The sequence below is a fragment of the Haemaphysalis longicornis genome, unplaced genomic scaffold (genome assembly GCF_048455015.1).
Source record: "Haemaphysalis longicornis isolate Haplotype H1 unplaced genomic scaffold, Haemaphysalis longicornis Haplotype H1 scaffold_3, whole genome shotgun sequence".
NCBI lineage: Eukaryota > Metazoa > Arthropoda > Arachnida > Ixodida > Ixodidae > Haemaphysalis > Haemaphysalis longicornis.
In genome coordinates, this window is record NW_027526335.1 from 223,374,815 (window position 1) to 223,663,172 (window position 288,358).

Below are 288,358 nucleotides of genomic sequence, written 5' to 3' on the forward strand. Positions count from 1 at the left end.
GTTTACAGCAGCTCAGCGCACAGCAAACGAAAATTCAAGTCAATCCTACACAAGGCTTGCAAGACCGCCGGAAGCAAAGACAACCTAGTCATCTGCGGCGACTTGAACGCTCCGTGCCAGGCCTGGGGCTATGCCAAGACGTCGGCCAAGGGACCCTATGTCCTGACCGACACCACAGATGCGGGCCTCACCCTCGCAATGGACCCGGCGCACCCGACGCGGATCGGCAACTCGGTCAGCAGGAATACCACGCCGGACCTCACCTTCGTCAGGACGCCGAATGGGGGCCGACAGCCCGAGTGGACCAACACCGCCCAAGACCTGGGCAGCGATCACTTTATTATTGAGGTGACGGTGCCGCTCAGGGGGACATCGGAAGAAAAGCGGGTCCACAAGATCACGGACTGGGACCTCTACCGAAGCCTGTTACCGGCCCAGGAAGAGGATATCCGGGACGTGGACGAGGGGACAAACAAAATTTTAGAGAAAGTTGCGGGGGCAACCAAGGAAATTGAGACCGGGGAGGAGATAGACAGAACTGACAGCCGCTTAGCCCATTTGCTGGAGGCGAAAAGATCAGTTCAGGAACGGTGGCGAAAACAACGCACCAACCGCAGGCTGCAAAAAAGAGTGGCCGAGCTGAATCGCACTATCGAAAAGCACTTCCGCACGCTTTGCCGGCAGCAGTGGTACGAGACGTGCAACGCAGCTGACGGCCAAATGCACAGCGGATGAACACGGGCCATGCTCCGGCACTTGCTCGAAAAAACAAAACGAAATCACACCAGAGGGACAGCCTAGCCAAGATCCTAAACAAGGCGCTGTGTGAGCTAGGAGAAGAAGTACGCAACCGAATTAACAAGTACCTGCAAGCAAGCCCCGAGGAGTCGCACCCACACTATCGGGGAGCGGCAAACGAACGATTAGACAGGGATATCGAGGTCTGGGAGGTACGGGCAGCGTTGCATGAGCTCAACTGCCGATCCGCTGCGGGCCCGGACAAGATCACCAACAAAGCACTCAAGAACCTCAACGAGGCGGCGATTGCGAGCCTGACAGCCCTCTTCAAGAAGTGCTGGCGGGAGGGCAGGTTACCCCAAATGTGGAGGACAGCGAAAACCATCCTCATCCCAAAACCGGGGAAGACGCCGAGCATTGAGAACCTCACCCAATCTCCCTGACCTCGTGCGTCGGGAAGGCACTGGAGCACGTCTTGACGAACAGCTCGCAAAAGTATACGGAAGACAACGACTTATTCCCGCAGTCGATGATCGGCTTCAGGAGCAAGTTGAGGACACAGGACGCAATGATACAGCTGAAGGCTGAAATAATCGATGACAAGACCAAGACGCGTGACAACAAGGGCATCCTGGGGTGTGTTGGACAAAGTCAAGAAAGTCAAGCACGCGGCGGTTTTGGCCCAAATCTGCGAGCTGAACATGGGAGTCCGGACATACAACTACGTGGGCGGGTTCCTGTCAGAACGCACAGCAGAAATCCACGTCGGCGACATCACGCTCGAAAAGAAGAAGCTCGGCAGCACGCTCGAAAAGAAGAAGCTCGGAAGCATAGGGACCCCACAGGGCTCGGTGATCTCACCGCTGCTCTTCAACCTGGTTATGATCGGCGTCGGCCGGCGCCTGAAGCCAGTGGCGGATGTGCACCACACCATCTATGCCGATGACATCACGTGGGTCCCGGGTGGCAGCAAAGGGCACATAGAGCCGACATTACAGCAAGCAGTGGAAGCCATCGAGAGTCAACCTGACTGATCAGGACTGGTATGCTCCCCGAGCAAGTCAGAACTCGAGCAGAACTTTGCGCATCAGAACTTTGCGCATTCGAGCAAAGCCGGTCGTTGTTCGAGCGATAAACGTCGGGAGTTGAATTTGTCTCGCAGCTCATGAAGGTGCTGCTGAGCATGGGATCTACGTTTCGTGTCGCTTTGAACAGCGACAGTACTTCCACGAAACGAGGGTGGGAGCGCAACGCTGGCGAAAAATCTCGCACGGCGCCTTTGGCAACGCCACTCGCCTCCATCTCCACCGGCAGCCAGCCGGAGCCACTAAATGCTACCGCGGGCCTGAGAGTGGTGCATCTTCCATGATGCATTGCGCGGGAGGAGCCCGAGGAGAGAAGAATGCAGCGTCAGAGGAGGTTGGCTTGCCAAAGCTGGGCCGCCTGACATCATGCTCCCTCCTAACATTTTCTTCCTCCATGGCAATATTCACTCCCGGCGCTGTCGTCCATTCGTGGTATTTCCGTGCAATGGGCTATTTAGAACACTGTCAACTGAACACCACGCTGGGAGCATATACGCGCAGGCCGCAACTCGAAGCACGAGGCTGCACAAATGCGGCTTGCCCGCAGGCGACGTAGCCCGGCACCGTACCTCACGCGCTCACAGGTGGCGCCATGTCACGTCCTAGGGTCCAATTATGACGCGCGCGCACACGACCCATTGCAGAATGGGGGAAAAATGGCAACGTCAGTCATTACGCAGCTGTATCTTGACTTCGACGCGCCGCGAACCTGCGTGGTTGATTTCGGCTTTCACCCATCCGCTATTCTTCGTTACCACGGTATGCCACTATTTCGCCGCTTTATTTAGGAAGGAAGCCCTAAAAGGGCCAAGCAGACACAAAAACACAAGTTTGGTTGATTAGAAAGATGGGCTCGTACCGTATTGACATCTTTCTTAACGTAGACCTCGCTCAAATTAACAATATAATTAGGGAAAACTGGAATGGCCATGCGACTCACTAGCTCATTCCCCTCACTAGAATACATAACGTGATGTGCACAGCAGTGCGATTACCTGTGGCCGGCAAAAGCAAATGCAAGTTAGGCAGAGCTTATAAGCTTCCGGGACGAGCTATTCGCGGTTGAATTTAATGCCTATTATTTTTTAGCACACCAGTTCTCCACAACGCAAGTACGCCCGACGACTTCTGAAGAACGCGTCCAACATGTGAGAAACAACCCGCACATTTTACAGCAAATTACAGAATTCGGTCTAAAAACAGGTCTCTATACAGTATTATGATGAATCGCCACCCCATCTCTGGATGCTTCTCGCTTTGTGGCTCCCTAACGGCTCCTTATGGATACCCGGGTGATCGTCGTATCAGAGCGTCCTCGCCACTATTTTAACTGTGCATATCGTACCCCATTGGGCGTAACCACACTAGAGATGTTAGCGATTGAAAAACACAAACAAACAAGAAAGTATTCAGAATATAGCAGGTCTTCTTCGTTTTTTTTTTTTTGCAACCAGGATAGCCCTGAAAAGATAACAGAGCTCCTCGTGGGAAATTCGTTGTGATGCGACCAATCCGCAGTTAGAGAAACTACTTTCTGAAATCAGTGATTTGACGTGAAATCGTGCGCAGCTTTTCCGGAAACTCCGCTGGGGCTTTTGTGATGCAGCATGTAACGTATTATTTTCAGTGTTGACCGAAACGTTTATCGGGTACTGATGTATCTTAGGTGATTTGAAGGGGAAATACGAAGGAAGCAAGTTTGCGCAGAAGACGAGGACGAAGACACGTCTCGTCCTCTCTTCCCTTCGTCCTTTGCGCAGATTCGCACGTCACGAGCCAGCAACCAAGTCCCACTTGAAGGGGAAAGCCAGGGATCATCGAAGACTTCTTCACTGCTGCATCGTGTTCGCGGTGCCGTTAAGTTCCCCTCTGATGCGGCACGCATCCGGACAATTATTGTTACATCCTGGCACGGTATTATACAGGAACAGTGCTGCAGTGACCCCACTTGGCTGCGGCTCTTGGAAACGCGGCTACAAATCCCATTGGAACCCGAATATGCTTCTAGGTTTTTATCATTTACTTATTTTTTTTTACAGCGGCTGTACTTGTATTCATTCGCGTAGTCGCCGGCAACTGCGGTGCTTTTGCATTAATGACACATCTAAGCTTTTCACCTTACAAAGTATGTCGATTTTTTTACAGATCTGCGTGGAATCGTCTTTTTTAAGGTTTCCATATTTTTGCCAACAAGAAAACATTAAAAGAAACCGTTTTTTTCTACGGCCCTCAAAATTTTATGAGAACTTCCACCTCTAAACCAGGCACAACGTGCTAAGCGAAGTTCATGGTGCAGTGAAAAGATTCACATGAACCATATTTCCCTACCATTTTTCCCATATCGTACAACAGGGCCTATTGTCCTCTTTTCAATAAATTCATCCATTCCATTTCATTATAGTAATGCCGGTTACGAAAGTGGGCCCAAACACAGGAGAACCAGTGCGTACGGCGCGCACTATGCTCGTTATAGCTGTGCAGCAGTCCGGCCCTTTGGGGTTGTCTCACACGACATTGGCCGATATGTGTATTTGTCTAGCACACCTTATGTTTCACGAAACGATCACTACCAACTGTAACAAAACAAGCCATATTGCGCTCCTGCGAAGTACGGTGGCGGCATATAGGAGAACTGACGGTAAACTAGCCGTTCCGAAGTCTCCCCTGGGACTAAAACAGCTCACTAGCCTTCGCTTGAAACCCTCTTCTTGTTACATGATCGCAGATGTCCCGAAACACACTGTTTGTCGGTAGAATCAGAATTTTTAACTTAAATTGAACAATTTCCTGGGGAACATACAGGATCATTTCCTGCCGCACAAGCGCTGGGGGCGCTGTAAAACACAAATTCTTTCGAACAGAACAAATTTTGTATTTTGTCTGAATGGCCCATTTAAGTGCAACATTCTGAGAGAAGGTGCTGTTATTGTAGTCCAGTCAGAAAATGGGCGCCGCTACCAAGAGTAAACAAACGAAAATGCGTGTGATCCGGTGGCAGCTGAATCCGGGTCTCCACAGTAGCAGCCTGTCTCTACAGACTCCCATTTCCCATAGAAATGCATGTGGCCGTGCTATCGCACTAGCACACTGGGAGCGCTTCAACAAAATTTGTTGTCTTTGTTGGTCCTTTCTGCGTGCGACATGCGCAATTGGGAGATTGGGCCGGAATCGGGAGCATTCAGGAACCAATGGGCCCGCTTCACATAATTCACAAAACTGCGATTTGGAAAAGGAAATGTTCTAGAATAGTGCGGTGTGCGTGACACCTAAATGAGATGGATGTAGCGTTAAAGGAGTGGGTAGCAAGTATCGGAGGGCTTTCGTCTTCATAGCACGTAAGCAGACTGAAGTGCCCCGAGAATTTTTTTTTTTTTTTTTTCAAAGTAGTTGAACGGAGAGCTAAGGATGTCGGCCGATATGAGCTGCAACATATCACTCGCTCGAGCTCCACTGTTGCCCGTAGAAACTAGTCTGGAACAGCAACTCCGCAAAAAGTTCGTCCCAAGGTGGTCCAAAGGCGAGGGAAATTATTTCGTCCACCTGTTGGTGTTTTGAGACGTGGTGCGTCGGCCAGCGAGGGAAGGAGCGGCGCAGCGGAGAAACTGCGCGTCGGGGCACCAATCGATGGCGTGAGCAGCGGATCAACCAAAAGCGGGGCAAGCACGAACAAAAGCGGCGGCCGCGTAATGTGGCGCGACGGAGCTTGCTGCCTGAGTCGGGGCGACAGCGCGCGGCGGTAGCAAGACGCTCGGGCGACTCTCGGCCTACGCACTTCGTGGGCCGCTTTGAGACGCTGCGACCAGCGCATGCGTGCGCCGGCTGCACGAGCCAATCGACTATTTGGGCACGCCCACAGCTCTTCGCGCCACCCAATCGCGCCGCACTGAACGGGTTTCCTTCTCATGCCGACCCCCGGGAATTTGGCTATAAAAGCAGGCTCGTGGTTCGAACCCCGCTCAGAGCGCGCGAACTACTGCGGCATTGCACAGCACGCATAGACCACCGGCGCCCCCAGAAGCGTGCGCGCTCGTCTCCGCGTCCAAAGCCATCGTGCACCAAGTTCCACCCTCGCTTCCCGTGGACATTTTTCTCAGTGGTTGAACTTCCCCTGGCATCAGGCAGCGCTGCCAGCGACCACCGACCAGCGTGAGTACGGCAGTCCGCACACTCTCCGTGCATGCACGAATTAGTAGTGCACGCTGTGCTATACGGGGATGACAACGTCATCGACTGTCTTGGAACGAACATGTGAGCCAAAGGCTCGCCTTGTGGCAAGCCGTTTGAAGGCGCGGCACACAGCACGAGTCACTGCCCCCTACCATTGCACTCGCGCTCAACCAGGCAGGTCGCCGCAACTGCCGTGGGAAAGCCCCGCTGCCAAGATCCACCAGCTTTCACCTCCCCCCGTGAAAGCGTCCGTTACAGCTGGCACATTGATTTGGGAACAATTCTGGTTGCGGTGTGCTTGCTTTTCGATCGTACTGCGCAATCGGGTTGGAAATAAAAGAACAACGATACCGTACTTTCCGCAAGAAGATTGGACTGCGCGCCATTTCTTGGAAATACCAGTATTCGATATTCTTAGTTAGACACAACAAAGTAATTATGTTCTGCCATCATATGGAAAGATTAGCACAGCTTGCACTAGTGGTTTAAGGCAGGAGAAACAGCAGAGCCGGGGTTCGACCTAGCGTCTTCTGCTTTTTAAAGTTGGGCTACGTTTTGGTAAGCTTTGCTAAGCTTTGCTGCGTTTTGCGGTGTTTTTGGTGGAGTGGAGGGGCGAGGCGAAGTTTTGCAGGATTTTAAAATGCCGTATCGGTCCCTTACTCTCACTGGCAGCGGACCCCAGGGGGGAAGAAGCTTCACTCCAAGCAGTTCTTGTCCCATGGCGCGCACCTTTGAAAGGTGTTCTGACTGAACAAGGGCGCAAGGATGGAAAGATGACGCGTTTGTGAGCATCCTGAAATAAGGGTATGGGCAGCGCAGCTACGCGTGACAATGTGGATCGGTTGATCGCGCCTGCAACACACATGCAACACGCACAGGTCAAGCAAAGGAATTGAACAAGAAAACCAACGGGATGCACGGGAAGAACGTGTACCCACTTACCTTAGCAGCAGAGGAACGTTCTCCGAAACTCCGTGGGATTGTCACAAAAATCAAATATTTAGCTGTACTTTTCGAATTATGCATTTTCATGTCACCATGTAGAAGTCAGCCTGCGGATTTGCAAAAACCTAAATTGTGAGGCCGCATTGGAAAAGCGCTGTAGTTATTAGATTCAATCACTCGTGGAATTTTAATAAACACCAATTCAACGTAATTTCAACACCCCAAAGAAGGGCGGTTATTAACACCCTTTTTTCCGCATCGGTGTGAAGCTACAAATCAGGGTTATAAACACAAAAAAATGGCCCAAAAGTCGTGTAAATTTGGATGTCTTTCTATTGTTTGATAGGGGTAGACATGAACATTTTCTGCGGGCGGGGGCTTGTTTATACGTCACGGTGTTTGAAATAATAATACTTGGCACAATTTGTTAACAGCGGACCTGTTCAGCTTGAGATTGGTCAGGTGGCGTTAGCAAGACAATAACAAGAAAAACTGCGCCACCGTTAAGAGTTGCACCACCGCAGATAGGTTAGTGTAACAGTAAAGTCAGCTTTCGCGCCGGCTCGAGTGCGAGAACAATGGGCGTGTGCGTATGCGCACCTCTTACTATACCATGTTAAGGGTGATAGTCTTTTTTTTTGGCTGCTAAAACGCAGAAAAATTGCCCGAGCTTGCGCTAGAAACAGGGCAGCTGGTGGTCGACCCTGGAATTCACTGTCAGTGTGAAGGACTGACTGCAACGGTCTTGTAAAATCCGGCTAAACTAGGCCAAAGCCCTCAACATTTAGCGTAGCCTAGCCTAGCCTAGCCTAGCAAAAAACATCACAAAACCTAAAAAACTTTGCAAAACAAGAAGCTAGGTCTATACCCAGCTTTTCTGCTTCTTTGGCAACTGAACACCCTCTCCAGACACTTTCAGCACCCTGCAGAAAACTGAGGACGTTGCAATCGGTCAACACCCTTTTGTCAACAAAAAGGGTGTAACGTTACAAATTAGGCTAGTGCAACCCACAGAAAAGGGTCTAATGACTTCCCGGCACCCTTATCCCACCTATACTGCACTTTTTTAGGCGATGAGCGTGTAAAAGGTGTAGTGTGTAGGTCAACCCCAAGCTCTGCTGTTTTTCCAGCCTTGCACCACGAGTTCGAGTTAACGTAGGATATATATTGCCGCGTGTGAACCGGCGCCTTCGCGACATAGCTTGTATTCCCCCTGTGGGTACGTGCATTTTTTTCCCATGTGATGAATCGTATTCATGTATTTGCATATACCCCCCTGCTGTAATGCCTTATTGGCGCTGCAGGTAGTATGAATAAATAAATAAATAGACTATGGTGCGGTATGCAAACGACCTTGTAATATGACGGTGAGGAAGTGTGAGTGCTTGTACTTCTGTCTCCATTTTGGCCACCATCGATTCTCGCTTATACTGACCGCACCAGCTAGGCGTGTCGCCTAATAAATCGCCCGTTCCTGTGTGTAGCCAACTTGCATCTCCATTTGGAAGGACGCAACATTGGTAAATGTGTTGGGTGCCTGCACGGGCGGCAGCAGTCCGGCTGGCAGACAGCCGCAACTTGCGTCGTTGGCAGTCACGGCACGCTTGGCCAGTAGTATTTCGGCCAGCGTACGCGCGTAACTGAAGTGACCGGCGCTGGGCTCGTCGTGGCAGGCCAGCAAGATGTCATTCCAGGGAAGGCTTGGAAAGACGAGCAAATTGTTGCTCCCACTTGAGGCAAAATGTCTCTTCTACCGCTGTGCATAGAGAACTACGGCAGTCCTCTATCAAATGTTTTCGGCGCGATGGAAGTGCGGCCTTGCAACAAGTCACGGAGGGGGCATAGTTCCGGATCCTCGCGCTGCTCTTCCGAACTGGTGGTTGCGTCCATAACTCCGATAAGCGCTGTCGTCGTCATCGGCGCGAGAAGGCCAACAGGAGCTCTTGAGAGGCAGTTTGCGTCTGAATGCTGCTTGCCGGATTTGTATACGACAGTCATGTCCAGTGCTTGAGCCTTAAGCTCCATCATTGCGCAACACGCCCAGCGGCATTGAAACGCAGACTGCCATATTAACAGGCTATTAGCCTGTTGATATGGATGCGAATGATGTAATGGTCACAGGCGCGCATGCAAGGACATTTTCGGCTTGGTATGCAATGATATTAGGCTTGGTACACGCCCGACGACGAGACGGTAGAAGCAGCGCTTGGCGCACGTGCCGATCGAGTGTTGCGACCGACATTGCTAGCTTGGCACGAAGAACCTCGGCTTCTTCGCAGCTATAACTGCTTGTTACTAGTCCAATAAACCACGCTTCAGTTCGGTGGTGGTGCGGGGTAACCCCAATGAATTTGGAGTCCGTTGGGGTTACCCCACACCTCAACCAAACTGAAGTGTGGTTCGATGCGACCGTTGGATCGCATTAGGATCCACCTTTACGGTCCCCTACCATGCACCGGGGTCATTGTGGCAGTGGACCACCTCAGGCACTTTGCAGAAACCGCTGCACTAGCAACTGCCACGGCACCTGGCGTAGCGTCCTTCCTGTTAGGCCGCTTCATACTTCGCATGGTGCTTCTCGAGAGCCGCTCAGTGACCGAGGTCGCGTCTTCCTATCGGAAGTCATCGATGCCCTCCTGCGTGCATGTCGAATGGTTCACCGAACTACGTCGTCTTACCACCCGCAGACGAATGGACTCTCACAGAACGACTTAACCGCACTTTGAGTGATATGCTTTCGATGTACGTGGCATCGGGCCATTCTGATTGGGATGTGATACTTCCTTTTGTCACGTTCGCCTACAACATGGCCTCGCAGATGACGACAGGATTCTCACCTTTTTTCGTGCTCTACGGACGGGCGCCGGCATGCACTCTTGACACAATTTTGCCGTGACGCCCAGATCAAACCGAGTTCGCACCCATTTCGGAAATAGTCAAGCATGCCGAAGAGGGCCGTCAGCTCGCCCGCTCGCTCACATCTGAACACCAGCTACACAAGAAGCATAATCTCGACGCTTCCACCGCGGCTCCCACCCACAGGACTTATTCACTTGTCTGGCTTTGGGTGCAATGCCCTTCACCCGGTCTCTCACCGAAGCTTGTTTCAAAATATCATGGACCCTACAGAGTCGTTAAGTAAACTTCACGAGTAAATTACCTAATCGAACCGGTTGCGCCCGCACCCGACCGTCGACACCGTGGACGCGAGATAGTTCACGCCAACTGCCTGAACGAGCACTACGATCATGTGGTCTCCTCGTCACTTTGAGTCGCCAGGATGGCTCCTTTTCCACCGAGGGCAAATATTGTAGCGTTGGTTATGGACGCGATCTAACTGTCACAGGCGTTCATGCAAGGACAATTCCCCACTGGGGATATTCGGCTTGGTACACACCCGACGACGAGACGGTAGAAGCAGCGCTTGGCGCACGAACCCACCGAGTGTCGTCCTGCGTCGCGCATAGCTTGCTTGGCGCGGAGATTGATTGATTTGATTGATTGTAGGGTTTAACGCGCCGACGCAACGCAGGCGATGAGGCGCGCCATAGTGGAGGGCTCCGGATTAATTTTGACCACCCGGGGATCTTTAACGTGCGCCGAAATCTCGCACACACGGGCGTTTTTGCTTTTCGCCTCCATCAGAAAAGCGGCCGCCGCGGCCGGAAATCGAACCCGCGACCTCGTGCTCAGCAGCGCAACGCCTTAGCCACTGAGCCACCGCGGTGGGTGCTTGGCGCGAAGAACCTCGGCTTCTCCGCAGCTTTAACTGCTCGTTAGTGGGCCAATAAACCACGATATATATATATATATATACAGTCGAACACGGATATATCGAACTCCAAGGGGATCGCGAAAGAGTTCGATATATGAAAAATTCGATATAAAAAATATAGGCTCTGAGACCTCACCTATGGCGGACGATCACTTACCGAACGTCGCATTCAAGAATCACAACTAATTCCGCGCTCACGACGCAACAGGACGCTTTATTTCCGTGAAAAAAAAATCGATGATCTTGGCCTGCTTCTTCGTCCTGGAAATGAAATTAAAGACTCTGGTGTCGATCTTCTCGAGGCTGCACAACTAGAAAATTCTAGCAGCACGCTGCGCCTTCGCACACCATGCACAACACGCACGAAAAAGAACAGCGCGCACGTACCACAAGAACTTTGAAGGTAACAATTCCAAGGCTCTCTGAACGGACTCCAACAAAGCGCTCGCGATGGTCATCTCCGAGAGAAACAGTGATCTCTGAAAGGTGCGGGACAACTCGCCAAACAGCAGCAACAGCAGCAAAATGCAAAAGAAGGAGGAGGCCGCCAGCGCCTTCGTTCCCTCTTCCCTTTCCCGAGACGACATCGGGGGAAGACAGACAGAGAGAGAGAGAGAGAGAAAAAAACTCTTTTTCGGCAAGCCAGGGAACGTACCCAGCCGCAAAAAAAAAAAAAAAAAAGGACTTGCGCAGTCGGGGCATCCCTACCTCGCACTGTCACATTTTCCGAGCGTTCGGGCTTGTGTGCCTAGAGAGATTTAGCATACCTGGCTCCGTCCGCTAACGCTACGGCGGCCGGTAGCGGGGCCCTACTGGGCAAGCGCTAATTCGTTCCGGTAGGCGGATTAGTTCCGCGAGCCAGTCTTCGCCATGCCTGCGCATTCCTCCACATCCCCCTCAACCTCAATCGGGGGTGCAGCGACCGCCGAAGCGCACCTTCCAGCTCGCGCGGCGTTCGATATAGCCAATGTCCGGAAAAATACGGTTCGATATAAACGTACGAATTCCTATACTTTTACTACTTTTACACAGAATTTCCAGGTGATAATTTCTGAGTTCGATATAGACAATAATTCGATATACCCGTGTTCGACTGTATATATATATATATATATATATATATATATATATATATATATATATATATATATATATATATATATATATATATATATATGTATATATATAGCCAGAAAATAAGGGTTGGCAGTCAAGAAAACCTCGGAAAGCAAAGGGGGGGGTTGTGGTGGGTCATAGAAAGAGATGAAGAATTTTTTGAGTCGAAAAGAAAGTGGTGAAAAAATGCCCGCCGGGTGGGATCCGAACCCACGACCTCCAGAATATATATATATATATATATATATATATATATATATATATATATATATATATAGATTATATAGGAAATAACGAGGGGCTCGTTGAAAATAAGACAGAAATAAGAATTGGCAGTCAAGAAGACCTCGAAAAGGTTTCTTTTCTTATATATATAAATATATATATATATTGTGAGCGCGTATGTCGCGTCGGCACAGCCTCGACACTCCCAGGGACTGTTCACACAATCTGGGCAATCTCCTGCATTGCCTCCTCGCAGTAACATTATCATTCTCATTAACATTACCCAATCCTCTTCGCTCGTGCATCATCATCATCGCTCTCGGTACGGTGTTCGGAACCGACTGGATCGCCGAATAAACGTCTTGGTTCACCCGTTGCTCAAGGGCCTTACAATATATATATATATATATATATATATATATATATATATATATATATATATATATATATATATATATATATATATATATATATATATATATATATTAGCGAAAATAATGCTCACCTGGGGTCATCAGGGCATCAGGGTACGTGCCGTGCGCAGGCATCAGCCATATGGAATAATTGTCCAATCTACCCGTGAGGGTATTCGTTCGCACCGGTGTCAGCGGAAGAAGCACCGCAGAAGACGCTTTAATCGAGGGCGTGTCTCGCACAGTGGTGACTCGGCTGGTGCCATATTTGCAGCCCCCTCCGCTTTTCTGTAACTCTTCTCCCCAAGTGATTCCACAAGTTTCCACCGCCCCTGACAGGCCGCTGCTCTCAGCAGCAAATCTTGACTCGGATTCTGTCAAAGTCTCGCCTACTTTCACTACTTCTATGCGTGAATCAGAAGGTCTTACTTGCCCCGAGTCTGGCACGTCGTCTGTTCGTGGTCCTACGGTCGACACAGAGTATTTGCCCCCTCCCCCTTTCGCCCTCTTCAGGTTCGGACATGGAGCTTCAGGCTTGGCCTATGGAGTCTGTTCATGAGTCTAGTAAACGCTGCGGATCACCTAGTACTGAAGCAAGCCCTGGAAGTGTAGCCAAAAGCCAAATCCAAAAAACGTAAATCTGTCTCAAGGACCAAGGATCAGATATTAGAGGCTGCAGTTGCTGCAGCGGGTCTCTGAATCATAGGGGTTCTAAAAGTTCTTCAGTTGAATTTTCGCTCTGTTTCAGCTGGCTTTCCGCATTTACTTTGTTTGTGCTCCCGATTTTCCCCAGATGTAATTCTGCTACAGGAAACCTGGCTTAGGAGCAACCAAGAATTTGGTCTTTGTAATTACCGCACCTTTAGACTAGACAGACCACCCCGAGGTGGCGGTCTGTTAAGTTTGATATCAAAAAGGTTTGCACACAACGCGAAAGGGTCTTTCCAACTTCAACGCCCAGACTGTGAAATTTTAGTGCCGGAATTAAAGCTACCTGGTTGCCTCCCCTTCTCATTGGCCAACGTTTACTTTCATAGTGATGTCGTTGATTCCGAACCACTTGATTTGGCTATTGCTTCAGCTGTACCTTCCATTATCTTTGCGGGAGACTTTAATTCCCACCACGTTACTTGGGGCTTCCCGACGGATTCTTGCGGTAATCGCTTGTTGGAGTTGATCACAGATGACAACTTACATGCATAAATTCAGATTCCCCAACCTACCTTAAGGGACAAACGCAATCTGTTTTGGATTTAACTATATCTTCTCGAGGTGTTTCCGTGTCTTCTTGGTCGACTGATGAAGGCGGGTCTAGTAGTGACCACATCCCAATAGTTTCTGACATCGGGTGTCCTATCCGTTTAATTAATCGCCAGAGCCGATCTTTTGTTAGCTATAAAAGGTTTCAAATCTCTCTGAAGGAGTCCCTGTCCTCTCTGTTCACACAAAACGAAGCTGAATGCGCGACAAGTTTTTGTTCCGCCCTTTCCACTTCAGCTCAGTCGTCATTATTTGAAGTCATTTGGAAGAAGCCAGGATCGTCTAGTCCCTGGTGGGACAAAGAATGTTCGCGAAGCTTTAGACGTAGAAAGGCGGCCTGGAAGAAACTTTGCCAGAACCTATCCCCGCTTAACTGGTGCAACTAGAAATATTTTTCAGCGGCAGTAAAACGCGCTGTTTCCATTGGTAAACAGACTTATGACACAGATCGATCTTCGTGTCTCTTCAAGCCTAACAATAAGCGTGCGGTTTTAAATGCAGGGCATTTCTTTAACTCACATGTAGCGTCCGCCGTCCGTCCGCAACAGCTCAGCGCGCAGGTGCGCCCTCTCCCCCACTCCTCCTCTCCCGCATCACGCTACCCTCCTCGCTCTCAACAACAGGTCCGCACCCCTCCCCCTACACTATATAAAAAAAAAATAGTTATCGGCGCCCGGTTTCGATCCCACGACCCCGTGGGCGGAACGCGAGGTACATGGTGCTCTTCCCACTGCGCCACAAAAGCGACACAGAATCAAAGGCTACGAACGTGCCTTATATCCTTGACTCATTCAAACTACGTCAAGAAGCTGCTGATACACGGCAGCAGTTGCATCGATCTCGTCTTCGCCAGTTGCTGCAACGCAAGACCACTGCTTAAAGGGGCCCTGAAAGGCATTTTGAGCACACTAAATGAACTAGCGCAACCGTTAGATTGGGTCGTCAACGTCCTCTGTGCCAAGTATTACTCTTTTACGCGCAGCGGAAAGCTCACACTTTTGTTGCAAAGTTTGTCGTTTTTTTCTCACCCTTTCCTTCGTGTTTTTGGACGCCGCCATCTTCACATGTCTACATCATCGATTCCCAGATGTTCGTCATGAGCTAGACACCCTGCTATTGGGCGGCTTTTTCACGCACTTCCGGCAAAGAGATGAGTCGTCTGCTCAGCGTCGGCTCGCCGGCTGATCTGCCAGCGGAGTGCTTGGACATTTTACGACAAACGAAACCAGTTTAAACAAACGCTCAACCGTTTGTATTGAATGCAACACGGCCATAACACGACATGGATATTCTCTTACCTGAGTACGTTTCATAAAGAAAGCGTTGAAGCCTCGTGGCACTTCTTTCTTGCAATCGCAGAGAGAACGCCCTGAGCCGAATGCCCGGGTTTGACGGATACATTTTATTCCACTTCAAAACAATCCAGAGATGCGTTTCGAACGAACACAACGTCACAACATGCGTTGCAAGTCTGAACCGCGATTGACAGACGATCGGTTGCTTCCTCCTGCCCGTCGTAAATTCGGCACTCACCTCGCGCGCGGTTCCGGGGACGAACAGCAAGTCACTTACCTCTGGCGCACAAGCCGATGGCTTTTAGCCACGCACACTGCACATACCCCATGCGAGGTTGAGTCGTACGTCGCTCGAGAAAGATTATCCAGACCATGGGAAGAACTATCCACCCGCAGAAGCACAACGTCGCATTTCATCGCGAAACAAAGGCGTCCACAACACACACACCATCGCCTCCTGTAATGCCAAACGCATCTCGCACTTCCCAATAGGAGTGGGTGGTACGCCTGCAGTGCCCACATGTCGCGAGGTGGGGCCCCAAGCTGAACCGGGATCACGGAACCGTAACTGACTTCTGGAGCGGTTTGTGCCTTGTTGCCAAGGCAACCGATGTTTGAGATTGTCAAAGAATAGAAAGCTCAGAGCCGCGGCGGAGAATGTTTTGCCAACGTTGCCGCTCTCCACCACGCGTCGCCCCAAGCTGAACTGGTCACATGATTGAAGCGTTTTGTGCACGGGTTCTGCATCGGTTTAATATGACTTTTTCACATGCCGCCGGCAGGAATTACCACCGCCGCAAAATAAGAGCCGGCACCAGCGGGGCCACATCTGATACGGCGCTTTTTGGATAAACAGTGCGCGGTGCATCAAGGGAACGAGCGCACGACCCTCCCCGTGCGGCTGCGAGTTCGCCGCCGATAAAAAGTCATGTGCCGCCAGCAACGTACACCGCGAAAGGGCAAGGCCAGGCCGCCGCATACATGCGGCCAGATTTTTCGTTGGCTTTTCCAGCCTTGAGCGGAGTGCGTGCGGGATTCATGGTGTCAACAAAGCTTGCCCGTAGCAGACGACAGTAGCAGCGCAATAGCGGAAGTACGTCACCGCTGCGGAGCGCAGCATCATGGGAGGCAAGGCTCGCACGCCGTCAACAGCGGAGAGTAAGTCGAAAGGAGGAGGAAACTCGGAGCGACGATAATGCGCGGTTTTTGATTTACGATTTCTCAGCTAATACTCATCGCTTTAACAAAATTCTTGCGGGAGGAGATTGCAAATACGTTGCTTTATTTGGGTGCATGTACATCCATGCATCGGCGGAAGGTATTTCAGGACCCCTTTAAAGACCCCTTAACAGTACACTTTAGCGACCACGAAGCCGTCGTTCTCAGCGTCCAATACAACGACAACAGCAACAAATAAATAAATAACGACTTACAACAGCCTACTCCTTGCCTTCACTTCTTGCGTCACAAAAAAAAAAAGAAAAACCCATCTCTCCGCAGTAGTCGCAAAATCACGAAAGTAATAATTAATATATGAAAGAAATAGTAATAATTAATAGTAATAAGCAATAATAGTTAACACATTCACTACCACCCCACCACCACCCCCCAAACACTAACGTTAACGCAATACACCCACCCGCTACGCGACGCATTTACTCGAGTCCCCCCTCGTGGGGGCATGGGCCCAATTTTTTCGATTTCTTCAATCGTAGAAAGCAGCACCCTCTACAGATAATACAGACTCCTCTGTGGTGCTATCTCCAGGTGAACTCTCGGAGTCCCTTGAGTCGATTGCTGATGGGCTTCAAGCTCGTTTTTTATCTTCTTTAGCGATGTCCTTTACTCCGCCAGACGTGGTAGACGATATCATAGAGGTAGCGCTCTCAGAACTCGCTGACCTCATCAGTAAATTGACTGCGGCAGCCTATGGCCCGGACGGCATCACTACTGAAATGCTGCAACTAATATTTGATGAGGCTCCCAATCATTTGCTTAACATGATTACTTAACATATTAGACATTTACTTTACTTAACATTTACTTAACATATTAGACCTGCAGGGATCTCCGATGTCTGGCGTCGCGCCAAAATACTTCCCGTACTTAATAGTGCTGGTCAAAGGCCTCTTGATTGAAAATGTCAGGCCTACCACGTTGACATTGAACGTGGTTAAATTAATCGAGCGAATTTTGCAGCACGGTATAATGCAATTGGTGTTCAGTTGTGGAATCTTTAGCCCGAGACGAATTGGTTTGCGCTCTGGGTGATCGATTTGGAGTGCGCATATGGACCGTGAAGGGCGGATTAAACTAGCCCGTCGCACTAAACAGTTTGCGGCTGTAGTGACCCTCACTGTTTTAGCATTCTCATAAAACAGGAACGAAGCCTCGTTACTCTTTCCTTCCGAATTTTGAAACGCTTTCCCGTTACAAGTCCTTTATTGCGTAAGGAACGCGTTCCAATTCCATTTCGAACATTGGAACGCGTCGTTACATTAACGTTACATTTTATTTTTTTTCAATGAAAATATAGTGTCGGATTCCTGAGGCGAATTAAAGTGAGAAATTTAAAACTCACATCTAACTACTTATATTATAAGCATATGAACACCGCCGGCAGAATGTTAACTAGAAATAAAAAGAATCCAAAGAAGCGCACCTAGGCGATTTTTTTTTCAGGAAGCACCGTACAAATTTCACACACGTGTAAGTGCGATTTTGATGCTCTTTTATTATAGGTGCCACACACATGACACTTCCCACTTTAGTCTTACAAATCCGCAGTAAGGTTACGGCGATTCAGATATGCAAATAGAAAGTTACTCACGTGCAGGAACGTAGATAAATATCTCGCATAAGAAACCGCGTCGAAGGGCAGAATACGTATGCCTCTAATGAATGTTGATTTAATATTACAGTTTATTTAAAATGCCTTACAGGCCCCTTCGCAGGGAATTTAGTAAAGCGGTTACAAACGTGAACCTTTGCGGATCACAGAGCACAAATTTGCGAGTAACAAAACACAGCAGAACAAGTAATGACCGCGAGGTTCGCAATCCAATTGTTAAAAAAATAAAAGCCAAGAGCGTAGTCACTCACCAAATCTACGCACAATAATTATAAAGTATGCAGAACACAATCAGTGTAGTAGATAAAGGAAACAACCAAAGATAGAGAAGTACGTGGACGCGACGCACAAATCAGTTGCGGTAGTTGGAAATACGCATAAAGAAAAGGCACAGAACATAACACGGTACCTAATCACCTGCGTAAAAAACATTTACACTATAAAAAATAGTCGGACACAAAGTGCGACGCTATGAAGTAAAAGAAACAACCATAAATAAATAAAAAGTAATCAGAAACCCACAAAACACGTGCCGTGGTACAGAAACGACCGCTTCTTTGGTTTTTCAAGAAGAAAAAAGTTAAGTACATAACAAAGTTACAGGATATGGCACGAGAGAAAAAAATGTAGAATGAATGAAAAAATGTGAGAACAATTAATGGGGAAAATGCCCGAATGCATAGTCGCAACTGAGTAGAGTCCCTTGTTTGAACTCAGCAAGAGTTGCATCGACGTTGTAGTCAGATAGACGAACCCGTTTTTTCGTCAGCACTTCGTTCGCAATGTTGAAGACCGTTCCGCGGAAGCGCTTCAATGTACTGGCGTTTTGTACACGAAGAAAAGTTGGTTAAGCCCCTAGTCAACTGGTACCAGTAGGTACTGCGACAGCTCATCCTGTGCCTCGGCTGGAAGGGTTTGCTGCACAAAGGAAAATAAATCCTCGGGCGTGGACGATGAGGCATCATCTGCGCTGAATGGCTCGGTCACCGCAGCCAGCTCTGTCTTGATGTCGTTGGTCGCCTTGTCTCGCATAGAGCTGTATGAAACCCATGATAGCCCTTAAGCCTTGGGATTAAGCAACTGGCGACAACAAGATCGTGCTTGTCTTTGAGGGTTCCAAACCTGCAATCCGGAACGATTCCTGGTGACCCGGTGACCTTGCAATCCCGGTGACCCTGCGAACGACCTCACAGCGGGAGCAACTCCCGCTACAACAACGCGCCCGCGGAGAGCGCGCACTAATGCGGTAATTACCCCTGACAATATACGGTGATTTCTTAGGGCGCCTGCAGCGCCGCTAGGACTTAGAAACCTTTTTCCAGCAGGAACAGTTCTATCGGCCGGATGCGCATCCTGGCCTCCACAGACAAATGATGAAAGGTGAGAAGAATTCTCGCAGCTGCGTCGAACGCCGCGTAAGCTCAACGGGCATGAAAGCAAGCACAAGCTGCGGCCCACTGCGTGGTTATGTTGCTGTTTTTGACCTTCGAGGAAGCACATTCCGCTGAAGGGTTGGCAAATTGGCCGGTTTATAGGAAGAGAAACACAGTAGCGACTTGGGGATTGTTGTACTCGAGCCTTGGCATCAAAAACAGCCTATTCCTAGCCATGTAACCTTTGCAGAAGGAACGCCGTTTTTCCGTTTTTTCCAAAAGGAACTCGTTCAAGGAACGGCGTTCCACGGAACGGCGTTCCTTACAACACTGCCCTAGACGTAACAAAAGCTTTTGATAGCGTGGAATACCCTTTGTTGTCCCGGTTACAAGTCTTAAACTTTCCAAGGTACTGTATAGCTTGGATTTGCGAATTTCTGAGGAACAGGCAGTTCAGTTGTTAAAATTTAATGTTACTTCCTTACAGCGGCCACAGTGGGACGTACCACAAGGGGCCGTCCTTACCCCTGTTCTTTAAAAATCTTTGTAAGCGCTATTCTGGGGGTTCCTGGTGTCTCTACATATGTCCATGCGGACGATATTACGTTTTTTTGCATCAGCACCTGACATTCAAGCACTTTATGCGTTAATGAAGTTGTAATGAATATTAGGCCGGACCGCGTGCAGAGGAATGAACCAGACTACTCTCTACATAAACACACGCGTTAACTCAACAGGCAATCCAAACGGGTAGGTATTCAAAGGGGGCAGACAATATTAATGCGCCCATGGTTCGCCTCATCGTTGTCCTTCCGCCACGTAACAATATTCACAAGACTCGCAGAGGACTGGTGAGGAACCGGTCCACTACGTCCGCTGGGGCTGGCACGACGGATGAAGCGGGGACGGGCCGGTGACCTGGCTGAGTAGACGCGAGTTGGCAGTCTGTCCGCAGGGCCGATGAGATGTGTGCCCGGAGATGCCTCTACCCGGCGTTATGTTCAACGTTCAACCCGCCGAAAAACGTGACGGTGTCGATGATTAGCGGCGGGAGGAGTTAGCTTGGGCTCGAAACGAGGCCTTGCTGCCCGCGCTCCGCGTCACCGGCACACCGCTCACTCTTGGGCCGGACCCCGGCTTCTCCCGGCGGCGTCCAGGGCTGTCGTCGGGCTTACACCGCGACGGACGGAAACTTCGAAGGAAGCGCCGGCGACCGACATCGGGCCTACACCGCGAGGGCGCCGTCCTGCTGTCCTCTTGCCCGACCGCCTCCGAGCTCCTTCCTTTTCTTCTTCCCTGCTGGCCCGTTGCCTTTCGCAAGCGCTACACCCCTGATTCGCCGGATTGGCCACCACGCTGCACTGGCCATTCCCTACAGAAGTCATATCTGAACGTCATTGCCTTCTGGTATTTGTCTTTCCATGAATGTCAACAAATGTTCTATATTAGTTTTTCCGATCTCTACCTCTGTTTTGTCTCAGTTACCGACAGTGTATAATTCCTCAGGTTCCTTCTTTAAAGGGACACTGAAGTGAATTTGTCAAGCTCCCGTTTTTGCTTGCACTGCGTAGACTGGGTCAAATTAGCATACCTCTCATCGTTTATCCGGTTGACAAATCGGTAATTATTTTACAAAGCGCGAAAGAAGAAAAACTACCATGCGCGGTTTGCGGCGGCCGTACCAACTAAGGCTGTGACGTTGGGAGGAGGGGCGCCGTGATTGGACGATGCCCAAGGTTAGCAATCACACAAGTTTCGATTTCGGTTTCGGTTCTGTAAAACATAACCAATGGCGTTGTTGGATGGGCATTCTCAATATCTCAGTAATCATCGTACCACGCTTCTGCCATGTTGTCGGCTGTAAAATGCACAAGATAAGCCTCCCAGGACGGCTTGTAGTCGTAGCATTCACTAGCCGAGACCTACGCAGTGCATGAACGCCCTCCGCGTACCCGCAGACGCCCAAATGTCATGCGCTTTTCCCCCATATTTGGAGCTTGCCTCCCTCATGCCTGTATCGTAAAAAGCGTGTTCGCACCAGGCCAAGGGTCTGTTCATTTTGGCTTGTGCCCACTGCCTGCAAGCAGTCGGTGCTTATGGCAACAGCACGCCAACGAGAACTCGCTAGCGCGCCAGTGCCAGCCTGCGCGCGTTTTGTGAACTAGTTCGTGTAGCCATGAACATTGCGGCCCAAAAAAGGTGAACTCAATATAGAAAACATGGGCGGAAAACAAAAAAGTTAACTTACAAAAAAAAAGCACGTACCCGCGGGGATTCGAACTCGTGACTAGCAAAACATTTGCGGTGACATACCTAGCGCCCCAGACCACTGAGCCACGGAGCTTTTTTTTTTTTTTTTTCTTTAATGCCAGTCTTCGACACAACACAGAAACACAAAACAAACTTATTCACATGAGCAACTCGAGCGACAAGCCACCAACCTATATGAAGGCTGATGTCTCTCTAAAATTCCCTAAGCATAGTCAAGGGTTCTATCCTTGACAGCCACTCAGGAGTGTATGCCTTGCGCTTCTGCACTTCTACGTACTGGGATATAGACTCACGAAAACATTGCCGCGTAGGTCGGGCGTCCACATCACCGTGGAGCCAGGCCATGCGCGAGCGCCATATGCTATGCAAGGCCACCAACATAACGAGGTCCAAGGGCGCCCCCCCCCTCCTCGTTTTCGACCGCTAGATAGCGTATGCCATGGGGGCTCAGCGGGAAATCTTTATGAAGGGTCCTCTGGAGGACATCCCACAAAAATACCGCAGCCCAACAATGCAGAAAAACGTGCTCTATCGTTTCTGGTTGTTTACAAATTGAACACTGAGTTCCCCATGGCACAGATATCCCTCTATCCTGCATCCATGTTCCAACAGACAAGGTGCCTGTGTGTAATTTGAAGAAAAAGGTTTTCACACCAGAGTGAACCTCCATTCTTTTGACGCGCTTTAGCACATTTTGGCCTGGTCCAGCACGGTAATTATACCTATACATAGGGACGGGGAAAACAACATCGCAAATGTCCTTATACAGTTTTTTGCGTGTCACAGAGGACAGGTACTCTCCAGAAAAACGTGCGAATAGAAAACGGGCCGGAACGCGAAGGCCTTGCTAATATAGGGTATATATTGTACAACCGGTTTACACTTTTATTTAGTTTTGGCATTTCAAGCAGCTTAGGTGACTATTTGTTGTACTGCGATCGTGCAGTAGGCGTCGACCGAGTTTCCACAGTAGCTCACGTCTAGCAATTGCATTTCGTAGACGGAAAAGCGTTCGCAGATGCGTAGTCGTGCTGCTGACCGCTGTGCTTGTTCGCCCAGCGCAAAAAAGTGCTTCCGCGCCCTAGTTTTACGCTGTACGGTAAAAATATCAGTTGATTTTATTTCCTTAGTACCTATATTGACTTCGCTGACTCTTCTCCCGCCTTCAAGAGGCCTTATATTTTCCTACTGGCGTACCAGACAGCGAAGCGTCGCATGTGCGCTTGTGCAGCGCTTGTGTGAAGCGACCTTGACTTGGAGCTAGATACAGTGTACAAACAAACCAAGTAAAGAAAGGCACATTCTTCTATTCACAAACGTGTCCTGGCTTCGTTTCAACTAAGCGAACGAATTGCGACCAAGCAATTTTTTTTAACCTCCTTGATTGCGACGACCCGCCGGCCGCGCTGGGCCGACTGACTCTGTCGGCCGGGGAGCCGTGCAGTAGCGCAGCCGTGGCGCAGCAAATTGCCAGCTCATCCCCTCCTGACGTCACACGAAAACGCCACAGAAAATGGGCGAGCGTAAAGAGAGGAGGACAGCATTTTCGAATTAGTTTTTCTACTAAATAAAATCGCGTAAACGCGCCTAGAGTGGTCGAAACATGGCCTGGGGACTCCGGACTACAATTTGCGCTAGTAATCCCGCAATGTTTACATATAACTTCAGTGTCCCTTTAAAGTATCTTGGGATGTTATACACCAGTAAGCTTGACTGGACCCCGCATATAGAGCCCTAATAGAGGTCAAAGGTTCACGTGCAACTGGGATGTTGAGGTGTCTCAGTCATAGAAAAAAGGGCATGCGCAGTGATACCCTCCTTATCATATACAGAATGCACGTTTGTCCCATTTTACAGTTTGGGTGTGTGCTTTTAATATATATAATATATATTTTAATATATATAATATAATATATGTATATATATTATGTATGTATATATATATATATATATATATTATGTGTATATATTATGTATATATTGTGGTACCGGGGTCCTTGCACCCGGCCGCGGTTCCCCAGAAGGACACTGAGCCCCCTCGATCACACCTTTACTTGGAGTCCCGCTACGCCAAGGTACACCGCTCAGCCGATCCGGCTGCACACACGTCGCCCAGCCGAGTCCGCCATGTCCTACCCTCGCTCCTCTCGCGCCACATCTTCATACCCCGCCGGAACATGTCCATCGCGCGGGATTGTCCACCGCCACTATTGCCGGATTGCCACACTATATAATATAACATAACATAATATAATATAACGAGAAAAAAATCCGGTATAGGTATATTTTCCCTTTCCCTTAACTGCACCTTTTCGGTTCGCCTGGTGGATTTTATCCCCATATTCTTCGCGGAATTCCTGGCAATTGTCCTGGCACTACTAAAGCTTGATGCCTCAATTACACGTCCAATCATAATTTCAGATTCTTTTTCTGTATGTTTATCCCTTTCTTCCATAAAGACACTCCCCTTCTGCGGACGTTTCGGTCACTCCTGCCACCTCACCTCACTTGAATTACCCTTCTTTGGGTTCCTGGTCATGCGCGGATCACACTCAATGAGACCGCCGACTCTCTAGCAAGGATCGCACTTTCTGGGCCTGTTGTAGACTCCACATGAAGTGTTGGCACGGTTTGGGGAGTGCTTGACCACAATGGCAAGGGTGGCCACACGGTTATTGTGCTGGAAGGAGAGACTGATAGTTGCAAGGAGGCGGCTTTCGCGCTCTTGGTACCGAAAGGTAATCTGAATGCATCATCATCATCATCATCATCACCAGCCTATCTACGCCCACTGCAGGGCAAAGGCCTCTCCCATTATTCTCCAATTACCTCGGTCCTGTGCCAACTGTGACCAATTTATCCCCGCAAACTTCTTGATCTCATCTGCCCATCTAACTTTCTGCCGCCCCCTGCAACGCTTGCCTTCTCTAGGGATCCACTCTGTTACCCTTAATGACCAGCGGTTATCTTGCCTTCGCATTACATGCCCTGCCCACGTCCATTTCTTCTTCTTAATTTCTACTAATATGTCTTTAACACCAGTTTGCTCTCTGACCCACTCCGCTCTCTTCTTGTCCCTTAATGTTACACCTATCATTTTCCGCTCCATTGCCCGCTGAGTCGTTCTCAATTTAAGTTGAACCCTCTTAGTGAGCCTCCAAGTTTCTGCCCCGTAGGTGAGTACCGGTAAGATGCAGCTGTCATACACTTTCTTCTTCAGTGACAATGGTAGGCTGCTATTCATTATCTGAGAATGTCTGCCATATGCACCCCACCCCATTCTGATCCTTCTAATTATCTCTGCCTCATGGTTGGGATCCGGGGTCACAACTTGGCCTAAGTAGATATATTGGCTTACCACTTCCACTGCCTCGCCACCTATCTCAAACTGCTGTGCTGTCCCGAGGTTATTGATCATTACTTTAGTTTTCTGCATATTAATTTTCAGGCCCACGGTTCTACTCTGTTCGCCCAGTGCGGAAAGCATGCTTTGCAATTCGGCCCCCGAGTTACTTAGCAAGGCAACGTCATCAGCAAATCTGAGGTTACTGAGGTATTCTCCATTAACCCTTACTCCCACCTGTTCCCAATCCAACGTTCTGAATACTTCTTGTAAGCATGCTGTGAATAACATTGGAGAGATTGTGTCTCCTTGTCTGACACCCTTCCTTATAGGTATTTTACTGCTCTCCCTATGGAGGATGATGGTAGCTGTAGACCCACTGTAGATATCCTCTAGTATTCTTACATAATGCTCATCTAGCCCCTGGTTCCGTAATGCCTGAATGACTGCTAGGGTTTCGACCGAGTCAAATGCTTTCTCATAATCTATGAAGGCTATATATAGGGGTTCAGTATACTCAGCGCACTTCTCTATCACCTGATTGATCGGGTGAATATGGTCCATTGTTGAATAACCTTTACGGAACCCTGCTTGTTCTTTAGGTTGACTGAAATCTAAGGTTGCAGAGATTCGGTTAGCGATTACCTTGGTAAATACCTTGTAGACGACTGACAGTAAGCTGATCGGCCTGTAATTTTTCAAGTCCTTCATGTCGCCTTTCTTATGGATTAGGATGATGTTCGCGTTCTTCCAATATTCCGGTACCATTGCGGTCATTAGGCATTGCGTATACAGGTTTGCCAGTTTTTCAAGTACAATTTCTCCGCCATCCTTCAAGAGGTCTGCTGTTATCTGATCCTCACCAGGCGCTTGGCCCCCTTTCATTTCTTTCAAAGCCTTCCTTACTTCTTCGGTCGTTACTGGTGGGATGTCTATCTCCTCTGAGCTGCTGTCTCGTTCGGCATTATCCTGTATGTCCCGGCTACTGTACAGATCCCTATAGAACTCCTCGGCCACTGTGACTATTTTATCCCTATTTGTGATGACATTGCCTTGCTTATCATTAAGTGCATACATCTGATTTTTCCCCACGCCAAGACGTCTCTTCACTGCTTTCAGGCTTCCTCCGTTCTTTACAGCGTATTCGATCCTCTCCATATTATACTTCCGTACGTCAGCTGTCTTACGCTTATTGATTAACTTCGAGAGCTCGGCTAGTTCTATTCTGTCAGCTGCGGTAGAGATTCTGATGGTTTGCCGTTTCCTGATTAGATCTTTCGTCTCCTGTGAAAGTTTACCAGTATCCTGTCTAGCCATAGTGCCCCCGACTTCTATTGCACACTCCCTAATGATGCGTGAAAGGTTGTCGCTGGCTTGCTGGGTCGTAGGCTCGGCTTCCTCGTTAAGGGCGGAATATCGGTTCTGCAGCGCGATCCTGAATTCTTCTACTTTACGTCTTACTGTTAGTTCGTTTATCGGCTTCTTTCGTACTAGCTTGTTGCGGTCCCTCCTCAAATCTAGCCTAATTCGAGATCTTACCATACGGTGGTCACTACACCTTACCCTTCCGAGCACTTCCACATCCTTCACGACGCCAGGGTTATCGCATAATATGAAGTCTATTTCATTTTTGTGCTCACCATTCGGGCTCCTCCAGGTCCACTTCCGACTCTCCCGTTTACAGAAGAAGGTATTCATTATGCGGAGGTTATTCCGTTCTGCAAACTCAACTAGTAGGTCCCCCCTGCTATTTCTACAGCCCAGACCAAAGTTCCCAACTGCCTTGTCTCCAGCCTGATTCTTGCCTACTTTAGCATTGAAGTCCCCCATAACTACGGTATACTGTGTTTTTACTTTAGCCATTGCCGATTCCAAATCTTCATAGAAGCGTTCCACTACTTGGTCGTCGTAGCTGGATGTGGGCGCGTAGCCCTGTACCACCTTGAGCTTGTACCTCTTATTGAGCCTAATTACAAGGCCTGCTGCCCGTTCGTTAATCTGAATGCAGTTTGCAGCAATATCTTAGCGGTGCGTAGCGAGTTAAGCTATTTCGGGTGTGGGGGCAAGAGTTCCTAACAGATTTGCAACGGCGTTTTGGGGCACGCTGATTTTTGTGAGTGGTCTCATCAAGAAAAGTGCTCAGGGCCTCTTATCCTGTCCAGGCGAGTTATTGTAGACTTCGATTTGGCTTGACTCGAGTCCAGATCTTTAAAGGGATGTCATTGTCAGAAATTGGTGCCGTCTTGTTCCATCACTTCACCATACGTGTCTTCAGGGGGGTAGAGGGCGGAGGCCTTGCAGGGGGATGCAGGGGTGGAGTTTCAAGGTGGAATTGCAGGGTGGAGTTGCAGGCTGCAGATAGTGAGAGCGCCAGCGGCGGAGAAGCCAGGATTACTTGAGCGGGGGCCAGCAAGGTGTCACTGGGAGCATGAAGCACCGATCTTGGAAGTTGTGGAAGCTCTGAGAGAGGCGGTGGTGCCGCCGCCGACATCATGCGCGAGCACGCAGGAGGAGCAAGCACGAGGTGTCCGAGCACCTGCAAAGGAGCGCCGTCGTAACCGGCCACCTCGCTGCCGTGCACAAGGCTTAGCTGGCGGGCGCAGTTCAGGTGGCCAGGAATGCCTCACCGCGCGGTCAGATCTGGTCGAGACCAGCACGAGCGGGAAGCTGGTCACCTCACGACACGTTAGAGCGCACACTCAGGGGATAACACCAACTAGTCCAGCACTACCAGAGGTCGAAGACGGAGCTTATGAAACACATGTCTACCTTCATCAAGCGCAGGTGGTGCCCACTAAAATATCAGTAAAAGTGCAATTCACATGAGAATACAGAGAAGGCAGGTTCAAAAGGAAAACCTTTTTACACTTTCGGTACAATATTCTGTACAATAATTAACAAAAATAATTTTCTTCAATCTCTTCTACAATATTTTCGTTGTTTCGAAGTTGTTTCGCGGTGAGCTGCAGTTGATAGGAGTTTTCTACATAATTCAGTGAATAGCGGAAAAAAGAGTTTTTGAGATTTATGAATTGTGAATAGCGATAATGTCTTGTGGTTAGTTCTATGCAATACTTTATAAGTTCAAGAACATTTCCACCCTGGATACGTTATACTTCTCGCCAAATAATGACGGAATAAATTAAACTTAAAAATAATTCACGTACAATAAGACAATCGAGGGCTGTTTTTTCCACAGATTAATTGTAAAACATACATCCAATGCTGAAAGCGGCGCTTGATGAATTTAAAGATTTTTAGTGTGGGCTGGGCTAATGCGTGTCTCGTAGGCGGTTATTCTTACGGAAATAGGGGGGGGGGAAGGGTGAATTGCGCAATAATATTTCCTATTTAGTGAAGCCAGCTTTCCTTGCCTTCGAACTTTGCTTTCCTTGCTTTCGAAGCAGTTGTATGTGGTTCCCAACTAAGGTCGGATATTAGTGTAACTTCCAAGTTTTGTTTCGTAATCGCTTTTATATTATTAAAGCGTATACTGTATAAGCCAAGAGAAGTGTTTTTTTTCTTATTTGTGAACTTTTTGGCCAGTTTTTCTTGCGTTCACTATCAATCTCCAATTGTAACACCATGCTTCAAGTTTTGCAATACGGGATTGAGCTTGACCTGAATATGAGTGCGACCAGCGGTTCTGTAGGCGGCGCAGTCATCTGCGAAAAGCCCGATGTGAATGTGCGAGTCAATGCCCAGCGGATTGTCAGTGATGCCAATAAAGAGCGAAAAGTGAGCTCTGACCTGTCCTTGCGGTACGCCCCAAGGAGCGTCTAGGCTGTTCGAAATACTGCTGTTCACGGCAACAAACCATTTTTGGTTTGATAGGATACTGCCCATATAATAATTATTTGATTAATAACAATTTTCTGCATTTATGTAGTTATGTCAGGCAGTGCACGACATCAAAAGCTTTTGTAAAATCTATAAATACGGTGTACATTTGTTGCCTTTCATTCACTACATTTGCAACATCGTTGGTTATCTCAGCTATCTGCGTGGCAGTTGACAATGAGATATTAAGGCATATTTTCAATGATTGAGTAGGTTCACAGTTTTTTACCTGTGCTATAATTGCCATAAAAATGATGTATTTTAGTATTTTTCTCCACGTTCTAGTTAGAAAGACAGCTTCTACCTTCAAGTTAATTGCTACTGCAATATTCTGGCTCCTGGGTTTCCTAATTACTTAACGATTACAGAACGTGGTACCAGCGTGGAGAGCGCCAGGCGGAAAAGAAGTGAAGGGGAAATCAGGGATCTAAGCGGCAGGAGAAGGACTCAGAAAGACGACAGCGACCAGTTGTAGAGGCGGCAATGACTGCCTCGTCTTACATTTCGACGATGGCTTCGGAAACTGAGTAAACGACGAAGTGAGCGCTCGCAGTACAGAACATTCGACAGGCCATATTGTTAGCTTGCCAAACTGTGCTTCGGCTGCTTTGGCTTGCACAACCGTGCCTACCCGAGCTGAGCCGCAGCCATTATTTATTAGGTCGGTATTCTCTGGGAAGGTCGTAGATCGCGATTGTCTGTTCTTTGCAGTTTCCCAAGTGATTCGTCCTCGCTGCTCGAGGTCGCGGGTTCAATTCCCGGCCGCGGCGGCCGCTTTTCTGATGGAGGCGAAAAGCAAAAACACCCGCGTGTACGAGATTTCGGCGCACGTTAAATATCAACAACGTCGAGAACGTCGAGAACTGGGCTAGTTGGTATACATTCATGATTTACCAGCGCAAATTAAACGGGACGAGAGAGGAGTACACAACACGAGCGCTACTAACAACTGAAGGTTTATTGAAAAGAAGGAAAACATATAAAGAGTTGAGCCTGCGCACTAACCACAGCCGTGACGTAGACCACGCGGGATACACACTCTCCACAGCCCAGATAGCTGAAGCTCAAGTACTGTTGAGATAAGCAACTTCACTATCCAGCAGTGACACCGAGGGCGAGCTAATGCACGTGCCAGAATTCTTTTTTATCAAGAAGGCTTCCCAAATCTCTCTCGTGCGTGTGTCATTGTGTGTAAACAGAACGCTTGTAAGGTTAAACTTGGGGTAACAACCATGCTTAGAGCAATGCGACGCAAGATAGAACTTGGGTGTGCCCTTTAGTGTATTGCGATGTTCCTGCAAGCGCTCATTAATGCACCGCCCCGTCTGTCCAATATATATCTTATCACACGACAAGGGAATGCAGTACACAACTTTGGTTTTGCATTCAACAAACTGTGACTGGTGTTTCACACCGCAGCCCTTTTTGTGCGAAGACCCACTTGTTTTGCTATTTAACTTCCTGTCGATCGCAGGACAAAGCTTTTCTAACTTATTTTTTGCTGAAAAAACCACACCCACGTTAAACCTCCCAGCTATCTTTTTCACCCTATGCGAAATTGCGTGCATATACGGGATAACAGCAAAACGTTGTGGTTCATCCTTTGCCCGCCTTGATCTTCCGGAATTTTTCAATGTTGAGAAAACCTTGTTAGCCGCAGAAACAAGCACATGTTCCGGGAAACCTGCCCGTTTTGAGAACCTAAGCCAGACTGAGAACCTAAGAAAACTGAGAACCTGAGAACCTAAGCCAGAGAGAAACCCTTGGAGATATGTGGGGCTGCGTGAGCTTGCCACACCTGCGCGCTTGCGCAGGCTGTTCTTCAAATCCTGAACGGCCCTCTTGGTTTTGCTATTGCTTTGCGCGTAGCGTGCGTAGGAGGCCACATGTGCTACACCCAAACTGCTGGTAAGTTGCAGAAACTCGAGTGAGCTGAACTGCGTGCCGTTGTCAGACCTCCAACCGTCTGGAATGCCATAGCGAGCGAACAGAATACTAGAAAAAAAAAAGGAACTACTTGTTCAGCTTCTGCTCCGCTGAGCTCTTCTAGTTCAAGAAAGTGGGCAGCAGTGAAAAACTACACTGTCATTATGAAATATGCCGGTGCAGTCAATTCCGACATATTCGTGCCACAATAATAGTGCGAACACTTTCGCATTTTATTGAATACATACTGCAGACCATCATTAGGTACAAGAAGAGGACACAAAAGATAAAATGCAAAGAAAAATACAAACAATACAAACAACAAGGCAGTCACACAGTGGGTAAGTCATTCCATTCTAGAATCGTACGCGGAAAAAAGGAATATTTGAATGTGTCAGTAGTAGCAAAATATGGGGTGAAAGCATTTGGTTTGTGGTGTCTAGTATGTCTTGTTGATAATTGGGACAAAAATAAAGATGGGTTGATAGAAAGTTCACCTTTTCTGAGTGAAGAAAGAAAGTCTAGGCGGAAGCACTTTCTGCTGGTTTCAAGGCTTGGGATATTGTTAGTCGGCAGTGACTGTGAGGGGGAATCAGTGCGTGAGTATTTGGAATAAATAAACCTAAAAGCGTGTCTTTGAATTCTTTCGAGTTTACGGATGTTGTGATTTGTATAGGGGTCTCAAGCTATGCAGGCATACTCAAGTTTCGGCGAATAAAAGTGAGATAACTGAGGAGTTTTACGTTTGCGGGGGAATTTTTTAGTTTTTGTCTTAGAAAGCATAGTTTACGGAATGCGGACGAGGAAATATTCTCAATATGTATATTCCACGATATATAACTGGTTAATGTGACACCAAGGTATTTATGACTGGTTACTTGTTTCAACTGTGATGTTCCTAATGCGTATTGGCATTCATAAGGCACTTTCTTTCGTGTTACTCGAAGATACGATGTTTTCTGTTCATTTAATGCCATTCTCCACCTACAGCCCCATTCAAATATGTTAGTAATATTGGCATTAAGTTCCGACTGGTCATCAGAGCATGAAACATCTCGAAACAAAACTGCATCATTAGCGAACAATTCGTTATAAGGAGCGCTGTGGCGTCCTGGAACTTTTATTTTTTATTACAGCGAGGGCTTTCTTGCTTGGACCGACGATGTTCTTCACCGAAGAGCTCTTCTGATAAGATCTCTGGCCACATACGAAACCGGGCTTCCATTGCGTCGAGACGGTTACTGGAGCGGTTACTAGAAAGCGACGGTCCTAGATAAGGCAATACACGCATCGATCACGAAGAGTAGGCACATTAGTATACCTTTGTGTGAAAAACCAAGTGTCGGCGTACAGGCGCATCGGTCGTAGATGGGTTTACTTGGTGCGCAAAATATTGTCGCATGGGTTTGCCGTTCGTTCGCGATCTGGGTCTTTGAAGGTTAGACGGACTTTTCTTCGAATGGACGAAGCTATCGCGCTTCTCTTAACATCCCTTAGTAAGGGGCGCTAAAAGTTCAGCCAGGCATGACTGGTGCCCCGCGAAATTTTTTCGCTTTGCTCGTGGCTTCCTTTTAAGCTTTGTTTTAACCTCTTTCGCCTTTGTTTTAACCTCTTTGTTTTACCCTCTTTCATCGAAGCAACTGACTCCCGCAGTTGTTTCGATGACCAGATCCCAGCGCGCGTTGCACGCTAGAGGGGACGCCGTCGTCGCCTGACAGTGCCCGCATGCATGCGTCGCGAAGAAAGTGAACAGTGGTGAGCGGTGCCCGTTTCAAGCTTCGTTACCGCGACGCTGCATTTGCGCCACGGCTTCTCGCGCTGGGAAAGGCTCGCTCGTCGGCGAGTGAGGAGAGAGAGCCGCAATGCATCCTTTAGGTGCAGCCATTACTGCGCGCTCTCGCCGCCATTCGCTCTGGCTGGAGAAAGGGAACAGTTCTCTCATTTAAGGGGAGTCTTGGTTTGAGAATGCCATTGTGTCTTTTCACTGCTTCTCAGGGGGGTGGCAAGGCTCCCCCGGGGAAGGCAATTACCTGCAGTCAAAAGTTAGCAGCTAATACTGCACATCTGGGATAGCCTCTGCAAGGGGCAATCCGCGAAAGAGCGCCAACTAAAAGTGCACGAAGATGTTTATATTATTTGCGCTTTGCTTCACTTGTCATCTTCCCTCCAGCATTCATTCGGCAGAGCGCCGTTCTGTCTCGTCCATTTTTTCGCTTGCGTGCTTTGGAACCGGCGCCTTAATCTAAAATCTCATTTTGATTGCACTCCCGCGCATTTCACCACGCTTGCCTTCAAGAAAAAAAAAGTCGGCGAGGCAGGAGAGTTTAATTTTTTCTCCGCCGCGTTGTCTCCGCTGAGCAGCGGCGGCACGTTTCCTGCTGAGTCCGGCTGGGTTGTGCTTAGCGGGAGATTACACCTATACGAGACTGGCTTCTCCAACGCGCAACCAATGAAGGAACAAAGAACGGATGGGCCGAGAGGAGCACACGTGAATAATTTCAACAGACGCGCGAGACGTAACCAAAAAATAAGAATGACATATTCGAAACTGAGAAGTTGGAATAATATACGAAGGAGTAGGCGACAGCGTAAAATACATGGCAGGCGGGTTCGCCTCTCTGCGACGTCGCCGTCTTCCAAGTGTAGGGAGGCATTTGGAAGCCGAAGAAAGAACAGGAGCAATTTGCTCCGGCGCCAAGTAGGAATTATTTCTGTAAACGCGCCCTGAGAGATATGCGGCGCCATGCAGCTCACCCGTCTCATTAGAGCTCTGCCTACCCTGTAAACGTGCCCCCCGTCCGGCTGACATGTCTGCGAATCCCGGTTGACCGCCCTGCCGCGTGTTTTTTTTTTTTTGGTAAAACAACGGGCCACCAGCCGAGAATCACAGCTCGCTGGTCACCTGCACCAGTCTCTTGCGCTCGCAATTTTAACGGAATAAAAAGTCCAGAGCCCATTCTCTACTACTTTCGTCCAGCTGTTTCGTGGAAGATGGTCAAATGACCTTTTGACCGGAGACACACTCCCAGCAACACACCGCTCGGAGCACATCGTGTCATTCGCCACGCCCGCTGCTGGCGCCTGCGGTCGCCGACAGCGTTCGCCACCCCGCTGCGGCTGAGGCAGCCCATCACCCACGCAGCAACCCATGCATGCGGCGCTTGGTCGTTTTGGGGAACGCGACTCGTGTCGCGCCCGACGAAGAGGAACCGTGCATTCGCCATGAATGAACGCCGCCTTCGCCCCGGCGAACGCCGTGTTCGCCCGGCCCGCTTCTGTGAGCGTTGTACGGAACCGAACGGCTTTGTGACCTGGTCGGCAATACAGCTAAATCAAAGGTTTCATCAAGCCAGACCAAGACTGAACCAGACTAAGCCAAGCTTTTGCTTTGCATATCCAAGTTTAGCTGAGCTAAGCCTCAGCATTTTTTTAGATGCGACTGCATCTCATTCACTCGCCTTGTCCCTCCATACGGCGTTGTTGTTGTCCGTCCACACCCCTCCCCCTTCCTCCTCGCCGCGCGAGCTGCGCTCTCCGCCACTCACCCCCTATCCTTTCCGATAGCGAACACTCTCTCGCGAGGGGAATTGGATTGGATTCGGTTGGATTGGATTGGATTTGCTTGGCTTGGCTTGGATTGAATTGGATTTGGATTGGATTAAAGTGGATTGTGTTGGATTGTGTTGCGCCATAGCCGCGCCACGTTGCGTCATAGCCGTGGCAGGGGGTTCACGGCACGTTTCACGCGATGGGAGAATCAACCGAACGGAAACAACAACGGAACCCCCTATGCGTCGCATCTACACAGGGGTTCCCGCGAGGGGAGGTGGGAGAAATTTTTTTTATTTCATGCATCTCCGTTTGCCTTCACTCCCCCAGAACGTGTGACCTACACTCTAAGCCAAAACGTACTAACGTTTAGTCATTTTTGGGGACTCGATGTGTTGCGACTATAGTGTTAGTCCCTTTTGAGACTCAACCCGGCTATTTTGAATCCCTTCTCCACTCCAGCCTCCAGTCGAGCAAATTCCTGAAAGCGCTCTTCGCATGTACAAGCGTTGCTCTGCCCTCCACCCAGTCGAGTTGAGGAAACACATGGAGTGGAGGACAGACTCAGAACACGGCCATTACTGTTGGTCCGTTGCAGATCAAGTTTTAGCCTCCTCTGTTGGTCCTCCGGGGTTTATTTGCGGTTGCTCTCAGCATCAACCGCTAATATTTTGAGTTACTCTCTGTACACAAAATGATGTACTCTTTACAATAGACGTTGATCCTTGCATGCTCCCCATTGAATTAACGGTTCATACTGAACGGTAAAGCGTTGCTGCCTGGAAATGTTATTTAAGGAATAGCGCTGTTCCATTAGACGGACTATCGCTTTATCTGCATGCTTTTTCTGAAGCTATCGCGAATTCAATTTTCGCCGTCCCTGGAAGCAAGGATTACTCGCAAGAAAGCTTTACCTTGAGAAAGCAGAAGCAAGCATAAAAGATGAACAACAGTATATTTTTGACACCTAATGCAATCACCGCAAAGAAAGCGTTACTTTTGAAGCTTTTATTGCAGCACTGAGGGGGCAACATACACAACAGAAGTAAACCTTACTCCACTTTGAATGACAGAAAGTATCGAATTCGAAGGTCTGTTAGGCGCATGTTCTAAAGGCAATGTCAAAGGCCCAGTAGGGTTCTTTGGTTCCCAGGGCAGCCCCATGGCTGCTGTCCTCGTCGCAAGCGTGCTTTAGTTGCATGGCGTAGTATCGCTCTCGCCATTACCTCATGAAACATGGCAAAAAACAGCGCAGCTAGAGACAAGACTCAAAGGAAGAAAGACACAGACTAGCGCTTGCCATCGATGTAATAAACTTTGCCCCACACAAAATGTGCGCGCCAATCTACTCGGTGAAGGTGGTTGGAAAGCGAACCTCCAACGACACCCACAACGATTACCCATGAGACGTCACTTGAATTCACACGTGTGGCTCTACAAGGAGTGAAACCAGATACCAGTGAAATGCACTTAAATGCATCCACTGAATTACTTTGAAGAGATATCCTTTACTAAGGTTAAATAGATGCATAATCATGATGGTGGTTGGTTGAGCTGTATTGGTGAAGCACATAGAAATTTTTTTCATAAAATTAAAGCTAGCAAACGCGGTGCTGGTTGATGATTTAACTTTGCCTCTGTGGTGTCTGCCGTTGCCGACGGAGGCGACGAGATCGGCGCAGAGACGGAGGAGAACTGAGATTTCGTGTGTTGGTATGAGCTTCCATTAGTTTTTACTAAGTTATAGCGCATGCACAAGGCGCGCACGCGGCTTCACAAGCCGTGGGCCGAACCCAGAGCGGCGTGATAGGTCGCGTGACGCTGTCACGGGGCGTTAAGCGAAAATGCAGGGGGAAAACCCGCACATGGGCTCGGTGAGTGCACGGCCTGTGTCCCACATTTCCGCGTGGGTTCGTAGCTCAATCGGTAAGACAACGGGCTCTCGCGCCGTTTCTCTATTCGTTCCAGGTTCAATTCGTGGCGGTGCCAGTACCTTCTTTTTGTTCGCGTGAGTTTTCTGTTGACACCAAGGGTCGCGAAAGAACCTTTGAGGGGAGACGGGGGGCGGGCGTAGAGGTAGAAAGATTGGCTTTAAAGAGGTATGCATAGACAGCACATGCGCGAACATGATCGAAATAATCAGCTCGACAAGGTCGAGAACTGGGCTAGTTGGTATACATTCATGATTTACCAGCGCAAATTAAACGGGACGAGAGAGGAGTACACAACACGAGCGCTAATGACAAGCGCTCGTGTTGTGTACTCCTCTCTCGTCCCGTTTAATTTGCGCTGGTAAATCATGAAATAATCAGGAACATGTTTCGCGACGTGTTCCTGTCGTTGCTTTTTACACACGTGCAAGTGTGTGTTTACATAATCAATGCGCATCGAGGTGAAAAGATAACCACCTGACCTCGTCGCGAATCATTTTCCTGATTATTTCGATCATGTTCGCGCGTACGCTGTCTATGTATTCCTTTTTTTTTTGTGTGTGGCAAAGTTTATTCAGTTGATGTCAAGTGCTAGTACTGCGTCCTTCTTGGCGTTCAGTCTCTAGATGTGCTGTTTTTTACCACGCTTCATTGCTCCAACCAACTAGCCCACATTCAAGCATTGACACTATGAGCCACACCGCTCATCCGTATTTAGACGATTATATCGTCAAAACAATGACTATGCTTGATCCATTAAGGCGTTTTTACCCCGGGTACTAGATAAAGGTTCTACAAAGGGGCGAATATTAATGAGTGGTGTAGGTCACACTGAGAGCGATGGTACTTGTCCGCTGATGGGACGCGGCTTCCCTCTGAGGCGCCCTCGGCAGTGGGCGCGTTTCCTCACGCTCCTGTGAAAAAGAAATTCGGCGACAAAAAAGTATTTGGGAAGCACTGGCGGACACTTTGGGTAGGCAGGCACCTCATGACACAAAGACGAAAAACTGAAAGGGCACGAATGTGTGAAAAAGCACTTGAACGCGGATTGATTGATTGCAGGGTTTAAAGCGCCGACTCAACGCAGGCGATGAGGCGCGCCATAGTGGAAAGCTCCGGATCAATTTTGAGCACCTGGGGATCTTTAACGGGCTCCTAAATCTCGTTCACACCGGCGTTTTTGCTTTTTTTGCCTCCATAAGAAAAGCAGCCGCCGCGGCTGAGAATCGAACCCGCGTCCTCGTGGTCAGCAGCGCGACGCCTTCACTTGAACACGGGATTCACGGCCGTCACTTGAACATAGCCTACGTTTAAAGCTAAACGTAGGCCGTGATCTGGTTTGCGCAGTGCTACTCTTAGCTTGAAAAAGGAGGCCGACAAATAAACTTGGTCTCCCTAATTTTTCGAACAAGTCTGCAACCGAGTTGTTTGGTGGTACGGCACAAAACTGAGAAAAACGAGGTTTCCAGCAGCCGTAACAAGCAGCCTTAAAAATACCCCGAAAATGTAAAAGATAAAAACAAAATTACTGGTTTATTTGCTGCAGCAAAATGTGCGCGGTCAGGTGCAGTTAGTACGGGAATAGGAAATAACGAAGACTCTGATGATCGTGAACATGCGAAAGAATTTTCTACACACAGGCATTGTTTTTTTTTTTTTTATCTAGCAGGAAGCCTCCACTCAAACTGACCGATCATGCTTCCTAGAAGAACACGTTACGCCAGTGCAGCTGGTGCACACAAAACGGTGGAGCTCTCAAGATTTCTTGTTATACGCATGCCTCTATTCGACTACCTTTGTGGACAATGCGCCGTGAATGTAATCTCTTTCACGAACTACCAGCTTCGTAAGCTCTCGCCAACTTCCCCCCCCGCAGATGAATTACAATGCTATAAACGCCCTCTTCGCGGCGCCAACATAGAGAGAGGTGTGCGCACCAATGGTGCAACGATGCGTAGCTACTGGTCGCTTTTGCGGAGTGCAAACATAGCGAAAGAAATGACACACTTTCGACATTTTGCAGGTGAAGGTGAAATGAAACATGGAGTGCGCCCTTCCCTCGTCGCGACTGTGTGCATGCGGGATGCAAGATTTCTGCCCTGCGCAATGACGAAGGGCCACACCGTAAATGTGCCTCCGTGTTGAATTTTATACGTTGGTTAACTAGGTCGCACACACCGAAACTGTAGATACTTGAAAGTGTTATCCGCAGTAGTGCTGCGGGTATGGCATGCCGCTTGTGTTGAGTGTGAGCTCTTACAACAAAATATGACTACGACTAGCGACAGACTTTGGACTGCAGTATTGTTTTAAAGTTTCGTTTCGTTTTTTTTTTTTCGCCAATGATGTAAATGTGTACCATTATAGCAATTCAATGCGTTTATTTCGCTAATTATGTTTTTTTTTTTCGAATACGCAAGGCGTGCTGCAGAGTTCGTCTCTTTACGCTATTTCTTATTGGTATATTAAATGTCCTCTCGCGCGTTTTTTTTTTTTTCGTTTATTCTTTGGAGATCGCCGCATCTACGGCCTCGCCGTTAACTTCGATAGGGTCGTTTGTTAACAGCACTACCGAAGGTGTAGCAAAACGACCTTTTTGGAGGCATTCCGGCTGCTCAAAAGCTGTTACGCGCGTTATCTTTGATTCGCATTCGGAGCGACTCCAGTCTCGCGCCGCCGCAGAGGAGGGAAGAGGGGCTCAGCCTACCAGAGTTGACCGACTAAAACGCATAAACAACAAAAAGGCAGTCCCCAAGAACCGTCGTAGAGTAAACAAATTTAATGTCACGTAATTCGAACCGACCAATGACCATGGCGGCGCCACGGAACAAAAAATGGCAGCATCTCCACTCCGTGAATGATGGCGAGGGTGCGAAGTACGGGAACTCGAAATGACATCCAAGTTGCGCCCCGAATGACATCCGATTTACTCCCCGACCATCATTCGATTTGAGCCGTGAGTTGCACCTTTATTCCCTAAATTTAACTACAACTCATGGCTCAAATCAGATTTCGCTTGATTTTCGCTTGATGGTGGTGTGCACACGAGTGGATGCGGACGGACATTGGGAGGTCCTAAAGTACTCCGCACCGTTACAGGAGGGGGAGTAAGCCGTTTGACTCTCAGGTACTAGCTCACGGTCGTAGCATGTTTATGGCCTGGAGCCTGCACAGTCTCTGGAAACCTCGTATGGCCGTGCGACATGCAGACCCGGATGCACGACCTGCAAGGGAATACTTTATTGAAAGCATTGCTTATATCAGGGATGTACTGAAAATGCAAGACGAGCAACCTGACTGGGCTAACATCTTGGATGAACTACTAGTTGATGCAAGATTTTCATTCAACCTGAAACGCTTTTAACACGCACCACCCGTAGCAGCGGGAGGGGTCTTTATCATTATGTTGTGTCGAGGCATGTGTCATTGTCTCGAGGGATTTTTATCATTATGTTGTGTTGAGGCATGTGTCATTGTTTTTGCTTCTGTTCACTGTACCAAGCCGGTAATAACGTAAAAAACGGTCGTAGCCCGATGGGTAAGACGACTGACACTGACTCTTCGTGGTCTACCAGACAGAGGCTCGAATCCTGCCGGTGCCTGTGTGATTTTTTGCGATTGTAAATGCTATGCGCACGGACGCGGACAGACACCTAAAAGGAAAGAAGAGTGCCAATACTCTGTACCCGTATTTAGTGGCACTAGCAGAGGGCAAGTCACAACCGGCAAAACGACGAGCAACATTTTATACCCTCCTCCATTACCGTTTGCTTTGTTGGACTAGGGCAGGACTCGACTCCCTTTAATGTGCGCCCAAAATCTTGAACACAATGGCGTTTTCGCTTTTCGTCCCCAGCAGAAAAACGGCCGCCGCGGCCGAGAATCGAACCCGCGTCCCTGGGCTACGAATAAATGCTAGTTGGAAGTAGCGCTTGTCCCTCTCGGCCTCCTTCGTCCTTAGTGTAATTTGTGGCGTTTTACAGGTTTACATTAGGCAGTTCTTGTGGGGTTTGTTGCTTTTCTATTCAGGTATGGTTATAGCTTATCGCCATGGCGTTATGGTGTAGACTGTCACGGTGCCTTCGCCGCGGCGTAACCCAGAGGCTTCGAAAGCCAAGCCGCTATGCCAGAATATACGTAGCGCGAGTTCAGCTGGTTATTCGTAGCTTTCCTGGTTGTCTAGGATTAGCTGATTATCATGCTTACTGCTGCTTATATCCAAATTTATTCCAAATCCAAATCGACTCCATTCCAAATCCACTCCAAATCCGATCCAATCGAATCCAAAACCCATCCAATCATATTAAAGCCAAGCCAATTCAATCCAATCCTCGCGCTTGCGCAGCACGGCTCTCCAGGATCTACGGGAAACTGGTCCACCTAGGTCAGTGTAGCCAATCCAATCAAATCCAATCCAAGTATCGCTGTTGTTCGTGGCCACTGCATCCGCACGCCGAAGAAGAAAAAAAAAAACACCGACATGCGTCGTCTGCTCCGTTTCAATTCGATTCTCAGCGGTTGTGTCAACAGAGGTGTTAATATTCGCGCTAACATTGAACTCGAGGCAATTGTTTTGCGTTCGGTGGGGCAGAGTCGCTTCCAACACAAATCATGTGCTTAGCACGGACAGGCACCGCCATTCCGCGGAGCCCGACGTAACCAGTGACCGCGCACTCACATGGTTACCTGCATGCGTGCCTCGCCAGTGAATACGCCCGAACTTTCCTGTCTCACGCTCCACAGCAGAATCGTCAGGGCCATTGAAGTGGCCCACAAACTGTTCAATCATGCCGATAGAAATGGTTTCGCTGTGCAGAGTAGTTTTTGTCGCACAGAAACCGGACACCAAGTTCTTCGATAATATTTTAAGACGCATTAATAAACGCATGTTCACTGGCATGTGGGATGTCAGGCGCCCTCTCGCTCACTTCTCTAGGGCTGTTTCCCTCGTACGTACGCAGTACACCCGTAGTTAATTCTCGCTCACTTCTCTAGGGCTGCTTCCCTCGTACGTACGCAGTACACCCGTAGTTAATTTCATTCCCAGAGCCGGTGCGGGGCGCAATACCACTCCACACCTGCGCATACCAGCTTGGCTAGATGAAATGGAGCCCCATGACATTCGCAGCGGTAATCGTTCTTTTATAATTTAACACCTACATACCAAGACAGAAGCGGCTTCAATAAAAATGTGGTTCGCAAGTAACTTATTAGTGAAGTGTTAATTAGTAATTTTGCGGGGAAATCCCATTTTCAAAACTGAACCCACACTGTCATATCTTGCCCAACAAAAACGTCACAAGAACTTTTTTGGGCCGCTTGAGTATGCTTACGTACTTTGACTGCGAAAGCCTGGCATAGTTCGACAACTTGCTTATTATAGTTCATCGTATTTGCACCCCATCACTTTGGTTTCATTGTCTTCTGGCGCGAGTTAGCTCTACCAGCTTTTTTTCCTCTACACCCTGTGTGCATTTCTTCGCTCTCGTTTCTCCGTCTTGAAACGCCAATGACGTCAGCAAGCAGACTGGAACACGCCACAGCAGGGTTCTACGTGGCTGGTGTGCACCTGGACTCGCGTGCCAGCTGCCACGCAGATGCAGGCAAGATGGACCCAAGAGCCCCGTCGCCTGACTGTTCAGCGACGCCCGCTCCGAGGATGAGAGAACCGCGCATGATGCGTTCTCTTAAGGCGAATGGTTTAGAGACCACTTAGCCAACCAAATTTTTTATCCCGCACATTCGTGCACACATTACGTCGGCTGTACAAAACGCCAAGCCGAGAATTTTGCGGCACCCCGCATCGGGTACACTGGGCACGTACTGCTGGTTACTAGAACACTTTCTTTTTTAATTTTTTGCCGAGTAAAGCCAACGGGAAAGAGGATCTCCGCAGATACGACACCCCTGCGCCCCCCTTATTGGCACCTGGGACTCGAAGCCACAGCCCCCCCCCCCTCTCCTCCTATTGTTATACGCCGCTTTTTAGATAGGCCGTGTGTAGAACAGCCACGTCAAAGTGGCCAATACATGATAACGCAATTTTGCATCATGCCAGCTGGCAGAGCATGGGGGTACGACACGTACGGACATCCAATTGGGTAACGCTCATCAATCAAACGGCGTAATCCATTCTCACCATCGTTATCTCGAATTGCTTTATTGAATACTGCCGGACGCAGTGTCACGGTGATGATAGTAACGCGACATACTTTCTTGACAGCCTCTGAACGTGGTGGTTGAGAACGCGCAGAGAAATAATAGTGTCTCACGAGCCACAACAAATTACAGTGATTGTGCAAGTAAATAGGCATTTATTTTAAAGTTTCCCGCTTTAGGGGGTTTGGCGCGTAGCGGCATTTTCAGACTATGTGGTTAGTGGCGCTCCGGACGCAGCAAGACGAGCAGTTGTAGGAATGAGTGGAGGGGAACATGTAGTGGAGTAGCAAGCTGTGGTCTGCAGTCGACTCCAAATGCGAGCCGCCAGCTCGCGGTGCGAGGATTCGGAACGCCTCGTCGCTCGGGCCCAGGCTGCTGCGCTGGCCCGCGGGTTTCTGGACTGACAGAGCCGTCCGCTTTTATGGTCAATAAATCAGCTTTTTGCCTCTCCCTGCTAGGATTGGGTTTCACCTGCGCGTTCCTGGAGTTGTGAAGTTAAATATTCCCTGTTAAGTGCGCGTCAGACTGGTGGAATCACAGCCATGAAAAAATATAGTGCAGAGGGGAAGGGACGAGATTATTTGAGTTACACGCTACTCCCGCATCATGCGGCATGTCCTTTACAGAGTACAAATACCAACACGTGGAACACGGAGTAGCCTCAGTTCTGTTGACCCACCCCGATACAAATAGCAAAACGGCCCTTTAATCAAGTGAAAGGAGTTCCTTACATCAGCACTAAAATTGGCCGTGCTTGACAGGCGAGTCTTCTTCCTCTCCTCCGCCTCCTCCCGCCCCTTTTGTCTCGCTTCTCCCGTGAAAAACGCAATGGAGCTTTGAAAAAATGCAATGAAAAACGCAATGTGAAAAACGTGATGTGAAAAACGCAAAACGCAATGAAAAACGTGAAAAACGCAATGTGTTCTGCAGTCTCACTCAGCAAGGCTATGTCGTCCGCAAACCTCAAATGACCGAATAAGTATTCCCCATTTTTCCTTTGTCCGTTGTTTTCCCAGTCAAGTTTTCTAAACGCCCCCTCCAGACATGCTGTGAATAGTATTGGCGAGATGGTATCTCCCTGTCTTACTCCCTTTCGGATCGGGAATCTATCGCTTTGCTCGTGGAACGTTATCCTGTCTGTGCATTCCTTATCAATGTCTTCTGGAATTCTTATGTTGGTCTCCTCTATTCGCTGGTCTTTCACTCAGGACGATGGACGAAAAAGGGCGGTAGTGTCGTCATGCGAAAGCATCACATTTTAAGACACGTTCCAAAACGCGAGCTTGAGTGAGAAACCCGACTTCTGACATAGGCGTTCGCAATATAAAAGCAGCCCCTTCACGAGGCTTTCCGCAGTGCGAGCAGTAGTGGCTTGTGAGGGGTGGCAGCGCACCGCACACGAAGGTAGGAGAAGAACAAGCAGCGTCGCTGTCAACCCCCTCGTTAAACGCGGCATAGAGGAGCGGCGGTGCAACGCGCAGGTAACAGGTTGAAGCCATTTGAAAGCGAAAGCGGTCCTTCAGCGAAAAGATGGCAAACCTCTCACACTCTAAGAAATCGGTGCAGGTGGGCATCACGACAATGCCCCAGAACGACCATTCAGCGTGCTTAAATGTGCGAATTTGGCGAATGACGAGGCTCAGCATGCGATTAAAGTAAAAACTAGGATCTGCGCTGGGACAACTGCGCTAGGCGTGCGTGTGCGCTGTTCTTTTTATAATTATTCTGCGTGAAGCTTTGTCTGATAGGCTTTCACTTTGGGTCACGCGCTTCCGGCTGACGAAGCGGCGGTCTGTTCTTACGTCAGTTTGACGTTTCATGACGCTTACTGGCGCCAGTTCTAAACTTTGCCTTATTTCTATCTACCGGAGGTGCTATATTTTTTTCCGAAATTGAACAACTAGACAAAACGCATCAGAAATGACAAAGTACGTATGTCTTTGCTATTCAACAAGAAGAGACGCCAGCCGGTGGCGTGACGTTATATAAGCAGTCAGCGGGGGGCTGTTTGCGTAGGAGTGACGAGATGTTACGTAATAGCTAGCAAATCGCGGCTGCCGCCGCTGTAAAAGACGGCGAAAAATTCCACCCACCTTCGGCGTCGTTAAATCGCCATGAGTTGGCAACAGGCGCTATTTCGCACGACGCGCGGTTTAAAAATGTTTTCTAGTGAAAGAAACAATAGTTTTTACTGCTTTGAAGTCGGCAATACCGGAGCACAAGAAAAGTTCCGTATTTTCTTTTAATGTTAAGCAACAATACAGCAATTATTTGTTTACCGTAACAGGAACACAAGAGGGCAGTACAAGCCTCTCCATGATTTGAAAGAACCAAACGCAGTGCGTTTGTCCATACTCATACTACTAAGCTGTTCAGTCACATGGTAGAATTTAAGAGAAAAACAAGAAACAAAACTACCTTTCTTATTCATCGCTGCGCTGACTGAGTTCGAATTAGGAGTGAATCGGCGGCACGCACCAGTACGTCCTGCCGCCCTCAGGCGTAGAGTTTCGCTGTCCTTGCCGCCTCACTCAACCGATGCTCCCGGCCGTCCTTTTCTGTGGTCCCGACATAAATTTGTATCGTAGCAGCAGACGATAGTGACGGCTGGGAAGGTGAAAAACAATAAACCATGCGTTAATGCACAGAGCTCAACTATGTTACCAGAGGTGGTTGAAAGAAATAGATGCGGCAAAAGCGATTGTGTAGTGTTACTTAAAGGAGCCATGAAGAGAAAACACAAGTTTGGTTCATTCGAAAGATTGCCTCGTTAGAACCATAACGACACCACTTATAACGCAAACTTCGCCCAAATAAGCTACATAATTAGGAAAAAAGGAAATGACCATGCGACCCACCAGCTCATTTTCCGCAACAGAACCTGTGATGTCACTTGGGAATGCTCTGCGATTGGCGGAGGCCGGCAAAAGCAAACGCATGTTAGGCAGGGCTTACAGTTTGCATAGCGAGCTAAATGCCCGTGAAACATACTGCACATTCTTTTTATGACAAAGAACGGTGGAGTAAACGGTTGAAGGTCCGAACGAACTCGCAAGCGTGTGCACCAATGCATACGAAACTAGCGCCGGCCGAGCTCGACATCTCGCCGTCGCGCAGACGAATTTTCGGGTTCGACGCTCTTCGGGGCCCACGAACCGTTCCAGCACGCACAGCCGCGACCTTGCTTCGTATCGTAATCCCTTCACAGGAGGTTGGCCGTCATATCGCCAACCAGCAAAGGTAAAAATAGAAACGAGGGGAGTAAGGAACAGCAAGAAGCGACGAGATAGTGCCAGTCGTCGCGTAAGTTTCGAATGGTGTTGGCTTGCTGCTATCGTTACGAGCTCGTTTCCAGTTTACAACCACTGAAAACTTCAGTTTGTTCGTGTACTTTACAATGAAATTTCGTTGCTGCGTTTTGAAATGTCCATGTAGTACGGGCAAATCGTCGAGGGAGTGCGACATCCCCGCCGGTGAGGAGATCTCCTTTCATGTGCTGCCCAACGACGAACCTAGGCGAAGCAAGTGGCTACGTTTTGTGAACTTCGCAAACGGAGGGGAAAGAGAGCTAAAGGAAGTACGAGTGTGCTCGCTTCATTTCCGAGGAAGTGATTACGGCAGGGACCCTTACGTTAGCTCACTCCTGGGACATGCTGGCGCTCGTCGCCGACTTCGTCAAATCGCTCTGACCTTGGGGAAAAAAATGCCGTGAACACCGCGCATTGACGCTCGTATCTTTCTGGTCGAAGCAGAGAGCTCGCGCGAACGGCTTTCCATACACGACACCGGCCAACTGGCATAAGTGATACTGCTACTGAAATTGAACTATTATTAACCGTAATCAAAATACGGCACATACGTACCAGTCTATATTCGTCCGTCGCGACGGGGCTGACGAGGCAGCGGTGCCGACGGCAGGGCGTTCGTCTGTTGTGGCTATCGCGGAATGGTCGCTTTCCCGTCCACCGCGTATCCCACAACTCTTGCCGCTCGTGCACTTAGAAGCATTGAGCGTTTTAGTGGTGTGAGGTTGTTAAATGCAAGCCCGAGCTCCTCGGCGAGAGTTTTGTTCTCCGGATCAGGCGATTCCATGACTAGGGCTGCGGGTGCACTAGGTTTTACTAGTATTTTTAAAATGGCCGCCGTCTCGATCGACTCCCGGGTGTGGGTGCTATATGGAGTCGACATACTAAGTATCTGTTTCATGGACTGGCTCTATGACGCCATTGTACACGTCACGGAATGTTCAATTTTAGCGGGAGATTTAAAATTTTGGCTTAAATTGCCTTATTTCTCAGTGAATAAAGCATCATTTGCTTCTGGGAAAGCGCTTGGGGTACTATGAAACACCTAATCTTTCGAATAAAACAAACTTTTGTTTTCTCTTCATGGCTCCTTTAAGAAACGCTTTCCGCTCGCTTTTGAAACAATGTTACTTGATCGACTGGTGGCGTTAATGCCAATTTTAAGCTTAACAAAGCTGTTTTATTTTGCCAGCCTCAGCTGCCGTCCTAGTTTTTTAATAAATGTCAAGTGCTTTTCTATCTTTCATGCGCAATTTCTCATAGATTTCTCGTGGCATTTGTAAATTAGTTGTCAGGTTACACGGCATGTCCTCAGAACTATATGTGCACACGTCACTGATTGCTTAGGTTTTCCATATGCAAAAACCATGGCGCATTCACGTATAATTCACGAAGTGTCTAGAAAAGGGCCTATTCGATAATTGATAATTGAATTGATAATTGATCATTTATAATTAATATGCATTGACTGCCGAAGGACCAGCATGCGCATTCAGCTATCTCGGCAGGAGGCGCTGAAGCGGAACATGCTGCGCCGAAGGTTCTTATGCACCGCTCGCCTGGTCCGTTTTATTTTGTGTCCGCAAGTAGTGGTATAGCTTTAGTGGTAGTAGCTGAGGCAGGGCACACAATTGGGGCGCGAGGAAACCTGAGAGGCGTTGAGATGGATGCCGATGTGAGGGGGCGGGAAGCAGAAATACTACATTTGGCGACGTTGTGCAGGAGCGGAGAGATCGCCGCTTGGTTTTCTCGGTTGCCTTATCTTCGATTATTTATTGCTGTTATTTCTTCCTTTTTCCAGATTTTTTAAGCACGTCATATACTTTTCCTACCCCTATTTCTTTGCTGATACTGCCGTTTCTGGGGCGCTTGTAGTTGTCCAGCCCTATACGCTCTTCGTCAGCGGTACGGTTGCGCCGCTGGCATGCATCGCTGTCCGGCCTGTCACCCTGAAAGTACGGCCAGGCAGCAAACAGTGCACCCAAGCCTAAGTAGATAAGGCTAACCAACTGGGAACCTGGCTATGTGGTCAGAGTTGCTAGTGACGGTTGTGAAACACTGTCGCTTAGCGCGCGGGATGGAAGTAGGACAGAGGACAAGCGCTAGCCCTTACGCAAGGATAGGGCTTGTTCTTTAAAGGAGCCATGAAGAGAAAACACAAGTTTGGTTCATTCGAAAGAGTGCCTCGTTAGAATCACACTGACACCACTTTTAACACAAACTTTGCTCAAATAAGCTACATAATTAGAAAAAAAGGGAATGACGTTGCGACCCACCAGCTCATTTCCCGCAACAGAACCTATGATGTCACACGAGATTGCTCTGCGATTGGCAGAGGCCGGCAAAAGCAAACGCAATAGGCAGGGCTTACCAGTTTGCATAGTGAGTTATATGCCCGTTAAACATACTGCACATTCCTTTTATGACACTAAGAACGGTGGAGTAAACGGTTGAAGTTCCGAATAAACACGCAAGCGTGTACGCCAATGCGTACGAAACTACCGCCAGCCGAACTCGACATCTCGCCGTCGCCACCATCGCGCAGACGAATTTTCGGGTTCGAGGCTCTTCGGGGCCAACGAACCGTCCCAGCACGCACAGCCGCCACCTTGCTTGGTATCGTAATCCCTTCCCAGGAGGTTGGCCGTCATATCGCCAACCAGCAAAGGTAAAAATAGAAACGAGGGGAGTAAGGAACAGCAAGCAGCGACGAGATAGTGACAGTCGTCGCAGTTTCGGAATGGTGTTGGCTTGCTGCTATTGTTAGGACCTAGTTTCCAGTTTACAACCACTGAAAACTTCAGTTTGTTTGAGTACTTTACAATGAAATTTCGTTGCTACTTTTTGAAATGCCCATGTAGTACGGGAAAATCGTCGAGGGAGTGCGACATCCCCGCCGGTGAGGAGCCTTAACGCTGGGATACCTTGATACGTGCGTTTTGAAGCGAAAGGCACCTACGTACGAGATCGATTACCGTGAGCCGTGGAAACGCCCTGGCAGTTTACACTTTTTCCTATCCGTGAGCTTTGTGCCTTCGGTTTCGGTGAGCGACACTGTGACAGTATGGGAGCCTGGGAGCCGAAGCGGAACTCCCACGTTTGTAGTGTTCATTTTATCAAGAGCCAAAATTATTCAACCATCCAATAGCCCAAGTTACAAACCATCCCCCCTCCATTTCCCATTTTACCACCATCGTGGAATAAAGGCTGGCACCGATAGTTTAAAAATGTGGCAGTATTAACGTCAGCCTGTGTTTTAATTCTTAGGTATTCTTTACCGAGTACCTAAAAAATCGTGTACTGCCTTGTGAAGAAACTAAAAACGCGCGACTGTATAGTTGCCTCAAATAGGTGTGCATCATACCGAGTCCTATATCACAGACGCATTTCCGACCACTGGAAGCAGTTAGGAGTTGGAGAGCGCCGCATGGAAGTGCAAAATTAGACAGCATAACCATCCACCCCTCTGTTTAACGACGACGATGGTTGAACGCGAGGCTTTCTTCGTGCTAAATCGAATGGGAAATGGTCAAAGTCAAAGACGCTACGATCAAAAGACCAAACTGCGCGCTGGTCAAATTCAAAGCTCAGCTAGTCAAAGTTTAAATGCAGAAGGCAACCAAGGACACCCACACGAGAAAGTTTTGCGATAAACCACCATCGTCGTTAAACGGTGGAGTGCATGATTTTTCAAGTGTAGGCAGTTTGTAAAACGACCGCAGCATTCAGTTGTGAAACTGAGTACAGGTTTTCGGCACCCTCCTGTCTCTCGCCCTTCAGCCACGCATGAATTCTTTTTTGGAAAGCCGTTAACCAACTAGCCAGCAACCATTGCTCTTCTTGTAAAGCAATGCATTTCCACCACAAGTAATAACGCTCTGCTATCATGCGGTATTTGTTCTGTAAACGATTGCCAATGACTGTAGTAAGCGTAATTCTGTAAATTTAATGCGTTTTTACCGTAGGTGATGAAGTTTCCGGAAGCGTCGTCCATCACAATTTCGGTTTTGAGGCAAATCTTAAAAGGCACCCCCCCCCCCCCTTCTTTTGTCTTTTGCTGGTACACGACGCCGTTTCGTCATCAACTATCAAAGGTCAGCGCCGCAGAATTCCTGGATCGGCTGCACACACAGTTTTTGTAGTTGCATTTAGCTCCTGTATATTCCTCGATACGTCAAACTGCATGCAGGCATGAAAAATTTGCACGAAGGAACGAACTTGCACTTCCTGCTTGGAGCATTGAGCGTCGTCTGCTATTTGGAATTACTGGGTATGGGCGTAAATCACACCCATGGCATGCCTCGTATAGGTCACCTCCACGGTCAAGATTTACCGATCTGAGAAAAAAGTCCTTGTGGTTACGCTTTGCAAGCCGCACCGCAGCAGAACGACAGAAAGCCATGTACAACAACGCTACGCTGACTGCCACCGGCATTCCAATCACGAGCGGTGCGCCACGGGCGGCGCTGTTCGCTAAAGTGACGGTGGTGTCGTACAACGACCGCCCGGTCCCTATAGCGACCGGCGCGTCACGAGTCCACCGCGCCGAAGACGGTGACGACGGATCTGTGAAGCCATCCCTTCCTAATCCACACGTGGACACGGCCACCGGACCAGCTGAGGGAGAAGTGGTTGTCCACCGTGGCGAGGACGCGCTACAAGAGGATTTCTTGCAAAAACACTGCGCTAAATTGAAATTACGAAGACGAAGTACGGCGGAACACACGATGCACACTTACGAAAGCGCAAACTATCAACTGGCCTTTATTTTCCGACCCTATAGGAAAACACTGGAAATATAAACACAGAAACACAAACGTTTAAAACCCCGAACAAAACCCTCTCTGTCTTAAGTTCTTGATAGTGGTTATCGTCACTTCACTTTTTGCGCGGTCTCACTCACAGCTGGCCACGTGCGCTCGTCGTCCCCTCTCTCTGGCTCACTGTCACACGGGGAACATCTTTCCGTTTTGCCGTTCGCGGCTACGGATGACGACGGTTACTACTGAACAAAACACTGCGCATACTTTGATGGTCTTTGCTTTACAGCGCCGTCCAAAACGGCTTTGCACTTCTGGGGCCCGTCTGCTCCCTCCCTCCTAAGATCCGCTGTCAGTGCGGGGAGGAGCTAGGTTGTCCCCCATCTCTGCTGTTTCGTCCATTTTTTCGCTCAGTTTCACGCAATCATATTACAGATGCAAATAATGGTGGTTTCGTAGCCTTTAGGTTTGTTTAGGTGCCGAACACAGCATATCAACGCGTCAAATTTCATTTCTGCATTGTACCGGATGTCGCGACCATGAGCCCTGTTCCACTCTACGTGCCCCCGCCCCCTTCCCTCGAGTGGCTGTGTATGAGTATGTTTGTAGTGACTGGCATTATCACTGCATTCCTCCGAAAGAATGACAGACTCGATTTCACTATACGCGCCGAGCACCTTGCGCTGTCGCGCCAAACTGCAGGAACACGAGGCCGCCGTGTATTTGCAGCTTTCTACATTCACCGTTTCCGTCGGCGACCAACTCATTTGCGTGCAAACCGTGGCAGGGTAGAGCGTTGCGGCAGACCGGCGTGCAAATTCGGCCAACTGTGGCTTCGCACGGGCCTCCTCAGGGCGTGCCGCCTCCCCGAAGTGCGTGCGTCCAGATTGGCGCGGAAATGAGCCACGGAACAGCGCCCGATTGGCGTGCCCTGACTGGCACACTAATGCGATGCTGCTCACAGCCACCGGCGTTGCAGCAGGACCTGCACCCTGAATTGGTTGAGGATGCAAGCTCACATTAGTGGCGCATCCAAGGACACAGAGCCGAGCAAGAATAAGGCGGTACTTCTGCAATGGAATTGTATAAGTTGTCCGGCGCTTTCATACTGCACAGTGTTTGCTTAGAGACGGAGGCGTGTGAATTAGGAGAAAATCCATCGAAAAATCTCCATGCTTCCGCGTCGATAATACAATTAGATAGATACATTGTTGTAGATATGTTGTTCCGGATAGATATACTGTTACAGATGGATAAACTGTTACGTCCGGCACTCTTGACTGAGCTAAGGAAGAAGAAGAACGGGGACGTTCGAGAAAGGGAAGAAAGAAGCTCCGCCTTTTGACGATCGGCGCTCCAGCTTTCCCTCTGTCTTAGAGACAACGCTATTTGCTAAATAAACGATTCCCGGACGTAACTGATTGGTGGAGGTTCGGGATAATGCTCCAAGCTGGAAGTGCAAGTTCGTTCCTTCGTGCAAATTTTTCATGCCTGCATGCAGTTTGACGTATCGAGGAAGCCACTAAAGCCACAAGAACCACAAGCCCCGAACAACGAGAACCACGAACCTTATCGGGGAACGCAGAAGAAGACGTTCAGGAGTAGCTGGCACACCTCAAGCGAGTGAGTTGGTACAACTGCTTGGACGCCTCTGCTCATCTCATGAACGTCCTATTTCCCTTGAATGGCACAGCGCTTACGTGGTTCAAAACCACGAAGACACGCTTACGACTCGGGACCGCTTTGGCGCAGAGATGTCAGGCCGCTTCGGCGACTCCGCCGCTAAGAAGAAGCAGAGAAGACACTGCTTCAGCGGGCGCAAATTCCTGGCGAGACATGTACCACATGTAGGCAGGAAGTATGTCGAGTCGTCATCCCGCAGATGTCTGAGAAGGCAAAAGAAATGTGCCTTGAACTAAAGTTGTTCATGGCTGCTACATGATACTTGGTGACTAAGGGTAACTGAGTGGATCCCTACAGAAGGCAAGCGTGGCAGGGTGGGGCAGAAAGTTAGATGGGCAGATGAGATCAAGAAGTTTGGCGGGATAAATTGGTCGCAGTTAGCACAGGACTGGGATAATTGGAGAATACTGGCAGAGGCCTTTGACCTGCAGTGGACGTAGATAAGGTGGTAATGGTGGTGGTGATGATGATGATGATGACGATGACATGATCCATGTAAATATCACCGCCTCTAGCCAAGGCTCGGATCGCTTGTTCTCTGGGCACTAATCGTACGACCTCTTAGCCGCGACACTGGGCCATCCCCGGAGGCAGATTTCTCCACCTTGTGAATATCCCTTGAGCGGACCAGTCAGACCCACACACGGGAGTACAATGACTGGGGGCATCTGCTGCTGCACGAGAGTTCAGAGACCGAGCGAAACTCGGCGGCACCGGTACACCTCCGAACAACGCAGTTGAACCTCACGGCAGGCGACGCCCAAGCACAGTCGCGTGACGTGCCGGCCTAGCAGAACATTTGAGATGTCTTAGTCGACCCTCCGTCGTCCCTCGGCGTCCGGCGTCCCCCTCTCCAAGCCAGCTGTGATAACGCCGCTCTCCTCCTCGCCGCTCGGCTCGTCTCGTGCCGGCTCAGGAAGACACCGGCAACACTGTCGCTCCAGGGGCCCTAACCGGCTGGGATAACGCCTCTCTCCTCCTCGCCGCTCCTCCTCAGCGCTCGGCTCGTCTCGTGCCGGCTCAGGACGACCGGCAACACTGTCGCTCCAGGAGCCCTTAAAGGGAAAGCGTGCTCGTCTCGTGCCGGCTCAGGAAGACACCGGCGACACTGTAGCTCCAGGAGCCATCTCATGGTCGGGGCTATGTCCCTCCCTTGTTGTTGCGCCGTCCACACCCCCACTGCGCATGCGCGTCACTCTTCTCCTCTCGTCCAGCTGTGTAAAAGCAGGTGCGCGCGCTGCGCGGCGGCGCGGCGTTCAGTCTGCTCCGAGACACCGCCTGCGCCGCTTCTGCTCCGGTGTGGAACCTACACGGAACCCCCATGCTTGGCATCATCAGTTCCCTTCGGGGAGATGGTGTAATTTTTTTAAAGACGATAGTCTTTCTTGGGCTACTTAAACCCAGAAATTTTGGTCTGTCTGTCTGTCTGTCTGTCTTTCTATCTGTCCGTCTGTCTGACTCAATACAGCCACCCGGCCAAAGTAAAATTGATACTGCGCAATAGTCTTATATACTCACAGCCGAATGTGAGCATCTAATCCCGGTTTATGTGTTCATACCTGTCAACTTTGTTGAACAAGAACAAGGCATTAAGCAAATATAAGACAGCAAATTAGTACACAAGGGATATTTACAGTGTTCCTTTATTGAAAAATTCCTGGGTGCTTGGTTTCTCGATAGCAAATGATATTCTACATCTACTGCAGAAAACCCCCGCCTCCTGGCGGCAATGAAACACCACGCGGCAACATCAACGAAAGGTTCCACTAGCTAGGTTCCACGTTCTGCTTGGAACGCACGCGGAGCACGGCCACGTGGTTCCATAAACCTTGTAGTCGGCCGCCTCCATTCACGTGTGTCTCCGCCGTACTGCAGCGATGGCATCGAGGAACCCCGCGTGTAGCAGTGGAACGCGGTAAATTCAAATCGCCTTGAGCAAACCTTTAGTTTTTTTTTACTTTGGGATGAGTGCGACCGAACAGGAACAGCATGCGAGGTGAGCAGGAAAGCGAAGGGGGGGGGGGGCGCTTCCTTGGTAAATGCCTACAAAGATCTTTTGACGACATTTGCAGCGAAAGGAACAGATACGCGGCCAATTTTTTTTTACAAGCGCGCATTGAGACTCGCCAAATAGGCTGCAACGCCTCGCTTTGACGACATGTTGGAGGAATTATTCTTTAGTGCAGCCACGTTCCTTCTTTCTGTTGAACGCACATGCACTTATTGCCTAATCTGGCGTTGTGTAGCAACACACCTTTTTTTTTTTTTAGGGGGGTGGAGGGGGCGAGGGGGCGGGGGGCTAGCATAACAACGAGGTCTCGGGATAGAAAAACAGCAAGACGCTAGCTTACGCGCACATACGGTTTTTGTGGGAATTTTTTCTGCTTTTGTACCCCCCCTAGCGGGGAATATATTTGTCCAAGCATAGCCACGTGCATGGAGGCGGCGCGGGGTTGAAGGCGGCACGAATCGCCTTATAAAACTTGAGAAACGGACGGCGCTAAAGCCCCATCGAAATGGCTAATTCCCGTTTTATGGCTTATTCGGCCGTAGACAAGGATTTGGGCGCCGTGGCTGCTTACGAGCCCCTTCCGAACGCGCCTCACGTGGCGCCACGCGGACATATACGGCCGTCCCGGTGGCCCGCGTCATTTACACGGCTGCCGTCTAACGGCCGCCGCTGGGGGGGCCACAAGTGGGCGCGATCTCCGGCCCGAGCAGCCCCTTCCTGCACGGCGTCGCGTGATGTATAGCCAGCGCAGCATACGCGGCTGCGGAAAGCTGGTTCCTCGGGAGAGCGAACGTGCGTGTACACGCGCCTTTTCCGTTCTTCCTCGGGCTTGCATGGAATGTAGGCAAGCGAGGTAATTAGCCCATGATAGAACTCCGTTCACTTCTAGGGTGCGTATTTGCGAGGAAGAATGAAGATAAAGGACGCGCTGTTTTCGTGCAACTGAAGTGCGGTTTCCGGCGGCTGGAGTAATTCCCCAAATTTAGGTATTTGCTAACGGCAAGGTGTACGCGTTTTGTTTAAAATTTGCTTGAAACCAAAAGCCTCCCCACATTGACACTCAGATCAAAGCACATTTTGCGCTCTCTACTAAACGAAGTTTAGAAACAAGTCGTGAATTCGAATCAGACGCTGGATTGCATGTTGCTCACCTTAGCGCCCCCTATCTCGGTTTCTGCAATGATGGCCAACTTGTAAGGGTAGTAATGTCAGCCAGCTACCATAGGTCTAGGAAAAATTTCAGAAATGCGCACCTTCAAAGTTCAAAACAAAAATGATCAAAATGAAAGAGCAAAGACCAAGTGACCCGAAGTGCTTTGTGAAAGTAGTTGTGATGGTGTTTCTATGGTGCTGCCTTTGATACGCTCTGGTGACGTACAGTGGAATCCTGGGCCGTATTATACTAGTTCCGGAGCCCCGCTCGAAGTTGAATCACTGCCAGACGACCCATCCGTGCAAATGACATCAAAATTTACTATACTTAAATATCTCCAGACGAGTTTGGTGCAGTCCGCTAACAGTGAGGCCAATCTTGCGGCTGACATGAAGGCAATAAAAGCTGGGCAAAAAAAAAAAAAAAAGAACGCGGAGGATAATTTTCGCGAAGTACACAAATGGCTGGATTCCTTACAAGTAAAAACTAAAGCGCTATATCTCGACAATACTGCCACCCAAGAATCATTGAAAACACTAACAGCTAAGGTTGATTCCCTGCAGCTGCGTATGAACGAGGTAAATGACAGGTCGCGACGCAGTGACCTTTTATTTCACGGCATTCCCGATGAGCGGGAAAATTGGGAAGAATGCGAGGCGAAAGTATACACTCAAAGCATTGACAGGTGGGCTTGATGCGTTGCCAAGTGGTGCAATAGAAAGAGCCCATCGACTTGGCAGGTTTTCGAATAACAAATGTAGCCCCATTATTGTCAAGTTGACTAGCTTTAAAACAAAAGATAAAATACTCGGGCCCGTAACAATCTGTTTCCCAAGATTTTTGTTTCGCTATACGTCAGATCCGTAAGAAGCTTGCCACGTACGCAAGAAAACCAACCGGGCGAGCCCGCATTTCGACTAGGCTACAAAACGCTAGTGATCAACAAAGAACAGCCCAGCCACAGACAACGTAACCGTTACCCAGCAAACACCTCGTCTAACTACGCGAAACGTGAACCCTTCTCGACGACAGCTATCCTAGGGGGACGCGAGGGGCAGTGGACATAACCTATCCAACACATCTGTTCTGTTTTCTAACATCCATAGTATCTGCAACAAACGAGAATCACTGGCATCCGCCATTGACGCCTGTAGCTCTGACATCTTAGTATTAACAGAAACATGGTTTACATCGCAAATTTCCGACAATGAAGCTTTAGGTGCATCAGTTCGAAATCTACCGCTGTGACCGTACAAAAGGTCAAGGCGGTAGTGTTATGCTAGCCATTTCCAACAACTTCTCATTATACATACATGTACAGAGTTACTTAGAGACTGTGTGGGCAGTCGTCCAACTGGGTTATAAGAAAGTAGTCTTAGCTGTCTCTTACCGCCCCCTCAATTCACAGTACCACTTTTGTGAATGAGCTACACGATGTTACTTACTCTGTTCGAACCCGGTATCCGAATCTCCCCATATTATTGTTAGGTGATTTTAATTTTACCAACATAACCTGCTTTACAGATTTTCCCACTATTATCCCTCTTACTTCCCTAGCTAAGGAATTCGTCATTCACCGAAGTTGTCAAGCAACCAACCAGAACTACTCAGACCACTGCAAACATTCTTGACCTCGTATTAACCTCCACGCCGGACCTAATATCAGCAATTAGTTGCTTACCCGGTTTGAGCGACCATTCTTTATTATCGTTCCTTATTGACATGTCACGTCCAAAGGTGGAAATATCAACCCAAATTATACGTAACTACAAAAAAGGTAACTATGAAGCTGTCACCAACTATTTAAGTGCTTTTCTTGAAACATTTCCGATGTACGCTTGTACTCTTGTACGCTTCATTTTGATAAATGAAGCGTACAAGAGAACTGGTATTTGTTTGCAGCAAAGGTGCATGGGCTAACAAAAAAATTCTTTCCTACTTACATTGTTCAATCTAATCAAAAAGCCCCGCGGTACAACGTTCATTTAAAAAGGTTATCTAACAAAGAAAGCGTCTCTACAAATCACCGAAGCAATCTTTATCCCCTGCGCACTGGTCTTCCTGTAAAGCTAGGCATGATGCTTACGCAGCAGCGCTAAAGAACGCGAAGATGAACTTTCTACACAGCACATTGCCACGCCTATCAACAAGTACACAGAAAAGTTTTGGCGTACTATCAATGCGAGTAGTAACGACCACTTAACACTATTCAACTTGGGTGGAACCACGGACTCCGCGGATGGAACAGCTATCCCTCCTCACAAATGTGCAGCAGCTCTTAATGCTGCATTTACAAGCGACTTCTGCCGGAACACCAATGCTTCCTTACCTGCCACGCCCTGCTATGACTACGTTGCAAATGCACCTATCATTATCGATGTGGGGGGCGTGAAAAACTTACCAAATCACTAAAACTTTCCTCTGCGGCAGGTTGTAACGAAATATGCCCAAACGTTTTAACGAACACATGTACCTCAATTATATTAACGAAAACTTTCCGGCAAACCGTCGACGAAAGTGTCCTTCCTGCTGAATTCAAAATCGGGAAGTTAGTTCCCCTACGGAAGTTTGGTAACAAACTTTATCCGCTCAATTACAGGCCCATTTCACTAACCAGCGTTCCTGGTAAAATCCTCAAGCACATCCTGTTTTCGAATCTCAGTAAATTCCTGGAGTCAAATTTATTTTTTTCTAAATCGCAGCAAGGCTTTCGAAAGACCTGCACGTATGGAGGCGAAAGCAAAAACGCCCGTGTGTACGAGGTTTCGGCGCACGTTAAAGGCGCTCGCGGCTTTTCGCCTGCGTTGCGTCGGCGCGTTAAACGTTACAATCAATCACGTTGCGCGTTCGAGACGCGTGCGTCTTATGCCGCGTACAACGCTGCTTTTCTGACTTCGTGTGTTTATAAATAAGCGTCTATACTCATTCTGTAGCCCCGCTAGGGAAAGTTCGCCGTTTCTTAGCCTTCTGAAAACAAACCGCATTTGTGATTTTGTCATTTCGATGTTTGAGTGAATATGCGCTAACACAGGTAGGCAATCGTGCGGCCGAGACTCAGCAAAAAGCGCGCCTTTTCGGGCGTCACTTTTCTTTTAGCAAACCCGTGGAGCAGTGTAACAGAAGAAAAAGTTTCACTGTGTGTCGCCTGACGTAAGTGTTGAACTCTCTGTCGGCTGGGCACGACACAGGAGATGCGTTGACCTTCGGATGGTGACTGCAGAGATGTGACGGGTGAGTTTTCGCGGGAGACGCGTGCTGGGCGCGCTTTACAAAGAAATGCATCTGGCTTCGCCGTAGCTGCAGATATACCGGACATTGAACTCACCAAGCATTTCTGGGGGCACTCAACTCTGCTTGCGTTCTCTGAAGGCGAAAGGTGGCGGTTACTTGTTTATTGCAACATCGCGTTTGCATCACTTCCTTCACCAGCGTATCTTGGTCTGACGCATGAATTACATCAGCAAGCAGACGCCGCAGCTTTCCTAGAAGCAGGGTTCCACGCGGCTGGTCTGCACCTTCTCTGCACACGCACCGTCACGTTCAGGTGTCACGCGGGACGCACTATTCTACAGCTTGTACTCGTCCGATTCTTCAAAGCATCGTGAATTTCGGGCATCGGGCACGTTGCGACTTAAAGAGGCCGATTCCTGTCCTACCCCCCGATTGCATGTGCACCTCACCGAAAGGAACACCACTTTTTTTAGAACGATTATTTGGTAGCAGGACATAGAGAAGGGGACGTGATTAGATCAAAGCAGATCAAATCAAATCAGTTTATTCAACCTTCTCGCCAGGCTTACGGACACGGACAAAAAGGCCCGAAAAGCCTTGAAGGAGTCTCTGCCCTCTGCGAGCAAACACCAGGGCACGTCAAAAATACACAGTGCACGACGCTCGCGGAACAGAAGTGGCCGCAAAGAAAAAGAATTGTATAACTAACCAAGGCGAACAATATCAGGTGGGCAACCATGAATGACCTGGTCCACACAGTATGCGTGAGATAAAAAACAAACAAGAGAAATGCTAGAACAATGAGCATTGCACCAAAACTATGTGTGCGCGAGTACAAAATATGCGTGAAAAGAAACACTGGCACTGTACACATGAGAAAAAACATGACAAAATAACTAACCCCATTGCAGTGTTGTACGGAACGGCGTTCCAAGAAACGTCGTTCCTGGAATTAGTTCTTTTTGGAGGCACGGAGGAACGCCACCGTTCCATTAAAGGTCGGTGGAACTGTAACGGTAACTCGTTAGGTTTTTGAAGGAACGGCAGGAACGGTGTTTCTTCTGCAAACGTTACGCTTGTTACATCGTTACAACGCTAGGAATTGGCTGTTTTTAATGCGAAGGCTCGGGTACAAAAATTAACAAGTCGCTACTGTGTTTGTGTTCCTATAAGCTGGCAAATTTTCCCGCCCTTCGGCGGAATGTGCTTCCTCGAAGGTCAAAGGCAGAAGAATAACCACGCAGCGAGCCGAAGCGTGGGCTTACTTCATGCTGGTTGAGCTTACGCGGCGTTCGACGGGTGAATAGCACAGCTGCGAGAACTCTTTTTCTTTTCATCGTTTGTCTGGGGAGTCCAGGATGCGTGTCTGGGCGAAAGAATTGTTCCCTGTCTGGGAAACGTTTCTAAGTCCGAGGGGCGCTGCATGTACTTTGTGAAACCACCGCACATTGCCAGGGGTAATTACCGCATTAGTGTGCGCGGGCAACGGGCGCTTTGTTGTTGAGGCTGGCTGGGCCCATTGTCGAGCTGCGCCTTCGCAACAATACAAAGACATGTTTGCAATAAATGCACTGCTTATTCGTGATATTTTTTCGCCTTACTGCGTCTTGTTAAGCCTCCCCGCTGTACGAGCGACCACAGCTGGATGTTCGTGTTCTTCCATCGCAAACGGCTCTGCGCCACGCGTGGCCTCCTGGCCTTTTTTTGTGGCGCGCGCTTATCACTGCGGCGGCGGCCTCCTCGCTTACTCTGTCAGGTAGCGACACGGGTTCCGCGTGCGTCTCCGTTCCTTCCAGGAATATCTCTCCCCGCCACCGGGCCGCTGCTCCGTGCCGGGCGCTCCGACAGGTGGCGACATGGGTCCCGTGCATGTCTCCCTTCCCTCCACGTTCATCTCCCGCCAGAAGGGTTGCAAGCTAGGATAGTTGAAAAGACATAATATTGGATGAAACCAGCGCGAACTTAAACAGACAAAGGAAGTGCAACACAAGTTGTGTCAACGTGCATTTGAAAGAGCATGAATTTTCATTAAAGGGTCCCCATCAACCCGTCTTTTTTTCACATTGTTCTAGGCGCCGCGGATGTAAACCTAATTTTCCAGCCACTTAAATTTTATTTAGGCCCCGTGAACAAACGCTCCGCGAAATTATGGAAGCTTTCCACATAGCAGAAAGAGTAGACAAGTGTGCCAGCCTAGCAAGCATGTGTCTTCATCCCAAAGAGATTCCATATCTGCGTAGGCGTTGACTGTAGCCGCTGTATATCTAGTTGCCTTACCACCGTGGCTTTTGTAAAAACATTTTTGTTCATGCGCGAATCCCTAGAGGTAAGGCAGCGGCCGACGCCGTAGCCCGAGACCTTTCACTTCGGTCAGTTGCCTTGACCGGAACACACGTCTTGCCCGGGATGCCACACTGCCATCCCATTGCCAAACGAAGCAAAGGTATTTTGGAACACCTCAGGCTTACAAGAAAAAAATACCCGCCTCCACGTCCAAAGCTCACCTGAGAAGAATGAACAAAACTACGAAGACTTCAGAGAAACTCCTTCCCACATGCCCCACAATTGCATATGATGTACCCCACAATTTAGGGCACTGCACGGGCCCGTCCCGGCCCGAAAGCCCGGGCCCGGGCCCGCGGGCCTGGTCGGGTCGGGTAAGGAATTGTTTGATTGGGCCCGGGCCGCGCTCGGGCCCATGAGCTTCGGGCCCGGGCCGGGCTCGGGCCTGAGTCAGGCCCGCATCAGGCCCGGGTCTCATACATGTGGGTTATGGCGCGTGTACGCTAATGTTTGGCTTTATTGGTTCGTATGTTCGCTCGAACACAAAACTACAAGAGACGAAACCCAGGCAACAAATTCTAAAAGACTGAAAAGACAGACTGAGAGAGGAGGCGCCGTGCCACCACCGCGCCCGTCTCCGTCGGTGAGCCACGGCGCTGCAACGGCGCCGAACGGCGAACGTGTGATATGCATGGAGGAAGAAAAATTTTAGAGGGAGCATGAACGGCCCAGCTTTGGCAAGCCAACCTCCTCTGATGCCGCAGTCTCCTCTCGTGGGGCTCTTCCCGCGCAATGCTTTATAGAAGATGCACCTCTTTCAGCGCCGCGGTAGCGTTTAGTGGCTCCGGCTGGCTGCCGGTCTCAGCTACTCATCATCACCACCCTATCTACGCCCACTGCAGGGCACATGCCTCTCCTATTAATCTCCAGTTGCCCCGGTCCTGTGATAACTGCGACCAATTCAATCCCGCAAACTTCTTGATCTCATCTGCCCATCTAACTTTCGGCCGCCCCGTGAAAGGCTTGCCTTCTCTAGGGATTCACCCTGTTACCCTTAATGACCAACTGTTATCTCGCCTTCGCATTATATGCCCTGCCCACGCCTATTTCTTCATCTTAATTTCTACTAATATGTCTTTAACACGCTTTTGTTCCCTGACCCACTCTGCTCTCTTCTTGTCCCTTAATGGTACACCTATAATATTCCGCTCCATTTTCCGATGAGTCGTTCTCAATTTAAGTTGAACCCTCTTAGTGAGTTTCCAAGTTTCTGCGCCGTAGGTGAGTACCCGTAAGATGCAGCTGTCATACACTTTCTTCTTCAGGGGCAATGGTAGGCTGCCAATCATTATCTGAGAATGTCTGCCGTATTCACTCCACCTCATTGTTATCCTTTTAATTATCTCTGCCTTATGGTTGGTATCCAGGGTCACAACTTGGCCTAAGTAGATATATTCGCTTACCACTTCCACTTTCTCACCACCTATCTCAAACTGCTGTGCTGTCCCGAGGTTATTGATCATTACTTTGGTTTTCTGCATATTAATTTTCGGGCCCACGGTTCTACTCTGTTTGTCCAGTGCGGAAAGCATGCTTTGTAATTCTTCCCCCGAGTTACTTAGCAAGGCAACATCAACACCAAATCTGAGGTTACTGAGGTATTCTCCATTAACCCTTATTCTCATCTGTTACCAATCCAACGTTCTAAATAATTCTTGTAAACATGCTCTGAATAACATTGGAGATATTGTGTCTCCTTGTCTGACGCCCTTCCATATCGGTATTTTACTGCTCTCCGTATGAGGGTGGACCCATTGTAGATATCCTCTAGTATTCTTACATAATGCATCTACCTCCGGTTCCGTAATGCCTTAATGACTGCTAGGGTTTCGACCGAGTCAAATGCTTTCTCATAATCTAGAAAGGCTAAATATAGGGGTTCAGTACACTCAGCGTACTTCTCTATCACCTGATTGATCGTGTGAATAGGGTCCACTGTTGAATAGCCTTTACGGAACTCTGGTTGTTCTTTAGGTTGACTGAAATCTATGGTTGGAGAAATTCTGTTAGCGATTACCTTGTTATGTACCTTGTAGACGACTGACCGTAAGCTGATCGGGCTGTAATTGTTCAAGTACTTCATGTCCCCTTTCTTATGGATTAGGATGATGTTCGTGTTCTTCCAAGATTCCGGTACACGTGCGGTCATTAGGCATTCGTATACAGGTTTGCCAGTTTTTCAAGTACAATTTTTCCGCCATCCTTCAAGAGGTCTGCTGTTATCTGATCCTCACCAGTGTTTTGACCCCTTTTATTTCTTTCAAAGCCTTCCTTACTTCTTCGGTCGTTACTGGTGGCATGTCTATCTCCTCTGAACTATTTTCTCGTTCGGCATTATCCTGGACGTCCCGGCTACTGAACAGCTTCAAAACTGGCCACTCGCGAAGAGCACGAGGCCCCAATTGTCGTAGTTGACTACTGTGGCAATATTTGTGACTGTATGACTCTCCAACATACAGGAACAAAAAAGTGGAAGTTGGAGCCATCCTCTTGGATATCCGAATAGCGGCAGTATCAAATAGAAGCGTTACATCATTACGTACTCACAATGGACAGTATACAGTTTTCTGGAAGCAGAATACCAAGCGATTCGGTAAGATATCCCCATCCGTAATGCAGAAAGCTAACAACGTCACCAGAACAGCCGGATCCAATGCTCTGATAGCGAATGACGCACTATGCCACAGGTACACGAACTCGCATACCCTGCTCCTTGTGACCACGACTACCATACTGCCCTTTCGAAAAACGTTAAGAAGGAATCCTCATTTTATGCCTAGGAACACAATCTTTTCCCTTGCTACAACGAGGCCTAAATGCCGAAAAATCCCAAACTCTGTGGACGAAAAACCAACGCAATTATCTCAAAATTATGCGCATTAAATTGTTCGGTGGGAACATCAAAACTTAACATAGAACTCTGCTAAAATAGGGGAAATATCCACCATCTTACGCGCAACCTAGCCCTGTCCAAGGATATGTCCAGGGAACAACAACTCAACCATAATATATTCCACTTCTTCGAGACATGCATTACACGTTTTACAAGATCATTACCTCAAGATCAGCGCGAGCTGTTGAGTGGGCAAGGGATGGAGCTGCTGCATCTGGTCCCGTAGACTCAGGTTCCACCTCTGAGCCATGTCTTTACCTCATTCGCCTAAACCAGAAATATTTGTTCCTGAACAAAGATGTTTCTCTCTCTCTCTCTCTCTCTCTCTCTCTCTCTCTCTCTCTCTCTCTCTCTCTTTCTAAAAAAAAGTGAAATTGTTCAGCCCGGCCTAAACATCACAGAATACCCCCCGCGGTGGCTCAGTGGCTAAGGAATTGCGCTGCTGAGCACAAGGGTACGGGTTCGATTCTGTCCGTGGCGGCCGCTTTTTGATGGCGGCGAAAAGCAAAAACTCCAGTGTGTACGAGATGCCACCGCGTGTTAAAGATCCCCAGGTAGTCAAAATTAATCCGGGAACGTCCACTACGGGGCGCCTGATCGCCTTCATTGCGTCGGCACGTTAAACCCTCCAATCAATCAATAGACATCACATAATAAACATTATCTGACTCTGGCTCATCGACAATCAAACTGACCAACACTTCGCATTTGCAACATTTAACGCGCTTATTTTAAGCCACAGAGGCGGAGAGCCTTTGTCTCTCCTGGGACACGGCGATTAAAAACGCTGGTTGCTACTAGTCTTTCTCTTCTGAATAGCTTTTCGTGCTTGTGAAGCATAGTTCGGAAACGCAGTAGCAGCATACGAACACGCTCCGTGGGAGTCGAAGTATCGCTATTGCGCCCTACATCTTAAGATACAAACGAACATGTCTGCAACTTTTTTTTCCCGCCAGCAGGCGTTGCCGTTTAATTCTGTTAACGTTTACGAACCCAGCCAGTTGCGTAGCATTTCGGTAGACTGGAACTTCCCTATATATACGCCGAATACACAGTTTCCGGCTAACCTTCGCAAGACGGTGACGTAGTCGGACTTATGCGCTATGCCTAGCTCCCTTTTGAAAACACGTACATTGAATACAGCTCCGAAGGCCTTGGCTGAATGTGGTTCTGCACAATGTCGATTAGGACCGGTACCTGCCAGTCTACGTTCGGCGATCGCAGGGGGTTGACGAGCGTCGATATCAGGGTGTACGTTTCCTGCCCGCAGCCACAGAACAGCACCCCTCTTGTCCGCATCCTCCGTCACGTTGATGACAGCACAACATAGTTCGATACGCTCGATGTATTCCGCCCATGCAGAATTTCCATGCACGTTGAAATCTGCCATGAGGCCACCGTACGCCTGTTGCCACCCGCTCGCACTGGTCAGACCATGCCTCGTCGCCGATGTAGCGACCCAAGAAGAAACAGCTGCAACGCCCGCTACAAGAAGACTTACTGGAACGATAGCGCGACTGAAATAGTCTCAGCACCGATACTTATGGATACATATGTGGCGCAGGCTGGGAACTTCTTTCCCTCTCACACTCACTCACTCACTTATGGGGCTCACAAAAAGAGAGTAGGAAAAAAGGAATGGCGTATGCTCACCAGCTTGTCCTGAACGATATCACATGACATCACTTTGCACAATATTACGCACATGGCTCAAACCTCTCAGCAAGCGTGTCGAAGGCGTGTCAAAAAGCGTGTCGAGGGTCCTCGGGGACTAAAGTTACATATTACCCCCGCCAGATAGCTTAAAATCCACTCAGAATTTTTTTTCTTTCTCGAAATTTGTTGGCGTAGGCACTGTTTGCGGCCTTGAGGGACGTCATCTACGCCGGACGAGGGCTGTTGGCCGTTTCCTTTCTGTTGCAGCGATAACGTCCCTTAACACCACTTTAAAGAAAATTGGAACAAAAGCAAAACGAAACAAGATCCATCTCCGTGGCAACGGGAAATCACGGAGTTATGCTCTTTGCTGCTGCTATACAGGTGTCTTGGTAGGCACGAATGAAAGAGTCGGCACTGTACATCTACAACGTTGCAGGGGCCATTTAAGTTAACCACGAGTAAGATCGCAGACCCGCGCCTCTAAACGTGCCAGCAAAGAGAGGAAACCGTGCGTAAAAAGCCTTGAAGAAAGTTCGGAATAGAGAGTTTGCCTGCCGCCACCGAAGCGAAACTGGGGCGTTAGGGTAGCAGCCGACGCAGCACACGACGGAGCACTGTGGCTGCTTTGGTGCTCACACCTAGAGATAGAGCTTCACTACACGTCTAATTCTTGGTCGGAATAATGCAAAAAATAAATTCTAGATGCTTGGCATAACAGAACAGAATAGCGCCAGCTCTTCGTTTACGCTGGCGTTCTTAATTGGTACGATGAGGCCGTGTGTGTCACTTAGGAAGCACCGCATCGGTGCCTGAACGCGAGGCTGCGGTCGCGGCAGAGGAGTTATCTGTTCTAATCAATGCCGCGCTGCCGGGATTCGGCTCAAGGAAAGGAGCATCCACAGCTGGTGCACCTCATCAGAAAAGTCGGCGAAGAATATTCGAAAAATTTGTCGCTTCGAGGTGGTGTTCGTAGTCGAAGCAGAACTGAAGAAAACGAAAAGAAGCATACTGAACTGGCGCTGGCCCACGTGTTAGGATAGAGGCAGACCATGCGATCGGCAGTAGTGGACAGGCTCAGACTATTACGATCGAATTCAGGAGTCGGGCACCCAAGCTTGCTTTGCGAGTGTACAGTGCGCAGTAAATTAAAACAAGCCAGATGGGGAGCTTCATTGGGGGAATGTTCCGGTAAATCCCCCAGCAGTACAGCTCGCAGCAGTACAGTGTGCTCCGTATGCGGAGTGTATCAAGCAGCATACGCCTAAACACACCGAGTAACTGACGGTGTAAATACGATGTGATAACATCATTTTACTACAATCCATGGCGTAGTGAGAATATAAAACTATTGATGAGGAGTTTACTCGGATTTTTCCCCCTATGAGAGGAGTAAAATAACGAGCCTCTCGCGAGATTTCGGCGCATACGAAACGGCAGCGATCAATAAGGTCGCTCCTTGCGGTGAACGTGCAGGGCGACAGCGAGCCCCGACAGGAAAGACGTGGACATTTGTGTGCGTTCTCGAAAAAGCGGTGACCTTGCATTTAAAATGCATACAAGCAAGAAATGCATGAGTGATATCAACCGAGACGGTGCCCGATGCAGACTGTGGGGCATCCATTCGCTTTGTGGAAGGGGAATGTGATGTTGAGTGCGTGCGGGAGAACGAGCGGCATACTTCCCCTACCAACTCTGGCCCTGGATTCCAGCGCTATGATTGCGCTGGAATTTACGGCCAGAGTTGGTTTGCGGTGTAGGCGCCGCTGTAATCCGGTGAGGCTAATTCGAAGGGCTGGAGCCCCGCTGGTAATTAGCTTCATGCGCGATGAAGTGGACTAAATCCTCTGGAATGTGCTGCAACCTCACTTGCAACCAGCGCTTTGCAAGCTGCGGTTGATGTCTCGCTGGTAGGCGATACTGGTCTCCACAGCGCTCGCACTCACGCGTGCTGCGCGGTGAAGCAAAGAAAAGCATTGCGGGCGAGAAACGTCCGAATATTGCGTTATTGCAAAATCAACGCGGCTAATCGACCAACATTTGTAGCTCTTCCCTTTTCTTGCCGCCGAAATAGCAACCGCTTACCACGTTAACACGTGCGTACGTACGTTATCACAGGGCAGTGGGTGTGAGGCACTTCATAGGGTATAGCTAGAATCGAAACGTAGCCGCTGCAACCAAACGAGAGTGTGTGCGCCCTCAGACAACGCGCGATCATACGTTTAAGCAAAGCTGTTGCATACCACACTCATTCACACATAACAGCTTCGGAATTTACTCCACAGTATACTGCGGCATCACCGGAAGTCCGAGTGGGCGCCAACGAAGCGCCTTCAGGAACTACTATCTGAGAGTGCACGAGCAGTCAGAGGGCAAAAAATGGAACGTGCCGGATCAGAATGACGAAAAATTACAATTTTCTTGCTTAGTGGAAGGTTCCGAAAATTTGAATTACAATAATGTCCTTGTTCGGAGAAACACCATTCTGATACAATGTTATGACAAACGTAAAAACCCTACATAGTTTAAAAGAGCTTATACCATCACACAACATATACAACACGCTGTTGAAATTGCTGACAAGTGGAGCATACAGCCCGCACCATGCAATCCATGCAGCGTGAAATATATGAGTATTGTAGAATAGATGATCTCATAGAAAAAGTGCAACATAGAACTCTCCATGCATACAGTGGCGTTTTTGAAATAGAAAGCAGGAGTCTGGTTGATTTAGGCACACAACAAGTAAACCTTGAACATTCTACTCATTATTAAAATAACCTTCAAACACCACATGATTGTTCATCATGAATTTATGTTACCACGCACACTTTCCGGGTAAAGGACGCTTCATTATGGCATTCTTGAAATTTCATTTGTCGACATATTCAAGATACGTAGAAGGCATAGTCATAAAGCAAAGCCTTTTTTATTTTATGAACAAAACAACAAAGGTGCCGAGCTACCGTACTTGTTGCTCTCAATTGTCGCCTGCAACACAGGTATGTGAATGTAGTGCAGGCACTTCAGTAAAATGTGCTGGTGGGCTAGTTGGTGCATTACGAATTACAAAAATTGCGCTAAATGGACAAACAGAGGAAGGAGGACAGACAATGCGCAACTCACAACAGCTGTTACAACAACTGGTACGACTCACAACAGTTGTGAGTGGCGCATTGTCTGTCTTCCTTCCTCTGTTTGTCAATTTAGCGCAATTTTTGTAATTCGTAGTGCAGACACTCGTTACTGGAAACGTGCCTTCTAAACATTTATCACCTGCTCCTTTAAAAGAGGGAGGGGGTAAGTGTTTATGCGCCTATGTTGTGGACTCCTGTATGGTAGTAGAAGTCCTTCGTAAGTCCTTGTAAATTAGAGGGAAGTTCTTACTCTAGCAAATAAATCTTAATTGACAACTTTTATACGATAGGTACAGTACAAGATACAACACAGTACAAACTGATCATTTGTATTTTCGGGTTATCCAAAAAAATTTTCAAAATTTCTTTAGCCGCTCCAATTCTTTCAATGTACTTAAAGGAGTCGTCAAGAGAAAGAGTCTGCTTAATATTGTTTGTTTGAACGATATTTGAAGAACATAAATCCCAGATGTTTTCTCAATTCGTTGCTTCTAGAATTTAGGAGACACATTTGAAATTCGCGTTTTGAGGCGCATCGCAAGCGACCATGAGCGCATCATCGGGCTGCAGCTCAACTAGCAGTGACGTCATAGTAAGAACATTCCAGACTTATACTTTCCTAAACGCTTTTCGCGCGGTACAGCCTCAAACCCGATATTTTAAAAATAACGCAACCTTTACTCATTGTTATTAACAGTTTTCTATCCACGCGAACCGGTGTCGCGACCAGTTCAGTTGTCTGGCAGCCATCGTTGCAGAATTCCGACCTACTGGTTACTTGTACGGTTTGTAGCCAGTTTCACGGCTGAAGTTTACGTTTTCTCTGAATTCTCTTCGGAATCTTGCCCTTTTTTAGCAAATGTCGCTAAACCGCTCAAGCAACAAAAGAAAAAATAAGAAGGTGCCCCGTGTGCAATTCGTACTTGTGGCCGCCGGGCCATCCCAACGTTATGGCCAGCCTGCATTAAAGTAAACACCTGTTTTTAAAGACGATAGTCTTTCTTGGGCTACTTAAACCCAGAAATTTTGGTCTGTCTGTATGTTTGTCTGTCTGTCTGTCTGTCTGTCCGTCTGTCTGTCTGTGACTCTATTCAGCCAACCGGCAAAGGAAAATTCACATTGCGCAATAGTCTTATATACTCACAGCCAAATGCAAACGTCTAAGCCTGGTTTGTATATTCCTACTTGTCTACTTTGTTGAACAAAAACAAGACATTACGCAAATATAAGACAGGAAATTAGTACACAAGAGATATTTACAGTGTTCCTTTATTGAAAAATTCCTGGGTGCTTGGTTTTTCGATAGCAAATGATATTCTACATCTACTGCAGAAAACCCCCGCCTCCTGGCGGCAATGAAACACCACGCGGCAACATCAACGAAAGGTTCCACTAGCTAGGTTCCACGTTCTGCTTGGAACGCACGCGGAGCACGGCCACGTGGTTCTATAAACCTTGTAGTCGGCCGCCTCCATTCACGTGTGTCTCCGCCGTACTGCAGCGATGGCATCGAGGAACCCCGCGTGTAGCAGTGGAACGCAGTAAATTCAAATCGCCTTGAGCAAACCTTTAGTGTGTTTACCTTGGAATGAGCGCGACGGTACAGGAACAGTGTGAGAGGTGAGCGGGAAAGCAAAAGGAGGCATTTCCTTGGCAAATGTCTACAAAGACTATCGTCTTTTGACGACATTTGCAACGAAAGGAGCAGATACGCGGCCATTTTTTTCTTTATTGCATTTTGAACAAACAGTCACATCAGTGTCGGTATAAAACCCGCCTACAGAACTTCGGTGGGCGAAAACTTAGCCACTACAATATCGACGTGAGAAGTGCGCATAGCAGAAACTGCGGCATAAAAGCTGCCTCAAAAATGTAACCTAGCACTCTGGCGTCTATTGATAGATTCTAATCAGACCTAGCTTCAACTGCCAACTTACTATTGAACGCTTCTGCAGTAAGCCAAATGGGAGAATATCCAATCAACGAAATAACGTTAACAGCATTGTTCATTAGAGGAAACAGGAAACCAACCGAACTGCGTGATGGTCGGACTCGGCGACTCGGCGCGGTATCACTGCTTCTAGCTGGTTATTTTTTCACTTGATGAGTAAAGGACGGGTTGGTTTTAAGTTCCGACTACTCAAAGTTCCTTTGATAAGTGGGTTTATGTAGTAAATTCTTATTTTAAGCTTTTGGTTAGGTCAGAAGTTTCACGTTCGCGCAAAACTCACATTGCAGGCTACGTGAGATAGATGTCGGAAAACTTGTGCAAGAATACGTACCGGCTAGCAGAACGACAGTTTAGTCCTGTGCGAAACAGCGCAAACAGTTTACAAATACCCAGTTGACTTTAACCGTGGTTATTTATGCCTGCGCCACTCTCCCGCGTTGTTGCCTGAAAGTTCGGCTATGTTGATGAGTCGTATCAGAGATCAGACATCACCCGTTTAGTTGCAGGCCGAGTTTCATCATGGGTTTACCTGACTCTTTCCGAGTCCGCTCTGGGCTGACATGTTGTGCAGACAAAAGAGAACTGTGATTGGCTGCTTAGCAAGACGCCACTTCACGATTCACGAGTTGAGGAGGAAAGCCTTGGTGAAAGCATAACTGCATTTTTTTTCATATTTGCCGATATCGGGCCATAACACGGGTATGCATTGTTTGTTTATCAAGGTTCCACAGTTATAAGTACCCACACAACACACTTCTTTAGATCTCTTCACGACCCTTTTTAAGACCAATCAATCGAGCTCATTTTTCTAGTTCATTCATATTTTTCACTTTTGGACAGCGCAAAATATCTGAACAAGCAAACTGAAACGGTCTAGTTGCTGTACTACGCTATTTAGAGAAAAAGCGCTAAAAACGATACGACAAGAAGGAAACACAGAAAGTGCGCTGAACTCCCAATAGAGTTTGATTTAGATGTACAACGAATATCAACTTGAATCAGAAACCACGAGAGGAGGAAAGTAGCCACGTGTCATGCCTCAATTATGGTGCCAAGTATTTTTTACACCTTTTGATACCACTTGTGTAACGTGCACGTCCACCTTCGTCAACCTTTATGCGCTTGCCTTGGCACTTATTAATAAGAAAGGACGCCCACAACTTGAAACTGCCTCGTCGGCACTCGCTGAGATGGTTGCGTGTTGAAGGATCATAGCAGGGTACAGTGGGCGCCAGCCCGCATTCGCAACCTCACCTGCCCTAGTATTCAATGCCCAGTCCCTTTTCTGCATGTTCGTCTTCTTTTCTTCGATTTGAGCCACACGAACAGGAATCACGGGTGTCTAAGGAACTGGCACGGGAATAGGTCTTAATCTTTAGATGTGCGAAGACTGCCTGCAAAGCGCCTCTTTTCATTTTGTCGCTATTGAGCGCACTGCAGGTGTTGCGCTTCACGCGCACAATAATGAGCCAGAGCTTTGGTTTTGTTGTGTAACAAGCTCCGTTCGCAACGTTGCAGGTGCGTCGTGATCTGGCTGCTTTCTAAGCGGGTCCCTCCTTTATAACTCAAGATGCGCCATGTTTCGGGTGTCGGGTGGTCACCGAGGAGCAATGTATTCAAGCCTTACGTAAGGCCAGCTCGGAGGTCACCGATGCTTTTCTAGCCAAACGATTGCACAAGACGTGGTTTTATCGCTATTTGGCGGATCCGTGGCATACCGCAGCACCTACGAGGCCCGAAAGGGCCATTCTGTCCACTGATGGGTGCCAAAAACCATGCACTGTTACTACATTACATTTTTGGGCTGCGCGCTAGAATTTGCTAATATTTGCTAACTTCTAATATTTGCTAATTAGCTAACTTCTTGCTCGGTAACAAATTTTGGAATTATTGTTGAAATAAAATATGCCATTTTTATCTTTTTACGACGCGCCGTGCTTCTATAAAATGCAATTTTCAGCACATACGCCGTTCTAAACCGCATGTTTTGTGTGTATAAGATATTAACCTAAATTAACCATGTTTGGGACATGTGTTAGGCTAGCTCCTTCTGCATAGCTTGGAATATTTAGAAATTATCGGAGTTCATTTCTCTCTGTCTTTTATTTGAGTGATGCCACAATGGAACGCTCCTTACCACGTTCCTTACCACGAGGGTGGCTTATGACGACTTGTCAAGTGCATTTATTGCATGCTTCCGAACTTCCGTATTCACAGCTTGTAACAAGCCCCCGAATACCGTATGGAAGGTTTTTGACCTACACAAATTGCCTCATTTAAGATGTGCAGTGCTGACAGCAGAATTCCCTGCAGTTGAACGTGTTTTGCACAATGTAGACGCATACAACTTACGAGATCCACCTGTGAAAACAGTTTCTTTGCAGTAGGTATAATCATACTGGGGGCAAGACTTATAGAAATTGGTGTTAGACCCAGCCCACAGAGATTAAAAAGCAACATTTATCACATTTGTGAAGAGAAGACGAGATACTGCGAAGGACATAGCGAAGAAGAGAAGATAGGCTTTTTCAGAGACAGGAATCTTCGCCATTTAGTAGCCACCAAGCGCTGTGTCGCATAGCATCGCGCACGAGGAATGTTTTCTTTTCTTCCGATCGATATGCGCTCTCGTTTATTGAGGGAAAAGGCCGTCGTTTGGCGTCTGTGGCAGGCTCCCAGTAGCGGCGACAGCGGCAGGAGCGCCCGCTGCAAGGCAACCAAGCACGGGCATGCGCAGAGTCACCTGGAATGTGCCGGAGACATGTCTGAAGCACGTGCTGTGCTGGCCCCACCTTGCAACTCTTCCCGGCAGTGCGTATCGTATCGCTATCTCAAAGCATCCACGTTGTTGCCGGCTGCAACCACGGCAGTAGCAGAGGTTACTGGGCACGCCAGTTCACCGAGCAGCACACTCAAATAGATCACTCGCATAGTTGATTTGATTGATTGATTGATTGATTGATTGATTGATTGATTGATTGATTGATTGATTGATTGATTGATTGATTGATTGATTGATTGAGTGAGTGATTGATTGATTGAGTGATTGATTGATTGATTGATTGATTGAGTGATTGAGTGATTGAGTGATTGATTGATTGAGTGATTGAGTGATTGATTGATTGATTGATTGATTGATTGATTGAGTGATTGATTGTGGTGTTTAACGCGCTGACGCGACGCAGGTGATGAGGCGCGCCGTAGTGGAGGGCTCCGGATTAATTTTGACCACCTGGGGATCTTTAACGTGCGCCGAAATCTCGTACACACGGGCGTTTTTGCTTTTCGCCTCCATCAGAAAAGCGGCCGCCGCGGCCGGGAATCGAACCCGCGACCTCGTGCTCAGAAGCGCAACGCCTTAGCCACTGAGCCACCGCGGCGGGTCACTCGCATAGGGAAAATCAGAAGGAGCTCGCAGCCGCGTTCAACTCAACATTGATGATTTCCACAACCAGGAGGATGACGTCCCAGCTTCTTATTTAGGACATGGCGCATCTATCATTTACAGAAGACAACCCAGGTGTTTTCTTCACAGTGTGCATAGGGGGGAGGGTCCGTCGTCGCAGGAGTGTGAGCACTGACTTATGTCGATGTTCGTACGGATATCGAACCAAGCCTTCAGTGTAAGAGTGTGTTACCGCAAGGCTACGTCAGCGTGTCGCCACCAGCGGAAGGAGTTATCCTGCGTGTGGCGCCGACGTCATATTGAGGGACAGGTGGTCCTGAAGGCATGGCAAAACAACAAAAGCGAACAGAGGGACCCTAGCAGCGGCACAGGAACCATCGATGAGTCCCTCCAGGGGATGCCTTCAAAGCACGTGAGCAGCCATGAGGAATGTTCTTCTCCATCTCTGCGCTACCCCACCGGGTGGCGTTATTTCATTTCGTTTCGTGTACTTTCCAAGAGGGTCGTGTCCTTCGGGGCATCTGACGTCGACGCCACGCTGTCGTCACATCTGCTACCCCGTTTCCATTTCCAGCTTCAGTGGCAGCCACGGGGCTGTCCCAAATAAACATTGTTATTTACGTGTCCAACTTATTAATTACTGCACAGCGACGTACGTGCTTTCGAGATAGTTTTGTTAGGCGCCGAAAAATGTGCAAATCCACGCCCGCATCCATTGTGAAGTCGTGCCCTGGCCTAGCGAATAAAGATGCCGGGTAGTTTACCGGCTGCGCTAAGCGTAGCTGTGCCAAAGAGTACCTCCGAGCTGTGAAAGCATGCAACTATTTATACCCTTGCCGGGTTGGATGGGGTGTGACTGTGACGAAATCACGCCTTGTGCTTCATTAGCTGTTGTTAATACTCTGAGATGCTGAGACACCGTGGGACATTCCTAGCCAAACATTCCTAGAGACTGCGATCGTCCATGTCATCGTCAGGAGATTTTCTACGTGACATAATGTGTTCAGTTCTTTTTTGCTTTTATGTACGCATTACGGTGTCCGCAACTGCTGAGCGAACATGTTTGGTATGTCCAAACGCATCGCCACTTCTATTATACTTTTATATCGCCACTTATACTATTATACGGCACAATATTGTCATTGTACCCACACTGCAAGCATCAAAAACGGCTTTTCATCTGACGCTAATAAAGTGTACTAGATTCCTCTGGTTGAATTCTGGGTAAATACGTCCATTAATGTCTAAAAAGGCCCTGTATCTTGCAGTTTTACTGTTTTAATGATGTGATTGTGATTTTTACCAAATGTAAGAACAGACTTTTTACTGCAAAGCAGTATATGTCTAACCCTCCCCCCAGTTTTCATTCCGGTGTCATCGATTTACTCGGCGCCGCTCTGGGACTCCTCCTCACCACCGCCGGCACCCCTTTCCCAACTATTTTCCCCCTCGCCTCCCCCGATGCCCATTTGGCAAATTGCGTAGTCGGCCGCTGACGGCGGTAGTGCGGTTATCAGATGTTCGCGAGAAATAAACTGAAGCACGGATAGGCGTTTAAAATGCCTAATATGAGATTAGTGCGCAGCGCGAACGGCAGTCTTTTCGGTCACGGCGAATTACTGCTGCGTTTCAGGAAGTGTTCGCATGATCAGGGCACGTACGGCGGCGTGCGCTACTGTATCGTCTCCGCAAAAAAGCAAGATTATCCGTCGCCGTGGGCCGCCGCCGCCGGCTAGCATGTTGCAAATCGTGTTTGAACCTCCCGCGCAAATGTCACGTGGTCTGGATTAGCCACGCACAAGGGAGACGCAGCATGTTGTTTCATATCCTGTTTGAACCTCCTGCGCAAACATCTCGTGGTTTGTATTAGGGGGAATGGAACAGCGTTTGGGTATTGTCGGAGAAGGGCGCACCTTCGTGGCGACGCATGAGACATGTGAGGGAAAGGAAGTGAGAGTGATGACGCCGCAGCCTCACGTGTTGTACTCTACTTCTCCTTTCGCTAGACTCTCCTCTATTTTCTTTCTTTCGTCGCTGCTGCATTCGCTCACTCGGTTACGCGGGCATAAACCGAGGCCGCTCCCACGAAGCCCAGCTAAGGGCTGCCAACCGGCTGCCTCCTAAAACGGCCGAAACCCACCGTCGCTGTTTTCGCTAAAATTCACTTCGCCAAGTAGCTGCGAATCTCTCCAGGTACAAGGGAAACTTCCTCGCTTGGAACGCCGGCTTGAGCCCATATTTTTTTTCAGCTTGGAAGGTCTTCCCAGCGACGTTTTCGCCGGCGTTTTCACACCTATGTATGCGCCATCACCGGTTGCCGGTTTATGCGCGCACGGTTTGCGGATAGAAAAAGGGGGCGCCCGCGCGCAGCTAGGCGTCATGCCGCTACCGGTGAAATGCCGGTTGTGCTGGTGGGAAATTTAGATGTCGAATTACATGGCTCAATGCAATTAGTCGGCTGTCCTCCTTATTCGAGTGCTTCGGGTGTGGGTTGATGCGTAGCACAGACATCTTACATACAGTAAGATGCGTACAAAACGGACAGCCACATGCTTGTACGCGAGAATAGCGCTCAAGGTCTTCCAGGCTTTAAATCGTTGTGGGACGGATGCATGCTGTTCGTTTGGAGGAATAAGAGCAAGAATTGAAGCGTTGGCCCGACGAGAAGTGCTAATGGGCGCAAAAAAATCGGATAGCTGCTGGCGCCGCCGTTACCGCCTCAACTTCAGCTCGTCGAGTAGCTGGGAATCCCTCCCGTATGAACAGCAACTTACCCGCCTGGAACGGCGGCGTCAGCCAATATCACTTCTTCAGAGGGCTACCAGGGGATATTTTAGACAGCGTCTGTCACTTCTAAGCACCGGCACACGACGGGCTACCGGTTTATCGTGCGCAAGTTTGTAGTGGAAAATAATTGGAGGGAGGAGGGGGCGTGCACGCGGAGCTATAGGTTTCATGCCCATACTGATGGATGACATGTCCATTGTGCTGGTGTGAGGTTTGAACGCGGACGTTAAACGGGCCAATGGGTGGAGGAGGAGGAATAAACGTCCCTATGAAGAAGTTCGCCTTGGGGAACAGTCCTTATTCCAGGACGCCTTAAGACCGTCCAGCTTCTTGGGCTCTCTTCACCAGCCAAAGCTGGTCATCAGGGTCCGAGCTGGACAGTGCTCTCTCCCAGTGCTTAGGGAAGGGGAAGGGCAAGGGGGGTAGGTTAGGATTTTTATCGCAGCCCCACACAATGTGGTAAAGCGTGCCCAAAGCCTCACAGAAGCGGTATTGTCAGGAGTACAGGAGTACAGGGTAGGGGCCAGAATGTGGGCTCTGGTTGGGTGGGGAAAGTTATTGGTTTGTATACCTCGAAGGTGGCGTTCTTGTTCGTTTGTGAGGTTTTTGTTTGGAGGAGGATACATTGTTCGCTGCAGGCGGTAGTGCTGCGTGATTTCCTTGTAGGACAAGAGGGGACAGTCACGCCACTGCTCGCCGAACTCCTGACTAGCCCGGTGTGTCAGATCGCGGGCATGCTGATGAGCAGCTCCGTAGGATTATTTGGGCTCCCGCCCATGCCGACGGCCCAATGGGACCTATCCGAAGTCCTTAGTGGTAGAGAGTATTGGGGTTGTGTGTTGGGCTATGTTCAGATTACTGGCGCAAACCCCGTATCGTGATCTATGGACGCAAAGAAATTCCATGTCACGCAGTTCGGTTGGCCTAGACGTGAAATGACGTCATTCTTTAAAGTTATTACGACAGTTGCGGCAACTGTCCCTGAAATACCCTGGCCTCGCACGTACAGTAAGATGTTTACAACGCGGCAGGTACACAGGCAGCTCCATGTTTATCTGCAAGAACAAAGCTTGGATCCTTCAGAGGTTTATTGAGGTAATTAGCTAGGAAGCATGCTGTATCGCAGATTAAAATAAACGTGTTTTGTTTCGTGCACTCCGAGGACTGCGTCCAGCTTTGCAGGTCATCCTTCTTCACAGAGTGCAAGGGCACTATTTTTTTATTTTATTGAGATACCCTAAGGGCCAAGGGGGGATTGCACTTCAAGCAAGAAATTGCATACAAGGTACATATGTTAAATGACTGCATTGACTACCAGTACATACATCAAGGTTGTAAAAAAAGTACAAAAGAATATGGGTGCGGGTATGGGCTTGAGCGGATGTTAACCTTCTAAAAACGCTAACAGAGCACTCCTAAATAATGACAGCTCAGTTAGGTTGCCACACTGGCAGGCAACATATTCCACTCTGAACTACTAAGCGGTAATCGGGAATTTTGGTATTTGTTAAATTTCGACAATATGGGCCTGACATAATACGCATGATCGATACGCTCTGATACATAAGTAGATGAATGAACTTGACTGCTTGAGGGCAACAAACTACTGTGATAGAAAGCATGGAAAAATGATAAGCTACAGTATTTTCTTCGAATTGCGAGAGGCGAAAGTTTGAGGGACGCTTTTATTGCCGAAACACCATTATAGCGGGAATAAAACAAAAGAATACACCAAGCCGTTTTGTTCTGTACTGACACCAGTAAGGCTGTTAGATATTCCTGGTGCGGGTGTCACATAATAGAAGCGCGCTGTAATTAAGAACGAAATGGTGAATTGTATGCGTGCTCTTTAGTTTCAGACTTTGCAAGCTGTAAACGTGGTGTTAGAAGGCCTAGTTGTTTAAAAGCTTTTCCGGTTATGTATTCTATATGAGTGTTACAGGTCACGTTTCAACTAAGAAAATACCGAGATACTTTACGACACGACTGACTCTGCACGGGTATCGCAAATAGTGTGATGATTTGGGGTTAAGTGGTTAGAGAAAGTAAACGCTACATGCTTAGTTTTATCTGTGTTAAAGGGACACTGCAGTGGTCTGTAAACATTGCGGGATTACTAGAGCAAATTGTAGTCCTGAGTCCCTAGGCCATGTTTCGACCACTTAGGGGGCGTTTACGCGAATTTATTTAATAGAAAAATCAATTCTAAAAAGCTGTCCTCCACTCTGCATCCTCGCCAATTTTCTGTGGCGTTTTCGTGTGACGTCAGGAAAAAATGACTTGGCTTGACTGCACTACTGCTCGGCTCGCCGACTTTCTAACAGTCAGTCGGCCCAGCGTTTAGTCCGCCGGCCGCCGACGGGTCGTAGCAATTTGTTCGCTCAGTTGAAACTAAGAATGAGACTTTCTTTAGTTTGTTAGTTTGTGCACTGCGTCAAGCTCCAAGTCCAGGTCGGCCCTCACAAGCGCTGCACAAGCGCACATGCGACGCTTCGCTGACTGGTACGCTAGTAAAAACACCTAAGGCCAATTGAAGGCGAGGGAAGAATCGGCGAAGTTAATATGGATACTACGGAAATGAAATCAACTGAATCTTTTACCGTGCAGCGTAAAACCACGGTGTAGGAAGCACTTTCTTGCGCTGGGTGAACAAGCACAGCGGTCAGCAGTACCACCACACATCTGCGAACGCTTTTCCGTCTAAGAAATGCATTTACTAGACGTGAGATATTGTGGAAATTCGGGAACGCCTCCAAGCTGCTTGAAATGCTAAAACTAAATAAAAAATAAACGCGTATCTGCTACTTTCGTTGCAAATGTCACCGAAAGACGATAGTCGACTGGCGTTCCTGCCAAGTAAAGGCCTCCCTTTCTTTTCCCGTTCACATCTCATGCTGTTCCTTTCCCGTCTCGTTTCTACCACGATAAAACGCTAGAGGTTTGATCAAGTAGACCTAAATTTACCTCGTTCTACTGCTCCAAGATGGGTGTCTCGACGCCTGCGCTGCCGTACGGCGGATACACGCGTGAATTGAGGCACCCTACCACAACCATAGAGTTTCTTACAATATACTTACTAGCAAACGCTATGACTACAACATTTATTGAACCACGAGGCCCTACTGCACGAGGCTTCCAAGCGGAACGTGGATCCAACGTAGGGGAATCCTTCGTTGCTATTGCCGTTTGATTTCTTTAATGCCTTCAGGAGGTAGCGCGGGCAACAGCAAGCGATGGTTTTCTGCCGCTGATGTAGTATTTCATTTGCTATTGCAAAAACCAAGCAGCCATGAATGTTTTAATAAAAAAGACGCTGCAAATATCACTTATGTATTGATTTTCTGCCGTATATTTGCATAATTTCTTGTTCTTGTCCAACAATGTTGACAAGTATGAAGACATAAACCGGACTTAGACGTTTAGATTTGGCTGTCACTATATAAGAATATTGCTCAGAATTTATTTCACTTCGGCCGTGTGGCTGAATCGAGTCATAGACAGACAGACTTTACTTTGAAGTCCTCGCTGAACAGTGCGGCTGACAGAGGCGCTAACACGCCTACAAATGCTTTATAGAAAGCCGCGCTTAACCCATCTGGGCCAGGGGACTTCCCTGGGTTCAAGTTCTGGATTGATTTTTTTACTTCTTCAGCGGTTATTTCCTGTTGTTATCTTTGTTTAGTTTCATCATCCAGTTTGGGTAATGCACTAACAAAATCTTTTTTGAAACCCTCTAAATCACCCTTTCGGCAAGCAAACAGTTGTTGGTAGAATTCAAAAAACGCATGCTCGATGTCCTCTTTCTGTGTCACTACTCGGCCTTCCCATTCTATCTCGCTTATCAGGTTACGTCGAGCATGCGCCTTTTCTAAGCCAAGCGCACGCTTGGTGGGCGTTTGACCTGCGGCTAACTGATCCGCTCTTGCGCGCACAAGTGCACCGCGATAGCGGTCTGCATCCAGCACCTCTAGGTTTTGCTTCATTTTAAGTGCGATGCACTTTATAAGTGACCCTGAATCCGCCGTCCACATTGCTCCTCCTCCTCTCCCCTAGCAACGGCGCGAGGAGAGGAGAGGAGCGTCTGATGCAACGGCGCAGCGACGTCACACCCCACGTGACCCGCGCGCGCTCCGCCTCCCGCGCCGTGGCTGCGCGCGCCCGCGCCGGCTCCCGCACCGCTCCTCGCGCCGTGACGTCACACTCCCACGTGACCGCGCGCTGGTGCCTTTGCGTCTGCTCCCCCTCTCCTCGCGCCGTGACGTCACATGCTCCGCAGCTGGCGCGCCTTTCCCCCCGTTAGGTTTGCACTCACCCTCGGCGCGCGCCTCTCCCCTCGCCGGTACTGCGCCTCTCAAGGCGATGGCAGAATTACTACGCCGTGTACTCTCGGCGCAAGAAATGCATTCGCACTTCCTCACGATTCCCTTCGGGGAGGTGGGGGCATTTTTTTGGATGACATCTTTAACCAGACCCGGCGCTTCGCGCTCTTCACCAAATTGGATCGCAGCGTATTTTCTTGAAGCTTTTGCTTATATCTACTACAACTAGACCTTTCAAAAGCCTTTAGTTTTATGCTTTGCCTACATATCTCCCATTGCTTGCCTATGCAATTTTGCTGCGGTTCTATTTCTCGGATTCTTTCGTTCACAGTTTTTATGGAGTCCTCAGCATGAAGCAGTTTACAATTTGATTTCGACAAATTCCAATTGACAGACTTCTTTTGCTTTTTAAACCCTAGTGTGCACACTACAAGTCAATGGTCGCAAAAGGATACAGGCTTTACAATAGTCTTTACATATGTCAATAAGACCACATGGGACGTATATTCGGTCCAATCTCGCGTGGCTCGTACCTTGAAAATGCGTGTACGTTACTTCCCTTCCTCCCTCCATGTACTTTCCCGCGCCCACTAATTCGGCTGTATTAATTAGTTGGGACAAGGTGGCGGTATTGACGTCACTATACGACTTGTACTGACCTTATCACGTGCTTCTAAGACGCAATTAAAATCCCCTTGGACTATTAGCCCCCGTTCTGTAGTGAAATACGAGCTGATTTCTACAAAAAATTGATTCGCACGCTGGGCCTCATCCGGCGCATATTGCTCTCGAGGACATACCGTGGCGCCACCTACGAGTGACATCACTTGTAGGACGCCGGGTTATGCTGTCGTCTGCTAGAACACATTTCCTGTGCCTATGTGACCGCACGTTCTTTGTTGTGGCCATTGTGTGCCCCCTCCCCGTGGTTTTGATGCAAATTACAGAAGAAAGTTGTCTACAGACCAAATAATCCGGGCAGGCAATCAAGGGCTCGCTTCTTCCAGACGGTACCGCCGCGGCTGGGTAGTTGCTACCATCGCCACCGACAGCTCCTACGGAGCCAGATATAGCGCCAAGGACGATACAACTGGTGCCGAGAAAAGTACGCTGTTAACTCATTATGAAATACCTGCGACGTAACATGTACGTGACTGTGTGCGCAAGAAAATAGACCTTGCAACAGCGACAGAAACGTGCCGCTCAGTTGTGATCTCACCACGCGTTCTGCGCGCATTGCCTGGTAAATGAATGACTACGAGAGACCGGTGAGTGGATAGCTTCGCCGCACGGGCTTAAAAGTGCTGGTACGATCTGCACTTTGGCTTAAGGAACGTCTATTTACCCTTCAATGTATTTTTTTATATTTATGCTCTTATTTGATAAACGATATCTAGTCCTCTGTACTGCTGATATGTTTACTTTTCGCGACAAGTTGTCCGCAATGTACGAATGGTATTAACGCGAGTTTTTAACGCCTTCGAGCGGGTTTAGACGTGGCTATGTTTAATTTCAATTAAGACCTCTGCAACACGGGCTTTTGTCTGTTTACAAAGAGGCTGTACATGAGGTTCGAGAACTCACGATTTCTCATAGAAGGCGCGTTTGCGTACGACGCAAAACACGTCGTGGGGTAATGGGGAGTTTAAGAATAGGGGAACCACGCGTTGGAGGCCCCCAAGAAGTTCGGGGAGCCCAAAGCAACATGCTTGCGCGCGGCGAGTTTTAGAAGAAGGTCTTCTCCAACAGCTAGCTCGCCGCCGGTTTCAGATGCGCAGCTTTTAGGCTTAGCGTCGCGGCAGATATTTCATCGCCGCTATCGTTACAGTCGCGAATGACAGTCCCTAACACAACTTTTCACCGCACTATCACCCCCTTTCTCGTATGTGGAAGATTGTATCCGTGATGACTGTCATTTAGGCGATCGATGATCAAGATACCTGCCACGGACTCGGCCAATTTTTGCTCGCAGGTATCGCCACCCTTCGGCTGCTCGCCGCATCGTGCGCGAACTGGCCGGCGGCGCGGGACCCGATATCCGCGGCCGGTCGGAGTAGATCGCGGCAGATATTTGAGCATCGCCTTGAAAATCACAGCTGATGACACTACATAGCACAATTTTTCACCACACTAACATCCACTTTCGCGAATGCGGAACTTCTTTTCCGCGATCGATCAGTGTGATTTTAAAAAGCGGCAACAAGGTGTTGCTGTCGCGACCTACGTCGGTTCGAGCCGCCGGCGGGCGGGCACGGCGGACGTGTGTGCGGAGCGTTTCTGCGAGCAGTAAATGCTTCATGATTTCCTGCTTCACTTATTTATTAGGAACGACAACAGAAATCTAGAAATTTAGCCCGGTGATCGTCGCAGATGCTAAATCTTGATCGGGGAGACGAGCCGCAGCTTACGCTTACACCGGGTTCGGTCGCATACGTCCGCGTACACCACCATGCTCAAGTCGTTTGAGGGCAGCCTGCCACGGTTTTAAAGTCCCCATGAGGTCAAAGTACGCTTCACGTCATAAAAATTACTTCAAAAGCCGAACATTAGCACGAAAATGCACTTAGAAAACGCGTCCTAAACGAAATGTCACGCGCTGCAAGCCAACTACGCAGCAAGGTAGGAACGGGCTCTATGGGAACGGGGATCCTGGAAGTGACGTCAAAACGATCGCAGCGCCGCGCTCTCCAGTGGTGGCCCTCGCGGCCAATAGGCTGACGATTCGCCGCTCCACGTCTCCCAACAAGTAATCGCATACTACAAGCCTACCTGACAAGCAGGTTTTGAACTACTAGTCCGGGTAACTTCTTCGAAAACAGAGCACAGCCTGCCGACACGCCTACCGCGTGGCTAATTCCCACAAAATACCGCGACGTGATCCGCAGCACCATGCTCCCGTTCTCCTCCTCCCCTTACACCTTCGTCGCCTGAACTGCAAGGATGTCTATGTCGAGGTCCGTCAGCACACGTTGTACCTGGCTCTGCTTTCTTTTACTGTACAGCCCCCGGATATTTAAGGTAGCTACGCTCAGAGACGGCAGAGGAGACATTTTAGAATCAGCAACTAAAGCAACTAAAGCCCGGGAGCGTGATGCGTACCCTTCACGGCGTTGAATTTTGCTAGGAATCGCTGTCGTCCGCACAACCTTGGAGGCCTCGTTGTTGTCTGGCAGTAGGGACCCTACTGGCAGTCAGCTCAGGAGTCCTCCGCGCCGCCGAAAGGCTAGTCTTGAGTCTGGGAGTAGAACGGTGCACCGGCGTCGCTTTCGCCGGTGGCTCGCCGCTCTCTACCCCGGTGACCCCGGCTCGTTCGGACGGCTCATCGGCGTGTACTCGTTTGGCGGCCGGGCTGGCGCTCCCCTCCATGGCGTCATCCTTGTTTCCCGCCTCCTGGCTATCCGTCCCACTCTCTTCGGTGTCTGCTTTCTGGCTTCCTTCTCCTAGGTATGGGAATTCCACCTCTGCGTAGGTGTGCTCCGAAGCTCGCTGCTCTTCGTGAGCTCTTGTTGGGATGCCCGTGTCCGCGTCTTTTGGCGTACTAGTCCCCGTCGCTGGTGTGTCAAGGTCACCTCCCCTTGGCGGCTTCCTCTCCCTCGGTGACGTCCATGATGTTCTCGTTCGTCGCGCCGGCACTCGCTGCGCCCACGACGCTCCCGTGCGGCAGGACGCACTGGGCTTCCGTGTGACCGAAGCGTCTGCACCATAAGCACCGAGGAACCTCGCATTCCATGCGCACGTGTCCTTTTAAGTTGCACCTAAGACACTGCACTGATCTGCCTGGCGCGACTACTAGGGCTAGCTCACCGGACACACGAATCTGGTGCGGCAGGTCACCGAGTTTCACCCCCGTCCTGAGCTTTATCAGCACCGTCCTCGCAGTCGACGCTTTCTCGTTCACTCCGGTGACCCGCCACCACTGTCTCGTGATTTCCGTCACGCGGACGTAGTTTACGAACGCGGATATGATGTCTTCGTCTGCCACGCCGTACAGCAGCCAGTGTAGCTTAACTTTACCTTCCTGGTTCTCCGAATCAATAATGAGGCAGCGACGCCCCTTGACTTGTCGGTCCGTGGCTGCCGCCGTCTTCCTTGTTGCGTCCGGGCCACTCAAGCAAGTTACATCATACCGCCCCATTTCCTTGACCAATGTAGACTATAAAATTTTCATGAAAGTGCTCGCCCAAACGAACACAAACAGTAATTAACCAATTAATCGGATCACACCAGACATATGGTATCAAGGGCCGTACAATATTTACTAATATACATTAAGCTAGGTGCCTACTGGAGTATTGCAACGCGACACGTGAGGGGGTCGCCGTTCTTCAACTCGACCTCGAGAAAGCGTTCGATTGTGTGGCGCACGAGATTTTATTTTTTATTTTGGAGTATGTAAATGTAGGTTCAGTTATAAAGGAGGGTGTAGTTCTGGCGTACAGGATGTGCTCCACTAGGTGAATAGTTAACAAATGTCTGGGAGCTCCCATTAGTGCGGACCGTTCGGTGCACCAGGGCTGCTCTCTCAGCCCCCTCCTTTTTTGTCTTTACATCGAGACGTTGTGTTTGAAAATAATGGGAAACGAGCGAATCCGTGGTTTAAGCTGCACCAGGTTGAAGCCAAATTGTTAGCCTACACCGACGACATCGCACTATTTTGCAAAGACAGAGGAAGTGTCACTATTGCCATAGAGGATGTTGAAGCGTTTAGCATGGTGTGAGGCAGTATGGTGAACTGGTCCAGGTGCCTGGGGTTCTGGCATGGCAGTTGGCTGACGACACCAGGCTTATTTGCAGGTGTCAGTTGGGAAAACAACAACTACAGCGATAGTGATCCATACTGGTGTACGCAAGCACAGCAAATACGGGATAGGGGGGAAAAGTGGAAAGGGATCAACTTGTCTATGTTTGCCAAGGCAACTGTGTGCAATTTATGTTTTGTTTCAAAGTTATGGTTTGTAATGCAAGTGATGTATTGCTCGCGTATGAATGTTCAGAAATTGCACCGGATATTTGCAGTGTTTATATGGTCGTCGACGTAGGAAAGGTGTGCAAGAACAAACCACTTTAGACGTGTACGAGACGGTGGACTGGGACTGGCGCATTTGTTCGTGCGCCAGTTAGTAAATCGGGTTCTGTTTTTGCAAGACACCAGCGACCCTCTTTTAAGAACCGTGTGCCAGGTTCACTTGGGTCAAGTGCTACCGCAGTTTGTGGTGTCTACAAGAAGGATGGAGGGTAGAATGTTCGGGTATTTTAAATGAGAAATCGTGCTGGCGGTACGATTTCTGACGGCAGGCTTTTCAGTGCAGTACCTGAGCGATATTTCCCGGAAAAAGCTGTACAAAGACTTATGTGATAACCTATTCCCTGTGCCATGGTACAGAACATTGTACATTCCAGGCTCTGGGCAAGATGTTCTTAAAAGGGTCAAAAGGATGCCAGTTCAGGGTGGGGCAAAGTCTTTCTTTAAACTCCATACCGGGACTCCATAATCGCCGTACATTCTGAAGAACCTGGCAGCTTGTGGGTGCGAGGGAAAGTCTGTTGCAGTTGAGATACGCGTTCGGCTTCCAAGAGTTCATCCAGGGTGCAGTGGAGGCCAAGTTTTGAGACGCTGATGGAGGTGTCAGGAGGGAGGCTGAGGCCCGATTTGTGCGTCTTTATTACGAAGGGGTCTAACTTTTAAGGTACGTCCTCACTTTCGGCAATATGCGCGCAGCACCGCGCGCTCAACAACGCGCCCCGCAACACGCCTTTTCGCGGTAACATTCCTATGCTGCCAAAGGCTGGGTCTCGGACCCATTTATTGCTGCCCGCCTCCTTGCGCTGCGAGGTCAATGCGTACTCTCCAGTCATGTCGAGTGAAGGCGAGAGCCAGCTTCCTCCGCTGCCGTCACCGTTTTTGCGAGCGTGAGCGCCCATAGGTGTGGCCTTCAAATACCTGCGGCGTTTTTGAGCGTGCGCAAATGCACCTGAGGACGTACCTCTATTCTCTTGGGGGTTCATATTAACGAAGGGGGTCCCGTAAGTCAGAAATGCTTGTACGAGGTGAGCCAAAGACAAAGTAGTCCACAAGAATCGTCCTCGACTTGTTGAATATAGAAGCGAGTCCGGAAGAGCTGAACAGGTCTCCAGAAGCCCTTCCACCAATTTGGGCTCACGGGATACAATGGAGCACGGCAAAACCAAAAGTTATATCGCCACAAATCTTTCCTATGTAACCGCTTTCCTATGGTGGTATCTAGCCACCCGTCTCGACGAAGCCAATAAGGCTTCGGAACGCTAAAAACGCTTCGAATAAAGCCCACGGCTGTATTATCGTAAGTTTGCGTCTAAGCAATACAGTGTCATAAAATATAGAAAAGTCCCTCCGTGCACCTACTTTATTACGGTGGCATTCCAAATCGAATCCAATTAGAGCCCCTTGAAAAGTAATGAAGTAATGCGGTAATAAACTTTCCCGTGTGGCTTTTGTGGAGGTCTGAGTCGCCAACAAGTAAGAATTCTTACACTCTTGGAGTTGATCTCCTGCTTTAGAAAAAAAAAGCATCTTCGTATGCTCTTGTGAGTAAGATTCAGATTGTGTGCTTACTTTGCTTTTTTTTGCAATTATTTCCAGGACTTCGGAGCGGCGCCCAAGCATCAGAAGTCCGGATCTAAGTTCAACAGAGAGCGTGAGTACCAGTTTTGAAGAACACACCCAGAGGCTTCTCGTGACGTTCAAGCGAGCCGGCCTGTTCGTCCGAAATGTTAATCAATTAACAACCGAAGCCGGCGAATTGAGCGAACTTGCGAGCGTCATCTGCTCAATGCGCTCACAGCTGCCGGAAAAAAAAATTGGGCCCATCTCCCCGCGAGGGGGACTCGAGTAAATGCGTCGCATAGGGGGTGGGTGTATTGCGTTAACGTCTAGTGTTTGGGGAGTTGGTGGTAGTGAATGCGTTGTATCAGCAGCTTCTTGACGTAGTTTGAATGAGTCAAGGATGTAAGGCGCGTTCGTAGCCTCCCATGCTGTGTCGGCTTTGTGGCGCAGTGGGTAGAGCACTATGTACATTGCGTTCCGCCCGCAGGCTCGAGGGATCGAAACCAGGCGCCGGATAGTATTTTTTTTTTATATAGTGTAGGGGGAGGGGTGCCGACAACGACGGTGCGGACTACGACGGACGTCAACGCGGGTGACATCGTGAGTTACTGAAATGCTCTGCATTTAAAAAAAAGAACTGACCGCGTACCTGCTCGCGCCGCTGCAAATGTCGTCTAAAGACGACAGTCTTCTGCGCTCCTGTCTCGTGACTGCGTCTCTCCTGCCTGATCGGCCTGCCTTCCCCTCCTGCCTTGGAGGTTTGAGGAGTTCAATTTTGCCGCGTTCAAACTGCCCGCCATCAGCGGGGGTTGTTGGGATTTAGTGCTCGAGACACCAGCGCGAGATCCGGGAGGCAGCGTTGTGTGTATTCAGTAGCAAAAATTTTTTTTTTCCCAGCGCGGTACTTTTAAGTTGCTCTCTGATAGATCGAGCCCGCATATACTTTTAATTATACGAACACTGCAAACACCACACCAGTTATGTATTGAATTCTTTGCTCAAAAGAGTAGTATAATCGTTTTGTTCAACAATGTTGTCAGATATCGAGCATCTTCCTAGGTTTATTAGTTTGAGATGTTTTGCCTATATGAACGTCTCACTCAAGAATAATTATTTTTACAGCGAAGCTGTTAGTCTCTCTTCAGCCGGAAAATTTTGTTTCCTAAAGAACAAACCCAGGCCGGCTCGTGCAGTTCTAGCCCAAGACGTTGAGCGCATGCGTCAGGCTAGGTTGGACCCAGCATTTGCCGCCAGAGTAGCCCAACGCAATATTTTTTTTTTTTTTTTGCAATCGGGCATACAGCAGTATTCGTTACAAAACCACAAAACAAGCATCGCAGCCCCACGAAAGGTGCAAAGGCGCATGTGAGCAATGGGACTCCCCTATTTGTTCCTGGTAAAGACTACGCTTGCAGCTTCTGGTGAAAAGGGTAGTCGACGTCATTCGAGGGCTCGCGTAGGGGTCAGGCTCTGCCTCCAGAGAGGCCGAGCGCAAGTGAAGAGCCCGCCGAGATGACGAGGAGCATTTCATGCCCACCCGCATCAGCCTGTGTAGTGCTGTAAAGCTTGATGTCGGGCTAGTTGGTGTAACATACTTTTCAAGGTGAGTTTTTCTTGTTCTTTACACCGAGACGGACACGGGAAAAACACGTATACTTTTACGAGAAGACGGCGCACTAACAACTGGTTTATTCGGAACAATACGAAAACATATATATAGAACACTCACCCTCCCTACTTCCCTTCCCCATCGCTCTGGAATTCGATGTTGCTTTCTGTGTTGTTCTATATATATGTTTTCGTATTGTTCCGAATAAACCAGTTGTTAGTGCGCCGTCTTCTCGTGAAAGTATACGTGTTTTTCCCGTGTCCGTCTCTGCGTAAAGAACACGCACAACTCACCTTCAAAAGTGTGTAGTGGTTTAGAAGAGCTTCGCTGGGCATCTACTTTCACAGCGCGGATGGCGGCATCTTTTTATTATTCGGGGGGGGGGGGGGGGGGCTGAATCAAGGGACGTATAGCATTCGCCATACTGCACATAGTTAACTTGATTGCGCTGACTACTGTCAGGGTGTGTAGGCATATTACCTGTAGGCATATTGTTCCTTGTCCTGTGTTCGTAGTCTAAGGTTTTGGGTGTATTGTGAAATAAACTTTTTCTCAGACAGACGGACAGACAGACAGACAGGCAGACAGACAGACAGACAGACAGACAGACAGACAGACAGACGTACGTACGGACAGACGGACGGACGGACGGACGGACGGACGGACGGACGGACGGACGGACGGACGGACGGACGGATGGATGGATGGACGGACAATTTTCGTGTTTGAGTAGACCAATGAAGAATATCGTCTTAAAAACGCACGCCAGAAGAACGGTGTCGGACGCCCCACCAACGAACATTATGTGCACCCGCTTAGAGGAACACGAGGAAACCGAGAAAAAGGCACCCGGTGACCCAAAATGTGGTAAATGAAACGGCGCAATCATGACCCCACGTGACAGCTTAGGCGAGCATCTTCTACGGCAACAGTTTAAAGCTCACTGTGCCACTGGAGAGCTTCCCATGCTGTGAGGCCTCACCGCCTTTGGTTCGGGGTTTACCACTCCCAGCTGACTTTGTGCCGCGCGGAAGAAACGCCCACGCTTTTAGACGAATTTTCAAAGCGGAACTGTTTAGGGGCTCACATTGTCCGGAGATGATGCCCGTCCCACCAGTCATCGGTCATACCATGCTGAATACGCCGGTTCTCATCCGTCCCGTCGCGCCAGGCGAATATCCCCGCTGGGCCTACAGATGGCTCCACCGCCTCGACGGCGCCCTATATATACCCCGATAAACTACCAGACCTCCGCGGGTCAGCGTCGAATGGGTGCATACCGTAGCGAGTGACGTTGTGAGAGACCCCGCCTTCGCGTGGGTTGACCACCAGCGTTCCGAAGTAAGCTCCGCTGTCCCAGCAGGTTTCACAGGCCTAGAAATGGATTCACTTTCTCTGTTCGCTGCCACTAGCATCATCGCCTTGCGCTGATCCCATGGATGTTGAGGCTTTCGGGTAAAGCGCGCTGTCTGTGAGACGCACTACGCTGTACCCAGCGTTCACAGTAATGTTGTAAACGTTACGGTATTCCCAACTGCTATCAGTACATTGCTGTTTGTAACTGGAGTATGCTTACAAAAAATGCTTTTAACACATTTTTATTGTGACTATCCTGGAACAAATTATCTTTAGAAGACTCTAAGACTTTTAAGAGTATGGCGAGTTTCATTTACATTTCCTAATTCGCGTAGTTGTGGAACTCCCGCCTGCTTTCAATGCACATCTACAGGAGGCAAACGGGCATCCACGTGTATTTCTGCGAAAAGAAATTCCGGTCCATCCAAGTAATTAAGCTCAAATTACAAACAAACGTCTTTTGTTTCGTGGACTCATTTTACTCCGCCCAGCTTCGCTGGTGAGCTTTCATGACAGCATGGAAAGGCTCGGAATATTTTTTCGCGACTCCGTGAGCAGAAGATCAGGATTTCGCCAAAGCTCGGCCAGTTATGTGCCGGCCGGACAAAGACTCTTCTCCGTCGACCTTCGAGACCTAAAACACCATACCATTTTACTACGCTAGAAGCCTGCCGTACAGCGGGATCTTACCGCGTGTGTCTCTCCTCCTGCTCTGTTTCTGGCTCGTTTCACATTAAGCTGCTGTCAAATTGCATTAAACCAAATCAAGCCGAATGAAATCTTTTTATTTTCAAGGATAGAATTATGAATTCTGGATGGTTTCCTGCGTAAAAACTTTGAAGCAGCTTGACGAAGGCCAAGCAGCCGTTCCATAACATAGCAGCCGGCGTAAACGGTCCAGTGCACAGCATTTGATAGCAGGCAGGTAGATAAACAGATAGGGTAAAAAAACATCACGTAATAATTTTGTCAACCAAAACAAAAACACAGAAATACTGAAAAAAATACCCTGAGTAAACATTAGTTGCAAGTTTAAAAGGAAGAAAAAAAAACAAAATGAAAACAACTAACAGAAAATATATGCAGGCTTGTAATGGCAGATCAACAATACACAGCGCTAGTAACAATATTCTAAAAACACAGCTTTATTCACAATCGCAACACAGCTTAATACAGTGCTACAGAAAGTGCAGAACACAATGTAATCGTGTCGGCATAGCTTTATGTAATGCCACAGAAGTAGAGAATAAGATGGGCAATTTTTTTGCACTGTATAGATGCGTCTACAACATACAAAGAAATATCCAATATTTATATTTTACAGAAAACCACAGCAAGCTCAGGTTTCCTCTATCCACTTGCATAACTGCATTTGTTTATTGTTTTTAGTACGTTCTGGGCCAGGGACTGTAATGTGTGATTGTTATTAAAATATGGAACCGACTTGTTTTTGGTGTGCATACAAACTAAGTGAAGCAAGAAACTTTACGAAAGTTCGGACAGCAGGTGGTGAAAAATGCATGTCGTGTGTGGTGCAAGGGGTAACGTTAAAGGCGGAAAACACCCCCGTCGTGATGCACATGCGGTCGAGATATCGAATAGTACGATAAACATGTTTTTGCTTTGCAAGGAGTCTGTTTCTATTATTTTGGTTGCTGTTGCCCCAAACTACGATGCAGTAATCGCACATAGAAAATTCACAAATTATTTGAAGCTCAATAGTTGAGGAAATATTGAGCGGCAACGGGATAAAATTTCGGTGAGAAGGGCATTCCAATTCAAATTGCAAGAAATGAATCCTCCTAGTATTTTATATTCCGGAACTATTTCGACAGTCTTCTGCTCAAAACTGTGTCATAGTGTGGAACAGTTTTACTTCTGGAACGAATTATAACGGCTTTCGTTTCGCTTAGATTTACTTTTAGTTTGTTCCTGTAGAACCATGTGGATAACTGAGTAAGAACATCATTATATTTAACTCTTGCATCATTTACCCCTTTCCAATATACAAGGGTATTGCTGCCATCAGCATATATAATAAATTTCCCAATAGAATCTATATTTACTAGGTAGTTCATATATGTACCTAAAAGAAGCGGACCTACAGAACTACTTTGCGGTACGCCACATGATATTGGCAACTAACCTGACTTTACACTATTTATGTAAAGGCTTTCCGCGGATGCCATAACACTGGAGTTTTTCAATAAGAATTGTATGATCAATGTAATCAAATCCTTTTAAACAATCAATAAAAAGGCAAATGATAAACTTACTCGTTATTATGTACCATGTGTTCTTTACGGAAGTAATGCCCTTTCAGTCGATCGGCTGGACCTAAATTCGAATTGTGAGTAATGATTACAGTATATTTCTCAAAAAAACATTGTTACTCCAGAAAATATTAATCTCCCAGGACGTTTTGGGAACACGGACAACACATACATTGCATCAAATCAAATCAAATCAAATCAGCCAGACCGCGTTTCAGTGTAGTTGCGCAATATATTGGACGGCAAGTTTCAGTCACCGCCTTTAAAAAGCCAAAGATAGCAGGGAAGACACCAGATTTAATTGCTAAAAATATGTACTGGCATGAGCACAATAAAATCTATAACGTACTTCACAAGCTCTACCTGAATATTTTCAGTATCGAGCGCTCTACTATTCTGTCAGGCCATAGATGTCTAGGATGTCTAGAAATGTCTAGAACGGCCATCCGTCGGGGCAAGGAATATGCTATCTGGAATGCAAAACGATTCAGTACATGTTTGCAATGGAAAGTTTTGGTACGCTGCAAGGCTCCCCAGCAATCAATATTCATTTCACAGAAGCGGATACATCAAAACATAATTGTAAAAAACAACAGACAACAATACAAAAGAAACAAAAATTAAGAAAGAAGGTGACACTCCAGGTCACCAAGAAACCTATTAGAATGAAAGATGTCACTGGGCAAACAATTCCACTCCTCCCCAGTTCTAGGGAAAAAAACAAATATTTAAAAGCATTTGATCGGGCGAAAATTGGGGTTAGAGCATGTTGATGACCATGACGAGGATGTCGTGCTGATAGCGGTTTAACACTGTCAGGAAGATCAATTTTTACATTACCTCACAAACAATTGTAAAGAAAGGAAAGACGACTGAACTTTCTCCGAGATTCTAAAGTATAAATGTCGTTTAATTGCGTTAGGGTGGTCGGGGAATCAAGCCTGCGATATTTGCCAAAAATAAACCTAGCTGCTTTTCTGTTAATACGTTCCAGATTAATATCTTTCTTGGTATGCTGATCCCAAACAATGGAAGCATACGCAAGCTTTGAACGAACACATGCATTATAGGCTAGAATTTTAGTGCGCGTGGGTACAGATGCTAGTTTTCTTTTTAGAAACCATAGCTTGCGTAATGCGGAAGTGGCAGTGCCAGATATGTGGGTTGACCAAGTTAGCTTGCTTGTGAGAGTGACCCCCAAGTACTTATATTGGTCTACATTATTTATGTCAGTGCCTCTTAGAGTATAGTGGAATTGACTAGGACTTAGTTTCCTGGTGATACGCAGTAGCACAGTTTTTTTTAGTGTTTAACTGCATGCCTCCGTTCTGGCACCAGTTGTCGATAGCGATAAGCGGTTCTTGCAAAGTACTCTTCTCTGGACCCTTTATTTCTGCGTTGTTAGCTGTTATCATAGTCGGAACGTGAAATGTATTAGTTATCAGGTCGTCCCATTTTACTTCGTTGGCACCGCAGGGCCGTGAAGGGCAGTTCGTGCGTATTTTGGCTAAAGGACAGAATGCCAGTAAGCAAATTCATGCATATAAAACATTGGTACATGGGGGTAGGACCAATAAAACGCACCATGGTTAATGGAGAAGTGATCTGCTTACACAGTGTGAGGCATGAGCGAGGCCTCGCGCAAGCCACGCACTTTGGTGGTGTGCTCCACTTTTGACTACCTCCTTTACGAGGGACACTAGAAACTGCAAGTTTGGTGCAGTCCAGCTGAATTCGGTGACTTTATTTATTTACTTCATTTATTTATTGATACTGCAATCCCACATTGGGATTCTGGCAGGAGGGTACAAATGATGAGGAGATCACAAAAAAGGCAAACAACAAATACATAGGTGCATAAGAAAGAACAAATGACATAATTTTAACACTAAATTAACGATGATGTAAACAAAGTAAGTGAAGGCTGTTGTACTTGGGTGCTAGTAAGTTCGGTGCAACCTCCACTGAATGTTAAGGAAAAGTACGTTGCCTTCTCTTTCCATAATAGGCCTGTTAAAGTTGATATCGCCCTAAAGTCTTGAATCATGTCCGCAAAATTATTAAAAAAGGTTTAAATCAAGTTGGTATAACTTCTTTACAAATCATGTCTATACTATCGGACAGGTCACTCCATTTAACACGGGGGGGTCATTGCTCAATCAATAGGAATGTTAAATAATTTTCCCGCATTGTTTTCAATAAGGCTAAATATTTTGCTACCGAGCATCCCCATATGCAGCATTTTTAACCAATTTGGTTGTAATGTTGAAGTATAATTTGGGAAGAGCGCATAATGCAAAAGGAAACCATACCATTATTTCGACATTAGTGTATTTATGATCATACATCCAAATACTTCGTGGAGAAGAGGATACTCCATATGGAACTGCAGCGTGAGCAGCGTTTGTCGGAAACTAATCAGGAACAGCCTTTTCTTAGGAAAAAATAAGAAAGTATCACAGGATTTTTGAAGCAACACCCTGGTGCAGATCCAAACGGCAGCAAGGTACGCAGAAAAATTGATGGACTGGCAACTACCGCGCTTTTCGAATTGCTACCCTTCACTACATGCAGACACAATAAAGCGTTCTTTCTCTTCCTTTACGTTCAAGCAAACAAACCGAAGTGTATTTCCTTCAACAGTCGTAATAATTGACTATAAAATTTCTTTAGCGCTGGTTTTTGTTTTGTCCGTCTTCATTTTGCCTTTATTTCTTTATTTTGTCCGTGCTTATTTTGCCTTTATTTTGTCAGTATGTATGATTAATATTTTGTCCGTGTATATAAAATCTTTCTTTTGTCCGTGTCCAGCTGCGCTGTCTTTTTCCTCTTGATCATGCATTTTTTTGTTCTTTAAGTCCGAAATAACAAGCATCTCTCTTTTTATTTCTTCGATTAGTTTCTTATGTCCATCGGGTTTTAAAAACATTGGGCCATGTTGGCGAGGAATATGCCCGATTTCTCGCTCTGTCATGTAATCTTCTATTAATGTACCGTGCTTTATACTTTAAACATGTTTAAGCGCATTTGGAGAGTCTTGAGTTCACGTTAACAGCTGCGCTTGCTCTCCGGTGTCAAAAAGCCAATCTAGTGCCTCATAATGCACCCTTCATCTTGACTCGAAGAGAAACCGGCTGATTGTCAATAAACAGTAAACGCAATTTTTATATGAGCAGGATCTTTCAAACACCTAGCATAGGTGGAGTGCGTCGTACATGTTAGCATTTTTTAGTGGAAAGCAAAGCTTGAGCATATTTGATGCAGTACAGAAACGGACGTTACAACGCAAATTGAATTGAACATTTCCAATGAAAGCGTTTGCCTAACTAAATAAATAATGACGCGGCGCTAAGCACGCGTTTAACACAAGACACGGTAAAAGCACAACAGTAATCATAAATGGCAGCATATCTGATGCCCACCTGCCGTCCCCTTTCACACTCTTCCCCTGCTTTTTGCTCCCCAGATGGATACTATGGGGCTCCGCACTGATCGCTCACCATCTGATCGCTCGCCATCTCTTGCTTTTAAGTGCACAGCACTTCAGGCGCTCGCCTTGTTGTCCGAGCTCGCTTGCTTGACCCAAGTATAAAGAGGAGCAAGGCGGCGTCCCGGGGTAACGCTGTTGTCCGCGGCGTAGCCCAGAGGCTTCGAAAGCCAAGCGGTTTATATAGTCATAAGCGTTCGAAACTCGTAAAACGCTGGCGCTTGTCATACATCTTGCCGTTGTTTAGCGCAACAAAAAAAAAACTATAGGTACATTTGAGGAAAAATATACGTAATTAACTGGCAGCGCCCGCGTTCCTTTAGTTAAGGATGCCCGTTGGGCTGGATTTTACGATAGTAAGCGCAATATGGGGCAGTGCAACGCCGGCACGTGCGGGGAGAAAAGCACAAAGAGAAAAGATCAATTCATCGCTCTTTAGCACTATAATAAAGGTGCTTTCATCCATAAACAGTTTTGCACTACGGTCTTTTTTGATCTTGAGAAAGTCTATGACACCGCTTGGCGATGCGGGATACTTAGCGACCTAAAAGCATTCGGTGTTTCGGGCAATATGTTTAGCACTTTTTCTAGCTATGGTGGAACGAACCTTCCGTGTAAGGGTGGGGACTTCCCTTTCAAATGGAGCAAAGCTCAAGCAAGCTGGAAAGCATGAGGCGTTTTCTGCGCGTGGAAGCCTGCACGCACTCGCGGTCGTGCATGTCCGTATGGCCCCCGAAACGGCTCGAACCACGCATGCCGCGGCAGCAACTGCTCTTCGCTGTTGTTCAGAATCAAGGCCGTCGCGAAAAGCAAGGTAAACGAGTGTGGATGATAGTGTGGTGAAAAATTGTGCTAGGGATTGTCATCCAAGGAGATTTTCAAAGAGGTGATCGAAATTGTATCGCGATGCGGAGCGCCGACCGGACGCGGAGGCTCGTCGACGGCAGCAAAAGAACCTACCCGAGCACAACATGCGGCGAAGGCCGAGTATGGCGTTACCTGCGCGTAAGAATGAACACAGCACCGATCGCTAGAATGACTATCAATGTGAAAGTGGATGATAGCGTGGTGAAGAACTGTGTTAAGGATAGTCATTCGCAATCGTAGGGATAGCGGCGACCAATTATGTGCCTCGGTGCAAACCCTGAAGTTGCCAACATCCGTGGCGATCCGTGCAACCCAAGCCGGCGGGAGCTGTTGGGGAACGTGTTCTTCTACAGTTCGTCGGGAACCAGTGTGCTGCGTTTGGGTTCCCCTTCCTGTTGGAGTGCTACCAACTTTCAGTTCCCGTATTCTTAAACTGCGTATGTGCAGCAATGCCACGTTCCGCTGACCGGCCGAGCAGCGGCGCGGTACCAGCACCTCCGGCGACTCGGAGACCGGTGGCGGCCGCATCGCTCGCTGCAGGCTGAGTGCATCGCAGGCTGCTGCACACAGCTTGTTGCCATCTGTTCCGCATTCGAGGAAGGTGATGATGGTGTGTTGAAAAATTGTGCTAGGAATTGTGATTAGCGCTGGTAGTGAAAGCGCCGAACCGATATCTGCACAACTTCCCTGCACCCGAGAAACATAAGTCGGCCATGAGTCGTTGGAGGAGGACCCCTTTCTAAAGCTGGGCGAGAGCGAACTTGCGTTTATATTTCCCTCAGGCTCTCCTATTCTAAGGGAAAATTTTGTGAGCCTTCCATTTACCAGAGGACCTGCAGGCGCCCCCGGGCAGGGGCCGTTTATTTTGACGAAAAGAAATGGTTTGGCGTTTTTACAGATAAAATATACCTGTTTTTCGAATTCATCGTCAAGAAAACCATAAAGTAATGCCCCCCAAAATATTTTTAATGGAACGAAGAGTGGTCGTTGAGCCGTCCCTCAATTGGGTGGGTTCGCCTCAGTCCAAGTACGCTTGGTCCTTGGCTGCAGCCCTGCCACGGGTGTCCAGAAAGATCTGGTCAGTGTGGCAGTAGCTATTCAGCAGGGCCTCCCACTGCTCGGGGGTAGGGTTGGCAAATGGGGTGTTTTGACAGGCCCACACCATGTGGTAGGTAGTATGAAGGGAGGGGCATAAGTGACGGGTGGGAGAAATACAGTGGAGCATGGGTGCTTTGTATTAGGTGTTCGTTTTAAATGGACGCCAGATTATAGCTTTGTCTTTGGTTAGTTGAGGGTGAGATTCAGGAATGGTGCGGCCCAGGTTGCGATAATGGTGAAGGATGTCGTGGTAGCGGGATGGAACAGTGGCAGGTACAGGAGGCTGAGTCGTGCGTTCTGATCCAGAGGGAAATGCCCGATGTGGAAGGACGCGGGCAGTGGCGTGAGCAGCCTGTTTTCCCTCGAGGGACGAGTGGCCAAGAGTCAAGACAATGTCCGGGAGGGATTGATTAATGTGAGTATGCGCAAGACGGGAAGTGAAAGGCGTCCACATTGAATGTTACGGCAAGCTGGCTTGGAATCTGCTATAATTGTAAGGTATTCATAGCCAGTGGAAGTGGCGATAGCTATGGCAATTTCTCCGGCAGTGGCTGTTGATATCGAAAGGGTTGTGAAGAAGGGGTGAGAAGTGCGCCTTCCGAGTTAACAACCGCCACAGCATGAGCCTGGCGTAAGGGGTGGAGGGCGGCGTCGGTGTAGCGAGTATCGGGGTGGACGTGGAAATGACATCGAAGATGTTTCACCCGGGAGAGTCTTCTACCCTGGTTGAATTGCGGGTGCATATTGTTATGAATTTTTTAAACAGCGATGCGCTGAAGGGCTTGTGAAGCAGGTGGGGTCGCGTAACCGAAGGTCTGAAGGACGCGTCGATGAAGTACGCTGACATCACATGAACAACCGGACAAGAAGGTCTGGTAGGGAATGCGGCAGCCGATACAGAATCGGCGCGATACTGTATCGGCTGCTGCACATAGCGGGTTCCCTGTAACTTTCCCTAAAATCATGGAAATCTCCTCATCACGAGCATTGACTTTACCTCACAGGGTTCTTAACATTGAGGATGCAAGCTAACACATGCTTCTACAAATATAGGTGGCCGAATCTTTTTCGAGTCCCCTGCACGCATGCGATCGACTCGGCTAGGTGGAGGACACGCGAGCACTCCACCGGAGACGGGTGGAGCAGGGAGGGATTTGAAGCTGTGCGAAATGAAGCGTCCACCCTCTTCCGCGTAAAATGGTACAACTGAAACATTACACACTCCATTTCTATCGAGACATGGGAGCCCGCCCTGACCATCTCACCACCTCCAGACCACCGTCGTCTAAAGGGGAGAAGTAGATGTTACCATCTCTGGGGCCCTCCCTTTCCACCCTTGAGCTCCCAACAATCTGGCCGCCCCTTTTTCCAAAATAAAATTATTTCTTACTCGGAACAATCTGTCCTTCCCCGCCTCTAAAGAATAAACACTCAAATACTGTCATCTTTCCGCTTCAGCTTACCAGCACTCCGTCACCGGAACATATTTTACGCCCGCACGTACCTTAATTAAGCAACGCAAGAGTTGATGGCCTGTCTTTCCTTTGCCGCGACGACTGAAAACCGTCACGACTAGTCTAAGTACGACTTTAGCAAGTTTTGTTCCACCGAGGACGACCTACGTAATGCGAGCACGCTGACACAAAATGGCTCGGTGAATTGCCTAAGAACGGATTTCACTTCAATAAGTGGTGGCAACGAAATCAAACGTAACACACTGGCGTGTCCTGAGTTCAGGACGGGGACTCTCTGCCCTCAAGTGGAAGAATTTCCGGGCGCAATTCTGGTCCCGCGACCCGCCGGGGTGGTTCATTGGCTAAGACGTTGTGCTGCTGAGACCAAGAAGGCGGGTTCGATTCCAGGCCGCGGCCGCCGCTTTTCTGATGGAGGCGAAACGCGAAACGCCAGTGTGTTCGAGATTTCGGCACACGCTAAAGATCCCCTGCAGGTGGTCAAAATTATTACGGAGCCCTCCGATTCGACGCGACTCATTGTCTTGGTCTGGGTCTGGGAATCAATTCTAGTCCCGTGAAGCAACATGCTGGCTCTTTGATGGAGATGGAAGAGCCGTGCCATGGCCCGCGATTCATCTTGCTTCTTGCTCGTTAAAAACGCAGTGTTCGTACTTTCCTCTGGAACCAGTAACTAGCGTGCACTTTCTCGAATATGTTTGTGAATAGCGCGTAGTTTCATTCCTAGTCGGTGACTCCAAGAACAGCAGGGATCTCGCGTGGTAAGACTGCAGCAAGAGACAGGGCTTAGGTAAGGCAGGCAGCAAAGCTGGTACTGTCGCAAGAGGCGTGCCTGGCTGGCCTCGTTGGTGGAGCACCTCGTGGATAAAGTTACGCGCACATGAGACGATAACTGAAGCGAACGTGTGGAGGCACCTACAAGGTCTGAGAATTTTGTGGTGGCTCGCTGTTTTCTTTCGACTCATTTGCACACGATGTCCTCTTTAGATGGGGCCGCTCACTGGCCTCTCCAAAGAGCCAGGCGCGTGAGGGTGCGGGTTTCTTCGCAAAGACGTCGACCGGCGACGAGAGAGAGTTGGACGTCTCTTTAGCGTGTTTTCACAAAGCATCGACCTTCGGCACGAGTGGGGGCTCCCCTAGTTTATATTCACTCTGGCCACCACTCGGCACCGCCGACCGACATCGGTCAGTTTCGATCGCCGATGCAGAGCTTAATTTCTTGAGCGCTGTTGCCGTGACCTTCTTCCGCCCTTCACCAAGCTCGCGCTGCTTTTCCAGGCATCTTTTGCAGCAAACACGCCTCCGCTTGGCGAAACACGCTCGCCCTGGTAGAGTGGAGTGTTTTCATTGTTGCGTCGCACCACAAAAACTGTCGAGCACTTTGTTCTACCAGGAGCACCAATAAAACATTGTTTGTTTGTCATTACGTCAAAAATGTCTCACCCCAGTTCTCTGCAGTTTGTTTTTGTAATGCCCGGGCGTGGAGTGAGCCTGGCGAAACAGCACGTAAGTCCAGCTAGTGACTTTGGGTATTAAGGATGTGTACGTATGCCAGCTGCATGAGTTGCGCCTACGCCACTAGTTTGAAAGCATAGCTGGAAGCCAGCCTTGCAAGATGAACTCAGTGTTACGCGAAGTGCCAGTGCGCATTCACCTGCTGCGGCAACGACATGCCCATGGTGAGACATCTATGGCTGCAAAAAAGGCCGCTTATCTCGCTGCAATCGTCGTGCAACGGCTCTGCTGAGCCCGCCTCGTAATCCACTCTGCTCCTGCCATGATGAAGGGATTCCCCAATTCAATTCAACTGCCCCCCTTTGCACTGCTCTGGCACAATCTGTTGGTGCATTTTCTTCCGTTGTGCATGCAACAGCTCGAGCCGACATTTTTTATGGCGGAGCTGAAGATGACTTTGGTCCCATGCGTGGGCATTTCAACACCCGCGTGTCTTCAGAGCGCGAGGTGTTGCGTAGCACACACCTTCAAGTGGGCACTATAGGGAAAGGTGCCGGCCAACGCCAACGTAGCACAGGTCAAGCTAGGGAACGCAAGAAGACGGACAGCAGCAGCAGCAACGAGCAATGGCGCAACGCGAAGGAGACAGTCGGAGCCGTTAGAAAGCGTTAAACGCAAATAAATCGCAAAGCAAATCGGGTCAAACCCTGCATGAACGCGGCGTGAAAGCAGTGTCCAAGGCCTTCAATTGGACATGATGGGTTTCGCAGTCACAACCCTTCGATGTGCTTAGTCGTCCTCGGACTCGAGTCCTACCATGGGTTAATTGCAATATGACATTGCCCTCGTTGTCGTAGTTGTGAATTCCCTGTGGGTTTGTCGAAACCACGAAGGCTGTGATTCGCGCGTTTAATTTTAGCGTTATTTACTGGCGATGCCACGTCATGGAAACAAGAGAAGTGAAATAGGCCGTTAGCACCAGCTATAGGAAGTGTGGAGGAAGTTGCTGAGCCACGTACCGCCCCCACGTACTTCCGATCGATTCCGCACCACCACCGGCGGTGCCTTCGGTGTTTGTGCGCTGGGTGCGCTGCTATTTGATCAAAATTAGCCGCGGCTGATTTTTGAAAGATTTTGCAACGTCGACCGTTTTCTCTGGCATTCGCGTTTTCGATCAGCTTACTATTAAGCGGAAGTAGTGGGTGAGCAGGTGACGTGGTAAATCAACGGATAATGGGAAAGGACAATGGGCTTTGTAGACATCCTGAAATGGCTGCAGTGGCTTCGCAAGGAGTGACGTCGGGGCCTATTGCCAGTGCTCTTTCCTTCATGTGCCGTACCGACCGCGCAGAGGCGTTTCTGCATCGCTTACAAGGACCGAATGTTCGTCTTCTGGGAGACCAACAGACCTTGCCACAATCATTGCACCCTTTGAGGACTAAATGTGAGCGGAGAAACGGTGAGTCCTCAACTGACTGGTCCATTGCGATACTCCCCAAGGACAAACTGCTGGAAATAAGTCACGCAAAAAAAACATCAGCACCACCAGCCGCAGTTCAACCGCCGACTCGCGCAACGCAAACAAAAGCGTTCCTACTAGGCCACGAGAGGTTTCTTTTTTTCCTTATGTCTTATTATATGCACCAAAAGTGGTGAACTACAAAAACGCTAATAAACAGACCAGCGGCTGCTCAGCCATCGATGCGTTTACATTAAAATTTCAAAAAAAAAATCCTCAAGAACTACCAAGGGCAAAAGTGTGATACGCAGCTTTCAGTAAAATTCTCCCGCACAGGTCGCTCAGCCAAATTGTCATTATTTACAGCCATTCTTGTTTTTCATATGCTATGGAGGCTTACAATCATTAGCATAGTGCAAATTTAAAGTGCAACAAATTTACACAAGGACAAGCGCTACTTTCAACTGGCAATTTTATTTACGAAACAACATATACTATATACGAAAAGGTGAAAAAGTACAAAAACCAGTGCATGTGCGCATCGTCCTAAACTAGAATATGTGCGCACTGTACAGGCGCGCACACGCTCCTCATGCCATGGGCGTACCCAGGAAGGCCAGCTCTTTTGCAGATAACGATACTGAGGTCGTGCTCACACAATCTTTGCCACCACGATGTATCTCAGCCGCCTCCACAATCTCCCGTGTGCGCTGATCGGGATCGCGAAAGATTGTGGAGATTGTGGACACAGAGATTGTGGAGGCGGCCGTAGTCACTGTAGAAAGACCAGACTATAATTTTCACCGCGACATAGTTTATACGCGAAGTTTAAATCATCTTTTATATTTCGCGTTGCTGGGTCTTGTGGGAAACGAAAACACCTATGTGTTGAGCACGTTGACCCAATAGCGACGGCACGGGACCGTTCAAAGGGCGTCTCCACCCTGTCCGGGAATTTCGTTTCTTTTTCCATCTCTGCCCTGTACTATCGTTCGTTTCGCTTATCCTTGGCAGTTTCGCACTATAATTTTCCCCTCTCGATTTGCTGGAGCACGTCGGCCTTATCTAGCACGCGTAAGGCCCGGGGCTGGCAGGCTTTGTAAATGGCGCCGGTGGTCAGGGATGTGGCGTACTTGCGCGCGGCGCTTGTCTGGCGGACTAGCTCGGAGGCCGTGGAGGTGAGGGGGGCACAACCCAGGTGTTTTTTTATGTTTGTATTTCAGATAAAGTTTCGGAAATCAAGCAAGAACGCGCTAAAAATAATAGTTTTAATATTTTCTTAGCCAGTCTGCCGCATGAGACCGTCTACTAGGCCGGCATTTACCCGTACCCCGGTCGTATGACACCCCGGTCATACGACACTTTCTCACAATCCCTTCAAAGTCGTAATATCGTGTTCCACTGTAGTTATATTCGTTTACGTCTTCCAGCGTTTCGTTTCCTAAGCTGAAGAGGACGCTTTCGGAATGCTTATCCGTAATTACTTTTGATTTATTCATGCATATTTTAGCCCCACAGCCATGCTTTTTGATTGAAGTTCCTCAAGCATTTCTGGCAGCCATTCTGCAGTCTTAGCAAGACTATGTCGTTTGTAAACCTCAGATGACTCAAGTATCCTCAGTTTATTCTTAAGCCTACATTTTCCCAGTCAATCTTTCCGAATACCCCCTCCAGACATGCTGTGAACGGTTTTGGCGAGATGGTATCTCCCTGTCTTACTCTCTTTCAGGTAGGGAATTTGCCGCTTTGCTTGTGAAATGTTATCCTGCCCGTAGATGCCTTATATAGTCGCCACAAGTCTTCCGCAGGTCTCTTCTATTCCCTGGTCTTTTCAGGATTTTAGCAGGGCTTCGGTGTGTACTGAGTAAAACGCTTTCTCCTAGTCTATAAATTCCGTATTGAGTGCACTCTACGGATTTTTTATCACTTCGCCGACAACATGGATGTGCTCCATGATTGAGTACCCTTTCCTAAACCCAGCCTTCTCTCTGTGTTAATTTAGGAATCCAATATGGTACCTTTGCGGCTAACTACAACTTTAGTAAGCAGCTTGTAAACAACTGAGAGTAGGCTGATGAATCTAATTCTTGAGGTTCTTGGGATGTCCCTTCTTATGAGTCAGAATAATGTTGGCGTGTTTCCCCGGGAACTTTTTGAGTCTTGAAACATTCCGGAAATAGCACAGCAAGCTTTTCCAGTACAATATCTTCTCCCTCCTTCAAAAGATCTGCGATTATGCCATCGTCACCGGCAGCTTTTCCTATTTTCATGTCTTTGAGAGCATTTCCAGCTTCCACTTTAGTTAGGGACATCTCAAGTTGAGCTTGTAGCCTCAGCAGTTTCCCCTGGTCGAACGTATCTGGCATACAGTCGGGTGTAGGATCGTTGTGCTACCTCTATTATCTCGTCCACGTTGTGCGTAATGTTACCCTGCTCGTCTCTGAGTGTTTACATCCAGTCTTTACCGATGACTAGCTTCCTCTTAGTTGCTTTCACGTCTCCTCTTATAGGCAGCATTTTCTTGGTCACTGCCGCGTTATGTGAACGAATGCAGTTCGTTTTACTTCTGGTAATCAATTTATACAGCTCTTCCAACTGAGCGTAATCCGCCGTACTTGACACTGTCATGATCTATCCTTTCACAATTAGTGGAATTCGTTCTCTTGGTTAGTTTTCCAGTTTGTTTCCTACATGCTGCTTCTCCCGCGACTGCTGCAGATTTTGTAATTGCTGTTGTTGGGTTTTCAACCTCTCTACACTGACCTCGTTTTCGTCGTTTAGAAACGCAAATTTCGTTTGAAGAGTTATTTTAAATTCCTCAGTCCTGGCTCTGACTGGCTCATGCTGGATTTCTTACTTTCACAAGTTTCTTTTGTTCTCTCTTGAGATGCAGCGTTACCTTGTATCTAAGAATCCTGTGATCGATGCTCGGAATATTACTTAGCACATCCACGGCCTGCACAATAACTGGGTAGTGACTTTAAAAAAAGTCGATTTCGTATTGGGCTGTACCATGGGGGCTTTTCCATGTCCGTTTTCTTTTCTTTCGTTCGTAGAAGATTGCATTCATCAATCACAGGTTATTTATCTCCACATTATGCACTGAGAGTAATAGCTAACATCAAGGCCCTTTGCCATAGCCCGCATTTTTAATTTGTCGTTGTTGTGATCAGCCACTAATGCATTTTCTCGTTCGTTAAACCAACGCCGCCTGTATACACATTGCCTAACGCGTCGCGAGCTTTTCAATGGGAAGGGTAGCGACGCTTAGTTCAGGCACTCATCCGCTATGTGGCGCGCGCCGGCGAACATCTCGCCTTACGTCACTGCTCGCGAGTCGCGGACGCTGCGCCCGTGGGTCTGTCGGTTTGCCTGTCGGGTTTCAAGAGCCGTTTCGCTCACATTTTAGCCGCGACGGGGCGATAGTTCTGGGGCGCACCGAGGATCTCGTTCAACGTGTCGCCCGCTTCATACTTGCTGCATTTTTTCCAAATATAACTGACGGAGGCGAAACTTAAATAGTGCAAGAACATATTATTGTCGGCTAGATAAATAGTGAACAGAAAAATGATATTTTCGGATGGTGCAGCCATTATTTTACTGATGTTTTTTCTCTCTGGAGGATTTAGGGAGGAAAAAATTGTGTGCACATTTTTTATTCGGGTCCTCACTACTACTATTACTCTCCAAAAATATCACGTGCTTGTAAATTTCAGACGAATATAGAAATCAAAAGGATAAGCAGCTGAGGGTCCCTCACGCTGTCCGGACGCTTCTACAGTACTCCTCAATTTTAACAGTGCGTGCCGATGCGGAGTGCGAACAGCGGGAATAAAACAAGATCGAAATGCGGAGGGGACAGAGGAGGGATGCCCCACACAGAAAATTTGTGGGCCCGTGATTCAAGTAGATAAGCGCGCAAAGTCGCCATCAGCCAGCGACAGCACAAGTGATTTTCCTCCGAGCCAAAGGCGGTTTTATCAGCGCTAGACCAATATATACAGGCATTGTGAAAAAGAAGATGGCGCAGGAGCGCCGCCTGGGGAACACTCAAGAAACTTTCAACTATTTTGCATAGTTTCCGAGAAGCGGCGCTGGCCGGCGGACATAAAAGCACGCAGAAAGGCTACGGAGCGGGAAAGAGTAGGAGAGAGCAGCAGGAGAGAGCAGCAGGAGAGTGGCTGTTAGGCAATTTTTCGCTCACGCGTTAGGCAACGATTATACAGGCGGCGTTGATTAAACATAAGCATATACGAATATGCTTAGCGAGCAACGTTTGCTATTTTACTAACATCTTTCTGATTGTGTGACGCAATTGAAATCTTTCAGTGGCGCTTATTACCCAGCGCAAATCGTACGCAACCCATCATATTAACGTAACATCCCCTAGAAGCGTTTGCCTATCGGCCTTCGCAGTTCGTTGCCATAAGTCATGACCAGCTGCTTGATTTAATCTACGCGCTTTTCCTATCATTACAATTGAAATCGGCACTATATAAAAGACGCACTGATTGCAATGAATTGTCTTTTGGAAATCCGAAACTGTCCACTGACCAATAGCCCAAATCGCAATGACACCGCCATTACGCAGGTTGGGCAATTTATACTGCTTGCCGCTCAGTGGGATTTTATCCACAAAACTTCTTGCACATCCCAATGCTTAGCCTCGGTCACCACTGCGTTTACATTGTCCATTCTGCTCGGCGGAACAACCTATTTCAGGTTCATTAAAATTAATGCTCATTAATTTTAATTACCTAGCAAGAGTACCTCCGTCCCATCAGCCTGTTTTCCTTGTCCAGTCCTCGTCTCTTTGTTTTAGATTTAAAGAAGCTCATCACAAGCGCCAGATATGATATTCGGCGGGAAATATGCTCGGTCCAGTCCGGCTATTGGATTGACGAAGCTGTGCGTGAACGCCTGATTTGCATAATGCTTCAATCAGGCACGTCAAATCCACTCCTTTTTTTAGGAATTTCGACTGTGTAGTCATGCACAATCGGCTACGTTTTCAACAGTAACCGGTACTTACAACAAACTTTCGTGTTTAACAACTTGAGATTCAAATCTAAGAAACGAATGCACATACCACTCGTCCGCTCCCACACAAACTCTACAGCCTCCGACGTCCTTCCAAAGCTGATTACTTTCTCTCGTTAACTCATCATCAAAAGTCTGCCTGTTAGAGTCTTCTCCTAAAGATCTCCAGCCTCGCACATCGGCTGCAAGCTGAATGCACCCTCCTCCACCCCATTTTCCCTGTTGATCCGTCCTTGGCCTCGTTAACTACTCGCGGCTAACCGTCTGCGTACACCATCACCGTAATATCGCACGATCGACCATCCAGACTTCTACCACCCCGTTTGTCAAAGGAACTAAGACAAATTTCCAGGAGAATAGGAGCGAGCAATACCCGTGCGTTGCCCATCACATAATGCGGATCTTCAAAACTGACAACTGTGGATAAAAGGTATAAAATGAAGGAAGCTCACACAAACGCGTAATACTTGAGGATAGCGGAGCTCTGCGCAACCTTCACGACCATCACGAATATTTAAATCTACGATTACAACCGATTTGCTTCTTCTTCGATGCCGCAACGACCTTCGCTCCATTACTGTTGCTATAAATGTGAGCTTCTTTAATTTTGTTGGAAGTGATAATCATTGTGTGTCACCTCAGAGGGGCGTGTGCTATGACGTGTCTTTCTCATTCCGAGCAAGTGTTGTGACGATTAATGTGAACGGAGGAGTTTTTTTGGGGGGAAGAGGGGGGAGTGGGAGAGGGGGAAATTTTGGCGAATCCTTCTAAGTGGGTATGCGCGGATTGACAACCGTCCGCCAGGGACGCTGGGTGGTCGTAGCGAGGCACGCACACGCGAGCGCTAGCCATATTCTTGGTTTTGTTAACTGCCGTGCGGTCGCCCGCGCCCCGCGCTCCGGTCATCCGCGCTCACGTGCGCGCGCTCCTCAATGTTTTAGAATATTTAACCGTGCACACGAAAAATTGCGATTGGCGAAATAGCTTCGCTGCTGAAAGTGCGAATGTCCTGCGACCTGGTCACTTCTGATTCCGGTCGCAGAAGACTCAGCAAAGTCATCATTCCTTATGTGTGGTGCTGGCGGGATGCCTATTACGTACGAGGGCACGCGCATTGGTTCCCCTTCCGTGGAAAATGTGTCGACAAAAAGACAGTGTCTTTGGTGTCGCTGTGGTGCAACTCGTCTGCCCTGTGTAAAACTTTGTTTTTTTCTTTTTTTTCAAATAAAATTCAGTTTGAAGCAGACGCCCGTCCGTTGAACTTGTCTCTGCGTCAGGTGCCTGCGTCACTCGTCCGAGTGCGCCAGGGTTGTCGACTGTTAGTTCTGCCGTATGGATCAGTCTTACCAGAGGTAAGACAATGAGCGTGCAGTTGCGTGCGAATTTCATGACGGAACAGACGTTGCCACAGTATCGAACTCTTTGCGACGTGTTGTGCAGACCAAGGGGGGGGGGGGGGGGGGGGGGTTAGGGTCAAGCTAGGTTTTTTTTCTCATAAGCATGACGTAATTCCGAGACTTGGTGAAAAAAGCCCAAGAAAAACCGCAACTGAATTTTTCAACTGTTTGCCTTTATCGAGAACGAAACGGCTGTGCACCGTTTATATGTGAAGAGTCCCGAATTATAAATGACGACGTAAACAATTTCTTTCAAAATATTTCACGACCGACAAAATTCACACCCTCTTTGCACGCGGTATGTTTGCTACACGTGCCGTAGTACGATCCATTTCCCGCGAGCTCTGCTTAGTAGTCGCTCCACGAAGGCCGGAAAACAAGGAAGGAAGAGCCGGCGCTGCAGCTGCAGTTCAGTTCCCGGTGGCGCTTCCATCAAGTTCGGCCCAGAAGATTATGCGTCGCGCAGGCATTCAGGTATCCGAGTAACCTATCGATGCTCGCCGGAAATTGTGCGAGCGAGGAACAGAATCAAGCCCGAGAGAATGCTCTGCTGCCACACTCTAATACATCTGCGCTCGGGGTCAGGAAATGCGTTCCTTGCGATGGCCCGCGGCAGCTGCGGCGCAGTTCCGCTCCTCGTCGTGGCCGAAATCATTGCGCCTCTTCCTGCGCTGGCCGTACGCAGGAAAGCCTGCACGCTGGAAAGCCCAGAGCGCGCATGAAGAGCACGCTCAGCGACAGAAACATAGTAGCGCTGATCTGCTGATTCGTGTTTCCCGGACAGCGCGATATCTGCCAAAGTTCTGTCGTGCATGAACGTCACCGCAAATATTCTCAGCGGCGCTGAGGTGTCTCGCGCCGCTGAAACCTTTTAATAACTGTGCTATTTAAGCTTTTAGTTCCACCGTGGAGGGCTATTGGAAAACTCAGCCCAGACGAACGCACATGAGCCTTGCGAGGAGCGCAGTGTGTCGCCCAAGCTAGTGCGTCGGTTTGCGCCACGTGAGGGGCTCGCAAGAAATACCACGAGAAAATACCGAGCACACGTGAGCGTGCGCCTCGCCAGGAGCTCGTCCTTTAAGAACCCTCTGCCTAGAGTTCGTTTCGTGATCTGGCGTGCTCTTGTACTCACCAGTTCACGTGCGTTCGCGCCTGAAGTGGACAGCACAGACGCCGAGTTCGCGCTGCAGATGGCGAGTTCGCGAAACCCGTTGCCACGGGTTCTAGAACGTGCTAACGCGCTCCGCTCCCTTTTGGTGGGGATGGGAAAGCCTGCGCGCAAAACGATCCGAGCTTGCCGGTCATGGAGAACTTGCAGCGGCAAGTTCGGAAACCCATGTGAGGTGCAACTCCGACGAAGAGCGAGGGGCCCCCAGCCGCTTTGCTTGCACCGCCAGCCTCAGACCGCAAGTGAAAGCTGCGCGAATTTCTTTTTTTGGGCGTTTTCTGGAATCCTTTATCCTTGGCATGTATTGGCTCGTTAAATAAAAAGCAACGCCATGTCGGAATAAGGGAGAAACTGGTTCAAGTGGAAAAAATTAAGAGCAAAGAGCATTCATCCACGCATACACACACATGTAAAATCGCCAAGACGACGCAGCAAGAATGGTACAAACGATCTGTCGCTGTTTTCGCATTATGCATGTTTCGCAAACCGGCCCTGGGTTTTGGCACAGCCGTGTTATTATTTCTGCTCCGGGACTTCGCTCTCCGCGAGTGTGGGCTATTACAAATTGCAACAAGGAGCGAGAGGCTGTTAAAGTGGTGGCTGTTAATTCATACGTCGCGATCATCATCATCATCATCATCATGGGTTCGTCTTATTAAATAGTCATCAGGCTAAAAAATGCTACCGCAGTAGCCTCGGAAACACATGCAAAAAAAAGAACTACGTTTTGCTTCACGACTTCATTTGGGCCGCCGGAAGACTCCTTCGTTGAAACTTCTTCATCCAGTCTCCCCCGCTTCTGCGGAGTGAATCTGGTTATTTTGGTGTTTTTTTGGCCTACATTTACTATTTCTTTGCTTGACTAAAGAGCCACTCACAAGCCCAGGCCAATCTCTCTTGTTGGGATGTGCGAGTATCGTAAAGAAGAAGGAGAAGAAGAAGATTTTTTTTTGTTTTTTCAGTATTCTTTTCTTTTCTCGCTTTCTCAACCTAGGCGCAAAGAAACAACTTTTAAACCTCTTCAAATTATTTTCCTCCAGTACGGTAATTGCATAAGGACCTATTGTCCGATTACTGATGTGTGCCCGGTCCCCTGATTGTGTACGGACCAATTACGAATGACCGTCAACAACAGCATCGGAATAGGTCTCCGCGGATCGTACCACTCTCGAATGCCGCTGAGACAGCGTGAGTCCCCAAAAGCGGTGTTGACTGTGTTGGGGCACCTATATAGCGCTATTATCATAACAGAAATTGTAACTTGGTTACAAGCTACCATTCTCAGCAATGAATAAGGATGGCGAAATGAGCTTCCTATAGCAAAGCTTGGGTACTGAGTAGGACTTGAATGCTGGTTAATTGGTTCATGGTGTACGAAGGGATAAGTTTACGCAAAAGACGAGGACGAAGTGACGAGAGGACAAGACGAGAGGAAGGGTACTGATAACTGCAATTAAGCAGTCGAAAACAAGTGCTCATAAAGAAGCGCAAACAACTTCAAGCCGATGGCAGAGTTCAGACAAACATTTTGTTGAGAGGGGGAATGGCGGAAGCCCGCGAGCGGCCGAGAGGAGGTGCCGTCACCCTCACTCAGTAGCCAGGGTCAGGCGGAAACCCCTGCCGTCCAATGGGATGACAGGGCGTCTGGCGTGATGTCATTCGGGAGGTGGCAAGAGGCGCGCAGGAAGCGCCCGAGAGACCCGTCGAGGCGACCACCGGAGGAATAGGGGCCGGGGGACCCCGCTCATCTCACCCAGTATCGACCAACATCGTTCACCGGTAGTTCCGGAGACAACCGACTCGGCCGCTCAAGCAACGTCGGACCCGTCGACAGCCCGTTGTCCGGGCTTCTTGCCTGCCTCCCCTTTTGGCGCCATTGCCCCGGCTGCCTTGTGTGGAGGATTCTTCGAGTGTTACCCACGCCACAATGTTTAGCAACAGACATCGACGCAGTGGCTGGCGCAGAAGACCTGGCCGGTCTTCTGTAGTTACTTGCCCTATCCTTCGTGTCGGTGCGGTGCCACCGAATGACGCCGATGCTCGGCGTACTGGCCGTTGGGCCATTAGTCTCCGATCACCTCCCAATTCAGTGGGAAAGCATCAAACGGCCCATCGGGCGAAAAAACCGGCGTTCGGTGTGGAGAAGTGGAGGAACGGACAGGGCGACGGGGAACGGCAAACAGTTTGGAGTGCGGACACGGGATGTGCAGGAGGCCACCGGGACAAACAGAAGGGGGTCGTCACGTCGTTAGGCTTAGCAATACGGCTACTTGTCGTTAAGCCGAACCGGGGAACATATGTGCGCACGCTAAACGTTTTTAACGGCGCAGTCGGATAGACGCCGGCTTCCTAACGCGGGGGACCCATGTTCGGTTCCCGCCACGGGACGCATTTTTTTAGATGCGAAGCAGCTTATGGTCGAGCCTGTTCCCTCCGCCGTTGTGTGGGCGCGCCGTGCGGCGTCCACACACCCACTGCGCCTGCCTGGCCAGGCACCGCTAATGATGATTGTGGCAGGATGCCCCTAGGGATTGGCCAACCAAAGAATCCATCACAAGATAGCTTCGCGTTCAGCCACCGTCGCCATCTTCCCGTAGAGGAACCCTGAGTACCCCACCCCCACTGCGCATGCCTGGCAGGCACCGCTGGTCCGTTGATGATGATTGTGGGGGCAGGATGCCCTTAGGGATTGGCCAACCAAAGAATCAATCACGAGATCGCTTCGCGTCCAACCACCGTCGTCATCTTCCCGTAGGATAACCCTGAGTAGTATGCGAGGCATTCCTCCTCTCCTCTCTGACGCCCCTCTGCTCTCCGGCCGAAGCTCCTATTCTCTCCGGGATTGCGCAACGATTGGCAACACCTGCGGATCCGCGCGCGATAGTGCGCAGCAGCTTAGGGTTAAGGACGCGACGGTAGCCACTGCATACTCCACTGGGGGCGCCACTGTAGCTCCGCGGTATAAATGACGCGCGTGCGCGCTCCGCTCCCCTCATTCTCCTCCCGCAACGCGCGATCGAACTGAAAACTAGTGGAAACTTGAGTCGACCCCATGGCTGCTTCGCATACTACTCAAGGTTCCACGGGAAGATGGTGAATTTTTTTTCTTCCACTTCACCCGTTTTCGCGCTACCGATGCCATCAGTGAGAAGACTAAAGTTCCGCTTAAAACATTTTCAAACTCCATGCGTCAGTTTCATCGAGCCTCTGTGCCAATTTTCTAAATTTAGTCCCACGCGCATTATCTGAGCAGTCCCGTTCCTCTTTGTAAGTGTACGACGGTACAATGGTTGAACGGGGAGCTACACACTAAGATTTCTTAAATCCTTTTTGGTCGAAAGGAGTGTAAAAACCTTGTCCCATGTGGCACACCTTTAATATGTGTATTGGCTGAAAACGGGTGTAGGAATAAAAACGGGTGTTCGTGCGAACACGCTAAAGAAGGGAGTAAGATAGCTTTACGCCTCAATATAAAGGCGTGGTCAGCCCAGCTACGCGTGCCAGTGTGAACCGGCGGAGCGTGCAGCATGACGTACAGACACACTCGGAACGCACAAGTCACACTTCGGCCACAAATTGTTTGAGCGAGAAAACCAACGGGATGCATAGGTGCAGAGAGTGCATACTTACTTAGAAATACATGTGCACTTGCTTTTATATCCGCAAGAAAGCCCTGCGATAGAGTTGTGGGCGTGTCGCGCAAAGCAGATATCTTAGGGCTAATTTTGGAATGATGGAATTTAAGTGTGAGCATATACAAATTAGCCTGCGCATTGGCAAAAACGTTTAAAAAAAACCCAGTAAAAAATTTTAATAAATACCGAATAAATATTCTCCGTGGTCTCGACATCCTTCAAGAATGGTGTCATTATTTCAACACACTTTTTCTGGCAAGGTTGAAAAGACAGATTAGGCTGTTGGAAACTAAGAAAAACGGGAAAAAAAGGTGTAAGAAAAGACCGGCAACTGTAAAAAAGGGTGTAAGAGACCTCCAACTTTGGGGGTATTTTGTACCGTTTATACACGGGTGGACTGAACACTTTCTACAAGCAAGGGGATATTTTGTACCTCACGATGTTTAGAGCAATATAAATTGGCATCATTTATTACCAGTGAAGCTGTTTAAACTTAAGCTAGTTTCAGTGGCTTTAGCAAAAAAATGGAAAGAAAAAGAACTGCGGCGCCTGTAATGGGTGCACAATCCACATAGAATATTACGACAGTGAAGCCGGCTTCCGAGACTGTTCGAGTGAGAGCAGAAGGAGCGCACCTCTTATTATACTATTTCAAAGGTACTAGTATTTTTGGGATTCTAAAACGTCAAAAAATTTGCGCAGCGGGGGGTCGACCTAGTTTGTTTACCCCTTGGATCCGCTGTCAGTGATGGGGAGGTGGGTGGGCACACTAGAACATCTTTTCAAAATGTGGCTAAACTTGGCCCTTAGCACTTGACTACTTAGCACTTAGCCTAGCCTAGCTAGAACATTGCAAAACCTAACAAACCTTATCAAAGCCTAGCAAAACGTAGCCAATCTTAGCAACACAGGTAGAAGAAATTAAGTCAACCCCAGGCCCCGCTGTTTTATCGCAACTGAACACCTATTTCACACCCTTTCCGTCAAGCATGTTCCAGTCGGTCAACACGCTTTTCGCCATAGAAATACACACTTTTTCATTTTAAAACTTCAAATTGCTGTTTCACGTGCCAAATCTAAACTTTTGCAATGACGCGCACCGTATACGGAAACGAGCGATCATTGCACGGGAATAATTTTCTTTTTTTTTTTTTGCTTTTGAACGTAACTTACGAGGTGGTGAGGAGGGTATGAGGAATTTCTTGTACTTAACAGTGTACGTGCACGTGCATACATGGCGTTAATCAATCACAACCTGAACACCTTTTCCACACCCTTTCAACACCCTACGAAAAACCAAGGTTTCTGAAGTTGGTCAACACCCTATTTTTAACAATAAAAGGGTGCACAGCTACGAAAAGAGTGTGCACATTCAAGAAAAAGGGTGTAATGTCCTCTGTTGTGTCGTGGGCGACGGTGAGCGGCCTCGGCAGCGACGGGAGCGAAGGCCGGCCGCCGGGCCCACCCACAAGCCCAAGAAGAAAGAGTGCGGCCTGCTCGTACCAAGACCAGAACCCAAAGAGAAGGTTTATTGTTCAACAAGACGGCACCGAGACGCATACGCACGTGACCCGTCACGTGCGTCCACAGCAACGACATCTAGTTACAATTCATACAACCAAGCGCACACAGTGAGCGGGCGCTCCACTAGAGGGCGCCACTACACCACATCATCTCCCCGTGCAAAAAGAAGTTCGCACACTCTGCGAAATACATACAGCATCTTAAATGCACTACACCACATCATCTCCCCGTGCAAAAAGAAGTTCGCACACTCTGCGAAATACATACAGCATCTTAAATGCACTACACCACATCATTCTCCCGTGCTTTGAAGAATGTCTGCATCTTCCTTTCACTTGACTCACACAACAGGCTATCAGTCGCTCACGACAGTTCTGTAAGTCCCAAAAAAAAACCCGTCCAAAAAAACATTTTCGCTCACGTTTTCATTCTGCCGGACCCGTCGACGATGTCGTCGCAGCAGAAGAAAATGATCCCATCCTCGTCGCCAAAAAGATGTTGTGTCGTGGGCGACGGCGAGCGGCCTCGGCAGCGACGGGAGCGAAGGCCGGCCGCCGGGCCCACCCACAAGCCCACGAAGAAAGAGTGCGGCCTGCTCGTACCAAGACCAGAACCCAAAGAGAAGGTTTATTGTTCAACAAGACGGCACCGAGACGCATACGCACGTGACCCGTCACGTGCGTCCACAGCAACGACATCTAGTTACAATTCATACAACCAAGCGCAAACAGTGAGCGGGCGCTCCACTAGAGGGCGCCACTACACCACATCCTCCCAACACCCCTTTTCAGCCCTTTGTGGCCGAAAAGATTGTAAAAAGTTTATTTTGTATATTCGCCGGCTAGCTTTCTGTTTACTTTCTTGCTGACGTGCGCACGTTTAGTGTTTGCAGGAATCAATGTCAGTTGGAATTAGCACTTGCCCCTTTGTCCTTGGTCTAATTAATTGATCCTTACACGCTTACAATGCCCACGTCTACCAGCTCACCCAGAAGTGCGTCTTATTCAAGATTTAGAACCACGCGAAAAAAAATCCCTCGAGCGTTGTGGATTGAATGTCAAGGAAGGAAGCTTTGAATGGAGCGCGTATTGTAACCCATTTACAGCTCGTCGATCCTTGGATGTCGTGGTTCAGGCTCCACACTTCGATCATTTGCATCATCACTGGCTTCTCTTGGAGGGACAAGGGTGTTACAGTTGTTTCATTGAAAAAAGCATCTCGAGGAAGACGACGAACGGTCGCCTGGAGAAGTGTGGTCGGCTTGAAAGAAGAAGACAACAAGGATCAGCGGACGCCATTGTAGTAGCCAATAGTTCGAATTCAGTCTAATGTAAAATACAGCAATTATTCCTGTTTCCATGGTGTTACACTCAATTATCGGACATTTTCTTGGTGCCTGGAAACCCGGGAACGAAGTCGGAGCTACGAGAACGGCAGATGAAGAACCAAACGGACTGAAAGCGGTGACTGTGTCTACCAGGTAGAGGCAAGTAACGCAGTATGCAAGAGCTGAAGGAGAAGAGAACGGCTCGTAGGCAGCAAAACACCAGGATTATAAATTAAGCTTAAGTGGTACTGGATTAAGACGGTGCAGGAGGAAGCTTACGGCGACGAAATTGCTCAATTGCGGCTCGTACATTACGTTGACAAACAGTCTAAAACCTCAAAATTTGACCCCACGCTGGACTCCACCGGGTGTTTGCGTGTAGGAGGGAGGCTCTGCTTTTCAGAAGAGACACCAGACGTGAAGCACTCGATTTTGCTACCTCCCGAACATCTGTTCACAGAAATGGTAATCATGGATGCACATCTGCGGACTTTTCATGGTGGTACAAATGACACGCTCACCGAGCTGCGAGAGAGATACTGGATTCCTAGAGGCAGACAACTCGTCAAAGGAGTTGTCAACAGATGCACAATTAGTATGAGGGCCTGTTTACGACCAGCCACAGCTTTTACTGCTCCTTTACCTTCCGACAGAGTGTGTCGCTCTGACCCGTTTCAGGTTGTTGGAATAGACTTTGCCGGAGCGTTGTTTGTGAAGCAGTAAACGTCTTTTGCTAAGGCCTAGGTGGCTCTCTTCACTTGTGCAGTAACCAGGGCTGTGCATTTGGAGCTTGTTTCAGGTTTATTAACGGAGATATTCTTATTAGCATTTCGACGATTCACCACACGACGTGGCATACCGACCGTCATTTACACGGACAATGCTCAGACTTTCCGAAAGGCTGCGAAAGAAATTAAGGTGTGGGAAAACATATTGTTCTATAGGATGTTTCAAGAACACTGCTCCGACCGGCGAATCAAATGGAAAGAGCAGCGTGATGGGGTGCATTGTTGGAGATAATGATAAGAACCATCAAAGTGAGTCTTAGAAAAGTACTATCTACAGCCAAACTCTCCTTTGAGGACTTAACAACGCATGCAACTAAGTGAAGTGGAGAGCGTTGTGAACTCTCGAATATTAACCTACCTGGCAACAACACCAGAGGAATGGAATGTACGTACGCCTGCGCACTTCCTTGCTGGGGAACGACTAACTTCTCTGCCTTCTTCACATTGGGCTACATCACCTGTTAATGGGGTAACACGTAGATGGAAGCACCTGCAAAAGATGCTTGACCACGTTTGGAATAGGAGGCGCAAAGAATACCTCTTATGTCTACGTTCCACCCACTGTATGAACAGCAGCCATTCAAGTCATGTGCGCGCTGGAGACGTCGTCCTTGTACAGGAAGACAAGGCTCCCCGGCATATTTCGAAAATGGGCAGTCTTGAAGGTGTACCCGGGTCGTGACAATGTGGTCAGAGCCTCTATGATCAAGTTGCCCAAAGGAGCAACGCTTAGAAGACATGTGCAGCTGCTGTACCCAATAGAGCTTGTTGACTGAGTGCTTTTTTTTTGCCGGGAGGGGAGGATGTTACATTTGTTGCATAAAAAAAGCACCTCGAGGAAGCCGACGAACGCTCGCCTGGAGAAGTGTGGTAGGCTTGAAAGAAGAAAACAAGGATCAGCGGACGGCATTGTAGTAGCCGATAGTTCGAATTCAGTCTAATGTAAAATACAGCAATTATTCCTGTTTTCATGGTGTTGAACTCAATTATCGGACAAAGGGTACAGCCGTAAATGTATAAGGATTAAACATTGTGCACAGGAAACAGCATGATTGCGTGCAACGCTTATTTCCCTATTCAGTATCTGCAACATCCGGGTTGTGCAGTGGAGGAATGTCGGGTCGTTTTTCTTGTTTTCATTGTCTTCCGCTCGTGAGCGGGATTTCTTCGTAAACCGAGCGTGTACCGAGATGATGGCCCACTCCCCAGCGAAATCGATTACTTGGTTCGAGCGCAACGCGAGCGTTTACGAGCAAACTGCCGAGGCGAGCAGAGCGGGGCGCGACGTAATTCCCAGCAATTTCGCCCTGTGCTCCCGTTCCCATCGCCTGTACTCGCGGAGGTGCTGCGCCGCACCCGTCGTTCCGTCCGGGGCCGCCTCCACTTCTCGACGATAGCGATACGCATAAGGAGAGGCAATTCACCGTGGCCTGCGCTCCGAAGAGCGCCGCAACGCATTGCCTTGTTTTCCTTCGGGCTACGACGGGCATGTTTTGTCCACATGCCGAACGCCCCCTGTCGCCTGCATTGAAGCAGAAGCGAACCCGGCCAGGTACGTCTGACAGCTATAATGAAATCCCCCGAAGACATAAATCATGCTTCGCTACTATTTAGTGCCTTAGCAAACTCCGAACGGCCCTATTTGCGCGTCAGGGCGGATCACCCATAGCAGACAGCTTTCTTCGAGTCGTGAGCGTCTATGAACGCTGGCTAGGTGCGCAACAGCAGCAGGGCCAGGAAAGGGTCAGGCGCTCGAACGGCACAGCACTGCTCAGTATATTCTAGGCACTATACGCCTCGAGCGCGGCCTGTAGGGGCGCCACTGAAATCCCCCTAGCGGCCCGTTTCGAAAGCAGGCGCGGGAGTCCCTGGCCCGCTCCCCCCTGTCGCCGTTGCTTTTGGGGCTCGTTCAAGACAGCGATTTACCATTTGTCCGCGTTCGAAATACCGAATAACGTGGAGCAGGCACTCTGTTTGCAAGCCTGGTGTGTTCACGAGAGTATAAACGTTTATGACGCGATCTGAGAAAGATCTATATGAGCGCCGGGCGTGTGTCACAGGCCGGCGTCCCAAAGCCAGCATTTGCATGCAGCTGATTGCAATTCCGCTGCCCTGAAATTTAGTGGCAGTGTCTCCGTAAGCAGTGTTTCCTCCGATGGTCATGTTGCGGCCATACACACTATGATGTAAATCGACTTTGTGCACTATAAAATCCAGCGGAGCACTCATACGTGACAGCACGCAAGTTACGCCTGCCAATATCACAGTATCACATATCAGATATTGGTCAGTACCCTGAACAAGCCAATGCGGCATAAATTTCGCAAACATTGTACGAAAGAAGTACGATGGATAATGCAAAAGTACACTCCGGAGTCAGCACACGGCGACAAATTTAATGCTGGGTCGTCTTGTCCCGAGGTGAGCGCTCGCTATAAGATTCATCTCTTACATTTATCCTCCACGAGAAGCGCGAAGATGGGCTTATAGAGTAATCCGCGTCCGCGACCAAACCCTTCTTCGAAACATCGTCGTATGACACAGGGAGACTGCAGAATCTAGCATAAACCGAAATCAGATACCCTTATCAGATACGACACTCTTTCAACGAGCCCGTGTGTACGAGATTTCGGCGCACCTTAAAGGGGCACTGACACAAAATTTTGAAGGCGAGATAACGTCGGAGATAGATTGGTGGGAACACATATACATCATCTGCAAAATATCAGCGGCGAATACAGCCTAGAACATATTTAAAATCAATTTTGAAGTGTGCGAAACGCAACCGAGCAGCCAGCAGAGGACCACGCGCAATTGTAAATAAACAACATCCAAACACGTCACGAGTTTGTGTTTGCCGCTTCCGCACTACCGGCGTTTTACGCGGGCTCGCCCGGCTCGCCGCTCCAATCGGAGGGCCGGAGGGCGGAGCTTCTGCTCATGAGAACGAACGACCCGATCGTTGGCGGCGGAGGCGCCGTGATTTCGTCAGCTAATCGGGCAGCTGGCCGCGACCAAAGTTCTACAGCGATTCCAGGCACTCTGTTTCTATTACTGTTTATTACCATTGGATGCGAAAACGCGCCGGAGGCACGAAAAGCCCACTGAGCTAGCCGCACGGTCGCTGTGCAGGCGGCGGCCACGGCCGCGAAGTGGCCCAGGCCGGCGTAGGTAGCTCGAGTGATAGCTTGTTACCGCTGCACGAAATTGTCCCCAAGTCCCGACCATAGTGGCTTACATGAGAAAGGAGCTAATGATGCGATGGCGGGTTGCATTAAAAATTGTCATCTGCACCGCTTACGAGAGCGGCACTCGAATATCCGCCGCAGTGCTGAGCCGAACACATCTGTAGGCGGACCTGTAGGCAGACCGGCCGGCTGCTCCCAGCGCGCGTCTTGCCACCCACCGTCTCGAGCGTCGCGCGTCGTTCTTTAGCCGCGGTAGCATTTGCACTCGCAGCGCCTGCGTCACATCCACAGTCGCTTTTTAATTAAGCGCCTCACGAGATCAGTACGTGGGGGCATTCGCAGAAACTGCCGTCGATGCGGATTCGACAGTGCTACGGCGGCTCTGCTCTGTGATATCCCTCCGACGGTCACGTGGTAAGCTTTGTTCACACAAAATCCACAAAATCCATCGTTTCACGGCACTCGCTGAAACCGAAACTGCGACTGGCCGCATTTAAAATCCCTCTAATTAAACAACCGTCGCACGCTGAAGCAAATGAGGTTTCTACAGGTTATAAGTAGGTCACTAGCTACTTATCGCAACGAAAAAAACAAGATGCTAAATTTTTGTGTCAGTGCCCCTTTAAGGATCTCCAGGTGGTCAAAATTAATCCGGAGCCCTCCACTACGGCGTGCCTCATCGTCTCCGTTGCGTCGGCGCGTTAAACCCTGCAATCAATCAATCAACTCCTTCAACGACACCTCGTATTTCTTGTGAACTGCTTACCCTGTATTCTTCAAAAAAATGCGTCCGCCGAATGATCAGCCGTTCGTTGAAGGCAAAAAACAAACGAAAAGTGAACACGCAGCTTGTGTGTGTGATTAATAAAACGTTCATTCGTTGATTTCGCTCCGCATTTGTAAACAACGACAGTTGAGCGTCCTCCTCCTCCCCCCCCCCCCCCCGCCCCATGTCTAGCGAAATATCAGTGCATTTCGCATCTAGTTGGTCTGGTGAATACTACCTCGCTCAAACAAACGTCTTTAGCATTTCAGAAGCTGGACTCGGTTTTTTTTTTTTTATTCCCGTACGACTATTCTATTTATTCCTGACTTGCAGACCATTCATTTTCCCGTGGTTTCATTAACATATATCTTGGTTCATGCATAAGGCATGAGTGGGCACATATCTGACAATGCATAGCCTTTGAGTGTACTTAACATTTTCGCGTGGTTTATATTCCCATAAAAGGCACGAGTTTTTGTACGCTATTGGGTTATCACATCCCCGAAACATATTTTTCTACGACGTACATATTCGAAGCAAAGCCGCATGTGTTGTCTGCGCTGCAAAACGAACCAACCTAGCTCTTACAGTGCCAATATCAAGTCTAAACGAGGTGACAATAAATAGAATTCGCTTGTGCTGACGTGTTCGAAGGTGACAGCGGTGATATGCTGCTGCCGTCGTCGACGCCCGCAAGAGCGGCCAAGAAGCGCGCAGAACCGCCTCCCCGGGTAGCTCTTACTGGCGTTCGAGCGCTCTACCAAGACGCAGCTGTTTTTTTTTAAGCGTCCTAAACGTGCAGTTAGCTTACAGACGTCACCTTAACAAGTTTTTTAGGGCGCGGAAAGGCAAAGAGAAGCGAAAGAGAACCAAAACACTGCATGACCGCCTATCAGTCGCGCAGCGCTAATCCCGCAAACGCCGCGGAGAAGCGGCGGCAGGCGGCGCAGCGATCGCGAATCTCGAGGCGTATAGCACTGCTGAGAGATCGGTCGGACCGGGGTGCTGGACGGGTGGCGCCATCACTTGGCGCTCCCCTCGTTAACTGAATAGGCCGGTGCATTGGACTACGCACCCTTAAGTTGTTTTTACCGTGTTTGCTTCGTTTCTTTGAATGTTGAGGGATATGTGCGGTAAAACGAAGTCAAGACACACATGTTAGGTTGTTAGATGCACTAACGGCGACGTAAACTTGTTGGACGGTTCGGAGGTTGTGTATACGGGCTGCATTGACATGAGTGCTTTTTGCAGCGCTCTTCGCCTGGCTCCAACCGCTCTGAGTAGGAATAATATTGTCAGTATTAGTATTCCTTTCTGCCACTGTAAGTTATCTTCTCTGGTTTCAATGGCCACGGTTTCCACACCAGCCTTAATGGTGGTATGTCTCGACACGTGTGCTTTGAAGAGAAAAGCACTCACGCATGAGTTCGATTGCCGTGGAAACATCGCGACAACTTCCTGCAACCGTCGGCTTTGAACCTTCGGTTTTCGTGAGTGAGCGCACATGAGCCGAAGAGGAACTCCCACGTTTGTAGTGGTCGCATTATCAAAAGCCAAACTAATTCCACCACCCAATAGCCAGAGCTAAAAATTTTCGCTCCTCTCCACCCCATTTACCATCTCCGTGGAATAAGGGCTAATACTATCTAATACCAGCTCTTTAAAAAACTTTAATTAGCGAACTAAGAGTAACTGTATAGCCATTCCTGTACATGTTGTCGCAAAAGACTTTCAATTTCAACTTTCAATTTCAAATGTGCGGTTCAGTTTTGGTTTCGATTTCCTTTAAGTGCGCTAGAAAGTGGCTAGGTCCTTGCGTCTGTCTTCCGCAGTGCGTGCGTGCAGTTTCCAGCTCAGATGTGCGTGCGTGCAAGACATGGTCAACAGGGCTGCACGTTGTGCACGCGCTGAGCACCTGCCTCTCCGGGCGCTTTCGAGGCAGTCATTGGTTCCTTCACGTTAAGCACCTACTGCCCCTGAACTGAGGCGGGAACAGCGATTCCCATCTCAACTTGACAACCGCAAGTTCACTATACAGGCGATAGAGCGGCAGCCAGGGGTCGTTCCCGTTGTAAAAGAAATGAAAGCAGCTTTTATAATCGTTCCGTTCAGTTGTTTTATTCATGAAAGTTCGTACAGTTCTCTGTGCTTGGAACTGTCGCGAAAACGTTCGTGGAGGTACAACGAAAAAATAGGTAACGAAATGCGGGTTCTTTTTTTAATCAGTGACAATAAGTGAATGTTCTCTACTCGCTTTGTGCGGCAAATTATTTCCCCCATTCAGTACCGCAAGGTTTTCTTTGGAAGTTGTGGAAAGCAGCTAGAACTTCACGAATACAGACAAAAAAGAAAATGCGACACGCCGCTGACTGTATTTCGCATTCTGTCCTTGGCATGCATTCTGCCACTCCGTTGGCCTGCGATCGACCGCGCTCTTTTCTTCCTGTGCTTCAAAGGGACCGCGACTCACTGGCAATATCAGCGTTGGCCCCAGTGGTGACGTTTTTTTTTTGTGTGTGTGTGTGTGTGTGCGTGTGTGTGTGTGTGTGTGTGTGTGTGTGTGTGTGTGTGTGTGTGTGTGTGTGTGTGTGTGTGTGTGTGTGTGTGTGTGTGTGTGTGTGTGTGTGTGTGTGTGTGTGTGTGTGTGTGTGTGTGTGTGTGTGTGTGTGTGTGTGTGTGTGTGTGTGTGTGTGTGTGTGTGTGTGTGTGTGTGTGTGTGTGTGTGTGTGTGTGTGTGTGTGTGTGTGTGTGTGTGTTAACAAAGATGTCCGTGACATTCAGCTAAATCCACAGTTCACTTCACTCCGTTTCAAAACCATTGAGCGCCTCGCAAATGTCACGTAATGGCAAATAAAGCGACACGGCGCAAAAAAGCACGGAGATCATGGCGGAGATTCATTTTCTGTGCGCCTCAGCACGGATAAGCTGATTCGCCGCGCGCATGCGGTTAGTTGCATTCCAGCTGGCGCGCAAGTATTGTGTGAGCGTTGCCGCGTCTTGCTCAAATAGTCTCACTACATATAAGTCACACGCTAAACCGAAAACACGTTGGTTACCTACCCACAGGAAATAAACTACGCAATGCTGTCAACGCTGCCAACACAAAATCCGCCTGGTTAGCGGGCCACCATGCTACAATTAATACCAGCATGCTTCGCTAGCCGGATGCGGAAACGTCACAGCAGTACTGTACGTTGCCAGATTAATACCCATCACTTTCGCCGTTTTTACTGAGCAAAAACTCAGCCGGCAACCTTCAAATCGTTGTATCATGTCAACCCATTGTCAACCACTGTGTGTCGTACGGTGGAGGCGGTCTCTTAGCCTTCAACCTACCGTCCGGTCTGATATGGTACTAGCGCCGTGTTCTCCCCTAGTGAGCCCGGGAAAACATTATTGCGTTATTATTGCCATAGCAACGGCGATGCCATGTTGGCCTTGAAGGTGGTATTATCGGTATTATTCTCATGGCAACAATGCGAGGAGGCCCAGCTTTTGTAGGGGAGAGGTGGTGCTCTCCCCTCTCCTGTTGTATTCTGCTCCCATAGCCCTTCCCCCTCCCCCTTCCCAATTTCCACCCGGCAACCGCGTCAGCTCCGCGGCGATGGCGTGTGGCTTGAGCTGTAACGACGCCAGCTCGCATATCACTTGAAAACGGTTTCCGTTACGAGCGCGAACGCGCCGTACGGCGAGACTCACTGATGCCCATACAACACAGGCAAGGTTGTCTGTCATCAAGCATAGCACACGCACGACACAAGCCCTATCTATCCTTCAGCTCAGCTTCACGGCATACGAACGCGGTTCCCACCTTTTGCTAACAGCATTCAATTCAAAGAGGCTTCGTGTTACGATTCATACTGGTGTTCTTGCTGCACCGTAATGTCCGAGAGAGCACACACGTGAAACGTCTCACTACTTGACACGCGCGTCGGCCTTGCCGCCTCCACCGCCTCGCCGTGCGGCAGCAGCGCTGCAGCAGCTGCGGTGACCGTTTTCGCGCATGCGCGCCGCCAGTCGCGCCGGAGAGAAGCGGAAAAAAAAGAAAGGCCGCAGGAGTGTTTCACCAGCGCCACTGCCTGTAGGAGCGCAATAATAGAACCGAAACTAGAAAAGGTAACGTGCGGTTGCAATGCATTGGCCCAGCGGCGGGCTTTCCCTCTAGAGTCAGTATATTATCTCTATGGCCCACACACCTTCGTCTGGCCTCCCTCTTCTACGAGCGGCATCGATTTATCCCTGCGTACTAGTGATATGCACATCACCGGGAACAATGCTCCAGATCGATTGGGCAGCGATCATTTCTCCATTTTTATTGGTGCGGCTGGTTATCAACAAAGTGGGCGCGGAGTCGGAAGTGTCGTCAACTGGGGCCGGTATAGAGACGAAGTGAGCACTTGTGAGGGTGATATCTTCGAGGCCATGCTCGCCTGAAAGACAGGAACAACTACTACGCTCAAGCTACCGGCCCACGTTCCGGCACCGGACTTCAAGCTTAGGATTTTGTGTACCGCCCGGCGAAATGCGGAACGTCACTTAATACGACGCAAAGATTACGTATCACTTAAGACTTGTTTTAACAGGTTAAATTCGGCGATTAGGCGTTACACAAAGAAATTGTGGAGACCGAAATGGATTGCCTTTTGCGATTCTCTAAGCGTTTTTACTCCGGCAACACGCATTCGGAGCGTTGTCAATGCGATTTCCGGAAACCGGCGGTCGCACAAGCCGTTCATCGCTATAGCCTGCATAATAACAGACACTTCATTCTACAGGTTTGCTAGGGATTCAACGAGCCTGCCCTGACGTTTTCCTTCTCTGCGTTCGTCTGTCATGGATGTTCCCTTCACTTTCCTGGAGTTGCTGACCGCACCCAAGAGTCTGCGCCGACGATGCCCAGCGGGCCCTGGTAGGATAAAGAATCAAATGCTTGTCAATTTGCCTTTAGAACGCAAAAACGACTTGCACCTGTATTGTAACTGTGTTTGGGGTACTGGAAATATTCCCGCTTTATGGAAGCTCGCATGGGTAGCACCGCTTCTAACGCCCCGCAAAGATAAGGTGAACATTGCCTTATACATGGAAAAGCTTGGGAATGTTAGGCTGATGTGGTGGCTCTGCAGCCGCCCCTTTACGTAGGGGCGATTTCCCGTGCAAGCCGGGTGAACTTCCCAAGCGTTGTAGTCCCACACAAGGGCCGAGCGCCAGGCCGGGGAGTCGCTTGTACCTATTTTACCGGTACGTGCCCGGCGCCACCAAGGCACTCGAATGCACATGATGCCTTCCACAGCAACGGCGGACGCTCAACTCGTACCCACCTGCTGCGAGACATGCCGCCAGACTCTTTCACCCCCGGCAAAGAGGCAACTCGGCATGATGGCGGGTGGCCCTGCCAGATGTACAAGGGTCAGGGGCTCCTCGCAAGGGTAAAGGCAGCTTTCCATGCGTGGATTCCCCTTTCAAGGGTCCGCACTCCACCAGGGACGCCTGTACCCGTTAAAGAAACCGGTGGGTGCCCTGTGGTACCAGTATTCGAACCCGGTACCTCCCGCATACGAGGCGAGTGCTGCACCTGTGGTGGCTCGCCATGCATATGACTTGCTTAAGGCAACGTTTCTGCGCACAAGACAGCGTCCTCGACCTTGTCAGCCATGTCGAGCACCAGAGTTCTTATAGTCTCTCAACTCTTTGTTTCTTGACGTGTCCAAAGCCTACGACAATGTATTACAAAGTGGCATTATAACAAAGCTGCAAGAAATGGGAGTTACAGGAAATCATATCCGTTTCGTGCACGCTTCCATCACGGCTCGCTCCATGCAGGTGCGATTGGGCGACGTTCTAAGTAGCACTAGACGTCTATCGCGAGGGGTGCCACAGGGAACCATTCTGTCCCCTACACTTTTCAATGTGGCGATGGCGGACGTCCCTCGAGCCTTAAAAAAGGATTGCAAGTCAGTGCACTTATTAATATACGCAGACGGCATGTGTATCTGGATCTCTGGATATCAACATAAGCGGTTGGCTATGATAGCTCAAGGAGTAATTCGTTCCGCACCTATCTCTCGTCAGTGGGACTAACGGTCTCCGCGGAAAAAATCTTGCTTTCTGTTGTTTCCAGGAAGGCAACAGAAAACTGCGCGCCTCACGTTAACCTTAGGTGGCTTGCTAATCCGGCAAGCTAATGGCGTGAAGTTACCCGGCGTCACCATCGACCATAAGCTATTCTAGAGGCAAGCCGTGGAGTCTCTTGTCACGTACTTGGCACCCCGCCTAAATGTGCTTCGACGAATGGCTGGAACCAACTGGGGGAGTCACCCGTCATCTATGCTTCAGCTCCACTCGGCGCACATCTTGAGGCGGAACGTTCTTTACCGACTGCCTCTTTTGTCTCCCTCGGGGTCCCAGTATGCTCGTCTGCAAGCACTGCATCGACAGAGCATTAAGATATCCCTAGGAGTTCCCCAGAAGGCGGAAAACAAAAAGGTCCTTGATGGGTCCCACTTTGCACCCCTCCGCTTGATGGCGTGTCAGCGGCTGCTCTTGTAGCTCACCCGGCTGGGAGAGTCCGATGCCGGAAAGACATTGCTCAGGCGTCCGCGCCTAAGGGGGGGGGGGAATCTTGAAGGCACGCGGGACTCAACACTCTGAGCGTTCTCTACCCGCAATGGCGGAAGAATCAACCTCACACGTCCGTGGTCTTTCGAGAGTTTGGAGTGTCAGCTCACCATCCCGGCCATTCGGTTGAAGAGATTTACATCAGTGGCTGAAGCGAGAATGTTAGCACTCGAGCACTTGGACCGGTTGTATGGAGATTGTTCTCACGTATTTACGGACGGATCTGTCGACAGAGAATTAAACACCAGCGCACTGGCCTTTGTGATTCCTGGCATACACGTTTCCTGGGCGGCTCGCATTGACCATTTGATGCATAATCTACAACGGCGGAGGGTATAACGATTAAGGTGGCCTTCACAAGCTAAATGAAAACGGGAATAGCGTTCGTTTTCAGTGGGTTCCTCGCCATGCCCGTGGTGGAGCGCTTGGAAACAAAGTCGTGGTCAAATTGACCCGTGAAGCGACATTTTGTACTCATTTTCTGAAAGTGTCTCCAGACGAATGGCGAATTGTAAAAATTATCATTAAAACACTTAAAATCTTTTTGGCGACCCCAACACCGACCTTGTGTTACAAAGGGATGAAGAGGACAGAGACATCCTTACTGTTCCCATCCGGACGAATTCAGCGCGGACACTGGCGTGGCTTCATAAGCTGGACCTTGTCTCTTCACCTCTGTGCGTAACGTGTTGTGCAAATCGGACATTTCTTATGGACTGCTGAGAGCTTGCGACGGAGAGGTTAGCTTTGTTTAAGGAACTTCGAACGAGAGCCGCTCCGCATGACTCTTTGGATGATATAATTTTTCCTATAGGACATTGGATAACCAGGAGAGACATTTTGCGCCTGATCCTCGGGTTTTTAGGTGACAGACGAGTAAGTGACTCCTGGTAATTTCCCGCGCATAGCGGCAAGAAGGTGTTAATCGGGGGAGCAATTCCCGGCATATCACGCAAGGCTAGATCCACCCGTTAATAAACATCATCATCACCGCCACCAGCACATAAATAAAAGACGCGTGTACTAAGCCCAGGTCAACAAACAAGGGGGCCCATAGAATGACGTTACTGGCACGTTTGGCGGGTGCGTGCCATGGTTCAAAGTTATTAGGGTTATGCGGAGGTGCGGCGACACTAAGCTTGCAAAAATTCTAGAAAGAATCATATTAGAAAGAAGGCAGGAGATTGCGTGAGTGACAGGTGGGTGTACATTCACAAACAAGAGATGTTGCATCTTGATTCGTATCTTTGGAAATGTGATTGCACTGCTTTCACAGATTGCTATACTTTGTAATGAGTGCGCATCAGCGTCCTGTTAACAAGTGTACTTGTATGTGTGGCCTGCCTAATAAAAGTTACTTGAGAGTTTGCACTCTTCCCGTCCTTCCTGTATATGCTGTCTTTTTCGCGCAAAGCCCGGTTTTGTTCACCCCAGCCGTTGCCGTGTTATGGATTGCCGAGGCTCATGTGGAGGATCCAAAAGGGAAGGCCGACCCAGACACCCGTTTTCGTAAGACGATGGAACACATTGTGTGCGAGGCAGTGGGCGCAGCTTCGTTTTCCTCTTCACCCAGCTATCGCCCCCTGCCCGCGCCACCTCCTTTATTTATAACAGCTCACTCGGGTGACTCGTCCTCCCAGGGACGCTTGGGCTGACTGCAAAGGCTAACAGTGAAACTTAAGCGGTGTGCGTGCACTGCTGCCCAACTGTTCATCGGGGATAGCGAATGCATAGTCGCTCAGTGAGCACCGTTTTCTCGCCGATTACTATTTCCAGTCCTTCAAAAATAAGATGACAGCTCCGCCACCTGAGGCGCAATTCAGTTAACAGACGATAAGCAGACGATCAGAGGGAAGCGTCTAGGGAAGCACTGCCTGAAAGCGGTTCCTGGTCTCAGGTAGCGCGTCGAGCCAAAAAAAGCGTCGTTCCTGCTCAGGGGCCGAATTCCCCAAAAAGCGGGCGTCGTTTTGAAGCGGCGCGGTAGAGGCATGCAAATGCATGTGTACTTCGGTTAAGGCACCGCTTTGAGGGGCAACAGAAAGGTGAAAATCCTCCCTAACATTTTGACCTTTCCGTTGCCCCTCAAAGCGGCGCCCCAACTCAAGAATACATGCATTCGCATGTCACTAATGCGCCGCTTCAAAACGACGCCCGCTTTTTCGAGAATTCGGCCCCAGCTGTCACCTTGGCTGCTTGGCACACGTGCTGGCGTTTTTTGCGCAGCCCCGGATGTTTCCGGAACATTTGGGAAATTTCTGCTGACGCCAGCCCAGCGCGTGCTGCTTTCCCTCTTCTTTTTGGCCAGCGCTAACCGTGTGCCCTAGTGGAGCTAATCACGGGGAAATAGCGAGGCTCAAGGGTAATTGCCGCCTCAAGCCGAGCGCTCGAGGAGAAAAAGAAGCATCGACGCATGCGAAAATTCTCGCCCCTACTGGCGGTGAATGATCGCTTTGCGCAGCGTCGCCACCTTTCTCTCATCCGTTCGGCCGCCCAGAGGAGCACTGCACGGACACTCTGGAAGCCAGGTGCAGGCCCCGGCAAGTACGCGCTCCTCCACCGACTCCCTGTGGCCCACGATCTTGTGTTTGGCTATTTCCTTGGCATATGTCATTTCTACGCGCTATCTGACAAACCAAAGGCGCCCTCGGTTAGTGAAAAGGGCTTACGTCGTCTCTGATTTCGCGGCAACATTCCGAACCCATGGCGAAGAAGTTCCGGCCGTGCCGCCTCCCCCAGCAGCATGCGGCCACTGCGTCATTGCTCGCGGCAGCAGCAGCGCGTGGATTTCGGGTCGCACACGGGTCGGGAAAGAAGCCGGGCTGTGTGGGCGGATGCGTTCACTTGGAGACACCAGGGAGGAAGTGACGCGCACACGAAGCAAGTGACTCGCAACGAATTGGAGGTGTGCAGCAGCGAACGTTTCTCAAAAAGGCAACTGCGTACTTTTTTCTATACGGGATGTACGTACATGGCAGAGCCAAAGTAGCAGCTAAGAAGCGCGGATCGCGATCCAATATGCAGAATGATGCTGTTGTTGTTGCTCCTTAATTGAGGGATTGGGCAAGAAACGGGGTAGCTTTTGTGGCCTAAAGCGCCCACCTCATACCACTAACGAATCAGTTTCTAGAATTGAAGTATGGAAACGGCTATGAAATATATAACAGAATTGTATATAACAGAATAATAACCTGTATATATAACCTGTATATAATCTGTATATATAACAGAATTGTGAATAATTGTATATTGATGTCGTGGTTCCGAGACCAGGGGAAACACCACGTTTCACCTGGTTAAGAAAACAGGCGTCTGGTCTCTGAAATGTACTCGTGAATGGCCCCAACCACGCTCTGTGACAGAACCCTACGGTTGTGGCCCGCAACGAAAGGAGGACGGCAATCGACAGAGAAAGGCCAAGACGTTCAGTTGGTGTGGCTAGATAGCGTGCCTTAATGGAGGAAAAACTGCGTCAATAGAAGAAAAAAATTATCAATTGTTTCACTTTCACCGCAAGCCGCACAAAGACCGGAAGTGGCGACACCTGCGCGATGCATATAAGTAAACCTGCTGGTTTTCTGATGCTGGTACAGCTGGTTAATGCAACCTCACACTGGTGGGAGTCTCAAAACCGTCAATCCCGAGTGTGGGCTAGGAGGGCGTAGCCACGTCAGAATGCCCTTCTGTGTTCTTCCGAAGCGTCGGTATCTGCTCGCGGCGCCAGGACAGAAGGAGCAGGGCGGAGATCCACCGGAGGCCATCTAAAGAGGAGCCGGCCCAATATTCCTTCAGCCATGAACCATCGTCACGTGCAACCCAAACGAAGCGGATGTCGGATAGATGGTAATTCCCGAGGAAATTGAAGGTGAGGAGGAGTAATGAATTTTTTGGAGATGTTAACCCACTACAAACCGACATAGAGTGCCAAATAACAGTAAATTTGAAATATTGGCAAAGTAACATGTTTAAGGCCAGAACTATTGCAGGACACTCGGCTTCAGATATACTAGTACAGTGCGGTATAAACTATAGGAAAATGACAGATTAGGTTATGGGCTAAAACATTCCCGAACCCGGCTCCTCCGCACATGGCGACGCTTTCGTTACCACTTGAGGTTGCAAGTTTCCCAGATGGTCACCTGTTACACCTTGCCCACAATTTCCAATACCTGCTCCACTAACCTGTGGGTAATACAGAGCATCCGAGCGCAAGCTCTTCGTGCGAGTCTTGGTTTGCCGCGTTGTGCATCAGCAGTGAGCACCATTTGCGTCGCTCAAAAATACCCAATAGCAACGTATGTGGCCTCTACATCAGGCTCCTCACGAGGCTGCCGTCTCACCATCTGGCGCAGCTCCCTCAGAATCGACCACGATCTACGTTTTCAGCCATTATTTCAACGCACAGGGCTGAAATCCCGTCAAGGTACGCCCTGCGGTTACATCGTCCTCCACGTTGTGGTGTCTGCCACAGCTCGAGATCTGTCTCAGAGTTCCGAGAATCGGCAAAAAGTCCGCCTTGCCATCATTGACCCTTCAATAGCTTACAGTGCTGTTACTGCATGAACAGTACAAATTCCGGAAACACATATACACGGATGGATCAGTAACGCCATCCAGTTGGGCAGGTGCGGTGGTTGTTCCAGCAGATTTCACCACAACTCGATTCCGCGTCACCCATACAACGAGCTCGGCAGATACAGAACTTGCAGCCATTCGTGATGCTCTTCATCACGTTATCGGAGCTACCCCTCAAAACCGGGCTATTTTCTCTGACTCCAAGGCTGCTTTACAAAGCTTACGCGCAGGCCTGCGCTACGGCCCCTCCACCAGCTGGTGACAAAGATTAGAGAAAAAGTCATCAAGCCATCACAAACGGCCATGGTTTCGTGAGCGAAACGAATTTGCATGAAAGACTGTAGCGCCCAAAACGGCAACCAGAGAGTGCGCCTTCCCCCTCCTACTTCTTCCTCTTCTCCCGCCCTCTCTTTTATCCCCATTCCCCCGTGCAGGGTAGCAAAGCGGGCTGTACACCTGGTTAGCCTCTCGGCCTTTCCGTCCTTTCTTTTTCCTCTCTCCCAGATGGTCCAGCAAGCCCGTTATATCCGCGTGGATAGCATTCTAACATTATTGGTCCAAAGCCTCGCGCGCACGTCGCCGGCGGTGCTGCTGAACGTCTTCGTCTTCGTCGTCAGCGCTGGCGGAGCATTTGGCACCAGCGATGCCGCTCACGCAGCTACTGCACAGCTACGTGGCCGCAGTAACTGCACTGCTCGTCCTCAATACAGTTTCCCCCGAAATGAACAGGAACCATGGTGGCCACTCATGAGCGCGAGACGACGATGGATTCGTAGTGTCGCTTTCGACTTTATATGTGAACGACTAGTCTCGCAGCCACGGCAACGGTTGTCGCAGGAAGGAGTCAGAGGCTTGACCACATATTTCACGGGCAGCATGCGTTTGATGACACAATATTGGCCGCGATGCTTTGATTGTAGCTTGCCTGACAAGCCCGGGGTTGCGGACGGAACTCAGAGCCAAACGAGATCGCTCGGACCGAGCGCCAGGTCATACTTCGATGCGTCGTAACGGAACTTTTGGCGTCCTTGTTCGTCTCGCGTGAATGGGCGAAACTATGCAGCACGTTGAGCGACGTCGAAACTGTTTTTGCGGGGGCCGCAGGAAATCCCCAGTTGCGAGAAAATTGAAATTCTGCTTTCTATTTCTGCGTACAAATGTGGCTCTGAAACAATAAAAATTCCGCTCGTTAAGTCCTATTTTCCATAAAACCAAACACCTGCCTCCGTATAAGTCAGAGGTGGCAAACCGATCTTGTCAGCAAAAAGGACTGCCCAGACTGGCATGATCTCTTCAGCTTTTGCACGCTGTATGTTGATTGCGAATGTTAAGTCTGGGAAATCGGGCACAATGCACTTAAAAATTCTTTCCCCTTAGGAGACAGCGGCGGAATCTTTAGCACGCCGTCGGGCGGTCTACTCAGAGTTGGTTAAGGGGATTAAGTAACGAACGACTCTCTTCGCCGTGGGCTCTGCAACGGATAGGGCTCAACGAACTTCTCTCCGCCTTGCCGGGGTCAATAAATTTTGCATGCAACACAAAATGGCGCTGCATGCAGCCCACCACTCGGAGGAGCTTGCGAAGACCTCAACGTTTGTGCCGCTGGAAACCTCACTTCCTGGTTCAGACCACGTGAGATTGTCATGCCCACTCATTTCTTAACAAAAGTATCTTTCGCCAACTGTTCCGGAGGAGTCAATAAAATTTGTTTAGCGGTGTGATACGTGGAATATTTAGCGCGAGAAAGCCGTTAAAGAAACACTGAAGTGATATGTAAACATTGCGGGATTACTTGCGCAAATTGTAGTCCGGAGTCCCCAGGCCATGTTTCGACCACTCTGGGCGCGTTTACGCGATTTTATTTAGTAGAAAAATTAATTCGAAAATGCTGTCCTCCTCTCTTTACGCTCGCACATTTTCTGCAGCGTTTTCGTGTGACGTCGCGAGGAGCCGAGCTCGCAATTGGGTGCGCTACTGCTACTTCAGACAGAGTCAGTCGGCCCAGCGTTTCGTCCGCCGGCCGCCGACGGGTCGTCGCAATTCGTTCGCTCAGTTGAAACGAAGCCAGGACACGTTTGTGAATGGAAGAATGTGCCTTTCTTTACTTTGTTAGTTTGTACACTGTATCTAGCTCCAAGTCAAGGTCGCTTCACACAAGCGCTGCACAAGCGCACATGCGACGCTTCGCTGACTGGTACGCCAGTAGGAAAATATAAGGCCTCTTGAAGGCAGCAGAAGAGTCAGCGAAGTCAATATAGGTACTAAGGAAATAAAATCAACTGATATTTTTACCGTACAGCGTAAAACTAGGGCGCGGGAAGCACTTTTTTGCGCTGGGCGAACAAGCAGAGCGGTCAGAGCACGACTACGCATCTGCGAACGCTTTTCCGTCTAGGAAATGCAATTGCTAGACGTGAGCTACTGTGGAAACTCAGGCGACGCATACTGCACGAGCGCAATACAACATGATTGATTGTAGGGTTTAACGCGCCGACGCAGCGCAGGCGATGAGGCGCGCCGTAGTGGAGGGCTCCGGATTAATTTTCACCACCTGGGGATCTTTAACGTGCGCCGAAATCTCGAACACACGGGCGTCAGAAAAGCGGCCGCCGCGGCCGGGAAGAGCGCAATACACCAAATAGTCACCTAAGCTGCTTGAAATGCCAAAACTAAAGTGTAAACTGGTTGTACAATATATACCCTATATTACCAAGGGCTGGAGAGCCCGGCCCGAGGCCGACTGGTCTAGGGCGCTGGTATGTCATCGCTGGTATTTTGCAAGTCACGAGTTCGAATCCCCGCGTGTAAGTGCTTTTTTTTTGTAACTTAACTTTTTCGTTTTCCGCCGATGTTTTCTATATTGAGTTCACCTTTTTTTTGGGCCGCAATGTTCATGGCTCCACGAACTAGTTCACAAAACGCGCGCAGGCTGGCACTGGCGCGCTAGCGAGTTCTCGTTGGCGTGCTGTTGCCATAAGCACCGACTGCTTGCAGGCAGTGGACACAGGCCAGAATGAACAGACCCTTGGCCTGGTGCGAACACGCTTTTTACGATACAGGCATGAGGGAGGCAAGCTCCAAATATGGGGGAAAAGCGCATGACATTTGGGCGTCTGCGGGTACGCGGAGAGCGTTCATGCACTGCGCAGGTCTCGGCTAGTGAATACTACGATTCCAAGCCGTCCTGGGAGGCTTATCTTTATGCATTTTTACAGCTGACAACATGGCAGAAGCGCGGTACGATGATTACTGAGTTATTGAGAATGCCCATCCAACAACGCCACCGGTTGTGTTTTACAGAACCGGAACCGAAACCGAAACTTGTTTGGTTGCTCACCTTGGGCATCGTCCAATCACAGTGCCCGCTCCTCCCAACGTCACAGCTTTAGTTGGTGCGGCCCCCGCAAACCGCGCATGGTAGTTTTTCTTCTTTCGCGCTTTGTAAAATAATTACCGATTTGTCAACCGGATAAACGATGAAAAGTGTGCTAATTTGAGCCAGTCTACGCAGTGCAAGCAAAAACGGGAGCTTCACAAATTCACTTCAGTGTCCCTTTAAAGGAGCCATGAAAAGAAAACAAAAGTTTGTTTTATTCGAATGATTAGGTGTTTCATAGTACCCCAAGCGCTTTCCCGGAAGCAAATGATGCTTTATTCACTGAGAAATAAGGCAATTTAAGCCAAAATTTTAAATCTCCCGCTAAAATTGCACATTTCGTCACGTGAACAATGGCGTCATACGAGCCGGTCCATGAAACAGATACTTAGTATGTCGACTCCATATAGCACCCACACGCGGGAGTCGACCGAGACGGCGGCCATTTTAAAAATACTAGTAAAACCTAGTGCACCCGCAGCCCTAGTCATATAATCGCCTGATCCGGAGAACAAAACTCTCGCCGATGAGCTCGGGTTTGCATTTAACAACCTCACACCACTTGAACGCTCACTGCTTCTAAGTGCACGAGCGGCAAGAGTTGTGGGATACGCGGTGGACGGGAAAGCGACCATTCGGCGATAGCCACAACAGACGAACGCCCAGCCGTCGGCACCGCTGCCTCGTCAGCCCCGTCGCGACGGACGAATACAGACTGGTACGTATGTGCCGTATTTTCAATTTCAGTAGCAGTATCGATTATGCCAGTTGGCCGGTGTCGTGTAATGAAAGCCGTTCGCTCGAGCTCTCTGCTCCGACCAGAAAGATTCGAGCGTCAATGCGCAGTGTGTACGGCAATTTTTTTTCCCCAAGGTCAGAGCGCTTTGAAAGGCGATTTGACGAAGTCGGCGACGAGCGCCAGCATGTCCGGGTCCCTGCCGTAATCACTTCCTCGGAAATGAAGCGAGCACACTCGTACTTCCTTTAGCTCTCTTTCTCTTCCGTTTGCAAAGTTCACAAAACGTAGCCACTTGCTTCGCCGACGTTCGTCGTTGGGCAGCACATGAAAGGAGATCTCACCGGCGGGGATGTCGCACTCCCTCGACGATTTGCCCGTACTACATGGGCATTTCAAAACACAGCAACGAAATTTCATTGTAAAGTACTCGAACAAACTGAAGTTTTCAGTGGTTGTAAACTGCAAACGAGCTCGTAACGACAGCAGCAAGCCAACACGACCTCCATACCGAAACCTGTGCGACGAGTGGCACTATCTCGTTGCTGCTCTGTGTTCCTTACTCCCCTTATTTCTATTTTTACCTTTGCTGGTTGGCGATATGACGGCCAACCTCCTGTGAAGCGATTACGATACCAAGCAAGGTCGCGGCTGTGCGTGCTGGGACGGTTCGTTGGCCCCGAAGAGCCTTGAACCCGAAAATTCGTCTGCGCGACGGTGGCGACGGCGAGATGTCGAGTTCGGCTGGCGGTAGTTTCGTACGCATTAGCATACACGCTTGCGTGTTCGTTCGGAACTTCAACCGTTTACTCCACCGTTCTTTGTCATAAAAAGAATGTGCAGTATGTTTCCCGGCCATTTAGCTCGCTATGCAAACTGTAAGCCCTGCCTAACATATGCGTTTGCTTTTGCCGGCCTCCGCCAATCGCAGAGCATTCTCGAGTGACATCATAGGTTCTGTTGCGGAAAATGAGCTGGTGGGTGGCATGGTCATTTTCTTTTTTCCTAATTATGTAGCTTATTTGAGCGAAGTTTGCGTTATAAGTGGTGTAGTTATGGTTCTAACAAAGCAATCTTCCGAATGAACCAAACTTGTGTTTTCTCTTCATGGCTCCTTTAAGAAAGGAACATCTAGGTCTTCGCGAGAACGTGCATGACGAGTCTTTGGAGGGTGCGGCGCACTTGTCCCTTGAAATTCTTTGAAACACCTCGCCATCAAAGGCCCATTACAGGTATCTGGTCTCGCTGCGCTCCGCGCGAGAATACGTTTGCAACGTGTCGAACTTATTGACGTATTGACGTGTCGAACGTATTGAAGGGAGGCCACGGGGTAAACAAAAATTATGAAATAGAAGCTTCCTACGTCTCGCTGACGGCATGTGTTGCGATGAGAACGCCCTGCACGAAAGCCAACTTTCTCTGACGATGGTTGCCCGGTAAAGGGTGGTTAGGTGTCATGACCAGCTTAGAGATGAACGCAGGAGAGCCGAACGAGGCTAACAAAACACACGCACACTTGGAAAAACCCTACTTCCAACCACCCACGAAATTAACAGCACAAAAACAACGCCACTAAATCTCTTAATTGATTTTAACAAACGACAATCCAAAGTCACACTCTAAGTCACTCGACTGCCAAAATCCAAAACCCATATCCACTCATTCTTAACTAATATTACGACCCTAAGCAAATTCTTCACAACTACTACTATTTAGTTGTGCCCTACGATATGTGTCCCCCTATTGGACTGGCCTACCCCGGTCGTAGGCGCTGATGTGTCGCACCCTTGCCTGGCCTCGACGCGGTGATAGCCATCGTCTTTCGTGGTGATGCCGGCATCGCTGCGCTCGGTCGTCGTGCGGACGGCGTTTGCACCGCGCGTCCCAAAGTGGTTCCTTGGGGGCTACCCCCGTAATAGCCGCTGCTGCTGGAGGTCCCCAGGTAGGTCCCAGAACGAACGTAGCCCTTCGGGGTCGTAGAAGCGAAGGTCGACGGCGCGTGGACATTAGCCGCAGGCGCCCGACCGCCGCCGCTAGAGATTCTGCATGGCAGGAGGGCTGGCTGGCTGGCAGGCATGGCAGCATCAGCAGCAGCCAGCTAGTTCTGGTCTACACCAAGAGAGGGTGCTTGCCTCGCCGTTCCCCTGCTCGTGTACGCAGGGCTTCTTTCTGAGCGCACGGAGACCGGCCGGATAAGCCCCACCATCTCTCTTGTTGCGTGACTGGACCTTTCATGGGTTCCCCGGGTAGCGTTGAGCCCGGCTGTGATGCTAGCTCTCGATGCTGCTGGAAGATGGGCCCGGCTGGAGTTGGAGGCTGGGCCGGAATCCCAGCGTGTGCCCTCCGCTCTTTGCTGACGCGCGCTGCTCCCCCTCTTCGCCAGGAGGCGCCTTTTAAAACGAAGTTTTACCACTTTCGTCCAGCGGCTATGCGGAGGATGCGCAAGCTAACCTTTTGACCGGAGACACATTCCCGGCGACACACCCCTCGCAGCGCATCGCGTGATTCGCCGGGTCACGTATTCCCAAACCATATCCCGTAGGGTCCCAGGCCGACCAAACAGCGACGTCACAAACAGCGACGTCACAGCGTGACGTCACTTTCTCGTGCGCGACTTCATGCGACGTGGATTTTTTTTTCTCTCGTTTTGGGCGGTGGCCGACGGTTTCGCTCTGTCCGCAAGGCTGTGGCTGCGGCGCTGGGGAGCTGACGCACATATAGTAAAAGTTAAAGGCCCAACCACATGCAGCGTACTTTCGGTGTTTTCTTGCGTGGCGACGCGCGAGCAACGCCGATGTCTACGCTCGCCAGATATCGGCGTCGACGCAGCGCGAGAAAGCAGCGGAAAGCTGGCAGCAGCGGTCGGGTTTCACGTCGTTCTCGCGCTTTGGGGTCATTCCTTTCAGCAGAAGAGAATCGATTTCTTTTTAACTTGCGGTTATCGGCTGCCTTTAGACATATTGCAAGCTATTTCTGTTCGAAAGCGCTCATTGATTTGTGGCTTGTTTGGCTTTCATTGTGGAGATCGGGTATTTGCGATAGCTTTTTTTAGTTAAATAAGGAGCTCTGGCTACGTCGCTGCTTTGCTGCAAGATTGGTGCGTGACGACCAAGGCTTATCAACGCCAGAATGCTAGCGGCGCATGCCATTCTATTCGTTGCTACCGTGGCTTGCGTAGGGGAGACCGAGGTTTTGCGATAGTTTTTCTTGACTCAAATAAGTGGGCTGTGGTTGACGCAGTAGCCATGATGACGCAGTAGCCGCAGTATCCATGCAGTAGCCATGCGTGCCGAGATGACGCAGTAGCCATGCGTGCCGCCCCTCTAGGGTGGTGGTGATTTATTAAGAAATCAGGGAAAAGAGAAGAACTGGGGATCTTGTTGAACTCAGTCGGGACGCTCAACCTCATAGAACCCAGTCCAGAGCAGGAAAGGGGTTTCAAAGGATAGGCAGAGAGAAACGTGAAATAAGGAAGAGAGTGGGGCACAGTCTATGTCGCGATCGTCACGTCCGAGGCTCGACGGCTAAAACGCTGTACCAGTCCTGTGACAACCAGGACGTTGAGAAGGTGCTGGAAGGCCTCCTGTCGTATGCCGTCCGATCTCGTGGGAAGTCTTCCAGATTATGCCTTGGTGCCCCGAGTCGCTGGAGGGCGGCCCGGAGTTCCTCCCTCGCGGTGTCACGCTGGCGCAAGAGCACACAGCAAGTGCTCGAGCGTCTCGGGTGGGGGACGACCGGCGGCCCCCGCCCCTTCTCCTCACCCTTCGAAAGACTCCCCTCCGCTTCCTTTCTTCCGCCGCCCTATCCCGACCGTGGCCGACGCTGCGGCGTTCGGGACGCCGCCCCAGCGAATCCCTGGTAGTTTCTTGCAGAATATCTTGTTTCCCTCTTTGCAGAGCCACGTTTGTGAATTCAAGTGACGTCGCATGGACAATCACTGTGGGTGTCGTTTACAGTTTTGCTTTCCAACCATCTTCACAGCGTCAATTGGGGCCAATATTTTTTTTTTTTTTGCGATAAACCTGACTGGTTATTGGTTTTGGTATGGTTTTTGGTTCACCGACATGAAGGAAAGCGCACGAAAATTCGTCATATTACAGCAGCTGCTTTGCAACAGGTTTAAGAAGAGGGTAAGATTGTGAGAACAGGTTTAGAGTGTCCGGTGAGCTTCTGGCTGATAAGCTTTCCGCCTCAGCTTCTGCCCAATTCACCGCACCCCTTACCTTCAAGAGCGAGCACCCCTTTCATTCTGAAAAAAATAAACTCCGGGTGACGCACTGCGTATCCCCATTTATGTTTGTAATCTAGCAAAATGAGGCCTCTTGAGTGAAAACGCATACTTACACGTGAAGATTTATCCCATTTTTGCTACTCCGTGAAAAAATACCCAGGATCACCCGGAAAATTCCCTCGTATACAACTAAACACCTCATTTTTTTAAGCATTTCGAAAGCTACGTTAACCATCAACCTATTCGATAGCGTCATCGTAGGTGGGAATGCCGAGGAGTTTTGCAGCCGCGCTAAGGCAGTACCGATCTGCATGACTTGTTTCCAAAACAAGGCGCGATAGAACGCTGACGTGTACATGTGGTTTTTTTTCTCTTTTTTTGTGGGGCCAAGCGCTTTTTATACTCTCTTACATGGCAGAAGGGTGGCAAAAAGGGAATTGCAGCCGGAGGGAGGGAGGTGAACAGCAGGCGCGTACCCAGCATTTTTTATTTTGGGGGGGCGGGGGAGCAAGAGGGGGTGCAAAAGGTGGCATACACGCATTCGGTAATTTTTGAGCCTTTGAGGTCTATCTTATCATGTTGGTGTTGACTCTTATAACTTTTGAATGCCAGGTGAATTCGTTAGGGGGACAAGAATCAGGATTCTGCGTACTGCACCCACGACACAGGAGCTAATGCACGCACGGGCACCTTGTGCAGGCATCGCATTACATGACGACAGCTACATGTGATTATTGCGTTAAATCAACACCTGTACTACGATGAGTGTGGCATCCACAATGACATCATCTATTTGGCTGACATTGCGCTACAGCCCAAAATGTCGACTGCAATGAGTTCTCCCTGCGTGTCCTCAAATAGTCACGTTATTCTCGGACAAGTCCCCTATTGTTGATACATAAATTCCCTTGGTCTGACTGAAGGCGTGTACTCTGTATTATTACATCTTCCAGTTTTTCCGGCCACTCGACAAATATCTCATTTATCCCTCTTGCGTAAATTCATTTTTTTTTTAATGTAAGCATAAAACAAACGCTTTTTGTCGTCCTAGCTACCTATCATATCCTAAAGACCACGATTTGAAAGTTGGAATAACCCAATACAGGGCTATCTCTACATTGTTTTAGTATCCAGAACTTCCAGTGACTAGAACTACCTACCGGCCTCTGTTGTCTCAATCAGAGATCATTCCACTCTCAGAGCCGCACTTATTGGCTGTATACCTTGAGGCTGTTTGCGCTTTTCGCGCATTACTTGCTCGTTCCTTATTCTAGTTGTTCTTTTTATACTGCGTACTTGCATGGGAGTATGCAAATGAATAAATAAATAAATAAATAAATAAATAAATAAATAAATAAAACAGGCGCGTCTCCTTTCTGGCGCCTCTACAAAAAGCTTCAGTAGGCAAGCATTTTGCGAGTGGGGTGCGCCGGCAAGCCGTGCCAGAACCCGAGAAGCTGATGCATCACAGGAACTGACGCCGGCGCCAACATTAGGTCACATAACATTTATTAGATCTATTTAGTGGGAATTCTTCGCACAAAAAAAATAGAAACCAGCGGCGGGCGCTTGCAGGCAAGTCCTTGAGTCAATTTTCGGCGTTCCAGCTGATTTCAATGTGAACCAAGGGAAGGAAGGACGGGAGGCAGGAACGCAGAGTGGCCGGCCTGCAGGCGGCGGTGCCCGTGCCGAGCTTAGCACACGCCGCCGCCCGCGGCGTACAAGTTACCAGTGGCCGAGAGGCGCACCGACATGTGTGCAAACAGCACGTGAAAACATCGCCCGTGCGTCCTTCCACAGTCGCTGCGAGGAAGGACGAGCATTGCGCAACCGCTTTCTGGCGCCCGTCTTGAGTCCCAGAGGCGTAAATGCACACAGGGGAACAAAAGTTCCCAGTGCGCCTTTCACCGCTCATTTCTCAGCTCTCCAGTGGCTGAACACTTAATCTGTAATAAGAACCGACGCATCATTGCGCTTCGGAGCACCACCAGCGTGTGGGCCGCAGGAGCCTAGCCACCGGGCAGCCGACAAGTCAACTTTGGAGGCTCAGATCGCGTTCGGGAAATTTCGGTCTCCTATAGTGTCCATTGCAGATTTTTCTCCTGTGTATTTAGTGAGTGCATTTCTCTTTAGTTCCCCTTTGTGAAGTGTCAAGAACAGATCCTTGTCTTGCTAACTTCCTTACATTAGTTATGCGTCTATCCTTTTCTTCCTTGAGACGTAGCTCCAACGTGGTGAATTAGACTACGCCTTGACCCAACTTATGCTATATTTCCGCTTGAAAACTTTCAACGACGTTAACGCGCTCGGAACAGATTATGCGCAGTATTTGTGCCGTCTCCCGTGGTGAGACAACGCCTTAATGCGACCAAGCGAACATTCTGGGCATAACTTGACACTCCGAGTGGCTGTTCTGGCCCCGTGTTTCCGCACGGTACTGCCGGAACACTTCCGGGACTGGCCTAACGTACAAAGTTGGGGCTTGCTGGTGGAGAACACGCTGCTCGCTCTCGGTGTGAATTCGGTTAGTGAAGCTGACTGTGTCGGCCCAATTTGTGGTCAGCATCTGTGTGAACGCTGCAGGTGGCCCTACGCTTAGAACATGCCTTGACGGCGTCTGGTGCATTAGTGTTGCCACGACGTTTATGCTCTGAAATATGCATTATACGACCGCACAGTTACTTTTCTTGCTTTTTCTCCTTAGGATTTGATCCCGTAAGTCAGCTACTGCTAGGCAGGTTACGCCTTTTGTGGATATTCGCATGTTTGTGAAACAAAACAGGCTTCCAATCGACTGTTTTTCTCCGTCTGTTTCATTGCTTCTGTGCTGGTTTTATTTACGCGGAAAGTACATTGGTAGTGAACAAGGCACTGAGAGTCGAAAACCCCTGACAGTAAACCAGTGATTCTCAGCCATGACTGCCCCGCGGAGCGTATATGCGTTTTCTAGTCAGCAAATCCAGCCATCGCCTGAGCTTGCTTATGGGGGTTATATTACTGCATAAACCTACCTAAAGCAAACGAAACCACCCAGACTGAAATAAATAACATCCTATACGAACCTGCAAGGGTTGAAAACCACGGTGTAGAAAAATCTTCAACAGATGTAGCCAAACCGACCTAAAAGGGGAAAACCCGCACAAACGTGCAAGACGCAGTCGCTGAAACTGACTAAAAGGCAACGAAAATACCCAAAATCCCTTTTATAATGCCTAAAGATGTCATAAATAGATTCTATGCGTGACAACAAATGCTAATATTCAAATATAAAAAACCCTCGAAAACGAAAAAAAAAAACAAGCAGTAAGAGGATTTGAACCCGGGTTATTATATTATAGTTGCTTCGCAGCAGCGGTACTACTACACAACGAGGCCAAGCTGTTCTGAGCGATTAAATTGAGGGCCACATGCTCGTGGACATAGTAACGTAAAGTAAAGTAAAGTAAAAGTTCCTAGTCCCCTTTGATGCGGGGCAGGCGCTAGGTAGCGCCACAGGAAAGAGTTTCGGTTTACAGTTTGTTCGTCGCATTCAAGTTTTCTTTTTGCCCGGTCGGTGTTCTCCGTTCCCGATCCGCTCCGAGCGATGTCGAGTCGGCGGCGGTGTCAATTGGGTCAGATGATCTTCGTAGTGCGTGTGGCTTGCTTTCGCGTACGAGCTTCAAACATGCCCGTAGATGGCGCCATGCGTCGCTTGGCTGTGCTGAATAGGAAACGCCTATACACCCCCGGGGAGCCCTTTTGGGCTTGCGAAAGTGATGGGGGACCCAACGATGGAGCATATGCTGATCCGTGTGGTAATATCAAACAATTTCTACTTGCACCTTACGTCGCCTTTTATGATTGGAAGAGAACATGCGCGTCATAACGTTAAATTTGCCGTTGGATCTAATACTCTTCTAAACACCTATATGCAGCCTTTTCTGTGTCTGCTTTTTTTCCTCATAGCTGGCGTGTTGTGCAAAAAGCAGGCGCTAAAACATGTTCTACTCGGTCAACCTAAACGCACATCTACTGTGGCGAAGCCACCTTTTTGTATTTCACGAAATTGAGAAAAGAATGGCGGGGGAAAACGTTTTGAAGGAGCCTTCGCGGACCACCGAAATGCTCTCGCAGATACCCTAGGGTCCCCGCACCCCACTTGAGGAAAACCGGTGTAAACTACAGGCGAAAGATGCGTCGATAAGGACTCATGAGACCTCGCTGCCCGTGACGAATTACACAAGCATAGCAAGATCACAGTGGCTATACGCATTTTCTAACAAGGTTTTGTTACATACTTTTTTATTATTATTATCATCATCATCATAATCATCATCCGCTTGTCTACGCCCACTGAAGAGCCCTTCCCATAGATCTCCAATTGTCCGGGTCCTGTGCTAACTGCGACCAATTTATTCCCCCAAACCTGTCGACCTGATGTGCCCATCTAACTTCCTGCCGCCCCCTGCTACGCTTGCCATGTCTAGGGATCCACTCTGTTACCCTTAATAACCAACGGTTATCTTGCCTTCGCATTACATGCCCTGCCCACGTCCATTTCTTCTTAATTCCTACTAATATGTCCTTAACACGCCTGTGTTCTCTGACCCACTCCGCTCTCTTCTTGTCCCGTAATGTTACATCTTCCGTTCCATTGCTCGCTGAGTCAACCCCAATTTATGTCGAACCCTTTCAGTAACCTCCAAGTTTCTGCCCCGTAGGAAAGTACCGGTAAGATGCAGCTGTCATACACTTTCTTCTTCAGCGGCAATGGTTGGCTGTCATTCATTATCTGAGAATTCCTGCCGAATGCACTCCGCCCCATTCTTATCCTTCCAATTATCTCTGCCTCATGGTTGGGATCTGGCGTAAAATCTTGGCCTAAGTAGATATATTCTCTTATCACTTCCACTGCGTCGCCACCTATCTCAAACCGCTGTGCTCTCCCGAGGTGTTTGGACATTACTTTATTTTTCTGCATACTAATTTTCAAGTCCACGAGTCTACTCTGCTTGTCCAGTGCGATAAGCATACTCTGCAATTCGTCCCCCGAGTTATTTAACAAGGCAACGTCATCAGCACATCTGCGGTAACGGAGGTAATCTCCATTAACCCTTACACCGACCTGTTCCCAATCCAATGTTCTGAATGCCTCTTGTAAACATGCTGTGAACAACACTGGAGAGATTGTGTCTCCTTGTCTGACACCCTTCCTTATGGGTACTTTACTGCTCTCCTTATACAGGACGACGGTAGCTGGGGACCCATTGTGGATATCTTCTAGTATTCTATTCCACAATGCCTGAATTACTTCTGATGTTTCGACCTAGTCAAATGTTTTCTCATAATCTATGAGGGCTATATATAAGGGTTGAGTATACTCCGCGCACTTCTCTATCACCTGACTGATCGTGTGAATATGGTCCATTGTTGAATAGCTTTTACGAAACCCTGCTTGTTCATTACGTTGACTGAAATCTAAGGTTTCAGAAATTCTGTTAGCGATTACCTTGGTAAGTACCTTGTAGACGACTGACAGTAAGCTGATCGGCCTGTAATATTTCAAGTCCCTCATGTCCCCTTTCTTATGAAATATTATGACTTTCGCGTTCTTCCAAGATTTCGATGCACTCGCGGTGATTAGGCATTGCGGATACAGGTTTTCCAGTTTTTCAAGTACAATTAGCCCGCCATCTTTCAAGAGGTCTGCTGTTATCTGATCCTCACCAGGTGCTTTGGCCCCTTGCATTTCATTCAAAGCCTTCTTTACTCCTACTGTCGTTACTGGTGGGATGTCCATCGCCTCTGAACTACTTCCTCGTTCGGTATTATCCTGGATGTCGCGTCTACAGTGAAGATTTCTATAGAACTCCTCGGCACAAAATTGTTAAAATGTTGCAAACAATAAAACAAAACCCATAAAGCAATAAACTAAAGAGTGCGGTGTACGTATCACCTCAAAACAGCACACTATTCAGGTAACTTACTTAACTTACGACACTCAGTTACGGTACCTTCAACAGTTCTTTGATTTTTAATAGGCGGGGAAATAATAGTGTTCTAATTATTTTGGGGACATCAGGATGATGTTTTTCAAAGGATATAGTTTTGTTGTCACGAGTTACACAAGTACAATTTCTAGTATAGAATTCATGCGCAAACTGGCAAGTTTTGTTCTCTTTCAAATTTTCTTACGGGTGGAGCACCTCAGGACCTCGCAATGTCCGTCCGTTGGCGTCCGCGCACACAGCATTATGGACGAACGGCTCAAATGAAGTCGCAGAAAAAAAAAAAAAAAAGCACCGGCAAGATTCCAACCACTGACTCCCGCAACAACACGCAAGAAGTCCCATACGCTACCACAAGACCACACCACCAGACGGAAATTTGAATAGAAAATAGATACTGAAGTTAGTTACATTGAATAGAGGTAGATTGGGTACTTGAATTTGGTACTAGAAAATAAGTACATTGCGAGGACACCAGCGACCTCGCACTGTCCGTTTGCGTCCGTTGGCGTCCGTGCACACAGCATTATAATCGAAATATGTGAGAGTACAAAAAGTGTACAAAACGCAAGAAGAATCCCGCATCTCCACTCCGTGAACGATGCCGAGGGCGCGAAGTACTGGGACGCGAATTGCCTTTCGTGTAGCGCTTGTCATTTACAGTGCATTTACTGCACCTCAAAACCCTTAAAAAAACAAGGGAGACCCTTGCCCCCCTTTCCCCCATCACGCCTTGCCCTCTAGTCGTTGTTGAGACTTGACGTTTTTTAAAAGTCGCTGCAATGAAGGCATGCCGCATTTACCGGAAGAATATCCGGAGTGTTTAGGGACATCGTCTGGGCGTCTACTTTTCACAGAGTACGTGGAGAGATTGTCATCAGAACGGAATCAGACACGCAGTATTGTCGCTTTGCGCCCTTGCCACAGTGCTCCCCTCCGGAGTTTTTGCTCTGCCTCCGGCCTTCAAAGCGGCGCCCTAGAACACATTCATAGCGCTACCGTTCCAGCCCTCAAAGCGGAGCGCTAGAACACACTCGTAGCGCTACCGTTCCGGCCCTCAAAGCGGCGTCCGAGAACATATGCATACCGCTACCGTATCGTTTCAAAGCGACGGCCTCTCGTTTGAGAGAGCTGGACCCCTGGCGGGGTGGAGGAAAGTGTTCGTGTGAAGGGCACTGAGGAGTCACTCCTGCTCTCTCGGGAGTTGTTTGTGTGCTGGAGGGTGCTGTTGTCGCTCTTGTCAGTAGTGTTGTGTGATTTTTTGGCACGTGACCATTGGGTGCAAGCGTTCGGGCTCACTTTCCGCAACAGCAACTCGGCGGGATAGCCCTCCAGCCTCCTGGTTGGTGGGCGGTCTCGTTGCCCGTAACGTCGAGATGACCGGGGGTCCAGATGATCTTGATGGAACGGTTTTGGGGGCGTTGAGTAAGAATCTTCAGTGTTGTACGGTGAATTCTTCCACTGGGGAAATTTCGGCGTACCTGCTGCGAGTCGGGGATGATGACAGTAGCTGTGGTTTGACTCGCGGCGAGGGCTACGGCCACGTCCTCCGCTTGCATTGAGTTGTCGTGTGGTGTAGTGAGACTGGTGTGGCGGTGTTTTAAATGCAGAGCATTTCTTTAACTCACATGTAGCGTCCGCCGTCCGTCCGAAACAGCTCAGCGCGCAGGTGCGCCCTCTCCCCCACTCCTCCTCTCCCGCATCACGCTACCCTCCTCGCTCTCATCAACAGGTCCGCACCCCTCCCCCTGCACTATATAAAAAAATAATACTTACCGGCACCTGGTTTCGATCCCACGACCCTGCGGGCGGAACGCAAGGTACATGGTGCTCTTCCCACTGCGCCACAAAGCCGACACAGAATCAAAGGCTACGAACGTGCCTTATATCCTTGACTCTTTCAAACTACGTCAACAAGCTGCTGATACAACGCATTCACTACCACCAACTCCCCAAACACTAAACGTTAACGCAATACACCCACCCCTATGCGACGCATTTACTCGAGTCCCCCTCGCGGGGAGATGGGCCCAATTTTTTTCATGACTACAACCAGAGTCCGTCAATTGACGGACTCTGCTACAACATTGATCGTGGCCTGATTCCTGGGGTATGTGGCCAACCGAGCAAGTTGCTCTTCAACCGAGAGGTATTCGAGCTACTTAGCGAGGTGGAGTCTTAGGCGGCAACGGCGGCGGCGACGTGTTCGGCGCTGCTTCGGCTCTCAGTTATTTTTACGCCGATTCGCACTTCTGTTGATTATCCGTTATAACCTGCTAACACTGATTCTACCGTTGTCAGCCGGTTGCGCAACTTGTGAAAGAGGTGTCGGTAGTGGTGATGGCAATAATTGTTGGTAAAGAGGGGTCGCCAGTGGCGAAAGGGGACCAGGAGCGGCGTCGAGTAATGCGGGTTCATCGAAATGAAAACTGGGGTGAAGTGGGGGAGGTGGGAGTAGAAATTCGGAGTAAAACTTGTTGCAACTGACTCCCTTTCTTCTCGTCGTAAGTTATCTCTCCATAAGGCACCTCCCCCCCCCCTTCCCGCCCCTACGAGCTAATCTTTTGATTTCGCCATCATACGTTTTATCTCGCATCCACCAGGCGCACAAACTTGGCATACCGGCGGCATGCCCAACTCGAGCGTGTTCCGACTCTTTTGACCCTCGCACCAGCAAGGACTGGAACCAGCTTCCTGGCGCGAGTGCTACAATTACCGATTACAAGCTTTTTCCTGCTGCACTAGCGAACATTTTATACGGAGATTACTTATGACGCGCGCCCTTTTCGGTTCTTCTCCTAATGTTGTGTGTTCTAATGTGTGTTTTGCCAGCTAGCATTGTATGCTAAGATCACTCATGATATGCAGACTGCAGCCTTTTTATTGCTCTTGTGTGTTAACGTTGCTTATTAATTTTATTTATTTATTTACGGTATACCGCGGTCACGAAGGACCATGCAGGTCGGATACAGCAGTAAATATAGCAATACATAAAATACATTTCAATTTCATAAAAAGCAGGAAGACGTAGAAGAGGAACAGAAAGTAACTCTGTCCGCAAAAGGCCCCGGGTGCACAAATCAATGGTTTCTAATTTGAAAAACGAGGGAAAAAATGACAATACAAGCAAACAAAAAAGCTGACCAGAGCTGTCAGTGCATTCCCAAATCAGTGAGCAGGGAATTTCCGAAAGCGCTGGAAGATGGCGATGAAAGAGTTTTTTCAGCGAGTGAATTCCAATCAGTAATGTTTCGCGGAAAAAATTTCTTCTTGAAAAGATGAGTGCGCGTTTCGTAGAGAAGCAGATTACATGCATGCCGATTTATGAATATGCGTGACAAAAATGGTTGTATATATGTCCGCGCATTCACATTTAGTTTGTTCTTATACAGCAAAAACAAAAAAAATGAGTGTGGCTATTTTCCTGCGCTGCTCGAGTGTTGGAACCTTTTTTACCAGCACGATGGATGACGGCGAATCTTTTCTGTTACATTTGTTAAATATAAAACGAACTGCCCGCCTCTGTACAATCTCGAGCCAATGCTTATCTTTTTGATGGTACGGATCCCAAACTACGCTTGCATATTCAATTTTAGGTAGGACAAAAGTTCTATCAGCAAGAAACTTTATATCGGATGGCGCGTTTTTTAATTTGTGTCTAAGTAAGCCGAGTTTCTGGGTTGCTGCTGCAGAAATATTTTCTATGTGCGAGGACCACCTAAGTTTATGCGTGATTGTCAAACCGAAATACTTTTATTCTATGGCTTCTTTTTCGTTGTTATTAATTTTATACGTAAATAAGAATGGTTGTATTTTATTGGTTATGAGAGCAGCACAGTTTTCGCGGAATTCAGGGACATTGACCATGTTGTGCACCATTCGTGAATTTTCGCTAGATTACTGTTTACAGCAAATTGGGCGTTCTGGCATGTTACTTTTTTTGAAAATCAAGCAACCGTCAGCAAGCAACCTATCACCACAGCAGTGGTGATATCATTCACATAGATGAGAAAAAAATGGGTCCCAAGACGCTCCCACGAGGCACGCCAGATGTAACAGGCAAAAGCTCGGACGGGTGCCTATCGACGTCCACAAACTGAGTGCGGTAGGACAAGTACTGTTTTATCCAATTAATAACAAAAATCGGAAGGTCAGATCTGTGAAGTTTGTTTATAGGTTTACTTGGGATACCCGATCAATATCTTGCTCAAATCCAAAAAAAAAACTAAATCAATCTGTCCTGCTGACTCAAGGGTTGAAGCGATCGCGTGAATAGTTGTTGTAAGCTGTGTGGTTGTTGAGAGGTTTTTGCGAAATCCGTGTTGGTGATTTGATAGCAATTCATTACGTTCAAGGAATTAGGTTATGAAATGTACGAGGATGTGTTCAAGTATTTTGCAGCAGGATAATGTCAGGGAAATCGGGCGGTAGATTTCATTTTGTAAGCGGTCTCCTTTTTTATGAACTGCAACTACCCTGGCGACACGCCAATCATCTGGGATGGTAACCGGTTTTAAATGAACGGAAAATTTCAGTAAGAAATAATGACACGGGCTCGGCACACCGGCGCAAAAAAGCATTGGGAATGTTATCCGGTCCGCCTGAAAAATCTTTCTTTAAGGTTCAACAACAGAGAAAAGACAGCTTCAAAGGATATAAGGTTATCAAATATGGAAGGTCCAAATGACTGGAAGTCCCGTTCAGCCGAAGAGAATGCGGAATGCAAGTATTCATTCAACACTTCAGTTATGCCCTTAGGCTCCGTTATATGCACATCCGCGTTGTTTATTTTGTCTATTTGTTCAGATTTCGAGCTGAGAAATAGCCACAACTTTTGGGGATTTCTTTTAATAAAACTCGGCAGAGTAACCTCGAAATATTTACTTTTAGGGCATGAAAACACCCTGTGTAATTCTACTCGGAGTGGACGCACTGACTAGTTATTGGCAAATTTATTCTCTTTTGCACGTTTAATCCTGCGCTTCAAATGTATAATGTCCCCATCAACCCAGGGGTTCTGGCGACCTGACTTAATAAGCTCCGTGGGAACAAAATTTTCAATGCATTTTTAACAGTACCTTTAAACTTATTCCACAAGGAAATAGCATCACGGTTTCGTAGTTTATCTACTAACTTCCACAGCTCATCGAGAATAGCGTTATCATTAGAGTGATTAAAGTTTTTGGCAGTTTTGCGCTTGGGCCGAGTCTTCAGGCGGTTTTTTTATGGCAATAAGTTATCAGCTAAAATTGGCTATTCAGGAAGGTTCAATGCTGTGCTCTCCTTTATTCCTTTTTTCAATCCTTCTATGTAAAACCCACTCCCCTCTTCAATGCCTCTAGCCCTGAGGGTAGAATAAATAAAAAGAACTAATGAACGTCGCTGGAAACCAATTACCCTGAGCATATGTATGGCACCAGAAGACCAAATCAAACGGGAAGTAAATTGTCAAGTGCTTTATTTGAACAGTGCCCTCTTCAGTCATCGTCCGCCGCCGCAATGTCTTCGTCGAGTATCAACTGGTGGCAGTAGCTGTAGATGCATCAAACCATCCGAGATCCTCCGTCTTCTTACTTCGCTGGGCCAAGGCGGCCGTTCGATCACTTCGGTAGACGGGCAGTGGCTTGCAAATCTCAGTAAAGTCAAAGTTGGCGAAGACCAGATCAATGCAAGTTCGCCGCACGGTAGCAGGCAGACATCCCCATATATGTGAGACAAGACACCCCAAGCGTGTCAATCATGTATGCGGCGGTACCAACTGGCGACTAGTCTCGGAATTCCAGTGTTGCATGTGACGACAGCAGCACACCGCAGGTGGCGCGCGCGTTTCTCTCCGTTGGCGGCGCAGCCTATTCTCGCTTGCGATCATGTGCTCTGTCTTCATTCAAATGCCCCCAGTTTTGTGCAGCGGGCGCACGAGCACTCCTTGCCCGATTCCTGGCCAACCGCCCCGTGGGTGCGTGCCATCTTACAGGGACCGTCACGCGATGCACGCTCACGTCTGCTCGAAATTTTCTCGGTATTTTTTTCTGTTCATTGACAGCGCAACGAAGAGCTTAAACCAAGAAGCTGAAACCACAGCCAAACTGCTCGCTGTTAGATGCCGAGGATATAGCAAAAACCTCATCATTATCACGCACTCTACAATGGCCATTAAAAATCTAATATGCGACCTTATTCCCACAGAAACTAGGAGGATGCTACTACCAACCGAACCAAAGGGCCAACATAAAATATTATTGAGCCTAGCACACGAAGGCTTGATGGAAAAGAGACAGCCGACTCCCTAGCGAGGCAAATCAATAGCCGCAGGGAAACGGACCTCTATTACCCCCTCCCTCCCTTCATGTCGCTTAAAGGGGCACTGACACAAAAATTTAGCATCTTGTTTTTTTCGTTGCGATAAGTAGCTAGTGACCTACTTATAACCTGTAGAAACCTCATTTGCTTCAGCGTGCGGCGGTTGTTTAATTAGAGGCATTTTCAATGCGGCCAGTCGCAGTTTCGGTTTCAGCGAGTGCCGCGAAACGATGGATTTTGTGGATTTTGTGTGAACAAAGCTGACCACGTGACCGTGGGAGTGATATCACAGTTACAGAGCAGAGCCGCCGTAGCACTGTCGAATCCGCATCGACGGCAGTTTCTGCGAATGCCCCCACGTACTGATCTCGTGAGGCGCTTAATTAAAAAGCGACCGTGGATGTGACGCCGGCGCTGCGAGTGCAAATGCTACCGCGGCTAAAGAACGACGCGCGACGCTCGAGACGGTGGGTGGCAAGACGCGCGCTGGGAGCAGCCGGCCGGTCTGCCTACAGGTCCGCCTACAGATGTGTTCGGCTCAGCACTGCGGCGGATATTCGAGTGCCGCTCTCGTAAGCGGTGCAGATTACAATTTTTAATGGAACCAGCCATCGCATCATTAACTCCTTTCTCATGTAAGCCACTATGGTCGGGACTTGGGGACACTTTCGTGCAGCGGTAAGAAGCTATCACTCGAGCTACCTGCGCCGGCCTGGGCCACTTCGCGGCCGTGGCCGCCGCCTGCACAGCGACCGTGCGGCTAGCTCAGTGGGCTTTTCGTGCCTCCGGCGCGTTTTCGCATCCAATGGTAATAAACAGTAATAGAAACAGAGTGCCTGGAATCGCTGTAGAACTTTGGTCGCGGCGAGCTGCAGCCGACGAGCAGACGAAATCACGGCGCCTCCGCCGCCAACGATCGGGTCGTTCGTTCTCGAGAGCAGAAGCTCCGCCCTCCGGCCCTCCGATTGGAGCGGCGAGCCGGGCGAGCCCGCGTAAAACGCCGGTAGTGCGGAAGCGGCAAACACAAACTCGTGACGTGTTTGGATGTTGTTTATTTACAATTGCGCGTGGTCCTCTGCTGGCTGCTCGGTTGCGTTTCGCACACTTCAAAATTGATTTTAAATATGTTCTACGCTGTATTCGCCACTGATATTGTCACGAAGCCAAGGACGACGCAGTTGTCTTGCAGGAGAAACAAGTTTATTGGAGCGAACTTGTGCTCCCCTAACAACTTAAAAGAATACAGAGGCGGCGAAGCAGCGGTCAACAAAGTGACTTGCGTCAGCGAGCGTCGCAGAATCGAATGCCCCGGCGTCCGCACTGCAGGCTTTTTATCTTTTGGCGCGCGTGGTTCTCGAAACGTCGATTCGCATCGAGAACATAGTAGACCCAAGAAGATTATTCTGGGCTGTTCACGTTAGATCGGAATGCTCTCCCTATCACAACAGATAACACATGCGGCACAGAAAGAAAGAATTGAACACGCGCTTTCCTTGGCGCAGAGATAACACAGACCGGCACAGCCGGGCGGTAAAAGCAAAACACAAATAAACAAACCCAATGTATGGTTCGCGGCATTACCCCCCCTCTAAGAGTGCATCGACCCGATGCTAACATAAGCGACAGTCCGAACAAATGAAAATAAAAGTTCGTCATCGTTCGTAGAAAGGTTTTAAGCGAACCACGTGGACGACTTCAGGCCGCGTGCGTCGTCGTGATGTGCCGGAGTCAACATCGGGGATCACTTCGTAGGTAAGTTGGCCAACACGCCGTAGAATCTGGTAGGGTCCGAAATACCGTCGCAGGAGCTTCTCACTGAGTCCGCGTCGTCGGATGGGAGTCAAAACCCACACACGATCCCCTGGTTGGTACTCGGCGTCTCGGCGTCGGAGGTTGTAGCGGCCGGCATCCACCAGCTGCTGGTCCCTTATACGAACTCGAGCGAGCTGGCGGGCCTCCTCCGCACGTTGAAGATATCCGTGGACGTCGGCGTTGAGGTCGTCGTCTTCTACGTGCGGAAGCATGGCGTCGAGCATCGTAGTCGGCCTTCTACCGTAGACAAGCTCGAACGGCGTCAGCTGCGTCGTCTCCTGGATAGCCGTGTTGTACGCAAATGTGACATACGGGAGAACTTCGTCCCAAGTTTTATGTTCAACGTCAACGTACATTGACAGCATATCTGCGATTGTCTTGTTCAGACGTTCTGTTAGTCCGTTCGTTTGGGGGTGGTACGCGGTCGTTCTTCGGTGATCCGTGTTGCTGTAGCGTAATACTCCTTGCATCAGCTCTGCAGTAAATGCCGTTCCGCGGTCTGTGATTAGGACTTCCGGGGCTCCATGTCGTAGCACAACTTGGCTTATAAAGAACTTCGCCACTTCTTGTGCAGTCCCCCTCGGAAGAGCGGCGGTCTCTGCGTAGCGCGTCATGTAGTCTGTCGCTACGACAATCCACTTGTTGTGTGATCGTGACGTAGGGAACGGGCCTAAAAGGTCCATTCCAATCTGTTGAAATGGTCTCGATGGGACGGCGATCGGTTGCAGAAGTCCGGCGGGTCTTGTCGGCGGCGTTTTTCGTCGCTGGCAGTCACGGCAGCTCCGGACGTAGTGGGTGACGTCAGAGGTAAGGCCGGGCCAGTAGTACCTCGCCTTGATTTTTCCAATAGTGCGGGCTGTGCCCAGATGTCCGGAAGACGGGTCGTCGTGGCACGCTTCCAAAATTTCGTCACGAAGGTCCGCGGGGATGACGAGGAGGTAATTCGCTCTTGTTCCGGGGCAGAAATTCTTCTTCACAAGGACGGAGTTTCTCAGGCTGAATGCTGGTAAGCTGCGTTTGAAGGTCCTAGGAACGGCAACGTTGCATCCCTCGAAGTACTCGATTATGACGCGTAAGTCGGGGTCGGCACGCTGCTGGGCGGCTAGGTCGCTCTCCGTCACGATCCCGAAGAACGCGCTGTCTTCATCAGAGTCTTGTGGTGGGTCGACGGGGGCGCGGGACAGGCAGTCGGCGTCGGAGTGTTTCCTGCCGGATTTATAAACGACGGTAACGTCGAACTCCTGCAGGCGCAAGCTCCACCGCCCAAGACGGCCAGAGGGGTCCTTCAAATTGGCGAGCCAACACAGCGCATGGTGGTCTGTTACAACCTTGAATGGCCTTCCATACACGTATGGGCGAAATTTTGAAATCGCCCATATAATAGCCAGGCACTCTTTCTCAGAGGCAGAATAGTTTTTCTCCTCCTTCGACAGACCACGGCTGGCATAGGCGATTACCCTTTCGCAGCCGCTTTGCTTTTGGACAAGGACGGCACCCAAGCCGATATCACTGGCGTCCGTGTGCATTTCCGTTTCGGCATTTTCGTCGAAATGAGCGAGCACGGGCGGGCTTTGCAGGCGTATTTGCAGCTCGCAGAATGCTTTTTCTTGGTCGTTTTCCCAGCTGAAAGGGGTGCTATCTTTCGTCAAGCGCGTGAGTGGCTCTGCAATGCGTGCGAAGTTTGCCACGAAGCGCCGGTAGTATGCGCACAGCCCGAGAAATCTTCGCATGCCCTTCTTGTCTTTCGGCCTTGGGAAGTTCGCAATCGCTGAAGTTTTTGCCGGGTCAGGTAGGACTCCCGCGGCGTTGACGACGTGGCCCAAGAACTTGAGTTCCCCGTATGCGAAACGGCACTTTTCAGGCTTTAGCGTCAACCCCGACGTACGAATGGCCTCGAGTACAGACTCCAACCTTGCAAGGTGTTCGTCGAAAGTCCGGGCGAATACCACTACGTCGTCGAGGTATACGAGGCAGGTGTGCCACTTAAGGCCAGCTAGCACAGTGTCCATGACTCTTTGAAACGTCGCTGGTGCTGTGCACAGCCCAAACGGCATCACCTTGAACTCGTATAGGCCGTCTGGGGTTATAAATGCAGTCTTCTCTCGGTCTCTCTCGTCCACTTCGATTTGCCAGTAGCCGGTCTTCAGGTCCATCGATGAGAAGTACTTCGCGTGGCAGAGGTGGTCGAGGGCGTCGTCGATTCGGGGAAGGGGGTACACGTCCTTTTTCGTGATTTTGTTCAGTCGCCGGTAGTCAACGCAAAACCTTAATGTGCCGTCTTTTTTCTTTACGAGTACGACGGGCGCAGCCCAGGGGCTTTTCGATGGCTGTATAATGTCATCGCTCAGCATGTCGTCGACTTGAGTCCGGATGGCTTCCCGTTCGTGTGAAGAGACGCGGTACGGTGACTGTCTGGTAGGTCGGGCTCCATCTTCGGTTATTATTCGGTGCTTCGCTAGAGGGGTCTGACGTAGTTTTGCGCTCGACGAAAAACATTCGCTGTAGCGACGCAGCAAGGCCAATAATTTTTTCCGTTGTTCTTGCGGTAGCGCCGGATTCACGTCGAATGGCTGCGGGAGCTTGAAGGTTTCTACGGGTGTGCGTTCAAAGTCGGCGACTGCGATCACATCACTTGCTTCTTGCGTTTCTTCGAGGAACGCAATTGCAGCTCCCTTGTTTAAATGCTGGTACTCTTCGGTGAAATTAGTGACCAAAACGTGAGATTGGCGTTGCTTAAAGTGCGCAATGCCTCTTGCGACGGAGACGCCGCGGTCGAGAAGCAACCTTCGATCACTCTCTACGATAGCGTCGATGTCAGAAGCAGCATCCTCACAGTAGACGGCGATCATCAAGCTTGCGCGGGGTGGCAGGGTGATGTGATCGTCGGCGATCCTGACAGCAGCACGGTGATCGGGGTTCGGTTGCGGCGTCGTGGAGTGATCGGAGGAAAATGTTATCGACTTGGTCTGCAGATCAATTATTGCGCCGTTGTCCGTCAAAAAGTCAATTCCGAGAATCACGTCGCGGGAGCAGTTAGGCAGAACGACGAACGCCGCAGGGTACGTTGTGCCGTCTATGGTGACGCGCGATGTGCACATTCCACTTGGCGTCACGAGGTGGCCTCCTGCTGTGCGTATGTGCGGACCGTCCCATCTGGTCATAACTTTCTTCAGTTTATACGCAAATGGTCCGCTCGTTACCGAATAGTCGGCTCCCGTGTCTACGAGGGCGACTACGTCAAAGCCGTCGATTGACACCTTGACGTCGGATGCCGCCTTCCTCGAGTTCCGGGTGCGTCGGGGCGTCGCATCTCGGCTTGTGCGTGTTGACGGTCGGGCACTGTGCGTCGTCGTTGTCATCGTCTTCTCAGCGGACGTCTCGTCGTGTACGGGAGTTTCGTCAGGTCTGGGTCGGGTCGTCGGGATGAGGGCATGTTGTGAGTCACTGTCTTCCGCGAGTCGTTGCGTCGTTGGAGGGTTTTCATTTTTCCGCGATCGTGCAACTTTACCTCCAGAAGTTGCTGCTTTTAGTTTCCCCCGCGTGGGCTGGGGGACCTTCCACGTGAGAACTCAGCATTGCTACGGCGGTTCGGCGACTGGTATGGGTAGGGTGACGGCGAACGGTTGAAACGGGCTGGTCGACGGCTGGTGTTGGACAGGTACTCTTCGATCTCCGATGGGTGCTGACCAGTTCGGGGGCGGGGTGCGTCGACGGAGAACCCTCGCAAACCGAGCCTCCTGTAGGGGCAGCGACGGTAGACGTGGTCGGCCTCTCCGCAGTGGTAGCACAGCGGACGATTGTCGGACGTTCGCCACACGTCGGTCTTCCTTGGGGCAAGGGGTTGCGCCGCAGGTGGTCGGGCCGGCGAGAGGGGACGACGGTACGGAGCCTCGTGACGATAGGGTGCAGGTGGGCGAGGGCGATGTACAGCAGCCGCGTAGGTCATGGCTTGCGGATCGCGAGGTGCTACTGGCGTCGTTGAAGTTCCCAGCGCTTGCTGCACTTCTTCTCTAATGACGTCGGTAAGAGAAGCGACTTGTGGTTGCGGCGGCGTCGGGAGCAGTTTCCGCAGCTCCTCCCTCACTATTTCGCGGATAGTGTCGCGTAGTGAGTCGGAGTTGATAGCGCTGGCACCAAGCGTCTCCGAAACCAGCGCATTGATTGGGCGGTCGTACTGCCTCGTTCGGATTTCGAGCGTCTTCTCCATCGCGGCGGCCTCAGACGCGAATTCGGACACGGTCTTGGGGGGGTTGCGAACAAGGCACGCGAAGAGCTCTTGCTTCACACCTCTCATCAGAAACCGTAGTTTCTTTTCTTCCGTCATTCCTGGGTCCGCACGGCGGAAAAGTCGCTTCATTTCCTCGACGAAGATTACGACTCCTTCGTTCGGGTGTTGCGTTCGAGTTTCCAGTAAAATCGCAGCTCGTTCTTTTCTCACCACGGTCGTGAAGGTCTTAAGGAACTCGCTTTTGAATTGCGTCCAGTAGGTCAAGACGCTCTCGTGGTTTTCAAACCAAGTTCGGGCTGCATCCTCCAAGTAAAAGAAAACATGCCGGAAGGTTTCTTCATCGTCCCACCTGTTGAAGATCCGCACGCGCTCCAGCTTCTCCAACCATTCTTCTGGATCTTCAGCGGGGGCTCCCCGGAACGATGGCGGTTCCCGGGGCTGCTGCAGCATGATTGGCGACGTTGTTTCTTGTACCATGGTGTTGGTTGCAGCGTTCCTTCTCTTGGGCCCTTCTGGCATCAAACCGAACTCGGGTGGAAAATCTTGCAGGCGGCGGCTGGCTCTTGTTGGACTGGCTTGGCGGCTTCCCGAGGTTGCAGTGGGCATGAAGGGTGCGTACCCAGCACCTCCACCAGATGTCACGAAGCCAAGGACGACGCAGTTGTCTTGCAGGAGAAACAAGTTTATTGGAGCGAACTTGTGCTCCCCTAACAACTTAAAAGAATACAGAGGCGGCGAAGCAGCGGTCAACAAAGTGACTTGCGTCAGCGAGCGTCGCAGAATCGAATGCCCCGGCGTCCGCACTGCAGGCTTTTTATCTTTTGGCGCGCGTGGTTCTCGAAACGTCGATTCGCATCGAGAACATAGTAGACCCAAGAAGATTATTCTGGGCTGTTCACGTTAGATCGGAATGCTCTCCCTATCACAACAGATAACACATGCGGCACAGAAAGAAAGAATTGAACACGCGCTTTCCTTGGCGCAGAGATAACACAGACCGGCACAGCCGGGCGGTAAAAGCAAAACACAAATAAACAAACCCAATGTATGGTTCGCGGCAATATTTTGCAGATGATGTATATGTGTTCCCACCAATCTATCTCCGACGTTATCTCGCCTTCAAAATTTTGTGTCAGTGCCCCTTTAATGAAACGCTTTTCACACAAACGCAAGCGAGAAAGACCGTGCCTGTCCAGCATCACATATTAGATGCCGAAAAAGCAATAACATAAGGAAACTACAAACCAACGTTTTCCCACACAAATCCATACTGTCCCTTGCGTTCACAGAGTGATATAACGAGGAATGCCACAAATGCAAATTAAGAGAGACTTATTCCACACAGCCTGGAACTGATCTATAATTTGGCAACAGAACACCTTCATATCGACAACAGGCGCGGAAAGACGCAGACTAAGAAAGAAATACACAGGACGACGCGCTTTGTATTTCTTTCTTAGTCTGCGTCTTTCCGCGCCTGTTGTCGATATGAATCAGCACCAACTCGCCCAACTTGCCATCTTGTTAAACAGAACACCTACCAAACCTCTAGAGGGTCCTGGGTTTTAGCCCTGTCCAGCTCGGACCTTTCGGCCCAGGGTGAGCTGCTAGAGAGAGCCAAGCTGGGAGCCTTTGCTACTAAAGTCCTGGAAATAGGACTTCACCCATAGCTGCTTGCACATTCTCTTCTCCCTATTTTGAACAAAGTTTAACGAAGACGAGAACGAGGTCTGCTGTTAACAAAAGCAAAAACGAGCAAACCGTGTGACGTCATTCATGCCCACAAAAATGCAGAATCGGCAAAAGGAGCACACTTAGGCGCTACAATATGGTAAATGCAATAATTTGGTCGAACGAATTTTGAAAAACAAAACAAAATTACAATATTAGAAAAAATGAAATGTTCACAAAAATGAACTAACAAAATCAAAAGTACGCATCCTATACATCTCCGAAAACTAAGACAGAAAATCCCGGAAAAGAACAATTAGCGATAACTGGCTAACCCGGCAGTAAGACTCGCGTCTGTGTAGAAGTACATACTGAGTGAAGTAACGGCACGTACTCATTATAATAATGAATTGGAGAAAAGAACAAAAAAAACTTATAATAGAATAACCCAATGTAGTTGGCTACTTATAGCGAAATCTGGTTGTAAAGAACTCCCAATGTAGACGCGCCGTAAGAATGCTACGCCTTGGTAGACAATCCCCTGAATTTCCGCATAATTGTTTAAGACGCTAATGAGCAGCTGATCGGTCACTGGTCGGAGCTAAATCTCTGGGCGCCTCGGGGCTGGAGCTTGTAAGGGTGAACGGCCGGCCGGCAGCCGTGTTCCGGCAGCATCCTTCCTTCCGCCGTAGCGCTGCACACGAGGAGCAGCAGCTCACGTGAACTCTCCCTCGTGCGCGTTTGGCGAGTGCGGCTTGTGTTTCCTTCAGCATCGCCGGTACACCGGCGCTCGGCCGCGCCCCGCAATAGCTTTTCTCGCCGCCCGCTTATGCGCATTGTTTGCGGGCCCAGTTGTTTAAATCCGCACTAGGCTGCTTAGCGAGCGACACCGCGCCTCGTTTCCAAAACCGCGGCGAGATGTTTCGCCCCTCCGTCCGATTGCGCGAAAGCCCCTAATGCCCAAATTGAATTCCTCGCGTCGGCGAAACCCATTTCCTAAGCGCGCGCGCGCAAAGCCCTCGCAGCGGTGATTCCGCGCAGCCGCTGCAGGCCTCCCAGCAAAAACACACGCGGCGTACAAGTGCTCAGTGGCCGCTTCGGCGCCTGCGCTGTCTGCGCGCGCCTGGTCCGTATTTTCAGTGCGCGCGGCTTCAACCGACTGCAGCGCCGGCGATTTGGCACGCATTATTGCAATTGCAGTCCCTCTCGCAGCTGCTTTTCATCCCTCCTCGGTGGCAGCACACGTTGCGTTTGCGAAGCAGAGTATTCACACTCCGCTCGCCTTCCTTCCTTTGGACGTTGGGCTATTTCTCTCGCACATGTCTCTTTGCTACTTTTCCAATATTAACTGAGACGTTTATTTACGCTCTTTATGTAGACATTTATTTATTTACTTATATCATTCGTTTCTTTCTTTAAACGTAGAGTCACTCGTGCTCACGACCAGGAAAGGACTGACGACTCACAACTAGAATATCGTTAAGTTGCAGCAGGGCAAATGAGACTAAGCATGGAAGGCGTGAGCGCTGTACGTATTGACATGATGTTGCTGCAGCGCGATGCGATCCATTTCCAAGTGGCCATGATCGCTCGAGCCACGAGTCCGTTCCGTGCCCGCAACTGTTTCGTCGCTGTCGATGATGGTTCCCTATGCGCCAGCGCCAACGTCTGCGCTTCCCGTGGCAGTATATCCAACATAGCAAACCAGCTCCATGGGTGGCACGGAAAAGAGCTCCTTGTCGAAGCATTCATAGGAAAATAATTCTGCATCAAATTACATGCAACCCGAATGCAACAAATGAGCAGTCATAACCGCCAACACCCGTTCAAAAGATAGACGAAATTTTCTCAGTTGGCGACGCTTACTGCCCCAGTAGGTCCCGATCAGAGTGGCAGCGCTTCGAAGAAGCTTTAACATCATCTTCCGTGAAACGTTTTCCGGCTACGTGTCGAGAATGCTTGTCACTGCTTAGACTCGACGCCGGCGCTCGTCCATTAATGCTGAGGAATTTAAGGTATTTTGGTGAGCCTGGTGTGTCCTACGGAGCCCCGAGTGCTGCAAGTTGTCTCGGTCGTGGTGCCGAACCGCGACAAAGGCCTGGGATCCAATTTCACGATATGTCTGTGTCTGTCTGTCTGGCTGGCTGTCTGTGTCTACGCGTGTGTATGCATGTATGTACGTACGTACACAAGCCCACGTACGTGTACATGAGGCAAAGTTTAGAAAGGAACACGGAGGGCTGCTATAATGAAACACAGAGCACTGTGGCTCTAAACAAATACGAGGTGGTGAGGGGGGCGGGGAATGAGGAAAGGCGCCATCGACTTGCGGAAATTCGGCTCTGTGCATGAAACCAGAGACCCAAGTGGCCCGGAGGTCAATCAGCGGCCGCTGAGTACACTATCTCTATGGTCCCACAGCAAGACTAACCACAAAGCGGTACGGGTGGGTCCGTACTTAGAGGCGAGGGAGGCACTGAGCAAGATAAAAAAAGCTGTGGGGAGCGCAGAGCAGTGATTTCGCCATAACGGGCTGTAGCGCCGTTCTCCGCTCACTGTTACCACCAAATGCAATTCCAATTTCCCGCCTTTGCAGTGCTCGCGCGCCCCCTGCCTGAAACTGCGCTAGCCTGAGTTCTGTTCTCTTTGTGCTTTTCTCCCTGCACGTGCCGGCGTTGCACTGCCACATCTTGCGTTTAGTAAACATCCCCCTCGCGAGGGGCACGATCAACTGCAGAGCATTTCCGGGGGCGCACGACGTTAAGTAGTTTGCGTTACGTTAATGTCGTTGCACTTGTGGCAACTGCTGACAAGAGAGCGCTCGTCAGCAGTAATTTGAATGAGTCAACGATATGAGGCGCGTTCGTAGCGTCCCATTCTGTGTCGGCTTTGTGGCGCAGTGGGTAAAGCAACATGTATATTGCGTTCCGCCCGCAGGGTCGAGGGATCGAAACCGGGTGCCGGATGGTATTTTTTTTATATAGTAGGGAGGGGTGCGGTGCGGACTACGGACGCCAACGCGGGTGACATCGTGAGTTCCTGAAATGCTCTGCATTTAATTTGAGGAGAGCCTCGGAGACTGGGAGGACCTGCATATGGGGGACACGGACACCCGGCGGACAACGGAGGACCATACAGCTGACGAAACGGTAGGGACAGTCGGTTTGTGTAAGTGCGGTATACGCAAAGTTAAAACCCAGGTGAAAGCGGTGGAAACGACGTATTGGGCGCAGACAATCGAAGCAAAAAAAAAAAAAGAAGAAAACTGGAGACCTACAGGACAGCGAAGGTAGAAATCAGGGAGGCAGGTTTCTATGGCAACACGCGAGGCAGCGCATTGCTCTTGGAAGTAGGAGAGAGGTGCCTGAGAAGAGGGACACATGTATGCCGTGTCAAGGACTGCGAACTTCTGGGACATAGTCCCATAGACTGCACAGGTATACGACCACGGCGGGCGATAAAGACCGACACAACGTTAACGGAGGCTTTGGGATTTCGGGTCAGGGGAAGCCTGAACCTAAGTGCAATAAAGGTGACGAAGCGACGGCTGGAGTCGCGGTGGAAGAAGAAAAGAAGGGATGCGATGATGGTGCCGAAGAAGTAATCAGACAGATGAGAATTTAGAACAGCGGGGCAGAGAAAGGAAAACCTACAAGGGCAGTGCGAACCGAGAGAGGGATGAAAATTCGAGCGGCCGGAGAGGGAGTAAGGGGAAAAGGAAGAAGCAAGCTGGCAAAGTTTGTTACGGGTGGTACAAATGATTTGGATCAAACAGGCAATGCACAGCCGACTTTTGCTGGCCGGCTTTTGCGGGCACCCGGTGAGACCACTTCGGGCGCCGTGTTTACATTTCCGGTAAGGGGGGATTTCTTCACCGTGTACAACGACCTCTATCGCAGCAGGAAAGCTTTCCTCAGGGGCGATGGGAGGTTGGGGAGCGAGCACGTGGCTATGGCCCACGGCGGGCTCCGGTGCACGTGCCGGTGGCTACTATGGCCGCTCGTGGCTTGTATACTTGGCGTGGCAATCCTCGCTTCATCATATCAGTCTTCGTAAAATTTCACATGGCCCACCATCTATCTAGCCTTGTGTGTAGGCTAGATAGATGGCGCTCATCGAGAGGAATCGGGCGGTGCAACGTAATCCACAGGATGGCAGATGTAACCGAAGATTGGGCCGGATTAAACGGGAGCCCATGCACCGCACGTCAACATGAATCGGCCACCTGGTGACGAACCTGCGAACATGACAGCAGTTTGGAGATGCTGGCGGTGACTGCAGCCGCACACCGATCGAAAAGAATTCGGGGAAGCTTGCACTCCGGCGCAAGACTTGAATGGCGAAGCTGTTGTGGGTGAGCATTGACGAACACATATAATTAGGCTTCACTAGCATTGCTTATTTGCATAGTTGTGGTTCTAGGAATCGTCGTTGTATGCATCCATGAAGTCGTCGTCTTTTTTGCGGCGAGTGGTGGACGCAACGTCACCCTAATACTTCCTCCAGCTCAACTTGTGAAGCTTCCACGAAGTCCAGCAAGGCGCTTGAACCGTAGCGAAGCTGCCGGATTTCTTTATACGTGAGCACTGAAGCACACATCACTATTCATTTGTATTTCGAAATTCTTTATTTATATGTTCCGCCATTGCTTCGCACTGTGCTCGCAGTAGTCATCGTCATATGCATCGATATGGTCGTGTTCCTCACGCGAAGCATTACATGCGCAGTAGCACTCGACGACAGTGCTGGAGTTCTTTTTCTTTCTTTTTTAGATGCAGAGCATCTGATTCACTTGCCTTGTCCCTCCGGCGTCGTCGGCGTTGTCCGCCCCTCCCCCATTCTCCTCGCCACGCCAGCTGCGCTCTCCGCCGCTCACCCCCTCTTCTCTCCGATAGCGAACACTCTCTCGCGAGGGGCATTGGATTGGATTGAATTGGATTGGCTTGGATTGGATTGGCTTGGCTTGGCTTGGATCGGATTGGATTAAAGTGGATTGTGTTGGATTGTGTTGCGTCATAGCCGCGGCAGACGCGCTGGGGCCGGCGCATGTGCAGTACTCTCTCTTCCGTGGTTTCCTCTCCTTCGGGCGCGCTGCGCATATAAAGGCCGACCTCCATGCAGCGAAGTTTCTCGGCGAACTTGCCGCGGCGGACGCCGTGGTTTGACGCGCCGCTCAGTTTTCGTCCACCCCAACCTCCATGCAACGTGACGCGGCGAACGCCGCCGATGGAAGACAGGACAGGAAGTACAACGAAGTACGAGGCTGTGATTGGCTGCGGCCTCAAAATGCAGTTTGCCGCTTCCGGTCGCGTTCGCCGCCGCGCGTTCGACATCTACCTCGCGTAGATCGCCAGCGAACAGCCGTATTTTTGACGCCGGTGGCGGAGCGGCCGCCGCCGGGCGACGTTCGCCGCCTTTTCGCCTACATTTCGCTGCATGGAGGTCGGCCTTAACCGGTGCGCCGTTCTCCGGCGAAGCAACATCCACGCTTGACTCAAACACCTAGAGTCCACGCCGCTTACAAGTACGCCAACGTCGTCATCGACTGGGACCGGCTTAAGCCCGTTCTACATGGGGCCCTATTCTCGACTGCACAAATTGCCGGCATTTCGCCCATGTTTTTTTGCGTAAGCACGACGTAAGCAATCAGTGACGTGCTGCACCTATAGCTATGACGGCATGCAGTGTAATTTGACGAGTCACTCATAAAGATCGCTACCAAGGTATCAAATATTGTGCAAGAAGGATATAAAAACACTTGGCATGTACTATAAAAATTAAGACGGTAGTTGAGGCTGACAAGAAAAACACATTTCTGGAGGTCAAATTTGGCGCCAACACCACGAGGCGATCGAGTAACGTTGATCCAAAAGCGAGCGAAAGGCGGATGTCGAGCTAAAGAACATCACACAATTTTTTTACCGTATCTATTTATTTCATTCAATCGCTTTTATTAACATAGCTGGGCTCTCTGCTTCAATGCAAGCTTTGTTGCGTTATCACCTTCCCTGCCGCCACCGCCGCCACGCCATCGTCTGCTGCTATGTTACAAGTTTATGGCGTGATCACAGAAAAAGACGGCCGCGACCATCGCTTCTATGACACATAAGAGCAGCGAAACGCTACGCCTGGTAACCGCGGAGCGCACCGATGTCGCCGATTCACTCATTCGTCAAGCTGGACTGCAATCAGCGCTGTAGTGAACTAAATAGTCACTTTTCATTGTTATTTTTCTCTTGAGTTCGATCATGTGACCCAACAGCTTACTAGGACAAGTATGGACAAATGACATGCATTGGGTTCTCTTTGTCATGGAGAGGCTTGTACTGCCCTCTTATGTTGCGGTTACGCCAAACAAATAATTTTGATTTCATTGTCAAACATAAAAGCAAAATACTGCATGTTATTTGTATGTTCCATGATCGCTGACTTGGAAGCAGTTGAAACTATAATTTGTTTCGGTAGGAAACATGCTTTAAACAGCGCGCATGCGAAACTGCGCCTGCTGCAAATTGCCGCACATTTCGCGGCGCCGTAAGCCGGGGCAATATTGTGCCCTATTTTGCTTGTATTTTGAGACAAAAACAGCCGCCATTTTCAAGCTGTTACGTAGCATTACGTCACTTTTACGCAGGCTGAAGTTGCCAATGCATGACGTAATAGTTCCCGCCAACTGTTTAAATTACGTCGCGCCTTCTCAGCCAATCACAGAGAGGGTGTGTATTACAAGCAGTATTGTTGTTGACTAGCAAAGACAGGCTTACGTTGTCATGTCCGCTGCATTTAGTCTGGTTTTTCATTGCCGGCCAAGAATTATGCGCCTTTAGTAACGAGAAATAAGGCAAACTTTAGAACTGGTGTCCGTAGACGACATGAAACGTCAAAATGACGACAACACACACAACCGCTTTGTCAACCGGAAGCACGTGACCAAAATCGAAAGCCAATCAGAAAAGACTTCCGGAAAATTGCCTGAATTGCTGGCAATTTGTGCAGTCGAGAATAGGGCCGATGGAGCGAATTTCGCCTGCGAATCCGCTGGAACGAACATTCGCACTTGCGAAGTTCGCAATGCCTGGAATTGTCGTCTACATGGGGCCTGCGAACGCCGCGATTTTCGCATTTCAGATGCGCCTTGTTTTCAGACTGACTTAAGTTTGCCACCAGCAAAGGTTGTTGTGATTTTAACAAGGGTGGTTTTATTTTACTTTCTTGGCAAGTTGTTTCTGCCTTGTTTGCGGTAAGTATAAGTTTATTTGCGGTTTTATATAAGAATCGCCAATTCTTTATCAATATACGCACACACAGCAGAGAAGACAAACGTTTTGGTGTGCCCGCGCTTTTGTCGCGCTCACGGATATCTTGCTCCGTGGTCGCGCTCATACAAGCAACGCCATCTGGTTTCCAAGCGTGCAAGTGGTTCCGAGCTGTGCTCCTATTGGCCGCAGGTCCGTCCCCTCTACGCCTCACACGCCGCACGAGCGGCGTTTGCTCGACCGCTTCAAATGTTTGGCACTTTGCCGCACCAACGAAAAAAGGTGGTTTTGCCGCACGAGCGGCGCCGCATCAGCGAATTCGCAGGCGAAATCGCTCCATGTAGTACGGGCTTTACGCAGTCCCCTCAACGTTATGCGCGCTATAAAACGCGGTCCCTTCGCCGCTCCGCCTATGCTTCGCATCTACACAGGGGTTCCCGCGAGGGGAGGTGGGAGTTTTTTGTTGCTGAAACCACTGCGCGTTCTAAGAACGCTCGGCGGTTGCCGGGACGCAGGCGCTCACGACCGATTCCCATCTCCTTGGCAATTTTTTCCTGGAATACCAGCTTACACTTTGCATGACAGCTCCTTTTTAAAAAATGGTACTCGTGCATGCCGGGGTGCCTGGCGGAGGGCGACAGCGCCGACGGCCCCGAACCGTGGCGCGGCACACATCAGCAGAATTAAAGCAATACTCGGCACACCCAATGCCTCCGCTAACCTTCCAGTTAAGAACATACAAATTTTCGTCGCCTTGTTTCCCGCGCGCGTGCGGCCGTTGAATAAATGCGGTGGACGATAACAGTTATACCGTACTACTAGCAGCATTCTTCAAGTCTACTTGATTTAACATCAACTGGCACAGCAATGAAATCCTTTCCCAGGGCCAGCACCGCGTCAACGATTTCCACGGTCCCTGCGATTATTCATAAATTTTAAGTCAGCGACAAGAATTCTGTTGTCAGAAATACGTTCGTCAAGCCTCATCGAGAGAAACGCCTTATATAGACATTTTTGACTTCCTCAATCTGGCGCTGCCATTCTATCAGTTAGCTGTGCTAGCGTCCCTCTAATTGGTGCAGTCAGCACGAAGATGTTACTCCGCATGCGCAACACAGCCCAAAATATTTCTTGATCTTACTAAAGAATAACGGATTAAAATATGCGGAAACCGTGCTCATATAAATTGTGTATACTAAACAAATTGTTTTAAATAAAGGACCAGTTATGCGATCTGTCGCGACATTCGATACAATTCGAGCATATTTCTTTTGTAACAAATATATTTTAGAAATATTTGTAGCGGTTGTCCTGCCCAATAAATAAAAAGAGTTTACGTTTGACAGAGTAGTTTGGTTTTAGTCGAAAATTTGTATAAACCAATCCTGTTACTCTAAACGGATTGTGTACAACTATTAAACATGCAGATCCCCAAGGCATGTGTTCTGTAAAAACTACTCATTATTCAAAGCTGCCTACGTGTTTATTGGACACCCATGGAAAACCAAACCGCGGCTTTTATCGACTTGTTTACCTTTAACACGATAAACAACGGACGTAGTTTTTAGTGGTAATTACCAACCCTTTGCAACAAGCCCATTCGTCTAATTTGGCGAGGACCATATTACCTCGTTCCACGAATTTCTCGCCAGTCTCACAGACACGTATCGTCTCAGTAAATTACGAATTTGACTGACCGGTCAAGCAATTGGAAAGAACATGGCCGTGATGCTGTCAAAGAAAACTGAGTTAGGAGTCCGTTGGTGCGACCATTACTGCCGTTTTAAATGGCCACCTAACCCCGCTCCCCGAATCCGAGCGCCGAATGCCGAATTTGTTTTAAATTCAGAGCATTTCAGTAACTCACGATGTCACCCGCTTTGACGTCCGTAGTCCGCACCCCTCCCTACTATATAAAAAAATACTATCCGGCGCCCGGTTTCGATCCCTCGACCCTGCGGGCGGAACGCAATGTACATGGTGCTCTACCCACTGCGCCACAAAGCCGACACAGAATGGGACGCTACGAACGCGCCTTATATCGTTGACTCATTCAAATTACTGCTGACGAGCGCTCTCTCGTCAGCAGTTGCCACAAGTGCAACAACATTAACGTAACGCAAACTACTTAACGTCGTGCGCCCCCGGAAATGCTCTGCATTTGATCGTGCCCCTCGCGAGGGGGATGTTTCACTGCGTCTTCTCTCGGTCGCGGGACCCGTGGCGCCATCTGGCGGAGGCGCGGCACAACTCGTAGCACTTTGAAAAGATGCGGCGCCAGCCAGCTGTGTGTGTGCGTGCCGCACTTGTACAAATGGTGAGTGCATGGGCTGTCCACAGAGCAAAGCATTCGTGCAAGTAAGCCGTTGCAGTCAGTCAGTCAGTCAGTCAGTTAGTTAGTTTTCTGTTTTTTATGTAGAGATTTATTCACCATTTTTCTCCAACTCCTACATCAAAGATTTCCTAACGAACAGACAAGTTGACCTTCACGCAGGCGAGATCGTCCTGCCCACGAAAGACCTCGGTAGCGTGGGCACCCCCCATGGCTCGGTGATCTCTCCGTTCCTGTTCAACATCGTGATGATCACCGTAGCAGAAGCAATATCCAGCGTGCCTACCGTCCATCACACCATTTACGCTGATGATATAACACTATGGACAACAGGCGGCCCCGATGCCGACATAGAACACCGGCTTCAACGCGCCATCTCAGCCATTGAAGACTGCCTTAGAGGAACGGGTCTCCAATGCTCGCCTTCGAAATCAGAACTCCTTGTCTACACCCCTCGCAAAGCGGCCAGACCGTTACTACCCCAAAGAGCTTGCGATCATCTCGCCCTGTACACCGAGACTGGCCAGCGGATTCCCGAAGTTTCGGAGATCCGCATACTCGGCATGCACATTCACAGCAAGGGTGACAAGACAAACCTCATGAAGAAGCTTGCACTCAAAACAACAAGTACCCTACGCCTTCTACGCCGAGTCTCCACGGCCCGAGCCGGAATGCGGGAGGACGGCATGATGCGATTAGTACAGTCTTTCGCCGTGAGCCACATTGCCTTCACGGCGGCGTACCACACGTGGACCACAACCGAAAGGGACAAGATAGACGCCATGATACGCAGGCTCTACAAACGGGCACTCCGACTACGCGAGTCCACAGACAACGAGCGCTTCTCCCACCTGGGGGTTCACAACCGCGTCGACGAAATCATCGAAGCACAACTCGCTGCCCAGCGCGAACGCCTCGCAACCACAAGAACGGGACGCCACATCCTGGAGATCCTCGGCTATGGTCCCCAAGTCACGGGAAGACACCTTTCCAACCTCCCCGACACGATCCGAGCCAATATTCACGTCAGTCCTATCCCCAAGAATATGCACCCTGACCACAACCAAGAACGCCGTCAAGCCCGGGCCAAGTTCCTCGTGGGGCAATATGGGGACAACTCCCGCGCCCGCTACGTCGATGCGGCCGAGTACGGCAACGGCTGTTACGTGATGGTTGCGATCAATGCCTACACGGGCGAAGCTACCCAAGCCGCCAGCGCATGCTGCAACAACGCCACTGCGGCCGAAGAGTTGGCTATCGCGCTCGCCATGACCGAACCGGACTGCGACACTATCCTCAGTGATTCACAACAAGCCCTCCGCAACTTCGCAAGAGGACGCATCAACCCCCAAGCCGCCCGCATTATAGAGCGAACAGTAATCTCGCCTGGTCTACGCAAGGAACTAAGATGGATCCCCGCCCATGCGGGAAATTGTTCACCGTATGCACCGAACCACAATGAGACGGCCCACAGGGAAGCGCGCGCTCTCACCCACCGCGCCCCCACCGCAAGTGCCCGTCCGGAGTGGGAATTGTGGACGGCGGCTGAAGACTCACCGAGTGGATACGGAGAAATCCTCAAGAACATGAGGGCTGCTCGCCAGCTATACCCCTCACCCCACAAATCTCTAAGCCGGGAAGAAGCCGCACACCTACGACGCCTCAAAACTGCGTCGGTGCTCACACCGGCGCTCCTCCATCACATGTACCCCGACGATTATCCCAGCGCACAGTGCGACATCTGCAAACAAGGTACGGCCAATCGCTGGCACATCCTATGGGACTGTGCAGCCATACAAGACGGCGTCAGCTTCACAGGATAGCCCGCAGATCTCCAAATCGCCATCACCTCAATCAACAAGTCGGATCAAGAGTGGGCCACCCAGCAGGTTCTCAATGCGCTCGAAAGGCACGGACTCCGCAAAGGGGTCCCTGTCGAGTAGGGCTGCCCAAGAGGATGCAAGGCACGGCCACGTTGAGGTCGGCCCGTCAACCGGGCTTTACCTACTGCAGGATTTACCCAATAAAATTCCCCCGCAAAATTCCCCGGCCGACAAAAGTGCGAATGCACGGTTGTCGGCCCGCTTGCGGCGCTTGCGCTCGGCCCCCGCAGCCCACCGCCTCGCCGCCTTCTCTTCCATCTCTTCCATCGGGTTTGTAGTATCACGTGTACACCACGCAGTTATCAAGCCGCTATAACGCCGCTGAGTCGCCAACGCACGCCGCTGACGACGTAGTTTGAATGCGTTATAAGGCGCGTCACTAACACTGATATCAGCGTCGCGTCCGTGGCTTGGTCGGTAGAGCGTCGCGCTGCGGCCGCAAAGTCCTCGGATCGAAACCTGGCGCCGGATGCTGTTTCTTTTTTAAATATAGAGGAGCACTGCGGACGCCGACGCCGCCGCCGGCGGTGGATGGTTTGGGGTCGCTTATAAAGTGCATTCGCACTTAAAAGTCTTTTCCATCCATCCATCCTCCAACTGTCTCCGTGTAATGTCATCGCATGTTACAGGCGCTCATTACGCGGATTAGTTGCTAAACCGCGTAGTAGCCGAACACCAGTACGCAGCCTCTGTTTGCGGGAGGTACATAACGGCTACATTCATCCCAGCGTCTGATTTTGGATTTGCAAAGGGGGAGGGGCCGGCGCGAACGCCTGACCCCACTACCAAAAATTGCATGCCCCATCTGCCCCAGTTTGGAGAAGTGGCAAGCTTCAGCCGACCGCAGTGCAATGGCCGGCCGCCACTTGGGGCGCCATAAAGAGAATTTATTAAACACAGGTTACAGCTAGGACCCGCTGTAGTTAGCTACTACACGGGTCGACAGAGCACAGGATTTACGTAATGTGCCACAGAGGAAATGGAAGTGAAGATCATGGAAGTTCACAAAACAACTAGTACACCGCACCGAAGGTCCTTTACGATAATGTCCGAGGCACGAGACTCAGACACCATAGTTCACGCGTGGGAGTGAACATAAAAACCACAACAGTTCACACACATCCGTTCTATGTCCGTACAGAGATGCATGCGCAGCCAGGCTGCCTAAACTGCGCCTTGGCCTCAAACATACAACTCCTTTCAGCACGCAAGTTTCACCTTATTAATAAGGCACGACACACCATTGCACGGTGTTATTGGCAACCTTGATGAAGCGAGTAGACCAACGCATGAGAAAAGATTCTTCACCCAGCGCCACCAGCTCATGCTGCAGATGCTCTATGGCCATTTTTCGAACACGCCACAACAGGGGATACATGGCACGCTGTGGTCGTGCCTGCAAGGCGGCTACACCTCGCTGGCGCCACACAACAAAGGCACCCACACACAGCAGAAAGCTGACAAATGGGTCTTTCGATTTCGTGTGGGCTCCCAGCCTAAGCTCAAACATTCTGCTGAGTAAAACCCAGAATGTGGCGGCCACACGACACTCAAAAAGAGCATGCTCTAGCGTCTCAGTGCGTCCGCATTGCGGGCACCGGGAAGAGCGAACCACACCAAATGCTGCAAGGCGGTCACACGTCGGCAGGGCCCTCCAGCCCCGCAGCCACCCGAAATCACGAACGTCTGCAGGAAGCACCGCTGACGTTAACTGTTGCCAGCGGGCCCCGCGAGACTTCTCTTTTTGCCGATCATTCAGTTGCCCAATAGCCAATTTCTCGCATATATCAGTCGCAGATGAAGCTCTAATATCCAAATCTGGGTTGGCCGACTGAAAGCCTCTAAGTGTTTTAGTAACGTACCTGTAGAAAGCTGGCGGCTGCACGGCTGTAGGTCCGGGAACGGGCTCATCATAAAACAACAAGCGAGCAGTACCCAAGAAGTAGCGCAGCAGAGCCTGCCCCGGGTACTCATCATCATCTACTAGTTCCCACACACCGCGTAACGCTAGAACACTTGACATCGTGTTCAGGCATGGCAAGCTAAAACCCCCCATGCTGCGGGGCAGACGCAGCAAAGCGCGCGCAACTGACTCGGTCTTGCTAGCCCAGAAAAATGACCCGAATTTTGTGGCCAGCCGATGAGTTATATCACGAGGTGGTCGAGCTACCCTCGCCACGTAAAAGAACGCCGCTGACACGCACGACTTAATGATATAGCTCCTCTCAGAGAGAGACAGCTTGAAAGTCGACGCTATGCGCCGGCCATAGTGACCACCGGACAGCCCAGCACCAGGTAAGTATGCCTGACCAGTGCTCTGGAGCCAGACCCCCTTTGCCAGGTGCACTCACGTGGCGCCGGCGGGGCTGTGCCGCGAAGTTAGAAAAGATTGCAGGCAAGGCAGAAATATCGCAACGAAGGACCGCGAAAAACTTTGTGCGCTCGAGTCCAAATACCTTTTAGCCGAAATGCTGCCGTTGTGAAGCGGGCACGCGTCGCAAGCGCGTTTTGCGCCGTCGGCCTGTTCAGGCGGCTGGCCGCCAGGCCGCGCCCCCACTAACGCCATCTACTGGTTCGATCGGACCACTCTCTCTTTTCTTTTTACTTGTTTGGCTTTTTTAGCTCTTTCCGACGCCACTGCGCCGGATTGCTCTGCATTTGATCCTGTCTTTATAGTTGGTCGTACCCTCCGCCCTTTTCCCTGCCCCCTGTGTGTCAAGGATCACGCTGTCTAGCTCCCGACCAGGCTCTTCTGGTTGAGTGAGCTGCGCTTACGAAAACTGCACACGGGAGACCCGCCACGGTGGCTCAGTGGCTAAGGCGTTAAGCTGCTGAGCCCAAAGACATAGCAAACTCGATCCCGGCAGCGGTGGCGGCTTTTCTGGTGGTCGTCAAAAGCGGAAACGCGCGTGTGTCCGGATTTCGACCCACGTTAAAGATCCCCAGGTGGTCAGATTTAACCCGCAAGAGCCATACACTGCGGCACGCCTCATAGCCCAGGTCAGTGGAATTCTGTACTGAGGAGCCCGCGTTCAATAACAAGTTTTTCTCTGCTATTCATCGGCTATGTATAGCTGCTGGCAGGGCCTGCCGCCCTTGTTATCAGTCCATCACCGCTTTGCAGCCTGTCTACCGATTCACCGTGGAGGGAATGCGCACCGTTTGTGGTCGGGCTTTGGATGACGGCGGATTTTTTAAAGCGCGAACGAGTTGCTTTGCTAGGTGGGCGAGAGCGCACTCCCGGGTGTCGTCCATAGAATACGCACGCGAATGTCGCCTCTCAAACACGTCCAAATTAGCTAGCCCTTCCGTGTCCATTACACAATGTACGCAGTGGTGCGAACATCACAAACGATAAAACAAAAAACTTTGACCCATGGCCTGAAACAGAAGAAGAAAACAGAAGAAAAAAAAAACGCTTGGAACACATCGTGAAACCAAAACAGGAAGGAACACTTATTTCCCATTCGCTAGCGCCCGCATCACACACACAGCCACGTGAAGAAACGCGTTGTGAAGTGAAATATCGCCCGCAGGGAGGGCGCTGCAAGCGCGGAAGCGTTCGGCCACACCTCGTGTGAGCACCGCGCCTTTGCAAGTCTAATCGCCGAAAGAATGCCTGCATCACCGTGAAAAGTGCTGTAGCGGACATTTTAAAGTGCCAGAAATCGCTGGGTATAATTTTTAACCTGGTGAGTGCCCAACTTTTTGCGATATAGGGCTCTGAACTTTTCGCGGTAGAGCTAGGCCTATATAGGCCTAGCACGACCACAGCGACGGCATCTCACAGCGACGCCAGTTCGGCGGGTCAGTCGGGTGTAGTGCCAGGCCTAACGCCACCACAGACGTTCGGATTGCCCCAGAACAAGATGGAACCTTCTCGAATTGCCTTGACAAGGGGATACGACCCGGCGGCGATGGAATATAGCTACGTGGACGCCACACAGCAGCGCCCGCCGACACAAAACCATGGCGCCGCCGAGGAAGACCCGGAATGGTGCACACAGCTCCGCCGACGACAAGCAGCACTCAAGTCTTGCCAATCGAAGAAACAAACGGAACCCGTGCAAACACAGGTGGGTGAAAAACCGAAGTCTATAGAATGCCCAGTCTGCGCAACTTTGCGTACAAGATTGTCATCAAGCCCAAGACCACGATAAGCCTCAGAAGCTCTGAAAGGGCAATCGGGAAAAGCATTAGGGAAGCCCTAAGCGCACCACTACGGGAAGGGCACACTAATAAGAATACATGAACAACAGAATATAATCATCGCATGTACCTGTAACGAAGAGGACGCAGTCGAACTCTCGAAAATACAACTCATCCGCCTAACTGGAAAGGAGGTACAAGTCGCCGCATACCCCACGCTACCGACCGACGTGTGCAGGGGAATTATCCACGGCGTCAGTCCCGAGGCTAGCAACGGCGTGATTTAAAGAGAAATCCAAGCTCCGGGTTTCCACATCTTAGGCGCCAGGAGACTGGGAAAAACTAACTCCGCCATGATCGTCTTCGCCGGGAACAAGGTCCCGTACACAGTGACACACGAATGGCTAGAAAAGAGATGCTGCATCTACAGGAAAACCCTCCCTGCGTGCCTCAATTGTGGGGAACCGGGGCACAGGCCAGATGTATGCCCAAAACCAAAAGGTTATGCCTGCGTCATTTGTGGGCGGCCCAATCCCACGGAGGAACACCCATGTACTCCCGTATGTGCGCTATGCAAGGGGTCCCATCAAACCTACGCAAAGGAATGCCCACTCAAATTCTTCCGCCCAGACAAGCCATCGAAGATTGCGGACGGGGAACACAAGAGCGAAAAGAATGGCGAAGGAAGAAGCCAATCGAGGGGAAGGCAACAGGTGCGGTTGAGGACTTCCACATCGACGTCAACGACGCGCGGACGCTCATCATCACGTGGCCGTCTGGTGTCACAGCGGGCACACTGAAACATTGGAACATGCCTTGTTTCAGTGTCGTGTAGCGGTAACGTTTTGGACTTTGCTAAGCAGGTTGTTTGGTGTTACATTTAGAATGAGCACACGTTCAAATGACACGTTGGTGAACTTCCTGATGTGTGCTGGGGCTTTTGTATTGTGGCGAAATCGTGGTGCAGCGTGTCTTCGCGCCCGACCGCAACGGGCGATGTTTCCATTGTTGTGGCGTGTGCGGTCAATCCTTATGAGTCACTTGGAAAATGAGTTGGCAGTTCTAGGCGAAGAAGCCTTCCTGTTACGCTGGTCCACGCGTTTCATAGTGGCCAGGAACAACATCCTGAACATCACTATTGTGCCGTATTGACTTTCAACGAGTTTATGAACTCTTTCTGTGAACGCATGTGAACTTTTTATGGATTGATTTCGGAGTAGCTTGTTTTACCACCATAGACATTTGTCGTGCAAAGTGTTGACTGCCCGGAGTATTTGGAAACTGATTGGATTTTGTTTTTTCTGTTTTTCGGGCAGCGCTGTTACCACTAGTCGCTGCGTGCTGATATGTGGTTTTATAATAAATTCTCTTCTTATCCAGTCTTCCTTGCCAAGCCTAAGTTTTAGGGAAAGTACGGCAAGTGAAGTGTGCGAAAAATTGGCGATAACCCAATTAGACAACCAACAGATAGGAAGGTCACGCGGTGTCCGTTGGCATCAGCTGACTTCGGCGGCACTTCCGGCTGATGTTCGGGATTTCGGATGGTTACGTGGCTGGGAAGTTCTCCCGACGTGTGATCGTCTGGCGAGATTCGGCGTTGTGCGTTCCGCACGGTGTCCACACTGCGGCCACACTGAAACGTTAGAACATGCCTTGTTTCACTGTCGTGTAGCGGCAACGTTTTGGACAGCAGCAGCATGTTCGGACTCTCACTTCGAATGAACACTCGTTCAAATGATGTGTTGGTGAATTTTGTGATGTGCGCTGGTGCTTTCGTTTTGTGGAGAAATCGTGGTGCTGCATGTCTTCGAGCCCGGCCGCAACGGGCAATGTATTCTCTGCTGTGGCGTGTCCGGTCGATTCTCATGAGTCATTTGGAGCATCAGTTGGCAGCTCTAGGGGAAGAAGCCTTCCTTTTGCGTTGGTCTACGCGCTTTATAGTGGTCAGGAGCAACATCCTGAGCGTTCCCCTAGTGCCGTACTGAGTTCAGTATAGTTTATGAACTCTTTCTTTGAACTCTGGTGGACTTTATGTGACTTCATTTGCAGTAGCTTGTTGCCCACGCCAAACATTTTTTGCGCAGTGTGTAGAATGACCACGTTACATGAAAACTGATTGGCTAATTTTCTGTACTTAGGGCAGCGCTGTTATCACTAGTCGCTGCGCCTTGACATGTGGGTTATAATAAATTCTCTTGGCCCCACTATGGCCGGCGCCCCAAGTTGAGGCCGGCCATTGCACTGCGGTCGGCTGAAGCTTGCCACTTCCCCAAACTGGGGCAGATGGGGCATGCAATTTTTGGTAGTGGGGTCAGGCGTTCGCGCCGGCCCCTCCCCCTTTGCAAATCCAAAATCAGACGCTGGGATGAATAGCCCTTATGTACCTCCCGCAAACAGAGGCTGCGTACTGGTGTTCGGCTACTACGCGGTTTAGCAACTAATCCGCGTAATGAGCGCCTGTAACTTGCGATGACATTACACGGAGACAGTTGGAGAAGGATGGTGAATAAATCTCTACATAAAAAACAGAAAACGAACTAACTGACTGACTGACTGACTGCAATGGCTTACTTGCACGAATGCTTTGCTCTGTGGATAGCCAATGCACTCGCCATTTGTACAAGTGCGGCACGCACACACACAGCTGGCTGGCGCCGCATCTTTTCAAAGTGCTAAGTTGTGCCGCGCCTCCGCCAGATGGCGCCACGGGTCGCGTGACCGAGAGAAGACGCAGTGAAACATCCCCCTCGCGAGGGGCACGATCAAATGCAGAGCATTTCCGGGGGCGCACGACGTTAAGTAGTTTGCGTTACGTTAATGTTGTTGCACTTGTGGCAACTGCTGACGAGAGAGCGCTCGTCAGCAGTAATTTGAATGAGTCAACGATATAAGGCGTGTTCGTAGCGTCCCATTCTGTATCGGCTTCGTGGCGCAGTGGGTAGAGCACCATGAACATTGCGTTCCGCCCGCAAGGTCGAGGGATCGAAGCGGGCGCCGGATAGTATTTTTTTTTATATAGTAGGGAGGGGTGCGGACTACGGACGTCAACGCGGGTGACATCGTGAGTTACCCAAATGCTCTGCATTTAAAAATCCATCACGAGATAGCTTCGCGTTCAACCACCGTCGTCATCTTCCCGTAGGGGAACCGCTGAACAAGAAGGAGAAGAAGACAAAGCTGTGAATAGGAGGGCGTGTACGTTGCTCTCGGCCGCTGCACCAACGTAAACAACCTTTACTTCGCCAACGCTGACGGACACTACCGATTCTACCACAGAGACGACAACATCGACAGGAACATGATCGACCAGCTTCGGCGCCTCGAGAACCACCGCCTACTCACCGTAACACAACAGTACTTGCGTGCCTTTGCCACCGGTGTGGACCCGGACGCGGAATTCCCACTGGCGCTTCTAAACACCAGATCACGCAACATAACGGCAACACAATGGAACAACACGGAACCCATGATGCTTCGCATCCTCATCAGAGTTCCCCACGGGAGATGGTGTAATTTTTTCTTCATAGCCACTGGCCGAAATTGGCTGTCAGAGCCGACTTTGCCATTTATTGGGTTTTTATAAGCCACCTAGAGGAAGCTCATTTTGAAGAAGACACAGGCACTGAAGAAGTTAGCGTCGGCTAGTGCTCCCATTGCTGGAAAAATCTCACTTTTTCGTCCAAGAATGGCGGCATCTCCAAGTACGAGATGGCCCTTTTGGAGCTGCTTCACACGAATTCATGCGCTTCCTGTCGAACTGTGCACGTGCAGATACAAGCTACGCGCAGAGAGAAAGCTCCCTAACGTACACCCAAAGACAATTAATGTTCCGAATGTTTAAATGAAGGGAAATTCTCAAAAATAAATATTGCTAGCCAGCGCGCAGATATAAAGCCAGTGCAATGTACTTGTTTGCGTTGACGTTTGCATACCTAATGGGCGGCTCCGTACTCAGCAATAAATTCTGGGGGCTCAGTAGAGCATGTTGTTGGGCTAGTTGGTTCTTCATACTTAGACGTAAAACTGCGCATACGGACGGGACAGGTAAAAGAAGAGACAGGACGAGCGTAGTTTGTCTCGTCCTGCGGTCGTTGTGTCTCTTCTTTTCCTCGTACCGTCCATATGAGCAGTTTTAATTCTAAGGTACTGAACACGATGGTCCGTGGTGAATGGTACGAAAGCGGCATTTTATGCTACCAGCCTCAGGTCGCTCTGCTACCGAAGCGAAGCTGGCAAGTTTGAAAATTGAATTTAACACCGCCTGCCGGAGCAGGACGTTTTCTTGCGGTAATTTTTTTTGCGCGGGCTGCGATTGTGGCCCTCTGCTATTGCCGGGTCGCTTTGTGTAAATCCGGTCGCGGGCACGCCGCTGCTATTATACAAAAAAAGAAACTTGACTTTGTGAATGTTCATGAGTCATCCCTACTTTCAAGCCACGCTGCACACTCTATCAACAGGACTTATTGCCCGAAATCTCCTCAAGATCATTGCGCTATACCTTGTTGATTGATTGATTGATTGATTGATTGATTGATTGATTGATTGATTGATTGATTGATTGATTGATTGATTGATTGATTGATTGATTGATTGATTGATTGATTGATTGATTGATTGATTGATTGATTGATTGATTGATTGATTGATTGATTGATTGCAGGATTTAACGTGCCAACGCAAACCAGGCGATGAGGCGCGCCGTAGTGGAGGGCTCCGTATTAATTCTGACCCCCTGGGGATCTCTAACGTGCGCCGAAATCTCGCACACACGGGCGTTTTTGCTTTCGCTTCCATCAGAAAAGCGGCCTCCGCGGCCGGAAGTCGAGCTATATTTTCTTCTACAAATTCACGACAACGCCGTTGCTGGCACCGTTGTAAACAAAAAAAAAAGGAGACGTCTAACTCTTGTTTTTTAACTGGCCAGTGAGCCTGATTTAGCATCTCGACAAAGTGATACTCCGGCAGGAACGAAACGGAGCACATACGGGTTCAGCAGGAGCCGCGCCTGCGCCGTGGAGTTGGTTCTCTCCCGCCTGTTGGGGCTCACGCGGTTCTCTGCCGAAAAGGTCGCCAGCCGTGGCCGCAACTGGCACGATCGCGCCGAAGCGCTTTCCCACCGGCGCCCACACCGCGTCACCTGTCGACCACAAATGCAATACTAGAATCCATTGGGAACTGAAACGCACTGGAATGTGCCCTGATTAAACAACAAACTCAGTAAACAGCGCCTAATTTCGCTAATTACTTTTCTTCGCTGGCCTGCTTTCCGTAAGATGGATGGCCCCTGGAGGCTAAGCGCCGGACACGCGATGACGACCACACGCTGTCCCACCCTGTCACGAACTCCTGACACCCCGCAACCGCACGCTCTCGGGGCCGCATGGAGACACAACCCGAGTTTGTTCAATCGAAAGATTACCTCGTTAGAACTAGTCTTAACGTGTACTTCACCCAAGTAAGCTATACAATTAAGGAAAAAGGGAATGGCCATGACACCCACAAGCTCACTTCACGCAACAGAACCTGTGATGTCATATTCCCGTCTGTGCGATGGGCTGAGGCCGCCAACAGCAAACACAAAATAAGCCGGCCTTATAAGCCTGCCGATCGAGTAAATATGCGCTTGAATGTAATGCATATTCATTTTGCAGCAGCAAAAATAATGCCGTAAACAATGAAAGTTACGAACGCACACGTAAACGTAGAAGTACCGATGCGTACTGCAGTTGGTACTGCGCGCACTATGCTTGTTTTAGCTGCACATCACTGCGGCTCTTTGGGGTTGTCTGAGACGGCATTGGCCGATTGGTGTAAGCGACGGCGTCTTGCGGGGCCATATTTGTCGAGTGAGTACAATGTTTTACGAAAAGATTGTTTTCCTCCCGGGACAAAAACAAGCTTGGTGCAAATGCGGTCAAAAACGAAGCGCAGGCAGAAAACGGCCGGATGTGGTATGGTAACGCCATTTAGGTTGACTAACGGAAAACAAGTCTTTGCTTCACACCAAGTATAGCTTGAAGACCCCTTCTTATGAGGTCACAGCATGCGTGGTTAAAACATATGATCTTTTAACTTGAATTGATTAATTTTACAGCGAGTAATACATCGTTGCCTTCCGGACAAGCGCTTAGGGCACTATAAAACACTAAATCTTTCGAATAAAACAAACTTGTATTTTGACTGCAAGGCACTTTTAGGCAGCACAAGCGCAGATATATGCTGGCTTCCCTATTACGGAAGCTGGCGGCCACATATCCGCATTGCCCGTCTTGTTTCTACCGACCAATCTCTTTGCTGGAGCGGGGAAGGTCATGCTGCCTTCGTGTCCTTTGTTCGACACGCCTCCACGACTTGAGCATGGTGTCACGTGGCTTCGCAGTATCCAGTCCTCGCGAAAAGGCGAAAAAAGTTCGGGCCCAGGGGTGGTGGGGAGAATGTGCTTCTCGCTAAATGTGCGTAACATTAATATTGGGCACAGAAATAAGGACAGCATTCATTCGCCACCAAATCCCCCCACGTAACGGTAGCACCGCTCCCAGGCTCCGGGCTCCCGAAAAGGACACTAGTCATGTCCACGAAGTCTGCGGAAAGGTTTGTTTGCAGCGTGAAACCGGAGTTGTCCAAGCAATGGACGAGTCGGAGGGACGGCAGTCAAAGATGACACGTGCCGCCAACAGCATTAGTGCGGCAGAATGCCGGCATTGCTACGTCGTCCGGCAGTCCTTTTCGAAAAGGAAACCAAACGCTCTTTGTGTTGCCTTCAGCGAGCCATTCAGCGAGCAGCGAGCCATTCACCCCAACGCGGGGACCGCATAAGTTGCTTGCACACGGGCAGCAAGGTTTCCATGCATGGATACACTCCTCCCCCGCTTCCTGGTGCGCGCGGTCCAACGCTCTGATAGGCAGGTTCCGCGCCTCGACGACCCGCGAGTGTTCACAAAGCGCTCCCGCCAACACTCGAGCAGATTTCTTTCCGGCGGGCCTTATAAGCGGAAACGCTAGACCGGGCAGCCACGACGCTCAATTATTACTGATTTTGTTATTCCTTAGCCGTTCGTGTCTCCGTCTGTGTTCCGTCTGTTAGCGCGCGCTCACGCACATACACGCACACACACACACACGCACACACGCGCACACATGCAAGCACACAGGCAAACAGGCGAGGGCCGTGGGACCGCCGCCACGTATACAAAACAAATGGTACCGGACACAAAGCGTCAAGATTTGTGGTTACGGGTTCCTCCCAAGCGACCGTGGCTACCAGGATGTTTGAGGAATGAGATTTCCGAGCATCCATCCACCCGAGTCCCGGCTGCGTATTCCCAAACGCTTTGCTGCACAGCACCCCACGTGACAGTTCTCTTCGCGCCAAGCAGAACGCTAATTAAACGGGGTCATAGGCTGCACGGGCCAGAACCTAAAGTGACCTAAAACATACCGAATCACCATTAATAACAAAAGCAACGTGTAGAATTGAGTTTAGAAAAAAAATGCAATAAAAATTTCAAAAGCAAACCAGCTGGGGCTCGAGGCCAGGACGGCAGCGCCAGTACCTTGTGCTCTACCCAGCGACCAGAGAGCCCGAACGGCGGGTTCATTTCAGCATAAGCTTAATAGAATAGTGCGCTTAGTGACATCACACGTGTAACGTGGGAGCGCTGTGTACGCGCCTATGTGTACGCGCCCGGGAGCAACTTAAGGGTAAGGGAAAGCGAAGCGCAGCTATAATGAAGCATAGAGCTCTGTGGGGGTATACCAAGCATGAAGTAGTGAGAGGAATGTGGAAAGGAGTGATGGTTCCTGGTCTCATATTTGCGAATGTTGTACTCTGCTTAAAATCAGACGTTCTATCAGACCTTGAAGTGAACCAGAGAACGGTAGGCCGTTTGGCCTTAGGATCACGGTGAAAAACAACTAATCAAGCAGTGCAATGAGATATGGGCTGGGCGTGGTTTGAAGTTCCAGAAGGGCAGAGTAAAATACTGTGTCGTGAGAGGAGGTTAAGAGCAATGGATCAACGTAGGGGACAGCTAAAGGTTTTAGGTACCTATACTTGAAAAGCGTGAACACGCAGTGGTTAAGGAAGACTAGAAAGCTAACGATGAAATACGGAAAGAACAGCGGAGAATCCAAAATAGCCAAGGTAAAAAAAAGAGCCAAGGCAGATAGAAACGAAAAAAATGGAGAGAAAAAATTGAAGCTGAAACGTCGTTAGAGATGTACAGGGCTGAGAAATTGACATCAGAAAGGAAAATTTATACGATAATCTCAGGGAAGTGCTTTGCTTTTTGAGGCTAGAGCAGGTTCCTTGCAAAATAAGAGCTTTGTGGGGAAGTATTCGCAAAGTGGTGGGGCATGCGTGGTCTGCGGAAAAAGAAACAGAAACTATGCGGCACATAGTGTTAGAATGCGAGGGTATCCATCCAAATCTACTTGAAGGAAATATTCGGTATCCAGAAGCCTTAGGATTGGAGGGCAGCCCAAAGTGGCCTCACCTGCTCATTGGAAAAGTCAGAACTGTTGGTTGTGCGGCCTCAAAGGAAGAAGGATAAGGCAGAGGACATCCAAGGTCGTCTCGGAGAGACACGCCATCAAGTCCTGTCAGTGCCTTCGAGTACTTGGCCGCCGGTAGCAACAGTAACGTCACGATCCAACGACTCATTACCTGTTCAGCTGAACAGTTCACTCACATAATACGCAGAGTGGCCAATAGACAAGGCGGTCTGAAGGAAACGGGCAGCCGTAGCCTCGGTCAATTATTGTTTTTTCTCCAGAATTACCTACGTCACACCGTACTTTATTTTTTAGGAATAAAGACAACAATAAAATTAACACCCTCATACTGCACAATATGATAGACGAGCTAGTGGAAGGCCACCTCTTAAGCCGAAAGTCAAGACTAGCCCAGACTCAGGCCGGAAGAAAAGTCCCAAAGGAGATCAAGTGGACTTCCGATGCTGAAAACCTCGCCATAGAAACTCCTAACCCATGGAGAGCCCAAGTCACTCCTCCGTTGAGACCAAGAACCGGCAGAAAGCGAGAGCCGAAGCTTCAGGACAAGGAGTAGGGCCTAGACCAAAATACGGTCTACAATGACGCCGCACCTGTCCCTGGACAGCCAAGACAGCAGTAGGGACGACCATGAAAGATCTCGTCACAACTTCAACTAACAAGTTCAACTAAAGATGCGGACGAATTCGCCATAGCGCTAGCGGTCGCGGAGGCCACAGCCCGAAAAATCATCAAGGGTTCTCCAAGCTACCAATCCGGATGGGTGGCACCTCTAGCACATCGAATTCTTCCAAGTCAATCCACCGAAAGAGAGAGAGAGAGAGAGAGAGAGAGAGAGAGAGAGAGAGAGAGAGAGAGAGAGAGAGAGAGAGAGAGAGAGAGAGAGAACTTTTATTGCTGCAAGGGCTAATTCGGGGGAGGTGTGGGGACCGAGGGAGGACGGTCCCCGGTGACTTTGGCAGCTCGGGCGACGACGGCATCTTGCACCGCCGAATCCGAGCTGCCCAACGCCCTCGCCCAGAGCTCACCGTCTCTATATGGGGGGAATGGGAACAGAAAGGCCTAAATCTTGTGTACACCTACAGGCGTCCACAAGATTTATTGCTCACCAACGGGCCCGTGTAATGACCCACCGGGCGCCCTGAAGAGTGCTGTAGAGACTACCCCACTCCTTGAAGTTCAAGGAATTACTCAGCACTATAGGCTTAGTAGGATGCATTCTCACTCTTACATCAAAACCTCACGAAGCATCAGAAAACAACTCTCCCAACCTTATCCCAGCCGGCTTTGCCTTATGTCACGGAGCAACTTTATGTCCGCAAGGCAATATTCAGCCGGACGCTGATTCTGCCAGGGGAACTCGGGTGCATTGTTCGAGAATGTAAAGTCGCCCCAGGATTTCCACCACTACTATTCTCTCCCCCCCCCCCCTCTCAAGATCAGTGAGAGTGTCTAGCCTCTCCCTTTCGGGCCAGCTCATACTCGTCGAGAGGGCTGGCGCTGCTAAGACCACATGGATTCCCGTGAACAGGAAACAACGTTCACACGATCATTTGATCAATGCTCCTTTAAAGGTTGTTCTTTCTCTCTCTCCTCACTTCGAACCCACCCGGCGTCTTTCCATAGAACAGGGCTGCCAGCTTGCCCGTATATGTGAAGGCCTGGTAAAGCTCTTTGCCTTCTAGGGCGTTTTAAAAGTGTGACGTCAAGACAAGCGAGTTGATAAGGGGACACCAATACGGCCGAAAGAATGCAGACGCATGAGCAAAAACAACGCTCAGATTCGACTTCTTTTTCGAGTGGCCCACTGCGCTGCATACGGCAAGCGTTACAACCTGGGGCATGAACGGAATCAACGCACAAAAGCACGGCTGCTGTTCAAGCAGGGTCCTCGCAAACAGGATAATGAAATTATTCTCCCTAATACTATATGGCTCACACACCCGTCGTGTCGTCCTGTGTTTACGGAATGAATCATTTTCCTTCTTGATCCCCTTCCTGAGAGGACGGCTCGAGCTCCTCACCTGGATTTCCAATTCCTAACGTCTGTGTCCATGCAATCGCATTTTCTTTACTTTTTCCGCTCGACGCGATGCGTGCCGTTTTCATCGTTAAGAAACAAGTTCTTGCCGGGCTTAATGCACATCTGCGGCAAAATCGGACGTTGTCCTTAGTAGGCACGTGATTTTTAACCTGTTTAAAAGATGGGTCAGATAACTCATTTCTATAGCGATATGCCGAATGACCGCTCGTAAGACGACTGGAATGTGCCAAACATTTTCAGATTTTCGGCAAAATCAACACGTTTTCAGTTATCACCGATGAACGTTAACGATTTGTAATCTTCCTTGGCACATCATTCGCGCACACATTTTTCTGGCTCTTGAAGGCGCCGTCAGCACACGACACAACTTGCTCCAATCTAAAGGTTGCGAACTCGCCGAGTTTTTTTTTTTCAATATTACATTACCGCGTCGGCATCACACCCGTCTCAATTTTAACGCATAAGTCAGTCGATTCAGTCATATGGGGACGAAAACAGAAATGTGGGTTGCCACTCACCAAATATTTTTCGCCCTCAAATTCGGACGCTCTAAAGTGTACGGCGAAGTAACATCTTGGGCTGGGGGGTGCATTACGAGGACACTCTACAAAACCTACCGTTTCAAAGTTCTATGAAACTGCCTCGTGAGCTGTCCGTGTAATGCTAAAGGGAGACCGTCCTTTGAGGCACTCTCGAAATACACATAAGGCACAGTGTGGCAGAGGTAGAAAGAGATTCAATACTGCGAACTGCGTTGGGGGCACGCAGCCGAAATTTAGGTGCTTGAGAATTAGTCTCCAATATGACACATGAGGGAGCACCCTTGGCTCGCTGTTAGGACAAGGTTAAACACAACGAAAAACAATAACCCAGCGCACAAAAGTTTCGCCTAAAAACAATATAGCCAAAGGATACTACTTTTCTTATTTTTAATTTTTAATGTTTCTTATTAACACTTGCAGATCCCGTGAAATCCCTGCCCGTTAATTAACCGTCCTTCGGCAACCCCGAAGAGCGGTCAGTGGGCGAGAAAATATTCACCGTCGGAAACCATTGTGAACATTAGCTGCACTGTTTTTCTTGTCACGGAGGAAAGCCTTCTTGGAGCGCACATGGAAGACGAGGAACCAGAGTGCAGTAGGCGCGCGAACTTCTTGGAAATTGAACTCGTTGCCCCTGCGTGTCACAGAGGCTGAACGAACTTATGGCCTGGAGTTTTTGACGGTCTGCCTAATGAGCCGCCACCGCCTCCGCCAAACCGCTGCTGCAGGCGTGGCTCGACGAGCCGCTAATTAATGGCTCCCGCCGCGCCGCCGCGCGGGCGCCTTCGGCTCTGGGGAGCTTAACGGTTCCCGCCCGACTTCTGCTGCCCGACCGCGCCGCCGCGTTACGGAGACAGAAAGCGGTGCACGGGTCTCAGCACCTTTCCCGGTTTTCGCCGTAGAACCCGCCTGCGGCGTCTCAAAAAGTGCAACTCGAGCGGATCACGCTAGGTAAACACCGCAATGGATTGTTATCAAGTTTTTCTTGATCGTGGGATTGACACCGTGTGGATCATACTTTGGCCCAACCGTGAATTTGTCCGGTATAAACCCTCTGCGATGACATTGCTTCAAAAGGGCGTCAACCGTGGTCGCACGTTCGGAAGCGCGGAGAAAACGTCCAGTAATGATTCGACATGATCGGCTTATTAAAGCCTTTCCCGCAGTTCGTTTGTGTTCGATCCGGCGCTGCAAATCGTTGCTAAGAAAGCACCCGAGACGTGTGGTTTGCTGTGTACCCTGGCGTCATTCCTGCCGGTTCTATTCCGTAGCACAGTGATTTATTTAGACAATGTGGACAGTTATTGAGTTCCAATTAGCATGTTAAGTCCGATTCCCATGGCGAGGTAACATAAGTGCTGTAACATAACCCTCTTGCTGGAGGCAGCGCGTCGTGGGCGACGAGGACGAAACAGAATCGAGTACTTGGCCCGGCTGGCTCGCGGAAGTAAACCAAGAGAACTTTCTCAGATCAGCTGTGCGGGCTGTCTGTTGCTGCGACGCTACGCCGGAAGATGTCACCAGTGTTGTATGAGCTGTGAATACGAGGCTGTGAGAAACCCCACGTGATGTCTCCAGTGCCCCGTCATGGAAAGACGCCTCGCGGCAAAGCCAGCCTTATCCACGTGCCTTCCAAGCGCGAGGCGTTCCATGGTGTGTGTTCGTGTGGTTTGGCTTTCTGATTACCAAGTGCGGAGCACTTCAGTGGCCTGCGTTGTCGTCGTAGCTCGTCCGCGGTCGCGCTGTGACGCGGCGTCGCGCACCCAAACAGAGGCTTCCAAAGGATACCCACTCGTCCATCGACTCAGTCTTCCGGCGAAAAGCTAAGAGGATATTTGGGTTTATACGAATGTTCCAATCTCGTGGAACCTTTCACAGTAGAGGGCAGCGCAATGAACGGCACGAAGCGAAGACGCGACGAACAAAGCCCTTGTTTTTTGTCTCGTCTTCGCTTCGTCCCGTTCCTTCTGAGACAACTGCAAGCAAATACGTACCCACACCTAGCAAGAATACACGCCACCCATCCTACTCTCTATGGTTCTCTATGTACCTATTGCCAAGCCCCAGGCACACTCTACCATATCGTCTGGGAATGCCAATTAAACCCAGGTCTTCCCCACATCCCCAATCCCTCACGCGAGCAGTGGGAGAATACGTTGGCCAGCTCCTGCCCTGAAACGCAGCTTTTGCTAGCGGAAAGGGCGAAGACAGCCGGCAGTACCAACGGAGTCTTGGACTGAGGACCCCGACTACAAATATGCTCACTTCAACTGTGATTCAACTCACTTCTCTCTCTCTCTCTCTCTCTCTCTCTCTCTCTCTCTCTCTCTCTCTCTCTCTCTCTCTCTCTCTCTCTCTCTCTCTCTCTCTCTCTCTCTCTCTCTCTCTCTCTCCTTCTACTCTGAAAGTCATGCACCAACCGGCTAAAGCTTCGACTGTTCTGAGGTTCCTTTCGCGGAACCACTGGCACTGGTCATACATGTCCCTATTACTTAGCGCTAAGAAAACTGCAGGTACATTAGAGGCAAAATATATATACTTAGCCAGCAGTCGCTGCGATCATTAGATAATGAATGACCGTTGGATTTGGCTTTTAGGCGAAAAAAGTGGGTGTGGAAGAAAAAGAAAACAGGTCTTCAAATAGCGCACAATAGGGCCACAGCATCCAGATAAACCTCGACCCGTTATAATAAAATTTATCGACTGCCGCGAGAAGACAAATGTGCCGAAAAACTGCTTGACGTTGAAGGGGCTAGAAATATCAGTGTCCGAGGACTTCTCGCCCGGCACTAGGCAAATACGCAAACACCTTTTGGAAAGCACAGCAGACGCCAAGAGAGCGGGCAGTAAAGTTAAGCTTTTTTACTACAAAGTCAAAATTGACAACGACATGTTTATATGGGACGCTGACACCATGCAAATGATTCCGTGTGCTCAGCGCAGTAGCAGCACCAACGGTACAGCGAGTGCGCAGCGCAGAGGCAGCAGTAATGGATCCCAATGAACTAGTATTCAAACCAAAGAAAAATCCTTCCGCTGTCTGAATATAAATGCGCGCAGTATTGTGAATAAATCAGCGGAATTAGAAAGCGTTGCAGTCACCTACAAACCGCATATCATTATTTTATCCGAAACTTGGCTTCACTACGACATTAGTGATGCGGAAGTAACACCCCCAGGCTACAACATTTTTCGAAGCGACAGAGACACCCGCGGAGGGGGTGTTGCTATATTATTCAAAGATTCACTGCAGCTATCTAGATTACCAAACGTCGAAGGTATTGAATGCGTGATTGCAAAAGTAACGCTAAAAAGAACTAAGTTTCATCGATGGCGCTTTTTACCGCCCTCCAAGCAGCGACGACATGTTTGTAGACAAATTTAACGAATTTTTGTGTTGTTATCGTTCATGTAATCTTCTAGTCACTGGTGATTTCAATGTACCCTCTGTAAACTGGGAAAGTGATTTTCCTGAAGCTCTGACTACTGCTGCTGAGCCCTTTGTTGATCTAATTCTACTACATGGCCTAAAGCAATTAGTAAAACTGCCAACACGCATTCAAAATGGAGTAGAGTCAATTCTAGATCTTTTTCTCGTCAGCAATAGGCTTCAACAGCAAAAATTGAATATCGAAGTCCTTGAAGGTATATCAGACCATAAGATGGTAAATTTGACCATGAATTTGAATTGCGGTCCTAAAGTCGATCCAGTCAAACGCACTTTCCCAGTCTTCTCCCGTGCCAGTGATCCAGTGATATACTGGACGCATTTGATAGTTTGTTTCCATCTTTTGCGGCTCAATGTCAATCGGACAGGTATTCTGTTGAACACGTGTGGTGCTCATTTAAAAACCTGGTTCATGAGTGCATACGTAGCTTCGTTCCCACCAGGAATAAAATATTGCGGAAAACTAACCCTTGGAAGAATAAAGAAATTGTGCACCTCGAACGAAAACTGATGATGATCGTTGGATGTTTATGGCGCAAGGCCAACTGGGGCAAAGAGCGCCAAAACAATAGTCGATGATAGGGGTTAAACCTTAAACACTAAGTAAAATCAGCAAAAACAAAAGTAAAATCACAACACGACAATGAGCATGGCTGGTGTATAGGGCCAGATTTCATGATGCGTGATAGGAAATGAGGTTTAAAAACTTGACGTCGGACAAATACTCAAACACACGTTTCACGGAAACAATGGCATCATCACCTAGGAAAAACGATGGATGTAGGGGAATATGTTGTCTGTAGAGTTCTCTGAAGTGTTTGTGTCGTGTTGTGTGAAGTGCCTTGCATGTGATTAGTATGTGGACTACGGATAGGCCCTTTCCACACCTGCTACACGTGGGTCCCGAAGTTCCAGTGAGCAGGTGGGAGTGCGTAACATGTGTGTGGCCTATCCGCAGCCTAGCCAGGGCGACTTCAGTGTATCTGTTGTGTGAGTCAGTTATGTAGCGTCCCAGTAGTGGTTTTATTACGTGTAGTTTGTTGTCTGTTTGTTGACTCCAGTGTAATTGCCATGTGTTACGAAGCTGTCGTCTGATGTGTGTCTTTAGGTCGGTGTAAGGTACTGTTGTAACGTCCACTGTTGTCATGAGAGCAGCATCACCAGCCATTTGGTCGGCGGCCTCATTGCCAGGGATTCCACAGTGCCCTGGTACCCAGCATATAGTTTTTTCAAGATTTGAGGCATAAGCAGACATTAGTACCTTGAAGAGAGCATTTATGACAGTTTTTAGATGACCTTCCTAATGACAGTGCCTGTACAACGCTTTGGGAGTCTGTGTACACAATGGACTTGGGAATTTTATGTTTGATGATGTGGTTTGAAACGAGTAAAATGCCATATGCTTCTGCCGTGTAAATACTGTTATGAAAATTCATTGTTTTGCTTACTCTAAAATTTGGTCCGTGCGCTGCACAAGATACCGTAGAACCAGTTTTCGACGCGTCGCTATAGAATTCTGCGCACCTGTACTTGTCCTGCAGGAACAGGAAGTGCTGCAGAATTGCACTTCTGGGTACCCTATTTTTTTCTACTAATGTAAATGATAGGTCGCATGATATAGGATGTAGATGCCATGGTGGAATTAAATTATGGATGGGTGTCTTGTGCGTGTCTGAAAGAGGGACCGTGAGTGCAGAAGCCTCCTCCCTAACTCTGAGAGAGAAATGTAAGGAAACGGATGGCCTGTTTAAAAAGAGTTGCAAGTTTGATGTATTCTTCATGATGGGATTAAAAGGATGGTTGGTAAGGGATACAATCTTAGATGCATATAGCAGGTCAACATACTCCCGCTGATGCCCTAGACACCACTTGTCGCACTCGACATAAAGGCTTTCCACAGGGCTAGTGCGGAAAGCGCCGCATGAGAGGCGAAGGCCAAGATGCAGCACTGGGTCGAGCATTCTCAGTGCGGTCTTTGTCGCCGACCCATACACGACACTGCCGTAGTCGAGCCGAGACCCCACCAACGCTGTGTACAGGCGCAGCAGGAGTTGTTTGTCGGCCCCATAAGATTGATGTGAGAGAACCTTAAGAATATTCATTGTTTTTAGGCATTTACATTTGAGCTGTTTGATATGAGGGATGAATGTAAGTTTTTCATCGAATAAAAATGCCTAAAAACTTGTGCTCCTTGTTCACAGGAATTGGCACATTCGCAAGAGTGATGTCTGGGTCCGGGTGGACCCCACGCTTCCTGCAGAATACAACACAAGAGCTCTTTCCTGGATTAATTTTAAAACCATTCTTTTCTGCCCAGCCGGCAAGCTTCTTGACGCCGAGCTGGACTTGACGTTCGCAGATGGACATGTTACATGATTTAAAGGATATCTGGACGTCGTCTACATACATGGAATAAGAGATTGTGGGTGGCAATGCCTTTCCGAGAGAGTTCATCTTAACTATGAAGAGCGTGCAGCTCAACACTCCACCTTGCGGCACGCCATTTTCTTGCACATGTACCTTTGACAGTGCAGAACCAACTCTGACGCGAAAGGTTCTCTCCGACAAATAACTAGCAAGAGTGTTAAGCATATTACCAGAAACACCGAATGACTTGAGGTCAGTAAGGATTCCATAACGCCAAGCGGTATCATAAGCCTTTTCGAGGTCGAAAAACACAGTTACGCAGTACTGTTTATGCACGAAGGCATCCTTAATATACGATTCAAGAGCTACGAGTTGATCATTCGTGGATCGCCCCACCCTGAAGCCTGCCTGGCAGCTCTCGAGAAGGCCGTTGTATTCCAAAAAGTACACGAGCCTCCGGTTTATCATCTTCTCGAGAAGCTTGCACAGGCAGCTGGTCAGGGCAATGGGTCGATAGCTAGCGGGAGAAGAAGGGTCCTTCCCTTCTTTCAAGAATGCTACAACTATGGCATCCCTCCAAGACTTTGGAATGTGCCCCGAAAGCCATATCTTGTTGAACAGGTGAAGAAGTGTTACAAGAGTGTCTGTGTGTAAGTTCTGTATCATTGTATATGTAATGTTGTCTGGGCCTGGAGCTGAAGGTGTACACGTGCTCAGAGCACCCCTCAGCTCATGAAGCGTGAACTCGGAGTTATAAGAGGTGGCTGACCTGTCCTTGTCATGTAAAGGCTTCTTTGCGGCCACGAGTTTGTGCTTCATGAAGGTGTTTGTGTAGTGTGCTGAACTGGAAACGTGTTGGAAGTGTTGTGCGAGTGTGTCAGCCTGGTCTTCAAGTGTGTCCCCTGTTGTGCTGACCAGAGGCAGGCTGTGTGTTTGTTGTCCTTTGAGTTTACGTATTCTCGTCCATACTTTCCGTGTGTCTGTGTAGGAGTTAATTGATGTTATGAATGTACGCCAACTATCGCGTTTTGCATCACGGCGCACACGTTTTCCGAACGCCTTGGCCCGTTTGAACAAGAGGAAGTTACTCGACGTGGGGTACCGACGAAGGATACCCCACGCCTTGTTCTGGGCCTCTCGCGCCCGCCTACAGTTCTCATTCCACCACGGCCTCCGCTGGTTGCGCGGGGCACCAGAGGCGTGGGGAATGGACCTTTCGGCGGCGTCGAGGATGTGCGCCGTGAGCAGTTGGGTAGCTTCTTCAACGTGTAGGTGTCCTATGGATGTGTGGTGTAGTTTGGATGTCTCTGTAAATGTATTCCAGTTAGCTCTTGCTTCATTAAACCTTTTATGGGAAGATGGACTGCTCGGGCCTGTACCTATATGCGTTAATGAAGTGGGGAAATGGTCACTACCATATGGGTCTGTGCCCACGCCCCATTCAAGACATGGAAAGAGAATTGCAGAACCAATAGCCAAGTCAAGATGTGAGTATGTGTTGTGACCTGTGTTATGGTATGTAGGCTGTTTCTTGTTGAAAAGGCATGCTCCAGAGGATGTTAAAAACTTCTCTATCAGGCGACCTCGGGCATCTGTGCGAGAAGAGCCCCAAAGATAGTTATGAGCATTAAGGTCGCCTGTAAGGATGTACGGTTGGGGCAGCTGGTCAACCAGCGCCTCGAAGTCAGAGCTCGAAAGTGAGACATCAGGAGGAATGTATATGGAGCATACCGTTATCAACCTATTAAATATTATTGTTCGAATTGCTACAGCCTCAAGGACAGTGTTCAAGGTGACAGGGTGGCATGCTAAGGATTTGCGGGCAATTATGGCCACACCGCCAGAAGAGTGTGTGCAGCCATCCCTGTCTTTCCTGTATACCAGGTAACTATTCAAGAAATTTGTGTGTTTGGAATTAAGATGTGTTTCCTGGACACACATTAAACTTGGCTGATTGGCATGCAGAATCTCATGCACGTCGCCAAGATTATTCAGAAGGCCTCTGCAGTTCCATTGAACAATGTTTTCTCTTCCCATTATGATGTGTTAGAGCTACTGGAGTGTGATTATTTATGTAGGGTCTTTCGGGGCTTGCACTCTTGGAAGGGGTTTTCTGACCTTCTCTACTGACCTGGACGTCGCAGCCCGTTCTTTCCGCTGCGATGAAAGCCGGAAGGGCTCGACGTCCATGTCGTCATCTGATGGCAAGGGGGTGCCCAGCGGACTGGGCCCCCTTGACGTGGTACCCTTTCGGGTGTTCTTTGCCTGCGCTGCCAGTGCCGAAGGCGTGGGGAGCACCACAGGTGGCACAGGCAGTGAGGCGGAGGGGGTCGCTGCGACTGCCTCCGTCTCCATCTCCGTGCCCTTGCGTGTGCTTTGGGCCGGTGGAGAGGAAGCAGTGGATGCAGCGGCATCCCCAACAGACGTTGTTGCCACCACAGCCGCTGCTGGGTGAGCGAGCGGTGCGGAGGTGGGTTGGGCTGCCATAGGCAACCCAGGGGGGGGCGGGGGCGGGACCAAGTCCGACTCACGGTACTGGGTCCCCGCCGAAACCAAACGCCGCTCCGCCCCCCGGCGAGCTGCGTCGGCGTACCTGCCCAGAGGGAAGGAGGCGAACCTCTTTCGCGCCTCTGGGAAGGTGATGTTTTCGGTTATCTTAAGGTTAATGATTTTTTTTTTCAAGATGAAACTTTTCACAAGCGCGAGAGTATGCTGCGTGTGGACCCTGGCAATTCGGGCAGGTGAAGTTGGTTGCAGTGCAGTTGTCAGAGAGATGATCGTGCTGGGCGCATTTGGCACATGTTGTTCTGCCTCGACAGGAGTTGGTACCATGCCCGAACCTCTGGCACTTGAAACAGCGCCTCGGGTTCGGGATGTACGGCCGGACAGAACAACGGATGAAACCTGCGTTGACATGCTCGGGCAGTGTGCAGCGGTCAAAAGTCAGGATCAGATGTTTGGTGGCTATTTCTTTGTTCTCTCTCTCCTGATGACGATGCGCCTTACTGCTGTCACGCCTTGTTCTTTTAGGCCTTCGAGCAGATCAGTCTCTGTCTCGGTTAGGAGATCTGCCTCAGAGATCACACCTTGACAACTGTTGAGGCTGTGGTGGGGTGTGACCCTGATCTCCATATCTGCCATGCGGGTTTGTTTCAGGAGGATTGTGGATTGCTGCTTGGTTTTAACTTCAACTAGCACTTCACCAGTTCTGATTTTTTTGGCGTCATATGTTTTGCCGATGATACCTTCAAGGTATTTAGAAACAAGAAATACCGATTGAGAGGAAACCGGCTTCGATTTGTCCACAGATTCCATCATCAAAAAACGAGGGTAGTTATCTGGCTTTGGGAGCGAGATGGAAGGCAAAGAAGGGAAAGATACTTCGGTGCGGCCCCTTTTAGGGGGCCGATCACGTCTGGGGGGGGGGGGGGGGGGTTTGATTTATCCATATGGCATAGGAAAAAGCAGGGAGACGGGGGTACTTTCTTCCTTGACCTTACCCTGGTAGCCAAAGAGGTCCCGGAGCTCCCTGCCTGGTGAACAGACAGGGAGCCCATCCGCCGGAGCTTGACCTGGGCTCCGACGGCCACCGTTCGTGGTTTCTAACCCTCCACCTATAAACACGTCGCCACGGTTGGATCCAGCTTATGTTTGGGGGCTCGGGGTCCGCGGTATCGCCAGTACCGTCACCAAGATTGCTCAAGGTGCCCCGTGCGGGGGCGAACGAAAACTAAAAAAAGGCAAGAAAGCAATTAAAAAAGTCCTCCACCTCGCCTAACCAAGCAAAAATATGTGAAATACGTATCCTCCTAAGCGATAAAATAAAGAAAGCCAAGGAATTTTATCAGACAGTGACATTACAAAACTTTATGCTTTCTTCACCAAACAAGTTTTGGCGCCATTTCTGTCCCAAAAAAGAGTTCGTTTCAAACCTTCAGGTTAACAATGCTACTATTCGCGACAAACCTGAAATCGCAGAAGCTTTAAACCAATACTTCTGTTCTGTCTTTACAAAAAACGAGGGTACCACGCCAAGTTTTAGTTCCTATGAGAATTTATCACCCATAGGGAACGTGTGCATAACTGAGGAAGGTGTGTTTTCACTTTTACTGAAGCTGGATGTTAAAAAATCATCGGGCGTGGATGAAATTCGTAACGCATTTCTTGTCCGCTACGCAGAATGGTCAGCTAAATATTTAAGCCTTATATTTTAATCAATCACTTGCTTCCGGTGAACTTCCTGAGGACTGGAAGTGCGCTAAGATAACACCCATACCAAAAGGAACTGGAAATCGCTCAATGATAACGTCATTTCTTTACTCAGCGCATGCGTAAAAGCAATCGAGCACGTGATATTCAAACATATTTCCCAATTCATCGACCAGAACAATATTATAGACAATCGTCAACACGGGGTTTGTCAGGGGCTGTCAGCTGTCACGCAGTTATTAGAGACGGTTCACGATTTCGGTACAATACTAGATGAACAAGGTCAAGTCGATGTAATCTTTTTGGACTTCGAAAAGGCGTTCGATCGCGTGTCACATCCAAAGTTACTTATCAAGCTCAGAGCAATACTCAAAAACGAATCTTTGCTATCCTGGATTAAATCTTATCTTTCCTTCCAGCGCCAGACTGTAACCGTGGATGGCGTAACGTCACACACTGCCACAGTAGAGTCAGGCATTCCACAAGGTTCCGTTCTCGGGCCCCTTTTCTTTTTACTTTTTATTAATGATATAGCTCGCGATATCCCTGTTAAGATAAAGCTGTTTGCAGACTACTGCATTATTTATCATGCAATCCGTAGCCATAGCGATCAGGCCCTCCTCAATGAAGCTCTATGTAAAATACAAAATTGGAGCACAACGTGGCAGATGATTCGTAACTTAAAGAAAACGGTAGCTTTGACAATCACGCGCAAGAAAACGCCGTTGTTATTCACATATAGCATGAACAACCATCTGGTCTCGGCAGTTACAAGCTATAAATACTTAGGTATCGTGATAACGTCGGATCTCAAATGGAATCAACACATTAATTATATTCAGAAAAAGGCAATGCAGAAGCTAGGTTATTCACAAAGAACTCTAGGGAAATCCACTTATGATATAAACTTCTAGCTTTTAAAACTTACATCAGGCCTCTACTGGAGTACGCCTCGGTCATATGGGACCCGCACAGTGTAACCAACATTTCGAAACTGAGGAAAGTTCAAAGAAGCGCTGCAACATTTATTTTTAATTCCTACAGTAGACTCGCATCCCCTACAGCGCTTCTGCATACCGCGAATTTAGAAAGTCTCGCAGTTAGACGCTACCGTGAAAGATTAAAAACATTTTATTTGCTTTATCACCACAAATTTCGAATCGACACCAGCGCATACATCACCCCGTTCATTCGTCGGCAGACACGCTCGCACCACCCGAAAAAAGTCAGTGATTACGCATGCAAAACTAAATCATACCAAAATTCATTTTCCCCGAACAGCACGTGAATGGAACCTGCTGCCTGCACATGTTGTACAATGCCCGGATGTTTTATCATTTATGCGTGAGCTCCCAAACCCACCGAAATGTTGATTTGTGCTTGAATGATGTGCTTTTTTTTCTTTCTTTGTTGTGCTCTTTCTTTTTGTTGTACCGCCTAGTCGTGCTTAAAGCCTTCCCCCAAGGCTAGCAGTACCCTAATAAAAAAATAAAATAAATAAATAAATAAATAAAGGCTCCATCTCGCGCGTGGGATATGAAAGCAGACACAAAAGGAAGAGAACTCCCGCTCGTGCTGTTCCGGGCAGAACTAGAAACAAAAGATCAAGAATAAACTGCGAGCCGCCCCATGAGAAGGCGCGCGAGCCCTGCGAAGGCGGAAAAGGTCAATTGCATTGAACAACCTCTGTTCGATTCATCAAGAGAGGAGTGAGAGAAGAAGGGGAAGAGCGTGAGGGGTGGCGAAGCAGAATGCCGTCCATTCGGCCCCCGTTAATTCGGATAATTCGTCATTCCCATACCTTCCCTTCAAAAATGTACGTAGCAAACATTCGCTAATCCGACGAAACATTGCACGCGCATGGCTAATTAGGACTGTAGGCAAGTCGGACGGCGCAACTAAAACGAGTTGGCCCACCTGTAGTCACATACGAAGGCGCAAGTTGTGGCAAACTGTTTTCGCCGCAGTGATTTGTGCGGCCAGAGCACACAATGAATATACACTGACTATTTAATACAGAAATGATCCCAGCCCACTGGTCTTATGCGCCGTTATTGTTTTTTTTTTTCCAATTTCAGTTAACTGTATACTTTACAACTGTATTTTCAGCTCTATGCTTAACTACGGCGTACTAATTTGGGCTACCACAACTCAAAAATATAAGAAAAATAACAGTTTTACAAAAACGCCTAAAAACGAATTTGTAAAAACGCCTTTTTACAAATTCGCCTAGCCAGCAAGGTTCAGTATCTTTCTTCTACATGAGAACTATTTAAAAAGTGCAGTGTGTTTCGCATGGATTATATTTACAGTTATAAACTTTGCCGATGTTACAAACAAGCAGTGGTGAATAACGGTTCACTAATTAACATAGCTGGTCTAGAAAAGCTCTCTTCTACTCGCAATCCCGAAACCTCGAAAGTAAAAAAAAATGCCGAACAAATTATGGACAAAAAATGTTGCGATACAGATTGCAGTCCTTGCTAAATAATTTTCAAGACATTTCTACCATTCCTATTAACCATCTACGCAGCATCTTTACATTTAACTGATGATTTTGTTCGAAGGATAAACATCTTCCTCTTTCTCACTACTGTATTCGTAAGTTTACTATTTTTCCAAACCCTGATCAGTATGTATTTTGAGTGCTGTTTATAGTCACTGCATATATTGTATATACGTTGCTTTTTTGTCTGTGTTCCTTTTTCTTAATATCGGCCAATGCCGCTTGCCGCCTGTTGCACCGGGGTAGTCAAGCTGTTTTACGGCTTTTTCCCGGCTCCCTTTGCGCGAAAGTGTTTTGTTTGTTGTTTTTTCGCCCAAGAATAAATCTTATCTATTCAAACTCGGCTAAGGCAGCACTTAATATACGATTATGAAAACCTAAAAACAAGTAACTTAAAGTAGGCGTTACGCAAGACCCAATGCAGATCCCGGTTTTCGAATGAACGTGCCTTATTCACATGGAAGGAGTTGAAGTAAGACAAAAGTTTAAAAGCTCAACAAAAAGAATAGTCAGTCATACCTTCAGAGTTCTGGTGGCCCACAACACCGTGGTGGTCAATGGTGTTTTGAACACAGCTTAACAGCTCTTTCAAACGAAGTGAATAAAAAAGGTGCTTAGTAATAACAGAAACCCTAAAAGACCTGCGTTGTTGGCGTTTAACAAATCCACTACTTCGGTGGAGTTTTTGGTAATAAAGGAATCATCAACTGTTAAAATATTCAGCTTTTGCTGCAAGAACATCGCAAGGGCTTTTTCCCGCGTCCCACTCTTAGAGGCAATGGAACAAACACTCTTAGAGGCAATGGAACAAAACGGGAAGTGGGGTTTGTAGGTTTTCGCTGAAAAGAATATCTTCAGGCTTCATCCTTCTTGGCTGGCGACACATCGCGCGAGAGAATCTGGCTTCCTCCTTCACAAAGGCGTACAGCGTCTTTTTTTATCTTTGGGAGCTTGATGTCGTCATGAATAGTGAAAAGGGTGCTGATGGTACTATTTACCGAAGTGTGTGAAACGCTTGTTATCGTGAGGAGACACGGAAGGCCACGCTTGCAGTAGTCACACCCTTTGGGTCGTAAAGAGGGTCTACGGCCTACAAATATCACAAGCCTACGATCACCCAACTAAAGATTATGCCTTGTGGATAGCGACACTCGTAATACGCCCCGAGTCGGCACGCTGACTGTGGGCGGCACGACAAAAAAAAAATCACCATAATGTGCGACAACAAAGAAGCCATCCAATGGCTTCAAGTACCAAGCAGTTCAGTGTGGTGCCTGATTTATTAGGAGTAAATAGCACTAGTTAACAACTACAACGTCCAGGTACGCATTGACGTGGTGCCGGGACACGCGGGCAGCCTAGGAAACGAGGTTGCTCACCCGATGGCGAGCGCGCTAAATTGTACGCCCCACTCGCTTCCCGAACACCCGGTGCCACCACTGGTTCGCGTCCACCCGGCCGACCTCGCTGAACACGAGAAGAAACGAAGAAAGACGAACCTGCCAGACGTGACTCTCCAAAATCGGCGCCCTCTTCCCAAGGGCTAATCAGAGGAACCTACAAGGCCCGAAAAGGAGCTGCCCTTACCGAGGCTGTGCTACACAAGCGGCGCTCCTACGTTAAAGTGACGACACGTAATAACCAGGAAAGACGCGATGGCTTCACCGGGCTCTTGCCGCTCCGCTACACTGGGAAGAAAATTGGGAGCGCAATTCTCACTTCACTGCAAATGTCGTGGAAAGAGGATAGCACTGTGCAGCCGCCGCAACATGAATGCCGCTCATATCCTTGCCCTGCCCACCTGTCACGCTTTTTCCCTCCCGTCTCGCTCCTCCCGTGCTCACGTCAATTCAATCATCTCCATTACAAACACCTTCGTGACCCGAAAATGAATCGAAAAGCTCGTTCTGCGTGCTCTACAGACTGTCCCGGCGTCGCAAAAGCGCAGTCCAGTCATCTAGACACTCACGTCGAGCATTTCCCGGCTATTCAGGATAGACTAAACAAAACAGACTGTGCATAACTTAAATTTTATGTTCATTTGCCTAACTGAGAGTTGTCTCCATTTCAACCGCCCGAAGTTCCTCCGGACGCTTTGATGATGTTCGAGCACTGCTACCAAGCTTAAATTCCTCGTCCTCTCGATCTGGTGGCATTCCGAGTTTCTCAGCTCTAACGCTTCTCCGGTGGGGCTAGCGGTTCTTTTAACGGTTCTTCCCGTCATCGCACTGCAGGATATAACGACAAACGCCGCGTGATTACAGTGAAATGCTTTGCAACTTTCACATAAAGCAGTTTTCGCATTATTTTTCAGGAATGACTATAATTACCGATTAAGTGCTGCCTGGGCGAGAGTGTGACTGCGTGCTTCAGCGGCTCTCTACGCGTCCCTCTTCTTAACCCTTTCGGTGTTTCTGAATTTTCGTCCCGCTTACTCGCCTCTTGTATTAGCGCTCAGTGCCATTTATTTTCGCGTCCCTGGCGTTTTGAGCGTAGTGACTTGCACCACTCCGTGCATTGCGAATTGTTCTTTCCACGCAGTCGCACCAGCCGTGGTGACAGTGCAGTCCGTGTTTCTTCTGTTGTTACCCTGCTCCGCTGCCTGGAAAAAGAGATTTAACAGTATTTTAAGAACATAGCCAAGAGTGTTCTTTATAAGTCACACGTGCCGGATTCGGACGGTGTATTTAATGCAAGTGGTTTACCGTCATTCGATACATTGTTTAAGCAAATCGTCGTGCTAAAATATTTCTGGTGTACGATTACCGAACTCCCAATGTTAAACCTATACTTCTGCGGCACATACCTCGATAAATGATGACAAGGGTCCATACTCGTTACGTAATGGCTGCGTGGCCATATTATGTTCCTGCTATCTGGAACGAATTGCCTGACGAATTGTTCTCTTCAACAACGCGGAAACACTTGCGTGCTGCTATGCTGGCATTAGAAACATGCTGAAGTATCTATATGTATGCAGTGATTGGTAGCTATTTTTTTGTTCTCTGATTGTTTTCTTGTGATGAGGAAAATGCCACCCATATAGCTGAAACCCAAATTGATTTATTGTATCTTTGTCTATTTGTCTTCATCTCTGCTGTTTGTCAGTTGTTGTTTGCTTTCCTGTTTTCTTTCCTGCCTTTGATTTTTCGTCTTCTCTCTTTTTATCCTTGTTCTTCTTCTTTTTTTTTTTGGTTGCTTGCCTTTTTTTACCTTCCTATTCAGCTACCACTGTCAATGAGTGTTTTCCACAGAAGTGAAGGCCGTTGCTGCCGGGCGACGCCGCACAAGCCTACCTGTAGGCTTTGGCGGCCCCATTTTGCTTCTGTATGTGCTTCTTGATAATAAACAGCGATTCTCTCAGTCGCAGGACGATCAGCATGGCGGCGACGTGCCAGTGCGAGCAGCGCGCCTCTTCGACCGACGACCGCGCGGCGGCGCCCGCCACTGGCGGCCGGAGCGGGCTGCTGGTGTGGCTTTTGGCGCTGCTGGTGCTGGCCTCGGTGCTGGTTGGCGGTGCCCAGGGCGAGCCCCAGGGCGGCGACTGGAACGCCCTGTCTGGCATGTGGGGAAAGCGCGCCAGCGACTGGAACCGCCTCTCCGGCATGTGGGGCAAGCGGGGGCCCTACGGACCCTACCAGGCACGCTCCACTCCATCCTCGCTCGATGCACGCTGCTGAGCCCGGCTCCGCTCTGCGTTTGAAGGGGCCCGACGTAGCTTTTGGGAGAACCCTGAAACGCTGGAACTCGCTTCAGTTGCGTTCAAGCCACACTTTTAGCGCTAATGCTAAAGCTTTCCATCAAGCCTGGTAGCGCTGGGACAGAGTTTATCTTAGCTGGCATGAAGACCTTTACATGTACCGATGCCCCATGAACACAAATCGGTGGGCCCGAAGCCCAGCGTCGTGGCCGAAGGGTGGCTTACACCATTGCTGCCGGATCTAGGAATATGAACCGGAAGAAGGAAGGCTTTGAGTGCAGCCTTGTTTCTCGTGGAAGGTAATGAGCTTGAGGCTTTCATCTGCCCGGTATTAACTGGTCTTCACTGAATCCAGGTGCTGTTATCACCAACCGGTTGGCCGAGTTTCTGTTTAGGCTTACACGCACACAACATTCCCGAGCTCTATACTAGAGAGCAGGACCTCTTTCTTAACGGTGGCCATTTTAAGGAAAAGAAGGTCAGCATTCATGTACGTTCGGGGGCAAAAGTTTGCAGGATGCGACTTGGACGTTGTAAGCTATCTTCTACGTGCGTTCGGGAAGCTCATCACTTGATTTGTACTCTTAAGCGAAGCATCGCAGCATTGTCACCGCATACTAATCAGGAGATCAGCCGTGCACGAGGCCAACTTCGATTGCTGAAATCGTGTATCTAATGCGTCGTGTTGGCGTTGTGGAGGGCAGTGGTTCGATTCCCGAAATTTTTTGTGTTTCCGCCGCTGCCAGCTCGTTTCCGGGGAAGCAACAGAGAGGAGCAACCATTCGTCCGCTACGGACGAACGGTTGGGGGAGTAACCGTTAGTCCCCTCTACTCCCGTAACGGGAGGCATCTACTCCCGTAAGGGACTGTGGCAACGCCGTTAGTCCCCCAAAGGAGATACGGCACTCCCACGTTGCTCTCTTTCGGCTTGGAGTGATGGTGGTGTCACGTTGGCCGACGCAAAGGGTGCCAGAGCGAGAGTTGCCCCATAACCATTTTTGCTGCTGATTGTGCGCACGTCCTGTCGCCCAAGGGCCTTCGACAGTGAGTGCGTGCGTGTGCCCTGCTGCAGGCCCTTCTGCTGCGTGCCGGGGAGTCCGCGGAGGGCGCTTCCCACGGCATCAGCGCCCGCGCCGCGGGACCGGCGGCTCTGCGTGAGAACCACTGGAACGACCTGAGTGGCTACTGGGGCTGAACACGCCCGGCGTCCCCGGCGATGCGGACCGAGGTGTGGTGGTATGCACAGCCTTTGGTGCAGCACGAGGGCTGGGCCACCCGGGCTAACACGCGTGCAGGAAGGCAGTAGTGCTGGGGCCCCGCTCGAGACACCGTTCGAGTCTTCTTTGACCGAATAAAGAGAGTTCCATGCACTCCAAGATAAGAGTTATAAGTTTGATGCTTGCTGCAGTAGACTGTCTTTGGCGGCCACATGTATCTAAATGTGAAAATTTGCAGATCACGCGTCGTATAGGCTTACGTGTTTATCGACTTGTTCAAAACAAGAATTTCAAGGCCGTTCCGCCCTGCGAATGTGGATGACCAGCGGAGTTTTATAGCACTTATAGCAGGTGAGGGTAAAATATACCCGTTCGTCGCACACACCCACGGCGCAGGCAGTTCTTGCTCGTCCCTTACACTTTGAAAGTTGCAGCGTCAGCTGTTTAGAAAAGTGTACGCAGGAAGACGCTTATGGCACGTGCATGTTTGGCGACATCTCAAACATTACTAGTCCCCATCAAATGGTTCTCGAGACAGGGTCTTTCGCATACATAACGAACCACGGAATCCCAAATCTCCGCGTAGAAAGTCTCTCTGATGCAGAAGAACCCCATTGATACGTTCCTGGTTCATACGATTTTCCGGTTACTACGCTGTCAATTGTGAACACTAAAAATGCCCCACAGGGATACGGTGTTTTTTCCGAGTTACTACGTTACTGGATAGCACGATTTCCCGGTAAGTACGTTCAAAATTTTAAAACTTTTATCCAACTACGACCGGTTGATTCGTTTTACGGAGAACAAAACAACGTGCTGACGTGCGTGTGGACCGAGCCTGAGCGCGCGCGGCGCAATAAGCAGGCGCCGAGCGGCAATCAGGCCGCCTGGGTAACCCGGGCGGCTTCCCCGAAGTGACAAAGAATGAAGCGCTAGGACAATAGGACCAGCGAGTGGGACACACAAGGCGCTACTTCCAACAGTTTTATTAGCAGTCGAATACACATATATACACACATGAACATTGGCCCACGTCATAGTACAATTTTACACGTCACACTCGATTAAAAAAATCTCGCTCTTTCTTTGATAAGGCGACAGACGCAGTGCTAACACACTCGGCCTCCGCTTTCGCTATCATGTCAGCTTCCAATATCTCTCATGTAAGCTGGTTCTTATCCTTGGCAATAACTGCGCGTTTGACGAACAGGGGCTTGCAACCATGCTGCTTGCAGTGTGAAGCAAGCCATCCCCACGTGTTGTTCTTTACGTTGTTGCTGTGTTCACGGAGACTGTCATTGAGGCACCGCCCTGTTTGGCCGAAGTGATGGGCTTGCCTGAGTCACGTGGTAACGCGGCTACTTTTCCAACGTCACCTGTATAACAACATCCCGACTTGCGAAACGCTAACCATAGAAGAAATTGTGGCGGAATCACACCATGAAGCAGCGCAGGCGCTGGACGAAGCCTCCAAGAAAGATGGCGGCAGCAACGGGGAGGAAGGGATGGCGTCTGCGGCGGCCACACGTGTTGAGACCGTAGTGGGTAGAAAGCGGTGCGGAGTTACTTTCGCACGGATGACGATCCCAGTGCGGGAAAAAGTCTGCAATGTTTAGAAAAGGAGCTGTTGCTCTCGAAGTTCCGCACATGCGCCTGCAGATGTTGACAGGTATGTACAGGTGCCGTCATAAGTAATTGGAACAAGGATTTGTGAATATCACAAAATATTTGTCTTACCGGCTTTATGACAGCCACTACCGGTTTACAGAAAGCTTTTTCTGTTAGAGAGGACTCCTTTAAACGCACTCCAATGCAGTCAGGCAGTTTCCGGAAGAAGAAATTTCTGTAAATTCACAAAACGATGTTTCAATGACTTTTGACGGCCCTTGTACAAGTGCAAAAGCCATTAGGTGCTCATGTTCGTCTTCCGATTGCTTTTCTTTTTACTGCGACGGATAATACATTTTCCCTGATAGTACGTTTCCCCCTCGTGTGTTTTTTTTTTAAACATATCAGCGAGGTTCTCCTGTATTTGACAGGCGCACCCGTGTGCTTGTACAGTTGCGACTCCCCGCGGCGTTGAAGTGCGGTCCGCGGCGTTGTCCGTGCTCTTTCTCCGGGGGGGCAGCGGCTCGCCTTTTCTTTTGCTGCTCCTGGAGCCAGCACATGCCCTACAGTTTCACTGCGCCTCGGAACCGGGGCGGTGCTGTGTACAATACTCCGTGAGTCCAGGAAGACTGTGCACATACATTGCAAAAACATAGCACTTGGAAGCAGCGGCGGCGGCAAGATACAGCGCGCTCACAAAACGCATTCTTCGTACATGCAAGTGTTAATATTACTTTTTTTGCCCTCGGAATGCCTTTTTGCTGCCCCTGCTGCCGCCGCTGCCACAGTGTATTATCTATAGTCTTGACTGAAGTGTGCTGACAATGTCTAAAAAGTGAACCGCTCTTTTCGACGAATTCAAGCGTAATTTTAGGGCAGAGCTGAGGAGTTCAGGGACAGCTTTGATCGCGAAAAAAAATGCGCGAAATAAAGGCTAGTTTGGCACAGATCAAAAGGGCAAATGAGGAGTTGGTTGCCGAGAATCGGCTCTTGAAAGAAACGAACGCCAAGCTTGAGACGCAGTGTAGTGACCTGTCTCAACAGTTCAAGGAGCACGAGGTCAGGCTTGTTCAACTTGAGCAGCACTCCCGTGTTGGTAACCAAGAGATTAAGGGAGTGCCCTTCTGTAAAGAAGAAGATCTTACGGAAGTAATAGCTGGAATTGGTGAAGCTATTTAAGAACCCGTAACACCGGCCGACATCGAAGTTGTCCATCGAGTTCCCACAGCTAAGAGCCCTACTGTTAGGAACATCGTCGTGCAGTTTGCCAGCCGCAAAAGACGGGACCTGTTCCTTGAAAAGGCTCGCCCGGTCAGACTTACGAGCAGCGATCTCGGTTTTCATTCACAGGCCCCGGTCTTCATTAATGAGCATTTGTGCGCACCCTTGAAATGACTCCTGGGTCAAGCAATCGCTCGTAAGCGGGAAGCAAATTGGAAGTACGTGTGGGTGCGCAATGGCAGGATCTTCGCTCGGCACTCTGACGGGGCACCTTGCATCAAGATTGTTCGCAGTGAGGACATTACCAGAATGGCTGCGCATGAGTGAGGTAATGCGCGCCAAGGGCCGTTTCTTGCAGTCCTTATCAATTTGTGGAGCGACGCTAACTGCGCTCGCTCTAGTCTATTTTTGTTTGCGCAACAGAAAATGCGTACTTATAACTCCCACGTTATCCTGTTTGGCTTTGTCCCTTTTAGAAATTAATCACTTGCGTTCTTCCACGCCTGCTTTTGCCTGGGAATAATCTTGATTTCGCGGCCCTTCCCGCTGTTACGTCTGTTCGTTCCCTCATGGCTGCTGTAGATTATTATGATCGGGTCAGGCCACGCGACATTCGTTGCAGTGCGGAAGCCGGCAGTATTTCTGGTGTTCATTTCAACATCCGATCAATGAGAAACAAGCACGATCAAATTCAAAGTTTTTTTGGTAACTTTGTGATGTTAATTGATTGTATTTTATTCACCGAAACATGGTGTCGGAACGAAGTCGACCTACTAACATTGCCGTCGTACGATTGTTTTTTCCTAAACAGGCCGTCCCGCGGCGGTGCTGTATCTATTTATGTTAAGTATTATTTGCATTGTACTATCATGACAGAATTTTCAGTTATCACTGACGGCTACGAAGTGCTTGTGCTACAACACAACACCTTCATTTATTCTGTAATGTATAGGCCCCCTAATGGAAGCCATGACACATTTTCAAATTTTTAAATACGTTTCTAAACTACTGCTCACAAAATAAGTATACCTTACTGCTTGGCGGAGATTTCAATATTAATATAAGTGAAATGACCACCCATTCGGTAGAATTTACCGCGGCAATTGAATCCAACGGATTCACAAACGTTATCACTTCTCCAACGGGGATTACCATTTATTCATCAAGCACAATTGACTTGTTTATTACTAACATTGAAAGCACAGTGACATCGTCAGGTACAATTTCCTCCGACCTCAGCGATCATTGTCCTACATTCATTACTATAGAAACTTGTCATTCTACACCAGCTCAAAATAGATGCGCAAGGTTCCGAGCAATTACCGATAGGAAACTAGAATCTTTCAGGCAAATGATATGTGAAACATCGTTGACACAATGTCTTAACTCTCGTTCAGTCGATGATGCTTACAATGCTTTTGTTGATAAATTTAAAAAGGTTTACGATATCTGTTTCCCATTATCAGAAAGTAAACAGTGCGAAAAAATTAAAAAGCCATGGGTTTCGCCTAGCCTTTTGAGAATGATTAAAAAGAAAGACCATCTGTACCATAGCTTTTTGATAAGCAGATATCCCTGTGACTACGTTGTGCTTAAGAAGTTCAGGAATAAATTAGATAATAAATTGCGGAAGGCGAAGCGTGACTACTACTACTCAGAAATTTTTGCAGTAAATAGGCAGGACCCTAAGCTATTTCGGCGTTCAATAAATGAGGTAATCAACAAAAGAAACGTAAGAAGTGACATTTGAGAACTAATTATTGATGGGTAACCAACATCGGGCGTGCCATTGGCTAATTGCTTTAATAACTTTAATTGCTTTAATAACTGGGGATTTCCCATAAAACTGGTCGATTAATATTGATTTTTGTACGATATTATTCGAGCCGTTTGCAATTTGTAAGCTTTGGCCCCGGACGGTCCAAGTTTAGTTTATTTTTTTCTCTGGTTTCTCCCCCGCGATAGCAATGCGGAGGCGTCGTCAGATATTGAGGGGTCTGTTGACAATTAGGTCCTGCCTTTCCCAAGTGCCAATTTCCCAAGAGGTTTAAGTGTGGCCTATTCGGTGTGCCATTATTTGTTAAACAGCTTCTTTAAAACAAACAGAAGGCCGCGGGTACTGCATTTCGAGCAGAAAGAGTGCCAAACAGCAGGGCCACCTGAAAAATTAGACAACACGATCGCTTTTCTTGTCTACTTGAAGCGTCCGTTTAGCCAACTTGTGCTTGTCCCTTGTGTCCCACACCAAGCACGCGTATCAACCAGCGAGGAGTGGAATGGTGGCGAGGGGGTTGGGAGAAAGAAAACATGGGCGTGGGAAGTGGAGTAGACATAGACCGGTGGCAGAGCCGGAGCGCAATAATAAATCCTCCACCGCTTCATGAATCAGAATCGTCACTCTAGATCGCCCCCCGCGCATCTAGATGCGACCATGTGCTAGTGCGAGAGGGATTTAGTAAAGCGTTTCTTCACTATCCCAACTGGGTAGTGGAGACAGTGTTGGCGACTTCCAGTGGTCCAGTAAAGCAAAGGTCGCCCTTTACATTGCTAGTTGGCCTGCTGGCTTTTAACTGCTTGAACTGCTTGCTGGCCTAATCTGCATGCACGTAGTCGGTCATCTGTTCAATTATTCACTCGCTTGCTGGATTGCTCATTCCCTGCTTTGATCGGATGGAAGGCCTGTTTCGTTCACTGAACGTTTTTGCAAAGCAAGGCCACCTCTCTGACCCCTGTGTTACAGCTTGGCCGTGACTGTTTTTTTTATATGCTTAAAAGGGGAACCTATTGCCTGTAGCCCGTTTGCATTATAGAGCAACTAATTCCGCAAACCCGACTAACCTGCGCAGTCAGCCAACTAAAACTAGCATAGTCATATTTAAAAGACCTCAGTGAAGAAAAAGGCAATAAATGTTCAGCCGCTTTTTGCCGACGCCGCAGCATTTCAATCATGGCGACGAGGAGAGCATTGAATGCAGATGACGCCTGCAGCAATGCAAGACAGGCTCGAAGCAGGCGGTGCCAGCGTCTAAGCAAAGTCTACAGTGGAGCTTAAAAAACGAGAAACTCATTTTTCCCGACGCTTCGGCTCACCCCCTTAACAGAAGGGGCAAGGAAACAACAACACGCCAGTACATTACGCAAGAACCCGTGCTATATTTTGGGTGAAAAGACTGGTGAGTCCTGCATGACTGACAACTTTCTTAAACCTGAATTATTTTGGCGCCCAGATTTTTGCTGTTGCTCGTGTCTGGAGGATTCACTAACCGTTGCAAGCTCCGTGGGGACAGTGCTTTATGATTGAACATAGAAAAGGACGATCCGCGCAGCTGCTCCTAATGGAACAAAAGCGTAGCGAGCACATAAAATGCACGCCGGATATAAACGGTCACTGGTGTTGTTAATCGACCCAGCCGCCTGCACAGCCCCACGCGTTACGAGTAGGTTTTGGTAGGATTTACTACGGGCTGCATCTACACGGCACAAATTTTTGTGCTGTTCGCTGCGAGGCGAAGGGTTTCTGTCCCTGCTGAAGTTTACAGTTATAAAAAGATGCCGGAATGGCTGAGTAATTTATCGATATCATACTTTGGCCACCCGCTGTATAGCTTATACCCCTGAGCCGACCGATCGTAGTGAACGGCGCAGGCGACAGACGACGAGCTGGGATTTTTCTTTTTTTTTTTTTTTTTGCTGAGCAATGTGAGGAAATGAAGTGTGCCAGCAGATTTGTAGTTTGGACATTCTTTTGCCTATATAATCGTCTCCTTCAGGAGTTTTTTATCTTTTGGGCGTAAGGTTGAATCGAGGGTTCGGACAGACAGACAGACAGACAGACAGACCAAAATTTTCACCTTTACATAGCTCCCCAAAAAAGATACCGTCTCTGGAAAGAGACAACACACCTCACGAGTATTCCCACAGTGAGGAGTCCTTTGGACAACAACAAAACATACCCGAAGAAGGACACTGAGTGAACGCAAAAGACACCGGGCATCAATTTGATGTGACACAACAGTGAAAAACAAACAAATAATAACCTCCCAATTTATGTGCAGGATGGCCCTTTACAACAACTCAGCAAAAAATGTAAACGTATAAAATCCATTAAATTAGACAGAACACTGACAGAAGAGACAAAAACACCCCCTCAGCATTTACGTAGAGCAAGGTCACCTAAAGAACAGCGCAAAAACCGAGCGGAAGAGTTACCGTTCAGGTTATTTCCAATCTCACTGTCTTCCTTGCCTGACTGCTGTTGTCGCAGCGCGCGTTTCCACCTTCAGCCGAGCGCACGCTTTTGGCTGCTGCCGTCGCAGTTTCCGGTTGGTGGTGGTGATGTTTTTCCGTGATAAGGGACGGGTACGGCCGCGTGAAATCGCTGAGTGAGCCCAGTAACGCTCTCGCGACAAGAGCACGATGTGTCGTCTCCCTGTGTGTGCGTGCGTGCGCGTGTGTGTGCACGGTCAGGTCATCGTTGGTAAGTCAGCTGTTGGTGCGAAGAACGCTGCACTGAACGGAAAGGGAACGTGAATAAAAGAGTACAGCAAAAAATCTGTTAGAAGAGAGGACCCTTGCCTCCTTGTGCACGTGAGCACCTGCGGACCACAACGCCTGTGGAGGAGGGTGATAGAAAAGCGCGCGATCTTTCTTCTCCCCTCAGCTCGAACGTGAAGGTTCACCTGTTTCCTTTTTATTTGTGTGTGTGTGTGTGTGTGTGTGTGTGTGTGTGTGTGTGTGTGTGTGTGTGTGTGTGTGTGTGTGTGTGTGTGTGTGTGCGTGCGTGCGTGTGTGTGTGTGTGTGTGTGTGTGTGTGTGTGTGTGTGTGTGTGTGTGTGTGTGTGCGTGCGTGCGTGTGTGCGTGTGTGCGTGTGTGCGTGCGTGCGCGTGCCTGTGTATGGGTATAGTCTATGCAGTCTGTGTGCTTATGTATATCGTATGTACATAGCCTGTTCATATCCTGTTTTTTCATCGCCTTTCCTGTCATTTCACTGCCCTTTCACTGACCTTCGTTTCATTGCTCCTCCCTCCCTCAGACGACACCTGTGCCCTCTGTTGAGAGGCAAAACTTCGCCATTTAGATAGTATTACCCGTTAAATCAACACACTCCCCCTCTCTGTCCCATCGACTTGCGTCAATGTCATAGTCGACGTTTTCATACGTTTCTTCATTCATTCATTCCGAAAACGGAAGCGACCGTGAATGCGAAACAGGCTTACTACTGCGGACCAGGAATGCAGTACAAGGAAGTAGCAAAAGTGTCTAAGATGGAGCACTTACTAAACTATGGCAGATCAGTAGAAAAAAACCTGCGCGAGGTGCAGAGTCGAGTGGCTAGAAGCGTGACCATTCGTGAGCGCACGCACTGACAGCGTGGCTTTCTGTCTCTCGCCAGGAAGCCGCTCCCCTGCGTGTCCCGGGATCCTCCTTCTCATCCAGCAGCCCGGACCTTGACAAGATGGCGTCGCTTGTCCCGGACAGGGCACCAACCTGCCAAGGCCGGCATCGTCGCACGCGAAAGCGCGGGCCTGCTCACGGCTCAGCTCACTCAGCAGCGGCCGCATTTGCCGCTGAAGTGCGCGACAGCTTCCCGTGCGCAAGCAGACTGTTATGCCGGAAAAAGGCCGTGGTTTCATTGATTGCCTTGTTTGGGGTGGACTCCAATAAGTGAATGTCTGTTTCAAGGGCACGAGCTTTACGCGTGATGTAGTCACATAAAAAAAAAAACGCTTAAGCAACCACGCAGCGCTGCTGCACGTACGGAGGATGCTGACGCCGAGAGCACGCCTGCGTTTCGTGTTTCCACTCTTTGACGTTTCACCGTTCTAGGTCGAGCTCGGCCTCTGAGTTGCCATTTACTTTCACCACTGCTTCCACACAAAAAGTAATAAAGGCAATCCTTTGAAAAACACCCTCGAGTGCGTCCCGTGATTTCATAGTGCAGAAGGGCAGAGGTGCCTGGCACGCTTGCTCCCGCATGCAGGATGACAGGACAGTTGCTGCATTGGCGATGTTTACGAGTGCACTCTTGTGCTTGAATGTGGTGGCATGAAAGCCACCCGTAAACTCGTCTGGCGAAGGGGACCTGCCAAAACGAAGGGCATTATTCCGCGGCGCTTTCGTGTTGTGCCATGTACATTCAGTTGAGCTTCGTCGGAATTTCTTATGATCATGGGCGCCTTTAGGGCGAGAAAAATACTTTTCAAATGTCGCACACGATGCTAAGCTTGTTCTTACGACATGAGAGCGCAAAAGCGTTTCTTCGCCAGCCAGAATACCGCAACACCCGCCGAAAACTTCTTTCGTCTGGGTTCATCGACAATTCTCTTGCCGATGTAGACTTCAAACCATTCCATCGGTCGAGAGTGAAACCCAATCTCGCACTGAGCCAACGTGGTGCTCGAGCAGCTTTTACCATGTGTACGCGCGAGCAAGGTAGTGCGCTTTCTTGCATTTAGTGCGCTCGGTAAGTATGACGTCCAAGTTCTCAGACAGTCTTAATCAATCAATAAATGAACTATTTGGCCAGGAACACTCTATGTGCTGGCACACGAAAAACAAAAAACAACCAAAAAAAGGGTGACGTGACATGTGCATACCTCACAAAAAAAGTTCAGAAAACAAACAGCATTGTTTATATTGAGTGAAACACCTTTACATACACACAAACATGACCCATACATATACACAAACTGCACCATAGCAATCAGGCACTGCACGCGAACGGTTATTGCGCGTGTGCACATACAAATGAAATGGTGTACGCCGTACAAAAACGTAGTAATCTAAGATGGTTTCCACTTGAGAGAACAAGCATACATGTAAGGATAGCAGAAAATTTTAAAAAATGAAAAATGAAAAAATAGTTTTGCTCAAATGACGGCATAACATCCAGTGATCTATAAAAATAAGAATAACAATATTAATTTCATTATCTTTAGTACATACAAAAGGTAGAGAAAATGGGCCCACCAAATCCGACAGGTGGGCTTGTGTGGCGGCGCTCGATAGTAGCAGTCATCATTACGGTCAAAAGCACTGATTGGGAACACCGAACACCGAAATGAACACCGAAAATATTTTTTTTTCTGTCTTGCACAATTATTCATTCTGCAAGACATATGCAGAAACATAAACAGAAAAGGCAGAGCACCAGACCAGAAGGGCTCGTGGGTGCTACCCGGCAGTTGTAAGCAAGAAGGAACACATGAATGTGAACAGAATCACAAAAACACCGGATCGGTCTCTAAGCAAGCATGAGAGAAAAAGGGAAAAAATGGATGGATGAATAAAAAAAAACTGGGGATAGAACAAACGGAGCTTAAACCAGGAAAATGAGGTAGAACATGCCAGATCGTTATTCTGAAAAAGTAGAAGGTAAATGCTTCACTATTTTTTTTTTAATTTGTGCTTTGAAGAAGTTCCAAAAAAAGTACCACGATCAAAAGTTAACGGACAAGGGAAATGGCAATTTTAGGGTATTTCTCTTCCTCTAACAAAGTGTCGAATGCATGAGAGATGTCGTACTGAACTAATGAAAACTACCGCACATATTACTCCGGGCTGCCGTGCAGAGAAACAACTCAAAATTGCTGCTTTCATGGTCCTTAAACTTCTGCTCCTGGGTGTACGTTATTGAATACTTCAGGTATTTCAGTTATACTCCAGTTACTTTCACCATATCTTGTGGGAATTCTTGGCACATTTATGTGCTCCACAATTTGGCCTTCTCGCGTGTTTCTCCTTATTCAGTTATTTACTGTGTCAGACCAGGAGTAACTTAGCACCATCGTTACAAAAAACGAAGATGCAAGACATGGCATTTTTAAAATATCAGACAGGTTTCTTGAAGTCGAATAAACAAATTATGTGACGCTTCCGAGAATGCCTTTTAAATACTATTGATTCTGCAGTGCCATTTCAAAGAAACTTTGAAGAAGAGTATTTCATATCTACGTGTACTGTAAGCAAAAAATTGTGCGACGAGCTTGCCTATGTTGTAAGGCATTAACACTTTTTAATTACAGAGCATGCATGCCACAGCACGTACACTGTCAGACGACCACAGCAAGTCTGAATATTTTACAGAAAAAAACAATATTGGAACGCATGTACACTGTCTGCATGTGGATGAGTGTAAGAGTACGAGTTTATCTTTTTTACCCGCTTCAGAGGGTTACGAAAAGATATTGCCTTGGTCTTTGAGGTGTTAACACGAACCCTGGTTATCTTGAACCAATCAAATTCATGGATAGCGCCTTCTTGCAACAGATCTAAAGTGGATGAATAGTTCATGTACCGCACGTGTAACTAAAATCGTATAAGCATACTGGTATACTTTACTATGGCGAATAGCAGAAGATAAATCGTTCAGCTAAAAATAAATAATAAAGGCGAGAGAACTGATTCCTGAGGAACAACTTTTGTCAAAGACAAAGGGCTACTCAGCAACCTACCAAGACGGAGTACTTGTGTTGTGCCAGATAAAAAAGCCTTAACGATACACCATAATAGTAATCAATCAACCAATAAAGCACGTTTAGTATCGCGCCCAGAAACAGCCAATGGCCTGAGTGCCGGCGCTCGGATAGTGACATAAATAAAAAATACATCAAACATTCCACAAGAAACAAGCATCCCACAACCCATACACAAATTCCAGCGGTGTAAATTAAACAAAATAAACACAGGCACAGGAAGGTGAGCACAGGTAAAGACGGACGCCTTGGGAAGCTACTTTCCGTTAAAGGACGGCAGCTCAGCAGTGACGATAATGACAATAACTTGCATTGCACTCAACTACGGGGCACTTTCATTATTCATGGTGACGGCATTGGCGACACCGCGGACCGGGAGCCCCTAAACATGAGTTGTTACCTACCGTCACGATGTGTTTATGGGTGGAGGGTAAAAAACCACAAACGGTGGTGGTCGGAACCTTGGTCAAGCTCCGGCCGATGTTATCTGTTTACCAGGCAGGGAGCTCGGGGACCTCTTCAGCATCAGGGTAAGGTTGTAGAATAAAGTATCTCGGGGAACAGCGCGAACTGACAGGGACACAATAAAAAGAAGTGAACAGGAACAGGACAAGCGCTTGTCCTGTTCACTTCTTTCTTATTGTGTTTCTGTTAATTCGCGCTATTCCCCAAGATGCAAGTACACCAACTAGCTCAACTTGCCACCCTGCTACAGAATGAAGTATCCCCGTCCCCTGCTTTATACTACAGCATATGATCAAACCCACCCCCAAACATGATCTCTGCCTGAAAAGGGGCCGCACCGAAGTTTTCTTTCCACCACTAACCGAAGAAGTACCCTCGCTTCATGGTGGTAGAATCAGTCGACAAATCAAAATCCCTTGCTTCAGCGCCGGCGTTTCTGATTCCTCCCAATTTCTTTAAAGTATCATTGGAGAATCATATAAAGGTTCAAAATATCGAACCGGGGAAATGCTTGTCGAGGTCAGTAAGTAGACAGGATCTCACCGAAAAACTTCTTGCCCAAACCCGCATCGCCGATCTGGCCATCCGAGTCTCGCTCTACCGCACCCTAAACAGCTTTCATGGCGTAATCTCCGATATTAATCTACTGAACGAAACTAAAGCCGACTTGCTGGGGAGTCTTCATGGTCAGGGCGTAACAGGGGTCAGGCGCATAACCATACCTAGAGGCGACAAATGCATACCTAGTGAGCTATCTGAAGTTCCTTGATGAATCGGTGACGCTAGTGGGTGATCCTCTTCCCGTCGTACCTCAGGACATTGAACGAGTGTTGCAGCTTGGCCCGAAGTTCGTCCTTCCAGCGAAGTTGGACAAATCTGAGTTGCCGTCCTTGGTTAGGACTGTAGCGAGAGAATCCCCTGCAGAAGAGGCCGAAAGATGCATTCTGGAAGCTGTGGACAGTCTCCCGACAAGAATTACCGAGAAACAAATAAATACCGACGAAGCACCTCATCTTAACATTTGACAGGGCGACCCTTACGGGAATTTATCAACGCAGGCTTCATCCAATGCCCAGTCCGGCATTACATCCCGAAGCCACGGCGCTGTTCCAAGTACAAATGGTTCGGGCAAGGCACAAACTCTTGCCGTGGCCGACTTACCTGTGCAAAGTGCGCCCGCAGCACGACCACCCGCCCGAAAACTGTAACACACAACAGTTTCTTTGCGTAAACTGTTAGGGTACACATGCGGCCTACTCCAGGACCTGTGAGAAATTCCAGCTTGAAAAGAAAATCATCGACACTATGTCACGGAAAACATCACCTTCCCTGAAGCGCGGAAGATGTTTTCCTTATTCCCCTTGGGGAGGTATGCCGACGCAGCGGCGCCTGGTTTCGGCGGTGACCCAGGTCAGTGAGACTGACCTGTTCCTGCGCCCGCCCCCCGCTGGGCTGCCTATGACAGCCCAACCCGCTGCCGCACCGCCCGCAGCGCCTGGAGTGGTTGCGGTGGCCACAAACACTGTTGGGAGCGATGCCGCTCCGCTCGTTGCCACTCCGCCAGCCCGCAGTACATCTGAGTGCACTGAGCAGATGGACAGACACGGGGGAGGCCGCAGAAGCTTCCGTCCTCGCTCCACCACCTGCCCCGCCTGTGGTGCTCCCAACACCCGTGGTGGTGACGGGGACTGCAGAAACGAAGGACACTCAAAAGGGAGGACAGTGATGTGGCCCTGGTCCGACGGACACCCCCCGGACATCTGATGAGGAGATGGACGTGGGACCTTTCCTATCTGCTTCGCAGCGGAAGGAACGGGTCCCATCATCCAAACCTCCAAAGAAGATAAAAAAAACCTCTAAAAGTCCAAACCCCGTAAGACCTTACAAACATAATCACACTCCAGGAGCTCCGAACAACTCATAATGGGAAAATAAAATATTCTTCAGTGGAACTGCAGAGGCCTTCTTAATCATCTTGACGATGTGTACAAGATCCTGCATTCTTATAATCCGAATGTGTTGTATGTCCAAGAAACACATCTAAAATCAAAACACGCTAATTTCTTGAATAATTGGTGTATGGCATTGAAAAAGGCCAGGGATGGCTGCACACACACCTCGGGAGGGGTGGCCATATTCACCGAGAAATCCTTAGCATGCCACCCTGTCACCTTGAACACTGCCCTTGAGGCTGTAGCAAATCGCACAATAAAATTTAATATGGTTCATAACGTATGCTGTATATAAATTCCCCCTGATTTCGCACTTTTGAGCTCCGATTTTGAGCAGATTCACCAGCTACCCAAACCATTCATCCTCACAGGCGACCTGAATGCGCACAACTCCCTTTGGGGCTCTGCTCGCACAGATATCCCAGTTCGCCTTTTCCTAACATCTTCTGGAGCATGACTTTTCAACAAGAAACAGGCCCCCATACCATAACATAGGACAAAACACATACTCCTATATTGACTTGCCTGTTGGGTCTGCAGTTTTCTTTCGTTTTCTTGAGAGCAGCATGGGCACAGTGACCACTTCCTAACGTACATAGGTAAAGGCCCAAACAGATCCACTTTCCCTAAAAGATTCAAAAATTCAAGATCGAACTGAAGTACATTAACCGAAACATCCGAACTACACCATACATTCATAACATCCCTGCACGTGGAGGAACCAGCCCAACTCATCACGGCGCGCACCCTCGATGCTGCCAAAAATCCATTCCCCAAGCCTCCTGTTGCGGATTTCTAATGTGCCGCCAACATGGGCAGTACAGATGATGATAGCTCAAGGCGCTTTACTACTTGACGTGACCTCTGGAGAAGTGAACGCTCTTTTGCGATGCGACCGTTTGGGTGGTGTTGCTGTATCTGCCCGACTACCGTACTCTTATGTGCAGAACACGTGCATTATTAGAGGCGTCCCCAAGTGTCACACGGAAGTGGAGCTCCTAACCTACCTAAGGCCGCAGGGGATCCTCCATGTGAGTCACATTATACGTCGAGACCATTCTTCGCCCGATAAGTGGAAAGTCTTCCCGACCAACGAGGTTGTGCTGACTCTGAACGTCCGAACTCTGAACGTCCGCAGGAGATCAACCTTGGCTTCCAGAGACACGAAGCTGCCGATTATACAGAGTCACCTCCACACTCTTTGAAGTGCCAACGTTACGGCCATATGGTCAAATTCTGCAGAGGCGAACAGCGCTGCAAGCGTTGCGGAGGTTCAAACGATTTTTTGGGCTGCAAAGAAAATCTTCCTTGTGCAAATTGCGGTGGTGATCATCCAGCAAGCTATAGTGGATGCCCATTTAGAGTGTGTGCTTTACATCGACGGAGGGCGTTCATCTCTGAGCCGGAACCTCCTCCAGAAGCTCCGGAGACATCGGATGAAGAACATTTTTCAGCGTGGCAAGCTTTAGAATCTGCAAATGTAAGGGACACTGCAAGAGATTCAACTTGCTCACCATTACCGATGCCGCCAGCTCACCCTAGTGAATTTCATACTGACCAAAGCCACCTCAAAAAAAGTTGTTGAGAAGCGAGACACAATAAATGTAGCGATATCATGAATTACTTGTAAATGTACTGTATCACCAAAATAAAATGCTTCGCGGATGGTATATCGAGAAAAATTACCAAAAGGAGTAACGCATAGACAAAATTTATATGAAGGGAAAATATTGTATCCAAGCTGAACTAATTCTTATTTGTTTGATCAGCCAAATGCGAGATATTAATTGCATTACTACAGGCATATTTTATGTAATTCTAGTTGTTTCTCTACATTTTTTGCAGAAAAAGGCGGCAAAATGCAAAAAAAGGCACATTACCAAACAAGAAATAACTGATTTTTCGAAGCACAAGGAAACCTCTTTTGGGTTGAACACGCAAGTAATCAATACAGAATCAAAGTGCTTTTTCAACGTGCATAGCCCACAAAGTTTTGCGGAGGGATTGCCTTGATTTTCAAGCTTTTATATCCGACGAGACGGCGTTAAAAATAGTGGGAACACAAGATTACCTAAGATATGTGCCAAATTTTGTACGATATTTAGGAATATAATAAGAAGGACTTTGTCAGATATTTTGATGGCTAACTTTGAGGACTTTGTACTCACCGCCCAAGAAATTCTTCCGAATAACCTGTTTAAATAAACAGGGTGTATAGGTTAGGCATACGAACTTGAAATATGTTAGAGGATGGCAGTTCATCAATCAAAAAAGCAACAATTTTTAATAGACATTCCAGAAGACGGTCAATGCGAAGGTGCCACAGACTTGAACCGTGGACAAAAAGAGTAAATTCATATCTGAATATGCTATAGACGAATGCATTAACCAGCTACTTTATCACAAACAGTTGTATCAGGGATTTTATGCGGTATAGCAAGCAGGTAGTTCTGCGCAGTTTGACACACAGGTTTGAAAGATGAGTGTTCCAAAGTAGTATACCTAAATACTTAACCAAGTCACAGAACGGTGTGGGCGCGCAAGAGCAGTTAGCGCACTGTGAAGTAAAGTTAAAGAAATCGTTTTGAGAGAGTTTCTAAAAAAACTAAAAACCAGTCCAATGTCTTTATAGTGTCATCTTGAAGGATTTTCATAGACAAGATAGAGACAAGATAGAATGGAAATTAGACGATACGGATAAATTGCAGTGCGATCGCCGGAATTATAAAGCGGCCCCGCACAGGGCACCTTGAGTAATCTTGGTGACGGTATTGGTGACACCGTGGACCCCGAGCCGCCCGAAATAAGCTGTAAGCTGTCCAGTCCAGTCCCATCCGATTCAGCCCAGCCACTGCTCCTCGCGCATGCGCAGGACGGCTCTTCAGGAACCACGCGAAACGGCTATCAAGCGGCTCCGGCGCACAGTCAGACTTGGCTACAGCGCAACGGAGGCGCACAGCTGGGCACACGACGGCGCCGGTGCGTCTGCCGCGATTATGACGTCACTCCTCTGGAATGTGCAGACCGGCGAATCTGCAGACCCAATTCTATACACACCCGTACTCAAAATGGGTTGGATTTCCAATCCAATACAATCCAATTTAATCCAATCCAATCCTATTGAATCCAATCCAATCCGATCCGATCCAATTCAATCCTATCGAATCCAATCCAATCCAATGCCCCTTGCGCTTGCGCAGCACTGCCCTTATGGTCCACGCGAAACTGCTCAACCTCGGCCAATGTAGCTTACGCTATAAAAATAGCGAAAATGGCGAACTGTGAAACTACATGCATTTCCAGAAAAATGCAGATTTGACGGAAGTTCTACCTGTAATCATTATAATAGCGTGAATGGAGATAAGTGGTCGGACAGAATTTTGAAAAACCAAGAATTAAGAAAAAAAGAATAACAGCGAAAATGGCGAAAATGCGTAGCGCCTGCACTTCGACAAAAGTGCAGATTTGGCGGAAGCTGTACATGTCCTCGTTATAATAGCCTAAATGGAGGTACTAGAATTTTCGCTTTCCGCCTCCATCAGAAAAGCGGCCGCTGCGGCCGGTTCAAACTGAATGTTGCTGTAGTTTATTACTCGTCATGGAATTACAATTCAGTTTCATATTGTCATGAAGTCAAAGAGGACGCTGTTGTCTTGAAGGAAAACAAGTTTATTGGAGCGAACTTGTGCTCCCCTAACAACACAAAGAATACAAAGGCGGCGAAGCGGCAGTCAACAAAGTGACGTGTGCCGGCGAGCTCCGGCGATTCGAAAATGCCGTGGCGTCTGCTCTGCAGGCTTTTATCTTTCGGCGCAAGTGTTTCTGGAACCGTCGATTCACATCCAGAACATTGTAGATCACAGAAGATTATTCTGGGCGAGTGACGTTAGGGCGAAAGTCTGCTTATCTGAATGTGATAGCCCGTGCGGCATAAAAATAAAGAATGGAAGCCGCGCTTAGCTTGGAACACGGAGCAAGATAAACAGGAGCGCCGACTTCGCACTCTCCTGAAAAAGCCCACCAGGGGGCTGACTGTATCAGTCGCCTGATCCATGTGCTCCCACGTTTTAAATGCAGAGCATTTCTTTAACTCACGATGTCACCCGGCGTTGTCGGCGTTGGCGTGCCTCGGCGTCCGCAACAGCCGTTCCAGGTGCGCCCTCTCCCCCACTCCTCCTCGACTGCTCTCCGCTGCTCCTCGCGTGTTCTCTGCGTGCTCGCATCGCGTTCAGCGCGCATGCGTCGTAGTTTGGCGCGGGAGCAACAACAGTTGGGGTATGATCGTGACGTAGTCGTGACGTGGTCGTGGCGCGGTCGTGCCGTGATGGGGCGGTTCTCGGCGTTCTCTCTCGCGGTCAATTTCTTTCGAACCAGATAAAATCGGGTATGTGCGCCCCCCCGAAAATGCTCTGCATTTGACCGTGCCCCTCGCGAGGGGGATGTTTTTTCAAGAATGTCCATTTAGCGTCAGCTTCAAGACGTCCCGCCTTGCTCGTCTTACGTCACACCCACATCGTCTGCTACCGTCTAGTTAGAGTTCGCTCATTATGAAACATACATGAAATGGACAAAACTCAGAATTCCTCTCGCGCGCAAGACTGCGACCTTACAGAATGGCAATCCTGTAAAGATTGGATTGTGATCCTCTAACGTCTCACATTGTCACACAAGTCTGGTGTTTCGTCAGCAACTGTGGCTAGAACGCACAGATCTCCACGAGAGTGCCACCGCTGCAATCGTAAGGACGAGTGGACACTGGACATATCCAACTTCTCACCGGTGAGTGGCATTTTCAGCCGCTGTCGCTTCAATAAACCCCGACCACGCCAAGCGGGCTCGCTAAACCTAACCTGGAAAAGAACAGCCGCCACGCGAGACGAGCGCCACGTGCTACGAGCGCCAGCCTCCCCGGGCTCGTGCTCCGCCTTCGCCTCGGGCACGGGCCCCCTGGCCCTGCCCTACCACTGAAGTTGAGTGCGCACCGCCCAAGATCCGCTCATGCCACTAGAAAACCAGACAGGCAAGGAAGGCGCAAGCTCAAGTGCCAACGCGCCTCCCGAAACCCTCCATGCGACGCCTCTCGCAACGGAACCTTCACACGCCATGGAATTAGAAGCCGAAGACAACCTGGAAAAAGACCTCGCGCCACCAGAGGAACATGCAGAAGCGGAAGAAGGCTCGTGGATGGAGATACACAGCCGCAGCATGCGACTAAAACTAGCCAAGGAACGCCAACTAGCTACCTCTTCAACGGCACCACCTCAGATTACAAGGCCTTCAATGAACCAGAGAAATCCACCAAAGCTGCCGCCTCTTCCGAGGAATGACTTCAAGGTGATCATCCGACCTCGAGACTCTTTGGAGTCTCGAGGTCGGATGATCACCTCAACCATTGGACAACCGGGCAAGTGGGAACAAGCCTTCGCAGCAGACTCGAAGCAGACACATCGAATTCGTTTGACAAAACCATCCTACGACACAATAAACTGCGCATCGACGCGAAGCAAAACATCATAATTTACAGCACTCCGGATCTGAACCTGGCAAACAAGCTCACCAAACTCCAAACGTCGCGTCTCGGAGCAACCGACTACGCAGTCACGGCATACACGGCAGCCCCGGACGAATCAGTGAAAGGGATAGTGCATGGAATTCCCCCGGGGACAACACCAGACGACATTTTGGACAACCTGGACGCTCCAGGACATGAAATTCTTTATGACCGAATGTTGGGACAGACGTACACGGCAGTAATCACTTTCGCCGGAAAACGACTCTTCTTTTTCGTGTATTACATGAACGGCGAAATGCGATGCACTCTCTACCGCCCAACAAGACATGTCTGCCGAATTTTCCTCCAAGAGGGACATCGAGCCGATGTGTGCCCTACACCAGACAATGCAAAATGTCAGACATGTGGAACAGCCAACCCCGATCCTGACCACCCATGTGCGACCAAATGTGTGCTGTGCCAGGGAGCACACCCAACGGCAGCGCGCGAGTTCCCACAGAGACTGAAGCGCCCGTACCTACCGCGGGCTACCACTGGTCTACCACCTGCATCTGGCCGAATGAGCCGCAGAGACTTCCCGCCCCTCCGGACAGAAGACCCCGGACACCGGTCCCAACCGCCAGAACACCGACTCCGCTCCCAGTCTGGTCTCCGAGCCAAGAGGGGGCAATCCAAGGACAGCGCCAGGGCCAGCAGCCAGCGTCAGCCTGACCCGGGAGCACCAAAGGTGAGCTGGGCAGCGCAGCTTTTTCAGAGTACCACTGCTCAATCCCTCCCCACCTCTTCGCCTGCCACACAAAATCTTGCAAGCAGTCATCCGCGCGCAGACCAATTCATCGCCGAATTGCGGAAAGCTAACGAGGTAAATGCCCAACTTATGACGCAAATTCGGCAACTTCAAGAATCCGACAGACAGCGACAAGAGGAAATCCGTCAACTACAAGCACCATTACCAGTAGTGGCCCCAACATCGCCGCTTCTATCGCCCTCATGACCTCTAGAACCAGTGCAAGCTACACACCCATCGCAAACGCCTGAACAAGCTCCATCTAGAAATGAATCAGTCGAAATGGAGAGCCAGTCAGAACCAGAACAGTCGAAGCTAGACATGATTATGAACGTCATTCGGGATACGCAGCGCGCTATGCAGGACTTATTTAAGGCAACGCAGGATAACATGCTCGCCATATCGAATTTGCGTGAAGACATACAGCCTATCCTGGATAGAGAGGCTGTGCGGAAGAAATGAAAAAATCGGACAACGGAAGCGTCGTTGTCCGATCCAATCTACCAATCTACAAACCAATCTACAAACCCCGCAACATGTCTAGTTCTCGCAAAGGAAAAAAAGCTCTCCGGCAGGTCTGGCAGTGCAACTGTCGGGGATACAAGAAGAAAAAGGCCGGTCTGCAACAATTTATATCAAGCCTAGAAGAACCACCGGATGTAATAGCTCTGCAAGAAATAGGAGTTGCACCCTCTCATACCGGATACATTGCATACACAACCGATCCAAAAAGCAAGACAGCCACGTTGGTCAGGCGTAATCACGCAGTCATACAGCACGCAATAGATGGAACTGACGTTGATCATGTTATAGTGGAAATGTTGCCACCAAAACGCTGTCATTTAAGCACATTTGTTTTCAATGTATACGGCCCTCCTAGCCGCAGAAAAGATTATTTCGATTACCTTTTCGCCAGAACACTTAAAATAACGGGGCGAAACCGCCTAATCATCGTGGGCGACTTTAATGCTGCTCATCCGGCGTGGGGATACCATGTCTCCACAACCAAGGGCGCCCGCCTATGGGAGACAACACAAAAACACGGACTTACAACGCTCACAGACCCAGAGCACCCCACAAGGGTAGGAAATAGCGTGTCTAGAGACACGTTTCCTGATTTGACTCTAATTAAGAACACAGAATACGCCGAATGGAAGAATACCGAAGAAACACTGGGAAGTGATCATTATATTGTCGCCACCCAGTTTCCCGTCTCCCATACAAAGAAGAAAATAGGGGCTACCAAGATTACAGATTGGCACTCCTTCCGTACAGCCAGAAATGGCATTACATCTGAAATAGAATCCATTCAAGATTTGATTGACCAGATACACGCGAACGTAAAAACCTGCACCACAGAAGTTGCTCTAACTACAGATGCACCTGCGGCAGACTCGCATCTCCTACACGTGTGGGATGCAATACGTGTCTGAGCAAAAGATGGAAGCGGCAAAGGCACAACAGAAAGCTTAAATTGAGGATAGCCAAAATCACCGAGGAGGCTGCAAATTACGCCGCAGAGTTAACGAGACTAAATTGGCAGCAGCTGTGCAATGGGCTGCAAGGTACATTGAGTACAGCGAAAACATGGTCACCGCTACGCCACCTGCTGGATCCGACCGGGAGCAATTCGGCGCGTCAGCAAACCATTCAGCGCATCGTGCATCAACACCCGGGAACTGATGACGAAATCCTTGATGCGATTACTAAGAAATATATAGGTTCCAACATCCAAAATGTAACACACCCTGAATACACAGGGGAACCGAACGAATTACTAGACCGCCCTATAACGGTGGCTGAAGTCAAACAAGCACTTGCCGCTCTCACCCGCAACACAGCTCCGGGCATAGATCAGGTTACGAACCAACTCCTAAGAAACCTGGACGACTCTTCCGTTCAAGCCCTAACGAAATTTCACAACAAACACTGGGAATCCGGCACCCTTCCCGAAGATTGGAAACACGCCCACATAGTACTCACCCCGAAGCCGAATAAACCTCCTACCCTAGACAACTTGAGACCGATATCTCTCACGTCATGCCTCGGAAAACTCCTCGAGCACGTAATTCTTAACCGTCTACAGCCATACTTGGAAGATCGCGAATTTTTTCCTGAAAGAATGTTTGGTTTCAGACAGAAACTATCAACCCAAGACATTCTGCTACAACTAAAGGAGGAAGTCATCCAGCAGGCCTCTCCACACGGCGTCAGGGCAATTTTGGCGTTAGATCTGAAAGGAGCCTCTGACAATGTAGCCCATCATACTATCCTCGAAAATCTAATGGAAACAAACTGTGGCGTACGAACGTACAACTTCATCCGATCCTTTCTGACGAACCGAACGGCCACAATAGGAATCGGAGATCTCCGCACAGACACCATAAGAACCCCGAACAAAGGCACGCCACAAGGCGTCGTACTTTCTCCAACCCTATTTAATATAGCCATGATGAAGCTCCCATCGAAGGCATCCATCATGCTATTTATGCCGATGATATAACGATTTGGACCAACACGGGATCCGATGGGCAGATAGAAGTAAAATTGCAAAGCGCCGTATACACAGTGCAACAATACGCACAAGCGAGTGGGCTCCAATGCGCGCCGGAGAAATCAGAATTACTTCTAGTTAAACGCCGGCGACGAGGGTTTGCATATGCGAAACCCCAGATCAGACTGAGTTTGGACGGGCAAGAGATTCCCATTGGCGATCGAGCACGCATCATTGGCTTGCTTATACAGCAGAATGGGGAGAGCGGATACACAGTCCAACGAATGACACAATCAGCAGCCCAAATAATGCGAATGATTAGCCGAATTACCAACAGACATCACGGGCTCAAGGAATCAGATGTGATCAGACTTATTCAAGCCCAAATTATCAGCCGGATCGTATACGCAGCTCCGTATCTCCAGCTCAAGAATTACGAAAAGGACAAGCTTGATACCGTCTTACGCAAGGCTTACAAACAAGCCCTCGGTCTACCACCCACCACAGCAACTGGCAAGCTTCTCTCCTTAGGCGTCTACAACACAGTGGAGGAGCATGTCCAAGCACACCTTATAAGTCAGCGGGAACGTCTCACGCTCACTCCTACCGGCAGACATGTACTCCGTCGTCTGGGATATTCAACCAACGCTGAGGGCACACCGCGAAGACGGAGACTTTACGCCTAGAGCTAAAAGAGAAACTCAACGTGGCACCAATACCTCGGAACATGCACCCCGAGCATCATACAGGGAGAAGATCGGCGAGAGCCAAATATATTCAGTCCAGATTCGGCAGTCACCCAGACTCGAGGTTCACGGATGCAGCCAGGTATCCGCATCGGCCCGCGATGGCAATTTCCGTCATCGACCCAGACCTGCAGGAGATAGCTTCAGCCTCCGTCAACACAAGCAGCCCAACAGAGGCAGAAGAGGCAGCTATAGCCATGGCCATAGTATCCAGCGCGTCAGACCAAAAACACGTACGCGTCATCACCGACTCCCAGGCCGCCTGCCGGAGCTATGCAAGGGGCAGGGTCTCTTCCATAGCGCACCGCATTCTCGCCAGCAAGGCGCCAGAACACCTCCCAAGTGTTACACAATATGGACTCCCGGGCACGACTGTGGCAATCAGCGTGGCAATCAGCGAGCTAACGCTGTCGCCCGATCCCATGCCTCCCGGGCGCCACTGGAGGATAATTACCCGGAGCCCATAATGCTGCAATGCAGCACAATTCTACAGCACCAGCGACTCACCCGACAAGCCTTTCCTCCTCCGCACAAATCCTTGACGAGAGAAGGAGCGACATCCTGGCGTCAACTACAAACAAACGCCTTCCCGCACCTAGGAAGGCTCCACGCCATGTATCCTACAATTCACCCTTCGAACAAATGCCCTTCTTGCACAACACAGTATGCCTCCCTTTACCACACTACGTGGGCCTGCCCCGACATTCCAAACATTCCCCGAATACCCAACCCAACCCTTGAGCTGCGTTGCTCAGCTCGGACCCGGAAGATCAGCGACAGCTGGTACGACGGGCCACGAGTGCAGCCAGAGCTACAGGGGTCCTGGAACAGGGGCACCTCCCCTCCTCAAGCAAACTACACCCTTTCCTAACCAGCATAAAATAAAGTTATTCCTCCTCCTCGCACTCTCCTGTGGGTCCTTAATGTCCATCACTCGCGGAGCACAATGGAGATGGCGCAGCGAATGGGCCGCGGGCTAAGCGGCCGGCGTTCCCCGTGCGCCGGTGGGCGCGTTGACGGAACGCATTTCGTAGGCTTTTGTCGTCTGCTTCGGCGACGGTAGTTTTGGGCACGGAGTGCTTTGGGCCTGCGTTGGCGCCGCTTAGCGTTCATTGCGCTTCTCCATCGCACGGCTTGATGAACTTGTTCGACAGCACCTTCTGGGTAACTCGGACCCGAAGTAATTGAGTGGTCGTACGGGAATGATACGTTAAGGATTGGTTTGGATGGCGGGAAAACTAAATGTAGAGACCACATACAGACATATGGCTGCTATACAAACACTGCCTTTTGCGCAGTGCTTGCCGGAAATTCGACTCCGTTTTGTAAATTTGTGAACACCAATTCGGCTGTGTTTTAACGAGTTTTACAAAAGGCGAAAGGAGCAACTGGTTCTGATCAAAAGCGATTTTAAAAGTTCCCGCAGCTTTCTCGCAGTTCTCCAACTTACGTCCAAAACAGAGTGTGCCTAGAACACGGACCGGCACTCACACGCTCATCAGAAAAGAACAGAAACGCGATAACATCACCCGCGACTGCCCCCGATGTAGCAATCTGCTCAAGATCGAGGCCCTGACAGTGTGGTCTTTTCACAAGCCTTCATTTCTCGATATTTGAATTCGTCTGAACCCTACATCTCTGTGGTGATGACTCGCTGAAAGAAAAGGTTTAACGAGCCGGTTGTTTTGCTGGTCAGCCGCTTAAAGAAAAAAAACGCCGGGAACCCTGGTAGGCCAAAAAATGCAGCCATACAAATCGCAGCCTTTTATTTGGAGTCTGCGGCGTTATCGACGAGATAACACGACCGTAGAGCGACAGTGAACATCGAGCGGTAAGTTGCGGCATGAGTTACAATGAAGACTGCGTTTGATATTCTTCGGTTCATTATCAAGCTGACAGTGTTTTTGTGTACTTAATACAACAGGGCAGCCGTCCAAGTCAGTGATTGGCACAGAAATGTGTGTATAATTGGCGTGTGCTCATAGAGACTCCGGGCGACCCTTGTAAGCCTTTTCGTGCGCAGAAGCAGCATAAATAATTAGGGACTCGGCCGGAGAGCGGGACAACAAAAGAGGGTAATTTTTGCGCGGCATCGATTTGTCGTAAGCCGAATCACGCTAGACTATGTTGTGACGTTCCATATTACTCTTCCTCATTCTTTGGTGCTTCTGAAGTCGTCGTCGTTCAGTTGCGTCTTACATCTGCTGGGTTAGTACAATATGTTTAGCGGGTCTTCATAATGTCAAAATAAACGCTCCTTGATAGGAAATAAGCGACCGCCATGTATGCGGTGGCGTGCGATTATCTGCGCCGTCCATTGCGGCTGCGCACGGTCCGCGCGTGCACGCATGGCTCCTGCATAGTAGGACCGGCAGAAGGCAGACGTCGCAGCGACAGAAAAGGCGCCTCTTGGGAGAGCGAAGAAGGGAAGAGCCATGTAAAGAGGCACAGGGACGAGAGGGCGAACGAAGGAGGAAGAGAGCAAAGGGAAAGCTGGGCGGCCGGCGGCGCGCGGACATTATCGGCCCGAGCAAATGATTTTTTCTGGGCCACAGTCGGCGCTCCTCTTTTTATCTTGCTTCGTGGCTTGGAACGCAGATAACACAGCCGGGCATGGCCCGGCAGTAAAAAAAACAATAAATAAACAAACCCATACATGGTTCGCGGCATTACCACCCCTCTAACAGTGCATCGACCCGATGCTAAAATAAAAGACAGTCCGAACAAACAAGAAAAAAAGTCCGTCATCATGCATAGTAAGGTTTCAAGCGAACCACGTGGACGACTTCGGGCCGCGTGCGTCGTAGTGATGTTCCGGAATCACCATCGGGGATCACCTCGTAGGTAAGTTGGCCGACACGTCGTAGAATCTGGTAGTGTCCGAAATACCGTCGCAGAAGTTTCTCGCGTCGTCGGATGGGAGTCCAAATCCAAACACGGTCCCCTGGGGTGTACTCGACGTCTCGGCGTCGGACGTTGTAGCGCCCGGCATCCACCAGCTCCTGGTCCGTTGTACGAACTCGAGCGAGCTGGCGGGCATCCTCCGCGCGCTGAAGGTATCCTTGGACGTGGGGATTGAGGTCGTCGTATTCTACATGCGGAAGCATGGCGTCAAGCATCGTATTCGGCAGTCTTCCGTAGACAAGCTCGAACGGCGTCATTTGCGTAGTTCCCTGGGTAGCCGTGTTGTACGCAAACGTGACATCCGGGAGCACTTCGTCCGAAGTCCTATGTTCAACGTCGACGTACATTGACAGCATATCCGCCATCGTCTCGTTGAGACGTTCCGTTAGACCGTTCGTTTGGGGGTGGTACGCCATCGTTCTTCGGTGGTCCGTGTTGCTGTAGCGTAAGATTCCTTGCATAAGTTCCGCAGTAAAGGCTGTTCCGCCGTCCGTGATTAGGACTTCGGGGGCTCCATGTCGCAGCACAACTTGGTTCATGGAGAACTTCGCGACTTCTTGTGCAGTCCCCCTCGGTAGAGCGGCGGTCTTCGCGTAGCGCGTCATGTAGTCTATCGCTACGACAATCCACTTGTTCACGGATCGGGATGTAGGGAACGGGCCCAGAAGGTCTATTCCAATCTGTTGGAAGGGCCTCGACGTGACGGCGATCGGCTGCAGAGGTGCGGCGGGTCTCGTCGGCGTTTTTCGTCGCTGGCAGTCACGGCAGCTCCGGGCGTAGTGGGTGACGTCGGATGTAAGGCTACTTGACATGATTTTTCCAATTGTGCGAGCTCTGCCGAGATGTCCGGAAGACGGGTCGTCGTGGCACGCTTCCAAAACTTCGTCACGAAGATCTGCAGGGATGACAAGGAGGTAATTCGTTCTCGTCATCCGCTGCTGTCTCAATGTACTTAATCTAACCTCTTGTGGTTTCTTAGGGCAAGTATTGTACCTTTTGTATACTCCAATGCCTGGAGTAGCCAGCTCCTGTTTGGCTTGGAGCTAAACTCCCCAATAAATAATTATTTTTCTCTCTCTCTCTCGTTCTCGTTCCGGGGTGAACTTTTTTTTTCACGAGGACGGAGTTTTTGAGGATGAATGCTGGTAAGTTTCGTTTGAAGGCCCTAGGCACGGCGACACTGCGTGCTTCCAGGTAGTCGATCATGACGCGTAACTCGGGGTCGGCACGCTGTTGAGCAGCTAGTTCGCTTTCCGTCACGACTCCGAAGAACGCGCTGTCGGCATCGGAGTCTTGCGGTGGTGGATCGACGGGGGCACGGGAGAGACAGTCGGCGTCGGAGTGTTTCCTGCCGGATTTATGGACAATTGTAACGTCGAATTCCTGCAGGCGCAAGCTCCATCGCCCAAGGCGGCCAGAGGGGTCCTTCAAATTGGCGAGCCAACACAGCGCATGGTGGTCTGTCACAACCTTGAACGGTCTACCATACACGTATGGGTGGAATTTTGAAATGGTCCATATGATAGCCAGGTACTATTTCTTCGAGGCAGAGTAGTTTTTCTCCTCCTTCGACAGACCACGGCTGGCATAGGCGATTACATTTTCGCAACCGCTTTGCTTTTGGACGAGGACGGCACCCAAACCTATATCACTGGCATCCGTGTGCATTTCTGTTTCGGCGTTTTCGTCGACATGAGCGAGCACAGGCGGGTTTTGCAGGCGTTGTTGCAGCTCGCAGAATGCCTTTTCTTGGTCGTTTTCCCAGCTAAAAGGCGTGCTATCTTTCATCAACCTTGTAAGTGGTTCTGCAATGCGCGCGAAGTTTGCGACGAAGCGCCGGTAGTATGTGCACAGTCCGAGAAATCTTCGCACGCCCTTGTCTTTCGGCCTTGTGAAGTTCGCAATGGCTGAAGTTTTTGCCGGGTCAGGTAGGACTCCCGCGGCGTTGACGACGTGGCCCAAGAACTTCAGCTCCTCATACGCGAAATGACACTTTTCGGGCGTCAGCGTTAATCCCGACGTACGAATGGCCTCGAGTACAGACTCCAACTTTGCAAGGTGTTTGTCGAACGTCCGGGCGAATACGACAACGTCGTCGAGGTATACGAGGCAGGTGTGCCACTTCAGGCCAGCTAGCACCGTGTTCATGACTCGTTGAAACGTTGCTGGCGCCGTGTACAGCCCAAAAGGCATCACCTTGAACTCGAATAGGCCGTCCGGGGTTATGAATGCAGTCTTCTCTCGGTCTCTGTCTTCCACTTCGATTTGCAATTTGCCGGTCTTCAGTTCCATCGATGAGAAGTACTTCGCATGGCAGAGGTGTTCGAGGGCGTCGTCGATTCGTGGCAGGGGGTACACGTCCTTTTTGGTGATTTTGTTCAGTCGCCGGTAGTCAACGCAGAACCTTAATGTGCCATTTTTTTTCTTTACGAGTACGACCGGCGCAGCCCAGGGGCTTTTCGATGGCTGTATAATGTCGTCGCTCAGCATGTCGTCGACTTGAGTCCGGATGGCTTCCCGCTCATGTGAAGAAACGCGGTACGGTGACTATCGGGTAGGTCGGGCTCCATCTTCGGTTATAATACGGAGCTTCGCTAGGGGTGTCTGACGTAATTTTGAACTCGACCAAAAACACTCGCTGTAGCGACGCAGCAAAGCCAATAATTTGTTCCGTTGTTCCTGCGGTAGCGCCGGATTCACGTCGAAGGGCTGTGGAAGCTTGAAAGTGTCTTCGGGTGTGCGTTCAAAGTCGGCGACCGCGATCGTGTAACTTGCTTCTTGCGTTTTTTCGAGGAACGCATTTGCAGCTCCCTTGTTTAACTGCTGGTACTCCAGTGAAATTAGTAACCAAAACGTGAGATTGGCGTTGCTTAAAGTGCGCAATGATTGATTGATTGATTCTGGGGTTTAACGCACCGACGCAACGCAGGCGATGAGGCGCGCCGTAGTGGAGGGCTCCGGATTAATTTTGACCACCTGGGGATAAAGTGCGCAATGCGTCTTGCGACGGAGACACCGCGGTCGAGAAGCAACCTTTGATCACTCTCTACGATAGCGTCGATGTCAGGAGCAGCATCCTCACAGTAGACGGCGATCATCAAGCTTGCGCGGGGTGGCAGGGCGACGTGATCGTCGGCGATCCTTACAGCAGCACGGTGATTGGGGTTCGGCTTCGGCGTCGTGGAGTGATCGGAGGAAAAAGTTATCGACTTGGTCTGCAGCTCAATTATTGCGCCATTGTCTGTCAAAAAGTCCATTCCGAGAATTACGTCGCGGGAGCAGTTAGGCAAGATGACGAACGCGGCAGGGTACGTCGTGCCGTCTATGGTGACGCGCGATGTGCACGTTCCACTTGTCGTCACGAGGTGGCCTCCTGCTGTGCGTATATGCGGACCGTCCCCTGTTGTCGTGACTTTCTTCAGCTTCGATGCGAATGAGCCGCTCATTACCGAGTAGTCGGCTCCCGTGTCGATGAGGGCGACTACGTCAAAGCCGTCGATGGACAACTGGACGTCGGATGCCGCTTTCCTCGAGTTTCGGGTGCGTCGGGGCGTTGTATCTCGGCTTGTGCGTGTTGACGGTCGGGCACTATGCGTCGTTGTTGTCGTCTTCTCAGCGGCAGGCTCTGTCATTTCGGGTACGGGTCACGTCGTGCCGTCGTCGGGTTCGGCACTCACGTCCGGGTTAGATCGAGCCGTTGGGCTTCGGGTACGGTGTTCGGTGCGGCCATGCGTCGTTGGAGGGTTTTCGTTTTAGGGGCGAAGCTCCTTAGGGCGTGGGTCTGTCCATCCTCGACGTATGTATGTAGCCACCTCTAGTTTAGTTCTTGGATTGTTTACTAGATGGCGTGGCTACCTCTAGTTTAGTTCTTGGATTGTTTACTAGATGGCGGTACTTGTATATGATGAAAAGATGCGCTTGGATTGTTTACTAGATGACGTGGCTACCTCTAGTTTAGTTATTGGATTGTTTACTAGATGGCGGGGAGCGTTTTAATAAAATACGTTCGCCGTTGGCGCGCGCTCGGAGTCGCCCGATGGATAAGGCTGCAGATGTGCGAGCCCGCGAGGCAGAAGCGCTCCGTGAAGCTGCGCGACGCCGCCGCCAAGATCCTGCCGTACGAGAGCGGGAGGCCGAAGCGTGTCGTCTGGCTGCGCGACGACGCCGCCAAGATCCCAGCGTTCGAGAACGAGAGGCCCAAGCGTCACGGCAACGGCGCGAGGACCCTGCCGTACGCGAAGCGGCACGGCTGCGGCGCGAAAAGGATCTCCAAAACGTCAGAGAACGGGAAGCGGCGAGAAAGCGCGCGTATCGGCAGGCAGACCCCGATGCAGTGAGAGCTCGTGAGGCGTCTGCAAAACGCATCAGGCGAGCTCAGCCCCAAGGTGCCGACGCGCGGTTTAAGCGAGACTTTCTAGACGTTACGTTCGGACACAGATGTAGTGGGCGAACTTTCACTGAAGAGTCACGGTTTTACCGATGATTTCCCCTCAGGAGCTTCGCCCACTCATCATCATTCACCCCGTGGATATGCTGTGAATTTTTTTTCGCCGTTCTGCAACTTCACCTCCAGAAATTGCTGCTTTTAGTTTCCTCCGCGTTGGCTGGGGGACCTTCCGCGTGAGATGTCAGCGGTGTTATGGCGGTTTGGCGAATGGTACCGGTAGGGCGACGGCGAACGGTTGAAGCGGGCAGGTCCTCGGTTCGTGTTGGACAGGTATTCGTCGATCTCAGTAGAGCGCTGGCCGGGTCGGGGGCGTGGTGCGTCGACGGAGAATCCTCGCACACCGAGCCTTTTGTAAGGGCAGCGACGGTAGATGTGGTCGGCCTCTCCGCAGTGGTAGCACAGCGGGCGTGACGTCGGTCTTCCTCGGCGTCTGGTATTGAACTACCGGGGGTAGAGCGGGCGACAGGGGACGGCGGTATGGCGGGGCCTCTTGACGACGGATTGGAGCAGGGCGGGGTCGACGAAGAGCTGCGGAGTAGGTCATCGCTTGTGGCTCACGGGGTGCTTCGGATGGCGTACAAGCCCCCAGTGCCTGTTGAACCTCTTCTCGGATGACGTCAGTCAGGGAAGCGACTTGAGGTTGCTGCGTCGTTGGAAAAAGCTTCCGAAGCTCATCTCTGACCACAGCTCGGATGGTCTCGCGCAATGTATCGGAGCTTGCAGTTGCGGCATGGATTGTCTCCGAGAACAGAGCGTTGACAGGGAGGTCGTACTGCCTCGTTCGAATATCGAGGGTCTTCTCCAATACGGCAGCCCCAGACGTGAATTCAGCCACCATTTTAGGGGGGTTACGGACAACGCAGGCAAAGAGTTCTTGCTTCACTCCTCGGATTAGAAACCTGAGCTTCTTTTCTTCAGTCATTTCGGTGTCCACGCGGAATAGTTGCTTCATCTCCTCAACGAAGATCACGATCCCTTCGTTGGGGTGCTGCGTGCGCGTTTCCAGCAAAAGTGGGGCTCGTTCTTTCCGCACGACGGTGGCGAATGTTTTAAGGAACTCGCTTTTAACGAGCCCAGTTGGTTAGCGAGATTTCATTGTTCTCGAACCACGTTCGGGCTATATATTCCAAATAGAAGAAAAATTGGCGGAAAGTTTCTTCGTCATCCCACCTGTTAAAGACGCGGACGCGCTCCACTTTCTCCAACCACTCCTCAGGGTCCTCTCCGGGAGATCCGCGGAACGATGCTGGTTCCGGAGGCTGCCGCAGTACAAGGCAGGATTAGAAGCGCTGGTCATGGTACCTGCGTTGATCATGGTGGTTTTCACATCGTCTTTTTTCTTCACGTTGTCCGGAAGCAGTCCAAACTCTGGTTGAAGACCTTGCTGTCAGCGGCTGACACGAGTTGGGCTTGCTTGTCGGTTTGACGATGGCTTAGGGTTCATGTACCCCGCACCTCTACCAGATGTCACGAAGTCAAAGACAACGCAGTTGTGTTCAACGAAAACAAGTTTATTGGAGCTAACTTGCGCTCCCCTAACAACTCAAAGAATACAGCGCGGCGAAAAGGCAGTCAACAAAGTGACGTGTGCAGGCGAGCTCCGGCGATTCGAAAATACCGCGGCGTCTGCTCTGCAAGCTTTCATCTTTCGGCGCAAGTGTTTCTGGAACCGTCGATTCACATCCAGAACATTCTAGGTCACAGAAGATTATTCTGGGCTAGCGACGTTAAGGCGAAACAGTCTGCTTATCTGAATGTGATAGCCCGTGCGGCACAAAAATAAATAATGGAAGCCGCGCTTAGCTTGGAACACGGAGCAATATAAACAGAAGCGCCGACTTCGCACTCTCCGGCGGGCCCTTAATGTTAAGTTTGGAACGCAGATAACAGAGCCGGGCGTGGCCCGGCAGTAAAAACAAACAATAAATAAACAAACCCATACATGGTTCACGGCAATATCTTGGACGATTTTTTCGCGCCGCTTATGCAGCTCAGAATAATTCTTCACTGCCTTAGACACTCGCCGGATTGCACCCGAACTGTTCGGCATGTCACGCGGTGCGTGCCCAGCCATTCGTGATAAAACAGCGTCGAAAAATGCATGCCATCGTCTTCCGCTACAAAAGTGGTAGTCGCTTGTAGCAGGGATTTCTTCTCATGCATTTGTTGTAGCTTAAACGCCTTGCTCCCGCACGGGGCACCTTGAGTAATATTGGTGACGGTATTGGCGACACCGCGTACCCCGAGTTCCCATGCATAAGTTGTGACCAACCGTGACGATGTGTTGAAAGGTGAAGGGTAGAAACCCCAAACGGTGGCCGTCGGAGCCCAGGTCAAGCTCCGGCAGATAGGCTCCCCGTCTGCCTACCAGGCAGGGAGCTCCGTGACCCCTCAAGCTATCAGGGTAAGGTTTCAGGAGAAAGCACCTTGTCCCCTGCTCTTTTCTATCTGTGTGGAAAATTCAAAGCCCCCCACCCCTAAACGTGAGCGGTCCCTGAAAAGGGGCCGCACCGAAGTATCTTTTCCCCCATTGCCATCCTTAACCTTTCCTGAATCGGAAAACTACGCTCGATTTCTTGTTATGGAATCTCGTGATACAGCCCATTCTCTTTCAACGACATCAGTTTTCTTGATTGCTAAATGTCTTGAAGGCATAATTGGAAAATCTTACAAGGCTAAAAAACAAAGGACTGTTGAGGTCTTTGTCGAGGTAAACAACAAGCAGCAGGCCATAAAGCTTCCAGCTCAGACACGAATGGGTGATGTGGACATCAGGGTCACACCCCACCGGAGCCGCAACAGCTCCCAGGGTGTGATCTCTGAGCCAGATCTGCTGAATGAAACAGATGCAGACCTCCTTGAGGAATTGAAGGATCAGGGCGTCACGGCCGTGCGGCGCAGCAATATCCGCACGGACGATATGGAAATCCCCACGTAGCACATCATCCTGACCTTTGACCGCTCGACACTTCCTCAACATATCAATGCAGGACTTATCCGGTGCTCCACGCGTACCTACATCCTGAAACCGTGGCGTTGCTTTAAATGCCAGCAGTTCGAGCATGGTACAAACTCCTGCCGCAGCAAATGCGCATCACAGGACCACCCCACTGACAATTGCAACTCTGCTACCCTCACTTGTGCTAACTTCGGAAGCCCACACGAAGTTTACTCCAGAAAATGCGAAAAATTTCAACTCGAAAAGAAAGTGATCAACATAAAAGTGACAGAGAACACCTCTTTCCCAGAGGAGGCCCACACGAAGTTTACTCCAGAAAATTCGAAAAATTTCAACTCGAAAAGAAAGTGATCAACATAAAAGTGACAGAGAACATCTCCTTCCCAGAGGGGAAAGAGGTTCGCCTCTTTCCCCACCGGAGGTACGCCGACGCAGCTCGCCGGGGGGCGGAGCGGCTTCTGGTTTCTGCAGGACGCAGTACCGCGAGTCTGACGTGCCCCCCGCCGCCTGGGTTGCCTCAGGCAGCCCAACCCGTCACCACACCGTGTGCTGAGGCAGCAGCAGTTGTGGTTCCAACCACTTCCGTAGGGACAGGTGCCGCTCCTGCTCCTGCCTCCCCGTTCTCCAGTGCGTTCGAGGGTGCCGAGGGGATGGATGCCGGGGCCCCACATCGGCTCCCACCGCCACCGCACCGCCGGTGCCACCTCTGGCGCCCCCGACGCCCTCGGAGGAGGCGGGTCAAACGAAGGGCCCCCGAAGGGGGGTCCCGGTCCGTTGGCCACCCTTCTGACATCTGACGAGGAGATGGATGTCGGGCCGTTCCTGCCTGCAACGCAGCGCAAGGAGCGGCCCCGACGTCCAAGACAACAGAGAGGCCCAAAAAGCACCTTCCGAGAGTACAACACCGAAAGATGACACATGAACACAGACACACTCCAGTCATTCTTAAATGTAAATAAAGAGAGCAGAAAACATCATCCAATGGAAATGGAACTGTAGAGGCCCCATTACAATCTAGGTGATGTGTACTAGATACTTCATTCACATAAGCCAAGTCTCATGTGTCTTCAGGAAATACACCTAAATAGTAAACATACTAACTTCTTGAACAGCTACACAGTATTTCGAAAAGACAGGCACAGTTTCACTTATTCTTCAGGTGGTGGGGCCATAGTGGCCAGAAAATCTTTACCATGCCACACCATCCACCTAAACACCATGCCGCCAAACAAACAGCCGTCGCGATTCGAACAATAATTTATAATAGGTTGATTACGGTATGCTCCCTCTCCATCCCTCCCGATTACCAACTATCGAACACTGATTTTGAGGCCCTGATAGATCAACTACCTGAACCGTGCCTAGTCTTAGGCGACCTCAATGCACATAATTCAATCTGGGGCTCTTCCCGCACAGATGCCCGAGGTCGCTTAATTGAAAAATTTCTAACATCATCGGTAGCATGCCTTTTTAACAAAAACCAAGCTACATCTTATAACATCGGACAAAACAAGTATTCACATCTTGATTTGGCTCTTGGCTCTGCAGTTCTTTTCCCATTTCTTGAGTGGCATGTGGGCACAAACATATAGTAGTGACCACCATCCGACCAAATTGGCATACATAGGCAAAGGAACAAACACTTCCCCTTCTCATAAAAGGTTCAGTGAGGGAAGAGCGAACGGAAGTACATTCACAGAAACATCTAACCTACACTACACATCCATAAAACACCTCTAACCTACATTACACATCCATAGAACATCCATAAAATCCTCGACGCCGCCGACAAGCCCATTCCACAGGTCTCCGGTGCCCCGTGCAACCCAACGAGGCCCTCGTGGAATGAGGACTGCAGGCGAGCACGAGAGGCCCAGAACAAGGCGTGGGGTACCCTTCGCCGGTACCCCACAACCAATAATCTTTTATCCTTCAAACGGGCAAAAGCACTCGGGAAGCGCATGCGCCGTGAAGCAAAAAGGGAGACTGACATGCCTTCCTCACATCCATAAACTCATACACAGACACACGCAATGTATGGCCTCGTATACGTAAACTAAAGGGGCAACAGACACACAGCCTGCCCCAGGTGAGCCCAGCAGGGGACACACTAAACGATCAGGCCAACCCACTTGCACAACACTTCCAGCACGTGTCCAGCTGTGCACACTACACAAACACTTTCATGCTAATACAAAACATCTAGTGAAAAGAAGCCCTTGTGGGATAATTCAAACACCTCCTATAACTTCCCCTTTACCGTTAATGAGCTGAAGCTGGCTCTCAGTACTTGTGAGTCTTCAACTCCAGGTGGAGACAACATTACGTACACTATCATACAACACGTACACGCAGACACACTCGAAACCCTTTTGCACCTCTACAACAAAAACATGGCTTTTGGGGCACCTTCCAGAGTCTTGGAGGGAGGCCATCGTAGTGGCTTTTCTTAAGGAGGGAAAATATCCGTCTTCTCCTACTAGTTATCGCCCCATCGCCCTAACAAGCTGTTTGTGCAAGCTCCTCGAGAAGATGATCAATAGGAGACTCGTGTACTTTTTGGAGTAGAATGGTCTTCTCGAGAGCTGCCAGGCAGGCTTCCGGGCGGGGCGATCCACTAATGATCAACTAGTTTCTTTAGAGGCCTACATTAAGGATGCATACATACATAAGCAATACTGCATGACGGTATTTTTTGATATTGAAAAGGCATATGATACGGCACGGCACTACGGCATTCTTAGAGACTTAAAATCTTTTGGTATTTCACGTAACATGCTGAACACTCTTTGTAGTTACATGTCTACACGAACATTTCGTGACAGAGTTCGGTCGGCACTATGAAATGTTCACGTGCCGGCGAAAAGAATTCCTCAAGGTGGCGTTTTGAGCTGCACATTGTTTATCGTTAAGATGAACTTGCTCCAAAAGGCACTGGCGCCCTCTATTTCTTGCGTGGTTTATGTAGATGACGTTCAAATATGTTTCAAATCATGTAACATGTCCATATGTGAACGTCAGGCACAGTGAGGGGGGAGATCACGAGGGAGTTTTTGCAGTATCTAGAGTTACGTCCGACGTAACCCAAAATCGAAAACTAAAGTTACACCCGACGGAATTTTAAGCCAGTTACGTTCGACGTAACCCAAACTGCAAAACTAAAGTCCCGTCCGACGGAACTTTAAACCAGCCTCCAGAATTACGTCCGACAGAACCCAGAATTGAAAGCTAAAGTTACGTCCGGCGGAACTTGCCACTAAAGTTCCGTCGGACGTAACCTTTGTTTTTAATTTTGGGTTACGTCGGACGTAACTCTAGACACTGCGAAATGATAATACCTAATGGAGTGCATTGCTTTTTGAAGCCCGAACAAAAGCGAAGCGAACGAAACCCCTGATCCGCGAGCCGGTAAAGGAAGAACTGTGCGCAGGCTGAGGCAGGGAGCAAGCAACAATGCAACATATTGTAATGGAATGCAAAGGTGTCCGTTCAGTGCTCAGTGAGGGGGGCATTCAGCTTCCGGAAGCCCTTAGCTTTAAGAGTACCAAAAAAGTGAATTGAATGGACTGCAGTAGAGGTTAGTAAAACATGGTTAGCATGTTCGTGGGAAAAGAGAAGAGAAAAATCTGGGAACACACGCGAACATAGAAGAAATTCTATAATTTTTTTTATTGCGAGGTGATTTCGCAGTGACGTTACGAGTAAGGTCGCTGTGCAACGCCACCCCGTAGCAAAGGGGAATTCACTAAGCATCATCATCATCATCATCGGGAGTCGCCTCCATCCATTCTGCCAGGCCTCCCAAGGCAGATCTGGTGACGCTATTCAGTTACCAGTCACTCAGGGGCCAGGTCAGACTCGCTGAACTGGGTCCCTGTGGAAACCACACACCACTCCGCCCCTCGGCCTGCTGCGTCGGCGTACCTCCCCAGAGGGAAAGAGGCGAACCTCTTTCTCGCCTCTGGGAAGGTGATTTTCTCAGTGACCTTGATGCTCATGATCTTTTTTTCAAGTTCAAATTTTTCACATTTGCGGGAGTACGCCGCATGCGGCCCTCCGAAGTTCACACAAGTGAGGGTGTCGGATGGGCAGTTGTCGCTCGGATGATCATGCGCCGTGCATTTTGCACAGGTCGTTCGACCACGGCAAGAGTTCGTACCGTGCCCGAACCGCTGGCACTTAAAACAGCGCCGCAGGTTCGGGATGTAGGGACGTACTGAGCACCGGATAAAACCTGCGTTTATATGTTGTGGGAGAACTGCGCGGTCAAAGGTCAAGATGATGTGCTTGGTTGGAATCTCCTTGTCGTCTCTGCGGATGGTGATGCGTCTCACGGCTGTGACGCCCTGATCCTTCAAGCCCGCAAAGAGATCCGCATACGTTTCGTTCAGAAGATCTGGCTCGGATATCACACCCTAAAGCTGTTGAGGCTCCGGTGGGATGTCACCGTGATGTCTAGATCAGCCAGTCTAGTCTAAGCTCGAGGCTTTGTGGACTGCTGCTTGTCATTTTTTTCGATGAGTAGTTCACCAGACCTTTGTCTTTTGGCCTTATACGATTTTTCTATTATGGCTTCAAGATATTTTGCAATCAAGAAGACTGACTGAGATGCTAGAGGATGGGGTGGACTGGGGGACTCCATGACAAGAAATCGAAAGCAATGATCCAGTTCAGGAAATGCTGAACATGGCAATGGGGGAAAAGATACTTCGGTGCTGCCCCTTTTCAGGGACCGATCACGTTTGGGGGGGGGGGTTAGAAAATACCATATAGCATAGTACAAAAGCAGGGAGACGGGGGTACTGTCTTCGTCAGCTTACCCTCATAGCTGAAGAGGTCCCGCAGCCCCCTGTCTGGTAAACAGACAGGGAGCCCATCCACCGGATGTTGACCTGGGCTCCGACGGCCACCGTTTGGGGTTTCTACCCTTCGCCTTTCAACACATCGTCACGGTTGGTCACAACTTATGCATCGGAACTCGGGGTACGCGGTGTCGCCACTACCGTCACCAATATTACTCAGGGTGCTCCGTGCGGTGGAAGGCGTTTTAGCTACAACAAGTGCACGAGAAGAAAGTCCTGCCACAGGCGACTACCACTTTTCTAGCGGCATACGATGCCAGGCATTTTTCGACGCTGTTTGAGTATCTGATTTTTATTTCTTGGCAAAACCAAGGGGAGGCTAAGACTAAAGGCGGACGTGGCCTGACAAGGGCCTCAGCCACCCGATTTACAGCGTACATAACACACGTCTGTTCACAAATTTAAGCATAATAGCATAATCGTAATAGAGAAATACCACAAAGCAAATTCATTACTACATTACCTATGCATTATACAAAGCATAGGTCTAAAATTTATTTATCACGAATGCCTGGTCACGCACCGCGTGACATGCCGAACAGGTCGGGTGCAGTCCGGCGAGTGTCTAAGGCAGTGAAGAATTATTCTGAGCTACATAAGCGGCGCAAAGCAATCGTCCTATATATGAAACCGAATTGTAATCCCATGAAGAGAAATAAACTACAGCAACATTCAGTTTGGACCTGCCGCAGCGGCCTCTTTTCTGATGGAGGCGCAAAGCGAAAATTCTGTCCGACCACTTATCTCCATTCACGCTATGATAACGATTACGAGTAGAACTTCCGTGAAATCTGCATTTTTCTGGATATGCGTGTAGTTTCACAGTTCGCCATTATCGCTGTTTTTGTAGCGTACGCTACATTGGCCGAGGCTGAGCAATTCCGCGTGGACCTTGAAGGGACGTGCTGCGCAAGCGCGAGGGGCATTGGATTGGACTGGATTGGATTGGATTGGATTAAATTGGACTGGATTGGATTGGGTTGGAAATTCAATCCAATTGGAGTACGGATGTGTAGAGAATTGTGTCTGCAGATTCGCCGGTCTGCACATTCCAGAGGAGTGACGTCATAATAGCGGCAGACGCACTGGCGCCGGCGCGTGCCCAGCTGTGCGCCTCCGTAGCGCAGTAGCGAAGTCTGACGGTGCGCCGGAGCCGCTTGATAGCCGTTTCGCGTGGTTCCTAGAGAGCCGTGCTGCGCATGCACGAGGAGCCGTGACGGGACTGGACTGGACTGGACTGGACAGGACCGAACTGGGCTGGACTGGAGTGGACTGGACTGGATTGGATTGGATTGGATTGGATTGGAAATCGTTTTAGCAGCAGTAAGCATGATAATCAGCTTATCCTGGGCAACCAGGCAACCTAAGAATAACCAGATGAACCTTAGCTCACGCTACGTGTATCCTGGCATAGCCGAACTAAGCCACTGCTAACTTTTTTCCATTTTTCTTATTGTTGGGGTTGTTCAATATTGTGCTCGACCACCAGGTTATCTCCATTTACACTATTAATACGACTACAAGTGGAACTACCGCCATATCTGCATTTTTGCGGTAACGCAGGGCGTAACCCGGTCCTGGCCAGGGGGGTGGGGTACTGGGCACAGAATGTGCATTAAAAATGAGCGCACATGTGCTCTCGTCGCTGCAAATTTCGTCGAAAGACGGTACTCTGCCGCTCCTGCCACGTAACTGCCTCTCATGTTTCATTCGCCCTCCTCTTACGCTGTTCCCCTCCTGTCTGCGTCCACTCATTGGAAGTTTGAGAAGTTCAACGTTCCGCCTTCACACTACTGCGCCGCCCGTCGGGACTGCAACTGTAACTTACCGCTCGAGCAACCAGCGCGAGGTCCGTACGGCACCCTTATTTGTATGTACTGGTTAGCACATTCGTTTCAACGCATGACCTTTTTTATCATTTGCTTTCACAAAGTCTAGCCCATGTCTATTTTTAATTGAAAGAACACTGCGAACGCCAGACGTTCTTTCCTAACGAAGCCGTTTTGTTGAACAATCTTGACAAACATGGAATATCTTTCTAGATTTATAAGTTGGAAACTGCTTTGTCTATATAAACGTTTCTTTCAATGATTATTTTAACTTTTGGTCAAACGGCTGAATCAAGGTACAGACAGACAGACAGACAGACAGACAGACAGACAGACAGACACAATTTCCACGTTTAAGTAGCCCTAGAAAGGCTACTGCCGTTTAAAACAGTAAAGCAGTTCCACTCAAGGTCCAAGCTGTTGGACGTGCAGAGCAGTGTTCTCCATACGGGCTGTGGCACCGCTCTTCGCTCTTGCTGCAACCCCTCACGCTGTTCTCCACTCCTCTATTGATGAATTCAACAGAGATTTGTTCAGTGCAGTTCAATTTTACCGGCTTCGCAGTGATCGCGCGCCTTCTTCGGGGACATCTCTCAATCTTTTCTTCTTTCTTTGCCTTTAGTTTCTTGTTACGCCTGGAACAGCACGAGCGGGAGTGCGGCCTTCTTTTGTGCTCCCAAACGCATTGCGTTTTTTTTTCTTCTTCGGCCACTTTTTTTCGCTTAGTATAGTCAGACTCCTTCAATGCTTCAATGCTTCAAACCGGCCCAATGAGCATTCCTAACCAAACGGGCGCAAAAACTGCGGATTAATTACATATATTTTGACTTTAAAGGTACGTCCAGTTTTCGTTGCGATTAAGAAAGGGTGCATGTATGAGAAGTGCCCGCGATTCCAGGAGTTTTGAATGGTTCTGCTCATATAAACCTCTGCGTCAAGTGTCCGCTTGGCTTTTGGCAGGATGGCTGAATCGAGGGACAAGCGGGTATCTTTTCGAAGCCTCTATTTGGGTGCGTGACGCCACATGACTGCGATGGCTAGATAGCGTGACCGCGGACGAGCTGCGACGACAAGCCGAGCCCTTAAAGTGTCAGCACTTAAAATGCGCCTGATTTTGAACCCGGGCTGGGACAATGACGAGGCAAAGCTCCCACAGATTGAGCAATGTGTACCCTGTTCCGGGGACGACAGGAGCTTTCTCGCAATGCTTGAGGTTTCTCGGCACTAATTACTTTTTAAACATCCCAGGAACCTAGGGGAACCAATATATGTAAGCTATATTTCACCTACGGGTAACTGTCATTCCCAAGATAGTGTCATAGGAAAGAAATCAAAGAACGTTTCGCAATTTTTCACGAATCAGCCTGAAAAGAGCACTGCCCAAAGAATTACGGTGGTTTCTACGCCACTAGGGCCCGACGGCTGGACTAGAGGAGATCCGGAAAGCGGGGGTTGCTACGCCAACCTGAAAGATACCATGAAAATTTCTTTCATACATAGGTACAGTTTTTGCGTCGGAATCAATAGAGATACCCAAATTGTACTCCACTATCTGGCATGTTACTTGTACACACAAAGGTTGCGGTTATCACGAAAATTCTCGGGTTCATGGGGAGGGATTTGACTCTAGTGACTCTGTCTATCAGCATTCTCTACAATTTTTGTCCATCAAGAGCGATGCGCTTAACCTTCCCTACGCACCACGACAATGATCCGACATTTTGCGGGGCCATGAATAAAAACAAAATAGGGGAAAATAATGCGAAGGTGACATAGAGTGCTCATTCTGAACGGTTTGTTCTGCAAGTGTAAATCCGTACTTTTGACGTACTTTTTTTACGATCCTTATTATGCTCTCTTTTTTCTCTCGTTTTTTTTTTTTTTTTTTTTTATTAGGCACGGGCTCACCCCGAAGAGAAATCCTGTGCGGCCCTGCTGCCAAGCGCTGCAATACGAAAATACGAACAATTACTGCTGCAATGGTTGCACGCATCCTGCTTTGATCCCATGTGGAGGGAAGTTCACAGTAACTCGCCAAGATGCCTCACTGCGTTTTATTTCTCTCATTTTCTGCTTCGACTTCCACCGCAGGCGACACATGAACAGTTATGGCGGCTGCTGCACAGCGGAAAGCCAAAACTCGTCCTGTCGTCACTCTCCGCTTTCTGTGAACCGTTCACTGCGTCAACATAACCTGTGCGGACAATAAGCTTGCACACCATCCGCGGTTCTTTTTCTTTCCTACTTGCTGCGCTTATTGTGTGCAAAGAGCGTGTGATGGGACACTCTCCATCGGCTTTTATTCGACTGGCAGAACGTAGCGATAAATGTTCGAGAGGCGAGGGGAAAACAGCGTTTTGAGTGCTGCACTTAGCAGAACCCCGTCTCGCCCTGCGCTGCGGGAGGCGAGTGTCCGCTTTTAGCTGCCAAGGCGCCGAGGGATCGGAACCCATTCTCCTCCAAGAGCATGCGCCGTCAGTGCCCCTTAACGACCGAAGCGCGCGCAATCCATCGAACCAATCGCCTCCATCCCACCCTTTCACCTATCCTCCGTGTCCAAAAGTAGCGTTCGCGACCTGCGTCTGCGCCGACAGAAGGTGCGATTCCTGGCATACCGCTATACGTGGACATTTTGTTATGGACGTCACCGTTTTACCTATGCGTATCGGAGCAGTAGAGTTCCACACTAACACCACGAAGAAGAAATTAGAGCCTGCGTTGCATTTCGAATATCTTGATGGTGGCGCACTTACACACGGACACTACGAGGAGAGACGAGTGGTTTGTCGTCTCTTTTCTTAGCGTCCGTGTGTAAGTGCGCTATTATCAAGATGCTTCAAATGCAATACCAACTAGCCCAGTTGTCACTTCTACAGCCTGAGTTGTGTACCATACCAAAATGGTTTTTCTTGCATCGCAAAATAACCAATTTGTTTCCTCTGGTCGATCCCGTGGGGGAAATTTCCGGCACTGCCATGCACCTTGAGCGGGTCAGCTCGCCTCACCCCTCTAATACTTGTCGGTAGTGCGACCGCGGCAGCCAATTTAACTCCGCCAGCCACGGAGCAGCTAAATTTGTGCCGTTGTCCAAAAACTCCGAGGACACACAAGCAGCTATCAGTTGTGAATTGGAAGGGAATAAATGTCCAGTCGAGCTTTGAACATTCTCTAGTAGAGCAAACTTGACACGGACACAAGAAATGGAAGTATACAGGCCACAGCGCTGTGGTCTACCTGCTTTCTTTTCTTGTGCCCGTGTCAAGTTTGCGCCACAAGATGTTCAAGAACCACTGCCAACTAGCCCAATCTCCGATTTTTGTACGTTTGAGCGCTGCTGAGTGCTTCTTGGAGTTCTGCACTGCGAGTAACGTTTCCAAGTTCTGTACAGGTGCCGTCAGAAGTAATTGGAGCACGGGAGCTGTCGCCGAACCGCATACGATCGCCGTGTAGCTGCACCGGCTGTAAACGAAAGGAGCAGAATACGCATGCGCGCCTGCCGACGGTGATAGCCCATCTATTCTTCTCAACCCACTTCTTTTAAGGCGGCTTCGAGCAAATTATTCGCAGCATACTGGTCCCAGCGATGGCGCCGATAGCAGAGGCGGTATCTGGCCGCGTCGCTCACAGCTCAGCGCACGCGAGCTGCTGGAGAAGCGTCGCAATCGCTGGGATCTGAAGTGAGAATTTTTTTTTCTAATATTTTTAGGTGGATACGCTATCAGCGCCATCGCTGAGACCATGCGAATAATTTGCTCGAAGCCGCAGTAGAAGTGGGTTGAGAAGTATAGACGGGCCATCACCGCCGGCAGGCGTGCTTGCGTGTTCTGCTCCTTTCGTTTACCGCCGGTGCAGGTACACGGCGCTGCTATGCGGTTCGGCGTAGAGTTCCTGTATATCGCGTATCGCAAGAGTTGCGCGTCTGATTGCCACATGCCGCGGGTTCCCGTTCGACAGAAAGCCCGCTTTCAGTGCTGCGCACAGTCAGTTCTACCAGAGTCCTTCAATGCCTTTCTGGTCATGAAACTTCGCCGTCACGCTATGGGAGAGCTTTGTTCGCTGCCGCGCCGCGGCTCTGGTGTTGATTGGAGGGCAGCCGGGGGCGTGGTCAGAGCGCGTTTGGCAGGGAACGGACCACAGAGTAAGATAAAACAGACGCTCGCCGCCTTATCAGCAGTGCGCTTTCGCTTTACGTGTCGTGGGCCGCTCAAATAGACTTGTCATTTTGTGACTGGCGAAAAAATTTCGTGCGAACGGGCATGCTTCCACTGCGTTCCTGCCTGCCGGTCTGGCTACAGAGCAGCAGCGGCCGCCCGATGCCCTCCGATCTGCAGTGGCGCCACTCGCGGTAGCCTTTGTCCCCGAACGAAACTTGGCCGGGAGTTTCATGACCAGAGAAGCATTGAAGGACCCTGGTTCTACTCAACTGGGCATCGGCGGTTGTGGAAGCGGCGGCAGCGGCGGCCGCTCATCTGATAAGCGGTCCAATATTGTCGTGCGACAGTTTTTGCCCAGCCGCTCCTCGCCACTCCTCCTCGCCGCTGCTTGGCACGGCGGCAGCTTTTTCACGCGAGAAGGGTGGCTTTCCCGCACGACCTGGAACTCAAGATGGCGGATGGACGCGCAACTTTGCTCCCCTAGGGGAGCTATATACAGGAACTCTAGTTCGGCCATGCTCCCATGCTCCAATTACTTCTGACGGCACCTGTACGTGCTTCCGTATCCAATGGCTGCAGTTGCGGGAGCCATTTCGCTGCTATACAGAGCTGCCATCCCGGCTGCTCTGTACTAATCTGTACTATTCCCCGCTATCCATGCCACTAACTGTCCACGGGTAACGAAAGGCGTCGCAGCTAATGAATGCGCTCCGTTTCGAAGCTGCCACCTCCCGCGGTGGCCGAATGTGGCCCGCACCGTGCTGGTGGAAATGCGCAATAAGATTGGCCGCGTGTCAGCCTGCTTCCCTGCAAGTGCCCTCCAAAGACGCGGCCGCCCCTGTAACACGGTCTTCTCTCTGCCCCTGCCACCCTCGCTCCTCCCATGTTTGGTGCATTGCCGATTTTCTCAATTCCATTTTCCCGCACTCGCTAAGGTCCCTGAAATTACTAAGGTAGCGCCATCTTTAGATCTCGCCGCCTTTCGCCCTCGCCCGCACTCCTTTCCTACTTCGTTTTTTGCCATTTTCTTTTTCGCCGGCGAACGCCGCGCGCCATTGCCCAAGGGAAAAGTCACGTGGTTTTTTTTTTTTTTTTGCTCCGCCGCCGGGTCGTCTCGCCGGCTGGGACATTGCGCAACGCCGCCGCTGCGATGGCTGCGACGCCATTGCTGGCTTCCGAGCCACCGAGCTTCAGTACCGGCTTTATGGCCTCTCAAGCTTGGACGTTCCCTGTCTTCCCTATAGGCGGCGTAAAAATCGACGCCCCATGTGACCAACCAAAAGCGCTGTTTTCGACCATCAAGCCCACCAGACGGCGCAGGCAAAATGTTACTTTTGGTATAGAATACAAAACATTCATTCCGTGACTCAAAGAGCCCACACAGTTCGCTTACAATGTGTTATTTAAAAATACTATTAACAAGTTCCGCATCAAACATCCGTTGAGCAAAAATGTACGCAACTTTTTACGAACAGCCGACTGGTGCACCACCTCGTTTCTGAATTCGCAACCACAAAGCCGCCAATTCAAATTGAAACCGCTGCAACGGCCGACCGTTTCAATGTGCGCGGAGCACCGGTTTCGTGACTGTTATTGCTGTTATGTGCTTTTGCGTCCATCAGTTGTTGAGAGGACTGGCAAAACACGGGAATTGAGTGCTTGTGGAATGACAAATGTGGGAAATTCCGCATCGGAAGGCAGCTGTCGAGGCCAGAATATTCGATTCTTCCAACAGAAGGTGAGTGTTATGCACTCCGCTAGAAAGACGGTGCAAAGGAAACCGTTGTCGCCGTCAATACTTCATTTGTGCCCTTCGTTCGAAATCTTAGCGCAAGTGAACGAGTTGTTATGGCAAAAAAAAAAAATGTTGTCACGAAAGCGACGTACAATTGCAGCGATCGAAATGAAATGATGTCCTGGCCTCTGTAAACTTGCGGATGTCAATAAACGATTTGTTCTCACTTGCTGCTCACTGTGGTCTGTGCCAGTCGAGGCCATCTGGTCACCTGGCGTAACATCACTTCACTAGCGCGGCGCAAGTAAACACGCGACCAGCGTGCCAGCCAGGAGCCAGCAGGAGCAGCCACGGCCGGACTCGACGCCCCTTTCGCGCGCGGGAGGAGGAGAGTCGAGTCCGGCCGTGGAGCAGCGAGCCGGCGGCCGCCGTGCGAGGGCAGCCATGTTATTAAGGAGCTCAAGCGGCCTGTGCAAAAAGCATCCGCCATGTTTACAAAGCCGTGTTTACAGCGCCATCAAGCGGGCGTACTGGGTAGTTCACGACGCCGCCACTACGCTTTTTCTGGCACTACAGGCAAAGCTAGACCTTTGCTTCTCTAAAATCCTCCCTGTTCTGTGGCTTTATCGTAGGCGCCAGCTAATAGCAAAGTAAGAATTAGCTGCTCGTTTCGAAAAAACGTCGCATCGGTGTCGTTCTATGTTGCTTCTCGGTGCCGATGTGTTGTGCCTTAGGCAGCGCGAATATCGTCAGGCAGGGCACAAGACTTCGTTATTCCGTCCGGGAAACGCGACGCAGAAAGGAGAAAGGAGAAAAGTTTGGTGGCACCAATTTGAACAGGCATACTTCAGGCCGACGCTGCCATCACTCTTTAGCGAGGTAAGTTTCTGAATGTTTGTTCTTTCTCTGTTAAATTCTGCGCGAGCTAGAGCGGTCACTTACGAAGAAATGCGTATTCCCTTCGCGACCGTCGTCCACGCTTTGTTCTGAGTAGGCATTGCGCGCAGCGCCGAGTTCGTCCCGTCGTAAGCTTTGCTTTGGATAAGAGGCCGTGTATTTGTCATGTGCGCGCTTAACTTCCAGCATCAATATCAGCGGCGTAGCATGTTCAGTCAGTTGTCGTAGGGTTTCCGTGACGCGAGAATTGTTCACCTGAATTCATGCTTGTTTTGGCCGACGGCAGCTTGCGTCTGACCATGTATCGTGTGCGTTCCGAGTGCGTGTACGCTCTTTTTGGAGTGAAGTCATGTTTTGTGTGTTAGCGACCCGGGTGGTATTATAATCCCGTTGTTATGACATTGGAGTGATTTGCTGCGTAATATGGGCTTGGTCGGTGCGGCGCAAATTGAGGCTGTTGCGAGAAAAAAAATTGCGGCTAGGTAAAACAATTTAAGGCCAGCTAATATAGTGACCGCGCCGTTGACGTACGTTTGATTCGCAATTTCTGTTATCGCTTTATTAAATTCGCGCACGTTTGAATGAGCACTTCAAATGCATATTCGCACCGTAACGGCTGTACAGGTGCCCCAAAAATAATACGGAGCACGGGAGCGGTGGCCGGAGCGCGCAAAACTGCATGCCAGCGCGATCTATGCGTAGATGCGCCGCAGATAGCGAGAGTGCGTGGGCACATCCGGCTGGCCCCTCACGATGTTCTTACGCTCGTCTTATCTCCGGCTCAAGCGAAGCCGCTCTGCTGCCACCCCTGCTCGCCAGGGGCGCTTTCGGAGCTTCATGAAGGCACCTGCACCACGTGAACCAGTTCAGGCGGTGCGGCACTTCGCCGTTCGTTTCAGTGGTGCAGCTCGCGGCACCTGAACCGCGCCGTTCGATTCACCGGTGGTGCCGACGGGTGCAGGACGAGTTCATGGCTTCGCCTGCACTCCCTGCCGAGGAGGCGCAGAAGCAGACGAAAAAAGTGCAGGGCTGGTTCCGCCGATGGCGGAACCCACTTTGCACCGCTGTGAACTGGTTAAAGAGGTGCAGGCTGAATCGAATAGACCCGCAGAACCAGCGAAAAAAGCTTCGTCTTCAGCGGGGTCCGCTTTCTGATTCGTCATGAATGCCACCGATTTCACTATGAGTGCCGGCCGTGCTTCGCGATCCGCTTGATTTTGAATCATGTGGCTAGAATAATGCCCGGCTCAATCTAACGCATAAAAACGAGCAAAAAGCAAAAAATTTCATTCGCGTACTGGCTGCATTGCTTCGATGGTTCTAAGCGGCGCTCAAGAGAATTGAGAAAGTGAGCGGAGTGGAGGCCAGTTGCTTCAAAACAAATCGGCTTTAGTACATAAAGTTCAATAAACTGCAAAAAATGGGAATATAGTGAACTTAGCGAGGGCTTTCCGACAAATCTTGCACTGATTAAAAAATCAATCAAAGGTGCTGACAATGACACAAATACTTGAAACAGAATATCTTGACAAGAGAAAGGGCTGCTTCAGAATTTGCTGCAAAGGTAACCACCCTTGATTCATTTCCCCGAGCATTGTTGCAAAATGTGCCCAATCGCTTCCTTCTCAAGCCGTGATACACGTCATTTTTTAGTGAATTTATGCAGGTTTGTGTCTCCCGCATAATAAAGTATATTTGTATTGAAGCAACTGGACTCCAATGGTATTACTTCCCATTTTATTTGATCGCCGATTTGTATCGTTAACGCAATGCAGCCAGTAAGCGCATGAAATTTTTTGCTTTTTGCTCGGTTTTATGTGTTAGCTTGAGGCAGGCATTATTCTGGCCACATGATTCAAAATCAAGAGCATCGCGAAGCACGGCCGGCACCCATAGTGAAATCGGTGGCATTCATGACGAATCAGAAAGCGGACCCCGCTGAAGACGGAGCTTTCTTCGCTTGCTCTGCGTAAACAACCCTACGTGAAGCTCCGAAAGCGCCCCTGTCGAGCAGTGGTGGCAGCAGCGCGGCTTCGCTTGAGCCGGCGATTAGACAAGCGTCAGAACATCGAGAGGGGCCAGTCGGATGTGCCCACGCACTCTCGCTATCTGCGGCGCATCTACGCATAGATCGCGCTGGCATGCAGTTTTGCGCGCTCCGGCCACCGCTCCCGTGCTCCGTATTATTTTTGGGGCACCTGTACGCCCTTTCTTCCGTGTATGCACAGAGGAACGTTAATTACAATTTGCGTTTGCATTACACGTGATGCCGTACATTTGCAGTGTGCGGGCTTACTTCATCTTAGTAGTCAATGGCGCAGCGTATCCAGTCATTGCGATTTGAACCAAAACACACTGGGCGACTATATTATTTTCAGCAGACGTATTTTTGTCCAGCAAAGCGCTTGCTAAACGGGTTTAGTGTAGCGAGTTGAGCGGACGCGGCACTGAGCAGATGCGCGAACACGAATTTGACCATGCTACGGTAGAACGGTCACTAACTCCCTTCTGCAATGCATTATTGCCTATATTTGCGGAGTGTTTGTGGCGCATCTCAAACTCGGTGGCGACATTTTTTTCCCTTCTCAATAGGATTATTTCACGGATCAATTTGAGCAACGGATATTGGAGAGGCTTGGCGTTAAAAAAACTAAACCCAAATGCCACTCCCAACATTTTTTTCTCACGGGAAGCCACGTCAGCAGCACAAGCCACCTGCACGACGTCATTACGGACGTTTGTTCCAATAAAATATCTATTTGGTGGCACCAATGCATTTTTGTGATTTATTGTTTTCTCTTGATAATCATCGTGACATTGGTCCTCTTCTGAATTTCTTTCGGGTGTATCCCTGGGTTAGTGCAATGTACAAATATGCCAGAATATATCCCAGCACAAAACAATTCTGTCCAGGCGCCTCCATTAATAACGGCTGTAAACAACCGCGCCCGGTGAAAAAACGTATTGCATGACTAATTAACTGCAGTAACTAGTTACATAATTTGTACCTAGAGGGACTCGATCTCTGGTTCGTATGAGAAATAAGAGGCCACAAATCTGTAATTTCAGTTTACCCGATCGATTGATCGCGGTCTTCTCTGGCGCATATCCCAGAATTACAAGTCTGCGTTTTTCACTGGGTTCGCACATGAACGTACGGCCGCGAGTGCAGTTTAGTGTATCCGGCTGCGAAGTCGGGGAAGCAGGGGCCTTTCACGTCGCTGTACTTGCACACACGCACAACAGCATGTGTATCTTTTTAATCTACTCACAGGAGCCTATAACGACATGAAGGTGAAGGAAACATTTCTACAAAAACGGCAAAGCACTCTAAACTGCGCGGAATTAAGGTGGATGTAGGTCGTTAGTAAAAGCGGGCGCAGAGTGAACGCCGCTGAGGATTCACAATTATCGCAAGAAAGGCGAGTGCAAGGACGCCAGCGCAGCGCTCGAACTACGGCATTTGCGAATGAAGCGCTCTGTATACTGCCGCGAACCGTGCGCAAGACCTCTGTGCAGTGATTGCACGACCACAGTCACGCGAATGCAAGAACGGAACTACCGTAACAGAGCAGTTTGAAATGTCCACGCTCGATCCTTTCGCATTCACGAGCTATCCTGAGGTGTTACAGAATGCCGCACACGTAAACAAAAACCGCGCTGTGCGTATGCGACAGCGGCATCCGCCCCGCAAAGATCCCCTTGTAGACAAAAATATAAAACAAAACACTATCACTCAGTGCGTGTAGGTAAAACGGGGCTCGATAAATCCTATAAATGCTACCAAAGAGCAATTTCGACGCGAAAACAAGAGCAAACTGCAGCGAGCGCCCTGAAGCGTAGCGAGGGCGTCTGCTCTCAAGTGGCCAACAAATATGGCGGCACCGGCACGGAGTTAAAGGGACCGCGGCGCCGCGGGTGAGGGGAAAGAAAAAAAATTAGGAGTGCAACCTTTCTTCAGTACATTTCAGCATACTATTCGATGAAAGAATTTCAGGTGGGAGGTTGATGATGCGCGCGCGAACTTAGCTGGATGGTAATGCCTCGTAGGACGCGATTATATATAAGAGACTGATAAGGTTGATGTGTGAAGTGGTAAATTTCCGCGTTCTAAATTAAAAAAGCCCTTATAGGATACCATCCTGGGGGCCATCCCGGATCTGCACCACGGCTTATATGCCGATGATATTACAGTGTGGACAGGCAAGGGTTCGGTAGGCGAGATGCAGGACCGTCTCCAGCTGGCCGCTGATGTTGTGAGTGACTACGCAAGGAGGTGCGGGCTTTCCTGCTCACCACTCAAGTCCGAGCTTCTTATGGTCGGAAAGAGAAGAAATGCAAACATCCCCCTCGCGAGGGGCACGATCAAATGCAGAGCATTTCCGCGGGGTGCGCGCCTGCAAGTCGTATGGATTACGTATTGGTTGTTGTTGTTGTAATTGTTGTCTTCCAGCGTAGACATTGTCGATGAAGTCGATGGTGAAACGTGCCGTGAACCCCCTGCCGCGGCTATGACGCAACGTGGAGCGGCTATGACGCAACACAATCCAACACAATCCACTTTAATCCAACCCAAACCAATCCAAGCCAATCCAATCGAATCCAATCCAATGCCCCTCGCGAGAGAGTGTTATAGCGCCGAAATCGCGCCACCACACGAACGCGTGATGTTGACGTCACGATCACGCCACAGATGTTAGCGACCGGAGAGCGCACGAACGACATATGTGGTGTAAGCGCGAACCGACCGCGGCGAGAGAGCGCGATGCGAGCGCCCCCACCTGTTCTTGCGCGCGAACCGAACGCGGCGAGAGATGGTGTTGCGAGCGCAGAGAAGGCGAGGAGGACGCGGGGGAGAGGGCGCACCTGTGGCCGACGGTTGAATGAGTCAAGGATATAAGGCGCGTTCGTAACCTTCCACTCTGTGTCGGCTTTGTGGCGCAGTGGTTAGAGCGACGTGCACCTTGCGTTCCGCCCGCAGAGTCGTGGGATCGAAACCTGGCGCCGGTAAGTATTATCTCCTTATATAGTGTAGGGGGAGCGATGCGGACTACGAGCGATGCGGACTACGGACGCCAACGCGGGTGACATCGTGAGTTACTGAAATGCTCTGCATTTAAAAGAACAAGTTAAAGCAGTTCCACTCAAAGAGAAAGCTGTAAAGTGCGGAGCAGTTATTCGCCAGAGAGGCTGTGGCGCTATTCTCCGCTCTTTGCTACGTACCCCTCGCGCTCTTCCCCTCCCTGTCTCAGCTTTGTACAATGCAATTTTCCCGCCTTCGCAGTGCTTGCGCGCGCCTTCTCCCGGGACAGCTCGCATTATCTTTTGTTGCTTGTTCTGCCTGGAACAGCACGAGCGGGAGGTCTGTTATTTTTGTGCTTGATCACGCACGTGCTCTCCGCGGGCTACTCGCGTCCACCAACAATCGACATCCTGCGCCCATGACAGCGTTCCAACGAGCTGCCATACGGGAGCTTTCCAAAGCACATGCACCCGACTAGCAATGCTGGCCGCAGGAGACACGTACCCCGCACGCCTTGTACACAAAGATATATGCCACACACCCCGAAGCATATGCTACACGGACGCCGCGATCCATCGCTTCCAACATGTACACGCCGCTGCGGTAGTTAGGGCGAGTGGTAGCACGCTGGCAACAGCAACATTTCTTACAGCTAGGCTCTAAGTACAACTAGAGCTCTAAGAACACTGACGAAGAGGCCATTGTTTTAGGGTTGGTGCACTCCAGCGTCACCAAGCTTACCGACTCACAGACAGCCTGCCGACGGTTTGCAACGGGGAACATCACTGCCACAGACCCACAGTTACGCATGCCACCGCCCGCATTCCCAGAAGGGGAAGCTTAGACGAGCCGCTCAGCGGCCCTCGGTCCTGCACCCCCTTTCACAAAACTACTCCGACATATCCTACATCACTACCGAGGTTTCCGCAGGGCCCTGCCGACCCAACATCTATCCCTAGGTGTGACCGACGCACACATTTAGCGACGACTCCAAACCGATACTTACCACAATTAACCACCTTTCTCCATTGGATTTCCCCTACCGCATATCCCACCTCCCAACTGCCCATATACAGGGTGTCCCAGCTATCATGCACCAAGATTTAAAAAAAGAGTAAAGGCGTAACTCGAAGAAAACCTAGTGCATAATATTTGCAGTACTGTGAAGAAGCGGAGAGTAATTTTTTCGTTAATGAGACTTAATTAACTAATTGTAATTAATTATCTAACTCGAGAAATACTGTCCTAATCACTGAAGTGTCAATGAGACACTTGTAGGTAACCACGAGGGGCATCTAACTGCGGTATTTTCAGCGATGAACTAATTGCGTACACATTTATTCTGACTGATAAAGGAAACCCGCGAAATATGAAAAATACCACGTGACGGCGCCTCCGCGCGCACCGTAAAGCAACGCCCTCAAACAGGCTGCCTCTGAGTTAGCCAGAATGAAATAGACAAAATAAAGAAAGAAGAAATCGCGACAGAGTTTGTTCCTTATCTGCACACGCGTCCCGCGAATCTTGCAGCTGCTGCTCCTTCCATGCATGCTATTATCAAGGTGATGCGCTGTCTCTTCGGGCGGGTAACACGCGAAGTACTTGCTTTCAATCAGCTTTGTTTGGGGACGCTGCTTTACAATGCGCGCGTAAGCGTCGTCACGTGGTATTTTTCATATTTCGCGGGTTTCCTTTATCAATCAGAATAAATGAGTACGCAATTAGTTCGTCGCTGAAAATAGCTCAGTTAGATGCCCCTCGTGGTTACCTACAAGTGCCTCATTGACACTTTAGTGATTAGGACAGTATTTCTCGAGTTAGATAATTAATTACAATTAATTAATTAAGTCTCATTAACGAAAAAATTACTATCCGCTTCTTCACAGTACTGCAAACATTATGCACTAGGTTTTCTTCGAGTTACGCGATTTCTCTTTTTTTAAATCTTGGTGCATGATAGCTGGGACACCCTGTATATTTGCCCCGGCACCCATTTGGTTTGGAAGTCATGTCCGGCTAACCCCACACCAACGTTTTTAGACCTAATTACAGTGTACTATAGAAGGGTAGACCTAATCTAAAAACGTTGCCCCACACTCGCGCGCGCCCAGTGGGAGAGCTTGCTGCGCAGTGGCCAGCTCCCGGATCAGGATGTTTCTTGTGACGCGCGCCCGGGCCGCCACAGCACGGCGTGGATAGGATGTCCACCGCCAACGGTCGCACTCAACGCGATAATTAAAAAAAAAAAAAGCTATCTAATCCGATCTGATCTGCCTAGAACAGTACGAGCAGGACTTCCTTTTGTGCTTGCACTGGGAGCTCCCCCCCCAAACAGCGTCGAGTGAGTCTATACTGTAAAGAAGAACCATCAGCGGTCTTGAACATGGGCGTCGGCAGGGGGGCGCAAAAGGGGCCCTTCCCCCATCTCAGAGTCAGCCCACTACAATTGCCCGGCCCCATCTCCCTCTTCCCCCAAATCCAAATGTTTGTCCCCCTCAAGACAAAATCCTGCACGCGCCTATGCATGGTCTTGAAAAAAGCCCTTATAGGATACCATCCTGGGGGCCATCCCGGATCTGCACCACGGCTTATATGCCGATGATATTACAGTGTGGACAGGCAAGGGTTCGGTAGGCGAGATGCAGGACCGTCTCCAGCTGGCCGCTGATGTTGTGAGTGACTACGCAAGGAGGTGCGGGCTTTCCTGCTCACCACTCAAGTCCGAGCTTCTTATGGTCGGAAAGAGAAGAAATGCAAACATCCCCCTCGCGAGGGGCACGATCAAATGCAGAGCATTTCCGCGGGGTGCGCGCCTGCAAGTCGTATGGATTACGTATTGGTTGTTGTTGTTGTAATTGTTGTCTTCCAGCGTAGACATTGTCGATGAAGTCGATGGTGAAACGTGCCGTGAACCCCCTGCCGCGGCTATGACGCAACGTGGAGCGGCTATGACGCAACACAATCCAACACAATCCACTTTAATCCAACCCAAACCAATCCAAGCCAATCCAATCGAATCCAATCCAATGCCCCTCGCGAGAGAGTGTTATAGCGCCGAAATCGCGCCACCACACGAACGCGTGATGTTGACGTCACGATCACGCCACAGATGTTAGCGACCGGAGAGCGCACGAACGACATATGTGGTGTAAGCGCGAACCGACCGCGGCGAGAGAGCGCGATGCGAGCGCCCCCACCTGTTCTTGCGCGCGAACCGAACGCGGCGAGAGATGGTGTTGCGAGCGCAGAGAAGGCGAGGAGGACGCGGGGGAGAGGGCGCACCTGTGGCCGACGGTTGAATGAGTCAAGGATATAAGGCGCGTTCGTAACCTTCCACTCTGTGTCGGCTTTGTGGCGCAGTGGTTAGAGCGACGTGCACCTTGCGTTCCGCCCGCAGAGTCGTGGGATCGAAACCTGGCGCCGGTAAGTATTATCTCCTTATATAGTGTAGGGGGAGCGATGCGGATTACGGACGCCAACGCGGGTGACATCGTGAGTTACTGAAATGCTCTGCATTTAAAAGAGGAGGGCAGCGGAGAAGGAGGGAGCAGTTGGCGCTACCTTAGTAATTTTAGGGACCTTAGCACTCGCACTGCTTGCGCGACATCTGGTGGAAGAGCGCAGAGCTTGCGTCACTTTAGCACGGCCGGGCGGGAGGAGCGGCGGGCGCGCACTTTCATACGGCCTGCGCTTCGGGTATAGTTCCCACCTTTCACCGCCGCTAGTTCGTGGCGCTGCGGACCAACCCTCGACGGGCAGCGCTTTGCTTCACAGGGCAGCGCTTTGCTTTTTGAGGCTAGAGCAGGTTGCGAACTGAATGCTTTGTGGGGAAGTATTCACAAAATGATGGGGTATGCGTGGTCTGCGGAAAAGAAACAGAAACTATGCGGCACATAGTATTAGAACGTGAGGGTATCCATCCAAATCTACATGAAGGAGATATTCGGCTTCCAGAAGCGCTAGGATTTAAGGGTATCACAGAGGAAGTTAACTTCAAGGCTTTCGAGGGGACGAAAAGAAGATTAGAATGCTGGTGGACGAAAAGCAGAGAGGGGAATATTGCCTAAAGACAGTTACCACCTGTAACGGAAAAAAAGTATTTTGTGCCTAATAAGCTTTTTGTGCCTGCCCTAAGCAGCGCTAGTATTAAACCAAGAGTGTAAAACATAGGTATATCCTTTTTGGTAAGATGACATGTCATCACCCCCATACAAAGGGGAAACCAATAGAAATCATCATCATCATCAGCCGGTTGACCTACAGCACGGGCGGGGTAGAGCGGCGCGCGCGCATTTGCCACTGCCCTAGCCCTGCCGTGGCTACACGTGATACCTGTCCGTGTAAATTTACATGTGCGTAATTAAAATAGGCGACTCCTACCCCCCTTCTGAATTTTCGGCCTAATAGGGTCAAACAGCCTAACATTATCACTCGGAAGCGCCTCATCAAGAAATTGAAAGAAACATTTTAACTCCGGGCACATGAAGAAAAATACGCGAGGCCTTCATATCTTATCGGCGACTGTATTATATGAAAATGGTGAGGCAGGCAATAAACGCGGAATTTTCCGTGACTGAAATATCAGTTATTTTTCCTTTCGGATGATGCCTTGGTTGGCACACGCACAGGGAACGACCAGTGACGCGAATGATTTCCCACCGAGGGAGATACGGTTGTCGCTTAGCTAAACGTGTTTCTGCTGCTCACGCTCCGGTCGGGCTGAGCGACCGCTGGCAGCAAGCGCACTGTCAAAAGCATACAGCTAAAACTCTTAATCATGCAACTGAAGTGCACAACCAGTCTTCTTTTTGGTGAGATATAGCAGCGAAGGCATTCATTGGTACCAGTGATACTCCGCGGCAGATCCAAAACACGTGCGGCAAGCGTTGTCGGCTCGCTCGGCCAGAGGCCATGCATCGACTAAGAAAAAAAGAGGGTTGTAAGGGTAGAGGGTTGGTTCGAAGCGCCCTCACTCTGTCAAGAATCTGCTTTATCGTTTCCTTGTTGGGTGCGCAGGCTGTATGAAAGTGCGCGCTCGCCGCTCCTCCAGTCCGGCCGTGATTTTAGATGCAACGCATCTCTTTAACTCGCCTTGTCCCGCGTCGTTGTCGCGGCGTAGTCCGCATCCCTCCTCCATTCTCCTCGCCGCGGCAGCTGCGCGCTCCGCCGCTCTCACCGCAGCGCCATCTGTGCGTCAGCGCGGTCAGCGCGCAGCTTGCGCTCGGCTGCGCTCGCTCCCGTCGCCGTGCCAGCTGTTGCGCTCGGTTAAAAATTTACCCCATCTTCCCGCGAGGGGAACCATGGGATAGATGCGACGCATCGGGGGTGAACATGCTGCGTAAATAGGATACACAACAACAGCAATCCACACGCTGAAATCGCTAACATAACGGAAACGCAACGGCAAACCCCCGATGCGTTGCATCTACCCCATGGTTCCCCTGGCGGAAAGATGGTGTAAATTTTTTTAACGGGCTGCTTTTTTTTTTCGCGGTATACTATTGTGAAAACCAGTCGAACCTGTATTTTTCTGCCTAATTCGCTGCTTGTATATGTTAATGGCATTGCTGAATGCGTGAGGGATGGAGTTACCGTATGACTGTTTGTCGAGGACTGCATTGTTTATTCTTTCCTGCTGGCTACTGCAGACTAATTGAGACTGAATTCCTCGCTGTGTAATGAAACTCGTTGGAGCGACACCTGAGATTGGAAAATCAACAATATATCAAAGCAACCTGTATGAGCATAGCTCAGAAAAGGTCACCTTCAGAAATTAAAGCCAACTGCAACGAAATTTTCGGTCGCTTCAATGCACTGGTTTCTGGTAGCATTACTGTAAAAGGTGCTAACTGTTACATTCCGACAGGATGGCAGAACAGAATTAGGGTTTAATAACAACTTCGTGTTACAGTGCCAAAACAAACAGGCCAGCCAGCCCGGCTGCCACTCCCCGAATGCCGTCCGCAATGTTCGCCTCGCCCCTCTGCGCCGCCCGCCCCAGCGCCACCTGTCGTGGAACATCACACTCCTCCTGCCCAAGATCAGTCTTGCCCTATCTGTCAAAGAGAATATCTCACTACCGGCTTCAGCTCCCTAGTTGACCTCCGAACTTGGGGGCCTACCACTTCCAGAGTAGATGGGGCTGTCCGGGAGTGTTTGGCGGCCTCCAAAGAGCTGGACTCCAGTTCTCTTGGCCCCACTCTGGATGAGTCGTCCCCGACCATCGAGGGCCTTGCAGACGGCCGGGTTGGACTTGACTGCGCCAGCTGATCTCCCGGATTCCTTGGAGAGCTCGTGGGATGGACTGGCATATCCCCTTCGGTGCTGGCCTCGCTGCTGTCGGCAAAGGGGTCTCCTTCGGTCTCGGGAACCTCGAACCTTCGAGCCCGGATATGGTCCCCGTGCCTAACCCACGTAGTGCCGTCCTCCAACAAGACTTCCGAAGATGATGCAGTGGTCTTCTTTCCCACTGTGGCCGGGACCCAGTGATCCCCTGGCCTGAAGTTCTTCGCCAAAATGGCTGCCCCCGTTGGTTGCACGCCTTCTGGGCGGGCTCCTCTATCCGACCTCTCATTTTGCTGTAGCTGTCGCAGTCCCACTCGTCAGGGTGCAGGAGGTTGAGCCCAGTCTTCAAGCGGCGGCCCATAAGCAACTCGGCAGGGGAACGGCCCGTCAGCTGGTGTGGAATGAGTCTGTAGTTAAGCGAAATTCTCGCTATCTTGGTCTCGAAGTCCGCAGGCCTGGCTTTCTTGAGTTTGTTCTTGATCGTCTGGACCACTCTTTCAGCAGCTCCATTCGATGCTGGGTGGAAGGGAAGTACCAAGGTGGCTCGGACTCCATTCTTTGTCAGGAATTCCCGGTACTCTGCACTGACGAACGCAGAACCGTTATCACTGACGACAACACCTGGCAGTCGATGTGTCGCCCAAATCGTGCGCAAACACCGCACAGTAGATGCTGCTGACGGGGAAGGTACTCGCATCACTTCCACCCACTTCGAGAATGCATCCACGAGCACCAGAAAATACGCTCCTTGGAACTGTCCACCAAAATCGACATGTAACCGAGACTACGGCTTCTCTGGGAATGGCCGCGGAGACTGCTGAAGTGGCCTTGATGCCCTTTGGTAGACACGACAGGTGGTGCAGCCATATACCTTGTTAAAGCGGAGAGTTGGGCGAGTTGGCTACTGACTAATGAACTCATACTTCTAGCGAACTTTACCAGAGGACGAAGAAAGAAAAGACGAAACACACGCTAGGTTTCGTGTGTTTCGTCTTTTCTTTCTTCGTCCTGCGCTAAAGTTCGCTAGAAATATGAGTTCATATAACTTGTTCTCGATTGCCTCATCAATGTCCGGCCACCACACATGACTACTCGCTACCATTTTCATTTTCTCTAGGCCGGGATGAGATTCATGCAACACCTGTGGCCTCAGCGAACCAGAGCCTGCTTCCCCACAGCACGCATCCATCTTGCACTGAACACTACTCCATCTTCCTGGCAAAGGGCTGCAGCTCCCTTGTTTCGGGCAGCCTCCTTCCACTCCACGGGGCCTCTCTCACTGAGATGAGCGCTGGATCTCTGCTCGTGACTGGCCCCACCGTAACTGCAGACAACAGGGACGGGTATGCCTTTTCAAATATGAACAAATCACCCGCTCTCATTTCCATTGCTGGTGTGTCTGGAATCGGAAGGCGACTGAGCCCACCCGCATTACCCCATTGGGCACCTGGCCTATACACCATCCTATACTGATATGCGCTCAAGGTCAGAGCCCAGCGCAACACTCTCGGTGAACACTGCTGGGGAATGCCTCTGTCATGTACCAAGGTGCCCAAGAGTGGTTTGTGGTCCGTGCAAATGTCAAACTTCCGTCCCCACACGAACTGATTGAACTTTATTACCCCAAACATCACAGCCAGAGCCTCTTTGTCTAACTGGCTGTAGTTTTTCTCAACTGCTGATAATCTCGAAGCAAACGCAATCGGATTTTGCTCTCCCGTGGGCAACTTGTGGGCCAGTACAGCTCCGACCCCATAGGGTGAGGCACGGCAGCACATTAGCAAGGGCAAGTGAGGGCCATAGTACATCAGGACAGCCACCGAAGTCAGCATGACGTTACTTGTATGAAACGCCCGGTCCTCCTTGGAGCCCCATCTCCATAGTTCTCCTTTCTTCGACAGTTCGTGCAGGGGTTGTAGGACTGACGATAAGTTCGGTAAGAAACTGCGATAAAAATTAATCAGCCCCAGGTACCTCTGTAGCTCCCGGACAGAGGCTGGTTCTGGTGCTTGAAGGACAGCCTCTACCTTCTTGGCTGACGGTCGCAGCCCACTCGCATCCAAGGTGTGCCCGAGATAATACACACTTTTCTGAAAAAAAAAAAACATTTTCCCAATTTGAACCTCAAGCCTGCCTCTTGCAGTCGTTCTCGCGGTGCTCTTTCTCTGCCCGGCCTGTTACCAGGATATCGGCGAAGTACACGACGACTCCTTGACAATCCCTCAAGACATTTTCCATCTCTCTGGAAAATTGCAGGTGCTGAGGATACCCGAACGGTAGCCTGTTATACTGTTACAAGCCCCATGGTGTGTTAATAGTCACCAACTCTTTGGCCTCTGGCTCCAGCTCAACTTGCTGATAAGCGTCGCGCAGGTCTAACTTCGAGAACGTTGTACCTCCTGCCAGTTTTGCCCACATTACTTGGAGCCTGGGGACTGGGTATGTCTCTGTGGTAGCCACCTTGCTCACAGTAATCTTAAACTCACCAAAGATTCTGATTGTACCAGCTTCTTTCAGCACCGGTACAATAGGCGCCGCAAACCGAGACGACCTGACCCGACTCACGATTCCTTCACTGTGCAGTCTCTGTACGCCCTGTTTTACTAAATCCTGAAGAGCAAACGGCACTGTGCGCGGCCTACAAAATATTGGCTTCGACTCAGCTGGTATCAAAAAGCTCGCCTTCACACCTTGCAACCTGCCCAGCCCCTCCGAAAACAGCGTGTTGTATTTCCCCACAACCTCGTTATCGCTGCTCATCTGGTGCACGCAGAGCAGTTGCTCCAACGGCATGCCGAACGCTTTCGCCCAGTTTCTTCCCAACCAAGGACGCGCTCCGCCTTGCACCACGTAGAGGGGTAACTCCGCCGCCTTGCCTGCGAATTCCGCCTGAACCATGGCCGTGCCAACCACCGGAGACAGGTGACCGAAGTATCCCCGCAGTCGCACCGTTGACGGGTTCACTTCCACCTTCGGAAAACGCTGGCGGAACTCCGCTTCGTCCATGACCGAGAAAACGGCCCCCGTGTCCAACTCCACCTTTACACGTTGTCCGGCTATTGTGACCTCCGCGTATATGGGCGGCTCTTTCTGCTCCGGTGGCATTCCCCGCGATGTTCGTTGGATCTTCCCCGCCTCCTCCGCTTGCGGAGCCAACAGCCACAGGTTCCCGACGAGGCCTTTCGACGGCGTTTTGTCCGGACACATTCTGGCGATGTCCCCGCTGTCGGCAGTTGAAACAGCGCACGTTGACACACCGGCATGCGATGTCAGTGTGCGGGCTGCCAGAACGAAAACAGTACGTCGGTTTCTTCCCCGGCGTCGTCACTCGGTTGACTGCTGCCGGCGCTGTCACGCCGTTTCCGCCCCCTCCTTTCCCGGTTATCTGATCCGAGCCGAGTGCGGCTGCTTCCATCCCCGTGATAATCATGACTGCGTTTTGGAATGATAACTTTGGTTCTTTAAGCAGCCTTCTCGTCATCAGGTCATTGTTAATTCCGTGAACGATTCGGTCGCGCAGGTTATTCTCCAGTTCGGCGCCGAATTCGCACCGGTCTGCCAGTTGCCGCAGTTCAGCCACAAATTCCTTGACACCTTCCCCATTCTTCTGCGCGCGGCAATAAAAGTGATACCTCTGAACAATTACAGACGACTTAGGGGAGTAGTGCTCAGTGAGTAGCTGTAAACTTCAGCTCAGTTGTGACTCCGAGGGCCTTGTTGGTGCTAATAACCTGCGCAGCAAAGCGTACGTGGGCTTTCCACACCCACTCAGAAATACCGCTCTCCGTTTTCGCTCCGGCATGTCATTAGCGATGAAGTACTGCTCCAGCCTTTCCACATACTCCTCCCAGTCTTGGCCCGCCTCACCGGTGGCTCCAACTTCGTCATCCCGGCAGTCGGTGCTAGTTGCTCCCGGCCGCTGTCGCCGGCACTCATGAACGGTGGGTGCCTGCCGCGTTGTTGATTCTCGTCGCCACTTGTTCCATTCCGACGGGATGACAGAACAGAGTTAGGGTTTAATAACAACTTGGGGTTACAGTACCAAAACAAACCCGCCAGCCAGCCCGGCTGCCATTCCCCGAATGCCGTCGGCAATGTTCGCCTCCCCCCTTCGCGCCGCCCGCACCAGCGCCACCTGTCGTGGAACATCACACTAACAAAATCTGCGAACGAAGATAAAAAATCATGCACCTCTTCCTGAAATGACGACGACGGTTGAACGCGAAGCTTTCTCGTGAAGCATACTCTGATTACGTCCACGTTTTCCACACCGCTTCGACCATGTCGGAACGGAGCAGTCGGATGGACGCCGGCTTCATAACGCCAGGGACCCAGGTTCGATTCCGGCTGGGCGAAGGGTTTTTCTTGCACTTCGGCGTTTTCGGGTTACACACGTCAGCAGCGCGAACACTGAAGGTTCGCTTCCGAAAATTGGGCGTAGTCTTGCACTACAGGTGCCTTGAACCACTAGTGCAAAATAGCCTTGTACTAGATGTGCAAGGCTACAGACACAGAGGAGATGATCGGCATGAAGATGGTCCTGGCCTTTCCAGGTTTTCCTAGGGTTTGTGCGGCTATGCTGGGTTTCTTTATTGCAGGCCGCCGCTGTACTCGAGCCTTGATTGACAAGAATTTCCATCGTGCACTTGGCGCCGCCATTTTATAACCACCAAGGCCCCACCTGGAGGGCATTTCTTGGGGAGTGCGGGGCGAGAAGACGACGCCGCAGTCCCACGTTGTTGTTCTGAGCCGTGCGTGGATATCAGACGTTCAAGCGGCATCGAAAATCGGTGTTATTTAGTGGGCATGTCAGCGGCGACAATTTTAACAGTGATTTAAAGAGAACGTTTAAAGCATCCGAGAGCTGTAAGGTGTGCCCATAAATTCCGTCCCCAACCCGCTGAGGCGGCGGGCCAGTACACACGCATTTAGCCTGACGGGGGTTGCCTGTGGGGCTATGTTTCGCCGTGCCAGCTGGACGCCCGACTTTTCGTCCCCAATTGATGTTTATTTTCTTAATTGTGGGCAGGTCGCCGTCATTGCCTTTACTTCGCGATGTACAAAAGTTACTCGTCCGGGCGTGATTACGCCGTTGTTGGCTGCACCAAAAATGAGAGTGAGTGCTAGGTGCTCATGGGAGAAGCATGTGAAGTGCACAACGACAAAAAAAGTGTCTGCATGTGCGGAGTCTATTCACTGCACAAATTTTTTGCGCCCTAAGTTCGACGTGTAGACTCGAATTCTAATTCACCAGGTTCGAAGTCTTTCCTTTCAGCTCGACGACCCATTCGCGGCGGCACTCAAGGGACGCAGCAAATTTGTGCAGCGAATAGACTCCGCACATGCAGACACTTCTTTTGTCATGGTCAACTCCTCACGCTTCTTGCACGAGCACTTTCCGCTCACTCTGATTGTTGGTGCAGCCAACAACGGCGTAATCACGCCCGGACGAGTAGGTTCTGTGCATCGCCAAGTAAAGCCAATGGCGGCAACCTGTCCACAATAAAGAAAATAAATATCAATTAGGGATGAAAAGTCTGGCGTCCAGCTGGCACGGTGAAACGTAGCCTCACAGGCAACCCCCGTCAGGACAAAGCGCGTGCACACTGGCCCGCCGCCTTAGCGGATTCGGAACAGAATTTATGAGCAAACCTGATAGCTCTCAGACGCTTTAAAGTTCTCCTTAAATCACTGTTCAACTTGCCGCTGCTGACATACCGAAAAAATGACATTTATTTTCGATGCCGTTTGGGCGTCTGATATTCACGCACGGCCCGGAGCAACAGCGTGGTACTGCAGTGCCGTATGCTCGAAATGCCCGTCAGGTGGCGCCTCGGTCGTTAGAAAATGGCCAAAATGGCAAAATTCTGCTCTATAGTATTTGCTTCGCAGTGACGTCACAAATTGACGCGCGCTGGTGAGGCTCGGCGGAGCCATCCCCAGGCTAGCGAAGCAAGCGCGTAGCGATTCACAGCTGCGCCAGGGGTTTCTATCACTGTAAGAAAAAAAAATTCCCCCGCATTTCCCCGAGGGGGAGAATGTGAAAGTGCGAATGCACGGTTGTCGGCCCGCTTGCGGCGCTTGCGCTCGGCCCCCGCAGCCCACCGCCTCGCCGCCTTCTCTTCCATCTCTTCCATCGGGTTTGTAGTATCACGTGTACACCACGCAGTTATCAAGCCGCTATAACGCCGCTGAGTCGCCGTCGCGTCCGTGGCTTGGTCGGTAGAGCGTCGCGCTGCGGCCGCAAAGTCCTCGGATCGAAACCTGGCGCCGGATGCTGTTTCTTTTTTAAATATAGAGGAGCACTGCGGACGCCGACGCCGCCGCCGCCGCCGCCGGCGGTGGATGGTTTGGGGTCGCTTATAAAGTGCATTCGCACTTAAAATGGAATCCGTATTCATTCCTTTTAGAGCCATTCGCTTGCTACAGCTGAACCCCTTTGGACTCTTCGGTAGGGGGTCACCAGACTCTCTTTCAAAGAGCGTCCCGGCACTCTTAGAAGAAGATTCGTGACGAAGAGTCAAAAGAGAGTATGCAGTCGCCGTATGATGTCACCATGACTCCAGATAAGCGATCAAGAAGAGTCCAGTTGACTACTTTTGGACCCCGCTAATACGAGTCCCCCGGACTCTTTTTGAAGGAGTCCCGGGACTCTTTCAGACCAAGCATCCAAAGGGGTAGTCCAAAGGGAGTATGCATCCCTCTATCGGGCGTAGTCATTCCGACTCCAAATAGACGGACAAAGGGAGTCTTGTTGACTATTTTGTGACCCCTGAAATGGCGGTCGCCAGACTCCTTTTGAAAGAGAGTTATAAGGTGAAGGTTTTCATTAGACAAACAGAGTCAAAAAGGAGTATGGGTTACTGCATTAGATATAATAGACCCTATGCAAAATGCGCCCCGCCATCTCACGTCGACTCCGGTAACTAGGTCCGCCATTTTGGTACGGTCGTTTGAAACCGAAACCAAGTAGCAAAACATAGAAGGCGGGCATTGACCGCACTTGTTGATGGACTACAATGCCGTAGCATTGCTGCGTGCCGCAGTGCACGCAACGAGGAAATACCGGTCCAGATGGAGAAAAGGCACGTGAAGTTCCACGCTCTTGAACGAACTTTCTGACGCGAACTACGCCGGCGCGAGCAACCTTTGTGACACGCTGAGCGCGTTGCGCTGGGAGCGAGTATTTGTCATTGGTTCGCTAAGCGCGGGATTTCGTAGTCGCTGTCCGGATGAAAAATACAGCTGCGTTGGAGTTCCGTGGTTCAACCTTTGTATTATAAATGAAGCCTGAGCGTGCGTCACCTATTTATGACTGACAGCGGCGCTCGAGCGGGGAAACAGTACCACACGTTGTCAAAATTAGGCTTTATTTCTTCACTCGTCCCTGTGGCTCTACGCCCGCTTCATTTCATTGTTAAATGGTACCGCTTAGCCCCTACACGAGCCTTTATCTTACCTAAGTCTGTAAACTTTTCTTGCCGCACTACGCCGTCACGGCGCGGTTGAAAATTTCCTCTGTGGCGGGCGCGCACGGTATCGGAGTATGTTGTTAGTTTCTTTTCGGTGCATTTAGCCGCCTGTCGTTGCGGAAGTGGCGTACACTGTTTTATGATGATCTGACGTTGGAAAATTCTAGTTTCTGCACTTGGTTCCCGATTTGCCGGGCTGACAGGTTTGTTTACGTCAAGTTAACTTGTTGCCCATTGTCATTTCAGCCGCGATGTATTTACTGTCAAATATTTTGCGACTAAAATACACACTCACTCCTCTAGTTTGTCACATACTGCATGCACGCCTCCGACGTAATGATAGTGGCCATTGATGTAGGTAGGTGAGGCAATTTTCAAGTTTTCATCAAAAAAAAAAAAAAACGGCCTGAGTTGCATCAGTCCACCGCGCATCAGCTTGAGTGGTTTTGCTTTTTTTGTATCCACAGTGAAAATCCACGTAAATTAAAATACTTCGCTGATTTATAGCGCGTGCAATATAGCAAACTGTGGATATAAATGGAACAGCATTCGCGCACCCCTGCATGCAGCGGTCTAGTAAACACGACATTGCCCAGCCTCTGCGTGCTCGCGAGATGACCACGGCGTGATGTTGCTTGAATGCTAGCTGGTAGCTCATAGGTGACCCTCCAGGTGACATGCCAGTCCTCGTTTCTGTTACTGTGTGTGTGTGTGTGGGGGGGGGGGGGGTTGAGGCCAGCAAAACTGAGGCAAAAAACCCATTCCAAAGGCTACCAAGTTTTCTCCCGAGCGCTTGCAAGGCACTTTATTGCTGCTCGCATTGCTCCTGCACTCGACGTGCGCCGAACAGACGCATTGGCAAGGGAAGGGAGGGGCCATTTTCTTGCGGGCTTCTCCAGTCAATGTCTTGGACACTCGCTGGCTTGATGCCCTGCTGTCTCAGACGTCCCCACTGTTGTGGCAGTTGTGCACGCAAGCTCCGGTGGCGCCTCTTTAAAACCTTGGGCTTGCAAGAGGACGAGTACAGCTGCCAGGATGTGACTGCATGCTCCACTGCAACCCGCCGGGCACTCGCACGCTACCTCCACAATCGCCCCACTGTCCGTCTCAGAGGTGAGGCACACAACATAGGGCCGGTCAATTTTTCTCTGGGAGCGAAAGCAGCTGCTGACCACATGGATGAGGCCCAACCTGCAAGAACAGAGAGAGTAACAGTAAATAGCACTCAGGGAAGAACAGGACTAGTCCGCTACAGTTTATGCTAAAGGGACAGAGCAGAAAGCAGTGGCCGCAAGGAACATCTCGACTCAAAATGACCAGATTTTGTGTCTTGCTTAACACTGTTGCAAGGGCAATAATCTACACCTCAAACAGCAATGATGTCAAAATTGTTTTTCAAGTTCGAGCGTGCAAGTATCGCTGCATGATTTGTTAATGTACTTTCAAGAGAACCTCACCGTGGGTAATGATACCAGTACCCGCATATTCGTGTTCGTCATAACTTAAGCAAGCAATATAATGATTATCTGGAACTCACTTCCAAAACCTTTCCAGATAAACAGGTAAACATTCTGGCTATACCGATGACCCATCGAATTAAAAAAAAAAATTAGTTCAGTGAGTTCGAGCTAACGAGGTTTTACGGTATTATCTGTTCGGGCACACTCAAAACATGCGCTTTAGAAGCTACCACAACCACCCCACTGCCAAAAAAGGACAAGCCAGACGCACAAACAGATTTTTGCGGCAGGACATGCGCAATAAATAATGAAAACACACACAAAAACGAAAATTCAAGGCGCAAGTGCACTTTTGTAGTTGACTTCGCCGCAAAGCACGAGTGCTTTGCGGCAAACGCGCGGGCGGACGACCGTCACGGAAAACGGCCGCAACCTTTCCGTAAACATCTTCGCCAAAAATCGTCCCGTAAATTCGATGTACAGCATTTGAAAATACCTAATCCACCCACTAGCGGTACGGTCTGGCGATTGTCGCTTTCCTCTTTCAGGGTTACTGCAACAGGGTCCCCGCTACGCATTTACATGGTAAACAACGGTGAAGAAAGTGCTGTACAAATGCTCATACCGGTTAACTCGCGTCAAGGAAAAAACAAAGATTTACTTACTGCGAGTCGCACGTGTTTGTCCGCACCGATGAAGGCGAGCAATGCGGCTCGGTGGCTAGGCGGCATGCCCTGCTGCGCTGGGCTCGGATGGGTCTTCGGCGCGGCACCACGAGTGGTGTGAGTCCTCAGATACAGTCGGCAGCGCAGACGAGTCCTTCGTCCACAATCCGTGGTCGGGACCCGAAAAACGCAGTCCAGTTTGAGCCATACCGCGTTACCGTCACCTACTCTTCCACAGTAAACAATGCGAGACTTCGCGATCGTCGCCCGTACCAATATGGCGGACGGTCTTGTTTACATCAGTGTTGCTAGATCACCAAGCAATTTCGCATAGGGTCCATTGCTGCGATTTTGTAAGGTAAGCCACGCGTATACATACGAGAAACATCAATGCCAGGATATAAATCCTTTATTGAATACCAATATAATACAATACATATTTAAACGTCCTCCTCAATGAATATTGGCTCAATGGCTAGCCAAAATGTTGCGTTAGGTTCAAAATCAGGAGAGGTAATCTGAAAAGCTATTTTATTAGGCTATTTAAAAAAATTATCAGTACTAATAAAGAAGTTATGCGATCCCAACTCATATCAATAAAAATTGTCAATCACTGGCACTTCACATAGACCGCATGTCAACCTTTGATACATTGGAAATACAACTGAAGTGAAATTCAAACGTGAAGTCCAATATTAGCTGAGTGGGCTACCTCCAGGTAGGGTCACAGTTGGGTATGAATACATCGTTCTTGGAGCCTGCAAAACGTGGAACACAAGAGGAGAGTTTTACTGCAAAACTTGGTTCAAGAAAACCCCTTGTAAACGTGTGCAGTAAACAACAACCCGCCGCGGTGACTCAGTGGCTAAGGCATTGCGCTGCTGAGCCCAGGACGCGGGTTCGATTCCCGGCCACGGCGACCGCTTTTCTGATGAACGCGAAGAGCAAAAAACGCCCGTGTGTACTATATTTCGGCGCACGTTAAAGATCCCCCGGTTGTCTAAATTAATCCGGAGCCCTTCACTTAGGGACCCCTCATCGCCTGCGTTGCGTCGGCGCGTTGAACCATACAATCACTCAATCAACAACTACAATGTTTATACATGCTGCGTATGTTTCTACACTAAAAAAGTATCTATGACAATATAGTAAACAAATAAAATTATGGGACGTAGCACGCCGAAGTGTGCCATAAAAAAGTGCTCCGAATCAATTTCGACCTCCTGGTGTAACAATGCTCGACGGCAGATGTGTAACTAGCGAATTTTTTTTTTCCTTTTCGATTGAGATCTGCGATATCAGGGAGGGTAGCATCGCAACAGATGGGAAGGATTTTCAAACACGGTTTTAAAAATAAAACTTCTCACATTAACCACTATATCGTGACCACTCACCCATTAAGGGTAGCGGCGCACTCAATTATTGCAGTGCGACGCCAAGTGCGAGTTCACGGCGACTCTTTCAGATTACACTGGTGCTCGCCCAGCCTTTTGTTTAAACACCTTCCGGTCAGTCCGATATCATCCGTCCGCATGCGAGAGGAATCTTGCACACGACACCGCATGCGCCATTGGCGAACCTCTGCACGTGTTTTACCGTGCACGCTGACCGCAGGTGATCGTTTCCCCCTTTCAACCGCTTTTGAACCACTGGGCACATACTGCTGAGCATGTTCTTCGCAAGAAAACCACCTTGGTTACTTTCCGGGTTCCAACCGTTAGCCGGTGCTAAACGCGATGAATGTACGGCATGACGGCCATCTTCCTGCGTGGTTCGTCCTCGCCCCGGTTCCTTTTCTTGTATGTAGGGCTTCAAGATCTGTGGTTTCGCCTGCCACATGGAGCGATATGCTTCGTAATATGAGCTCGGTCGGTGGGGCGTGCGTACATTGCAGCTGTAGAGAGAGCACAAAATTTGCGGCTTGCTAAAAAATTGAAGGCGAGCTAATCTAGTTTTTGCGTCGTTGACGTAAGTTTGATGCGCAATTTCTGTTATCGCTTTGTTAATTTCGCGCACGTTTGGGCATCGAAAATTAATATTCCCAACGAAAAGCCTGTACGCCCTTTCTTCCGTGTATGCACAGTGCGCAGAGAACTGTTAATTACATCTTAACGCTTGCTTTACACGTGAGGCTGTGCATGTGCAGTGCTCGCGCTTACATCCGCTTGATAGTAAACGGTGCAGCGTATCCGGTCACTGCGATGTGAACCAAAACACACTGGGCAAATGTATTCTCAGCAGACCTATTTTTGTCCAGGAAAGCGCTTTTTAAACGCATTTAGTGTAAGCGAATTGAGCGTGGACGCGGCAGTGACCAGATGCGCGAACACGAATTTGACCAGGCTACGGTTAAACGGTCGCTAACTATCTTCTGCAGTGCATTGTTGGCACATCTCAGACCCGGTAATGACATTTTTTTCCATTTAACGAAGGACCGATTTGAGCAACGGATATTGGAGAAGCTTGACCTTAAAAAACTGAACCCAAATGCCACTCCCAGCATTTTTGCTCAGAGGAAGCCACCTCAGCAGCACACGACACCTGCACGATGTCATCATGGACGTTTGTTCCAATAAAATATTCATTTCGTGGCACCAATTCATTTTTGTGATATACCTTATTGTTTTCTCTTGCTAATCATTGGGATATGGTTTCTCTTTTGGATTTGTTTCGGATGTATTCTTGTTTTAATGCGATGCACAAATATGCTAGAATATATCTTAGTGTCACGATTTCACCCGCATTCGTGAACTTGGGAGGGTCGCGGTACCCCCCCCCCCCCCCCCCTAGGGACGACCCGCAGCGTGCTGGTGGTGACGGGTGTGCTCGTCGGTGTTTATTGGCCAGCCGTGCACAATGTTTCCCACCGAGCCTGGTGGGGGCCACCGAACTTAGCGGCGAACGAAGATTGGGGTCGGGGGGCGCCACACACTTGTCACACCCCTCACCCCAACTTTGTTCGTCCAACGCAGACACAAAACTACACCTGTCACCCCGGCGAGTAAGGGCCCGGCGGTCTCCGTAGTCTCGCACTCCGCCTGAGCACCGGTGTCGATGCAGGTGTGGCAGCATCGGGTGCCGCCTGTGTCACTCTCGCAACGTCCGTCAGCCTTGCAGACGGCACCGGACTTGCACGTGGCGCCACAGTGGCGCGAGTAGCACCAACCCCTCGTGCTCCGCTGACAGCGGCTCGTGTAGTTATTGGCATAGAGTTTCATGCAAATAACTAGAGGGGAAACTGGCGCTAGTGTCAACGCGAACATGGCAGCGGCGCTTACGCTTCAATGGGAATGATGGGTAGTTTTGGAACCGGATTGCGTAGGATCAAAACGGGCTTATGGCTGCGCAAATTGTGTTTTTTGACAAAAAAGCTCTTATTGCCCGGTCCTCCGCTTACAAATTACATGGCGAACAAAAAAGTTAGTGACGAAAAACCGGTTTTGTACGAAATAAAACGGCGCGTTTAAATAAAAAGCAGACGCGGAGTCGAGAAGGTTTGTGGAGCAGGTTTGCCATTTTCCGCCACGTACAGCAGGACGCGGACTTCTTTAAAAACTACTTGTAAAAGTTTCGGCACTGGTGGTTTGTAATAGTAAGAGAAGTTTTGTGCTCATAAGAAAAAAGAAACCGATTACCTTTGGAGAAGTTATTCTTGCGTGAATTAGTGACATTCATCAAGCTGCGTTCCTATCAGCCGCCGGTGCTGCTGTTCTACGCCGTAGGAGCCGGCGTTCGCACGAAAGGTGTGGCTGTTCCAAGCGATTCGCAACCGTCGTCAGCTTTGACAATACATTGCTCTGCCTAATGAGCAGTGCCGCAACTCCTAATTAGCAGACAACTTCGCCGCACAGAGCGCCGTCATTTGAGTTTTCATGCTCGCTGTGCGGCAATGCATTGATAACCCACCCAATTCGCAACTCTGGTTGTAAAACATTCCACTCAGGGTGGCGTCAGTGCACGCGAGGCATGCAGTTCAAGGAGAAACGTATTTTTGATCACTCCTCCTAACACCCCGCCTAGGCAAATGCGTTCATGCAAATCAAAAACGAAAACGAAACTGCCTGCAATCCATAATAAGTTCCACGAGCCATCAAGCGCCAATCCGAATCCACAATTACCCATCACGCCCATTGAGGCGTACGATCGCAGCGCCAGTTTCCCCTCTAGTTATATTGTAAGAAACTCTATGGTTATTGGCTCCTCTGCCTGCTCACTTCCTGAAGGGGCGGGTGAGGTTGCCAGGAGAGGCCTCACATGGTCAGCATGCCGGTGCCACGTGGTCCCATCTGACATGCGGACGAGCAGTGGCAACGCACTGGCAGGAGAGACCACATGCCCGGCAGACCAGGTTGGACCAGGCCGGAAGTTCCCGGCGAAGACCGGAGTCCCAGACTCCGGCAAAGGACCAGGACGGCAACCTCGGTCAGCCGCCAGCTTCTGCTTCAGCTGCTTCAGGAGCGCTGTGGACCGGAGGTCTGGGTGTAACACGTCCAACGGTGTCTTCACCATCCGGCCCAATAGGAGCTCACAGGGGGCACGGCCCGTGACGTCGTGGGGTATGGTCCGGTACTGGAAGAGGAACCGGGCAACCTGCGTCCGGAAATCCCCAGTTTTGTTCTTCTTCAACTTGTCCTTCACAGTTTGCACCACCCACTCGGCAGCACCATTTCACGCAGGGTGGTACGGCGGAACCGGCATCAGACGGATTCCGTTCTTCGTCAGCCAGGCCAGGTGCTCCTCGCTGGTGAAAGCGGACCCATTGTCGGACACGATGACGTCTGGCAACCCCTGGGCTGCGAAGACTTGCCGCAGCGCCACAATGCTTGCTCCTTCCGATGGAGTGGTGACTGGTAGGACATCCACCCACTTGGAGAAGGTGTCCACCACCACCAGGAAGTAGCGGCCATTCAAATGAGGCTCGCTGGTTCTCCTGGCAGAATTGGCAGCTCTGCACTATGCGAGCAATGTCTTGGTCCAGGCCAGGCCACCATCTCGGTCTTCTCCATGCCTGAATGACCCGCGTGAAGCAACTGCAAGACCCTGGACCGCAGGTTAAGTGGAATCACCACCCTGGACCCCCACAGCAGACAGCCCTGCTGCAGGCTCAGCTCGGCGGATTTGTAGTTGTAAGTCCGCTCCACCAACTCCCACTCTCGGGACACCGCCTTGACCACTTGTGACAGGACTGGGTCTCGGCTGGTCGCGCGACACTGCCGATCTGGACAGCACCTCCGGGTAAGCGTGCTCTAGCGTGAACACTTCGGCAGGCTCAGGAGCAGCAGCAGGCACCTCCGGCAGGCTTTTCGCCTCCATCAGAAAATAGGCTGCCGCGGCCGGGAATCGAACCCGCGACCTTGTGCTCAGCAGCGCAACGCCATAGCCACTGAGCCACTGCGGCGGGTGCAGTTAGAACTTAATCATGAACCCGTTTAGCCCGCCCAGCTTTCTGTGATTCTAAAAGTCGTCCAAATGTATAAACCTTTTTTTTCTCGACAAGCTGGGCTGGTAGACGCCTTACTTTTTTTTTCAGATTTTCTTGATGAGTACAAGTTGCTGAACTATCTTGGGATATTGTTTCACAAGCTTTTTAGTAAACAAATGCACTGCTAGAAATGCAACATCAAAAAATAAATTGTTTCTGGTGAAATCGCCCTCCCTGATAATCAATTAAATTTAATAGGCAATTTTATCATTGCTGCATTTTTTCTTGCTTGACATTTCAGGATCCATCAAGCAGTACAAACTATGCATTTTTTGGATACCCTGCATCAGTAGCCCATATGTGCTAATTGAGGAACAATGAAACTAGGTAATCATCAATTGCGTGACATCTGATCATTGAAATGCATTACCAGACGCCTCATCACAGGCTTAATAGTGTGAATACATTTTAAATTAAATGGATAGTTCATGAATCATGGGCTATAACCAGCCATTATATTTCATTCAAGCATTTCCTTATTGATTAGCATAATTCAGATTATCAGTGAGTGACTGAACCAAAACGAAATGCTTAAAGGAGTACTGACACGAAATTTCAAAGCTGAGATAACTATGTAAAACGCTTCCTTTTTATCAGGAGATATCTCCCAGCAAGTTTCAACAGCAACCGTTCAGCGAAACATATTTAAAATCCATTTTAATCTTCGCCCGCACGAGAAAGCCCAGAGCGGGCCGACGTGACATCATCTGCTACGTGCCCCAAACTGCCGACGTCGGGGCTCCCGTGACGAAGCCGACGCGCTGGCTGTGGTTGGCGCGCGCTGCTCGGGCGTGTGTACACGTCATGGTTTTGGGACTGACGTCATGCTGCCCGGGCCTGTGGGGACGGCGAAAACCTCGGCCGGTCTGGGCGCGCGCGTGCGCTCGCTCGCGCGCGCTTCCAGAGAGGCAGCGATACGGCAACAATGGTGACGTCATGTTATACATGCTGTCATGGCGGCCGCTCGGCGTTTTTCAGTCGAAACCGAAACTGGCACGAATAAACGACGCCGTAAATGAATGTTTACGCTGCGCTCGACCGTCTAATCTGTCATTCTATGATTAGTGGGCTGGTAGGCACGCATAGCAGCGAAAAAAACGTAACATAAAAATTTCGTGTCAGTACTCCTTTAAGAACCCTCAGTGTTTTGTGTACAATATTAGCAAGTACATTATTTTTTATGACTGCTGTGCTTTTGGCAACTTCAAATTTACGACGTAAACGCGCGGTGTGTGGACGCGTCTGCTTGAGAGCGTTCGCGTTAAGTGGCGCTGCATGCTTCCTAGTGATGGACTTTATGAAGGAGCCGAAAAACAACCACGTGATGAAGCGTATCTTGCCAACAATAATAGAATTAATCCCTTTTCACGAGCATCTTTCAAGCCGAATCGAAAAACAAAAAAAGAATGCGCGCTAGGCGAGAAGAGCGCGCAAGGCATTCAACCCTGCAGTACTGGGTGTACGTTTGCCTTTTTCATTCAGGTTAGTTGTTTTATTTATTTATTTATTTGTAAAGCAGGCCACTATTTCGGCCCAGGCAGGAGGGTCAACAAAATAACAAAAAAAAAACTAAGCAACAGAGACTAGCATCGTTTCCGAAATCAGAATTCATCAAACTACAGTCGATAAAGCGCTTGTCTATAACAATTGCATTTCCGGCCTTCTGCGGTGTTGGCTTGAAATTATGTAGAGAAAATTAGTGCACCATTCTGAAGTCTATTCCGACCACTTCAGTACCCACAACTTGTTTGAAGGGTACCCATCAACGCTTTCCAGATATACCCATGCAGCTGAAGTAGAAATCGCTGTTACCCACTGTACATCGTTTCCATAAACAATATCGTGCTTGCATAGTGGAGTCGGTTTCTGAAGCCTGTGTTGCAAGGACATGGTGCACCGCTTAGGGCGCCAATGTACCAAGCGACGATCGCGATAAGAGCCCATGCTAGCGCCGATTAGCCTAACTACAGCGTGCGCGTATCGAAACACGACACGAATCGTCAGATCAGCTGCTCGTCGCGCGGCTGAGGAAAATGCGCCAAATGCTTGGCGCTGCATGCGCGTACTGCAGACCGTCGCAGCGCCAGTACGACTTTGACAAAACGGTGGGGCAGGCGAAGAGGTTGGCGCGGAACAGGCCACTCCTGATCCTTGGCGACTTCAACGCTCCCCACACGCTATGGGGATACAAATACGAATCCAAACGAGGGAAAGCTCTGGTCAGAACCATGGAAATGGCAGAATTCGAGTTACTGAACGAGTCCGGGGTGTCCACGAGAAGAGGGAACAGCGTCAACCGTGACACGACGCCCGATCTCACGTGGCTGAAGGGTAACCTGAACGCGACGTGGCGGGACGAAGGCACGGACCTCGGATCCGACCACACCATAATCGGCATAGAAATCATAGGACCGCGGTTTCGGGCTACGCTCGGCAGAGCCCGAATCACGGACTGGGACAAGCTCCGCAAGTGCACAGACGAGGAACCCCTCGACGAGGAAAACGAAGGGGAGCCCAAAGATGATAAGCAGACGTACGCGGAATGGGCGCACGATCAGAAGATGGCACTCGCCAAATTTACACAAGAGGTCACAACGACGGTGCAGACGCCCTTCGTCGACTCGAGGCTGGCCCACATGTGGGAGGCTCGGCACTCACTCACGAGGCGGTGGAAGCGCCAGCGGAGAAACAAGAAGCTAGCTCGGCGTATTGCAGTCCTCAACAGAGAGATTGCAGAGTACGCCACCAAGCTTAGCAGAGAGAACTGGTTGAGTAGCTGCGACGGACTGCAGGGCAAGCTGTCTACGCGCAAGACCTGGGGCCTCCTGAGGCACCTGATCGACCCGCTGGGCAGCAAGACGGCAACGCATCGCAACCTCACTAAGGTTCTGAATACCTACGACGGAGACGGCCGCAAGCTCGTCGCAGACCTGACGGCGCGTTACCTCAAGACCGGCAGGGGTAAGTTCCAGATCCCCGAGACGTACGACGGCCCGGCGAACGACAAACTCGACGAGCCGTTCACGCTGGCGGAACTCTGGAATGCCATCGATGATAGCAACAGACGCAGTGCTCCTGGCGGAGACACGATCACTTAGACGTTGCTCGCCAATATGAGCGACGGGGCGGCCAAGAGGCTCCTGGGCGACATCAACAGGACCTGGGAGACCTCGCTGCTGCCCATGGAATGGAAAGAGGCGCAAGCGCGGTTCATCCCCAAGCCGAGCGAAGCCCTCACAATCGAGAACATGCGACCCATCTCCCTCACGTCGTGCGTAGGGAAGGTAATGGAGCGCATGGTGCTCCGTAGACTCCAAACCTACCTAGAAGAGACCAACCAAATGCCCGAAACGATGTACGGCTTCCGGCAGCACCTCGGCACGCATGACGTCCTGGTGCAACTGCAGGAGCTCGTGATGAAGAAAGCCACTCGGAGTTCGCCACGCGGGATACTGGCCCTCGACTTAAAGGGGGCATTTGACAACGTGTCCCACGCGAGCGTTCTCGGTAACCTCAAGAAGACGGGATGTGGCCAACGCACGTTCGGCTACGTTAAGGATTTCCTGAGCAAGCGCATGGCGGTCATACAGATTGGAGGAGAGAAGTCGGACCCGATAGAACTGGGAGACTGCGGCACCCCACAGGGTTCCGTCCTGTCGCCCCTGCTATCCAACCTGGCCCTCCTCCCGCTGCCAAGTCTACTCAAACAGATCGAAGGCATGGACCACGCGTTCTACGCCGACGACATTACGGTGTGGACGAGTCGCGCGGGATCCAAAGCCTGGACGGAGGAGGTCCTGCAGAGGGTGGCAACGACGGTCCACGAATACGCCAAGACCTGCGGGTTGTGCTGCGCACCCCAGAAGTCGGAGCTCCTCATCGTGCAGCCCAGAAGACGCAAGAACGATGCCGAGCCGAATGTGGTCGTTCGACGGCGTAGACGTCAAGCCCACGCAGCAGCTGCGCATCCTCGGTCTCTTGCTACAACGAGACGGCAAGGCGACAGCGGCCATTGCTAAGATCAAGATGGCCTCCGAACAGGTCACCGGAATGATCCGATGCGTTGCGAACCGGAACAGAGGACTTAAAGAAGACGACGCCTTCCGCCTGGTCAGAGCGTTCATCGTGTCTCGCATCACATACTCGGCCCCGTATCTCCAGCTAACGAAGGCGAACAGGAACACGCTAGACACGATCATAAGGAAAGCCACCAAGACGGCTATGGACCTGCCCCAGTACTCGTCTACGCAGAAGCTGCTGGACATGGGGGTACATAATACGGTAGACGAGCTCATAGAGGCTCATCGTTCCAACCAGAGAGTGCGACTGAGCCAGACTGAGCACGGCCGAGCAGTCCTCCGGAAGATTGGTTGGCCCATCGAACCACAGATACCCAAGGACCCTCTACCTCCGCCGTGGAGGGAAGCGCTCAGGACTAAGCCCCTGCCGCGCAATATGCAGGCCGTCAGGAACGACGAGAGGCGTGCCGCGCGGGCACAGGCACTCGCCCGACAGCTGGAAGCAGACCCCCGGGTCCTCTACGTGGACGCCTCACTTCCCCAGCACAGCAGCAAAGCAGTGGCCGCCGTCACGACCATCGACAAGCTGGTGACCAGCGCGTCGGTGAGGACCAGGGCCGTACCCAGAAATTTTTTTCGGGGGGGGGGGGGGTTATCAATTTTGGGAAGGGGGTAGTTTTGCTGAAAGTATTGTTTACGTGCTGCCTGGAAAAGATTTCGGGAGGGGTTTGAACCCCCAAACCCCCCCTCTGGGTACGGCCCTGGTGAGGACGACGGACACTGGCCAAGCAGAAGAGGTGGCCATCGCTCTCGCCCTCACGCACGGAGACGTGCATACGATCGTCACAGATTCCAAGACGGCTTACGGCAGCTACTGCAAGGGGATCGTCTCCCACGCGGCCCTAGCAATTCTCGCGAAGCGCAGCCCACCGGGACGAGACGTAGAGCTCGTGTGGGTTCCGGCACACTCGACAGTGGAAGGCAACGCCCTCGCCGACCACTACGCCCGCGAACTAGCAGACCGGGCCGAGGACGAGTCGGAGCTACCGCACCCAGTTACGAGCTACCGCGAGATTACCACGCCGTACAGGAGCGCGCCAGGTACAGGCTTCCCGTGCCGCACCAGCAACTCGACCGCAAGCAACAAACAATAGTGCGCCGCGCACAAGCGGGGTCACTGGCGCACCCAGCTTTATTGAACAAGATGTTCCCGGCAGAACACGACCCCATCTGCCCGTTCTGCAAAAAGACGGAAGGCACCCTGCCGCACATACTGGCGGAGTGTACTGAGATCAAGAATCCCCTACCTTCCCTCCCCCTTCCCCTTCCCCCCCTACCCGAGCGATGGGAGATCTTGATGTCCAGCCCCGACCTGTCGACGCAGCAAGAGCTCGCGTCCAGGGGCCAGGAGCTATTGGACTCATCTGGGACTCGTGAATAGGGTTCCACCCCGTCTGACGCCTGCGAGCGTCACCTGAAATGGGCTCAGCGAAAGTTGTTTCTCTCTCTTTCTCTGCACGTGGGAATGTTAAAAATCGAGATCGGATATGCGGCGGCAACGCTTAATTCTGGCTGCCGACGGCGCCTTTCGACGAGGGGAGTGCCGCGCCCTCCCCTTTGACTTCGGAACCGCGACGAACGAAAGCGGCGGCCTTTTCTTACCTCCATGGGCGGCCTGGAAGCAGACGACGCGCCTCCGTTGATATAGCAACAAGGCGCATGCGCAGAGAGCACGGGGGGTGAGATCAAGCGATTTAAAAAGTTCTAGGGCGTTATCAGCAAAACCATTTCTCGTCAAGGGGCTTTAAGTGATGTCCTTTCATTTGGGATAGAGAATATATACTCGACAAAAATCGGTTGTCTGTCCCTTTAAGGCTTCCGTGTTTCCATTGCACTTAATGCCTGTTCGCAGCACCCGCCACGAGGTCGCGGGTTCGATTCCCGGCCGCGGCGGCAGCTTTTCTGATGGAGGCGAAAAGCAAAAAACGCCCGTGTGTACGAGATTTCGGCGCACGTTAAAGATCCCCAGGTGGTCAAAATTAATCCCGAGCCCTCCACTACGGCGCGCCTCATCGCCTGCGTTGGGTCGGCGCGTTAAACCCTACAATCAATCAATCATTTGCTGCAGTGGCTATCATCCGTATTTGGCTTATCCATTTACTCATTTACCTTTTTATTGCGTGCGCTTTTCGGCACTGTTCCAGTTGATGTTATCCAGACCAGTAAATGTTCGTTTTATGCTGTGTTGGAACGTGCTATTTGCAGTAGTCATTTTTAAAAAGGGGTTTAACCATGTACTTAGTATTCTAGTTCTCCAAGGAGAAAAGTGTCGTCATGCTGCACATGGCTTTTTAATGTTTAGAAAAAGTTTTTAACGTTGCTGGCTGCAGGTGAGCACTGGTATTCTGCCTAGTCATTTTGTTAAACACGCTTTACAATGTGACCTTTCAAATAAACTCTATTTCATTTTCCTAAGTGGCTTTCATTTTTTGTAGAAGCAGTTGTCCTTGCATTTTATTGTTTAAGCATAAAAAGCAAATGTATAAAGTTCTGAACTTGATGGTCAAATTTTGTGGTATTAACCACTTTTGTCAGTGTTTTATTTGTGTTGCATTATTTGTGTTGACTCCAGATCCCAACCATGAGGCAGAGATAATTAGAAGGATCAGAATGGGGTGGTGCGCATATGGCAGACATTCTCAGATAATGAATAGCAGCCTACCATTGTGGCTGAAGAAGAAAGTGTATGACAGCTGCACCTTGCCGGTACTCACCTACGGGGCAGAAACTTGGAGGCTCACTAAGAAGGTTCAACTTAAATTGAGAACGACTCAGCGGGCAATGGAGCGGAAAATGATAGGTGTAACATTAAGGGACAAGAAGAGAGCGGAGTGGGTCAGGGAGCAAACTGGGGTTAAAGACATATTAGTAGAAATTAAGAAGAAGAAATGGACGTGGGCAGGGCATGTAATGCGAAGGCAAGATAACCGCTGGTCATTAAGGGTAACAGAGTGGATCCCTAGAGAAGGCAAGCGCTGCAGGGGGCGGCAGAAAGTTAGGTGGGCAGATGAGATCAAGAAATTTGCGGGGATAAATTGGTCACAGTTGGCACAGGACCGAGGTAATTGGTGAATAATGGGAGAGGCCTTTGCCCTGCAGTGGGCGTAGATAGGCTGGTGATGATGATGATGATTGCTTTCAATAAATAACCATACGTAAATGTACGTGATAGTGCAATTAAGTTCCTTGCTGTACCCTTTTTTGTACAATGTTTTATTCGTGCTGCATTCTTGCCTCGAAATATCCATAAGAAAATGCGCAGAGTTGTGGACTTGATGGTAATAGTTTCTTGCATTGATTTTTCCCGTTTTGTTTTCAATGTTTTGTGTGCGCTCTAATCTTGCTTTAAAAATAAGAAAGTGTGGAAAGTTGTGGACCTGCTGGTACAAGTTTCTTTTGAATTGGTCTTTTTTGTTCAATGTTTTATTTGCGCTGAATTCTTCTTTTAAAATAACCAATGCAGTGTTTTTGTATAATGATGCTTCTGGCACGTGCACGAAAGAGCTGTGTTTTGAATGGTAATGGCCTTTTTGTGCTCAGTACTTTCCCCCATTGCTTGGTCTCAAATAAAATGTTTTCTCAAACCGAAGGCATTTTTATTGCGAATGCGTGCAGCAAACTGGCCGCATTCACGCCTATAGTTTATTCCACAAGCTAGGTGCAGCACTGTGGAGGCTCAGGGGGCCTAACGCACCACGAAGGAAGCGACAAAAGGCACCGGGCCTTGCGGTTCCACTTGCCGAGAGGGGAAAAGGGAATGTCCGTTCAGAACCCCCTTCACGTACGGCGAGTTAGGCTCCCGCAGTGGGTGCACTGTTGACAAAAATGTAGCCTCCACAGTGCTGCACGTGCGTAGCTTGTACAGTGGCCGGAAATAAGTTGTCTAGAAATAGTAATACCCGCTGGACATTAGAAGTGATTTGAGACCTCTCTAAAACGCCGCGAAAGCGTTATCGAATTGTCTGGGATGTTTACAAGGCGTTTCTTTCGTCCTCTCTTTTGTGCTACCTGGGAATGCGTGTGCCGCCAGGCGGAATGCTGGTGACCATGACAGCGAGACGTGCAGCAACAACTGCACGCTAGATGAAAAGAGGCATCTAAAAACTTGTCCCCAGCTAAAACAAGAGTAATGTGCAACCTTTCCCATTCCTTTACGCCGTTTTCGAATCCCGCGTTGAGACCTACAGAGTTGTTTGGAAAGGTACGGTAGCTACACGTTCAGACTTGCAGAAGTTTAGAGCCAAGTTTATTTAGAGCCAAGTTTACCTGTTTATTTAGTACTTACTTGCGGTTAACCCAGTATATAAAACGATGGCTTTCATATGAGCTAGAGGATCGACACGCACTCCACAAAAATCGGTTGCCTGTCCTTTTAAAGGGACACTAAAGGGTGGAAATTCAAGTTGGCCATGTATCCGTAGATTATGGTGCTGACGATCTAACTACACCATCCTCGCGACTAGTACTTGTTTAATAACGTAGAAAATGCTAGAAACGTGAAAAAGGGTGTTGACGCTCAGAGTACTCTTTTGGGTACACAGGCATCGGTTTCGTGGGGTACGTGCTCATGTTTGTGGTGCACAATTAAAGTCATCTTCCTACTGAAAGAGACTACGCTGTCTTCGGGGGTCCTACAAGCGAAACAGATCCACATTCATCATGGCACAGATCATGCATGCCCGGGCTCAGTTTTCGCTTCGCGATCGATTTCCAACAACCTGTCGGCCAGTTAGATCAGCTGTTTTGAGTGGCGAGCCACGGTCGATATGAAAAAATCTACGAAACACGCGATACATCATAAAAATTGGCAAGCAATTTGGAGAAAAGGAAACAACACATCTGAATTGATTTTTCTATTAAAGTCACGTAAGTGCACCCACATTAGTCTGACTCTGGCTAGTTGGTGATACGACTTAGACATGGTAAAAAGCGCACTACGGGGACAGAACACGAGACAGTGACACGGGACGAGCGCTACTTTTACATCAACTGGGGCTTTGACAGGAAAGGCGACATGCATATAAATGCGGAAGAAATGCTAAAAAAGATACGGAAGGCGCAGCTCTTACAGGGAATGTGGTTGAAAGCAGCGCCTTCCGTATCTTTTTTAGCGTTTCTGCGTGTTTATATGCAAGTTGCCCTTGTTGTCAATAAAGCCTCGTCCCGGGTCACTGTCTCGTCTTGATTGATTGTGGGGTTTAACGCGCCGACGCAACGCAGGCGATGAGGCGCGCCGTAGTGGAGGGCTCCGGATTAATTTTGACCACCTGGGGATCTTTATCGTGCGCCGAAATCTCGTACACACGGGCGTTTTTGCTTTTCGCCTCCATCAGAAAAGCGGCCGCCGCGGCCGGGAATCGAACCCGCGACCTTGTGCTCAGCAGCGCAACGCCTTAGCCACTGAGCCACCGCGGCAGGTCACTGTCTCGTCTTCTGTCTCCATCTAGTGTGCTTTTTACCATGTCAAAGTGCACAGGCAACCCCACAATGTTAACAGATCCCTTCAGTGTCCCTTCAAAAGGGGGAATGTAGGTTGGCTCCGAAGACCAATAAACAACTACCGACTGTGTACTCGGAGCATGGTCATCCTGTCCTGGAATTTATCCGAGTGCTCTTCTCCGGCTGTGCTGCTTATTAAGTGCGGCCTTTTTACGTGCTAGGAAGGGCACTTGGGCTACCCCTTGGGGATCCCACGTTTGTTGCTGGCATGATATCCAACCTCGAGGCGCAACTTCACCACTAGTGACGCGGCTTTCACAGCTGT

At 49.6% G+C, this 288,358-nt stretch overlaps 1 protein-coding gene and 2 pseudogenes across 3 annotated transcripts; 2 read left to right on the plus strand and 1 right to left on the minus strand.

The window, feature by feature from the left end:
- Positions 1-5,764: 5,764 nt before the first annotated feature.
- Positions 5,765-213,819, plus strand: Mip (Myoinhibiting peptide precursor). Of its 3 annotated transcripts, none has more exons than XM_077702026.1 (5): positions 5,765-5,969; positions 87,517-87,571; positions 203,529-203,805; positions 204,937-205,100; positions 213,304-213,819. In XM_077702026.1, the coding sequence occupies exons 3-4, from the start codon at positions 203,545-203,547 to the stop codon at positions 205,057-205,059; spliced, it is 384 nt and encodes a 127-aa protein (XP_077558152.1). In that variant the 5' UTR covers positions 5,765-5,969; positions 87,517-87,571; positions 203,529-203,544; the 3' UTR covers positions 205,060-205,100; positions 213,304-213,819. The 3 variants fall into 3 exon arrangements, with proteins under 3 accessions (XP_077558152.1, XP_077558150.1, XP_077558153.1); XM_077702024.1 differs by having other exon boundaries at positions 204,937-205,092; XM_077702027.1 differs by having other exon boundaries at positions 203,535-203,805; positions 204,937-205,092.
- Positions 173,143-173,277, minus strand: LOC144176087 (U1 spliceosomal RNA; annotated as a pseudogene).
- Positions 178,725-178,871, plus strand: LOC144176084 (U1 spliceosomal RNA; annotated as a pseudogene).
- Positions 213,820-288,358: the final 74,539 nt, after the last annotated feature.

Bases quoted from the DNA above. Each gene is read 5' to 3' on its own strand.
- Mip (XM_077702026.1), top strand. From the start codon at position 203,545: ATGGCGGCGACGTGCCAGTGCGAGCAGCGCGCCTCTTCGACCGACGAC. The intron at 203,806-204,936 runs GCACGCTCCACT...GCCCTGCTGCAG, and splicing joins GGCCCTACGGACCCTACCAG to GCCCTTCTGCTGCGTGCCGG.